This window comes from Pangasianodon hypophthalmus, chromosome 4, assembly GCF_027358585.1.
Source record: "Pangasianodon hypophthalmus isolate fPanHyp1 chromosome 4, fPanHyp1.pri, whole genome shotgun sequence".
Lineage (NCBI taxonomy): Eukaryota > Metazoa > Chordata > Actinopteri > Siluriformes > Pangasiidae > Pangasianodon > Pangasianodon hypophthalmus.
The window spans coordinates 28,923,320-29,156,428 of NC_069713.1; the positions used below are offsets into that span (position 1 = coordinate 28,923,320).

Genomic DNA, 233,109 nt, shown 5'->3' on the forward strand with positions numbered 1-233,109 from the left:
ATTTGCTCTACAGCATTTCTTTGCATGTGCCTAAGACTTTTGCCCAGTTCTGTAGCTTTCCATCCGGTCCTTCTCGTACCTGATCTCTCTCTCTCTCTCTCTCTCTCTCTCTCTCTGCTCCTGGGCTCTGCCTGGTGGTAAGTGGTGAACTTTAATAACTCAACAAAAGTTAATGGTTTGGTACTTATAATGCACCTCATGGTGTGATGGTGTGTTTAGGATACATTTTATAGTAACTATCATTTACTTATGCTCACTAGTTTAGCAATATTCTGTTCTTTTATAGAAACAAAAAAGTGTTATAAGTACACTCCCTTAACAGATCTTTGGTTATTCTTAAAGGTTTTATGTAGAACCCAACATACTATTCTCCTGTCAGAATGGATGCCAGGAAGCCAAGGATATTTAATTATGCAGTGAACCCTTAAATAACCTTTTTTTCCTCCTATGAGTGTATTCTTTAAAAATGAAACCAGTTTTTTTTTCTTGGGTCTGCCATTTTATAGTGAAGAATATCCTATTTCAATCCCACAGTGCACTGGGCTAGGTACTGGATTTCAGGTTTGAACCCACAGGAAATATTTTATATGAGTTCCTAAAGCTTATTTGTGAGTGATTAACATAGTAAACGTATTGTCAATTAACACTATTTATGCACTATAATTATGTTCTTAAAAGGTCTACAATGTCATAATTACGATTCTGTCATATTTAATCAAACAAATGTCACTTAGTTTGTTTTACACCACCGCAAACAGAGATGTCATAAATGTTATGTCCATCACTGTTCCTTTCACACTCATTTATCACCCCTCCAATAAAACAGTGACTGGAACTATATTTAAAAACTTCAAAATCTTGCAGCATGATCCAGAGACAGCTTTCCTTTTTATGGACCCTAAAGTCTATTAAAGTCACAGGCCGTAAAGGATGAGTTTTAATCACTCATCACTCCTCGTGCATCACAGCAGGAGTTGTTTAATGTCTTTCCTCTAAAAGATGCAGCTGGCTTTATATCAGAGAAACAAAGAGGAGACTGACTGATGGGTTTGTCGAGCATCTTCATACAATCAGAATGGTGCAGTTCTCTTTCCATTGACTCTCTTTCACTTCAACAGTGATGAACATAACATGAATGACATCTCTGTTTGTTATGGGGGCAATGAGTCTGTCTGTCTATCTAGTGACAAGGAAACACAAAACCACAAGTGATATGCTTTTATTTTGGTTGAAAAGTGAGCATTTATACTGAGAAGGAAGATTTCTGATCAATAGCAGGAGCTCTGCAGATGTCGGTTTTTCTGATTTAGCCGTTGATACAGATCACTGTCAAAACAAGCGCACATAGACAATTAATATATCTGAATTAAGATTTAGCATCAGTATTTGCACTGAGCCACAGATAGGGCTACTCTACTGATACAGTTATTAGTATATATTAATTGTGTTTGGTTTTTAGCCATAATAAAAAATAGGTGTTTATGTACTTACCCAGTCGAAGAGGCGACCTGTAAACCAAATAAACAGCCATCAGAGACGATCTAAATAAAATCCCCAAAACGTTCACTACACATCTTCATTCTACGTTTACTAAAAAAGTGATCAAATAAAGGCTTGTGAGCCATGATAAAACACTGAGCATAATAATGATCACGGGTCCTAATATTACTGCATTCCTACACCACAGTGCTGTTGAATTCTGGATCCTAACTGGTCAGAAGGTGCTGAATAATTTTCTATAACAGCAGCTCTGACAGTAGTACAGCTACAAATTCCAATACGATATTGTTTTATAGTAAATGTAAACGTACACTAGCAACTTAAAAAATATATGTAGTCATTGATATGGTGACGTTTACAGTAAGGAGAGAACAAAGATAGGCTGGTGAGGGAACGGCCGTTCATAGCTGCTGTAATGTAAGTGAGAACAGGAACTAACTTGTTTGGTGAAAGGTTCTAGCTGGTAAGTTGCTGTGGTATAAGAAGTGGTATTGTCAACTCTGTGGTGGTCATCATTGTTGATTATTTTGCCATAACAGTGAGTGTTTTATTCATTAGATAATAACTGTGCTGAAATAAAGCTGGATAAATGAATCTGTAACTAGAGAAACTTAGTTATTTTTTTTTGTCTACACTTACATTCACTATAGATTGCTGTTCCTTTAAAGCAGCGGACAGTCGTTTTCTTATATGAGTTATGACAGTAAAATGTCTTCTCTTCACCCTCCTGCAGATATTCATCATTAGAATGAATAAGTGTCCTATCCAGTTTACACGGAGCTGGAAAACAGAAAACAATAATAAACCATTTATAAATGTTTTTGAATTATGACATCATTTGTTCTCTCAGCATTGAACATTTGTTTTAAGGTGTAATTAACACTCACGTTTACACACTGGGAGCTCTGTCCATTTTTCATTAACACATCTTATTTTTTCAGGTCCTTGTAGTTTAAAAAATCTCTGACATTGAACTTTTAACTCCCTTTCACCTGGTAGTATTGTAACATCTCCATTTTCAACAAAGGGTTGAAATCCACAAATACTGACTGAAAACAGAGACAATTTGTGTCACGACATGGAGATTAAAGGAATAAAACATTAATTATAATAAACACCTATGTGCTTTTATAATGGTGAATACAATGCAGCATATTACATTTGTATGAGACGAACACATTACATTACATGCTCTATTTGTACTTTAAATATAGGCAGTACACACATTCTTAACACAACAAACTGCAGGAAGTGTGAGTTCGGGAGGAAATTTGAGGCTAATGTTTATAAAGTGCCTGAGTGAAGGTGAGATCAAACTCCAGCTAAATATGAAACACTTGATTTTTAATAGCAGAGTAAAATGTGAGAAATTTGTGAGTGAATTTGTGGTCATTATTACCAGGCAACAGTACCACAGTATCAGGACCTAGAGATCCACCACGGTCCTCAGAGCTGTCATGATGTCTATGGGAATCTGGACAAACATTTTTATTTTTAAATTAATATCTTTCATAAGTTCCTGGAAGGTTTTGTACCAACATCCAACTGCAACCACTAACACAATATATGACACATATTGGACAATTTGGAAGAGCTCTTCAGTTTGGAGAGACTGAGGAACCTCCTTGAAAGTTGTACAGCCATTAGTCTGTTTGTCGAGTCTGAATAAGAGCAAAATTTGATACTTTTCATTTGTTTTCACACTCTCAAATGAGCTGTGCCATGAAAGCGCTTTGCACTTCACAGATAACGAGCATTTAACAACGTCCGCACGTTAGTAAGAAGAAAAGCAGTGTTAGCGTAACTTTTGTAAATATGGCAGGAAATTTTTAGTTTGGTTTGGTCCGCAAAAACATTTGCACACAACTCTACTAAAATATTACTAAATGAGGCCCAATGTTTCTAAAGTAGCATTTTGAGTTTTCACCCTCAACAAATAGTCAGCAAGTCATTGGCCAATGTTTCGGCTATGAGACGTGTTACTGTGTCCTCATATCAGGCGTAAGAGATATTATTTGTATCTGTCTAACGTGACATGCTTAACTGATATGCTTTGACTGCCTGTAGTAAGCAGGAGGGAGATAAATGATGGCTTTGTAATGTACTTTATTTTGTTCATTTTGTTTTATTTGGCTCAGTTTCATCAGTGTTTCTGATTCTGAAAATATCTGGCAAGTAAAAACCGTTCTACCTTCAACCAGCTACCGATGCGTGTAGTGCAGCAGGTAGTGGGATTAAGAATTAATGTGTGCTACTTGTCTCGCAGGCAAGTACTATTAAAAAGAATAGGCTGGACATGAAATCTGCTCAGGCTACTGATTTGTCCGCTGCTGCACTAAGAAGTCAGTATTACCATAAGAAAATTATTGTCTTGCATTTTTTTTTTTTTTTTTTTTTTGTCTTTTCATCTATTATAGGCGAGCAGGGGAATCATGTGTATAAGGTTTTCCTGTGAAAAAAAAATCTCATTTTTATTTTATAATAACACAGTGTTGTTGAGAAATGTTATTCATGTCTGCAGTGAGGACATTTACCTTTACAGACTGGCAGCCTCCAAGTTCCATATACACACTGTGCATAAGATATTCCTTCAAACTCATAGCCGCTGTCACATTCAAATCTAACAGTGCGTCCAGTAGCATAGAACGATGCTAACTCATCAGCAGGTTTGGCGTTTGGCACATGTGGAGCAGTACACACTGTTTCACCTCGAGCTAAAAACAGAACATTTATACATGGCTTTAATTTAGAATTTATTTAGTTATGTGTGTGCACACATGGAGTAATTTACTTCTGATCATAGTCGATTTTAGATGTTGATGCACGGCCTATTTATATTCCGTTTTTGAATTTGATTTTTGATGTGTACTAAATAGAAAAAAACAAAACAGTATTAAAATCCCCAAACAAGACCATGAACCAGTGAACATTAATGTTATCTATTGGATTATCAGTGTTATTTTAACATCTCCCTCCATGATCTCTGGGTCCTAGTGGTGAACTGTTGTATCCTGTACGTGAGTAAAGGTAGAGATATCTTTGTTAACATGCTACTCTAATAAAAGTAGAAGTGTGTACTGAGTTATTTTAGTTATAGATGATTATTTGATCAGTTTCTAGACACCTCTCTGACTGCAGACCAGAACACGATGGTACGTGTCCTCCATCCTCTATCTGCAGCAGTGTCTCACCGCTTGAGAGGTGTGTCTGTCCAGAATGCCTGTCAATCATGAAATGGTGGACTTCAAATAAAAGATCTTCTTATTTGAGCCCACTTTTGTAAACTAAAATTCTAAAAGGCATTCCACTTTAAATGTTGATGTGAAGTATGACTTTTCATTTGTATATGAAGTTAAAATATTCCTTTTTAATGTTTTGGCTATTTACAACAGCAGCCAGTGACATGACAAAATGACAAAATGTTTGAGAACCACTGATGTGACCTATGAGCATTCAGTTTTCTTGATAATTAATCCAACTAGTAAAACTCTCTCTGCAGTCAGGCTCGGCTGATGTGTGTAGTGCAGCAGGTGGTTGGATTCTTTTGTGAAAGTCATTAAGAAGTAGTTTTTGTTTTCCTGTGAAATAATTTTGTCTTTATTATATAATCACAGTGTTGTTCAGAAATATTAGTCATGTTTGCAAGGAGGATACTTACGTTTACACACTGGCAGCCTCCAAGTTCCATCTACACACTGTGCATAATGTAATCCTGCAAACTCATAGCCGGGGTTACATTCAAATGTAACAAACCTTCCACTACTATAGGAAGCGTCTAACCCTTCTAGAGGTCGGGCGTTTGGCACATGTGGGACACTACACTTTATTTGACCTAGAAAAAAACAGAACATTTATACATCTGTGTCTTTAAATTGACATTTACTTTGTTATGTGTGTGCACACATGGAGTTATTTCCCTCTGATCAAAGGATATTTTTAACTTAAACCCCCCTCATTATTATTAATCCTAAATTTTGAAAGCATTAACAAAGTCACTCAGTCTTTTTCTAACTCAAGTAAATTCCTACTCTATTATATTTACTTTTCATTTTTAACTAGATAGATTCCTACTACATTGATGTGCACCCTATTTATATTTTACAGTTTCTGCTGGTTTTAATTTAATTTTAATTAATGTTATTTATCAGATTATCAGTGTTATTATGACATCTCCCTCTGTGAACTCTGGGTTCTAGAGGTGGACAAAAATCCTTGGTTGTAAATGTCATGCCGTGTTTCCCTGTTTTTCCCCTTCCTAGTGTTCCAGTGTGTTTTCTCTCTCTCTCTTGTTTCTATGCCCAGGCTTGTTCTGCTTCCCTGCGGCTCACAGATAAGGCGCTTGACCCTAATACCAGCAACCAGAGTTCAAACTCTGGCCTTGACCACACTACCTTCCCATATACTCCTACCTCTCCTAACGTCCCGTAAAGCCCATTTAATGTTCAGTCTGTGTTCTGCTTCTGGGTCCCCTCATTCTTGTGTATTATAACACTAAAAGGCATTCCACATTAAATAGTTTGTATATTTTTATTAGAATGGTGGACTTGTGAAGTTAAATATTTTATTATTTATTGTTTGTCTATTTACAGCAGCAGCTAGTGATGTGTATTCCTGCTCACATGTGCTTTTTTTTTTAAAGCAGCACATTTAAGCTTGTCATTGGCTGCCACTGTAAAGAGACAAAAAATAAATAAGGAATATTTTATCTTGATGCTGGATTCCATTTTACCTGGATACTGGATTCCATTTTAACTGGATACTGGATTGGATGTTGCTGTAAATAAACTAGTTTTCTTGGCCAATTAAAAGGTGAACTCTGGACTATGAACTTCTGAGTAGGACTTGAATGCAGCACGAGTAATGTTAGATATGCTGCAGAAAGTAATGGAGTGAAAGTAATTGGATGCTGTCGTCCCTCCACTCTCACGTGTTCACTCAGGTTTGTCGATGCTGGAGTGGCCTTCAGCTTTATGTCCCAGGGCACCCTCATATCTATGTTACCTCTGGCTCTCCCTTTTAGTTATGCTGTCAGAGCTAGTCTTGCTGGAGTCCCTGCTTGCACTCTGCACACAAAGTACAATGTCCTTAACCATTAAGGAACAAAAGCTTACCTAACAATCTCTCTCTCTCTTTCTCTCTCTCTCTCTCTCTCTCTCTCTCATGCTACTCCTGAGATACCAGTGATGCTGACCCCTTCTGCTCTCTTGACCTGCCTGATTCATCCTGATGCCCTACTTCTGTTTGGAGTTCTCATTGGTTGAGATCGCTCGCTGCTGCTGGGGGTGGCCCCCCATGGACAGCCTGTAAATCAGTGGGATTGCTGGCGATGGTGCCACTTGGGGGCTGTGGAGATGGCTTGCGGATCTCATATAAGGAGTTGTACTCTGATGGCTTGGAACTGCCATTGCTGTAATCAGGACTCCATCAGTGGACATTGAATAGGTTCATCAAACCGGACTTCATGTGAAAACTGTGATGAATTTACTGGTTGCACAATTGCACTATTTGTCCATATAGTACACAGTTATAGAAGGGATTTATTTATAATTGCACTATCTGTTAGCACCCAGATGAGAATCGATTCCCTTTTGTGTCTTTCTCATATCGTCTCAGGGAGTTTTTCCTTGACACTGTCACCTCTGGCATGCTCATTAGGAATAAATTCACATATTTACAATTTATTTTGGTTTAATTTAATTCGAATGTATTTATTTCTGTAAAGCTGTTTTGTGACAATGTCCAATGTTAAAAGCGCTATACAAAAAAAATTTAATTGAATTGAAAGTAGGATCATTTGCTTTGAAATGCACTGAAGTAAAAGTATAAAGTCTGTAAAAATTGAAATACATGAACAAAGTACAGATACTTGGGGAAAAAAAAGAAGTTTAAAAAGCAGTATAAAAAAGTACAGTAAGAAATGAACTGTACATCGTTACTGTCCCCCAGTGCTGGACCCTGTGTCTGATCAACATCAGCGTTATTGTGCTGGTATGTCTTGGTCTGTAGATCTCAAGTTCAGGGTTTTAATTCTTCTGTGATATTTAGTAATCATCTTTCAATTGGAAATATTGGATTGTTATGCGATCATGTGACCTATGAGCATTCAGTTTTCTTGATAATTATTCCAACTAGTAAAACTCTCTCTGCAGTCAGGCTCAGCTGATGTGTGTAGTGCAGCAGGTGATGGGACTCGGAACGATTAGTGTGCACTTTAGTTACAGGAGTGAGCTATGTCACAGATCTGTGAAGTGCATTTTTATTTAAACATGCACACAAAAATAAAATTTTTCTTTTCTGAAAGTCATTAAGATGTAGGTTTTGTTTTCTTTTTCTGGTTGTTAAACCTACAGAACTACGAATAAAAAATAACCCAGATTAACAAGTAATCATTTGTTAAGGTTTCCTGTGAAATAATCTTGTCTTTTTTATATAATGACAGTGTTGTTCAGAAATATTAGTCATGTTTGCAATGAGGATACTTACACACTGGCAGCCTCCAAGTTCCATCTTCACACCGTGCATATGGGTCTCTTCTTTCAAACTCATAGCCGCTGTCACATTCAAATCTCACATATCTTCCATTAGAATAGACCTCTGCTAACGTTTCTGCAGGTCGGGCATTTGGCACATGTGGGGTAGTACATGATGTTGGATCTAGAACAAAAAAACATGACAAAAACATGAACTGAATTTTGAAGTTTTTGTTTACGCTTAATGACTACAGTTAAGAAGTGCTGAAAAGCACGGACAGAGACATCTGAATTAAACATAACTCCTCTCTCGTTCTCTATCTCTACCATGCTTGCCTCCCAAGCCCTCATTCTCCTCACTCCGACCAACGTGTCACAATCTTGTGTTTATTTATAATAACATGGTGGTGTTCAGGAATATTAGACATGTTTGTAATGAGGACACTTACCTTTACACACTGGCAGCCTCCAAGTTCCATCTACACACTCTGCAGAATCTGTTCCTTCAAACCTATAGCCTCTGTTACATACAAATCTTACAGTGTCTCCATTATTATAGGAGTTTTTTAATGCAGCTGCAGGATAAGCATTTTGCACCTGTGGTTTAGGACACGTTGGTTTATCTAGAACTAAAAACAGAACATTTATACATTTGTGGCTTTACTTTTGTATTTATTCAGTTACATTTGTGCACACATGGTGTAATTTACCTCTGATCATAGGGATTTAGACTAAATGAACAAATAAATGTTTATAATCTTAGTATGATAATCCAAGCATTAGATTTCGTTCGTTTTGCTCAGATACAGGAACTGACTGCAACTAATCAATAAACTTTTACAGTGAAGATGCTGCTTATTGGTGCCATTTGCTTTGAATATGTTGAGCTAACACATTAAATCATCATCAGGAAATAAAAAATGATGTGTTTATGTCAGACATCATTATCTTAAGTACAGTGTATGCTACAAAGCTGCTCTGTACATCAGATAGCAACCGAATTTTGGTTAAATAATGAATAAAACAGATAGGAAATTATACCATGGTGCTGTTGAAGTCTGGATTCTGATTGGTCAGAAGGTGTTGATTAAATTTTTGTAACAGCAGCTCTGACAGTAGTGCAGCTGCAAGTCACAGTTTTATATTTTATATGTAATTTGCTCGTCCTAATTCATTTCTGTAGTGACGGCATGTGTTATACAAAAACCTTATAATCATTGACATGGTAACATTTTCAGTAAGGAGATGTTTATTTAACATTTATGGAAGGACTCTCCAGAGTCCGAGTTTTGTAACAGTCAGGGGCAAAACTATAATTTTAAGCAGTCACTATAAACTGATTAAAAAAAAAAACAACATATGACAGCCAATTTTTAATAAATAAAAAAATAGTAATTGTTGAAATATAGCTGTGGTAAAAAAGCAGTAATAGAAACTAGACATATGCAAGGTTACAGTGTTTGTGGAGTACTGTTACAGTGTGACCCACACTCATGTGTTACAGTACAGCTGTAACATAGGACACCTTCTGTTTTCAGTGAAAGTGTACAGTACAAGCTGACATTATTGGAAAATTTGTACATAATGAAAGAAGTATGAAGTGTGTTTTTAAAATAATTTTTCTATGATTTCTCTTTCTATCTTTCCTTTTATCCACAAAGATTCAGTCTATTTTTTGGCCTTTCTAGCAAATCAAACAATTGAACGGATGTAATCATATGTAAAACATGATAATCCCATATCCCGACTTGCAAAAAGCAGTGTGTGAGAATCTTACCACAACTAGGACTAGAGGACCACTTGCCGTTATGACAAGTGTTATATTTGTGTCCATGCAGCTTATATCCATTTCTGCAAACATACTCAATCTGTTCCCTGTGCTCGAAAACATCCTGGTAAGGTTGTAAGATCATTCCATTGTAAACACGATGAGGAGGATCACAAGTTTTAGGCTTTCCTGCAGAATGAAAATCTTTGTTTTTTAATAACACAATGTTGTTCAGAAATATTAGTCATGTTTGCAATGAGGACACTTACGTTTACACACTGGCAGCCTCCAAGTTCCATCTTCACACCGTGCTTCTGACTTTCCTCCTTCAAACTCATAGCCGTAGTCACATTGAAAACTAACATCGTCACTAGGAGGATAATATGTTCGTAACTCATGTACAGGCTGGGCGTTTGGCACATGTGGGGCAATACACCATGTATTATCTAAAACAACAAATAGAAGAACCTTTTTATATTATTTTACGATTAATTTATATTATATATCTTTTAATATTTCTTTATGTGTTTGTTTATAAGTCTTGTTTTAGAATCTGGGACGTTTCTTAAAATGGCTCGTCCTTTAAAAATGAAAATGTACTTTTCCTGTCAGATTATATTCTTAAAATCTAGTGTTCAAATGACAACCTTACCCAAGTGTGTGTGCTGAATAACAGTATAAATATTATGTAGGTACTGTGTAAGTCAGATAGCAGATCAGTATTACAGCAGATCAGTATTACAGTAAACATAAGCACATGATTAATAGAATAAACTAACAAGCAGAATATCAAAAACAACTTAAACAGTTGAAGTTTGCATTGACAATGTTATTCATCAGTATATTACTCACCAATACACTGAGGTTCGTGTGACCATTGGCCATTTGTGCATGTTATCTCTCCCCACCATGTTTTGAGAGCAGGTTTCAGGCCCGTGTTACATCCGTAGGAAATACTAACGCCATGGTCGTATTTTTCCAAATGTGGGACGAAAAAGCCATTTTCAAGTGGTGGACGTGGACAGTTTTCTGCAATTACTTTTTGCACAATTACTTATCAGTTAGTAAAATGAAATGATGGGTGAAATGCATGCTGTAGAAAAAATTTTGGCACCCTTTCCCTAAACAATCCACTATATATACAGTATGTTGCAAAAGTCTTAGGCAAGTGTAAAGAAATGCTGTAAACTGAAGATGCCTTCCGAAATAACGAAATCGAACATTTATAAATTTGAACAGTAAACAGTAATAAACTAAACAAAGTCAATATTTGGTGTGTTTAAAAACACATCAGAACACTTCATACAGTAGTATGAGTCTACTGATTGGTACATTTTTAGGCATCTTGGAGAACCTGACATAGTTCCTCTGGAGACCTCGTCTTGCTTCTGTTTTAGCAGCTAACCCTGACAGCCAGCATTCTTTTTCGTCTGAAAAGTGCTCTGTTATGTAATATGTTACGTACAAATGTTTGCACATTTTGATTATTTTTTGTAAAAATAAATTTTTTAATCTAAAAGCTGCTCTTTTTAGTGCTCCCGAATAGGACTATAGTAAAATGCTTGCCCCATCCTGAAGATGCCACAGCCACCCATGGCCGGGAACCAAGAGAACAAAATTTGCTCATACTCTCTTTCCCCAGTCAATCACAGGGACAATAGCCAATTGCAGGCATCTGTGAGCACATGCATGCAGAATAGGTCAGATAGCTCTTTCTCCTGAGTGTGGAGCATGTTACGCTACCCTGTGGCGCTGCGAGAGCAGCAGTTCAAAAAGACGCCAAGGCTGGATTCACGTGTCTCTGAGGAAGGACGTGCTAATGTCACCCTCCCCGTTTTGTACATGTCTTTGTGATAGAGGAGAGTTAGCATCTGGGTCTAACTTAGCAATGTAATTTAAACAATGTAATTTAATTGTTTCAAACCACACTGTTTCAACACAGCAGGTACTGGGCACAAGTTTGGACAAGATCACAATTGAAAGGACAAAATCTGATATTACATGCTCAGATTTATCTATTATTATTGTAGAGGCATTAACAATGTTAAATACTGCTCTCTCTATCTCTCTCTCTCTCTCTCTCGCTCTCTCCTCGTCTATGCTTCTTTGTCCCGGCTAGTCTCAGTGAAGGAGGCGTGGCCTCTGTCTCTGTCAGTCTCAGTGAAGGAGGTGTGGCCTCTGTCTCTGTCAGTCTCAGTGAAGGAGGCGTGGCCTCTGTCTCTGTCTGTCTCAGTGAAGGTGATATGGCCTCCAACTTGTCATATCTAGATGGAACTTAGCACAATTGGAAAGCCATAAACTGAGGGAAAAATCACAAACATGTGGCTTAGTTGGAAAAGATTAATTAATAAAGATCAGCTTTGTAAGATAGCAATGGAAATAATCACTTCTAAATAATAATGATGTAGAGATTTACATCGCGTCTGTGCTACATCTGAATATTTCTGAGCTCTTTTCTTTACATACAGCTGGGAATCAGTTTTTTTCCCCTCACATAGTCTTTATTATTGTGTAACAGTAGTTGATGGACAGATTTTCTTCCTACATTTTTGGAAATCCACTAAATATTTAGATAGAAACACAGTTATTAAAATGTGAATGAGGCTGTTGTAGCATAGTGCATATGTGAAGTACACTTTGTTTGATTGAAACTCATACCTACAGCTATTGCAAAATTACAAAAATCACATTGCATCATATCGAGAAGCTCTAAATTGTTATCTTAAATGATTTTTCCTATCTTTCCTTAAATGATCTATTTCCTAACTATGAGCCTTCAAACCTCTCATGGTGGTGTGTTTTGTGCAAAAATGTTTGCATGCAGCAGAAATTTACATAACAAATACAATACATTATTTTTGCAATAATCTATCTATCTATCTATCTATCTATCTATCTCTCTCTCTCTCATATATATATATATATATATATATATATATATATATATATATATATATATATATATATATGTATATATGAGATTGATTTTTCAGACATTACAGACATCTTACCCCTCACAGTCTGACATGACCAAATAAAAAAAGCCAGGATAATAATCCTCATCTTCTCTGTTGTTCACCTCAGAGTGCAGCGTAAAACCTTCAGATTAACCACAGATACACACTACTTTAGAAAAGCAAGTTGCTTTGTTTATGAGCAGCGTTAATGATTTACCTTTCCGCCTCCATTTACCAGAAACCACAAATCTAATGCAAGATTTCACCATTGCAGATTTCGTAACTCCAAATACTGACGTGCCAAATTAAAGAAAAGTTGAACACATTAAATACACTGAAATTCTGCAGGGTTTTAAAGGTTTAAAGACAAAAATCCAGGTCAACTTTAAACTATTGACTTGTTAAAAAGCGTCTCACTAGCTGTGTTGAATTTGTATGAAACATATCTTTGAGAATTAAGGCCAAAATGTTCAAGCTTTGTCTCTTCAACCCATAAGACTTTGTATAGAGTGATTGAATATTTTGTAAAGTTTAGTCAGGTTTAGATGTTCTTGACTACTTTATTGTCACAGTACTCCATAGCCCAGACAATGTGCAGAATACGGGGAGATTGTCACATGCAAAGTGTAACCAATACCTGCCAGAAGGTGCTGCAGCTTGGTGATAAATTATAGGAAAAGAAAAAAAATTATATATATATTATAAATAATATATATATATATATATATATATATATATATATATATATATATATATATATATATATATATATATATATTTATTTATTTTTCTTTAAGCACAATTGGAAAGCCATAAACTGAGGGAAAAATCACAAACATGTGGCTTAGTTGGAAAAGATTAATTAATAAAGATCAGCTTTGTAAGATAGCAATGGAAATAATCACTTCTAAATAATAATGATGTAGAGATTTACATCGCGTCTGTGCTACATCTGAATATTTCTGAGCTCTTTTCTTTACATACAGCTGGGAATCAGTTTTTTTCCCCTCACATAGTCTTTATTATTGTGTAACAGTAGTTGATGGACAGATTTTCTTCCTACATTTTTGGAAATCCACTAAATATTTAGATAGAAACACAGTTATTAAAATGTGAATGAGGCTGTTGTAGCATAGTGCATATGTGAAGTACACTTTGTTTGATTGAAACTCATACCTACAGCTATTGCAAAATTACAAAAATCACATTGCATCATATCGAGAAGCTCTAAATTGTTATCTTAAATGATTTTTCCTATCTTTCCTTAAATGATCTATTTCCTAACTATGAGCCTTCAAACCTCTCATGGTGGTGTGTTTTGTGCAAAAATGTTTGCATGCAGCAGAAATTTACATAACAAATACAATACATTATTTTTGCAATAATCTATCTATCTATCTATCTATCTATCTCTCTCTCTCTCTCTCATATATATATATATATATATATATATATATATATATATATATATATATATATATATACACACATATATATATATATATATATATATATATATATATATATATATATATATATATGTATATATGAGATTGATTTTTCAGACATTACAGACATCTTACCCCTCACAGTCTGACATGACCAAATAAAAAAAGCCAGGATAATAATCCTCATCTTCTTTATTGTTCACCTCAGAGTGCAGCGTAAAACTTTCAGATTAAACACAGATACACGTTACTTTAGAAAAGCAAGTTGCTTTGTTTATGAGCAGCGTTAATGACTTACCTCGATTTACCAGAAACCACAAATCTAGTGCAAGATTTCACCATTGCAGATTTCGTAACTCCAAATACTGACGTGCCAAATTAAAGAAAAGTTGAACACATTAAATACACTGAGATTCTGAGCTTTATTGTTTATCTTCCTGCAGGGTTTTAAAGGTTTAAAGACAAAAAATTCAGCATTATCCTGGTCATATTTAAACTCATATTGACTTGCAAAGCGTCTCACTACCTGCATAAGAGAGAGTGTGCATATGTATATGGTGAAGTGACCTTTCAGGGAGAATGTATTTTAATTTTCAAAAGCAAGGTATTCGCATACACATTTAAGATACAAGAGTTTATTAGCATTATGTATGTAACATGAGCAGAGAGGTTACACAATTATATATAGTTCTCAACATGCTAGAGAAAGCGCATGGTTGAATGGTTTATAGGAATTAAAAATAAACTAAGAAAGAAATAACAATAACCTCCAAACCTCCCGAGTGACATTTAGTAGAAAAAAAGTCATTTATTTATTTATTTAATTTCAAAGATTTTGTTTTTCTCCCTTCTGCTGCTCAGGATTCTATAACCCCAGCCAAGAGAGGAGATGTCTTCCCCCTACTATACACCTTTACATCACATCACTGTTGAAGTCTCAATTCTGATTGGTCAGATGATGTTGATTAATTTTCTATAACAGCAGCGCTGAAAGGAGTGCAGCTGCCAGTTGTTTTAATAAGTTAATAACATTTTTAATAACATGTTTGAACCCAACAAAATTCAAGAGAAAAACAAATAGATAAATATTAGCTGACGAGAAGCATCCTGAAAGCATGGTGCTGCCACCACCATGCTTCACAGTAGGTATAGTGTTCTTTGTATGATGAGCTGTGTTGAATTTGTATGAAACATATCTTTGAGAATTAAGGCCAAAATGTTCAAGCTTTGTCTCTTCAACCCATAAGACTTTGTATAGAGTGATTGAGTATTTTGTAAAGTTCAGTCAGGTTTAGATGTTCTTGACTTCTTTATTGTCACAGTACTCCATAGCCCAGACAATGTGCAGAATACGGGGAGATTGCTGTCACATGCAAAGTGTAACCAATACCTGCCAGAAGGTGCTGCAGCTTGGTGATAAGTTATAGGAAAAATAATCAACTTTGTCATGGCAATAGTAACTCTGCGTCATCACACCACCTGATCACTGATTGCTTTCCTATGACACAGAGTGTTTAATTCCTTATATAAGGAACATCCCTTTATATCCTCTTTCCCTTTAATTTGTCATCCTTCTGTATGAGATCTTGAGATTTCTCCTAGTCAGTCATGTTGAGTTATTGATGTGTGATCAAATATAGGATGAAAAGGCAAACTTCAATACCAGAATAAGGTGTAGATGACATGGCAGTTAGTTGTGGCTGTTAGATCTGATTGTGTTAGCTGGAGGTTTCCTAATACTCTTTCTATTAAAAAAAAACCCAACATTTTATTTGTGTATGCATTTTTTTTTGAGTGAAAAGCAATAATTTTTATTTTTCGTAAACTACCATCCCCCTCCAAAACTGTGTAATCAAGGTTCAATCTTGTAATCATTCACTAAAAATCAATTGAACACACAGACCAGTTCATATGGAAATCAACTGTGTTCAGTCTGTCTCTTAAAGTGGTACATTTCATTAGACTGTTTAGATTTTTTGACAGTGTTCAATTCAATTCAATTCAATTTTATTTGTATAGCGCTTTTAACAATGGACATTGTCACAAAGCAGCTTTACAGAAATAAATGGATTCACAAAAATATATTGTAAATATTTAAATTTATCACTGTGAATTTATCCCTAATGAGCAAGCCAGTGGCGACGGTGGCAAGGAAAAACTCCCCGAGATGATATGAGGAAGAAACCTTGAGAGGAACCAGGCTCAAAAGGGAACCCATCCTCATCTGGGTGCAACGGATAGTGCAATTATAAATAAATCCCTACTATTGTGTACTATATGGACAAATAGTGCAATTGTGCAACCAATAAATTCATCACAGTATTTGCAAGAGGTCCGGCTGGTTAAAATCTATCCACTGTCCACTGATGGAGTCCTGAGTACGAAGCTGCTCGTGGCAACTGCAGCCCCAAAGCGACTACAGCAATCGCAGTCCCAAGCCATTACAGTACAGCTCCCCATATGTGATCCCCAAGCCATCTCCATAGCCCCCAGGTGGCACCATCCCCAGCAATCCAAACAGTTCTTCAGGCAGTCCATATGGGGCCACCCCCAGCAGTGTTGACAAAGGAAATGATGAGGCAGCAATTTATCATAAATTTTAATGGTTCAGATCTGTTTTTCTTTGTTTATGTAATAATCCACCATCTTCAGTTCATCTTCACACAGGATAGATTTATTTATTTATTTTTTAAATTTTTTTTATCTTAAGTGGTCCAGATTTACATTCCTCACTCTCAAAAATGTAAATCCTTCTTTATAGTTCCACTGTAGTTACTAAACACTAACAGCTGAATAATAAGTCAGGAATTAAACGAGTTAAACCTCCAACACACAGTGAGGCTGAATGGCATTTTCTTCTTAGCAGATTTTTTTTGCTTAAAAAACATTTACTCCGAGAAGGAAGATTTCTGATCAATAGCAGGAGCTCTGCAGATGTCGGTTTTTCTGATTTAGCCGTTGATACAGATCACTGTCAAAACAAGCGCACATAGACAATTAATATATCTGAATTAAGATTTAGGATCAGTATTTGCACTGAGCCACAGATAGAGCTACTCTACTGATACAGTTATTAGTATATATTAATTGTGTTTGGTTTTTAGCCATAATAAAAAAATAGGTGTTTGTGTACTTACCCAGTCGAAGAAGCGACCTGTAAACCAAATAAACAGCCATCAGAGACCATCTAAATAAAATCCCCAAAACGTTCACTACACATCTTCATTCTACGTTTACTAAAAAAGTGATCAAATAAAGGCTTGTGAGCCATGATAAAACATTGAGCATAATAATGATCACAGGTCCAAATATTACTGCATTCTTACACCACAGTGCTGTTGAGTTCTGGATCCTAATTGGTCAGAAGGTGCTGAATAATTTTCTATAACAGCAGCTCTGACAGTAGTACAGCTACAAATTCTAATACGATATTGTTTTATAGTAAATGTAAACGTACACTAACGAATTAAAAAATGTATGTAGTCATTGATATGGTGAAGTTTACAGTAAGGAGAGAACAAAGAGAGGCTGGTGAGGGAACGGCCGTTCATAGCTGCTGTAATGTAAGTGAGAACAGGAACTGAATTGTTTGGTGAAAGGTTCCACAACATTTAATGTGAATATAAACAGATAAAAATATGAAGTGTTGTTCTTTAATAAAAAAAAGTACTAGCTGATAAGTTGCTGTGGTATAAGAAGTGGTATTGTCAACTCTGTGGTGGTCATCATTGTTGATTATTTTGCCATAACAGCATGACCCTCATTAGATAATAACTGTGCTGAAATAAAGGATAAATAAATCTGTAACTAGAGAAACTTAGCTATTTTTTTTTTACTAGATAAAACACAGGATACACTTACATTCACCATAGAGTGTTCTTCCTTCAGAGCAGTAGATAGTTATTGTCTTAATTGATCCTCTACAGTAAAATCTCTTCTCTTCACCCTCCTGCAGATATTCATCATTAGAATGAATAAGTGTCCTATCCAGTTTACACGGAGCTGGAATACAGAAAACAATAATAAACCATTTATAAATGTTTTTGAATTATGACATCATTTGTTCTCTCAAGCATTGTACATTTGTTTTAAGGTGTAATTAACACTCACGTTTACACACTGGAAGCTCTGTCCATTTTTCATTAACACAACTTATTTTTTCAGGTCCTTGTAGCTTATAAAATCTCTGACATTGAACTTTTAACTCCCTTTCACCTGGTAGTATTGTAACATCTCCATTTTCAATAAAGGGTTGAGATCCACAAATACTGACTGAAATCAGAGACAATTTGTGTCACGACATGGAGATTAAAGGAATAAAACATTAATTATAATAAACACCTATGTCCTTTTATAATGGTGAATACAATGCTGCATATTACATTCGTATGAGACGAACACATTACATTACGCGCTGTATTTGTCCTTTAAACATAGAAAGTACACACATTCTTAACACAACAAACTGCAGGAAGTGTGAGTTCGGAAGGAAATTTGAGGCTAACGTTTACAAAGTGCCTGAGTGAGGGTGAGATCAAATTCCAGCTAAATATGAAACACTTGATTTTTAATAGCAGAGTAAAATGTGATAAATTTGTGAGTGAATTTGTGGTCATTATTACCAGGCGACAGTACCACAGTATCAGGACCTAGAGATCCACCACGGTCCTCAGAGCTGTCATGATGTCTATGGGAATCTGGATGAGCGTGTTCTCCTGGAACATTTTTATTTTTAAATTAATATCTTTCCTAAGTTTCTGGAAGGTTTTGTACCAACATCCAACTGCAACCACTAACACAATAAATGACAAATATTAGACAATTTGGAGAGACTGAGGAACCTCCTTAAAGTTTGTACAGCCATTAGTCTGTTTGTTGAGTCTGAATCAGAGCAAAATTTGATACTTTGTTTGTTTTCACACTCTCAAATGAGCTGTGCCATGAACGCCCTTTGCACTTCACAGATAACAAGCATTTAACAACATCCACACGTAAGAAGAAAAGCAGTGTTAGTGTAACTTTTGTAAATATGGCAGGAAATTTTTAGTTTGGTTTGGTCCACAAAAACATTTGCACACAACACTACTAAAATATCACTAAATGAGGCCCAATGTTTCTAAAGTAGCATTTCGTGTTTTCACCCTCAGCAAATAGTCAGCAAGTCGTTGGCCAATGTTTCGGCTATGAGATGTGTTACTGTGTCCTCATATCAGGCGTAAAAGATATTATTTGTATCTGTCTAACGTGATATGCTTAACTGATATGTTTTGACTGCCTGTAGTAAGCAGGAGGGAGATAAATGATGGCTTTGTAATGTACTTTAGTTTGTTCATTTTGTTTTATTTGGCTCAGTTTCATCAGTGTTTCTGATTCTGAAAATATCTGGCAAGTAAAAACCGTTCTACCTTCAACCAGCTACCGATGGGTGTAGTGCAGCAGGTGGTGGGATTCAGAATTAGCATGTGCTACTTGTCTCCCAGGCAGCCACGATTAAAAGAATAGGCTGGACATGAAATCTGCTCGTCTTTTGTGCTCAGGCTACTGATTTGTCCGCTGCTGCACTAAGATATCAGTATTACCATAAGAAAATTCTAGTCTTGCTTTTTTTTTTGCCTTTTCATCTATTATAGGCGAGCAGGGGAATCATGTGTATAAGGTTTTCCTGTGAAAAAAAAATCTCATTTTTATTTTATAATAACACAGTGTTGTGTGGTGTTGTAGATGAAAAGGACCGAGGCCAAGGCTAACTCTAAACAACAGGGATTTTATTACAGCAATACCGCCGGACAACCCGAGTCTCTCTGCAATCATCTGAACTCTCTTAATCTCTCTCTATCTTATTACTTATCATGTTATTATAGTGCCACCTAGCAGTCATGTGCAGAATCACAGTGTTTCACAGAACACAACATCTTCCCTCTCTGTAAAGAACATTTCCTCAGTAACAAACACATTTCTACACGAACAGAACTATTGTCATAAGGCAGCAACAACAGTCACACAAGAAGACACATCAATATAACCATAATCAATATCTGGCAATAACAACTGAAATGAAATTATTTCACGTACATGAAACTCAGAACACTTGCAAAGGAATATGTTTGACCTTGTGTAAAAACAAAGCAAAAGCAATTCTATACACCTACTTCAACATCTCAGATAATCACATTATGTACTCCTTATGCCACTTAGGTTTCGATCTCAAACGTGACTGTTCTGGAGGATTATTCAGAGTGGGTTGTGTCGAGGTTGGCGTAGTGGGTAGTGTTACAGTTGGAGTACAGTCCAGACCTCCACTCTCAGGTGCGGAGGCAGAACAAGCCAAGGGTGTGGCATTCCATCTCTTCCCATCGCTTAGAAGAAAGGCGTTTGGTCCCACACGCTTTTCCACAGTTAAGGTAGCAGAGAATTTAGGGTGTGCTTTGACCCTCACTTTCTCTCCTTGAGCAAATGATGGTGTATGTGCATGCCGCTTAGTGTCAGTGTACTGCTTCATCTTGGCTTGTTTCTTTTCCACTGTGTCATGGACAGATGTGTTTGGCACATCCGCAACGGGCAAAATGTCCAACTTCGTTCGCATTTTTCGTCCATAGAGCAGTTCATAAGGCGAGGTTGAGGTAGTTGCATGCGGCGTAGCACGGTACACTTGAAGCCAGTTAGTCACAGCCTCCTTCCAGTGCTGTGACTGCAAGATGGCTGTTTGTTTGCAGCCTTTCAGGGCACGATGGAACCTCTCGACTGCTCCATTGGCTGCGGGGTAGTACACGGATGTCCTGTTGTGCTGTATACCTCTAGTCTGTAGAAAGTCACAGAAGGTAGCCGATGTAAACTGCATTCCATTATCAGTGGATTCCCATGACAGCTGAAAACGGTAGTCAGGAAGTCTAAGACTGCATCAGTTGTGGCAGACGGGCAAAAGGCAAGTTCTGGCCACTTCGAATAGTAGTCAGTCAGAGTCACAGCATACCGACAAGCAGGAACAGCAGTCTCAAATGGCCCTACAATATCAAGGCCCAATTTCTTCCAGGGGCCGTCAGGGAGTGGAACAGGCTGTAGAGGAGCTGGGTGAGTGAGAGCTGTCTTATCATTGGACTGGCAAGAGATACAGGCAGATATGCAGGCCTGCACCTGGGAGTCCATATGAGGCCACCAGTAAAGGTCACGCAGACGCTGTTTAGTGCGTACAATACCCTGATGACCTTCATGGGCCAGGATGATCAGTGTGTGGCGCAATGAGACAGGCACCACGAGTCTGGCACCATGGAAGATGTAAAGACCCTGGACTGAAAACTGATTTCTGAACAAGAAGAACAAGTACGGTCAAAAACAGAGACTGGAAGGGAACTCAGTGCTGAGGAAATCAGGGCTACCAGTTCTGGTTCCACATCTGTGGATGCATCTGCTGGCCCGTGCAGAGGGAGGCGGGAAAGGCAGTCCGCGGTGTGATTTTGTGAACCTGGTTTATAGACAACCTCATAGTCGAAACAAAGCAGGCATGCCGACCAGCGAGCAATGCGCATTCCTGCTCTATTCATTCCCTTTGTAGTAAGCAATGTTGTAAGAGCTTGGTGGTCGGTACGTAAGGTAAAACGTTTACCCCACAAATATGTGTGCCACTTCTCTGTAGCCCACACACACACAAGTGCCTCTTTTTCCATGATTGAGTATTTACTCTATGTCACCGTCAGAGTACGCGATGCAAAAGCCACTGGTTTCTCTGTGCCGTCTTGCTGAATTTGGGAAAACACCGCTCCCAGTCCATAATCACAAGCATCGGTCGAGATGACAGAGCGAAGGGAGGGGTCGTATAGGGCTAGGGCAGAGCTGCACACCAGGAGCTGTTTCACATCATCAAAACTGGCCTGTGCAGCTTCAGACCATGAGAAAGTCTCATGGTCTGAAGCTGCACAGGCCAGACCATGAGACTTTCTCATGGTCTGAAGCTGCACAGACCATGAGACTTTCTCATGGTCTGAAGCTGCACAGACCATTAGAAAGTCTCTTTGTCCTTGGCACACTCGCGCATTGCAAAATTTGGGATAAACTTCGAGTACCAGGATGCAAGACCCAAAAAGGATTGCAGAGCAGCAGCATCAGATGGTGGTGGCGCTTTAAGTATTGCATCAACATGCTCATGGTCAGGCAGAATACCATCTGCTGTGATGACATGACCAAGAAAGCGCAGTGTAGTCTGTCGAAAGTGGCACTTCTCATTGTTTAGGACCAGTCCAGCCTCTTTTAGTTTTAGCAGTACAGTATCGAGAGTCCGGTCGTGTTCATCAGCAGTGAATGATGAACACGACCGGACTCTCGATACTGTACTGCTAAAACTAAAAGAGGCTGGACTGGTCCTAAACAATGAGAAGTGCCACTTTCGACAGACTACACTGCGCTTTCTTGGTCATGTCATCACAGCAGATGATTAAATCGTCCAAATAGTTCTGGACACCAGGTACCCCTTCCAGGATGGTTGCCATCATCTTCTGGAACGCTGATGGAGCTGAAGTGAGGCCATAACGGACCCTGCAAAATCGAAAGAGGCCTTTATGCGTAATAAAGGCCGTAATGTCCCTACTGTCCTTGTGGAGAGGTACCCGGTAGTATGCGTTGGCAAGGTCGATAGTAGAGAAAATTTTAGCACCACGCAGGCTGGAAAGCAACTCGTCTACATGTGGTAGTGGGTAACAGTCAGTGACCACAGCCTTGTTTGGCTCATGAAGATCCGGCACATTTGTATGCCTCCATTTTTTTTTTGTAACTACAATGGGAGAAACCCAAGCAGAGGCATCAATTTCTTCTATGATGCCAGCATGAAGGAGGCGGTCAAGCTCAGTTGAGACAGCATCCCTTACTGCGAATGGTAAACGCCGCAGATTCTGACGTATGGGTTGGACTGTAGGATCAATTTTTACTTTATGTACGAACTGGTTTACACATCCTATCTCAGGTGGGGGTGCAAGGAAGGGTGCGGTCGCAGTTGTGGACAGGACAGGAGTGACTGGCATGGCTTCTGCAGTTGTGACTGTATCAGCATTAATAGAGAGATGCAAGCTACTGATTAAGTCCATACCTAATAATGCAGTGCCGTCCTCTACCACAAAGAATGTGGCTGGAGCGCTAGAATTTCCTACACGCACCTGAGCATGGAGACATCCAAGTACTGGTATATGTGTTTGTGTGTAGGTCACAAGTCTAGCAGCAGGTGGAGATAATGGGGTGAGACTAAAATGTTGCTTGTAGATGTGGTGCGGCAGTATGGAGACAGCAGAGCCTGTATCTACAATAAGGCATATCTCCTTGGCAACGGAAGCAGGTGTCAGAATAGTAGCATCGCAAAACAGTCTTTTCGGGGCTTTATCAGAATTGTCCAAATACAGTATGGTTACATCAGGTAACTGCACCTCATGCACTTGGCTAGTTGGGACGGAACGGCATACACGGGCAAAATGACCCCTTTTGTTACAAGATTTGCATTGAGCATTTGCAGCGGGACATTGAGAGGAGTTGGCTAAGTGCTTATCAGAGCCACATCTAAAGCAGGACTTACGTGGGGCAGGAGTGGTGGCATGAGGCTTAGCTGGGTGATGGGGCTGCTTGTTTGTAGTTTTGTGCGATTTGGGACACACAACCTGCACTGGGATTCCCCTTTCTGAGGCTCCTCTGTCTGAGACCATTTTTTTAGCTTGATCAGCACCCGCTTCCATCTGCGTTGCAAGCGTTACGGCTGTATCTAGTGTGAGGTCTGACTCCAGTAACAGCCTTTCTCTGATACTGTCACTACACAAATGTTCCAGTAACTGGTTCGTATCATGTCATCAGCTTTATCTTCAAAACCGCAAGTGGCAGCAAGGGCACGCAAAGCAGCTACATATTGCATGATAGTCTCGTGTGGAAATTGAGCATGTTTTCTGAATGCATAGCGTTCAACGAAGACATTGACTTTTGGAGTGAAATCTTTCTCTAATGCACTGATAGCAGAGGCATAAGTGGTAGAGGACAGAAAATCTGCTGCCCCTCCGTCCCTAAGCAGTGGAGTAATGTAGCTCTTTTGTGGGCATCTGGCCAAGCATCCCCCGTCGCATTAATCACTAATAAGTAGTTTTGAAACATCCGCAACCACATGTCGAAAGGCATAGACGGCTCCCCAGGGCAGGGAAGAAACATCACAGGTGCCGGAACATTCACTAACATTTTGAAATCAGCAACAAAACAAACTTGCAGGCGGGTTATCCTCGTCGCCAATTTGTGGTGTTGCAGATTAAAAGGACCGAGGCGGAGGCTAACTCTAAACAACGGGGATTTTATTACAGCAATACCGCCAGACAACCTGAGTCTCTCTGCAATCATCTGAACTCTCTTAATCTCTCTCTATCTTATTACTTATCATGTTATTATAGTGCCACCTAGCAGTCATGTGCAGAATCACAGTGTTTCACAGAACACAACATGTTGTTCAGAAATATTATTCATGTCTGCAGTGAGGACACTTACCTTTACAGACGGGCAGCCTCCAAGTTCCATATACACACTGTGCATAAGATGCTCCTTCAAACTCATAGCCGCTGTCACATACAAATCTAACAGTGCGTCCAGTAGCATAGAACGATGCTAACTCATTAGCAGGTTTGGCGTTTGGCACATGTGGAGCAGTACACACTGTTTCACCTCGAGCTAAAAACAGAACATTTATACACGGCTTTAATTTAGAATTTATTTAGTTATGTGTGTGCACACATGGAGTAATTTACTTCTGATCATAGTCGATTTTAGATGTTGATGCACGGCCTATTTATATTCTGTTTTTGAATTTGATTTTTGATGTGTACTAAATAGAAAAAAACAAAACAGTATTAAAATCCCCAAACAAGACCATGAACCAGTGAACATTAATGTTATCTATTGGATTATCAGTGTTATTTTGACGTCTCCCTCCATGATCTCTGGGTCCTAGTGGTGAACTGCCGTATCCTGTACCTGAGTAAAGGTAGAGTTATGTTTGTTAACATGCTACTCTAATAAAAGTAGAAGTGTGTACTGAGTTATTTTAGTTATAGGTGATTATTTGATCAGTTTCTAGACACCTCTCTGACTGCAGACCAGAACAAGATGGTACGTGTCCTCCCTCCTCTATCAGCAGGAGTGTCTCACCGCTTGAGAGGTGTGTCTGTCCAGAATGCCTGTCAATCATGAAATGGTGGACTTCAAATAAATGATCTTCTTATTTAAGTCTGTTTTTGTAAACTAAAATTCTAAAAGGCATTCCGCTTTAAATGTTGATGTGAAGTATGACTTTTCAGTTGTCTATGAAGTTAAAATATTCCTTTTTAATTTTTTGGCTATTTACAAAAGCAGCCAATGACATGACAAAATGACAAAATGTTTGGGAACCACTGATGTGACCTATGAGCATTCAGTTTTCTTGACAATTAATCCAACAAGTAAAACTACTGTCTCTACTGTCAGGCTCAGCTGATGTGTGTAGTGCAGCATGTGGTGGGACTCAGAACTAATAATTTGCGCTTTAGTTACAGTATCGATCTACGTCACAACTCTGTGAAGTGCATTTTATGTTTTAATATGCATACAAAATAAAATATTTCTTTTGTGAAAGTCATTATATATAATCACAGTGTTGCTCAGAAATATTAGTCATGTTTGCAAGGAAGATACTTACGTTTACACACTGGCACCCTCCAAGTTCCATCTACACACTGTGCATAATGTAATCCTGCAAACTCATAGCCGGGGTTACATTCAAATGTAACAAACCTTCCACTACTATAGGAAGCGTCTAACCCTTCTAGAGGTCGGGCGTTAGGCACATGTGGGACACTACACTTTAGTTGACCTAGAAAAAAAACAGAACATTTATACGTCTGTGTCTTTAAATTGACATTTATTTTGTTATGTGTGCACACATAGAGTTATTTCCCTCTGATCAAAGGTGATTTTTAGTTTACCCCCTCATTATTATTAATCCTAAATTTTGAAAGCATTAACATATTCACTCAATCTTTCTCTAACTCAAGTAAATTCCTACTCTATTATATTTACATTTCATTTTTAAATATATACAGTCAGGTCCATAAATATTGGGACAGTGACACAGTTTTGGTAATTTTGCCTCTGTACACCACCACAGTGGATTTGAAATGAAGCAGTCAAGATGTGACTGAAGCGTAGACTTTCAGCTTTAATTCAAGGGGTTTAACAAAAATATTGCATTAACCGTTTAGGAATTACATCCATTTTTTACAGAGTTCCTCCATTTTCACAGGCTCAAAAGTAATGGGACAAACTAATATAATCATAAATATTAGGATTATTTTTATTACTTGGAGGTAAATCCTTTGCAGTCAATGACTACCTGAAGTCTGGACCCCATGGACATCACCAAATGCTGAGTTTCCTCCCTTGAGATGATTTGCCAGGTCTTTACTGCAGCCATCTTCAGTTGCTGCTTGTTTGTGGGTCATTCTGCCTTCAGATTTGTCTTCAGTAAGTGAAAAGCAGCTCAGTTGGGTTGAGGTCAGGTGACTGACTCGGCCATTTAAGAACATTTAATTTCCAAGCTCTTGGGCTGCTTTCACAGTATGTTTTGGGTTGTTATCCATCTGTACTGTGAAGTGCTGTCCTATCAGTTTTGCAGCATTTGGCTGAATGTGAGCAGAAAGTATAGCTCTGTACACTTCAGAATTCATCCTGCTACTTCTATCAACAGTCACATTATCAATAAACCCGAGTGACCCAGTTCCATTGGCAGCCAAACATGCCCATGCCATAACACTGCCTCCACATGTTTGACGGATGATGTGGTATGCTTTGGATCATGAGCCCTTTCTTTCCTTCTCCATACTTTTCTCTTCCCATCATTCTGGTACAAGTTAATCTTGCATCAGAACTGGTCAGGCTTTTTTTAGAGGTTTTTTAGCAAAGTCTAATCTGGCCTTTGTGTTCTTGAGTGTTACCAGCGGTTTGCATCTTGAGGTAAACCGTCTGTATTTACATTCATGAAGGTGGCTCTTGATTGTAGACTTTGACAATGATAGGCCTACCTCCTCCAGAGTGTTCCTGACTTGGCTAGATGTTGTGAAGGGGTTGTTCTTCAATAAGAAAAGAATTCTGCAATCATCCACTTTAGTTGTTTTCTGTGGTCTCCCAGGCCTTTTGGTGTTGCTGAGCTCGCCAGTGCATTCCTTCTTTTTAAGAATGTACCAAATTGTTGATTTGGCCCTCCTAAAGTTTCTGCTATCTCTCTGATATGTCTGTTTTGGTTTTTCAGCCTAATGATGGCCTCCTTCACTTGCATCAACACATCTTTGGACGGCATATTGAGAGTTCCCATGAACAGCTACCAAATGCAAATTCAACACTTGGAATCAGCTCCAGATCTTTTATCTCCTTAATTTGTCATGATATAAGGAGGAAACAGGCCACAGCTGGCCATGAAACTGCTTATCAGTCAATTGTCCCATTACTTTTGAGCCTGTGAAAATGGAGGAACTCTGTAAAAAAATGGATGTAATTCTTAAACGGTTAATGCAATATTTTTGTTAAACCCCTTGAATTAAAGCTGAAAGTCTACGCTTCAGTCACATCTTGACTGCTTCATTTCAAATCCACTGTGGTGGTGTACAGAGGCAAAATTACCAAAACTGTGTCACTGTCCCAATATTTATGGACCTGACTGTAGATTCCTACTACATTGATGTGCACCCTATTTATATTTACAGTTTCTGCTGGTTTTAATTTAATTTTAATTAATGGTATTTATCAGATTGTCAGTGTTATTTTGACATCTCCCTCTGCGAACTCTGGGCTCCAGTGGTGGACAAAAATAGTTCTAAATGTCATGGTATGGGCCATATCCCCTGTGTATTGCCCCATGTTTCCCTGTTTTTCCCCTTCCTACTGTTCCAGTGTGTTTTCTCTCTCTCTCTTGTTTCTACGCCCAGTCACGTTCTGCTTCCCCTCTGGCTCACAGATAAAGCACTTGATCCTCATACCAGCAACCAGAGTTCAAATCCTGGCCTTAACCACACTCCCTTCCCATATACTCCTAACTTCCAGGAAAACCCATTTCATCCATTTGCAGCTTTTAATAAAAGGTAGACACAGTTGCACAGGCGTGGTCGATCAACAGCAAACAGGGTAATCAGAGGCGAGACAAAGGCAGAGTAATCAGACAGGCGGATGATCGGGGCATGCAGCAAACAATCCAGAAACGAGAGAAACAGTCCAGGGTCAAACACAGTAATCCAATAGAGAAGGTAGTAACACTCAGAAATGTCAGCCGGGCAAAACAAGACTTCGCGAAGAGTGAGTGTGAGACAGAGGCTTAAGTAGTCCCGGTAACAAGCTGCAGGTGAGCTCATAATCAGTGCCAGGTACGGAGTGATGGGAAATGGAGTTTAGAGGGAAAAGTCAATACTCGGGTGATGGCGACCTCTGGTGATGATCAGGGGGAACCACAGAGGCCGGATACGTTACAGAGCCCCATCCCTGCGAGCAGCTCCTGACGTGAGGAGGCAAATGACACCGGGGTCTTCCGTGAGGACGAGGGGCCGGTTTATTCGGATGGGTCCTGTGGAAGTCAGTGGTAAGTGATGGGTCAAGAATGTCCTTGGCATCTACCCAGCACCTCTCCTCCGGTCCATACCCCTCCCAGTCCATGAGATATTGCAGAACTCCTCTCTGGCACTGAGAGTCGAGGATCTCCTGAACCTGATATGCCTCCTCACCGTCGATGATGAGAGGAGGGGGTCCTGGTTTCGGGCCTCGTCCGCCCTTCTCGAGCACCAATGGCCTTGAGCAGAGAGACATGAAAAGTGGGTGAGATACGATATTGTGGAGGTAAAGCCAAACGGAAAGAAACAGGAGTTATTTGTTTAATGACTTTGAATGGACCCACGTACCTGGGGCTGAGTTTACGGCAGGGTAGTCGGAGCCGAAGATCTCGAGTGGAGAGCCAGACCCACAATCCCGGGACATACTCAGGGTTGGGACCACGGTGCGATCTGCTTGTTCGCGCATTGGAGATGAGTATGGGCCTCGTTCCAGGTAGTTTCACTCTTCCTGAGCCAGTCATTAACTCTGTGGACTCCCCGGACCAGGGAAAGAGAAGTGGTTGGAATCCAAGCACGCATTGGAAGGGTGTAAGTCCAGTGGATGGTTTGTGCAGGGAATTTTGTGCATATTCTGCCCAGAACAGATATCTGCTCCAATTAGCCTGATTGCGGTGACAGTAGGATCTTAGGAAGCGAGTGATTTTTTGATTGAGGCATTCAGTTTGCCCGTTGGACTCAGCATGGTAGCCCGAGGTAAGACTTATGTTGATGTCAAGGTATTTGAAAAAAGCTGCCCATATTCGAGAAGTGAACTGAGGGCCTCTGTCCGAGACGATATCTTCGGGGTATCTATAGAAGCGGAATACATAACTACACAGAGACTCTGCTGTTTCTAGGGCTGTGGGTAGTTTGGGTAATGGTATCAGGTGACAGGACTTAGAGAAGCGATCGATGATGGTAAGGATGGTGGTATTGCCTCTGGAGTTGGGAAGGTCGGTGATAAAATCAATGATGGCAATGTGGGACCAGGGTCACTGAGGCAGGCAACTGTTTAGAGGACTTGGTGGTGTTGCAGGTTACACAGTTCTTAATGCGTAGTGCGTAGTGAGGGCCACCAGAATTTGTTGGTGAGAAGTTGGATGGACGCATTTATTCCTGGATGTCCGGAGCTGGGAAGGTCATGAACCTGTTGAATAACTTGGTTCCTCAAGGAAAGAGGTACAAAGGTCCTGTTGGGTGAACATTCAGCAAGTATAGGATCCATGCTCTGCACCTCCGCAATCTCAGTCATGATGTCCCACTGCACAGGTGCCACAATGAGAGTGGAAGGTAAGATGGGATCAGGTGAAAGGGGTTGGTATGCGGACTCAAACTGACAAGAAAGCGCATCTGCCTTGGTGTTTTTGGAATCTGGATGATAAGTTACTGTGAATTGAATCCGTGTGAAGAATAGAGCCCACCTGGCCTGTCTGTGATTGAGTCTTTTTGCAGAGCGGAGATATTCCAGATTGCGATGGTCAGTGAGAACTGACAAGGGAAATTTGGCTCCCTCAAGCCAATGTCGCCACTTCTCAAAGGCCGCCTTCATTGCCAATAGCTTGTGGTTCCCCACATCATAATTCTGTTCCGCTTGGTTAAGTTTGCGAGAGAAGTAGGCACAGGGGAAGAGTTTGGGTGGACTGCCATGACATTGCGAAAGAACTGCCCCGACGCCTGTGCTGGAGGCATCTATCTCTACTACAAACTCATGCTCAGGATCAGGGTGATGCATTATGGGTGCAGTGGAGAAACATTTCTTGAGGTGGTTAAAGGCTCTGTAAGCTGCTGCTGACCAGGATAAGCGACTTACCCTCCTCTTAATCATTGAAGTCAGAGGGGCTGCGATGGAGCTGAAGTCTCTGATGAATCATCTGTAAAAGTTAGCAAATCCAAGGAACCTCTGCATCTCTTTGACAGTCGTAGGTTGGGGCCAGTTCAAGATGGCCTGCACTTTATGATCATCCATCATCACTCCCTCTGGACTGATCACATATCCCAGGAACGTAGTAGAAGTCTGGTGAAACTCACATTTCTCTGCTTTAGCATACAACTGGTGGGAGATCAAGCGTTGTAGAACGGCTCGGACATGGCTATTGTGTGTTTCAAGAGAGTCAGAGTAAATGAGAATGTCATCCATGTAAACGATGACCCATCTACCGAGCATGTCACGGAATACATCGTTTATGAATGCTTGGAAGACTGAGGGACTGTTGACAAGCCAGAACGGCATAACCCGGTACTCATAGTGCCCAGACATGGTGGAGAAGGCCGTCTTCCACTCATCCCCCTCCTTTATGCGAATCAAGTTGTAAGTACTGCACAGATCGAACTTGGTGAAGTATTTGGTGGAGCGAAGCTGCTCAAGAGCCGGCGGAACTAGAGGTAGAGGGTACTGGAACTTGACAGATATTTCGTTTAGACCTCTATAATCAATACAAGGCCAAAGACTCCCATCTCTCTTCTTGACAAAGAGGAATCCGGCAGACGCAGGAGACGTGGATGGAACGATGAAGCCCTTAGCTAGTTCCTCCTCTATGTAGGCTTTCATGGATTCAGTCTCTGGTTGTGAAAGAGGAAAGAATCTGTCAGCATCAATAAAATTTCCTGCCGCTCCAGAATCGATTAGAGCCATTGTCTCTATCACCCCATCACTAAAGGCTAGTTTAACAGGTACTTAACACACTTTGAAGTACGAAATGATTGATTCACCGCAGAGGGAGCTTCTTGTTCGGGTACTAACGGAGGGCTTGGTGAACGAAACATCGAACCCCTGCTGGGTCTCCTAGAGCGAATCAGATTGTTGATGCAAATGGTGAGATCAATCAGTTGATCCAAAGTTTTTCCCTCATCTCAACAAGCGAGCTCAGCCCGTAACTCCGAAAATGCAGCTTTAAGGGATCATCAGACCATCCAGTTTGTGCAGCCAGTGTGCGAAATGACAAAGCAAACTCCGCTGCTGTATTTTTCCCCTGTTGCAGCATGAGAATCTGTTCACCCGCTCCATCTCCTCCCTCAGGGAGATCAAACATCTCTCGGAAGCGCTGCAGAAAACCCTCAAACAAGGGAAAGGCTGGTCGATTGAAATTCCACACGGTGGTGGCCCAGTCTAATGCTTTGCCAGTGAAGAGAGAGCATACAAAAGCGATGCGACTTCCCTCTGTGGGGTATAACACAGGTTACAAACAAGGAGCATTGAAGAAAAAAACCCTTACATTTAGCTGGTGTGCCGTCGAATTTCTTCGGGTAAGCTAAGTGGGGACTGGCCGTGGAAAGACTTGGAGGAGGTGCTTGGGGTGCTGGGTCTAATGGTGGCGAGGCAGACTCAGATGAATGAGCTTGGTGAAGTATTTGGTAACGCTTGCAAAGTTTTCACTAATTCCTCCGTGAGAGACGTGAGGCACGCTAGCTGTTGTTGATGAGCGGCCAGCACGTTGGCTGGGGCAGAGACTTCGGTAGAGAGTCTGTAAACCGCTGCTGGATTGAAGTTCGGCGAAGTCTTCTGTAATGATGAGTCAACAGAGTGAGGATCCATTTGCAGCTTTTAATAAAAGGTAGACACAGTTGTACAGGCGTGGTCGATCAACAGCAAACAGGGTAATCAGAGGCGAGACAAAGGCAGAGTAATCAGACAGGCGGATGATCGGGGCATGCAGCAAACAATCCAGAAACGAGAGAAACAGTCCAGGGTCAAACACAGTAATCCAATAGAGAAGGTAGTAACGCTCAGAAATGTCAGCCAGGGCAAAACAAGACTTTGCGAAGAGTGAGTGTGAGACAGAGGCTCGTAATCAGTGCCAGGTACGGGGTGATGGGAAATGGAGTTTAGAGGGAAAAGTCAATACTCGGGTGATGGCGACCTCTGGTGATAATCAGGGGGAACCACAGAGGCCGGATACGTTACTGGAACTATGGTGGCCTTGTGAAGTTAAATATTTTATTATTTATTGTTTGTCTATTTACAGCAGCAGCTAATGATGTATATTCCTGCTCACATGGGCTTTTTTTTTAAAGCAGCACATTTAAGCTTGTCATTGGTTGCCACTGTAAAGAGACAAAAAATAAATTAGGAATATTTTATCTTGATGCTGGATTCCATTTTACCTGGATACTGGATTTCATTTTAACTGGATACTGGGTTGGATGTTGCTATAAATAAAACTAGTTTTCTCGGCCAATTAAAAGGTGAACTCTGAACTATGATCTTCTGAGGAGGACTTGAAGGCAGCACGAGTAATGATAGATATGCTGCAGAAAGTAATGGAGAGAAAGTAATTGGATGCTGTCGCCCCTCCACTCTCACGCGTTCACTCAGGTTTGTCGACATTGGAGTGTCTGGCAGCTTTATGTCCCAGGGCACCCTCATATCTATATTACCTCTGGCTCTCCCTTTTAGTTATGCTGTCACAGCTAGTCTTGCCTGAGTCCCTGCTTGCACTATGCACGCAAAGTACAATGTCCTTAACCATTACAGGCCAAAAGCTTACCTAACAATCTCTCTCTCTCTCTCTTTCTCTGTCGTTCTGTCGAGCTACACATGCTACTCCTGAGATACCAGTGATACTGACACCTTCTGCTCTCTCGACCTGCCTGATTCATCCTGATGCCCTAGTTCTGTTTGGAGTTCTCATCGGTTGAGATCGCTCGCTGCTGCTGGGGGTGGCCCCCCATGGACAGCCTGTAAATCAGTGGGATTGCTGGGGATGGTGCCACTTGGGGGCTGTGGAGATGGCTTGGGGATCTCATATAGGGAGCTGTACTGTGATGGCATGGGACTGCCATTGCTGTACTCAGGACTCCATCAGTGGACAGTGAATAGGTTCAACAAACCGGACTTCATGTGAAAACTGTGATGAATTTACTGGTTGCACAATTGCACTATTTGTCCATATAGTACACAGTTATAGAAGGGATTTATTTATAATTGCACTATGCATTACATCCAAACGAGGATGGATTCCCTTTTGAGTCTGGTTCCTCTCAAGGTTTCTTCCTCATATCGTCTCAGGGAGTTTTCCCTTGACATTGTCACCTCTGGCATGCTCATTAGGGATAAATTCACATATTTACAATTTATTTTGGTTTAATTTAATTTGAATGTATTTATTTCTGTAAAGCTGTTTTGTGACAATGTCCAATGTTAAAAGCGCTATACAAATAAAATTTAATTCAACTGAATTGAATTGAAAGTAGGATCATTTGCTTTAAAATGCATTGAAGTCTGTAAAAATTGAAATATATTAACAAAGTACAGATATTTGGGGAAAAACAGTCCCCCAGTGCTGGACCCTGTGTCTGATCAACATCAGCGTTATTGTGCTGGTATGTCTTGGTCTGTAGATCTCAAGCACAGAGTTTTAATTCTTCTGTGATATTTAGTAATCATCTTTCAATTCTTCAAACAAATATTGGATTGTTATGCAATCATGTTTTGAGCATTCAGTTTTCTTGATAATTATTCCAACTAGTAAAACTCTCTCTGCAGTCAGGCTCAGCTGATGTGTGTAGTGCAGCAGGTGGTGGGACTCGACGATTAGTGTGCGCTTTAGTTACAGGATTGAGCTACGTCACAGATCTGTGAAGTGCATTTATGTTTAAACATGCACACAAAATATTTGGTTTGTGAAAGTCATTAAGAAGTAGTTTTTGTTTTCTTTTTCTGTTTGTTAAACCTACTTGTCTTCCAGCAACTATGAATAAAAAAACCTAGATTGAGGGGTGAACACTTGTTAAGGTTTTCCTGAGAAATAGTCTTGTCTTTATTATATAATCACAGTGTTGTTCAGAAATATTAGTCATGTTTGCAATGAGGATACTTACACACTGGCAGCCTCCAAGTTCCATCTACACACCGTGCATATGGGTCTCTTCTTTCAAACTCATAGCCGCTGTCACATTCAAATCTCACATATCTTCCATTAGAATAGACCTCTGCTAACGTTTCTGCAGGTCGGGCATTTGGCACATGTGGGGTAGTACATGATGTTGGATCTAGAACAAAAAAATATGAAAAAAACATGAACCGAATTTTGAAGTTTTTGTTTGCGCTTAATAACTACAGTTAAGAAATGCTGAAAAGAACAGACAAAGACATCTGAATTAAACATAACACCTCTCTCATGAACAGACAGAGACATCTGAATTAAACATAACAACTCTCTCATTCTCTCTCTCCCATGCTTGCCTCCCAAGTCCTCATTCTCCTCACGCCGACCAAAGTGTCACAATCTTGTGTTCATTTGTAATAACATGGTGGTGTTCAGGAATATTAGACATGTTTCTAATGAGGACACTTACCTTTACACACTGGCAGCCTCCAAGTTTCATCTACACACTCTGCAGAATCTGTTCCTTCAAACCTATAGCCTCTGTTACATACAAATCTTACAGTGTCTCCATTATAATAGGAGTTTTTTAATGCAGCTGCAGGATAAGCATTTTGCACCTGTGGTTTAGGACACAGTGGCTTATCTAGAACAAAAAAACAGAACATTTATACATTTTTGGCTTTACTTTTGTATTTATTCAGTTACATTTGTGCACACATGGTGTAATATACCTCTGATCGTAGGGATTTAGACTAAATGAACAAATAAATGTTTATAATCTTAGTATGATAATCCAAGCATTAGATTTTGTTCGTTTTGCTCAGATACAGGAACTGACTACAACTAATCAATAAACTTTTACAGTGAAGATGCTGCTTATTGGTGCCATTTGCTTTGAATATGTTGAGCTAACACATTAAATCATCATCAGGAAATAAAAAATGATGTGTTTATGTCAGACATCATTATCTCAAGTACGGTGTACATCAGATAGCAACGGAATTTTGGATCAATAATGAATAAAACAGATAGGAAATTATACCATGGTGCTGTTGAAGTCTGGATTCTGTTTGGAAAGAAGGTGTTGATTAATTTTCTGTAACAGCAGCTCTGACAGTAGTGCAGCTGCAAGTCAAAGTTTTATATTTTATATGTAATTTGCTCATCCTAATTCATTTCTGTAATAACGGCATGTGTTATATAAAAACCTTATAATCATTGTCATGGTAACATTTTCAGTAAGGAGATGTTTATTTAACATTTATGAAAGGACTCTCCAGAGTCTGCGCTTTGTAACAGTCAGGGGCAAAACTATAACTTTAAGCTGTCACTATAAACTGATAAAAAAGACAAATAATGACCAATTTTTAATAAATAAGAAAATAGTAATTGTTGGAAAATAGCTGTGGTAAAAAAGCAGTAATAGACACATGTAAGTTTACAGTGTTTGTGGAGTACTGTTACAGTGTGACCCACACTCATGTGTTACAGTACAGCTGTAACATGGGACACCTTCTGGTTTCAGTGAAAGTGTACAGTACAAGCTGACAATATGGGAAAATTTGTACATAATGAAAGAAGTATGAAGTGTGTTTTTAAAATAATTTTTCTATTATTTCTCTTTCTATCTTTCCTTTTAGCCACAAAGATTCAGTCTATTTTTTGGCCTTTCTAGCAAATCAAACAATTGAACGGATGTAATCATATGTAAAAAACGATAATCCCATATCCCGACTTGCAAAAAGCAGTGTGTGAGAATCTTACCACAACTAGGACTAGAGGACCACTTGCCGTTATGACAAGTGTTATAATTGCTTGTACGTTGGTTATATCCTTTTGCACAAACATACTCAAGCTGATCCCCGTGCTCGAAAACATCCTGGTAAGGTTGTAAGATCATTCCATTGTAAACACGGGGAGGAGGATCACAAGTTTTAGGCTTTCCTGCAGAATAAAAATCTTCGTTTTAAAATAACACAATGTTGTTCAGAAATATTAGTCATGTTTGCAATGAGGACACTTACGTTTACACACTGGCAGCCTCCAAGTTCCATTTACACACTGTGCTTCTGACTTTCCTCCTTCAAACTCATAGCCGTAGTCACATTTAAAACTAACATCGTCACTAGGAGGATAATATGTTTGTAACTCATGTACAGGCTGGGCGTTTGGCACATGTGGGGCAATACACCATGTATTATCTAAAACAACAAATAGAAGAACCTTTTTATATTATTTTACGATTAATTTATATTATATATCTTTTAATATTTCTTTATGTGTTTGTTTATAAGTCTTGTTTTAGAATCTGGGATGTTTCTTAAAATGGCTCGTCCTATAAAAATGAAAATGTACTTTTCCTGTCAGATTATATTCTTAAAATCTAGTGTTCAAATGACAATCTTACCCGAGTGTGTGCACTGAATAACAGTATAAATATTATGTAGGTACTGTGTAAGTCAGATAGCAGATCAGTATTACGGCAGAGCAGTATTACAGTAAACATAAGCACATGATTAATAGAATAAACTAACAAGCAGAATATCAAAAACAACTTAAACAGTTGAAGTTTGTATTGAGGATGTTATTCATTATTCATCGGTAAATTACTCACCAATACACTGAGGTTCGTGTGACCATTGGCCATTTCTGCATGTTATCTCTCCCCACCATGTTTCGAGAGCAGGTTTCAGGCCCGTGTTACAGCCGTAGGAAATACTAACGCCATGGTCGTATTTTTCCAAATGTGGGACGAAAAAGCCGTTTTCAAGTGGTGGACGTGGACAGTTTTCTGCAATTACTTTTTGCACAATTACTTATCAGTTAGTAAAATGAAATGATGGGTGAAATGCATGCTGTAGAAAAGTGTTGGCACCCTTTCCCTAAACAATCCACTATATATACAGTATGTTGGATAAGTCAGTGAAGATGCCTTCCGAAATAACGAAATCAAACATTTATAAATTTGAACAGTAAACAGTAATAAACTAAACAAAATCAATATTTGGTGTGTTTAAAAACACATCAGAACACTTCATACAGTAGTATGAGTCTACTCATACATGAGAACCTGCCATAGTTCCTTTGGAGACTTTGTCTTGCTTCTGTTTTTGCTGCTAACCCTGACAGCCAGCATTCTTTTTTGTCTGAAAAGTGGTCTGTTATGTAATATGTTATTATTTTGATTATTTTTTTATTATTTTTTGTAAAAATAATTTTTTAAATCTAAAAGCTGCTCTTTTTAGTGCTCCCGAATAGGACTATAGTAAAATGCTTGCCCCATCCTGAAGATGCCACAGCCACCCATGGCCGGGAGCCAAGAGAACAAAATTTGCTCATACTCTCTTTCCCCAGTCAATCACAGGGACACTAGCCAATTGCAGGCATCTGTGAGCACATGCATGCAGAATAGGTCAGATAGCTCTTTCTCCTGAGTGCGGAGCATGTTACGCTACCCTGTGGCGCTGCGAGAGCAGCAGTTCAAAAAGACGCCAAGGCTGGATTCACGTGTCTCTGAGGAAGGACGTGCTAATGTCACCCTCCCCGTTTTGTACATGTCTTTGTGATAGAGGAGAGTTAGCATCTGGGTCTAACTTAGCAATGTAATTTAAACAATGTAATTTAATTGTTTCAAACCACACTGTTTCAACACAGCAGGTACTGGGCACAAGTTTGGACAAGATCACAATTGAAAGGACAAAATCTGATATTACATGCTCAGATTTATCTATTATTATTGTAGCGGCATTAACAATGTTAAATACTGCTCTCTATCTATCTATCTATCTATCTATCTCTCTCTCTCTCTCTCTCTCTCTTTCTCCTCGTCTATGCTTCTTTGTCCCGGCTAGTCTCAGTGAAGGAGGCGTGGCCTCTGTCTCTGTCAGTCTCAGTGAAGGAGACGTGGCCTCTGTCTCTGTCTGTCTCAGTGAAGGTGACATGGCCTCCAACTTGTCATATCTAGATGGAACTTAGCACAATTGGAAAGCCATAAATTGAGGGAAAAATCACAAACATGTCGCTTAGTTGGGAAAGATTAATTAATAAAGATGAGATTTGTAAGATAGCAATGGAAATAATCACTTCTAAATAATAATGATGTAGAGATTTACATCGCGTCTCTGCTACATCTGAATATTTCTGAGCTCTTTTCTTTACATACAGCTGGGAATCAGTTTTTTTCCCCTCACATAGTCTTTGTTATTGTGTAACAGTAGTTGATGGACAGATTTTCTTCCTACATTTTTGGAAATCCACTAAATATTTAGATAGAAACACAGTTATTAAAATGTGAATGTAACATAGTGCATATGTGAAGTACACTTTGTTTGATTGAAACTCATACCTACAGCTATTGCAAAATTACAAAAATCACATATATCTATCACATCATATCACATCATATCGAGAAGCTCTAAATTGTTATCTTAAATGATCTTTCCTATCTTTCCTTAAATGATCTATTTCCTAACTATGAGCCTTCAAACCTCTCATGGTGGTGTGTTTTGTGCCAAAATGTTTGCATGCAGCAGAATTTTACATAACAAATACAGTACATTATTTTTGAAATAATATATCTATCTATCTATCTATCTATCTATCTATCTCTCTCTCTCTCTTTATATATATATACATATATATATATATATATATATATATATATATATATATATACATATATATATATATATATATGGAGAGAGAGAGAGAGAGAAAGATTGATTTTTCAGACATTACAGACATCTTACCCCACACAGCCTGACATGACCAAATAAAAAAAGCCAGGATAGTAATCCTCATCTTCTTTATTGTTCACCTCAGACTGTGGCATAAAACTTTCAGATTAAACACAGATACACGTTACTTTAGAAAAGCAAGTTGCTTTGTTTATGAGCAGCGTTAATGATTTACCTTTCCGCCTCCATTTACCAGAAACCACAAATCTAGTGCAAGATTTCACCATTGCAGATTTCGTAACTCCAAATACTGACGTGCCAAATTAAAGAAAAGTTGAACACATTAAATACACTGAAATTCTGCAGGGTTTTAAAGGTTTAGAGGCAAAAATCCAGGTCATCTTTAAACTATTGACTTGTTAAAAAGCGTCTCACTACCTGCTTAAGAGAGAGTGTGCATATGTATATGGTGAAGTGACCTTTCAGGGAGAATGTACATTAATTTTCAAAAGCAAGATATTCACATACACATTTAAGATACAAGAGTTTATTAGCATTATGTATGTAACATGAGCAGAGAGGTCACGCAATTATATATAGTTCTCAACATGCTAGAGAAAGCGCATGGTTGAATGGTTTATAGGAATTAAAAATAAACTAAGAAAGAAATAACAATACCCTCCAAACCTCCTGAGTGACATTTAGTAGAAAAAAGTCATTTATTTAATTTCAAAGATTTTGTTTTTGTCCCTTCTGCTGCTCAGGATTCTATAACCCCAGCCAAGAGAGATGTCTTCCCCCTACTATACACCTTTACATCACATCACTGTTGAAGTCTCGATTCTGATTGGTCAGATGATGTTGATTAATTTTCTATAACAGCAGCGCTGAAAGGAGTGCAGCTGCCAGTTGTTTTAATAAGTTTTTGTTTCTAGAGTAACAGCTCATTCACCTGAGCCGATTAAAAACTTGAGTAATCGTTGATATGGTAAGGAGATGTTTATTTAACATTTATGGAAGAAGTCTCCAGTGTCAGCGCTTTGTAACAGTCAGCGGTAAAGCTGTAACTTTAAGTGTTCTGACATCTTCTGGACAAAATAATTTATGCTTTGCAATTTCTCAGTAACATGACAAATGGTGTTTTCTTGTTAACTTCAAGCAAGAAAAAAAGAGGCTGGTGAGGGAATGACTGTTTATGGAAAATTTCCCATGTTTGAACCCAAAAAAATTCAAGAGAAAAACAAATAGATAAATATTAGCTGAAGAGAAGCATCCTGAAAGTATGATGCTGCCACCACCATGCTTCACAGTAGGTATAGTGTTCTTTGTATGATGAGCTGGGTTGAATTTGTATGAAACATATCTTTGTGAATTAAGGCCAAAATGTTCAAGCTTTGTCTCTTCAGCCCATAAGACTTTGTATAGAGTGATTGAATATTTTGTAAAGTTTAGTCAGGTTTAGATGTTCTTGACTTCTTTATTGTCACAGTACTCCATAGCCCAGACAATGTGCAGAATACGGGGAGATTGTTGTCACATGCAAAGTGTAACCAATACCTGCCAGAAGGTGCTGCAGCTTGGTGATAAGTTATAGGAAAAATAATCAACTTTGTCATGGCAATAGTAACTCTGCTTCATCACACCACCTGATCACTGATTGCTTTCCTACGACACAGAGTGTTTAATTCCTTATATAAGGAACATCCCTTTTTATCCTCTTTCCCTTTAATTTGTCACCCTTCCGTATGAGATCTTGAGATTTCTCCTAGTCAGTCATGTTGAGTTATTGATGTGTGATCAAATATAGGATGAAAAGGCAAGCTTAAATACCAGAATAAGATGTAGACAACACCGCCAGTTAGTTGTGGCTGTTAGATCTGATTGTGTTAGCTGGAGGTTTCCTAATACACTTTCTATTAAAAAAAACTTTTTTGTGTGTGTGTATGAATTTGTTTTTTGAGTGAAAAGCAATAATTTTTTTTTTTTGTAAACTACCATCCCCCTCCAAAACTGTGTAATCAAGGTTCAATCTTGTAATCATTCACTAAAAATCAATTGAACACACAGACCAGTTCATACGGAAATCAACCGCGTTCAGTCTGTCTCTTAAAGTGGTACATTTCATTAGACTGTTTAGATTTTTTGACAGTGTTGACAAAGGAAATGACGAGGCAGCAATTTATCATAAATTTTAATGGTTCAGATCTGTTTTTCTTTGTTTATGTAATAATCCACCATCTTCAGTTCATCTTCACACAGGATAGATTTATTTATTTATTTTTTAAAATTTTTTTATCTTAGGTGCTCCAGATTTACATTCCTCACTCTCAAAAATGTAAATCCTTCTTTATAGTTCCACTGTAGTTACTAAACACTAACAGCTGAATAATAAGTCAGGAATTAAACGAGTTAAACCTCCAACACACAGTGAGGCTGAATGGCTTTTTCTTCTTAGCAGATTTTTTTTGCTTAAAAAACATTTACTCCGAGAAGGAAGATTTCTGATCAATAGCAGGAGCTCTGCAAATGTCGGTTTTTCTGATTTAGCCGTTGATACAGATCACTGTCAAAACAAGCGCACATAGACAATTAATATATCTGAATTAAGATTTAGGATCAGTATTTGCACTGAGCCACAGATAGAGCTACTCTACTGATACAGTTATTAGTATATATTAATTGTGTTTGGTTTTTAGCCATAATAAAAAAATAGGTGTTTGTGTACTTACCCAGTCGAAGAAGCGACCTGTAAACCAAATAAACAGCCATCAGAGACCATCTAAATAAAATCCCCAAAACGTTCACTACACATCTTCATTCTACGTTTACTAAAAAAGTGATCAAATAAAGGCTTGTGAGCCATGATAAAACATTGAGCATAATAATGATCACAGGTCCAAATATTACTGCATTCTTACACCACAGTGCTATTGAATTCTGGATCCTAATTGGTCAGAAGGTGCTGAATAATTTTCTATAACAGCAGCTCTGACAGTAGTACAGCTACAAATTCTAATACGATATTGTTTTATAGTAAATGTAAACGTACACTAACGAATTAAAAAATGTATGTAGTCATTGATATGGTGAAGTTTACAGTAAGGAGAGAACAAAGAGAGGCTGGTGAGGGAACGGCCGTTCATAGCTGCTGTAATGTAAGTGAGAACAGGAACTGAATTGTTTGGTGAAAGGTTCTAGCTGGTAAGTTGCTGTGGTATAAGAAGTGGTATTGTCAACTCTGTGTTGGTCATCATTGTTGATTATTTTGCCATAACAGTGAGTGTTTTATTCATTAGATAATAACTGTGCTGAAATAAAGCTGGATAAATGAATCTGTAACTAGAGAAACTTAGTTATTTTTTTTTGTCTACACTTACATTCACTATAGATTGCTGTTCCTTTAAAGCAGCGGACAGTCGTTTTCTTATATGAGTTATGACAGTAAAATGTCTTCTCTTAACCATCCTGCAGATATTCATCACGATGACTAGAATGAATAAGTGTCCTATCCAGTTTACACGGAGCTGGAAAACAGAAAACAATAATAAACCATTTATAAATGTTTTTGAATTATGACATCATTTGTTCTCTCAGCATTGAACATTTGTTTTAAGTGTAATTAACACTCACGTTTACACACTGGGAGCTCTGTCCATTTTTCATTAACACATCTTATTTTTTCAGGTCCTTGTAGTTTAAAAAATCTCTGACATTGAACTTTTAACTCCCTTTCACCTGGTAGTATTGTAACATCTCCATTTTCAACAAAGGGTTGAGATCCACAAATACTGACTGAAAACAGAGACAATTTGTGTCACGACATGGAGATTAAAGGAATAAAACATTAATTATAATAAACACCTATGTGCTTTTATAATGGTGAATACAATGCTGCATATTACATTTGTATGAGACGAACACATTACATTACATGCTCTATTTGTACTTTAAATATAGGCAGTACACACATTCTTAACACAACAAACTGCAGGAAGTGTGAGTTCGGGAGGAAATTTGAGGCTAATGTTTATAAAGTGAAGGTGAGATCAATCTCCAGTTAAATATGAAACACTTGATTTTTAATAGCAGAGTAAAATGTGAGAAATTTGTGAGTGAATTTGTGGTCATTATTACCAGGCAACAGTACCGCAGTATCAGGACCTAGAGATCCACCATGGTCCTCAGAGCTGTCATGATGTCTATGGGAATCTGGACAAACATTTTTATTTTTAAATTAATATCTTTCATAATTTCCTGGAAGGTTTTGTACCAACATCCAACTGCAACCACTAACACAATATATGACACATATTGGACAATTTGGAAGAGCTCTTCAGTTTGGAGAGACTGAGGAACCTCCTTGAAAGTTGTACAGCCATTAGTCTGTTTGTCGAGTCTGAATAAGAGCAAAATTTGATACTTTTCATTTGTTTTCACACTCTCAAATGAGCTGTGCCATGAAAGCGCTTTGCACTTCACAGATAACGAGCATTTAATGTCCGCACGTTAGTAAGAAGAAAAGCAGTGTTAGCGTAACTTTTGTAAATATGGCAGGAAATTTTTAGTTTGGTTTGGTCCGCAAAAACCTTTGCACACAACTCTACTAAAATATTACTAAATGAGGCCCAATGTTTCTAAAGTAGCATTTTGAGTTTTCACCCTCAACAAATAGTCAGCAAGTCGTTGGCCAATGTTTCGGCTATGAGACGTGTTACTGTGTCCTCATATCAGGCGTAAAAGATATTATTTGTATCTGTCTAACGTGATATGCTTAACTGATATGCTTTGACTGCCTGTAGTAAGCAGGAGGGAGATAAATGATGGCTTTGTAATGTACTTTATTTTGTTCATTTTGTTTTATTTGGCTCAGTTTCATCAGTGTTTCTGATTCTGAAAATATCTGGCAAGTAAAAACCGTTCTACCTTCAACCAGCTATCGATGCGTGTAGTGCAACAGTTAGTGGGATTAAGAATTAATGTGTGCTACTTGTCTCGCAGGCAAGTACTATTAAAAAGAATAGGCTGGACATGAAATCTGCTCAGGCTACTGATTTGTCCGCTGCTGCACTAAGAAGTCAGTATTACCATAAGAAAATTATTGTCTTGCATTTTTTTTTTTTTTTTTTTGTCTTTTCATCTATTATAGGCGAGCAGGGGAATCATGTGTATAAGGTTTTCCTGTGAAAAAAAAAATCTCATTTTTATTTTATAATAACACAGTGTTGAGAAATGTTATTCATGTCTGCAGTGAGGACACTTACCTTTACAGACTGGCAGCCTCCAAGTTCCATGTACACACTGTGCATAAGATATTCCTTCAAACTCATAGCCGCTGTCACATTCAAATCTAACAGTGCGTCCAGTAGCATAGAACGATGCTAACTCATCAGCAGGTTTGGCGTTTGGCACATGTGGAGCAGTACACACTGTTTCACCTCGAGCTAAAAACAGAACATTTATACATGGCTTTAATTTAGAATTTATTTAGTTATGTGTGTGCACACATGGAGTAATTTACTTCTGATCATAGTCGATTTTAGATGTTGATGCACGGCCTATTTATATTCCGTTTTTGAATTTGATTTTTGATGTGTACTAAATAGAAAAAAACAAAACAGTATTAAAATCCCCAAACAAGACCATGAACCAGTGAACATTAATATTATCTATTGGATTATCAGTGTTATTTTGACATCTCCCTCCATGATCTCTGGGTCCTAGTGGTGAACTGCTGTATCCTGTACTTGAGTAAAAGTAGAGATATCTTTGTTAACATGCTACTCTAATAAAAGTAGAAGTGTGTACTGAGTTATTTTAGTTATAGATGATTATTTGATCAGTTTCTAGACACCTCTCTGACTGCAGACCAGAACAAGATGGTACGTGTCCTCCATCCTCTATCTGCAGCAGTGTCTCACCGCTTGAGAGGTGTGTCTGTCCAGAATGCCTGTCAATCATGAAATGGTGGACTTCAAATAAAAGATCTTCTTATTTGAGCCCACTTTTGTAAACTAAAATTCTAAAAGGCATTCCACTTTAAATATTGATGTGAAGTATGACTTTTCATTTGTATATGAAGTTAAAATATTCCTTTTTAATGTTTTGGCTATTTACAACAGCAGCCAGTGACATGACAAAATGACAAAATGTTTGAGAACCACTGATGTGACCTATGAGCATTCAGTTTTCTTGATAATTAATCCAACTAGTAAAACTCTCTCTGCAGTCAGGCTCGGCTGATGTGTGTAGTGCAGCAGGTGGTTGGATTCTTTTGTGAAAGTCATTAAGAAGTAGTTTTTGTTTTCCTGTGAAATAATTTTGTCTTTATTATATAATCACAGTGTTGTTCAGAAATATTAGTCATGTTTGGAAGGAGGATACTTACGTTTACACACTGGCAGCCTCCAAGTTCCATCTACACACTGTGCATAAGGTAATCCTGCAAACTCATAGCCGGGGTTACATTCAAATGTAACAAACCTTCCAGTACTATAGGAAGCGTCTAACCCTTCTAGAGGTCGGGCGTTTGGCACATGTGGGACACTACACTTTAGTTGACCTAGAAAAAACAGAACATTTATACATCTGTGTCTTTAAATTGACATTTACTTTGTTATGTGTGTGCACACATGGAGTTATTTCCCTCTGATCAAAGGATATTTTTAACTTAAACCCCCCTCATTATTATTAATCCTAAATTTTGAAAGCATTAACAAAGTCACTCAGTCTTTTTCTAACTCAAGTAAATTCCTACTCTATTATATTTACTTTTCATTTTTAACTAGATAGATTCCTACTACACTGATGTGCACCCTATTTATATTTTACAGTTTCTGCTGGTTTTAATTTAATTTTAATTAATGTTATTTATCAGATTATCAGTGTTATTATGACATCTCCCTCTGTGAACTCTGGGTTCTAGTGGTGGACAAAAATCCTTGGTTGTAAATGTCATGCCGTGTTTCCCTGTTTTTCCCCTTCCTAGTGTTCCAGTGTGTTTTCTCTCTCTCTCTCGTTTCTATGCCCAGGCTTGTTCTGCTTCCCTGCGGCTCACAGATAAGGCGCTTGACCCTAATACCAGCAACCAGAGTTCAAACTCTGGCCTTGACCACACTACCTTCCCATATACTCCTACCTCTCCTAACGTCCCGTAAAACCCATTTAATGTTCAGTCTTTGAGTCTGTGTTCTGCTTCTGGGTCCCCTCATTCTTGTGTATTATAACACTAAAAGGCATTCCGCATTAAATAGTTTGTATATTTTTATTAGAATGGTGGACTTGTGAAGTTAAATATTTTATTATTTATTGTTTGTCTATTTACAGCAGCAGCTAGTGATGTGTATTCCTGCTCACATGTGCTTTTTTTTTTAAAGCAGCACATTTAAGCTTGTCATTGGCTGCCACTGTAAAGAGACAAAAAATAAATAAGGAATATTTTATCTTGATGCTGGATTCCATTTTACCTGGATACTGGATTCCATTTTACCTGGATACTGGGTTGGATGTTGCTGTAAATAAACTAGTTTTTTCGGCCAATTAAAAGGTGAACTCTGGACTATGAACTTCTGAGTAGGACTTGAATGCAGCACGAGTAATGTTAGATATGCTGCAGAAAGTAATGGAGTGAAAGTAATTGGATGCTGTCGTCCCTCCACTCTCACGCGTTCACTCAGGTTTGTCGACATTGGAGTGGCTGGCAGTTTTATGTCCCAGGGCACCCTCATATCTATGTTACCTCTGGCTCTCCCTTTTAGTTATGCTGTCACAGCTATTCTTGCTGGAGTCAATGCTTGCACTCTGCACGCAAAGTACAATGTCCTTAACCATTAAGGAACAAAAGCTTACCTAACAATCTCTCTCTCTCTCTTTCTCTCTCTCTCTCTCTCTCTCTCTCTCTGTCATGCTACTCCTGAGATACCAGTGATGCTGACCCCTTCTGCTCTCTTGACCTGCCTCATTCATCCTGATGCCCTACTTCTGTTTGGAGTTCTCATTGGTTGAGATCGCTCGCTGCTGCTGGGGGTGGCCCCCCATGGACGGCCTGAAGATCAGTGGGATTGCTGGGGATGGTGCCACTTGGGGGCTGTGGAGATGGCTTGGGGATCTCATATAGGTAGTTGTACTCTGATGGCTTGGGACTGCGATTGCTGTAATCAGGACTCCATCAGTGGACAGTAAATAGGTTCAACAAACCGGACTTCATGTGAAAACTGTGATGAATTTACTGGTTGCACAAATGCACTATTTGTCCATATAGTACACAGTTATAGAAGGGATTTATTTATAATCGCACTATCCGTTAGCACCCAGATGAGGATGGATTCCCTTTTGAGTCTGGTTCCTCTCAAGGTTTCTTCCTCATATCGTCTCAGGGAGCTTTTCCTTGACACTGTCACCTCTGGCATGCTCATTAGGGATAAATTCACATATTTACAATTTATTTTGGTTTAATTTAATTTGAATGTATTTATTTCTGTAAAGCTGCTTTGTGACAATGTCCAATGTTAAAAGCACTATACAAAAAAAATTTAATTGAATTGAATTGAAAGTAGGATCATTTGCTCTGAGATGCATTGAAGTAAAAGTATAAAGTCTGTAAAAATTGAAATACATTAACAAAGTACAGATACTTGGGGAAAAAAAGAAGTTTAAAAAGCAGTATAAAAAAGTACAGTAAGAAATGAAATGTACATCGTTACTGTCCCCCAGTGCTGGACCCTGTGTCTGATCAACATCAACGTTATTGTGCTGGTATGTCTTGGTCTGTAGATCTCACAGGGTTTTAATTCTTCTGTGATATTTAGTACTCATCTTTTAATTCTTCTAACAAATATTGGATTGTTATGCGATCATGTGACCTATGAGCATTCAGTTTTCTTGATAATTATTCCAACTAGTAAAACTCTCTCTGCAGTCAGGCTCAGCTGATGTGTGTAGTGCAGCAGGTGATGGGACTCGGAACGATTAGTGTGCGCTTTAGTTACAGGATTGAGCTACATCACAGCTCTGGAAAGTGCATTTTTTATTTAAACATGCACACAAAATAAAATTTTTCTTTTCTGAAAGTCATTAAGATGTAGGTTTTGTTTTCTTTTTCTGGTTGTTAAACCTACAGAACTACGAATAAAAAATAACCCAGATTAACAAGTAATCATTTGTTAAGGTTTTCCTGTGAAATAATCTTGTCTTTATTATATAATCACAGTGTTGTTCAGAAATATTAGTCATGTTTGCAATGAGGATACTTACACACTGGCAGCCTCCAAGTTCCATTTACACACCGTGCATATGGGTCTCTTCTTTCAAACTCATAGCCGCGGTTACATTCAAATCTCACATATCTTCCATTAGAATAGACCTCTGCTAACGTTTCTGCAGGTCGGGCATTTGGCACATGTGGGGTAGTACATGATGTTGGATCTAGAACAAAAAAACATGAAAAACACATGAATTGAATTTTGAAGTTTTTGTTTAACCTTAATAACTACAGTTAAGAAGTGCTGAAAAGCACGGACAGAGACATCTGAATTAAACATAACTCCTCTCTCGTTCTCCATCTCTCTCATGCTTGCCTCCCAAGCCCTCATTCTCCTCACTCCGACCAACGTGTCACAATCTTGTGTTTATTTTATAATAACATGGTTGTGTTCAGAAATATTATTGTTAGAAACATGTTTCTAATGAGGACACTTACCTTTACACACTGGCAGCCTCCAGGTTCCATCTACACACTCTGCAGAATCTGTTCCTTCAAACCTATAGCCTCTGTTACATACAAATCTTACAGTGTCTCCATTATTATAGGAGTTTTTTAATGCAGCTGCAGGATAAGCATTTTGCACCCATGGTTTAGGACACGTTGGTTTATCTAGAACTAAAAACAGAACATTTATACATTTGTGGCTTTACTTTTGTATTCATTCAGTTACATCTGTGCACACACGGTGTAATTTACCTCTGATCATATGGATTTAGACTAAATGCACAAATAAATGTATATAATCATAGTCTGATAATCCAAGCATTAGATTTCGTTCGTTTTGCTCAGATACAGGAACTGACTGCAACTAATCAATAAACTTTTACAGTGAAGATAGTGCTTACTGGTGCCATTTGCTTTGAGCTAACACATTAAATCATCAGGAAATAAAAAATGATGTGTTCATGTCAGACATCATTATCTTAAGTACAGTGCTATGCTACAAAGTTGCTCAGTACATCAGATAGCAAGGGAATTTAACAATGAATGAATAAAACAGATAGGAAATTATACCATGGTGCTGTTGAAGTCTGGATTCTGATTGGTCAGAAGGTGTTGATTAATTTTCTGTGACAGTAGCTCAGTAGTGCAGCTGCAAGTCACAGTTTTATATTAATTTGCTCGTTCTAAATCATTTCTGTAGTGACAGCATGTGTTATACAAAAATCTTATAATCATTGACATGGTAGCATGGTAGCATCAGTAAGGAGATGTTTATTTAACATTTATGGAAGGACTCTCCAGTGTCTGCACTTTGTAACAGTCAGGGGCAAAACTATAACTTCAAGCTGTCACTATAAACTGATAAAACAAAAAGTATGACGGCCAATTTTTAATAAATAAAAAAATAGTAATTGTAAAATTGCTGTGGTATAAAAGCAGTAAGAGACTCTAGACTCAAGGGGGTGACTTTGTGAGATTTGGGCCCTAGGCAATTGCTTATATGGCCTAATTAACAAGCAATTACAATTGATGTAGATTGCATAACATGTTATCCTTTTTTGTTTTTTGTTTTAATCATAGAATTCTGCTTCAACCAAAGTAACCATATCACACTTATCATGGCTAGGATCTGATGATTTTTTTTAATGACAACATTTTCAAGGATACAGCCCATGGACTTGTGAATGCATAACGGTTTAACATTAATTTTTCAGGTGTACATGTAAGGTTACAATGTTCGTTGTCCCACACTCATGTGTTACAGTTGAGGTGCTTTCCCAGTACAGCTAACATAGCACACCTTTTGGTTTCAGTGAAAGTGTACAGTACAAACTAACAATATGGGAAAATTTGTACATGATGAAAGCAGTACGAAGTGTGTTTTTAAAATTATTTTTCTATTATGTCTCCTTCCATGTTTTCTTTTATCCACAAAGTTTCAGTTTCTTTTTTGGCCTTTTTAGAAAATCAAACAACAGATATAATCACATGTAAAACATGATAATCCCATATCCTGACTTGCAAAAAGTACGGTAGCAGTGTGTGAGAATCTTACCACAATTAGGATTAGAGGACCACTTGCCGTGTTCAAGAGTGTTATATTTGTTTCCATGTAGCTTATATCCTTTTGCACCAACACACTTGTAGAATGACTGATGGTAGGCAGTTTCTTAATGGACAGTTTCTTAATGGTTTATTAGCAAACTCCTACAATGGCCCCCTTTCCCCCACACCGTGCCCTCTTCTGTGACAGACCTCCCCCAACTGTCGCAAGAAGTTAAAGTGACAGTACTGAAAGCAATAAACAATATCTTCACATGACATCTTCCCCTTCCCTGTTCTACAAAAAACACCAGCATGTTACCAGGCAGATAAACATCTTTCAACAGTACGGACATGGGCAATATAAGCTCTGACCAATGTTATGAACAGAACAAACATTTCAAATCTTTAAGCCCCTCAGCACAAACTTTTTTTTTTTTTTTAACAGAGTCAAAGTGATTTTGCTCTCTTCCTTACAGGTCCAGCCTAGTCTGATAGGTGCATTCTCTGTTGTGTCAATGTGAGCAGGTTGAATTTTAAAAGTACTTTAGTGTGTGTGTGTGTGTGCGTTTGTTGTCTGTGTTGTTGGCACAGCTTGGAGGTTTCGTCGGTTCCGTCGCAGTATTGTTCCTTGTTCAGTCTCAAGGTGTCACACTTTCCTGTCTAATTACTGCAGGTGAAGCCCAGACCTTCTCATGGTCTCCATGTCGTAGCTCCATGGCAATACTAAGCTTGTCTGTCTTTATCTTTCATGTCTTTCTGTTTGACAGACATTCTGTTTAGCCAGCTAGGTTGAAGATTCTTCTCTAGGGTAGGCAAAGCGGTTCTAATTTTCTTTCCCATAAGAAGCTTAGCTGGATTAACTCCTGTGGTGGCACAAGGAGTCGATCGATAGCGCTTGAGAGCTAATAGCGGGTCTGTATGCTTCAGGATCCTCTTTGCGATTTGCACCACCCTCTCTGCATGTCCGTTGCCCTAAGGGTGGTGAGGGCTTGATGTGATGTGTTTGAAATCCAGTTGTTTGGCCAGTGCCTGAATTTCTGAGCTGGAAAACTGAGGATCATTGTCACTCACCACCTCATCTGGAATCCCGACTCTGGCAAAGACAGCTTTCAACTTTTGGGTGACGTGAGATGTTGTGGTGGAAGGTAAGCACAGTATCTCTAGGAATCTAGAGTAGTAGTCTGATACAATTAAGTAAGTGTGTCTGTTGCAGAGATCAACTGCAATCCCTTCCAGGGCCGCTCAGGGATCGGTGTGCAGATCAGGAGCTTTTTCTTCTGGGTATTTCTCAACTTGCGAAATGTCTGGCATGACATCACTGTATTCTTTATTTCTGCTGAAATTCCTGGCCACCACACTGATTCCCTAGCTCTCTCTCTACATTTTCTAAGGACATGGTGACCTTCATGAATCTTTCCCAGCATCTCTTTTCTCATTACCCTAGGCACAACAATTCTCCTGCTGTTGGAATTTAACCCACGTGTTGCGGCCATCCAGCCCTGATCAGCATGATGACAGTCTTTACAAGGAGTCGCAGGTATACCATGCACGACTTCAGCCACATAGGACTCTACATCTACATGTGTTTCCATTTCCTCAGTGGTGTAGTTCCTGGATAGTGCATCAGCAAAACTAGCATCTTGCCTGGTGTATAATCACCTATGGGCTTGAATCTCATTAGGCGCATAAGAAGTCTCTGGCATCGCAGTGGGACGTTATCTACGCTCCTGTTATTGATGAGAGGAACCAGCGTCTTGTGATCTGTCACCAGCTTAAACTCATCCAGGCTACACAGATATTTTTCAAGCTCCTCACAAGCCCACACACTGGCCAGACCCTTTCTCGATCTGCGCATATCGAGATTCTGCTTCAGTGAGTCTCCTAGAGCAGTATGCTACCAGCTTCTGCACGTCTTTGTGCAACTTCTGAAGCACCCCTCCCCGTCCATAGCTGCTGGCGTCAGCTGAGACAGCAGTGGTTCAGGTGACATCATAGAATGCGAGGACTGGTGCAGTCATAAGCAGCTCTTTGATTTTCTCAAAAGCTGTCTGCTGTGTGTGTCCCCAGGTCGACATAATTTTCTGTCTGAGGAGTTTGTACAGTGGTTGGCTGACTGTTGAGAGGTTAGCAATGAACCTCCCCAAATAATTCACCATGCCCAGCATGCCCTTTTCAGTTCCTGCAGATTTTGAGGTGGTGGCAGCTGTTGGATGGCAGTCTGGATCTGGCTGCATTCCTGTCTCATTAATCAGGTGACCCAGGAATCAAAGTTGACTTTGTCTGAACATGCATTTCTCAAGGTTTAGCTTTACAATCTGTCGACTCCACGCTCTGCAGCACCTTTTCTAGATGAGTGTTGTGTTGTTTCAGGGAGGACCCATAGATGAGTATGTCATCCATAAAGACCTCCACACCATCCAGCCCTAGTAGTGTCTCCAGCATCTTTCTCTGGAAGATCTCAGGGGTGCTTGAGATGCCAAAGGGAAGCCCCCTGAAACAATATCCCCTGAAATAATAATAGTAATAAAGGTGGTGAGGGTGAAACTGTCTGGATGGAGTGAGATCTGCTGAACCTGCTGGCCGCATCTAGAGAGGAGAACACCTTTGCACCTTGCAGTGTGCACTGCGTGTGGCTGCGCTGACTGTTTCAACTTTTGACAGGGTCAGGTTTGAGTGTGCCCTGCTCACCATACGCGTTGTAGTGTTTGGGAACCCTATAATAGTCTGCTTTGGTAGCCTCCTTGACCCTCCTCACGAGGTTCATTTCAGCTGATAGAGACTGGCTAAGCAGGTTATTCATTTTATGTCCACAGACCACATAGGCAGAGAATGGGTAAGACTTCTCCTTGTACACTGCAGTGGCCTGAAACTGACCTAGGCAGGTGAGTTCTCCTCCAGGGCTATCTAATATGATATTAGCTGGCTCTAGTGTCATTACCGGGGCCATTGTGCTGAAAGTCTCTTCTGCTACTACGTTCACGTCAGCCCCGGTACCTACTTTGAATCTTACGGTGGTGGCCCCTACCAAGAGCTGCACTGTCCATTACTATTCCAGCTCATTTAGATTATAAACTGAGCCTTAAAAAGTTTGAAGGTTGGTCTAAACATTCACTGACTTCTCTTACTGACCTGTTGTTGTGGCATACTCTGGTCCAGTGTCAAATTATGTGATATTTGTGGCATTTACCTTTCCTTGCAGGGCAGCACTAATCACTTACATGCAGTGCATTTCCACATTTGCCACATTTTACATGACTGTCTACTCGGATTTTGTCTTTAGGCTTATGCTGTCCACTCACAGGTTTCCTATTTGTGCTGACAACTGCCCTCACCACGCCCACTGTCTCTCCTTGCATACTGACTTGTGTGGCCACTTCCTCTGACTGCTAGACAGTTTGGATTGTTTGTGCTAATGTGAGATCAGCGACTAATTGTAACCTACAATGAGATCTTGTCCAGAATGCGGACCAAAGTGCAGTCACGAATATTCTCGTCTTACTCTCAGACAGCACGTACAGTGTTCTTATGAACCCTTCTGCTTTTTCTCCAGGCTGTTGCACTCTCTGTCCCAGGACAATGGTAAAGTCAATTTTCCGACTTTCTTCGGCAAAAATGAATGATTTATAAATGTTCTCCGCCTCACTTCCCATGGTGTCGTTGAGACAACTCACTTGCATTTCTCCGTCCTCTTTGTCTAATTTAGTAGCAGTCCAGAATATCTGAAATCGCTGTCTCCAATCCATCCACTCTCTTGGTTTATCGAAGGAAAAACTCGCAGGGGGATTAAACTTTGCCATTGTCCGTCACTTCTGACACCATGTAGAATGACTGAGGGTAGGCAGTTTCTTAATGGAACTCTGTCATTTATTAGCAAACTCCTACAATGGCCTCCTTTTCCAGCCTTCCCCACACAGTGCCCTCTTCCGTGACAGACATCCCCCCATTGTTACAAGAAGTTAAAGTGACAGTATTGAAAACAATATACAATATCTTCACATGACAATACTCAAGCCGCTCCCTGTGATCATTCCTGCAGAATAAAAATCTTTGTTTTATAATAGCACAATGTTGTTCAGAAATATTAGTCATGTTTGCAATGAGGACAATTACGTTTACACACTGGCAGCCTCCAAGTTCCATTTACACACTGTGCTTTTGACTTTCCTCCTTCAAACTCATAGCCACTGTGACATTTAAAACTAACATCGTCACTAGGAAAATAGGATGTTTGTAAGTCATGTGGAGGCTGGCACATGTGGAGCAATACACCACGTATTATCTAAAACAACCATTAGAAGAACTTTTCTATGTTATTTTATGATTCATATTTATATTATATATCTTTTAATATTTCTGTATGTATTTATTTATCTGTTAGTTTATTAAAGTCTCATTCTGAGACATTTCTTGAAATGGCCTGTCCTATAAAAATGAAAATGTAATTTTACTGTCAAAAAGCTGTTTTCAATGGTGGACCTGGATAATTTTCTACAATTTCTATTTGCACAATTACATATCAGTTAGTAAAATGAAATGATGGGTGAAATGCATGGTGTAGAAAATTTTTTGGCACCCTTCCCTAAATGATCCACTATATATACAGCATGTTGCAAAAGTCTTAGGCACGTGTAAAGAAATGCCGTAAGAAGAAACTGCCGTTTGAGCAGTAAACAGTAATAAACTAAACAAAGTCAATATTTGGTGTGTTTTATAACATGTTGGCTTTAAAAACACATCGGAACACTTCATACAGTAATATGAGAATTGATTTGTACGTTTTTCTAAGCATCTTGAAGAACCTAACATAGTTTCTCTGGAGACCTCATCTAGCTTCTACTTTTGCAGCTAACCCTGACAACCAGCATTCTTTTTTTTTTTGTCTAAAAAGTGGTCTATTATGAAATATGTTACATGCAAAAAAAATCTAAAAACTGCTCTTTTTAGTACTCCCGCCTAGGGCTACAGAAAAGTGTTCACCCCATCCTGAAGATACCACAGCCATGCATGTTCGGGAGCCAGGACAGGTAGGAGGGCATACTCTATCCTCTGTCAATCTCAGGGACACTAGCCAATTGCAAGCATCTGTGAGAATAGGTCAGACAGCTCTTTTTCCTGAGAGCGTGTTATGCTGCCCTGTGGCACAGCAAGAGCAGCAATTCAAAAAGTCACCAAGGCTGGATTCACTTGTCTCTGAGAAAGGACCTGCTTCACAGGACAAAGGACATATATTCACAATTTCTGTTGATTTTAAGTTTGATATTTGCTAAAGGAAAAAAAAAACCAACAATGCAATTTAAAACCCCAACCAAGACCATGACAGTGAACATTAATATTATTCATTGGATTATCAGGGTTGTTTTGACGACTTCTGCTGTGATCTCTGGACTCCTGTGTCTGATCCACATCAATTTGCTGTTTTTTTTTTTTAAACTGTAGCACTCAGGCATGGGGTATGTAGCAATTTCTCTAAAGAAGAGAAAACTCATCTTTCAACTCTTTAAACTTTTTTTGAAAGTGTTGGTTTGTTATGTGAGCCTGCGACCAATGAGTATTCAGTTATATTGATAAAAACATGCTAAGTAATCCACCTAGTAAAAATTGTTCTACCATCGATCAGATCGAGTCACTGTAGATGTGTGTAGTGCAGCAGGTAGTTGGGTTCCGATTGTTTAGTCTGCGCTATAGTTACAGCATCAAAGTATTTTTTTCTTTTCATGGTTGTTAAACCTACATGTCTGCTAGGAATAAGAATACTGTGCTGCTCAGGAATATTAGTCATGTTTGCAATGAGGACACCTTACCTTTACACACTGGCAACCTCCAAGTTCCATCGTCACAAAGTGCATAACGCATTCCTTCAAACTTATAGCCAATGTCACATACAAATCTAAGAGTTTCTCCAGGACTATAGAATGTTTTTAATTCTTTTGCAGGCTGGGCATTTGGCACACTTGGGGCAAGACATGATTTTAGAACAACAAACAGAAGAGCATTTATACATGTGTGGCTTTAATTTTATATTTATTTATTTGTGTGTACACTGTGTAATTTACCTCAGATTACAGTGGATTATAGACCCCTCTGTGTTCATCTCAGATTTTAAAAAAAATCTTTTAAATATTCACCCAGTCTTTCTCTAACTCAGTTAAATTCCTACTTTATTATATTTACTTTTTTTGACTAATCCATAAGTTATTGGCACACAGCATATTTATATTCATGATTTCTGATAAAAAAACAAAAAGAAAAAAAGACCATGACATGATCAGTGAAAGTTAATATTTTTTGGATTATCAGTATTATTGTTGAAGTCTCTGCCCATGATGTCTGATCTACAGCAACATTATTCAGCTGATGTGCCATGGGCTGTAGCTCTTGGATGCGGGGTTTAATTCTTCCCCAGTTTGCTGATGCCCAGAGATTTCCCATCTCATGCTTGCAGGGAAAGTTTCATCCTCATCCAGAATTCCTGGCACTTTGATCCTGGTCTATGAGAGGTTAAGTTTGACTATGGCTGGGCTACCTTATACAATGCCAGCGCATCATCTAAAATATCCCTCTATTATTTTGAGTGTCAAATGCTTGAGGAATGGTGCACGGCTTGTTTTATGATTTTGTCACTCCTACAGTAACTGCTAGTAAAGGCAAAGCCTTCTCTCCCATTAATGTATACCTGGCTGCTATTTTGGCTTACCATGTAGGTAGGAACACGACAGTGGGTCAACACCCCCTTATTTGTCAGTTCATGAAAGGGGTTCAAGATGCTCTTGCTGAAATCAGCTCTATTGCTGGGACTGGCTTTGGCAAAGTGTGTTAGCTACACCCACTCTCTGTCAGTAGACCCATCATGTAAGCAATTTCTGCATTCATCCCTAAAGTTATTGATACATCAGTGATGTGCCAGCACAATTATTTGCCTTCTATCCTCCCTCCTTCACCTCTGAAGAGCAGAAGCGATTGACCATGCTCTGCCCAGTCTTCATGCTTTTTTATGTTGACAGGATGGAAGGGATCAGGAAATGAGATCAGCTATTTGTGTCATGGGCTGTGCCTCACCTGGGTAAACTGATCATGAAACTGTGCTTTGGATCGTGGAAGTCATCGTCTTAGCTTATTCCTACGATGAGCTACAGCCTCCCACAGGCTTGCATGCCCATTGTCCCGGGTGTTGTTTTGAATATTGGATTGAGGATATTTGCACTGCAGCACACCTTACCTTTACACACTGGCAGCCTCCAAACTCCATCTTCACACTGTGCAGAATCTGTTCCTTCAAACTCGTAGCCACTGTCACATACAAATCTAACAATGTCTCCAGTAGAATAGGATTTTGCTAATACATCTGCAGGTTGGGCGTTTGGCACACGTGGGGCAGCACATGTTGTTTGAGTTACAACTAAAAACAGAACATTTATACATTTGTGGCTTCAATTTCTTTTTATTTATTTTTATAATTTACCTCTGATCATAGCAGGTTTTAGACTTAGCCCCTTATCATTCACATCTAATTCTTAAAAAATCTTAACATATTCAGTCTTTCGCTAACACAGTTATATTCCCATAGCTACACACGAAATGAAAATCTCATCTTTATCTTATAATAACACAGGGCTGATACAGAAACATTATTCATGTTTGCAATGAAGATACTTACATTTACACACTGGTAGCGTCCAAGTTCCATCTACACACCATGCATGTTTTGTTCCTTCATACTCATAGCCTCTGTCACATATGAATCTTACAAAGCTTCCAGTAGGATAGAGTGCTGCTGTAAACTCATCTGCGAGCTCAGCATTTTGCACAAATGGCACAGTACATGATGTTAGAACTAGAACAATGTAGAAAATAGAAATATATAAATGCCTGCGTGGCTTTAAATTTAAAATATCTTAAGTTATGTGAGTGCACAAATGGTGTAATTTACCTCTGATCATATAGGAGTTTAAATTTAACCCCCCTGTTATTATCTATATCAAATTTGTAACATACTCACATGTTCACTCTGTCTTTTTCTAACATAAATTCCTACTATATTACTTTCTAAGTTATTTTTACTTTAATATAAATTTATTATATTTATTATGTTATTTTATATTTACTAAATAGAAAAACAAAACAGAACAGGCTTAATAGCCACAACCCAGACCATGACAACATTAATTTTATGCAGTGATGACACGTACGTTTACAAACTGGCAGATTCCAAGTTCCATCTTCACACAGTGCATAATGTGTTTCTACAAACTCATAGCCGCTGTCACATACATATCTAATAAAGCTTCCAGTGGGATAGGATTCTGCTAGGTCATTTTCAGGTTTACCATTTGGCACAAATGGTGCAGTACATGATGTTTGACCTAGAACAAAAAACAGAACATTTATATATTTGTTACTCTGAATTTTAAAAACCTCTCCCTTTAGTCTTTAAACCTGCCAAAAGTTTTGTTTGCCACACTTCTTGATTTACTACATTAGTAAATACTTTTGAATGCAGAGTCTGAGTGTTCAATTTAAAACGCGACTTATGACAACAATCATGATAATGGTGGAACATTTTAACAGAGTTCGGCAGTCTGTTTAACATTGTGTGGCAGCAGAGTCGTGGTGGAGCATCAGCTGCAGACGGAGAGAAGGCAGGTTGAACAGGTAGGTAGCGTGCGATGATTCTCACCTGTGTCTTGTTACCACCAGTCTGCTTATTCGTATCTCTTTGTGCTTTCAGTGACTGCCATAATGAGAGAGAGGGCGGAATAGCTGGCAGAGCCTGGTACACACATGCGTGCACACACACACACATGCTGCGGAACTGTGAACTTGGTGGAGCAAAAGCTGCGATTCCATGATGGACTCTTTTCTGTTGATTTGTCCTTTTTTTGTTGAGTTTTTAAAAGTGTGCTGAAAAGTGAAGACTGAATAAATGCAAGCCTGTATATCTGTTAAAATTCTGCCTGCCTCTTGAACCTTCCTCTGCACCCTCACACACCGGGGTTCTACTGTGGTGCTGAAAACTGGGATCTGGGAAGTCTCAGACACTGCCAATGAAGCCTCGCCATCCTCCACAAACCCAACACCAAGCGCTCCTCAATCTATGCAACAAGCAGCAGTGGCGCTTCGAAGCCCTCATGCAGGAGCAGACCAAGAACTAGTGGGCACTCCAGAAGTTGCTGCAGCCCACCACATCTCCAGCTCTGTCCCCTGCCACTGGTCCACACATGACACTCACCAAGTTGGCCTCCACGGATGATACAGAGGCCTTCTTGGAGCTTTTCAAGCGTGCGGCAGCTGAGTGGGAATGGCCGGAGAATGAATGGGCTCTGCCACTTCCCCCTTGCTCTCAGGGGAAGCCCAGCTTACCGCTCAGCAACTGCCACCATGGATGCTGCTCAGGTAAGGAAACCTGAGAAGCACTGCCAATGCTTCCGGTTGCTGCAGCTCCCCGAGGCAGCCCCTTCGCATACATGCAATAGCTGAAGGACTCCTGTTGCCAGTGGCTGATGGCACAGGAGCGGTACGTGGAACAGATCATTGAGCTGGTGGTACTCATCAGTCGAATCATCAGTCGAATCCTGACAGGAATGTCAGAGTAGGTCAAGTGCCACCAGCCCACATCCCTGGATGAAGCTATCTCAGATCATTACCTCATCTCATTTAAAATGTGTCTTAATCATAATATATGCACCTTGCCACATCATCGTGTCAAACGTACTTTCATGTCAACAACTGCATAGAGTTTTATCAGTAATCCCCCAGATTTATCAACCATGATTGGATCACCGTCTGATCCCGAAGAACTCGACCAGGCAACTGAATGCTTAGAACATTCTGCAACTCGCTAGATAAGGTAGCTCCACTTAAAAGAAAAATAATTAGGGAGAAAAAGCTAGCACCCTGGTATAGCGATCACACACGAACTTTATAACAGACCACTCGGAAACTAGAACGTAAATGGCCTCAAACTAAATCGATAGTATTTCAAATAGCATGGAAGGAGAGCCTTTTGAGCTATAGGAAAGCGCTTAGTGCTGCTAGATCAATGTATCTCTCCACCCTAATTGAAGATAACGGAAATAATCCTAGATTCTTATTTAATACTCTAGCAAAATTAACTAGGAATAAAACACGCACACAATCATATATATATATATATATAGCAGTGATGACCATGAATTTTTTTCAATGGTAAAATTGAAAATATCAGGCAAAAAAATCAGACTATTAATTTAAAACCGGACAAAAATTAACCCTGTAGATGATAATATAATAATATCAGATCAACAATTACAATGTTTTACTCCCCTTGAAGAGACCAAACTAATTTCACTAGTTTCATCATCAAAATCATCAACCTGTATACTAGATCCTTTACCTACTTGTTTCTTCAAATAGATAATTCCTGAAACAATCAAACCTCTTTTAAAGATAATCATTTTTTCCCTTAGCATTGGCTATGTACCTAAATCTTTTAAACTAGCAGTTATCAAGCCCTTGATTAAAAAACCTGACCTTGACCCCCGTCAGCTGTCTATCTATAGACCAATATCAAACCTCCCCTTTATCTCCAAGATCCCAGAAAAGGTTGTAGCACAGCAGCTATGCTCATACTTACATAGGAATAACATTCATGAAATGTATCAGTCAGGATTTAGGCCTCATCATAGCACAGAGACAGCACTGGTTAAAGTGGTAAATGACTTACTTCTGGCCTCTGATCAGGGTTGTGTCTCCTTGCTTGTGCTGCTTGACCTTAGTGCAGCTTTTGATACCACTGATCATGCTATTCTCCTCGATAAACTAGAAAATGTAGTAGGCATTAAGGGAACGGCCCTTTCCTGGCTCAGGTCTTATTTGACTGATCGTTATCAGTTTGTAGATGTAAATGGTGATTTCACTTCACAAACGAAGGTAAAGTTTGGTGTCCTGCAAGGCTCTGTTTTAGGCCCACTGCTCTTTTCTTTATATATGCTACCTCTGGGCAAAATTATTCGTAATCATGGTATTAGCTTCCACTGTTATGCTGGTGACACACAGTATGTTTCAGCAAAGCCAGATAGATAGATAGCATTTATTGTCATTGTATTTCTACAATGAGATGAATGGAATGACAGGTCACATCTTCCCCCTATAAGGAGAGAAGAGGTCCTTAAAGCAGCCACGCGAGGCGCTAACGTCCTCTCTCATCCGCGATAGAAGAACATTAACAGAACGGTCAAAGCAATAAACAAAGTCACAAACACATACGACATCATACAATGGAGCAGTTACGTGAGGGGTCTTTTTTGTTGGTTACAGTACGGGAGGGTGGGGGGGGGCAAGAGATTAGAAAAAAGAGGAAAATGTGACACTGAGGCAGTCCTTGACTAGGGCAGAGTATTTACGAAAACAGTGTGTACTAGCCGAATTTGATATGGTGTGCTTTGGGGAGCTGTTGTTATCACAGCTGTGTGTCTTTGGAGTGTCCGGTGCAGATCAGAGTCAAAACAAAGCATATTCTGCGATGAAGGTCCTCTGGGAGAAAGAAAAATTAGCCGGGGAGGAAAATGCACAAATATAATCAAGCAAATCTAAGAACTCAGGAGATTGTACAATTTAGTCGGGCACCTGGTTCTGCATGGCCCCCAACTTTATGTCCCCTTGCAGGGCCGTGAGACCCCTAGTCATCTCCTCCTGGCGCGTGACCATGATTGCGGACTGGGTCGCGTTGGATTTACACAGTTCCGAAAACATATTCGTGATGGTATCCAAGCGTCGGGGGATGTCCACGGATTGTAGATGGTACAGTTCCTCAATCCGTGTCACCTTCTGATGTAATGCCCTCACCTGGTCAGCAACGGCTCCACAATGGTGTGTGATGACAGCTGACAGCTTGGGGGATTCTTTATTGGCTGCCTGCTTTCCAATTTGTCGATAGATCAGGAACATCCCCAGGCCAATCATCAGGACACCTGCTATCAAAAATCCAAATATGTAGACATCTTCGATGTCTTCTAGGGACAGAGGTGCCAGACAGACGATGTTCCACTTGTTCCAAGAGTCCATCGTGTATCCAGCAGCAAAAGTCCCATCCGGACATGTCAGCTCTCCCGAACCAGCATTCCTTCGTGAAAGGATCGTATCAATTGCGTTGAGGGACCAGCTTATCAATTCCATAATTTAGGATTCGAGAAGCTTCACCAGCAGAAGGAAAAATAGAGATGAGACGGGAGAGGCACACAGACACAGCAGAGAGAGGAAAAAATGCGACCGCCTCCAGCGAAAGTCAGAGAGAGCGATTGACAGATGACAGACACCAGCTTAATAAAGTTGAGGAATGTGTAAAAGACACTAGAAACTGGATGTTTATTAACTTTCTCTTACTTAAGTCTTACTTAATTCTGTTAAATCATGTGCAACAGTAAAAGACCTTGGTGTGATTATTGACTCTAGTCTTTCTTTTGAAGCTCATGTAGATAATATCACTAAGATCGCTTTCTTTCATCTCAGAAATATTGCTAAAATAAGAAATATATTGTCACTACACGATGCAGAAAAATTAGTTCATGCTTTTGTTACCTCTAGGTTGGATTACTGTAATGCCTTACTGTCTGGATGTTCCAGTAGATGCATAAACAAGCCCCAGTTAGTCCAGAATGCAGCAGCGAGAATCCTTACTAGAACCAGAAGATATGACCACATCACCCCTATCTTATCCACACTGCATTGGCTCCCAATCAAATTTCATATTGATTATAAAATACTACTACTGACCTATAAAGCACTAAATGGTCTCACGTCACAGTAGCTGAGCGAACTTTTGGTCTTTTATGATCCGCCACGTCTACTTAGATCAAAAGGTGCAGGCTATTCGTTGGTACCTTGAATAGTGCGGGTTACACTCTCACGCGTTCACTCAGGTTTGTCGACAGTGGAGTGGCTGGCTGCCTTATGTCCCAGGGTACCCTCATCTCTGTGTTAGCTTCTGGCTCTCCCTTTTAGTTATGCTGTCATAGCTTACCACAAAGTACATTGTCCTTAATCATTAGAGGACAAAAGCTTACCTAACAATCTCTCCCTCTCTCTCCATCTCTCTCTATCCCTCACTCTCTGTCGAGCTACATGTGCTACTTCTGAGATGCCAGTGATCCTGACGCCTTCTGCTCCCTGGACCTGCCTAACCCATCCTGATGCCCTACTTCTGGTTGGAGTTCTCATCGGTTGAGTTCGCTCGCTGCTGCTGGGGGTGGCCCCATATGGACGGCGTGAAGAACTGTTTGGATTGCCGGGGATGGTGCCACAGGGGACTGTGGAGATGGCTTGCAGATCACATATGGGGAGCTGTACTGTAATGGCTTGGGACTGCGATTGCTGTAGTGGCTTTGGGGCTGCAGTTGCCACGAGCACCTTCGTACTCAGGACTCCATCAGTGGACGGTGGATAGATTTTAACCAAGCATACTTCTTGCGAAAACTATGATGAATTTACTGGTTGCTCAATTGCACTATTTGGCCATATACTACACAATAATAGAAGGGATTTATCTATAATTGCACTATCCATTGCACCCAGATGAGGATGTGTTCCCTTTTGAGCCTGGTTCATCTCAAGGTTTCTTCCTCATATGGTCTCAGGGAGTTTTTCCTTGCCATTGTCGCCTCTGGCTTGCTCATTAGGGATAAATTCACATGTTTACACACACACACACACACACACACACACACACACATATATATATATATATATATATATATAATTTCCTTTAATAAATTTATTTCTGTAAAGCTGCTTTATGACCATGTCCATTGTTAAAAGTGCTGTACAAATAAAATTGAATTGAATTGAATGTTGTGAATGTTAGCTGATGAATTCGCCAGCAACCCCAAAAGCACCATCGCGTCCACTTCCATTGATTGAAGTCCGCTTCGAAAGAATTGGCATGGACATCACCAGGCCATTAGAATGGACTGCATGAGGGCATCGCTTTGTGTTAGTTTTAGTGGACTATGCAATGCGATACCCGGTAGTAGTGGCTCTTTGCAAACATCCCAGCCTGCAGTGTTGCGGAGGCACTCTTCCATGTTATCTCAAAAGAGATCCTGACTGACCAGGGCACGTCCTTTGTCATGCACTCTTCACGGACTGTATGTACAATATTATTAGGGATTAAATCAATTCAATACCATCTGCAGATGGATGGGCTGGTCAAACGATTTAATCAAATGCTTAAAAATATGATTCGTAAGTTCTTTCACAATGATGCTTGGAATTGAGATAAATGGCTTGAACCTCTGTTTGCAGTACGAGAGGTCCCACAAGCCTCCATGGGTTTTTTCCAATCTGAATTATTGTATGGGCGCAACCCTCATGGCGTCTTAGATATCATCAGTGAAAATTGGGAGGAGGGACCTTCTAATAGAAGAAACAAAACTCAGAATGTTCTGGATCTGAGAGCAAAACTCCACACCTTAAGTCACCTAACCCAGGAGAATTTGTGTCAGGCCCAAGAACTACAGTCCCGACTGTATGACGGGGTACTCAGCTACGGGAATTTACACCAGGAGATAAGGTACTCATTTTGCTACCCATGTCGAGCTCTAAATTACTCGCAAAGTGGCAAGGACCAATTGTGGTCACATGGTGAGTTGGAGAAGTTGAATATGAGGTCAGACGAATAGATAGAGGTGATGAACCTCAACCTTCTGAAACCATGGAGAGAGGCTCTGGGGAGGGTCCTTCCCGAGAGCGAAGACCTGGGACCAGAAGTAAGCGTAATAGTGCAGCCCAATTCACCCTGGTCCACTGTGGAGACCACCTCTCACCAACCCACATTGCACAGGGTGCAAGGAGAATTTCCTGATGTGTTTTTGCCTCTACCCAGTTGCACAGACCTCATAGAGCATCATATTTTGACTCCTCCAGGTGTGGTTGTACGCAGCTGCCCATACCAGTTACCTGAAAGCAAAAAAAGTGTGATTCAGGATGAACTCAAGGCTATTCTCGATATGGGAGTAATCGAGTAATCATGATTGGAGCAGCCTGGTGGTCTTTATGCCCAATTTTTCACTTTTGTGTGGACTTTAGAAAAGTCAACACGGTGTCTAAATTTGATGTCTACCCTATGCCTGGCATTGATGAGCTGCTCAATCGCTTTTATTCGACCCTGGACTTAACTAAGGGGTATTGGCAGATTCCCTTGACTCCACTATCTTGAGAAAAAAATGGCCTTTTCCAATCTGTTTGGGTTGCACCCATTTATCACCGTTCTATTTGGGTTGTTTGGGGCCCCAGTGATGTTTTAACATCTCATGAGCAGAATATGCACATGCTGCTGCTTATTTAGATCCTTGAGATGGGTGGGACTCACAGCAAACCCAAAGAAGTGTGCAGTTAGATGGGTGGAAGTACAGTATCTGGACTTCCACTTGGGCCATGGGCAGGTGCGTGCCCAAATTGATAAGACAGAAGCAATTGCAGCCTGCATGAGAGCCAAGACCAAAAAGGTATGAGGCAAGTCCTGGGGCTGGCTGTCTATTATTGAAGATTTGTACCTAATTTTTCAGACATCACCAGCCCACTGACTGACCTCATTAAAAAGGGAACACCAGATCTGTTCCAGTGGACGGAGCAGTGTGAGTGGGCTTTCCGCCAGGTAAAAGCAGTTTTGGGAGGCCACTGTTGCATTCTCCGGACTTTTCTCTCCCTTTGGCGGCGCTCTGGGCCCGGTCCCTCTGGCACGAAGACGGATCTGAGGATCGTTCTTTTGTCGAGGAGGGCCGCAGCTTGACGCCTTGGGCCCAGGGCTTCCGAGGGCGGGCCCCTCTGGGGCGGGACGGTGTACACCTCATTATATGGTGCCCGTCTCGCCTCAGTGCCCTCGGGAGGTCGATCTGCCAGCCCTACCACCTATGGTGCTTCAGGGCGCAGCGGTCTCCGGCGAGTGTTTCTCCCAGTTCTCGCCCGGGAACGTAGCGGGTCTGGGAGGCTCGCGGCCTCTTTGGAGGCCTTTGGAGCAGCTAGTTCGGTCGTTCCCTGTCGGTTGGCCACTCCAGGGCACCAAGCTAGCTGCTCTCGCTGTACCAGAGGTCAGTCTCGAGAGGCTGATCCCCTTAGTGAGCTATTTGGCAGTGTGGAAACTTCTGCCGAATGTGTCTCAATGGGTCCTGCGTACTGTAGAGAGAGGCTATCGAATTCAGTTTGGCTCTCCTCCGCCTCGCTTTTCCGGGGTTCTTCCCAATCTGGTGGGTCCCGAGCAGGCTCTGGTAATGAAACAGGAGGTACACACTCTCCTGAGGAAGGAGGCCATCGAGGTGGTCCCTCCTCGCGACAGAGAGTCCGGGCTCTACAGCCGGTACTTCACTGTTCCCAAGAAGGGTGGAGGGCTGCGTCCCATTTTGGACTCGCGGCACTTGAACCTCTCAGTCGCACGACTGAAGTTCAGGATGCTCACGGTCACACAGGTCGTGTCTCAGATCAGCTCCGAAGACTGGTTTGTCACGATCGACCTAAGAGATGCATATTTCCATATCTCCATCCTTCCTCAACACAGGAAGTTCCTGAGGTTCGCTTTTGGGGGCGAAGCTTACCAATATGGGGTTCTTCCATTCGGCCTAGCACTCTCACCCCGCACCTTCACGAAGTGTGTGGATGCTGCTCTGGCTCCTATGCGACTCCGGGGCATCCGCATACTGAATTATATCGACGACTGGTTGATATTAGCTCGATCGGAGCAGATGGCGGTTCGGCATCGTTCCGCCCATATGAAAGAGCTGGGGTTAAGACTAAACGCCGAGAAAAGTGTGCTTTCTCCAGTACAGAGAATCACTTATCTGGGCGCGGTGTGGGATTCGACCACGATGCAGGTACGCCTGTCTCCTGCTCGGATCGAGTCGATCCTCACAGCAGTCGCGAGAGTGAGAGAAGGCCGGTCACTCACTGTGAAGCAGTTTCAGAGACTGCTGGGTCTGATGACTGCTGTACATGAGACCCCTACAGTGGTGGCTCAAGACCAGGGAGTTCTCCCTGAGGGGAAACCCGCTCTGTATGATCAAGGTCACGCGGCGGTGCCTACGTGCCTTAGACATGTGGAGGGAACCTGGGTTCTTGTCTCAGGGCCCGGTGCTGGGAGCTCCTTGTCGCCGTGTAACGCTAGCGACGGATGCATCTCTCACCGAATAGGGAGCGGTCATGAGTGGCCGCTCTGCCCGTGGTCTGTGGAGCGGCCGCCATCACACTTGGCACATCAACTGCCTGGAGATGCTGGCCGTGTTTCTAGCACTGAAACACTTTCTCCCAGACCTAAGAGGTCGCCACGTGTTGGTGCGCACCGACAACACGGCAGTGGTCTCTTATATCAACCACCAGGGAGGTCTGCGCTCGTGCCCACTTTACAGGCTGGCGCTCCAGATCCTTGTGTGGTCCCAGGGGAAACTCCTCTCGCTGAGAGCAGTTTATATCCCTGGCCATCTCAATATGGGAGCAGACGCCCTGTCAAGGCAGGGGCCGATGCCCGGGGAATAGAGGCTCCACCCCGAGGTGGTGGAGCAGATATGGCGTATGTTCGGCCGAGCTCAGGTGGATCTGTTTGCGACTCGGGAGACATCGCACTGTCCCTTCTGGTTCTCTCTGACTCATCCAGCTCCCCTAGGACTGGATGCTATGGTACAGACGTGGCAGAGGCTGCGTCTGTACGTCTTTCTGGAGAGAGTGCGCCGGGACGGGGTCCGCTTGCTGCTAGTAGCCCCGTTCTGGCCAGGTCGAGTATGGTTGTCGGGCCTGATTTCCCTTCTCGACGGCCCTCCGTGGGAGACTCCTGTCAGGAGGGACCTCCTCTCACAGACGGGGGGTGACATCCTTCACCCCCGCCCGGAGTTGTGGAAGCTGTGGGTGTGGCCTCTGAGGGGGCACAACTCAGAGCTTCCGGTCTCTCAGCCCAGGTTGTTGAGACCATCCTCCATTCCAGAGCTCCCTCAACGAGGAAACTATACGCCCTGAAGTGGAAACTTTTCACTTCCTGGTGCGGAGACCGCCGGCTCGACCCTGTTCACTGCCCAGTTGGTACAGTGCTGGAGTTCCTGCAGGCCCGTCTCTCCGCAGGGCTGACCCACTCCACCCTGAAGGTCTACGTGGCCTGCCACGCCCCTCTCGGTGGTCAGTCAGTGGGCAGGCACCCCCTGGTTACACGTTTCCTCCGTGGTGCGCTGAGGCTCAGACCTCCAGTGCGATCTCGGGTCCCTCCTTGGGACCTGGCCGTGGTTTTAGAGGCTCTCTGTAAACCCCCCTTCGAGCCCATAGAGAAGATTTCGGACCGCCTTTTGACATTGAAAACTGCCTTTCTCTTGGCTATTTCCTCTCTTAGGAGAGTGGGGGATCTTAAGGCCCTCTCTGTGGCCCCCTCTTACTTAGACTTTGCGCCCAGTCTGGCCAAAGCGTTCTTGTACCCCCGAGCGGGGTACGTACTGAAAGTTCCCTCCGCGGCACCACGGCCGGTCGTGCTGCAGGCCTTCTGTCCTCCTCCCTTTCGGGAGCCCGACCATTGGAGGCTTAACTGTGCGTGTCCAGTGCGAGCACTGGATGCATACGTCCACAGAGTTGCCCTGTGGAGGAGGGCGGACCAATTGCTTGTATGCTTTGGTCCCCCGAAGAGGGGTCTTCCTGCTACCAAGCAGACCCTCAGCCAATGGATTGTGGAGGCCATTTCCCTGGCTTATGAGTCCTCTGGTCTCCCCTCACCCTTGGGGGTCAACGCATCGGCTCTTCTGTCCTTCTGCCTTGAGCTGTGCCTTTTCCACACTAGGCAGGGATTTGTAAGTCTGGCGGCGTGGATATACTCGTTCCCATAGCGTTTCGACGCAGCTCGAGTTCCTGAAGGGGAACGTCTCCAGGTTACGCATGTAACCATGGTTCCCCGAGGGAACGAGACGCTGCGTCTCAGTGCCACACTTCCGGCATCCCTGCCGCGCTTGCCTCATTTCTCAGAAGCTAGCGCGGTGTTTGCCGCTCTGGCTTTAATGCTTCAGGGTCGGTACGTCACCCCGCCCGTGACGTCTCGCCCATCCATTGGACTGATTACACATGTGATTCAGAGCGCGGTCACGCAGAAGGCATTCCCATAGCGTTTCAACGCAGCGTCTCGTTCCCTCGGGGAACCATGGTTACATGCGTAACCTGGAGACGTTTTCTTACTTGAGACTAACATGAGGGTGGCCACTAGAGGGCAGTGTTGCTTGAACCACACCAAAATTTATGGAAATTAGACAGCAAGAAAGACCTTAAACAAAGCAGATTACCATGTTTCACTGTAGGAATGATAAATTGAAGATGTATAATGATTGAATATAAGCCCTCACATCTCACTGAAAGCATTTCTAAAGAGTTTTCACTTATCCGTGCTCAGCCATATAAAGCACTCTTGTATTAAAGCATTTTTATATCTAGTGTTTAGATCCTCTTTCTGTGATTTTCTCTGACAATTTATCACATCAGTCTGTATTTTTCTTAACATGATAACCCATATGCCATATACAGCAATATAAGGGTAAATATTACTAACATGTTGGCCATATTATCAGCATGAAAATGTGCTAGTATATAATTACTGAATGAATGATAATGTTTCTTGTAAGGTGTGTGTCCCTTGCCTTTCTCCCACACACACTGTACCATGGTGTTTGAATGCGCTATTTGCTGGTCTTCTCCAAATCTTTTTTTGCCCATTTACCTCTGATCATAGGGCATTTAATCCACCTGTATTATTCATCTGCAATATGTATTATTTATAATGCAAAAATCTTAAAATATTCACTCAGTCTTTCTCTATCACAATTAAATATCTAGTATATTTACTTTATTTGATTTTTTTTTTACTAGAAAACATACCAGCATTAAAATCCACATCCAAGAGCATGACAGTGTAAGTTTTTTATTTATCAGATTATCAGTATTATTTTGACTTCTCCCTCTGTGATCTCTGGGCTCTTGTGTCTGATCCACATAAGCATTATTCTGCTGATATGTCTTGGGCTGTAACTCTCTGGGCATGGGGCTTTAATTCTGCCACAATATGTAGCAATTTCTCAATATGTAGTAAAGATTAATGCAAAATTGTTCTTTTTGTGTCTGTCAGGGTTTTGTGCTTACACTGAGGCACTAAAAATATAGACAGTTGAAAGCACTGTTAAATTAATCTGTTAAATTCTGCAAATACTCTTACTGAAGAGTCATTATTTTAAAAAATGTTCCCTGCAGAGATCATTAACATCATTTCATTTAGAAAATGAACAATACTTGTTAGTTGACAACAGTGCCAAAACTTTTACCCCACACTATACTTTACATATGTAAGACAGTAAAAACTGGCCACACAATTGAAGTACAATTAAAATCCATTTAAAAGTACAACAGTGTCTTGTGGGAATTTGTAAAAAGCACTTGATTTATATGTGAGTATATTTACAACAAAACTTTTCACTGTCTATGAACATGAGAAACTCTGTTAATCCATTACATTACTGTTAGTTTTTCACCACAAACTTTTATTTACTCAATAAATACACAATATTTTTACAGTATTACTGTGCACCAACAGCTCTTACCCCTCACAGCCTGGCATGACCAAATAGAAAAAGCCAGGATAATAATCTTCATCTTTTCCTCTTCTTCCTCAGATCACAGCATAAAACCTTCAGATTAACCACAAATACACATTAATGAACAACAAGTTGCTTTGTTCATAAGAAGCATTAATGATTTACCTTTATGCCTCCCTTTACCAGAAACCACGAATCTAGTGCAAGATTTCAACATTGCAGATTTCGTAACTCCAAATGCCGATGTGCCAAATTAAAGAAATTAAACAAAAATAGAACACATTAAAATTTATTCACATTCTGAGTTATTTATTGAAATTCCCACCAGCATTTTTGATTTTTTATAAAATAGGGATTGCAGTGTTATGATATTTACATTCATATTGACTTGTGAATTTCTGTGTATGCTTATTTTGGGTGAAAACTAATCATGTTTATTGAATGTAAACTAACAAAAAATAAAACTATGTAATCACTATGTATTTGAATGTATTAACAAATCTACAGTTTTATACTTCAGCAGTGTGAATATTAGAAGTAGCTACGCTATGTGTTCAAATCGTGTAAAGGATGGAAGGTAAAAATGGTGAGGCTTTATTAAGCAAAGTAAATGAAGGAGGAAGAAATATCATTTACTCATATATTTTATTGTTTCAGATCTGTTTTTCTTTATTTATGTAATAATCCACCATCTTCAACTCATCTTCACACAGGAATTATTTTTAATTTTAAATCTTAAGTGCTCCAGATTTACAGTGTTATTTAAAGTGTAAATCCTTCTTGTTTAGTTCCACTGTAGTTACTGAACACTAACAGCTGAATAATATTTCGAGAATTAAACGAGTTAAACCTCCAACACACAGTGAGGCTGAATGGCATTTTCTTTTTAGCAGATTTTCAAAATATGCTCTGGTTAAAAAAAAACAGGCATTTATTCTGAGAAGGAAGATTCCTGAACAAAAATTTTTTTTTTTAGTTCTTTCAAATCAACATCAGTTTTGTGGTGTTAATTTCAAACTTTGTTTGGTACAAAAAGTTACCAAACACAGTGATTGCAGGTGCAACAAGTACCCAGTATATTATCCTGAAAACCTTCTTTCCTAGTCTAAACACCTAGGATAATCATTTAAGCTGTGACAAGGTAGAGTGGATACCAAGGCAATGTGGTAGAAAGTGGTAGAAAGCTTTATCGGTTGTATTTATCGGTTGTGGGTCAATCGATGTGAAATCACCAGAGGCCTCCCGACTGACCATCTAAGATTAGCTTCATACTTTCTGGAAATAATGTCTCTGTTCCCAATAAAAAGTGTGCTAAAATTTCAGACTTGCATCTGCATTGATTTCTGAAATATAGAGGCTTTAAAAAAGTGGCCTCATAAAGGTGTGTTCTACAGAAAAAGTTATAAACTTCCATTTTCAGGAATTGTTGACTAGTATAAGATGTCTTTATCATCTAAAATAGTTTAATAGTAATAAAGTAGTACAAAGGTAAAATTTGGTGTTCCGCAAAGTTCTGTTTTAGGCCCACTGCTCTTTATATATGCTACCTCTGGGTAAAATTATTTGTGATAAAATTATTTATATTACCAAATAAAATTATTTGGCTTATCCTTCTCAGATATTTCTCTCCTTTTCCTGAGGATTCTCTTGCTAAGTACAGGATCAGCATCAGGCACCGGCTCAAGACGCACTTTTTGCCCAAAAGGTAGGAGGTGATTTCGATGAAGGATTTTAATGGGCCCACCTCCATTTTCAGGTCTCAATCGGAACACTGGCAAGTTTGTCATCTGACTCTCCACCACATAAGGAGCAGAAACCCAGCGATCAGCCAACTTGTGTTTCCCTTGTAACCCCAAATTCCATATCAAGATTCTATCTCCAGGCAAAAGCTGGGAGAAATTGATCTTTTGGTCATACCTCTGCTTGCTTCCCTCATTCTGCTTGGCAGCAACAGACTCTGCAAGTTCACATGCAGCCTTCAACTCTCTCATTTCGGTCACATTCCTTAGGTAAGTTCTATGTGGGGTACTATCACTGGAAGTCCTGAAACATAAGTCCACAGGCAGTCTTGCCTCACACCCAAACATAAGGTAGTAAGGTGAAAACCCGGTGGCATCATTCGGTGTGCAATTATATGCATGAACAAGATGTCCAATGTGTTGACTCCACCTTTTTTCTTGTTCAGCTCCAGAGTCCCAAGCATGTCTAGCAACGTCCTATTAAACCTCTCAGGCTGGGGATCTCCCTGAGGATGATAGGGTGTAGTTCTCGATTTCTCAATCCCAAGCATACTCAACAAATCTTGGATCAGGCGACTTTCAAAGTCCCTCCCCTGATCACTATGTATCCTCTTGGGTAAGCCATAATGGACAAAGTACTTCTCTACTAACACTTGTGCCACAGAGGCTTTTTGATCCCTTGTTGGAAAGGCTTGAGCATAACGCGTATAGTGATCAGTGATGACAAGAACATTTCCCATATTGCTCAAATCGGGTTGAATGGACAAAAAAGTCCATGCATACAAGATTCATGGGTCCTTCACTTTGCAAGTGTGACAGTGGAGCTACTTTCTTGGGCAGGGTCTTCCTTTTGATGCATCGCACGCAGGACTTACAATACTCTTCAACATCTGGCTTCATCCTGGCTAGTAGAATCGGTCTCTGACTAGGCCGTATGTTTTCTCACAGCCCAGATGACCAGAGTCATCATGTAACAATTTCATTACCACTCCCCGGTATTTCTCGGGCAAAACCAGCTGGAAGCAATGTTGTTTACCAGGTGGACTTGTGATTCGATACATGACCCCCTGCCGGAGCTTTAACCGTTCCCATTCTCTCAGAAGCAGAGTGCTTGTCCGACACCTTGTCTTATCAAACTTTGTCACATCTCCATGGCCAAGAGCTGACCATACTTCACCAATGCCAGGATTCTCTTGTTGAGCATTCGACAGCTCTGAAGAACTAAGGACAGGCATCTCCTTGGCACACAAAGTAGATAGGTTACAGTAAGCTTGTGGGATAGAGTGCACTGAAAACCCTAAGTGATCATTTCCTCTGCCAGATCATGCTTTTCGCTGGTCTGTGACCACAGACATCTGACAGAGCTTTCACACCAGCTGTAGATATGTCCTCCCACTGTTGTCGTGCTACAGGTGCGGGGTGTGGGCGACGAGAAAGAGAATCCACATCAATGTTCTGAACCCCTGATCTGTACTTGAGGCTGAAATCGTAGGTGGACAATGCAGCAAGCCAGCGGTGACCCGTTGCATCCAACTTAGCAGATATGTAGCAGATGTGAGCATATAAGTCAATGAGTTGTTGTAGGTCCTTACTTCGAACTTTGCCCCATACAGGTAATCGTGCAGTTTGTCCACCACTGCCCACTTCAAAGCCCTTCAACTTGGTCTTGGTCTTGGTGAAGCACACCACCTAGACCTTCGACTAGTGTCCACATGCAGTACATAAGGCAGCTGTGGGTTTGCAAAAGCCAGCACAGGGGCTTGTGTGAGCCTCTGCTTCAGTTCCTCAAAAGCTGCCTCGCAACTGTCCTCCCATCTACTGCCAAAGGGCTCTGACGGACTTAAGTAGGTCCTGTCCTGTTTTGCTTTGGATTTCTTACCAGTTGGAGGATAACCTGCCAGCAGTTGGTTCAATGGGTATGCCACTTTGGAATAATCCCTCACGAAAAGTCTGTAGTACCCACAGAGTCCAAGGAATGATCACAAAGGAGACACATTGCTTGGTCGGGGCCATGTAGTCACAGCCTCAGTTTTCTTTGGGTCTGTAGATACCCCATCCTGAGACACAACATGTCCCAAGTAAGTCACTGACGGTTGACAAAACTGGCATTTATCCAATAACAGCTTAAGCCCTTCATCCTTCAAATGATCAAGCACCTTTAAGAGTCTTGCCTCATGCTCTTCAAGGGTTGCTCCAAACACAATGATATCATTGAGATAGACCAAGACTTCCAGCAAATTCATATCCCCGATGAGCTAAAAGGTAGCCAGTGCCCCTGACACCCCTTGCAGCATCCTCTCAAACTGATAGAAACCCACTGGGCAAATGAAAGCTGTTTTCTCTTTGTCAGACTCGCTCATGGGGACTTGATAATATCCACTTCTGTGGTCCAGCACACTAAACCTTTTGCTGCCATTGAGACAAGTCAGCGCATCCTCAATTCTTGGTACTGTGTAATGATCAGGTTTAGTGCATTTATTCAGTGTTCTGAAGTGCACACATATCCTTATCTTTCCATCCTTTTTCCTCACCACCACAATAGGTGAAGTGTAAGGACTTCTTGACTCAGTAACAATCCCGGCACTTTTCAACTGCCATAGGTGCTGTCTCAATGCCTCTAAATCTGCAGAGTCAAGAAGAATCTACCAGAATAATAGATAGAATGAGTCTACCAGAATAGCTCGAGCGCTTGGCGTTCCCTGAAACTTTGGTACACCCATTACCCTAGGTACACCTCCAGGGCACAAAGTAACTGGTTTAGTTTGTGTGAACCACACAGCTCCTCTCTTGTGGCCATTATCAAGTGAGAGTGCTGACAGCTCGTTTAAAGCTTTTCTGAAAGCAGGGTGAACATGCTTTGAGCTTATAAAGGCATTTCCCCCTTTCTCTTTAGTTCTCTAACAGTCACCTCACCATTGGTGTGTTTGTGCCAATAAGTATGGAGGCTTCAGTTCTCACAACTGGGTCAGGACATACCAACACAAGGGCATCAATGGCCTCAGTGACCCCTATATCAGATTCTAAGAACTCCAGCTTAAGTGACAAATAGCCATCATAAGGGTAATCATCAGAGCTGAGACACCATATCTGCAAGTCACTGATAGATGTCAGTGGCAGATGTGTCAAGTATCTGTCATAGAAGGATCAGTACAGCAAAGTCACTTGAGAACCAGTGTCAAGAATGGCTTTAGCATAAATGCCTTCAATCTGTACTGATACAGCAGAGCTTGGGCCTACTAAGCCCTCGGGTACAGCATCTTCTGCTTTTCCCTCTGAGTAGATGCACTTGTTGGAACGTGTTTTCACCACCGGGACACCAGGCCGTTCCGTCACTGGGCCCCGTGGTAGTTTCCCACCTTTTTGGTGAGTTTAATGAGGCATGTGTTGACTTTCTTCACCTGTACAATCCCTCTTAAAATGTCCGTCCTCCCCACACCTGTAGCAGAACACACCGGGTCTCACTTCTTCCTGTCTAACCCTCTGCGGGGTTTCAGTTCCCCGGTACTTTGTCTTGGCAGGGACTCCAGACTGTGGACTTTGAGTGTCAGTCTGCACTGTAGCTGAAGTTGCTTTGAGACCAATCAATTCAGCTTTCATGACGCTGAGGTCCTTTTTCAGTCGTTCTACTTCAGGATTGACTTGGGTTTCAGAAGTAGGACTGGTAATGAGAACAACAGGTTTGGACATCACTACGCTCTTGGCATCATGACGAGCTTGGAGCATATCCTCTTCCTCCCTAAACTCTAAAAAAAAATGCAGCCCTTTTTCCCTAAGCTCGTAGTTGTATGGGTGTTGTGCGTGCACCTAAGACAGCTAAAACCCAACCTAGTGAACTTCAGTACAGGCTAATGGTTCTAACCCTTAAGCCCAAATACTGACTGAGGGAATAGGGTACATCTCACTAGGAAAGAAAACCTGTCTAGTGTAAACTTATGATTCTCACTCTGTTCTTTAACCGTTTGAGAGGCTAAGGGCATAACTCTAACTTCAATCAGTTAAAGCTAATAGAGGATCTGAGATACATAGCTGTCGAGTTTAGCCATCAGTAAAACATCAGAGGCATTGAGACACCACAACTTTTACCTCAGTTCCACTTGTGTATTAATGAAGATGCACATATGCACAGAGTTGGTTAAAATAAAATTCAGCAGACTGCATACTTATGTTCAGAGAAAAAAACAAAGGGAATCCAATAACAACAAAAAAAAACCACATTCTAGATTTCAACTAAATTTCAATTATACCAGAGTTCAATTCTAACTAAAGTTTAGTGTAACCAGAGTGCACTCTGCGATCTAGAAGGTTCTTTAGACAAACTTGGGGTTGAAGTTTGTTGGCGCGCTTACGTTGGAGCTCATTGAAGCAAAACTCTGCTTGTGAATTTAGAACAACAGCTCTTACCCGGTCCGTAGAAACCAGTCTGGTGAAGTTTGCCAAAATCCATGGAGGCAAAACAGTACCGAAAGGGAAAAGAAATAACTGCTCCAACCGCATCCGTCGGCTATGTCCATGTTCGCGATGCACGTGTGTGCGAAGAACTCAGTCCGAGCAAAACTCAGTCCGCAGAAGGAATACAAAGCACGGGGAAAAATTCAGTCCACCGGAGGCGATGCAACAAGATCGCTGTTCGCCATCTTTTTTTTTTCTTTTTTCCCGCTTCTCGTCCTATCATTGCCCCGCCCCCTAGCTTCTAGCTCTTTCTCTTTTCTCCGCCCCTCAGATCTCTTGAGAAAGGAAAAAAACCTTATACAATAAACAGGTTGCATACAAAGACATTGAACTTATGAATAAGGGCATTTTGTGCATATGTAATACATGAACTTCTCAATACATATTAACATCAGCTAAGTGAAGCACACAACTTCCCAATAGCCCTTGAAACAAAAGAAGAAAAAGAAAAAGAAAAAATATCTGATGTAAATCAGGTTAATACATTTGTAAACATGTTATTAGCTTCCACTGTTATGCTGATGACACACAGTTGTATGTTTCAACAAAGCCAGATGAGAGACACCAGCTTGGATTATTGTAATGCCTTATTGTCTTATTGTCTGGACATTCCAGTAGATGCATAAACAAGCTCCAGTTAGTCCAGAATGCAGCGGCAAGACTCCTTACTAGAACCAGAAGATATGACCACATCAACTCTATCTTATCCACACTGCTCCCAAACAAATTTTATATTGATTATAAAAATACTATTATTGCCCTATGAAGCACTGAAACGTCTCATGCCCCAGTACATGAGTGAAATTTTGGTCTTTTTTGATCCGCCACGCCTACTTCGATCAAAAGATGCAGGGCATTTGTTTGTACCTCGAATAGTGAAGGCTACAGTGGGGGGCAGAGCTTTCTCTTACAAAGCCCCACAGCCTCCCAATTAGTGTTACAAAGGAACAAAGGAACAGCCTTCCAATTAGTATTTGGGACTCAGACACAGTCTCAGTGTTTTTAGGTCTAGGCTGAAAACATATTTGTTTAGTCAAGCCTTTTGTGAATAGTTTTTTTCTTAGGTAAAGGAGCAGATCTAGAGGGTTCATTAACATAGAGTGTTGTGGTGACCTGGGATGTTTGGATGCTGTCACCCCCCCAGCCACGCATTCACTCAGGTTTGCTGACAGTGAAGTGGCTGGCCGGTTTATGTCCCAGGGCACTCTCATGTCTGTGTTACCTTCTGGCTCTTCCTTTTAGTTATGCTGTCCCTGCTTGCACTCTGCACGCAAAGTACATTGTCCTTAACCATTATGTGACAATCAGCATACCTAACAGTCTCTCTCTCTCCCTCTTCCTTTCTCTCTCTCTCTGTTGAGATACACACGCTACTCCTGAGATACCAGTGATCCTGACCCCTCCTGCTCTCCGGACCTGTCTGATACATCCTGATGCCCTACTTCTGTTTGGAGTTCTCATCACTTGGAAATCACTCACTGCTGCTGAAGATAGCCCCAACATTACTGAGGATGGTACCACTTAAAAACCACGAAGATGGCTTTGGAATGCAATTGATATGAACAATCTTGCTACAATGGCTTAGGACTACAATTGCTATGATAACTTTAGGACTGCAATTGCCACAAACAGTTTTGCACTCAAGTCTCCATCAGTGAACTCCAACAAAACAGATTTCGTGTGAAAACTATAATGAATTTCTTGTTTACACAATTACACTTGTTGACCATGCAGTACACAGTTATAGAAGGAATTATTTATTATTGCACTATTTGTTGTCACCCAGATGAGTGTGCATTGGCCACTTTAATAGGAACACCTGTACACCAGGCAATGTTTTTTTTCCAATGTCCTTCATTGAGTTTTTGTAAACTTCCTGTCAGCTTGAACCAGTCTGGTTATCACATTGTTTCCTCATTCTGATGCTTGATGATGTGAACATTGACTAAAGAATTAGAAGTTAGAATAGATTTTTTTAAATGTAAACTACCATCTGTTCCCACTCAAAAAAGAAAAAAGTTCAATCTTTTAATCATTCTCTAAAAATCAATTGAACACACAGACTAGACTGATATGAAAATATAATATCAGGGCCAATTTACACAATTTACACTCCAAAAATCACATCATTAGCAGATTTTGTCAGTAGTGGAGTTTACAGCCCTGAATATTTTGCCATCTAGTGCAGGAATATTCCGTTAAAATTTGTGAAGTTCCAGTTATATATAATGGAAGTTTTATATTGAACTTTGTTTTATTTTAATTTGTCATCAGAACTGATTTTTGTGAGTGGGTTATAACAAAGTGGTTATGTTTTGCTTCACAGTGGCACTTTACATTTTGATGCCGTGGACACTGAATAGATCAAACACTTCGGTTTTGAACTTGAGTCAGGAAGAATACATGCAAACTTCTTTCTTTGTTTTTTTCTTTTTAACAAGCCACATCGTCACTTCACTAGTTGATCAGGAAAGGATAAATGAAATTGAATCTACAAAAAGATGTAACATTCACCCATTTCTGAGCAAATGTCTCTAGTACTGTAGCAAGTCTCTGTTGTTGGTGCTCTTCTTTCAGCTGCTCCCGTTAGGGGTCACCAGAGCAGATCATTGGTCCGCATATTTGATTTTGGTATAGTTTTAAAGTCGGATGCCCTTCCTGACGCAACCCTCCCCAATTTTAATCCAGGCTTGGGATTGACACTGGGCGTGCACTGTCTTATCAAAACCCCAGTGGCTGGGGTTGGTTCCCTAGCCAGGAATCAAACCTGGGCTGCGGTGGTGAGAGCAGCAAGGCCTAACCACTAGTCCTCCAAAGACCCTACTGAAGTGAGTCTCTAATTGACATAAATGCATGTGACTGGATAAACTGCAACAGATCTGCTACAGAAGCAGGAATGGTTCAAGTGTAGAGTTGCCGAACTATGGTCAGTTTTTTTTCATACATTTACTGGCTCTGCTAATGTGTTTTTTTCCCAAGCATTTGGTTTAGTCTGCTGAAATACTTTGCTGGGGCTGCATATGGAGCAGTCGTAGTGAAATAACACAGACCAGCTCTTTTTTTCAAAACTTTCCAATTTTAATTACTGTTCATGAGATGATTTAAATTCAGAACATAGATTCTAAATTCGTTATGTTTGACACCCCTGATGTAAAACATGATAAATATAATGGTTTAAGCCATGGCCTCAGCACAAGTGTAGCTGGATGCAGAATTATGCTGCAATGTTGCATCTGGACCAGTGTGTAAATGCTATCTGTATAAAGCTCTGAACTGTTTGAATGGTCGACTGGAATTTTTTTTTTTTCATTACTGAAAAACAAGGGACTTTTGACCATCCTTGTGAATCAGTATGAGCCAGATTGTGCATGTTCATAGTGTTGAATATCCAACTGTGCTTGATAGTGATATCATGGCAATCCATGCTAATGGTAACTTGAGCTGAACCACCATAGGCTCAGAGGCAGAGCTTTGTGTGCATTGGTGGAAAGGGGGTGGGTTGAAGGAGTAATAAAATAATTAAAATCTGATTTAACTCCATCTTTTTAACCGACCAAACCTCGCCTTTTTTTTTTTTTGATAAATCTAATGCACCGTTAAAATTTTAGAGTTATACTGCCATGGACAGATTGTTATTAAATATGTATTTTTTTTTTTCAATTACCAACAATAATGATTTCTTGTTGTTGAGTAGTTCTTCTTATGTTCCACACAGCAATCCACAATCTTCAACTCGTTCCCACATGCAAATAATTTTAAACACAGTGAGGCTGAATGGCTTCTTACTCAATATGTACTCAGGGTGTAACATAATGACAAGAAGCGAGGAAAGGAAATGAGGAGTCACATTTCAAGAGATGCAAAGCACTAAAAATTCATGTAACAATGAGATGCTCTGCTGATCGTCTTTGGTTGTGCAACCATCTATGGGCAGTGCTGTAAAATCAATCTAATGCTGTAAAACAAACCCTAGAATTGCCTGCAATGACCAGTTTTCACCCATTGTTTTGCAAACAAAAACTGAAACCTATTTGTAAGCATCCTAAACTATGCAGGGAGACTTCAATGGATTTCTTTCAATATCTTAACAGGTAACAACAGAGTTCAGTATGGGCTCAATACACCATCACCAATGGTATAGAATATCAAATATTACCAATGGGATTTGAACCCACACCTCCAAGGGAGACTGTGACCGGAATGAAGTACCTTAGATTGCTCAGCCATCCTGACCTGTTAATGTTAAGGTCAGTTGTGTTGTGGACCATGCCAAGGTCTTATGTTGCCCACAAAAGCAGGCGATACACTTGGTTCATAGTTCAAATATCTATGGGCAATGTGTTAAAAGCAACCCCTGCAGTGTTTCACAAACAGGCTTTGACCCAATCTCACCAGGAGAGCAGCAGTTTTTGTTAAGGACACATGCCTGGATTTTGAATTGCTCCATTGTTTGTTATAACAGCCAACACAAACCAGGTTTTAGCTGCCCTTTGATAAACCAAAGCTCAGACTGTAGTTGGCAGGATTTGAACCTGCACGGAGAGACCCCAATGGATTTCAAGTTCATTGCCTTAACCACTCGGCCACAACTACAGAAACAGCTAAGGCTGTGTGTTTTACATCAAGAATACAACAAGGCTGTGTAGATGGTTCGTTGTGCAACCATTTACATTTACATTTATGGCATTTGGCAGACGCCCTTATCCAGAGCGACTTACAATGACTACAACCACCTATGGGCAGTGCTGTAAAATCAAGCCAATGCTTTAAAATGAACCTTGTACTCAAACTTCTAGCAAACAGCAGCTCAGATCTACTCTTCAGCATTAACCCCTGTGCTGGGAAACCTCAGTGGATTTTTTTCAAGATCTGAATCTGCTTCAGTGGGCTTCAGTTCAGAATTAATAGGCTTCGGTTAGGGACCATGCTCAGGTTTTATGTTAACATCACAACAAGACAGTGTAGTTGGTTCACTGTACAACCATCTATGGGCAGTGCTGTAAAATCAAGCCAGTGTTTCAGCTGTCCTTCGACAAACTAAATTCGGGACGTAGTCGGCAGGATTCGAACCTGCGCGGGGAGACCCCAATGGAATTCAAGTCCATCACCTTAACCACTCGGCCACGACTACAGAAACTACCCCTTCCTCTGTGGACCAATGTCTGAACATGCTTCAATGCCCTTTGTTTGAGAACTTATAGGCTTCAGTTAGGGATCATGCTCAGGTTTTACGTCAACAACACAACAAGGCAGTGTAGTTTGTTCACTGTGCAACCATCTATAGGCAGTGCTGTAAAACAAACCCTAGAATTGCCTGCAATGACCAGTTTTCATCCATCGTTTTGCAAACAAAAGCTCAAACCTATCTGTATACATACGAAACTATGCAGGGAGACTTCGATGGATTTCTTTGAATATATTAACACGCAACAACAGAGTTTAGTATGGGCTCAAGACTCCATCACAATGGATTGCCAAGTATCAGATGTGGAATTTGAACCCACACCTCCAGGGGAGACTGCAACATGAATACAGAGCCTTAGAGCACTCAGCCATGCAGACACATTAACATAGAGGTCAGTTGTGTTGTGGACCATGCCCAGGTCTTACAAACAATGCACTTGGTTCATAGTTCAAATACACTATATAGCCAAAAGTTTGCAGACACCTGACCATCACACCCATACGTGGTTCTTCCCCAAACTCGTGCCACAAATTTGGAAGCACAGAATTGTATAGAATGTCTTTGTAGGCTATAACATTACAATTTCCCTTCACTGGAACTAAGGAGCACAGACCTGTTCCAGCATGACAATGCCCCTGTGCACATTATCATTATCACATGAAGACATGTTTTGCCAAGGTTGGAGTGGAAGAACTCGAGTGGCCTGTACAGAGCCCTGATCTTCACCCCACTGGACACCTTTGGAATGAACTGGAACGGTGACTGCCCCCCAGGCTCCTCACCCAACATCAGTACCTGACCTCACTAATGCTCTTGTGGCTCAATGGGCAAATCCCCACAGCCATGCTCCAAAATCTAGTGGAAAGCTTTCCCAGAGGAGTTGAGGATAACAGCAAACTGGGACTAAATCTGGAATGGGATGTTCAACAAGCACATGCTGTATGAATGTTATGGTCAGGTGTCCGCAAACTTTTGGTCATATAGTGTACCTATTGGCAATGTTTTAAAAGCAATCTCACCTGAAGAGCAGCAGTTTTTTGTTAAGGACACATGCCTGGATTTAGAATCGCTCCATGGTTTGTTCCCATACGGAAATCATCTTAAACACAGTGATGCTCTACTGATCTTTGATTCAGAACCAGATTTTGTCTCAGAAACAGATATTACTGTCAAAACGAGAGCAAAGGCATTATACCATGTATTACAATGATTTAGAATAATATTGTTGTGACGCCAGGTGTGTTAATCATAGCTTTACTTCTGACTGTTACAAAGTTACACTTTTACACTGACATTTCATAAATGTTAAATATCTCCTTACAGAAAACATCACCATATCTACAAGTTTTTCCTTTGTTAATAATCAAATGTTTTTTAATCTGTTTATGTGGAGCACCCGCTGTACACGTCCCCGTGAATGAGCTGTTGCTATGGAAACGATAACGTATCAGAACGAGCGCATTAATATAAACCTGCTCTACTGTCCGATCTTTTGTTATAGAAAATTAATCAACAACTTCTGGCCAATCACAATCCAGGATTCAACAGCACTGAGGTATAAATGTGATGTGTTAGGGTTTTTTGCTGTTGTTGTTGTTTGTTCTTGTTGAGTTGTAGCGCTGTTGTGCTGTTGTTGAACTGGGGGTGTGTTAGGTTTGTATTTTTTGTGCAGTTGTTCAGTTTTTTTTTTTTTTGAGCTGTAGTGGTGTCAGTTAATATCATTCCTTACTTATTTTTTTTAGATTTATATAAATAAGGTCCAGGGGAAGTGTAAATTAATGCTTGTTGTGTTACAGCGCCCCCTCGTGATAAACCTTTTAACTGCATGTGAGCTGTAAATCTTGAAGAAAAGAAACTCAGTCTACAGTGAGCACTTTTACAAATGGCAGTTGTTTTATTAACCTCAGTAAGGGACTGTCTCCACTTTTATCATTTTTACATCAGAATACTTATAAAAAAAAAAAAAAAAAAGAAAAAAAAAAAAAAAGAAAAAGAAAAAAAAGAAGAAGAAATCCCCAAAAGAAATGAACAGTAATGAAAAAAAGAAGACACTTCTAAATGATCTCATTTCCTCTCCGATATCTTTTTTTCCTCACACACAGCTGCATGGAAAACAAACTGAGTAAGCTCACTCTATCTCTGTCCCTCCCACATTCCCCCACACACACACACACACACACACACACGATGTTGTTGAATGCCTGACTAAAAGTGCTGCTGGCTGTATCAAGGTGAATCCACGCGTTGATTTTGTAGATGATGATAAAGCAGATTCAGAAGCGTAAGTGTGACTTGTGTTTCACCATGTACCTGTAAACAAACAAAACACAGAGGATTTAAGTACGAAAGGAAAAAGTATGTAGTGGATATACACTATACAGACAAAAGTATTGGGACACACCTCTTAATTATTGAATTTAGGTGTTTCAATCACACCCATTGTCACAGGTATATAAAATCAAGCAGCTAGCCGTGTAGTCTGCATTTACAAACATTTGTGAACAAAAATGGGTCGTTCTGAAGAGCTCAGCGAATTCAAGCGTGGTACTGTGATAGGATGCCACCTTTGCAATAAGTCAGTTTGTGAAATTTCATCCCTGCTAGATATTCTACAGACAACTGTAAGTGCTAATATTGGAAAGCGAAAACATGTAGGAACAGCAGCACCTCAGCCACGAAGCGGAAGACCACGTAAAGTCACAGAGTGGGGTCACCGAGTGCTGAGGCGCATGGCGTGTAAAAGTCACCAACGCTCTGCTGATTCCATAGCTGAAGAGTTCCAAACTTCCACTGACATCAGCACAAAAACTGTGCGGCGAGAGCTTCATGGAATATGTTTCCATGGCCGAGCAGCTGCGTGCAAGCTTCACATCACCAAGTACAATGCCAAGCGTCGGATGGAGTGGTGTAAAGCATGCTGCCACTGGACTCTGGAGCAGTGGAAACGTGTTCTGTGGAGTGAAGAATCACGCTTCTCTGTTTGGCAGTCTGTTTCGCGAGTCTGGGTTTGGCGGATGCCAGGAGAACGTTACCTGCCTGACTTCATTGGGCCAACTGTAAAGTTTGGTGGAGGAGGGGTAATGGTATGGGGCTGTTTTTCAGGGGTTGGGCTTGGCCCCTTACTTCCAGTGAAGGGAAAAGTTAATGCTTCACCATACCAAGACATTTTGGACAATGCTATGCTTCCAACTTTGTGGGAACAGTTTGGGGAAGGCCCTTTTCTATTCCAGCATGACTGTACCCAGTGCACAAAGCAAGCTCCATAAAGACATGGTTGGATGAGTTTGGTGTGGAAAAACTTGACTGGTCCGCACAGAGCCCTGAGCTCAACCCCATCGAACACCTTTGGGATGAACTTCAATGGAGATTGCCTTCTTGTCAGTGCCTCACCTCACAAATGCTCTACTGGATGAATGGACAAAAATTCCCACAGAAACACTCCAAAATCTTGTGAAAAGCCTGCCCAGAAGAGTGGAAGCTGTTATAGCTGCAAAGGGGGGGACCAACTCCATATTAATACATTTAGAATGCGATGTCATTAAAGTCCCTGTTGGTGTAATAGTCAGGTGTCCCAATACTTTTGTCCATATAGTGTAGTTTGAAATGTATAAAGCGTAAACAGTGTGTACTTTAAGTTTATTGTATTGGCTGTTCTGTATGTTTACAACACATAAAAGACAAACACAGATAGGATCACAGATACAAAAAGACACTGACAGACAAAGATATTTCATTTATAAATCGCACTATCCGGTGTCACCCAGATGAGGATGGGTTCCCTTTTGAGTCTGGTTCCTCTAAGGTTTTCTTCTTCGTATTGTGTCAGGGAGTTTTCCCTTTCCACTGTCGCCTCTGGAGTGCTCATTAGGGATAAATTCATAAATTTAAAATTGAGATCCTGAATTTATATATTTCTGTAAAGCTGCTTTGTGACAGTGTTCATTGTTAAAAGCGCTATACAAATAAAATTGAATTGAAAAAGACAGACACACACATACAGGCAAAGGCACACAAAAGACAGACAGACAGACAAAGACACACAAACCGACACACCCTATAAACCTCCACATTTACCACTACTACACTCCACACACACACAGCCTCCCCATCAGTATATTTAATCTTTCATACAACACACACTCCTCTCTTTCACACACCTCATGAACACTGTCTTTATCACTCAGTGACATTGTGTTGTTGTTGTTGTGTTGTATTGTTGTTGTACCTGTCCAGTGTCTCCCAGAAGCGCAGGAAGACGGGTCGGTCCAGGTGGCGCTTGTGGTGGCTCAGCTCCAGGACGGTCACGTCCCATTTCTGTACATTGGGGTCCATGCGTGCCTCGTCGTACTTCAGGTGGAATGCTCGGACTGAGGGACAGGAGAACACGGCACCACGTCAACATCCAAAACACGATCAACCGGATACGGTGAGTCTCACTGCATGTTAATGACCTACTTCACTAAAAACTCTCGACAGCTTTGTTTACAGAAAGAAAGTACAGCTGAGGCAAGTCACTTCACCTCCATGTGTTTCACTGCGACGTTTGGAGTTAAAAAAAAAAAAATATATATATATATATATATATATATATATATATATATATATATATATATATATATATATATAGACTAGAACCTAGAACCATCTCATATGAACTGAAAAGAGCAAGCAAGTGAAAGAGCGACAGACGATCGATCATTTTCTACGTACGTGCGTGACACGGAGCAGCGATTTCAGCGACAAGCGATTCAAAGTGAGATTTGATGCTGTAAAGCGACAAATTCAAACGATCGGCTCGGACCAATCCTATGGCGCGCATGGTCCGACATTTCTTCAGTTCCCCGCTCACAGCTTTAGTTTCTCCCTATATTCTGATGTGCAGCAGTGCAAGAAAAACTTATAACCATGTTTTCATGGTCCCGTCATATATGACCTCTCTGACGTTACGAATAAAATTAAAGCTTGGAAGGAAGTAGGAGATATCGTTTGTGCCTCTGGTGAGTGTGTGAAGCTAGTACAGTTAGACTGCTTGGTTAATCTAATCTTTGTAAATCAAACAAACTGATTTTCGCACTGATTAGTGTGTTTAGAATGTATGTCTTTAGAATGTATACATAGCTACTATGGTTTCTCATCAGAACTAAAAAAAAAAAAAAAAAAAACCCAAACAAAAAACAAAAACAAACTCTGGGCAGGCCACGCTCACAAGCGAATAAACTACAAACGACACAACCACGACTCTGGTGTGAATGCCACGAGGAGTTTTTTTGATGATCAGTGCTGGAATCTGTACAACAGTACGTGTTGCTAGCATTTCAAAACAAAACGTACTTTTGGCGAAAATGTCCACAGGAGATCCGTCAGGCAGAAGCCACGGCCAGCCCTTAAACTGCCAGGCAGGACCCTGAACAAACACAGCCACCACACGGTCCCTGGAGGAGGAAAAACAAACGTTAAAGTCACACTGAATACAACTAATTACAAATGAGCTAAAATAAACATTCGCAAAACCTGAACAATCATTTATTTTGTTTGGATTAATTACTGCTTACTTCTGTAAAACAGACAAATAGAAAACCCACAAAATTACTTGTACTTGTTAAGTTATTGAAGTTACTATTTTATTCAAGCGAGCAATTGGAGTTCCAACAGTAATAACTTAATAACAACAACATCATCTAATTAAAAACAAAAAGTCCTTGCTATACTTCAACTCCATTTTCAGAATCATGGCTCTGGAGAACAAGTCTAACAAACTATACATTGGAGTTTTTTTTTTTTTTTTTTTTAAACTTCATACTTGCCCTTCAGTCGTATTAATTTATAAACCCAATCGTCACTTTCTAATGCTAAATTAATCGATCTGCACTGAGCCTACACCTTGCACATTACATGGATGAATTGTACTTTTCTCCTATTCCATGTGAAACAAATACAAGTAAAAACATACTGTTTTTGATCAATCACAAATTTTAAACGTCTTTTTCGTTATTTTTTAGAGTTTCAATTAAAGTGTAATGATTACTAAATAAGTTAAGTTGAATTAGGGATTAAACAGTTTGAAAGTATTTGTGCAGCAATAAAACTATAAATTAAAAACTAGCAGTATCTTCTTTCTTTCTTTCTTGCTTTTGCTTGTTTGCCCAAATATCTGCTTGCTGCGTGAAGGCCAGGTGATAATTTTCTGGAATGTGGGGCTATTAGCAGGGCAATAATTGAGCACAATAAGCTAGTCAGACAGCATTGCGGGAATTCTGTGCAACGTGTGAATTCTGTGGAATGTGTGAACTGCATTGACATTGTTTGCCCTGGAAAATAATTAGTGTTTTTTTTTTTTTCTTCCCCATTTCAGAATGCCACCAGCCAGGAAAGACCATGTTATTGATGTCACTGCTATACAGAATGGCAAAAGTGACTTTGAGATGGACTCTGGGTCAAGTGATGAAGAGGAATGTGAAGATTCCTATATACTAGATAAGGGGAAAAAAACATTAACCGGCCATCTGATGACTATGTGGGCAACCAACAAAAGCAACAGTCTATTTTTTTATAATAATTTTTTTTTTTTAGAAAATTATAAATTGTCTGATTATCAATATTTTATGATTATTTATGTATAGACATATCTGCCACTGTTTTGGGTCAACACAGGCAGTACACCCTGTAAATAAACCCATCTAATGTTTTCTTCATTTGTTCAGACAGTAAGTCAAATCACTGAAATTCTGCTACCCCAAAATCCCAACGTTGCAACATGTCCATAAAAACTTACTAAAATGTAAAAAATGTAAAAACTAATTTATTTCTGCATTAGAGGCCTCCTACAACAACATTTAAAGAGTGAAAAAAAAATTCACTGTTTTTTTCTATATTTGGGTCTTTCAGGGTTATAAAAAAAAAAAAAGAAAGAAAAAAAAAAGAAAAAAAAAAAACCACGACATGCTATTTAGTTTAAGTGAAAGACGCAAACCTGTATACAGCATGGCAGCCAATCTCTCATACCCAGGTTTACAGGTTTTTTTTTACCAGACTGAGACTAAAACATTTGTTTTACTAACAAACTGATTTGAATTCACTATCAGAACCAAAAGCACTTCATTTTACTGTGAAAGCATCCAAACACAAACAGAAAACAAAACGTGATCCTGAAGACTGAAAATTCTCACGGGTTTGTACGAGTGAATTACTGCCAGGAATAACCCAAGCACAATGTGCTAATAATTTAGTGATGTCCTATAATTTTCAGGCTCCACAGCAAATCCACAGATATTCCCTGAAACACGCTTTAAATGTACTTAAAACCATTTAAAGATGTGTTGTTTAAATCTCTCGCTCCTACTGCAATTCTTAAAATAATAGTTTAAAAAATTGCTGACCTGCTACAGTCTAATCTCCTCTGCTTTTCTTTCAAAAACTAAAAATAGTCATAAAGACCTCGTTCGAATCAGAACTCGAACGCCAATGGTATGGGCAACCCAAAAACTTGTCTACATCACCTAGTGGTGGAGGCATGAACAAAAACAAACAAACAAAGAAAGAAATAAAATAAGTAGAACTCGAATGCCAATGGTATGTACAGCCCAAAAACAATGACACCACTGCCACCTAGTGGCGGAGGAATAAACAAAAAACAAATAATGATTAATTAATTAAAAAAAAATGACATTTTTTTAAATTTATAAAAAAAAATAGAAAATTAAAAGAATGGTTTTGCTTACGGTGAAACAATAATTGTTTATGGTAAAATAATTCCTTTTGTACTTCTAAACACACATATGGGGTTAACTCTAGGACCCTTAACAGTGGCTCTAAAGAGTTAAAAACAGTGTGTGTGTGTGTGTGTGTGTGTGTGTGTGTGTGTGTGTGTGTTACCAGTCCTGAGGCGCCAGTTTGAGCGGCTGGTCGATCACTCGGTAGGGAACGGTGACGCTGATGCTGGATCCTCCGGGCTGAATCTGCTCTTTACGCCTCTGCAGCAGCACCTCGTTGTCCCGCTGGATTCCCTGCTTCTTCTTATCATCGGATGTCACGAACCTACGAGTGGACAAAAGTTCGAATTAATTTCCGTTTGAAGCATTTAGAATTGAGAAGTGTAAAGCTGGTGCTGCTCAATTGCACGATCAGTGTTTAGTGATTCGGGTGTATTACAATCGCAAGCTTTCTGTTAATGTGTTTGCAAACTGTATTGGGTCATTTATTCATAGTTTAAATAAATAAATAAATAAATCCGATACCAGGTGATACTCTGTAAAGTAAACTTAGTATATGTTGTGGCGATCTGGACGTATTTCATGATTAATGATGTCAAATCAAAGCAGACATCAATATCAAAAGAAGGAATTACGGTGTTGTTCTACAATACGAGTAACCCGATTTAAAAAAAATAAAAAAAATTGCTACAGACTTTGTCTACAGACACCGCATAGCGAGTGAATAACAGTTCTTGTTAGTATGCTGTTACTGATTTTAATATCTCAACCACTTCCAGTTCAACCTTGCCTCATTTCACACTTACTTTTCTCAAAATTCAATTCAATTTTAGTTGTATAGCACTTTTAACAGTTTACACTGTCACAAAGCAGCTTTACAGAAATAAATACACTCGAAATAAATTCAATCATAATAAATTGTACATGTATGAATTTATCCCTAATGAGCAAGCCAGAGGCAACGGTGGTGAATCCATCCTCATCTGGGTGCTAACGGATAGTGCAATTATAAATAAATCACCTCTATAACTGTGTACTATATGGATAAATAGTGCAATTGTGCAACCAGTAAATTCATCACAGTTTTCACACGAAGTCCGGTTTTTTAAACCTATCCACTGTCCACTGATGGAGCGTTAACGTAATCATGTGCAAATAGTTTGTCAGCAAAGCGAAAATAAGGGAAAGGTTCATCACTCTTACTTCAGGTCCTGCAAGAGGTCCTTGGCATTGAGCATTGTGATTAAGGAAGTCGTAGCAGCTGGGATGATGATGATTGGAGTTCTCGAGCCTAAAAATAGACAAAAAGTATCTGATTTTATTGCCATACTTACACTACGTAGGATTTTTATGATAAACAGTGCACTTTGTCTCTAAACAAGAACAATCGAATGTTACACCTTGCAAAAACAAACATGATCAGGGTCTCTGTATAAACACTAAAAGCTGTGTATCGCTCCTTCACACTACATGTCAATATGTCAAATGATTCACAGCAGCCAATGGCTCGATATGCTGCGCTGCAATATGAATGAGTACTGCGCAGTCAGGAGGATAATAAAAACAGCAGGGCGTGTGGCATCACAAGTTAAGTGATCCAGAAACACCTGGATCCACCATTACCAAACAACTTTCACTTGGTACACACGGTATCTGTGTAGTGTAAATACTGACACAGAAGTTAAGCACAGAAACGGTAACACAAGTTTGCACTTTAACGGTAATCTTGTAATACATTAACACGCTGGCGCTACTCAGGTTCAGGAAGATGAGGAAGAAGTACCTTTCTTTTGGTTTGGAGGAGGTCTTGCTTGAGAGACTGCAAAGAGAAAATGTAAAACAGTTTAATAAGTTACACTAATATTAACTACATTCAGGGTTCCAAACAATGCTTTAATTCTTGTGTATGTATAAATAGAGGATGGGTAAATGGATAGATTGATAGTGAATGGGTAGATAGATGGAGGACGGGTGGATAGATAGACAGAGCATGGGGTAGGGACTATCATGGAATTAGTGGATGGATAGAGAATTGGGGTATGAATAGAGGATGTGTGGATAAAAACAGGATGGGGATAGACAAAGGATGGGGGATGGATAAAGGATGGGTGGATAGGTAGAGGATGGGGGATAGATAGAAGATGGACAGATGGATAAAGGATGAGGAGGTGGGTAAATGATAGGTAGAGGATGGGGATATGCAGGATGAGTAGATGAATAAAGACTGGATGAATGGATAAAGGATAGAAGGATAGGAAGAGGATGGGTAGATAGCCAGGCAATTGGTGGTTGGATAGAGGATGGAGAGTGGATTGAGGGATAGACAGAGGATCGGGGGGGGGGTGGATAGAGAATTGGTGGACAGACAGAGGATAGACAGGTGAATGAATAGATAGAAGGTGGCTGGGTGGATGGGTGAATGTATAGATGTCTAGGTAGAGGGATATATGGGTGGATGGATGGATAGAGTATGGACAGATGGATGTATGGATGGATAGACTGACGTGTGTCAGCAATGTCTTGATGGACAGATGTGTGTCGGTCCTTCTGTACATATATGCATAGACTGATGTATGGATGGACAGATAAGTATGTATGGATGCTCTATGGCACGTCAGTGGACGCTTCTGATGAATAGATTGATAAATGCACATGGATGGATGGATGGATGGATGAGCAGTAACTGGAGATAGGAATAAGCGAATACTGCATCACTTCAGTAGCAAACTAAACGTGATGTCACAAGTATCAAAAATGACAGGAAAATAATAAGAATGAGGAGGACAAAGCGCAAATATTAGCAGCGAGGAAAAGAAAGCCGAGAGGAAAACAGGAGGAACCTTATAAACACTGCACAGTTACAGGCTCCTCTGCCGTTCTGCAGCTATAACCAGTGATATTCTTCAAGCTCCTCCACACATTATATTGATTTTTTTTTCCCTCCAGGTTGTACTTCATCTTCTTCCTGTAATCATCCTTGGCCTCTTTTATCTTCACTTGAAGCAAGTGAAAACAGAGTGAGTGAGAGAGTGAGAGAGAGCTCCTTGTTCTCTTCCCTGAGGGCTCTCGTCTTTTGGTTAAGAACAGATTTACGTTCGCTTTCGACTCGTTTTTTGCTGAGAAAGGAGGTTCCACAGATTCCACGCAGATGTTAACGTACTCTGCAGGACCATCGACATCCTCACCGTGTGCTTCACAAATCTCAGGCTCAAACAGACGCAATATCGTCCGGTAGTCACTGAACAATGAGAGTGGCAGCTAATCTGTAGAATATTAGCATATAAAAGGTCCAGTGGTGTATAGTTATTAACTTATTCAGGCCAACGTTCATGCAGCCAGGTAACCGTGATCCTCAAAGTTGTACCAGCTCGTAAGTGTGGTTTGCCAGGGATTTTTTAATAATCAACTTTTTACAGCACCTCTGGCGCCACTGCAAATTTCAGGTTCTTGTGAACAAACGAAGGTACAGTTTACTGAGCAAGCAGCTGCCCCTTTGAACAAACATGTCGCATCTAAAACTAAACTAAAGAGAACCGAAGATGATGCTAATATAAATATGGAGCTTCAGCACCAAGGCGTGGGCAGGTTTGTAAATGGGTTTGTTAGCGCTGGACGAAATTTGACCAGTCAAATAGGATGTTGTGTTTGGCATGTGACACAAATTTGCAACACCACCACCACCAAAGACAAACACGCAGAGACAGAGATGGAGAAGTAGACTAAGACAAAGACGTGGACTATTTTTTTCTGCCGTCGTTGCCTATGCAGACTTGTGTCAGAACCGTACTTGGATTTTTTTCCCTGACGTAACACGATCAAAAGTGCCAATAATAACAAAAGAAAAATCCTAGCAAACAGGAAGAGAAATATTTGCCAAAAATCCTCCCTAGTTTACACTGAGAGAAGGGAGAGGTCCACTTACACTAAAAGCAGAAGACATAAAACATACTGATTGAGCTGATATTTAACAGCAATCTACACTCTAGCGTGGATTTATAAACATAAAAGTTCACTTCATACAACAAGTGTGTCATGCATGTGCAATGGCTCTGAGCTTATACTGCACGTCATAATAGACTGTATACAAGTGTAGAGAAAGCTCATTCCTGTTCAGCTGATTTTATTTGTAGATCAGAGTATAAGTAATAGCAGACGTGAAAACATTTACGGTTCAGCTGAAGCAATTACCATATTTAAACTCTTCCTATGGCAATACCAGATTTTTTTTTTTTTTTGTAGATTTCTATTTTTTTTAGTATTTTTTTTTTTTTTTTTGGATTTAAACGAACCCAAGAGCCAACAGTTCTGCCTACTTGTTTTCTACTGGCTCACAAACCCGAAGTTATCCTAAATAAAGTCGGTGCAAAGTAAAAGTAAGCAGTACCAAAGGAAATGTATGTCTTTCACGTCCCACGTCCTTTCCCCTTCAGTGAACCTGCCAGGCAAATTTTTAAGCACATTCTGAAGAAATTAAAGGGAAAAAAAGAAAAAAAAAAAAAAGAAAGCACTACAGCATAGTCTTCAGGTATTTCCCATAATCACCATGGTTGCAATGGCTCAACAATCATATTCCTATGACTAAACCGTAAATGTTGGCACCTCCGCATAATCCACTACCGTTTTTTGCATACTAGTGGCTACGAGCTGATTAGGAAGATAAATAAGTAACTTAACTGTTCCACACGACATGTCTATGTTATTACCATAGCAACCGATGTTGAAATGTGAGAAAATGTGACTCCAATCTAAACAAAGAAATCTGCAATGCGGACGCGCAGTGTGAAAATCAGATTTAAGGAATAAATCAGATTTGCCGTGCTGTGTGAAGTCTTGGTGATTGCAGTGTTTCCTGCTCCTTTAGTCTCAGTGTATATCCTGCTCAAACACATTTTAGCCTCACAAAGGCTGATTTAAAGAGGATGAAACACCTATAATGTGCACTGAGCAAGACCAGGAAACAAAGTTATGTATTAATTGCTGAACATCATTACCAGTATACATTTTTTCTGATTACACGACCACCCCAAATCTTTTCAATTTCCTCTGTAAATGGTAAACTGTCAGTTTTTAGCTCGGAAATGAATTCCATTTCGCTTTTCACGTGTCCAGAGCTCATAAGCTCACATCCACACATTAATCTACATCAGCGAGGACGAGAGGACACGTCACACAGCTTGGCTTGGCCCATCACTCAGTCACACACACCCACACACCATCGACATGAAGGAAAAAAAAAATACAGAGAAACAGATAACAGTGTGCTAGGTTTGCGGTAATGCTCTACCTGGACCTTACTAACTTTTCTCTCCAAAGCCAGTTTTACACTTTAGATTTCAGCAGTCTTTTAAGATTATTACTCGGCACACTGCACAAAACGATCCCAATAAAACCTCGGCCGAATTCTCTAACAGGTTTGGCATCACCGCATGGCGCCCTCCTATTGGTGGATTTGTATGTTTACTTATTCATTTTTAATTTATCGATTCACTTTTTTCATTTTTGTATATATATACACTGTATAGGTATATATTGATTTTATTTTTTTCTTTTCTTTTCTTCAATCTTGAATCTTGATTGTAGATGAGCTCACAAGCTCACATTTTGCATTATGTGTTCCAAGACTGCCGATCTCAACTCACGACCAACGAATTCTTTTACTGTGTGCAATTTCTGTATGCGATGGCAAAATCGGGCCAAATATCGTACACTGCAAATCCAGCTTTACTTAGAGATAAGAAAATGGACTACTGGGAGGTTTATCACATTATTAATCCAAGCTTTCATCACAGTGTAAACACTGAATATGAATGAACTATCAGACATTGTGCATGATGCACTACACACATTATGTTACGTGCCCTCAAATTTGACAAAAATAAAAAAAAACACTGTGGGGCAATTTCATTGTAAAAGTGAAGATCAAGAGGGGGAAATGTTTGCAGCTATTGGGTTGATACAATTGGTAATAAAAAACTGCTGGAAAAATAGTGTGCTGATGCATGAAATTGGGCTTGGAAATGCAATGCATGATGGGTGTGTGAATAAGTTAATCGACTGCCATATGCAGCAGATGGACGTATATACAGCTGGATAAATGGACGGATGGATGGATGGATGGATGTGCACTCGTTCCCACCTGGTCTCGGAACAGGCTGCATAGCAGGGGTCTGGGCCTTCCGCGCTGACGCTCCTTCCTGGAAGGATATTGGAAACGTATTAATATTTAATATCTTAATATAATGAATTTCTATGAAGAGTTAATATCCGAGTTGGATGTAAAGCACATTAGAAATGACTCAGAGGTCAAAATTATTACAAGGGCTTTTAAGCAGAGAAATGATTGTCTCAATAATATTAATATCCCTGAGTGTGAAACCACATTTCCAAATGACATACCACAACAATTTTCTTTCAGCTTGTAATTTACTGAACGTGTACTCCAGACTTCTAATAAAAAAAAAAAAATCTTAGGGGGTTTGAAGCACAGAACCAAACCAAGTAACACGTTGAATAAAAATAAAATAAAGTAATAATAATACCATTCATTTTAATTAATGGTCATTTCGTGTGTGTAAGCCATCTCTTTCAAAATGTCATCACTAGTCATATGTGTTATGCTGAATCATCAATATGGCGTAAAAAAAAAAAAAAAAAGGAAGCTGACTTTGTTGTCGTTTCTTAAACAAGTACAGTAGATGCTGAAAAAGTCCTTCTGCAATCCATTGTTGTACTGCAATCATCATACATGCGCTATTGGCCCTAGGTCTATATGATGGCATTCAATACAACTTTAGTACATGAAGCACTTGGAGCAATGCTGTAGCTTTTTTTTTTTTCTTTCTTGAATACAAACCCCATCACAATATCCCTGGGAACAATGTGGGGAAAAAAAAAACCCACACAGGTAGAAATGGCAGCACTGTCAGCATGTTCTGTGAATTCTGCAAGACTTTTTTTTTTTGAAAGCTCGCATTCTCCGGGATACCAGATGCACTCAAGCAGATGCTCTGTGAACGTTTCTGGCAAGCTTTCGAAAGTAAAGGGAAAAAAACAACGCCCATTGTATCTGTTTAAAAAATATTATCAGTGCAATCCGATTAATATATTTGTATTCGACCTTCTGATCGGCAGTCCACCAGTTTAACCACTGAGCTACCACTGCCCTGCAGTTAATGTTTTTAGAAAACAGCACAGCTTTTATTAAAATGGTAGCCAAAGACTTTTTGCCTTTTCATGATGCGTCATTAATGAATGAATCCGTGTTTGTAAATATATTTTAGTGTTTCATAATTACAGTCTTTCTAACGTAGTATGGTGTATACCCTAACGTTTAAGATATCATTTTAGTTTTATTGTTCACATTTTCGCTAATTTATGATAACCACCTAACAAGCCATGTCAGGGTTTTACCTCAGACTTCATACCAGAAATTACTGTTTCCATGGTTACATGGTTAAATGTCACTACATACAATTTCCACTTCTTTATCCTTCTTTCCCCGTCTCAATTCTTTGTAATACATCTTGAAACAGAAATGGCTCGGTACATTACAAACACACTGTTTGCACTTACACTTTGCCTTTTTTTGGTAGAAATTTATTAGATTCAATTCAGATTATTTGCTATAAAACAAGATATTGCCGGAGGTAGTATTTTTTCAACTAGCTCAATCTGGCAACCCTGCCATAAACTGTCTTTTCTGTTGTTCCTCCCCCAAGGGTGGGGCAGCATGATTCCTGCCCCAGTGGGCCTCTATTTATTAGCACTTTTTACAGTTCCTGTTTTGCGAGTTTGGGAGTACTATCTATTGACCAAGTTTCATGTCTCACAATTACAATAAGGTTTCAGCACCTCCAGTGCATGGACCCCTAAATATATTCTGTGCATGAAGAGTTCAGAAATCAAAAGCTGTACAGCTTCAACGAATAGCTCGACTATCATAAGCCTGATATTCTTGATCCCTAGATTACAGAAAACATTCAGGGAACTCTACAACTTGAGACGGCAGTCAGCTTGGTATTCCGGTCTGATTACTTCTGATGTATGAACCATTTCCTAGTACAGACATGTCTAAAAATTCCTTCAGACTTTCATCATATGTTTATTTCTATGCTAGTGGAAGCATTCAGAGCAATCAGAAGGAGATGCATCAATGGCACACCCAGAACGGTCAAATGTTATCTTCAAATATGAAAAGACATCTTCGGATGTACAAAGAGCGAGAAGAAATTTACTGCTTACTCTTTCTGTAGTAAATCATTTGTGAAGTGAACAAAGCCACACTTGTAATGTAGACGCAGAAATGTAAGTTTGCAGCAGGATCCTGGTAAAACACGCTGCAAAACGCACACAACTGGTTGAGAGACAGGGACAGAGAGAAAGAGAGAGAGAGAGAGAGACCTTTTCTGTGGCCTGTTAATGTGGGAGGGAAGATAAAAGGGTCACGTGGGAGAAGAGCAGACGCGCACACGCGCACACACGAGCACACTAGCATTTCACTTCCCTTCCCCCAGCACACAGTGGTGGTGCGAGGACAGCAAGGCATCGCGGCGTTCAGCAGAAGCGCAGATGAATGCTTTGTAAAGGAGCAGTGGATAAAAATAGACTTATCAGAGACAGCTGCAGAGGAGAGGAAGGAGCGAAACGGAGAGGAGCCGAGAGAACGCACAAGCATGAGCGAGGAAAAAAAGCAGACCGTTCTGCCTAGCAACACACACCGAGCCGTAAAAAATCTCTGCTCCAAGCTCTGGACTTCTTGATTTGGGTTTCCACCCTCAGAAGTGACTAATATGTATGAGGCGGAGTCTTGAAAAACACAAGGCACATTCTCAGCTGAAGGGAAAGGAGCGTTTAGGGGGGAAAAAAAACAGGCTTTCGGAAGGGATCTGAAAGCAATAGCAGCATTAAACTATGTGGATGGGAAAGTGGCATGAGTCAAGCTGCCAACATGTGCTGGTAAATACGAGGCACACCCATGGCGAACGCGGCGTTATCACCGAGTGCCAACATCCATGCTGAGAAAGGTATGTACGTCAGGCTGCGTTCGACGCCACACCATCCAAGCCTTTTGGTTTTTTTTTTTTTTTTTTTTTTTAAATCCTCTTCCATTTCTTCACCTTTCCCACTGACAGGACAAAGACGCATCAGTAAATGCGTCTCGCTTTACATGAGTGTGATGCGCGTGCATAAACCACCACCATCATCGTCATCATCATCATCATCATCATCATCATCAGGTGTCAGCAGAAAAACAAAAATATTTACACGTTCCAGTTCGGTTTTGTCCTAGCTTCCATCACGTTTAAATTTGAATTTTACTTCGAGTGCATGCTGGGGACTAAAATGATTACTAAAAGAAAGACGTGTAGTTATTTTTATTTTTACAGAACCAAACCCGAACACGCTTTGCATCGGGTTAGCTTTGAAAACGTTTCTAAGGCACCCGTTAATACCCTACAGCAGAAACGTCAATGCTGACAGAACGTCAATGCTGGAGAAAAAGAAAATGAATAAAAAGCTCCAACATCTGGCTGTGGTTAGCAGACGACCTATGGTGAAAAATGTTCCGTGAGTTTTGTTCGTTTTGGTTTGGTTGTTTTTTTCCAGGTCAGAGCTTTGATCTCATTTAATTCAAATCAGTTCTGAGGAGAAACATTAGAAAGGTTTGTTTGTACGAGAGTGTGCTCTTTTATTCGTCGGGAATTTGCCGCTGTGTCTTGAGGTTTTATTATTATGAGCAAATTCAGATATTATATAGTAGAGCAGTCAACTAGCATTTAAATACAGTGCCAGTTATGATGATCTAATATTGATATTATGATAAAAAATGATGCCTCAATACACTTTTCTGAAAATTTCGCAAGTAGCGAGATCGCTTTAACATTCCTGTGGTTTATTTTTAAATGATTACAAAGTGTTTAAAAAAAAAAAAAAAAAAGGGACTAATTGAAATGGGATGCCGAATCTTTAAAATTGTAAAATATTTTTTAAAAATTGAATGACAATTTATTTTTCCCTCCTCTCCGTGTTAATTTTCTTTGTATGCATTAAATAAAAGTCAGATTTTCAGATTATTTATTTATTTTTAAAACGCAACGCTACTGTTTTGCTAGCAGTTTGTTAACACACCAATACACAGTAATCTACCGTGCATTGTAGAAAAATATTGTGATGTTTTTGTCACATCGCCCACCCACTGGACCATTGCTGTCCATTATAGAGTGATGAAACTGATCATTAGGTCATTAGGAATTTCAGATTTTTCTACACACATCTGGAATTCATTTCATTTGATTCAATAACGATGCTTTCTACACTCTGTTCATAAAATGTTATTAGGTGAAAAATGAAGTTTAGCATGATGGAAAGTCCCCGTCATGTCGTGTCATCTGGGTGCGTGCCATTGCAAAAATGTCCTCGCCTAATAACGGTCACGTTTCACTCTGAGGAGGAATGAGTTTTTTCAGTTGTTAGATGTATTCACACGAGTCAAAAAGCAAAACCCTGGGGCGGTTCTTTAAGCAGAGACCCCACGCTCAGGAACTCCACACTCAGGTCTGAAAGTGCCTGCGCGAAGTCTTGCCCCACTTTCACATCAAATCAAGACACTTTGTTTTGACTCTGTAGGAAGGGACTCAAACATGTCGCGTGGCAGAATTGTTCATTCAGCCACACTGACAAAAGCACAAGGCAGTACAAAAGGAAGAAGAGGGGGAAAAGAGGAGAAAAAAAAAAGAAGAAAACAAACTGAAGACTGTATGCAATTAACCAAAGGTCTTATGCTAGTAATTTATATCGAATTGGTTTAATCATTTATTGAGTGCTGGCATTTATTCGAGTTCTCCGTGCTCGAGGGATTTCTGTGATTTCAACACGCACTTGGTTGAAGATTTACTGTTTTTCAACGACATTTTCAGGCTTACACAACCCTCAGCTTAACAGCTTAACATTTTGATAAAGCTCAACCTATGTTGGAAAGAGAAAGGATGAGCTAAAAAACTTTCAGACACTTTAAGACACACAAAAATAGGCCTTTTTTTCTTCTTCTTTTTTTCGCAGTCACCCTTAACCTTTATTCCTGCCTTCGGGTTCTTCTTGGTCACAAGCAGCTCTTTGTTTTGGGTCGGTAGCCAGGCAGCTGTGGGCTACGGACAAAGTGAAACTAGCCTTCATGAAGAGAGGAATGTGAACCAGGAATGCGATCCCAGCAGGACTCGGATCTGTCTGCAGCAGGGAATTTTTGGGTGTGAACAATAAAGGGTGGTGACGCACTTTCCTGAGTTGTGCTTCTTCTGAGGAGCCTGGTTTGACAAGCACACTACTTCATTGAATAAGTAGGGGAAAGGTGATAAAACAGTCATGGGGAGTTCAGAGATCTGGTCCGATTCGAGTCTTTTGTTTAAATGAGGTATAACGCAGTGGCATTAAGGAAACTAATTTCACAAAGGGATTCCACTTCCGCAGCCTGAATGCCTCCACTTTTATTACAGACAATGTAATCCGGTGCAAAAAACACTAATCCATCACCAACACTACAGGAAAACAGAGGCATAACAACGGGACAACAACAACAGAGAGACCATTAGTGGAAATGAAAATACGAACTAGGTCATGTCTGATGAAATATCAACAAAACATCGACATCCTGATAAACTGATTCACAATCGCCGGAATTTTTATAATCATAAAATGGAGCTTGTTCACTTAGCGCTGTGTCAACATTTCGTCCCCTAGGTCTCCGCCTCCCAAAATATAGCTAAAAGCTGGAGGGTAGACGTAGACAATTCTCCAAGACATTTCTCCAAGACATTTCAACAACACGTGGCTGATACGTATTGCAATATATAGATTTGCTCGCTGTATTTCCAGCAATACCGAGTTTTTAAAATAAAATAAAAAAAAAAAAAATTAAAAAAAAAAAAAACTTTATTTAATGTTAAAATAATACAACATATAATTTTTAATATTTAAAATAAAAATAAAATGCGACAAAAATTAAAGTACAAAATTTTTACAGCTGCTGCTTTTAGTCGGTTTGTAATTATCTTAAAAATAAACCCATAAAAAAAAAAGTCCCATATAAAAACATCCCTCAAAAAAAAAAAAAAAAAAAAAAAAAAAAAAAAAAAAACGTGAGTTATGATTTTTTGTTTTTTTTTAGCATGATATTGAGAATATATCATCAAACGGTCCAGCTCTCCTGGAAGGGGTACAGAAGATAATTAAGCCTCACTTAATGAATCATTCATTTATAGTCATTTAAATCAAAATATAATAATAATAATAATAATAATAATAATAATGAGAAGAAGAAGAAGAAGAAGATAATGTCTAGCTCAGAAAGGTCACCGTACAGTGATTAAAAAATAAAAATAAATGACAGACCTCACACATACAATTGGAAGGAAAAACAAGAAAAGGTAAGAAACAGAGAGACAGAGAGTGACAGACAGATAAAAGAAAAAAGAAAAAGACAGACAGATCGGAAAATAAGGAAAGAAATGCACGAAATACTTTATCTATATTTTTAGCTCTGGTTTTAAAACCCTGCAACTCGAGCAGTTATGTTTTGTTTATTTAACCAAAACCCTGATACGCAGTACTCATGTATTTCCATCTCATGTAAAACACCTTTACTGATGAAAACGGAAACCTTCAGGTGCATCCGGTTCCTGTGAATAACGCCGGCGTGTTTATCGTAACGGTAGCAGAACTGTCGAGCTGTGTGAATAAACGAGCCGGGAGACATTTCTGTGACTGACGACGTGTCACATTCGACCTTTCAGAAGCGCTGGAAATCAATCAGCTCCATTCAGTCATGCAGAAGGCTACAGTGTGGGCAGCATTCAAATAAAAGCCGATTAAAAAGCCAGCTCGAGCCTCAGTAGCTGGCCAACACATCCCTCAAGACCAGATCTGCCTCATTACAGAGGCACAAATTTCATTAGCTAGCTATCGAGTCTACTGGCTCGTTTAACTACTACAGAACGACGGGAAAGTTCAAGCCGTAAAGAGAAAAGTGAGAATTTTACACGGATCTTCTGATCCTTAAAACAACTTAAAAAGAACATGTCACCTGAGAAACACATTAAAACAATAATCAGACAAACATAAAGAAAGAAAGAAAGAAAGAAAGGTCAGACGAAAAGAAAAAAAAAATAAAGCCAGAAATAAAAAAAAAAAAAAAAAAAAGAAAGAATGAAATAGAAACCAAAATATGGGAAGTTGGAAAGAAATAAATGGCCAGAAAGAATTAAATAAATAACAGTAAAAAAGAAAATAAGACAGAAATAAAAAGAAAAAAAATTACAGAAATAAATAAATAAATAACAGGATAAGAAAAAAAAAAAAAAGAAGTGAAGACAAAATACAGAAAGAAAATGAAAGAAAGAACAATGAGAAAAAAGAAAAACAGAAATAAAAGATGGAAAGAAAAATAATACGAAAAGAAAAAATAAGCGGAAAAAGACAGATAGAAAGAAAAAGAAAAACAGACAAGAAGAAGAAAAGAAATAAAGAAAGAAAAGGAAAGAAGGAGACAGATAGAAAGACAGATGGATGAAAGTGAGAGAGAAAGTAAGAAAACATAGTGAAAGAATGATGGAAGGGAAGAAAAAACAAAGGAAGGAAGGAAGGAAGGAGGGAAGGAAGGGTTTCTGAATGGTGTAGATAGTGATTAACAGCTGTGACATGACTTCCTTGGGCTACATTCTCTTTTCTAAAAATTTTTTTTTAATATTTTAATATTTAAACCTGTACGGTTTTATATTCCCACTCATGATACTAAAGTGTCTTTCATGTTGTTAATATTTATGCTGTACACACCCCGCTCCGCTATTTACAGCCACGATACAGCGGGACCATGACTTCACCTGTAGTGCGTGTATCTCTGTAAATAAATGAGCTTTTCTCTGCCTGCAGGTCTTTCATCCACTGAACGGACCCGAGCAGGAGAACCATGCAGTGTAGGCGTCGGCATTGCTACGCAAGAATCGCGGGATTACTCGCTTTTCTGGTATGCGTCGTTCTGATCATCTTCGCTCAACACGTCTGGCTAACGAGGCTGAAAAGCCGCATCATGATCGAGTCGACCTTCAAGAAAGAAGCAGCGACGCCTCCTTCGCCAACGAGGTTCCTGGCAAACGGTACCCTTGTTTCTACGCAGCCGGTGTTCAGGACCTCCGTGGGATCTAACCGGAGTTTAGCCAAGGAAGAAAACGCAGAAAGCATCCTTAAAGTAGAACCCTACAAGTACGTCATCAACGAACCTGACAAGTGCAGGAAAAATAACACTTTCCTAGTGCTGCTGATCCCAGTCGAACCTCACAATTCCGAAGCCAGGAACGCCATTAGGAACACGTGGGGCAACGAAAGCATGGCTGAAGGAATAGTACGCCTCTTTCTACTGGGTGTGAAAAACACTACGCGTGATCCCGGGATGCGCGATCGACAGCAGCGCTCCCTCATGGCAGAAAGTCAACAACATCGCGACATGATCCAGCAGGATTACATCGACTCTTACTACAACCTCACTATCAAGACGTTGATGGGCATGCACTGGGTGTCGAGATACTGTCCAACCGCCAAGTACGTAATGAAAGCGGACAGCGATATGTTCGTAAACACGGAGTATCTCATCCAGAAACTGCTCAAATCGAACATTCCGAGGGAGATGTACTTCACCGGGTACCTCATGCGAGGCTACAAGCCGAACCGAAACAAGGACAGCAAGTGGTACATGCCGCCAGAGCTGTACCCTAGCGGAAGTTACCCCACGTTTTGCTCGGGAACCGGGTACGTCTTCTCCGGCGACATGGCGAAGAGGATCTACGCCACTTCCCTGAGCATACGCAGGTTGCACCTGGAAGACGTCTACGTGGGACTCTGTCTCTCAAAACTGAACATAGAACCGATGCTGCCGCCCAACGAGTTTCTATTCAATCACTGGAAGGTTTCCTATTCCAGCTGCAAATACAGCCAGCTGATCACCTCGCACGAGTTTCGTCCTAGCGAGCTGATCAAGTACTGGCAGCACCTCCAGAAAAACAAGGACAGAGCCTGCAAAATGTCCAAAGGTCAGATTGCGAGGAACATGAATGCAGAGACGCTTCATCGGGCCAAGGTTTTGCTTAATCCCCAGTTATAGTGAGATAGTAATCTTTTTGTTCAGTTATCAGTGTAATCTCCAGCACCAGTGTTACCACGGAGAGTTGTTGGGAATTATTGCTCGTTATGTCATCAGGCTGAACTATTTTCATTAGGAAATGCTGTGTTGTATCACAAAAAAAAAAAAAAATGACATGATAAGGATCCCTGAATATAATTAAACACTGTTTGTAAGTGCTCTTATGTGATCATTCAAATTTTCTTTCATTTTGACCACTAAATTAAAAAATTTAAATTAAAAAATTAAGAAAATTTGAACAATCCCAACCCGATGAAAACAAACTAAATCTACTCTTCCGTCAGGACTGAGGTGTACTGAAGTATCTGTAAGTTATTACTGAAGTAATTGTAATTTATTGCAGTCACACTTTTGGGTTAAGGCTTCAGAAATGCACTCGATTGAACTTGTACATCACATCTGCTTTTGAACTGTGGCTTGAAATGTTGACGTCTGCTTATTTTTTATTACTATTTCATTTTAAAAAGGTTTTTCTATGCACTTCGAGGTTTACACACCACAACAACCTCTCTCTTTTTCGTTTCCTTTAAAAAAAAAAAAAAAGCTGCTTACACTAAAGTCTCATAAAAGGGAATAATGAGAGATGATGGTTTAAGACATCCTGCTTGTTGTTACTGTTTAAGAAGAAAGAAGTTGAACAATGAACATAAATACTTATTTCTGATTATGAGGGTGGTGAAAAAAAGCTGTAGCTCTAAAATTAAGTGTGTGCTGATATTAAAGTCACATCGCACTAACTCAGGGTTTTTTTTCCCCGCTATTATAAAAGTAAGGATTTTTTCCCCCCATCCACCTAAATGGAACGCAGATTTTTTTTTAATCGTCCTAAAATTTCCATTAATCCTTTAATCCTCTTCAGCGTGTACGGATGCTCTGTGTGCTAAGCAGTAGAAGTGACACTGGGCGACAATTTATATTCACTCAGCAGCTATTCTGTTCCTCGAGAATTTGACTAGGCTATGTTTTTTATTTCAGACATTATTTCAGTCTGAGATAATTAGTTCCCACAGCAGATTTTGGTCAGGATCACAAACATTAAGACAGTGACGGTACTATGAGGTGAACAAGATGATCAGCACTACTTAAAATATTCATGACCATCATAGTAAAGGTGTATACACAATAATGCTGTTTACAGACAAGTCAGACGGAGATCCCAAATAAGGCCAAATAAATATCAAATAAATCTAAAATAACTCCAAATACATCCAAAATAAATCCAAAATAACCCCAAATAAAATCCAAACAAATTTAAAATCACCCCAAATAAATCCAAAAATACTCCTACATAAATCCAAAATATCACCAAATAAATCCAAAATATAACTAGGCCTAAAAAAAAACTAAAATAACCACAAATAAATCCTACATAAATCCAAAATAACTCCAAATAAATCCAAAATATTACTTGGTCTAAATAAATCTAAAACAACCCCACATAAATCCAAAGTATTACTAAATAATTCCAAATCTAAAATAAGCCCAGATAAATCCAACACAACCCCGAATCAATTCAAAATAACTCCAAGTAAATCCATAACACCACCAAATAAATCCAGGTATATACATAAAACCCAAATAAATCCAAAATAATTCCGAAAGAACCCCAATAAATAAGATCTAACCCAACATTAATCCACAATAATCCCAAATAAGTGTTCTTTCCAAATGTAAACCCCTATTATTGTTGTATTTCCTCTAGACTTTGGAGGAAAATATAAATAAAAAAATACATTTCAACCTGGCCATGACTGAGCAATGAATGGCGTCTGACTCGTGCATCAATTAAACAGAAGTCTGAATGTCGAGCTTAGCTAAAGCTAGCTTTTAGCTCTTCTTAAATCATTATCTAGAAGCATCTGGGGAAAGAGTTGGAGCATCATAACAGCACACAAAAAATAAACCCACGACAAGGTAGTCCTGCTGCACTAATGCCTTCTATGCTATCTATTTATAGCTTGATTTGTGTGTACAACATTTAAACACCCAAGCAGTAGCTGTAGATATAAATCTTAGATTGAAATGCCAAGCAAATAATAATAATAATAATAATGCTCATTTATAATAATATTGACCATTAGAATCCTTTTAGTGCTTATTCTTCATCAAGTTTAGTCATGTTTACAGTCGGTCTAAGAACAAAAGTGACGCACCCAAGAAAAAAGGAAATAGATTATCTGACTTTACAGCTGTTCAAACAAACTTTAAAAAAAAAAAAAAAAAAAAAAAAAGGACAAGCAATGGCACACAAAGGAAAGAAAAAATGTCTCAGTCTTACCGTCACAGATTTCAGCGTCATGCCGTGGTAGGTTCCCATTGTGTCGATTTTGAATCCCTCCGTTTCTATGAGAGAAATGGCATCCAATAAGTAGCAATACTTTACTATTTATAAATAATAGAAATAAGAAAAGCATCTGTAAGCATGTTTACCACTTCACTAAACACTAAACCGGTCTTCTGATTGGCAAGCGACAAAGCCATTTCGAAGCTGCGATTTCGCCAACGTCAACTAAAAACTTTATATAATTCTATATAATTATATGCAAATTAGTGATCAAGTGCTGAAGCGAATGTGTGTCACCAGCATGGTGTTTAAACTCTCCCGGGTGTCGGGTACCTCAGCGTTTCGCTCCCAGTTGAACCTCACTTTCAGCAAAGCTTGGCTCGGATTACAGGGGAAAAAAAAAAAAAAAAACTGGAATGGCATTTCAGCCTCGTTTCAGAGCAGAGGAAAGAACAACAACAGCCACGAGTCCGGCAAACCCTCCTCACATTTAGCCTCGTGTTTTCACTCTCAGAAGATTATAATACACTCTATTCTGAGCGTGTCATCTTTATACTACAACATCTGTAGGATGCTCATGTAACATTTGTGGAAGGAGTCTCCAGTGTCAGTGCTTTGGAACGGTCAGAGGTAAAGCTGTAACTGTATGTTTTCCGACATTTTCATGACACGGGAGTTCACGTTTCGTTACGGTTTCTCGGTAACACGCCAAGCTGCGTTAGTTACTTTGCTAATGATTAATTCCACAAGGCTTTGCTGAGGTTTTGCTAGCAAAGCAACTACCGGTTCAAAGATTTTTCTCCAGCAGTTCACAAAAGGTAAAGAGTTTTACAAAGGAAAAGGAAGGAAAATAAAACAAAACAAAAAGGTTCGCGTCCTTTAGCGCTGAATGATACGATAATAATATCAGCATTTTAAATGATTACTTTTTTGTGTTGTTGTTGTGGATATTGTATTTTTTTTTAAAAATAAATTATAATATTTACAAACTAAATGGAAGCAGATGATTTGATGTAAATAAAAAAAATTGTACTTATTTATTTTTTTTAACATTGTAAAATATTAAAATGTACAGATACATTAAAAAAAAAACAGATGATTTTTTTTTTCTTTCTAATCTTCAACTGCCTTTAGTTTAGGAGAGCCTGTGCCCGTGATAGCCTCAGATTCTTATTCTTGGCTGACAGGAGTGGATCCCGCAAGTGGTCTTCTGCTGTTGCAGCTCATCCACCTTAAGGTTGGATGTTTTGTGCATGCTGAGATGCTTTTCTGCTCACCACGGTTGTAAAGAGTGATTACTTGAGTTACTATATTCTTCCTGGCAGCTTGAACCAATCTGGCCATTTTCCTCTGACCGCTCTCTCCAAACAAGATGTTTTCAATCCACAGAATTGCTGCTTACTCAGTGCTTTTTGTTTTTCCACACCATTCTGTGTAAACTCTAGAAACTGTTGTGTGGGAAATTCACAGGAGAGCAGCAGTTTCTGAAATACTCAAACCAGCCCTTTGGGCAACAACAACCATACCATGGTCAAAGTTACAGAGATCACACTTTTTCCCCATTCTGACGTTTGATGTGAACGTTAACTGAAGCTCTTGACGTGTATCTGTGTGATTTTACGCACTGTCCTGCTGCCACATGATTGGGCAATTAGACAACTGCATGAATGCGCAGGTGTATAGGTGTTCCTATTAAAGTGGACAGTGAGTGCATATAAACATATCACATAAATCACTGAACAGGTATTTTTTTTTAATGCAGCACTGAGTAAACCTATCTATCCTGATACAAATCACATATTGAAGAAATGCCTTCGAGAATCATGATGCAATGTGTGTCATATCCAGTAACAATTATGAAATTAAATCACAATACCAATACATCAGTATTGATCTATTTGATATATTGTCCAACCCTGATTCACAGCCAACAAGAGCACTTTATAACATTTTGTCCTTATTTTACGCTATGAAGTCGTAGACAACCTTGTATTTTTTTTAAATAAATAAAATCTGGATAAAGAAAAAAAAAAAAAAAAAGTGATGTAAAAAGAAAAACAGTCAGCTCGTGTAGAACTCACCCTCTTTCCCTTTAAATCTCTCCTGATCGTATCTGTTGTACGCCGCCGGCACCGGCTGTTTGTTTCGAATCGTCGGATCCTTTGGAGGAGGAAAGGAGGAGGGAAAAAAAAATGTTTAAAGAGATGTCATGACAGAACAAGATTTTGTGTAGTTGTGTGTATTAAACTGAGTCACTGAACGTCACATAAAGATCAAATATTTCTCCACGTAGGTCTGGATTCAACTTCTCTGCTAGAATTTTTCTGGTGAGTCGATTTGATAAGCGATTCATTGGTTTCCAACTCGAATCAAAAGTGATTTTGGATTTGATTCAAGTCATGAAACAGGAATTAATTTTAGCAATCCGAATCATTTATTCATTGTTTGAAAGACATGATTTTAATGCAGACTTGAAGAATTCACGCTGCCGTGAATCAAAGTCAAAGAATCATGATTCATTAATGCTCAGAGTATCCACACTGCCATGAATCGTAAACAATATATCGTGATTCATTTGATGCTCAAATCTATCCATGCTGCTATCAATTGGGTTCAACAAATTACAATTTCGTCGACGCTCAAAGCATCCATGTTGCCATGAATCATCACAGAATCGTGATTCATTCAATGCTCATGACCCACGAATCCAAATTCATCTGATGCCCAAAGAACCCATGTGCTCTGAGCTCAAAACACACATACCGCCATGAATCATGTTCAGTGATTCATATTCACTCGATGCTCAAAGCATCCACTCTGCCATGAATCATGAATCATTAGATCCATAATATCTTAAACAATCACGATTCATTTAATGCTCAAAACATCCATGTTGCCATGAATCATGATCACTGAATCAAGATTCAATTAATGCTCATGACTCGTGAATCACAATTCACTCGATGCTCAAAGCATTTGTGCTGCTATGAATCGTTATCACTGAATCACAATTCATTCAATGCTCAAAACCTCCATGTTGCTATGAACCTTCATCACTGAATCATGATTCACTCGATGCTCAAAGTGTGCCATGAACAGTGATCGGTTAATCACGACTCATTCAATATTAGAAACATCCATGTAGCTATGAGACTTGATCAATGAATCATGAATCATTTGATGCTCAAAGCAACCACGCTGCCATGAATCATGACCAATGAAATCAGGATTCATCCAACGTTCAAAGCAATCACGCTGCTATGAATCGGGGTCAAAGAATCACTATTCACTCAACGCTCAAAGCGTCCATGTTGCCGTGAATCATGCTGAATCACTGAATCAGGAATCATTTGATGGTAAAAGCATTTATACTGTCATGACTAGTGTTCAATGAATCACATTCATGTGTCATTCGATTTTTCGAGTCAAAATATTTACTTAATATTTAATGTAATATTGTCCCAAATAAGACTAACATTTATGTATTAGCCACTACAGCACAGATTGTGCAGCCAAACAATAATAATGACATCAATATATTTGTAAATTCTGTGTAAATAAATATTACATTTCCAAAATCATTATAAAAATGTATGATAAGAGGAATTATAAGACATCAAATGTGTCTGAAATAGGACAGCTGTCCTTATCTCAAAGCACAAAAAAATCCATGCAGCCTATTACACAGTGTCCATGTAGAACATCCCATCGTATTATATAACATGTCATCAGCACAGGCCTAATCTAGATAAGAGCCATCTGTGTGCTTTAAACACGCTCCGTCTGCGTTTCATCCACATAAAGAGCAGACGCTCAGTGCCGTGACTGTTGTTCCGTGTCTCGCAGGTAGGGAGCCTAAACGCTTTGGCCTTCACTGGGTGCTATAATCGAGTTCCCCCCTCAACATGCTGGAGTTCATTTCAAGCTTCATTTCCTTGACAAATGGCAGCGACATGCTGGGAAATTGATAGCGTTTTATACTGCGACAGTTAAAAAGGAAAAAAAAAAAAAAAAAAAAAAAGTACAGGTCTGCCTTTACTATGCCTGGATTTCAATACACGTCACACTCATCCTATTTTAAACGATTAGCTCTTTACTGTTCTATACTGCACATGTTCTGAGCTGCAAAACAAATATGTTTTTTCCCCCCTCTGACGTTTTCTTCTGCCCAATTAAGTGGGCGGAGCTATATTTGCACTAAGTGACATCACATATTCAAATCCAGACCCTATGCACGAATACTGTTTTAAGATAAATTACACTTACGCAAATTTTCTGACAATTCATATTTACTTCAACTTAAAGTGTTGCTAAATTTAATCGTGTTTATCAGTAAATTATATTCCAATGACCCACCTTGTTTTGTTCACGACTTATTTTGTAAATTGAAAGCTCACAGTTCGAGTCGAAGTTTCCCAATTTGGCCTACGAAAGACCTACGAAAGTTCAGAATGCTAAGCGTAACTACAGTACACTCTCTTTTAATCATTCATGAACAAAATGTCGAGATTCAGAATATTTCTCTAGTGATTCAACTATTACTGTGCTTTTACGCGGTGCTAACAAGAGACTGTAGCTATGTGCTAGCTAAATAAATCGTTAGCCGCGGTGATTAGCTAGACTGTTCATGCCGAAAGTATGAATTCCGATCTGAGCATGTTTCTATCTGCCGTCATATAGAATACATTTTGAACACGCTGTGTGAGGAATAAAACTCTCCAAATCATGCTATTATAGGAAAATAATAAACGACAGGGTGGTGTGATGAAGCGTAGTTACGACTACCAAAGTGAAGTTGATTTTTTTCCCCATAACAGCACATCCTGAAGTATTTTATTCCTCTTATACTACAGCAATTTGCCAACAACTATAATTGTGTTTATTGAAGAACGACACATCATTCTTTAACAGTCATTTTTATCTGTTTACAGTTGCATTTAATGCATTTTATTACTTATTACTGCCTTTTGACAATCCGAATCCACAACTTACAGAAATTTTCTTAAATGTTGTGAAAGTGAGCTGTATCTAATCTTTGACTGTGAACAGTGATGTCACCTCGAACTAACAACCATCTTGATATATAAAAAAAAAACAGAGGTTTTAAACCGACTATGAAAGACCTTGAAAAGAAGTCAGTAAAAGCTTGCGGTAAACATCCTCTTTTTTCAATGTGAGAAAGCAGGAAATGGCTTCACAAGGCCATGTATGCTTACAGTCTGTGTAGGGTTCTGCGTCGGTCTCTGCTCCGGAGCACGGCCTTCCTCTCTCGCCTTCACTGACTGCAGAATGGCAAAGATGCTTTTGGAAAAGTTCTGTAAGATCAAAATGAGAAAAGGTTCATTAAATTGAAAAAGAGAGGAGCTTAAATAACAACGGAACCAGCTTCTGCTATTTACTTTACTTTTATTGGCATGTTACTATTATATTATTTTAAGTATTGCACTTTTATTCTATTTTCCAACTATACGTTTTTCACATATTTAACATATAGCAGAAAATATTACATGGTATATAAGGGTGAGTGAGGGTGGGGCTATGGGGGAATTCAGGGTAAGTTTTACATTATAACTATAAATACTGTAGAATGCTGTTAAATTTTTTTTTCTTTTTTTGTAGCACGTAAACTCAAACCAGGTTACGACAGAGTTTGTCAACTTTACCAACTGTGTTGAAAGAAAAACAAAAACAAAAAAAAAAAGGTCTTGAAAGTACCAGTGAGAAAACGGAGTGCCTGACCTTTCCAACCAGTCATTTTTGCTTTGTTTGTAAAACCCTCAGTCACCACAAAGAGAGAATTAAAAAGGAAACATTCGAGTCTGCAAGATAAAAAAAAAAAAAGAAAAAAACAAGTGCCACAAATAAGGCGTACATCATAAGGCGGACCGCATTTCCAAAAATAACCATGCAGTAGTGTGAAGGTCGCTAAACAGCCAAACAGCGAGCATCAAAGCGTGACTTATGCTCATGCGCTTTAACTCTATTACTCATACATGGAGCCTGGAGGCTGACAGAAGGATATGAATATGAATTTGAACTATATACATGTCACATTAAATATATGAGGTACTCAATAAATTTACATTTTAAGCAATGGTTTGAACTTCCTAGAGGTTGGATTTGTCATAATTTGAAATTACAAGTTATGGTTTAAAGATTTAAAAAAATAATAATTATAACTCTAAATTAAAATCTCAAAAATTACAGATTTTATGTTAATCAGGCCAAAAGGTGAAGTGTCCAAGATTCCCACACAAATAAATATATTAAGCCTAAAAGTGTATTATTTCCTTGTGTTTATTTAAGGCTAACTGTTGCTCATGACGGATAAAAATGCTAACTTTCGGTTTCAGCTAGTCGTCATACAAGCGGAAAAATTCTAATGTAGGCTTGGGTACTGATTTATGTTCACAACATGACACTATTTTTAGTCTAAAATAGAATGGCAAACAAGTTGGAGGTCAAACAGGCATGATCCAGGGCTGGTTTAGTCACTACAGTGCTGCCACCTGCGGGACGAGGCAGGTACTGCAGCTGCAAGTACATGCTGTTTTTTTTTTTTCTCCCCTATGTCCAGTAAAATATCTCCTTCTTTCATTTAAAAATGTAAGAATTTTAAACAGAACATATATCTATATCCAAGAATCACACAAAAATCTAGATTTTAGAAAACTCTCCATGACCGTAAACAAGCAGCGGTGCAGGCGATCCCATAGTTTTGAGTTTAATGCAGAAATAAAAGTGCATCGTGCTTTTCAAAAATGTTTCATGCATCATGTAGTGTAGGGTTTATGGTGAAGAAAAAAAGCTGAAAGGCAAACATGTCTCGTGCTGAAAATCTAACATCATAAAACAAAGAAAACGTGCCATATTTTAGCCTTTTTGAAAATGTGAATGCGTGAAAACGTGTGAAAGTTCATGCATACGATTTTTGTTATACTACATGCAGAATTTATTGGCACCCATCAACATAACAGAACATGACTGGTGAAAATAAAGAAAATAAACGTTATACGCAATGATTTTAAAATTTCCCCTCAAGCATTCTCACAAGAAAGCTTTGCAGGTAAGTATTTTCTCTCAAAATGTGCGGAAATAATATTAGCACACCACATTTATGTTCAAAGCAAATAGTCATCCTTGGTGGAGGGGGTGGTTACAGAAAGTGTCAAAGATTTTCTCCCAAAAATCTAATTTTACATGGGAATAATCTCATTCAGTCACATAACAGGCAACACAGAATAGAAAAATAGTTGTTGGCAGGTAACAAATGTTTAATAAAAACTGTTGAAAACTGCTAACACACCCAATCTGAGGCCAGAATTTTTTGAAAAGTATCAAAAGTCCGGAAAAAGTTAACAATTTACCCAAAAGTGGTATCTCAAGCCACTATAAAAGGCAGGAGCTTTGTGCAATATTTATTATGGGGTTTTGAATGGAACATTTTGCAGTAGTTAATATTTGAAGCGGGCACGTTTTATTAAAAACAAACAAAAAAAACTATTGCGACATTTAATCGTAATGAGCTTACCTCATTTTCATGAAGGGTGCCAATAATTATGAAACTGACCACGTGAATAACACTCACCTTGCCACTGCTCTGTAAGATAGTGGTCCGGGTCCTCCACACTCTCTCTCTGCTCACGATGTCCCTCGTCACGTCTACCTCGGCGTCCACGAAGCTCCTCTGCTTCAGCGTGATGTCATCGTCCAGGTCTGTTTTAATAGTCGAGCGCTTTTTGGCCATGATTTTGGCTTTGATGGCGGCGATCTTCTCCACGGACATGGCCTCCGATAGTGAGCTGAGAGAAATGCGAAAACGATATTATTACCCATCTTATACTGTGGCACTCCTGAATCCTCCGCTCTGATTGGTCAGAAGGCGTTGATTCAGTTTCTAGAAGCACAGCTCTGACAGTAGCGCAGGTTCGTATTAATGCGCTCGTTCTAATACGCTATCGTTTCTATAGCAACAGCTCGGGTTTTCTGTAAGAAGTTTATTGAACATTTACGGAAGGAGTCTCCAGTGTCAGAGCTTTATATAACAGTGAGATGTAAAGCTGCAGCTTTATGTTTTCTGGGTCACATGACAAGCTGAATAACTTGTTTCTAGTGGACGTTCCACAACATTACATGTAACTATAAATAGATAAAGTATGATGTGTTGCGATTTAATAAATCAAAATTTGTTCATTGTGGTGTAAGAGGAATAAAACACTCCTTCTCAAATGTTCCTAATGTCCTTTTTTTATTCTTCTGAATGAAAATGTATTTAAAGTTGTTATTTAGCATGTATGGGAAGTGGAGGACAAGATATTTGTTATGTTTGTAAAAGTGAACAGAATAAGGAAACCTATTTGCTGTGTATTCGTATTACATGCGGAAATGAGGGTTTTTTTTTTTAGGCAATTTGTTTACAGGCAAACCAATTTTACGGGAGATGGCTCTTATTTCTGCAGCATGACAACCTTCATCTATCTTCCTCTAAGTCTCAGTGGCTGTTTGATTACGAGTGCACTCGTACCGGATCTGATCCGTCTGCACAATGCCTTCCTTATGGCCTTCCAGACGAGCAGCCAGACGCTCCTTATCCAGACGCACCCGTTCTTCATCCTTACACACACACACACACACACACACACACTCAATTTAAACACCACAGACATATGTCAACTATACAGAGAAACATCTTCAGCATTAACTTGCTTGGCTTACCTCAATTCGTGGCTTTTTTGCTTCAGAAGACACTTCATCTGCAGCCCTTTTGACTGTTCAAAAACAAGAAGTTCATTTTCAGACTAAAATTAACTCGCATGAATGATTCAAAATGAAACTCTGAAATGTAAGGACATGACCAATTCCACAACTTGTTTCTTTAATCAGTTGGGTAATAGGTGTTACATGATTCCAAAGTCAGCTGTAAGTCAGAAAGATAGTATGTCAGTAAAATATAAAGTTACTACGTCAGATAGTAAGTCAGTACATCAGTAAAATATTAAGTTAGTGCATAAGTAAAAAAAAAAGTAAGCCAGCATAATAGTAGGTCAATATGTCAGTAAGATACTAAGTCAGTAAGTCAGTAAAATAGTAAGTCAGTACATCAGATAGTAATTCAGCATGTCAGTAAAAAAAAAAAAAAAATTACATCAGTAAAATATTAAGTCAATACATCAACAGTCAGAGAGTAAGTCAGTAAAACATTACATCAGTACATCAATAAAACTAAGTTAGTACGTCAAATACTAAATCAGTAAAATATTAAGTCAGTACGTCAGTAAAATACTAGGTCAGTACTTCATTATTTTAGACAGTACGTCAGTAAAATATTAAGTCAGTCAGTACGTCAGTAAAATACTGAGTCAGTACGTCAGTAAAATACTGAGTCAGTACGTCAGTAAAATACTGAGTCAGTACGTCAGTAAAATACTGAGTCAGTACGCCAGTAAAATACTGAGTCAGTACGCCAGTAAAATACTGAGTCAGTACGCCAGTAAAATACTGAGTCAGTACGTCAGTAAAATACTGAGTCAGTACGTCAGTAAAATACTGAGTCAGTACGCCAGTAAAATACTGAGTCAGTACGCCAGTAAAATACTGAGTCAGTACGCCAGTAAAATACTGAGTCAGTACGCCAGTAAAATACTGAGTCAGTACGCCAGTAAAATACTGAGTCAGTACGTCAGTAAAATACTGAGTCAGTACGTCAGTAAAATACTGAGTCAGTACGCTAGTAAAATACTGAGTCAGTACGCTAGTAAATTACTGAGTCAGTACGCCAGTAAAATACTGAGTCAGTACGTCAGTAAAATATTAAGTAAGCCAGTATGTCAATAAAATATTAAGTCAGGATGTCAGTAAATCAGTTAGTATGTTGATGTGACAGTAAAATTTTAAGTCAGTAAATATGTGTGTGAGTAAGTCAATCAGTTAGTACATAGGTAAGTCATTACACGTCATTAACTACAAAGTCAGTAAGCCAGGAAATATGTTAGTAAGATAGGAAGTCAGTAAACACACCAGTAAATCAGTAAGTATGTTACTAAGTACGCAAGGCAGTCAGTATGTCACTAATACTTCAGTAAGATGTCAGTAACTAAGTCAGTTAGTATGTCAGAAAGTAGGCCACTAAGATATTTACTTAGTTACTGACAGTTACTAAGTCAGTAAGTAAAAAACAGACAGTGAACAGGAAAGTGAATGAGCAACTAAGTCTGCAAGTACGCAAATCAGCAACTACATAAAAAAATGGTATAACAACGTTTCGGTAGTAATATTTATATATTGTTAAAAATCATTATGATCATGAATCATTAATTAAAATACGTGAAATGTGATGTGTTTGGGTATGCCACAGATACTAATTAAAACTGGCAAAATTTGACATTTCATGGTGCAGCAATTCACTTCCTAAAGAATTTAAACAAGGTCTAATGGTCATGAGGTTTAACAGATTCATTTCCAACTTACTTTATAACAACATAAAACACAAATATCTCACTTAACATTTTACATCGCAAACACGTAATCATGCGTTAATCCTGTAAATACAGCAGTGCTGATCATGTGACGTACCCTGCGTGGGCCGCTGGAGGCCGATCTCGATGGGTGCACTTCTGTCAATACTCGTTGATGAAGCTGAGGGGAATTAAAAAAGAAGGAAAAAAAAAAGTTAATTTCTGTTCACTCTTTTCATTTTCTTCTTTTAAACCACTTTTGACACCAAGACTCCCACACTTACAGCTTTCTCCATTTAGATATGACAGCAGGTCCTTCCTGTCCGGTCTCCTGACTACAGGAATGTTCTCTGTCTGCACCAGGAAGAACAGAAGAGAGAAGGTGGAGAACCAATCAAGAACAGCAACACAATGGAAGCATAACTCTGGAGTAAAGCGCCAATGTCCCCACGGACCAGAACTGAACTAGCCCTAATGTCCCCACGGACCCTCCCAATGTCCCCATGGACCCCACCCCCACCCCAATGTCCCCACGGACTGTACCCCCACCCCAGCTCAGGTTCCCCTGGAACCCTTCTATCTCCCCTTGGACCACCCAATGTCCTTTGGACCCTCCAAAGTTCCCTCAAACCCACGAATGTCCACTCGGACCACACCCGTCTTCCCTTGCAGTGCTTCATTCATGTTTCTTCAACACAAGATCAACATCCAGACCTATAAACACTTGACGCAAATCAGAACTGAACTGACTGAACTTCGGTTTCTTCAGCCTACAGTGATTTTGTCTCCAGTTTCAGGTGCGACTTTGGATTAAGACCCTGAGGACTTACAGCAGCTCGCCGCACGTAGGATGGATGAGGAAGGTGCACATTGTTGAGCAGGAACAGGATGGAGTCCAGAGTGTAGTACTCCTTTGGCTGACCTTCTTTCCCTGTTCTGTAATTGAGAATGAAACAAAACTGAGGATATTTCACCAAAAAAAAAAAAACACAAGTTTCCATAATTATAAATGGCAGAAGAACATAAAATCCTGAGTGTGCATGCAGCAGTAAAGAAGACCTGAGTCTTAACATTAACACTCAGAAGATACAGGGTTGAAACCAATCCAGACCTATCTTAGCTTTAATGTAACATCTGATAAAGGAAACAACCATGCGTTAAGTGATGTCACAGGGCCTGATTCGACTTCTGACAAGAATGCACGTGCGGAGACAGACTTTCATGTCTAACTTGTGTCTTATTTAGCCACTTTTTGGCCAGCCATTTAAGTCAGATATCATGTGATATTGATATTTTACATTAGATGGAGAGCGAAGTTGCTAACAGCAGATAACTAGACTGATGTACGAGATTTGGCCACAGCAATACCAAATAAATATCACAAGATTTAACATTAGGTTTTTAATGCTTATCTGTTTTAACCTCCTGGCAGAGGCAAGCAAGTTTTGGGGCTGAAATATTGTGGGGCGCAAAACAGATTGTTACTTAATTCAGTCAGTTTTCACAAGAGCAACTGAAACTTGGTAGCTAAAGGTTTTGAAGTGAGACGTACTTTTGGAGAGTCGGGTATCGTGTAATATTTAACCTTCGGGATCGACTTTGAACACCTGATAACGAAACTGACGTACAGGATTTGGCTGGGTAGTACTGCAAGATTTAACGTTAAGTTCTGCCTCCATCTCTGGATTTACAAGGAAGTTATAACCTCCTGGCAGAGGCAAACAAGTTTTGTGGCTGAAATCAATTTTCACAGGAGCAGCTGGACCACCAGTCATCCAAGACCTTGATACTAATAAATTACAAGGTGAAAAAGGTCAGTTTAGCCCATTTATATTAATAACCTGGCTTTAAATTCGTGGTTATTAAAAAAAATAACTAAAATGTTCTCTGTATGTTTGAAACATGACACTCAGGTAGCTGAAAGTTTGCTAGCTAACGAGTTTGAAGTGAGGAATTGTGTGATATCGCGATATTTAACGTTACTTGAAGAGCTCTGTAGCTAACAACAGATCACTAAACTGATATACGAGATTTGGCTTCGTAATATCGCGAGATTTAACATTAAATTCCTAATGCTTCCCTGGATGAACATGGGAAACACAAACATAAAAGTAAAAACAATGTTTTCGTGAACTGGATGAACTTAAAGAGTTATTACGCAAACAATGGTCACGTTAACATTTTATGAGTTTACAGGTGCTCAATGAACATATTTGATATGCTAGTAAGTGCTAATGCGGTTAGCCTGGCTGATAAACGTGCTAAAGATTCGCAAGTTAACTATCTTATTATCTGAGAGTTACCGAATTACCTAAAAGTCTCGAATTTAAAAATAAAACAACTTCCGTGCAGTTTCGATGTACATGTTCCATGCAAAACTTGCAAACTAGCCATGTAGCCAGTTAGCTAGGTCAAGCAAACAACTACACATACATATACACATAAAGCGTGACTCACCCCCAGATGACATAATTCGTTTTAACATTTTTCGGCCAAGAAAATTCCCCAAAGATAACTTCATCGCCTTTAGCGATGATCTCCTTCTTCTGGATGTTGTACTGTCGCAGCACACTCAACACGTCCGCCATCTTCCACTCGCTTTCACGCAGAAATAATGTTGTATTATCGAAGCCCAGTACAAATACACGGTCAGGCCGTATTCCAAATGCCTTCCTTGCTCACTGAACATGGACCCTAATAAGGGTGTAACATAACGGCGTTCTAGAACCCACGTAGTGCCCTATATAATTAATTTAGATTCAGCCACAACAGGAGTGACTACGATAAATGCCTGTTTGAAAATCGATTACACGCGAGAAGTAAAAATCTAAGACAGAAATCTGGTGTTGTATTTTTATCTGTAATGAGATAAATGATACATACTTTTCAATTAATAGAATAGATCCAAAAGCAAAGTATGCATTAAATGGCATCCATTTATTCAGGCACATTACAGAACCACTCGTTAAGGGGACTCTATACAATAAAGTAAACCAGGAGGGAAATAATGCACATCTAGTTCCCTATTCCCTCAGTGCACTACATAGGATACGAAACAAGGGCTTCTACACCCTATGAAGAGCACTGTAGCAAACTGGCACGAATATTTACTCAATACATCCAAAAATGCTCGCCAGAATTTTTTATTTTTATTTCAGACCCTATGTAGTGCACTTATGTAGGGAGTAGGGAGCTGTATCCCAAATTACTTTCCACAAGACATATAGTGCACTTCTTAAGGTGCAAAAACCCTTATTTTACAGCCTATATAGTCCCCGTGCATAGGGAACATGGCGCTGAATCCCAAATGACTCCTTTTTGAAAATATAGTGTAGTAAGCTGTTATTTTATACCTAATGTAGGGGCCCTACATAGTTTCCTTACTTAGGGAACATCCAGCAGATTTTCACTAGTTCCACTACAAATGACTCTCTACTAGATATATAGTGTACTTCATAAGGTGCGCAGAAGCACTTATTTCACAACCTGTGTAGTGCACTTACAGGGTGAGTACAGGGTTAAATCCCAAATCACTCCATTTTTACTCTACACCATATACCCTACGTAGTGTACATACAAGGAGAGTACAGGGCTAAATCCCAAATCACACCATTTTTATTCTACACCCTATACCCTACTTTGCGCACATACAGGGAGACTACAGGACTAAATCCCAAATCACTCCATTTTTATTTTACACCCTATGTAGTGCACATAGCGGGAAAGTAGGGAGCTGAAAATCCATCGCCACCATTTCTGGAACCTGTTCAATAACTACTAGAGTTCCTTTCTTTGCACCCTACATAAGATATAACATAATGTGCACCCTACCTAGTGCCCTACATGCATAGTGCAGAATGCTGTTTAAGATTCAGCCTCAAAACGCATGCCTGGCTGTGTTTTAGTTTCGTTTCCACTCCAACATTCTGCTGTATTTTCTCTACAGACTAAAAGTATTGGCACCCCATGTTTAAGTCTTGCTTCTGTGGAAGTGGTCACATGACACAGTGGGAAAAAAACAACACTGAGGCTATATATTTTTTTAAAAAAAGGCTTTTTTTTTATTTATTAAGTGGTAGGAGTTCCAGGCGTTGCGGTGTGGGCTACAGTGATTCACTGCCAACGCAGTGTGGACTTAAAGGAGAGGTACAAAGCACAAAGCTCCACAGTTACAGCAATCACAGTGCGTACGTTTTATTTCTGATGAAACCAATGAACTCCACACGTCCGTCAGAACGCCCATCTTCTCTTTTCAGCGGAGAAATCGTTGTTCTAGTGTTAATTATCTTGAACAATCAGAAACCTCACGATTCAGATTAAAGGTCTTGAAACTAAAGTGCTACTGTAGCTAACAACGGCTGTGTTCCAATACTCTTCACTCACGCACCCTCGTCAACTTCCCCTCGACAGAGTGCGTCGACATCACTTTAAAAGAAGTGTAAACTGGAGCATTTCAATTTCAAAATTGGTGATAATTCTGTTTACACTAGCTACTTAACAACTCGGCTAATTAGCACTTTAGCTAGTTATCTAGTTAGCTAGGTAGCATAAGATTCTGAGAGCGGGTTAAAAACCGTATCGGAACTCAGAGAAAGAAAGAAAACTTCCAGCCATTGATCAGCACACGGTTGCTAGCATAACAGCTAATTAGCAGCTATATTAGATCTCACTCATTATTAGTTAATGATGTCAAACTTTGGTCTAAATAAAAACGCTAAATAGTAATCAATGTAAATACACGTAAATGTTCCCACACTGACATTTGACATTCCCGCAGTCAAAAGGGGCGGAGCTTAAGTTAAACTTGCAATCACAAACCTGATCATGCCTGATCATCATAGCATAAATTTAGCTCAGGAATGTCAGGAATTTACCATGAATCTGAGACACAAAATTTTAAAAAATAGCTACTTAGTTAGCTTTGTCGAGAATTTGACAGCTAGCTATGTAACATCTTTATATCAAGAAAGTCGACGATAATGTTCGATAACTAAACACAAAGCTGGCTAATGTTAGCACAGTTGCTTCAGTTGATAATTATGAGATTTAAATCGCGTAAGTAAAACAACATTTTCCAGTAAAGTGCTACTTCCATCTGAAGAAACTAAAAATAAAAGCTAGTGATGTCATATGATTGCAAGTTTGCAATTGGCTGGTTGAACACAATGTAAGCTCCGCCCATTCCGACCAAGAAATGCCTATCACATGAAATAGATGAAAAAGTGCACTGATATCGTAAACTCAAAAACACGTGTCTTAAATAAATTCAGTAACGTTAAAATAATAATAATAAAAAAATCTAATAACTATCAGCAAAAACTAATCATCGAAAGAATTTTTTTTAAATATAAAGTGGACATTTCAGGGCATTCAATTCAAACAACATTTAATGCTAACTACTGTCAGAATTTTTTTTTTCTTGTTTTAGCAGGCAAATGTACACGTTAATATTTTTTTGCGTAAATTTCCGTTATTAGATTATTAAATTCAGAGAAGTTTTTCTTCATATGGTTGGGGAAAAAAAAACATGCTAGTTAGCCTTATATAAAGGACTAAAAAAATTACAGATATAAAATTCAATACTTGTGTAAACTATCACAAGTAATGATATTATTATTATTATTGTTACTATTGTTATTATTATTATTATTATTATTATTATATTTTTTAAATCCGGCTGCATCATTCAATTTTAACTTTAAATGAACCTCAACAGCGTCTCGTTCAGAATACATGATCATCTTAACGACTTTTAATTTATTTACGCACAATCAGTCGTTAGCTTCCTAGTTTAGCTAAAAAGTAGATTTTTTTTTAACAACTTTAGCATGCTGCCAAAAAATGCTATCGTCACATGACTACATCCAGGAACTTTCCAATAGCAAAAATATATATATTTTTTTATAAAATCGAATGTAGTGTTATAGCTTTAAAGCGGCATAATGAAGTTAGCTGTGTGTTCTCTGTGTTTCCGAGTAAAATCTCCATCCAGCCTGCTGGACGTTACAGAAAAAACAGAAACACATGAACATTTCATTTCTTGCTTTCTTTTTTTTTTCGGTGTAGCTTTGCTTTTAGCGTCGTGCGTTTCCCATGGTGCACCTCTCTCATATGACGTCCATGATGAAGTCGCGGATGACGCTGACGGTGTGCGAGTCGAACCCGCAGATGTCCAGCATGCCCTGATCGTCCGGATCGACCACGTTAAGGCTGTTTGTCGTCATGCCGCATACAATCAGCTTCGAAAGTATGCCAGTTTTCTTTAAAAAAAAAAAAAAAAAAAAAAAAACCACACACACACATTTTAAAAACTTAGCAAAATTCCAAACTGCCAAATGGAAACATTATTTAAAATGTCTCCTACCTGTCTGTATGTCCTGAGTGTTTCCGCTGGATTTGACCTCCCAGGCCAGGTTTCATTATTGGTGAAAATAACAAACACGTCCGCCATTTTGTCATTTTCCGAGGCCCAGGTTATAGGCAGAGTGCAGTCTGTATAGCTACTGCACACCTAAACGAGAGCATAACAGACAGGAAGTACAATTAAAACATTAGTAAAATTAATTAGCAAGCTTAGCACAAACAGGAAGTTGTCATTCCTATGCAAGGGAAATACATGAAGAAAATTTTTGTGTAAAAAAACAAAAATCGGCACATCAACGTGGTTTAGTAAAGATATATATTGATTTCAGAAACGACCTCTATGAAGTCAGACCACTGGGCCGTCCGTATTCAGTCCAAAAAGTTGAGTTAATATTTACATGAGGAAAGTTCCTGGTATTCAGAGTCGGGTTATGTGCGTTCATGCCTCCTGGGTTGCCAGATTTTTTTTTTTCTGCGTAGAAAACACTTGCTTTTAAAAAAAATCGAAAAAAAATCAGGCGTAGAAAATGAGGACTGAAAAAGAAACAGTGTTTGATTTCTTTGCTGTCGAATGCAATATGATGTCACATAAACGCAAGAGACAAATTAAAAATGAAAAATAAAAACAGACTAATATGAGGACATATAAATGAGCAGATGGTGAGCGTTGAAATAAATCTAGAATATTGCCAATATATTGCTGTATGAATTGTCCTAGTTCTACTGATCACATTAATCACTGGTTTAATTAAACGAAACGGCTTCCACACTCATTATTCAGCTGCACATAGAATAGCACTTGATCCAGCACAGACTATTATTTAGCATTTTATTGTATCGTAATTATTTAGCGCGCTGACAGTCATTTCACAATGTCACAGAATGCTAAATCAAGCTCATGAAATTGTAAACTCCACTTTTAATTCACTATTATGAGTCAAATTAATAAAATAAAATATGCTAGTGTTTATGTTAATTTGTAAAGACTCTCTCCTGTAAAGACAACGGTTTGAAGGATAAGCTGACTAAGCGCATATCTGCTATACTTACAGCTCACTTTTATTTAATCCTAAGTTTATCCACTAACATTCTGTTCTCCAGACTTTAAAGGGACGATAATATTTTCATTTCATTATTAGAATCATACTTGTGCATAACTAGCATGCCACTTCTGAATAGCTCTTACGCACAATATTTGAATATTAAATCCTCACTACGCAAGCTTAACTCAACTCGATTTTACAATTTTAATCCATGTGAATCATTCACAGCACTCTTCAACGTTGCTGTGGATTAACAGTCACCTGCACTAACTGCATGGTTATTTGGAGGAGAGATGAATCGGCTGAGATGGAGCAGGGAACAACAGCTCCTTCTGAAAACAGCAAGACATCAGAATTCGGTTCACTCCGTGTGATCACCTTTAAAGAAAAATAAACACAACATACATTAAGAAAAAAAAAAGGTAAAGCCAAAAGGGAAGATTTGTTTCGCTGTAAGCTCTTAGACTAAATATTAATTTAAAAAAATATATACTTTCATTTGAGGCAAAGTTGAATGAAAAATCTGAGTTGTATAGAACATGTGAAGTGTTATCGCATCATAAAATATAAGAGCCAATCAGGAAGCAGGATGTCATGATGAGAATAAAAAAAGTTGGTGCTGGTGCTACTACAAGATTTTAGCAAATATGCATCATGTGAATCATATGAATCACACTCTTTACACAAATCATATGAATCATGTTCTTTACACAAATCATATGAATCATAAGAATCATGTTCTTTATATGAATCATATGAATCACACTCTTTACACAAATCACATCAATCATGTTCTTTATATGAATCCTTTGAATCCTGTTCAGGATATGAATCATATGAATCATGCTGTTTATATGAATCATATGAATCATGTCCAGGATATGACTCATAACGTGTATGTCACCGGTTCAGAGGATTAGAGCTACGCTACATGTGAGTAAAGCAGCTGGATGTGGGATTATGGGTAAAACATCACCATGCTCATGGCTGCAGCTACGGTCACTGTACTGACGAGGCTGCCGAGAGCAACGCTGCCGAGTCGAGAGCTCACGTCCACTCCAACTACGAAGCGCTTCCCCGTAGACTCGACGTTCTGGGAAGGAGAAGAGACATGAAATAGATGTTACACGTTCAAGAAAGTCTCCAATTGTGTACGAGTGTAACTTTCGGATGCTTTTATCACACAATCTGATCTCTACGTCGTATTCTGTACTGTAAGCTGATCGTAGATTGTGTGTTCGTACTCACTGAGAGACATTTGCAGAAGGCGGAGTCTAGCGCTTGAATGACGTCTCTGTTCGGCTTCCATTTTAACTTCCCTCTCTTGCCGTGACCTCGCTTGTAGTTCTCAGCCGCCAGCAGGACACTAAGCGGATGAGTTTTGGCCTGGAGGAAATGACAACAGCGCGTGTTTAGAAATAAACGAGTGACACAAACTCGCCCTAATGTCCGAAGAAAATCTGACTCCATGATTATGATATAATGAGATCGATAATTCATTCTTTTTCATATTTTTATTTGATTTTTTTCCATTTATTATTATTATTTTTGATAATAATTTACAAGCACAAAAATCTAAAAAAAAGAAATATTAATTAAAAACCATTGAATTAAATTTTTTTCACATTTTTCATTTATTAGTTTTGCTAATGTTATACAAATGCAAATTAAAAATGTGTATTTTTTTTTTTTAAATAAACATTAAGTAAAAAGCACTAAATTAAATGTTTTTGTTATTTTCCCAGCAGTTTACAAATTCAGACTCTGATTGTTGTTGCTCATTTAATATTTAATTTTATTTAATTTGCTATCTTTTTTCTAATCTTTTGTTTTTCAAGTAGATGTTTTCATTCAATTAAAACGTTTTCCGTTGATTTTTTTAAGAAAAAGACACATTTTTAACTTATTATTAAAAATTATAAGACTTTTAATACAAATTAATTTTGTAAAAAAAAAAAATATTTTGTATGAAATAAATGTATTTTTGTTTTTTTAGGTGATAAAAAAATAACTAAAAAAAATTAAGTCCACATTTTTTTTCAAGGCTTATTTTGGACATCGTTATTTTTATATTTTAAGGGGTTTAATTTTTTTTTAAAAATTCATTTTACCACTGCATATCATTTGTCCTTTTATAAAAAAGCACCCTGACATTTTATTGCATGTAAAAAGTGCTACATAAAATATATAATTATTGCATATTATTATTATTATTATTATTGCCTTCTGTAGAGCGTGTTCATCCTGAATCCTCTCACACACGGCCGCCGTGTCTGGACTTCCCGGGCCCAGGAGTTTATCCGCGGTCATTTTCCCCAGATGTGTGAGCAGTGTGGAGACGGACATCTCCTTCAGCAGAGCTTTCCACACCTTCACACCGACACACACACGGAGAGACGAAAAAATACATCAACACTACACTACTTACATTCTAATCAACAAAATACACAAGTTTTTAATCAATCTGTCCATTTATTCACGACCATCTACTAATCTACCAATCAATCCATCTATCCATCTGTCTGACTATCCAACCATTCCTCTGTTTGCCCATCTACTTATCCATTCTTCCATCCATCCACCCATCCATCCATCTATATCTGTCCGTTTGTCTGCCTGGCATTGATTTAGTACCTCTCTCTCTCTGTCTCTCTCTCTCTCTCTCTCCTTCCCTCCCCACCTCTGTCCCTCTCTCCATGTCTCTCTCTCTTCCTCTCTCTAACCTGTTTCTCTCTCTCCTCCCCATTTCTCTCTCCATCTTCCCTATTTCTCTCACCCACTCCCTCTTTTCTCTCTCTACTTCTCCCTCTATTTTTTTCTCTCCCTCTCCCATTTCTCTCTCCCATTCCCTCCACCCCATTTCTCTGTCCCTCTCCCTCTACTCAGTTTCTCTCTCTACCTCTCTCTCTCCCCTCCCCATTTCTCTCTCCCCCTCTCCATTTCTCTCTCCCCCTCTCCATTTCTCTCTCCCTCTCCCCATTTCTCTCTCCCTCTCCCTCTGCCGTATCTCCCTCTCCCTCTCTATCTCTGTTCGGAATTGGGTTGGAAAACTTTAATCTGACTGCAGTATCATGCATGGGTGTGTGTGTGTGTGTGTGTGTGTTTATTTATTCTCCCACCTCTCGGGACTTCAGGTGTTTAGTGAGGACGTGTTCTCTCTCCAGTTTGTGTTCCTCCACCAGATGCGCCACCTCCAGCTCATCACTCGAGTGTTTGGTCTTCTCCACGGCCTCCAGATACACAAACACCTTCATCACATCCTCCGTCTTCTCTCTGTCTGCGTACGTCTCCTGCACCGCCTTCCAGCCTTTAGTCACGTATTTACTCACCAGAGCAACGGCTGTGAAATACGGAAAAACATTTAGCACCAAAAAAGCGAATAAACTGAATCATCATTCAGGGGATCTGCATGTACAGTAGTACGTTTTATGATAATAAACAGACTTCTTCTGCACTTCTTATGAAGACAGTGAAAAGCTCAAAAGGTTGCTGCTGTGACAGTAAATATTTATTGTAATATTTCTGCAAATCATTTGTAACAGACAATGTATTTTTTTTTTGGTTTGTGAATCGTGTAATTACGTGCAGGGTGAAAATAAAAAGAAACCAAACAGCAAACGAACCAAAAGAATCAAAAGAGAAAGCGCGCTAACTCAATTCTCGTTAATTAACAACACCATAAAAAACAAACAAAATATCTTTTAGTCTGTAGCTAAACAAAACAAGTTTGTAGCAGAGTGCTGGTTAAAATTAGAAATATATAATGAAATAATATAAAAATAAATACACAATTAAAAATTTAAAAATAAAAAAATCAATAAAAATGAACCCCTCTTAGGACAAAAAGAGTGTGTGAGAGTGTAAGGGAATATTACATCACTTCCTGTCCTCACCATCATTGGCAGGCTTCAGATGCGCCAGTCGGAACAGGTCCTGATGAGACCAGCCTCCTTTCCTTTTACACTTGGTGACGTCGTGTGCCAGTCTGAGAGCGTCGCGTCCGTTGTACCAGTCTGCCACGGCTTTCCTCAGCGCTCGACCCCACATGCCGCGCTGCCCCGCGCCGCTCAGCTCCTTCTTATACTGAACAAAGCTGAAAAGCTCACTCGGGGAAGTGCACACCTCTTTGAGCACGCCATACGCCGCCCGCTTGGCCTCCACATCCGAGTGCTGCGAGATCACGGCCAGGGCGAACAGGGCGGGGCCTGGGCTTCTGACTCCGCCCCTCAGACTCATGCTCCGCACCTCCTGCACCGCCTCGCCGCCTCGGCCGGCCGCGAGCAGCTCAGTTACGGACGAGGCCCGCTCAAGGCACAGGTTCCTCTGCTCGCGTGCTCTGTAGGTGGCGCTCTCTGAGCCGTAGCAGAGGAAGCGGCGCAGGCGAACTTCCTCCGTCACGGCTGGCACGCTTCCTGTTTCACTCGTGCAGTTTCCTGTTTCCTGCTCTGGTAGAGATGACGAATCCATAGCGGTGCTTCCTCCTAAAGGGAATCAAATCTAGGGTTATTACACACTGCTGCAGATTATTATTTTTTTTAACTTTTACAAGTACAAAATTTTGCTTTGACACATTAGACTTTCTGTGGTTGGGTCCCAAATGAAGTTGCGTTTGCATTACAGTCCTAGAAATCTACTGAGCTACACCCTATGTAGTGAACATAGATCATTTAGGATTCAGGCTGTGTGTGCGTGAGTTTCTGTGCAGACGTCGCCTCACATATGAGTGCCCCTCCTCCAGATATTAAACACTCCCAGACGAATTGCCAAACGAAAAGAAGAGGCACTTACGCTAACATCTGGTTTCACAGAAAATACAACTCACTAGAAACTCACTCCTCCTGTTGTCATTCAGTTACTGTTCGAGATGCGAGAGGTTTATCACTGAGGAGATGTGTCAAAAATTGTATTACGGACGTCCCGCTGATAAACGAATCCAATCCGAACAGGGCTTTATATTCATTCTGTCTGATGCAGTATAAAATTAGAGGCTCATTAATATTCAAATACATTCAAATTCCACAAAATCACTGATGCACTATATACGGTTTATTCTTGCAAACCAGGCCTTCATAGATTTTTTAAATTTCTTTAAAATTATATATATATATATATATATATACACACACACAAATTAATATATATATTTAATTTTTTTTTTTACAATTGAAAAGATTAAAAAAAAAACAAAAAAAAAAAAATATATATATATATATATATATATATATATATATATATATATATAATTTTGAAAAAATCTTTTAAATTTTAAAGAAATTTTAAAAATTTAAAGAATAAACTGTAAGAAAGAATTACTTAATAATAATAATAATGTGTGTGTGTGTGTATATATATATATATATATATATATATATATATATATATATATATATATATATACACACACACACACAAATTAATATATTTAAAAATTTTTTTTTTTTACAATTTTAAGGATTTTTTTTAAAGTATATATATATATATATATATATATATATATATATATATATATATATGTATACACACACACGCACACACATTATTATTATTATTATTATTATTAAGTAATTCTTTCTCATAGATTAGAAAAAAAAAGTTTTTGTTTTGTTTAAAATGGCCAAAAGAGGTGTTGATTATTTTCCCAATTTTTTTTTCTGACCAATCAGAATCCAGGATTCAGCTTCATTATAAAAAGCTTTAACAGGAGAAGAGAAGGAAGCTCAGGGTGGAGCATTTTGCAAACGTCTGCAAAGATGTAGCTGGAAATATACTCAATATTATTCATTAAAAAACAAACAAACAAACAAACAAGTAAATAAATACCCCTGTAGTCGCAGGGAGCTCGTGCATTTCCACTAAGCTCCCTAAAAGTCCATTAAAGTCCACAGCTGTGACGTCACCAAACCATATTACGTCATACCAGACTTCACTCGTCATTATATATAAATATGCTTCCATAGAAAGAGTTTGAGTGAACTATTTCTTTATTATTATTATTATTTTTAATGTATTTATTGTGAGCTAAGACAAGCTGGAATACCTATGGATGCTAGGTTCCTGGATTAGCTTAGCTCATATTTTCAGACAAAATGGCTCCAAGCTTCAAGCACGGCTTCCCTAATTGTTATTCTACCCAACAACATGGCATTTGAAACATTAATTTGTATTAAAATACAAATTAAACAGGTTTAAAGGTTTAAAAGAAGCCGGTTTGCTTGCATTTAACAATCTTTCAGTGATGCGGCTCCCTAGCTTTTAGCTTAGCTTAGTCCCATCTGAATCACTTCAGAATCGGTTCTCTTTGCTAAAAGCGACAGGGAATCAAGTGCACACAAGGAATATTTTCTCCAAGTCAGTAAATACAGATAGCAAATATAGATTTACACCTAAAAGTGTTCAAAAGTTAGCGATAGAGTGTGATAGTTTCTTACCGAGGTCGTTAGCCAAAGTCTGGAAGAAGTAGGGATCCTAGGAAGAGTCGATTCTTCGAACCAAAGCACTAGGAGTTCAGAGTCGACTCCAAAGCTTCGAAAGAAATTAAAGAGTAATTGTGTTTAAAACTTGACTTGTGTTATGACTGTAATTAGTATTACACGTTTTAGTTTTTATGACACCCCATACTGTCGTATCCTGTCCTCGTAGTTTTTGGAATTGAGAAAATAATTGCGTTGAATCAACTCCTAAAACCTGGACTCGCAATCGGAGTCGACTCCAAACATTTCACAACTCGAACATCCCTACAAATCAGATGTACTGAAATCCCGAGGTCGTGTTCCAATCCGCGCTGTCGCGTCCTAACTAGTGCACTTGGCTCGTGCTTGGAATTCCAGCCGCGTTAGGAATATAGTGGTGTGTAGTGACGCGTAGTCGCCACAAGGGGGCAGCAAAAACAAAAAAAGCGCCTACTATACAGTTTAAATACAAAATACAGCTCATCAAACCTTCCTGAAGGTGGCGCTGTAGCCACAGTGGATCTCTCCCTCTTTCTCTCTCTCTCTCTCTCTCTCTCTCTCTCACACACACACACAACTATGTAGCTAATTCATGCCAATGCTACACCTAAAACTAATTTAACTTATAACTATATTAAGTTTCCACAAGTATCCTTTCAGACTCCGTCAAGGAAGGGTCATTTTTAGCAACAACGTTAATTAGCAACAACGTTAATTAGCAACAACGTTAATTACTACAAAACACCACTTCAGGCTAGACTAATTTAATGGTTTTGGAAAATATGTAATGATGAACGAATCTCTCCTTCTGAGTGGCGAATTAGAAGGTTTTTTTTAATTTTTTATTATTTTTTTTTCTAATAAAACTAGTAGCTAGGACCTCTAGCTAACTTTATAATCGCTTAACAAGAGTGGTACTTTGGAGCACATCCACTCACGCTTCATTATTTTCTTAAGTAAATGAACTAGCTTGTTAAACTCTATTATAAACAAAAGGTATACACAAAAATATTCTTTTTTGTGTGTTTATTATAGCTATTTATATTGCTTGTAGTTTATATATATATATATATATATATATATATATATATATATATATATATATAAGCTAAGTTTTTTCTTTTTAAAATACAGCCAAATATATTTTCTTTTCATCAGCCAAATATCTCCACGAGGTAAAAACTGTCAGATATTTCTACCATTCTGTGGACCTATGGTCCCCACCAAGAAAGAAAAAAATGCACAAGAAAAAAAAAGTATTCAGACCCCACAAATAACCAACAGTGGCACTTTGTTGCAAAACTGTTGTGAGCAATTACAGCTTTGGGACGTCTATGGTAAAAAGGAATTAGCTATAATTTTGTTCCATTCCGCTTGGCAAATCATCTTCAATTCCCTGAATTGAAATACGAGGCCTCCTCTAATGGAGTCGCAGTTTCAAAACCCACCATAAATGAGATTCAAGTCAGGAGATCAGCTCGGCCATGCAAGGCTTTCTTGGCTGTGTGTTTGGGCTTGTTGTCTTGTTGAAATGTATAGCTTCTTCCCAGATTCACTTTCTTGGCTGATAAGGTTAAATTCCCCTCTAATATGCCCCAGTACACAGAGAAGCAGAACCATATCATGATGCTCCCTCCACTATGCTTCACTCTGGGTATGATGGTGTTCTTACACTCTTTCTCCAAACATAAGCTGAATTATTGCCAAAAGTTCTTTTTGTTTTGTTTTGTTTTTTGTCCCAAAAGTTATATTTTGTCTAAATGTTTTTAGACATACATCTCTGTGTCATGTCCACCATGGACAATTCCTCCCCAGACCACTAGAGGACATTCTCCCTTTTTTTTGAATTTCTTCTTTTTTGTCTGCTCCATTTCCTTCCTTGATTGTGCTCACCGGTTTTGTGTTTCCCCGATTAGTTCCCTGTTTAAGTTCTGTGTTATCCCTCCTTAGTTGTGGAGTATTGTGTGTGTTTGTGCATAGTCGATATAGTTGCTGGCATGTTATGCTGTATTTGCACTGTGAGTGGCTTTTTGTTTTCATGTGTCATTTTCCTTTTCTTTGCCTTGCATTGCCTAGCTTCAGTCTAGTTCTTTGTTTAATGGTACCAGTTTTTGGGTCCTTTTCCAGTCTTTGCTTTTTGTTCAGTTGTTTTGTTATTAAAAGAAAATTCTGTACTTGCATCTGACTCCTTGGATTCCATGACACTCTGTGCTTCTTTATTAGCAGAGGAGTTTAGCGTAAGGTGTAGAAACATGTAGGTGTAGATGACTGTTGAGCAGTTCATTCCTTATTGTTCTCTGCGTAACAGTTGTTCCTGCTGCTTTCAGGTCGTCCTACAACTCTTTTCGAGTGGCTGTTGGATTCTGTCTTACCTTCCTTCATTAGATCATTAGTCTGAGAGCAGGTTGTGAATTCCTGCATAGTTCACCTGTCCAAGGACGATTAGTTGTGCTTCCATGAACTTTCCACCTGCATATTGTCAAACCCATTGTACTCACAGTGATGTTTAAAGTCTTTGTAATGGCTCTGGAGCTTTCTCCATTTGGGTGTTTGCTTAATAATGTTGTTCCTGAGAACTTTAGGAAGCTCTTTCACCTGAACCATGATTCCTATTTGGGGCATGATGGTAATTTGCAGCATTTATATCTAGAACTTGATTTATTTTTAATCTAAGAGAGGGTATATTATTATTTTTGTTCATTTACACTTTTAAAGCAAGCCCTTGACAAACTTTAAAAGTTTGTGTTTCTAAACACTTTTCAGCCTTGAGACAGGACTGAAGGGTGGTCGGAGCATCCAGTTACAAAAATAAACTCTTCAAAAAAATTGTTTTATATGAGTAAAACTTATAATCTGTAATCAAAAAGAAATATGTGATAAATGGAAAAACATGTGAAAGTAGACTTTATCAACATGCCTGGATAATCAATGAATGTGCTAAAACGGATGTGTGCACATGCTAATTATAGCTAATTACTCCCCAAGCTCAACTGCACTAATTAGTCCCAAGACCCTGAGTCTGAGTGTGGACTATTTAAACGCAAACTCCAGAGAGAAGACACAGAAGAAAAGAGCATGGTAATTAAAAACAACAAATCTTGTCAAAGCGTATTTGGTTAATTAGCCGTGTAGCTTTATCGGACATTTCACTTGAGACTGTTGACTCTAAGAATCTTCAACAAGATTCTCAGGGTCATCGACAAGGATCGTTTTGAACTCCATCGAGGAACGTCGACTCATGTTTACATGGCTAATTTGCAAAAACCTGTCAATTACTGCAAGTGTTTATCTAACGTAGGCTAATTCAGCAGGTATGGAAAATATAATATGTTCAGATGGGAATTTTGTAAACAAATCAGCTTTTCAAAGTTCAAATTAGAAGCAATTTCTGAATTTTTGATAAAGTCTTAGTAGCTAGCATGTCTAACTAATGGTACTGTTGCTACACAACAATGTTACCTATGTTTAAAACTAACTTTAATACCATTTCTATTGATGTCCCTGTAAATGCTTTTTAACGACAGGTTCACATTGAGCATATCCAATCACACTTTATTTTCTTCCATAAATTAATTAGTTAGTTAAACTTTATTATAAATACAAGGCATATTTTGATTGTTTGTATTTAGCACCAGTGGATCACAAGTTTATATTAATGCACTCTTTCTAATATGTTTATTCACAGGGACGTGTACAGCGGATGCGCCACACAAACAGATTAAAAAATGTGTGTAATTGTTGAAGGTGATGTTTTCTGTACAGAGACATTTATTTAACATTCATGGAAGGAGTCTCCAGTGTCAGCACTTTGTAACAGTCAGAGGTAAAGCTGTAACTTTAAGTTTTCTGACACAACAGAGGAGTTTATGGTTTTTTGCGTTTTCTCCATAACATGACAAGCTGCATTTTTTTTATCTTTTCAGGTTCAAGAGACAGGAAAGAGAGAGGGATGAACTCGTCAGTGGAGGTGAAAGTGTCAGTTCTGCTCTCATGATGCAATAAGTCCACACACACACATACACAGTTTGGAGAACGCTTATAGCTACCAGTTTAGCAAGAATAAATCAGACTGCTTCAGAATCCAATGCATTCTGAGTAAATCCTGCACAATTCGGTCATCACTTGGTTTGGTACAGTGCATATGTTTTATTTTTCTTTCTTTTTCTTTTCTTTCCTAACAGTAGGCTGGTTTTTTATGTAATCATAATTATATGAATATGTTTCTACTAATGAAACAGATAAAATAATAAAATAAAATGACTCTTTTGAGAATTAAATAAATATTATGATTTTTCTTTTAACTTTATTATTATTATTATTATTACCATTTTTTAAAAACATTTTTAAGCTGAACAACAAAACCAAAGGTCAGTGGCACACTTGCAGGATGGGGACTGAAAAGCTTACATATAAAATTGTAAACCCAAATTTAAACATACATACACACTTTTTCCGAAATGCTGTTAGTAATGAAATATTAGTAACATATAAATTAAATCAGAATGAGGATTTCCAATATGAACTTGTGGCTCCTGATTAGATATTAAAAAAAAAAAAATTCACATATTAGTGATGGTGGAAAAAATGGACAATAGGTCATGAATAAAAATATGCAGCTATCAGAGATTCAAGATGAAGAATCTTAGCGATATCGTAGTGTTTCCCTGTCGCCACCCCTGCCTCGGGGATGATGCTACCAATTTCACATGGATTTGTCAGGAATTAAGAGATTTCATGACACAGCAAGGCAGCAGCTGGAGAACTTTACAGGCGAGATAGTGAATATAAACATGAGAATAGACTAGACAGGAGTTATGAATGCAGGAGAAAGAATCCAGATTACAGAGGATATGCAAACGGAAATGCTAAGGCTATAAAGACTTCTGGAAGACAAAATTGTCCAGCATTCAGCTTTATACTGTCTCAACTCAAGCGTTGGATTCGTGGATTCACGGGGATACACACACACACACAGACTATTCTGGACACGCCAACTATGTCAAGGTACTTAAGGCTGCTCAAATAACAACTCATTATAACCATCGTGAGCAGAAAAGCATCTCTGAGCACACAATATATTGAAACTTGAGGTGGATGGGCTACAACAGCAGAAGAAAATATCATATACACACACACACACACACTGTCCCGTACACTCTGACTATGTCAAAGTACACAGACACAGACAGTCCTGAACACAGCAACTATGTCAAGACACACACACAGACTGTCCTAGACAAGTCAAATATAGGTACAAACACAAATGCACACACACTTCTAACATAGCCACAGGCTGTCCTGGACACTCTGACTACGTCAAGGTACACACAAATGCACAAACACACACACACACACACAGAGGCTGTCCCGGACACTCTGACTACGTCAAGGTACGCACAAATGCACACACAGTCCTGGACCTGACTACATCAAGACACACATACACACACACACTGTCCCAGATAAGCCAACTGTATCAAAGTACACACAAATGCAAACACACACACAACCCAATATACAGCTACGTATTTCAGGTCTTGGTGGTAGAACAGTTTTCGTAAATCTTTTTTTTTTCAGTGACTCCAAATCTAAATTTTCTAAAATGTTTGTGCATGATATTTGAATAAACGTGAAGAAACATGCTGTTTTTCCTCCATGTGGCCAAAGATATTGATCACACGTTAATGTTTAAAATTACTGGTTGCAACACAGTCATGAGAGTGATGGGTTGGATGTTTTGATACATAAAGGGTTACAGTGAATCTTTAGCTCCTGAAATTGTGTAAATGTATAAATACACAAATGTATAAAAGTTTAAATTTGTAAATGTGTAAATGTGTAAATGTCTAAATGTGCAAATGTGTGAAAGTATAAATGTATAAAAGTGTAAACGTGGAAATGTGTAAAATTGTAAATGCATAAATGTATGAGTGAGAATGTGAAAAAAATGTAAATATGTAATTGTATAACTGTATAAATGTTTAAGTGTGTAAAAGATATATGTATAAATGTTTAAATGTTTAAAAGTCTAAATGAAAAAAGAGTAAGTGTGTAAACATGTAAAAATGTAAATGTAATTAACATGCCGTGACCTTTTGGTTCTTATAAAAAAAAAGGGAGGTGTTGTAAAATGTATGGTTCTGTGCACCACAAGATTTATTTTTCACTCAGAAAGCTGGATGATCGAACACACACTTTTTTCTGAATCTATGAACTCTAGACTTACAGTGATATGATTCATTCATATACATTGATCACACTATCTGCTTATTTGGGTTGTAACCAAGTGGATTTCTGTACAAGTCCCTATGAATAAGCTGTTACTATAGAAATGTGTTAGGATTTTGGACTATATACAAAGATACAAAGATCCATCTTTGTATTGGACCTTAAACATCCCTGATGAGATACGAAGGAGGACAGTGAGAGGATGCAGAGGTGGAAGAAAACGGCGGATAGGGAAAAGTTGAGCGGAGCCAAGCAGCGCGCAAAGAGAAGGCGAGGAAATATAAACCGTATCTCTGTTCTCTCATTATGGGTAATGTGAGGTCACTGGACAATAAGATGGACGAGCTGACAGCTTTAGTAAGAAGGGAGAACATCTTTCGCGAATGCAGTCTGATGTGTTTTATGGAAACTTGGCTAAATGATGGCATACCCGATTCGAGCATTAATATAGACGGCTTCAGTGCAGTGCGGGGAGACCGGAGATGAGAGGAGTGCAGTAAGAGGAGAGGAGGAGGAATGGCTGTTTATATTAACAACATGTGGTGCCACCAGGGTCATGTAATTGTGAAAGAGTGTGTTTGCAACCCCGATATTGAACTTTTGGCTGTGGGGCTTCGCCCATACTACATGCCCAGAGAGTTCTCTCGTGCCATTTTAATCGCCGTCTACATTCCTCTAATGCTGCTTGCACATGTGATCTCGTACACTCAGTGGTCTGTTGGGGAAGTAGCTTGAAGGTGGCAGACAGAAATAAACTGGACAAACTAATCAGGAGGGCTGGCTCTGTACTTGGCATGGAGCTAGACCCTGTTCATGTTGTGGCTGAGAGAAGGATGTTGTCAAAACTCCACTCAATCCTGGACAACCCTTCTCACCCACTACACAGTGTGCTGGTCGACCAGAGGAGCACTTTCAGCCAGAGACTGATCACTGCCAAGTGTTCCACTGAGCGCTTCAGAAGATCCTTTATCCCTGTGGCCAACTTTTGGGATGTTTTATGTTTTTTTTATTACTTGTTTTTTTTAACTTAACGTTAATCTGTTTTACAGTTGGATTGTTTCTTTGTATCTCTGTTTGGCCTTTTCGAATCCTGGCCAGGGTTACCAACCCATGTAAAAGGACTCAGCCGTTAAGATGGACCCGGCAGAGCAGAACTCCCCAGAGACCACCGTCCTAGACTGGCTTCACGTTGCATTGGCTAATCAAGGGGCCACAGTGGGAAGACATGTGACAGCACCGGCCGAGCAAGGAGCAGCTATACAGCGACAAAAGCTGACCCAGCTCTTGCAACATGTGAGAGAAGTGTTCCCTCTACTGTGGAAAGCCAGGTCACTTCAGATCCTTTATCAGGAAAAGCCCAGTCCCATCCAGAGTGAGTAGGACTGTGATGGGACCCACCTTCACCTTGAGGTCTTCTCCAGTTGGGATGCTTCTTTCCATCTCTCTTTCTTGGGGTGGGCAACAGGTGGTCTCTGGTGGACTCCGGCGCTGCTGGCAACTTCATGGACTCCCTTGCCAAGAATCTCCAAATAACCCTGGTCAACCTTGAGCTGCCTTTAATGGTTATTGCCCTGGATGGAAAATCCTTTTGTGCAATGGTTCACCACCTCACTGTTCCTGTATGCCGGTCCATCAATAACCACAAAGAGAAGTTGCAGTACCACCTTATTGATTCTCCTGAGTTTCATTGTCCTGGGCCTCCCATGGCTGAGCCGCACAACCCTTCATAGACTGGTCCACTTGGTTAGTGCTTGAGTGGGGTCCAAATGCCACATGCCATTTCCCTGCACCTTTGCCTTCATCTCCCAAGTGTGTAGAACTTCCCAATTTGTCCCGAGTCCCTCCCGAGTATCATGACCTGAAGGAGGTGTTCAGCAAGAAAAAAGTGACCAGTCTCCCTCCTCACCTCTCCTATGACCTAGGGGAAGAATCTTTTCCTTCTCTGGAGTCAAGACCAAAGCCATGGAGGAATACATCAGAGATTCTTTGGCTGCTGGTACCTCCCCGGGAGGTGCAGGATTCTTTTTCTTGGAGAAAAGATAGTGGTCTTCACCATGGCATAGATAACTGGGGCTTTAACAAGGTGACTATCAAGAACTGCTAACCTCTCCCGCTCATGTCAACATCTTTTGAGCTACTGCAAGGAGCCACTGTGTATACAAAATTGGACCTTAGGAATGACTACCACCTGGAGAGCATCAAGGACTTAGATGAGTAGAAGACTAGACTGCATTCAACACCCCAACATGTCACTATGAGTACCGGGGCATGCCGTTCAGCCTGATGAATGCCCCAGTGCCTCCCAAGGAACAACTTGTACATAATTGTCTCTAAGAGCAATCTCCAGATGGACCCCAAGAAGTCCAAGGCAGTCAGATTGGCCTACACCCTCTTCTGTGAAAGAAGTTCAGCGCTTTCTGGGCTTTGCGAACTTTTATTGGCAGTTCATCCGCAGTTTCAACAGAATTACAATGTTGGCAACAGAAAACTGCTGGCCATAAAGTTGGTCTTGGATGAGTGGAGGCACTGGTTGGAGGGGGCCCAACAACCATTCACTGTGTGGACAGACCACAAGAATATCAAATATATCCAGCAGGCCAAGAGACTAAACCCCTGTCAGGCCAGATGTTCTCTGTTCTTCAACCGATTTCATTTTAACCTCTCCTACTGTCCTGGTTCCAAGAACCTCAAACCAGAGGCCTTTTCCAGGCTGTTTCAACCACCAGAGCTAACCTGAGTCCCTGAACCCATTGTCCCTAGTTCCATCATTGTAGTGCCAGTTCACCGGGGAATTGAGACAGTTGTCCGATAGGCACAGCAAGAAGTACCAGAACCAAGAGGTCCTCCCAACTGACTTCTTGTCCCTGCTTCTGTACATGCCCAGGTACTTCAGTGGGGGGATGGCTCTTGCTTCACTGGTCATCCTGGTTCTATGCAGACCCTGGAATTCATCAAGAGGTGCTTTTGGTGTCCCAGCATGGAAGCAGATACACAGAGATTTGTGGTTGCTTGTACCACCTGTGCCCAGAGCAAAGATCCCTGACAACACCCCCAGGGACTAGTCCATCCACTACCCATCCCCAAATGACCATGGTCCCACATATCACTAGAATTCATAACAGGACTACCCACCTCTCAAGGTAATTCTGTCATTCTAGTGGTACTCGATAGATTTTCCAAAGCATGCCAGTTGATCCCTTCACCTAGACTCCCCTCTGCTCAAGTCACAGCTGAACTAATGTGTACACATGTGTTCTGAGTCTATGGTATCCCACAGGACCTGGTGTGTGATCGGGGGCCGCAGTTTACCTCTAAGTTCTGGCGGGCGTTCTGTCGGCTGAACAGGGCATCAGCCAGCTGGTTTCTGGTTTCCATACTGAGTCCAATGGCCAGATGGAGAGGTTGAACCAGGACCTGGAGAAGGCATTGCGCTGCCTGGCATCCACCAACACAAGCTTCTGGAACAACTACCTCCTGTGGGCAGAGTATGCGCACAACACTCTATGCTGCTCTTCTACCGGGATGTCCCAGTTTGAGTGCCAGTTCAAGTACCAGCCCCCACTGTTGCCGGAGTAGGAGCCTTATGGTCAGGGTCCCCTCAGCACAGAAGTTGGTTTGTTGCTGTCAGTGCACCTGGACAAAGGTGTGGCAGGCTCTACAATTGGCCTCTCAGTGCCATCATCTTTAGGCCAACCAGCAGCACAGACCCACCCCAACTTTGCACCCTGTTCAGAGGGTTTGGCTCTCCACCCGGGACCTTCCCCTCTGAGTAGAGTAATGTAAACTAGCCTCCCGGTTCGTCCAGTGGCATATCATCTCCTTCTTCCCCTGAATGAGGATCAATCCCACCTCAAACCCCCTGTCTCAAACCTATGCTCCCCAGCGCCCTTTCCCCTTCTACCCGCCCTTCCCCCCGCCCACATCTCTTTGATAATCACCCTGCTTTCACCATCTGCTGCCTGCTGGACTCTTGTGTAGTCTGTGGGCACATCCAATACTTTGTGAACTGCTAGGGTTATGGCCCAGAAGAACGCTCCTGTGGTTCTTCCTGGAACATTCTCGGCCTGGACTTAATTCGGTGGGGGGGGTTGGATTTTGTACTATATAGACTTTGGTCACTAGATGGAGACATGCTGCTTTTGTGTTTTCTCTTTTTTTCCACTTACACTGTTAACCTTCGTTATTGTTTTCATCTGCCCCGATTTGCTAGACTATTTATACCCTCCTTTTTCTTTGTTCATTGCTGAATCATCATGCTTCTCATGTGAGTACCTAGCCACTGCCTTTGCTTTTGTTACTAAGTCTTTTGCTGCCTGCCTTTTTTGACTTTTGACTTAATCTTTTACCTTTTTTTTCCTTTTTGGAATCTTTTCTTATTTTTGGCCTCTTTAGATCTTTGTGAATTTTGCATTATTACTTGTTTTTTTTTTTTTTGGACTTAACATTCATGTGTTTTACGGTTGGATTGTTTTTTGTATCTCTGTTTGCCCTTTTGGTGAATTTTTCGGAAGGAAAGATTTTTTCTGTTTTATTCTGTTTATCTCTGTACCCAGGAGTTTCTCTGCAGTTGCGTCTAGCCTAGCCTGTTGAGCAGCGGTTAAGTTGTTGGGTTATCACCACCACAACCAGGGTTTGTTTCCTGTCCAGGGTCACCAACCCTTTCCGAAATGATAGTGTATTAGAAGGAGTGCATTAATATAAACCTGCACTATTGTCAGAGCTGTTGTACTAGAAAATTAATCAACAACATTCTGAACTTTGGAATTAACATCACAGATGCTTTCATCTGATTGCTTCACACAACAAACTTTAATCACCATAAAGACAAACCGTCTATCCCTACATCTGGCCTGAGTGTTTAATCAGTTACTGTCTCTCTGGAGGACTGCAGGATGTATTGTCTCTCTCTGTGCCTCCAATGTACTACACTTCGGTTCTAGCAACATTCAGTTTAGGTATTTATCCTTAAAGAAAGTCATGAGAGTATCAATGTAGTTCATCCATACCCTTTCTGACAGTAAGTTAGGGAGTGATTACAATAGAAAAATCATATAATTATCAGAGTTTCTTAGTCTCTCTTTCCAATTTGGAGTGAATGCTAATGGATTAAATCTTTTGCTCCAAAGCCATTGTCATATACACACTCACTCCTACGCGCGCGCACACACACAAAAATCACAGAAGCAGTTAAGTGGAAAATAAGACAATAACACGATGACATTTACTCTCTGAAATGGTGCAACCTTTTAATCCGAAACCACTTATACCTGCTCAGTTGTGTGAAAAAAAAACAGATATTCATTGGCTTCTATTTTTTTTAAATACTCCAAAGTCTGCTAGACATAAATAGTTTTTTTTCTTTAGATTGAACATATGTAACATTTCAACAACATATCCATCATATTGTTCCTCATATCAAGAACAAAAGCATGTAAAACCAGTATAACAATTATAATAATTATAATAATTTGAAACTGATGAAAGAAAATTACAAACTGTCCTGAACAGTCTGAAGAGAAATACTACACTGCATGATTTGTTGATTACAAACATTTGATGATTTATTGATTATTATTACTATGCTAAAAAAATTCTTATTTTTTCAACATATTTAAATAAAGGGCAGAATTTCCACTTAAATAAAATATGTAACTTCAACAAAAACTAAATAAAATGGCAGGTTTTTGTTAAACTCATGAAATAGAATTACGAACATTTACAAACTTAATTTATTGTAGTAACATGAACAATTATTTCACATACATGTGTTATAGTGATTAAATAACAAAGGTCTCGTTACTGTTCTTGCTCCAGTGTGAACGGATTTCTGAAAGCATTTCTCCTGCTGTGTTTCTGCATTAGTATGGATGGTACGTACACGTTTAGGCGCAGCAGTGCTCGATTTCGTTACAATCAGAGCCCAGAAGCACACTCAGCAAAGGAAACCCCATTATGCTGCTCCAGAAGCAGCTCAGCACGCTAATCCTGACAAAAACGAGGCTGAGATGAGCATAGAAAGATGTCCTGTTGCTGTTCAGCCAACTGGAGCCTATTTCGAGTGTTATCCGATTAACATCCATACTTTGAATATTAAAGACGTTTGTACAATTGATTGTATATTCATTGCAGTTTTGCTGTTGCGGAGATGCTGACATTTGCAAGCCAATAATCTGCTGGCATTTTAATAAATTCACAGAAAAGTGACAAAGTGACATTTTCAGCTGTTAGAGGAGAGGAGTGGGAATACACTCACCTGGGCAATTAATCCTTCCTCTGCTAGATTACTCTTTTTCATCTTGCATTTAGCACAGCGTGGGACATGAGATGATAAATGAACATGTGTGTTGGGGGTGTGTGTTAGGTGTGTGTTGGGGTGTGTGTATTAGGGGTGTGTGTTAGGTGTGTGTTAGGGGTGTGTGTATTAGGGGCGTGTGTTTCTCAGATGACTCAATACATGATCAGTGATCTAATGTATGAAAACTACGATACGATGTGATACAGCATGATTCAGACAGGCACAGAGGCCACATCCACTTACAGTCTTGTTACTTCCTGGTTTATTCCTGCCCCCTTTTATTACATGTTTATAACAGCTTTATTATACATTCTCTTTCTCCATAGGGCAATTTTGCAAATATAAATAGAGATGAAGGCTGTGAACAGTTTTCCTTCCTGCTGAGAGATTTGTATAACGCCACAGTGGAGAGAAACGACAGAGGTACACCGTGATATCAAATTATAAACCCCTTCCTTTCTTCCTTTCTCTTCTCTTCTTTCCTTTTCTTCTCTTGCTTCCTTTTTTCCTTCTTTCCTTCTCTTCTCTTCCCATCCTTTCTCTTCTCTTCCTTCCTGCCATCTCTTCTCTTCTCTTCCTTTTTCTTTCTTTCTTTCTTTTTCTTCTTCTCTTCTTTCTCTCCTTCCTTCCATCTGTGCATCCATCCTCCATTCTTTCCTTCTGTCTGTCATTTATCCATTCATTCATTGGTTTCTTTCTTACTTCCTTTTTCTTCTCTTCCTTTCTTCCTGCCTTCCTTCCTTCCAACTATCTGTCCATCTGTCCTTCCATCCTTTCCTTCAGTCGGCCCTTTGATCATTCAGTTGTCCTTTCCTTTTTCTTCTCTTCTTTCTTTCCTTCCTTCCATCTGTCCATCCATCCTTTCCTTCCTTTGTTCATGCATTTGTTCCTTCCTTCCTTCCTTCCTTCCTTCCTTCTTTTCTCTTTGCTTCCTTTTTCTTCTCTCCTTCCTTCCTTCTTTCTATCCTTTCCTTCCATCTGTTGTTTGTTCATTCATTCATTTGTTCCTTCCTTCATTCGTTCATTCATTCCTTTCTTCTCTTCTCTCCCTCCTTCCTTCCTTCCTTCCTTCCTATTTCTTCTCTTCTTTTTTTCTCTAAGAGAAACCTTATCTGTGTAAACCTGTCACCGAATGTGACGTTGTGCATCCTGACATTACGCTGCAGTCAGCGCAGAATCACATGACCCAGTGATAGTTTAGATAATTTAGGTAGTGTAGATAGTTAGTATAGGTTGAATAGACGTGTGTATACTGTAGTTTGTAATCATTCAGATTTTACATGTCTGAGTGTGTACATGTCTGAGTGTGAAATGTCTGAGTGTGAAATGGTTTATCAGGTTTATCAGGAATACGTGAGAAACTTTGTTCCTGGCGTTGGCTCAATAAAGCCTCGTCTCTTTCAGTGCAGCTCGTCCTCTGAGCCTCACAAATAATAAAAGGCATGAATCAGATTTGGGACAAGGCTGAAGAGAGTTATTTCACACCTGGCTGCACTCTTCCATGTCAGGCTTCGCAGATGTTCATTGCGAGAAGAGGTCAGTCGCTGATCTACACACTGTAGAGCCATTCATCAGACAGACCTTGTTATTGGCAACTAAATCCACTGCTGCTGCGTCAAATCAGATGAACTTACACTGATCCAGACAGAGATGTTAAACACAATGGGCTCAGTCTACATCATCGTCATCATGTTTATGCTTAATAAATCATGCTGTGGGAAAAATTGCACCAACAAAATCATACAACACACACTATATTATTATTATTGTTATTATTGTTATTATTATTATCATAAAGACACAAGAACAGCCTTAAATTAATGCACCATCTATCTATCTATCTATCTATCTATCTATCTATCTTGTACTACTCCTTCCTTTTCTTTTTCTTTCTTTCTTTTCTTCTTTCCTTACAATTTTGTAATCAATATTTTTTATTACAGTTTGAATTAATGCACCATTCTTTATTGCTATCTATCTATCTATCTATCTATCTATCTGTTTTTCTTTCTATTCCTTGCTTTTCTTTCTTTATTCTTGTACTATTCCTTGCTTTTCTTTCTCTTTCTTTTCTTCTTATCTTACTTTTTTGTAATTAATATATTTATTTATTACTAGGGTAATTTAATTGTAATTAATAACTTATTACAGTTTAAATTAATTCACCATTCTTTCTTGGCCTATCTATCTATTCAATTCAATTCATTTTTATTTGTATAGCGCTTTTTACAAAGGTCATTGTCTCAAAGCAGCTTTACACAAACAAAAGTAAAGTGAAGTGTGTGTGTGTGCCGTCTCTGATGAGCAAGCAGGGCGACGGTGGCAAGGAAAAACTCCCTGAGATGGTGATAGGAAGAAACCTTGAGAGAAACCAGGCTCAACAGAGAACCCATCCTCATATGGGTTTACACTGTAGTGTGCGTGTGTGTGAGCACAATGTGTGTTGGTGTAGTCCATGGAAAACAGCTGAAGCGTTTTCGTGGCAGTATGAAGCATTGCCGGTGGACAGGTCCAGAGTGAAGGGGGGGAGGTCTGGATCACCGGCAGCTCAGGAGTGTAGCTCGGCAGAAGGAGAAGGAAAGTGGTTAGGTACACTCACAGTCACCGTGTGGAGATAAAACTCAACATCCACGAGTCCCCCAGATCTACTCCTTTGATAAAAACACTAGTCGCTAAATGCTAGGTTAAATAAATAAGTCTTCAACCTCGACTTAAACACTGAGACCGTGTCTGCTTCACGTACATTAACTGGGAGACTATTCCATAATTTTGGGGCTTGGTAAGAGAAAGCTCTGCCCCCTGCCGTGGTTTTGGCAACGCGTGGTACTGATAGACAGCCTGCATCCTTAGAGCGAAGTAGGCGCGGCGGAACGTAAGGTACTAACATATCGCTTAAATATTGCGGAGCGAGACCGTTTAATGCTTTATAGGTTAGGAGTAATATTTTAAAATCGATGCGGAATCTTACTGGGAGCCAGTGTAATGTAGATAAGACTGGCGTGATATGCTCATACTTCCTAGTCCTAGTAAGGACCCTCGCTGCTGCGTTCTGAACTATCTGAAGCTTATTTATGCATCTAGATGAGCATCCAGATAGTAAAGCATTACAGTAATCTAATCTGGACGTGATAAATGCATGGACTAGTTTTTCAGCATCACTTAGCGAAAGTATATTTCTAATCTTAGCGATATTTCTGAGGTGGAAAAATGCTAACCTGCTTACATTATCTACATGCGCCTCAAATGAGAGATTAGAGTCTATAATCACACCGAGATCTTTTACTGTTAGACTACTTGAAACAGAGAGACCATCTAAAGTAACAGTGTGATCTCTAAACTTACTTCTAGCGGCTTGTGGTCCCAGTACCAGAACCTCTGTTTTTTAATCTATCTATCTTCTTTCCTGTTTGTAATTGATCCTTTTATAACTAAGGTAACGTAACTGGAGCACCACAATCAATATTTCTGAAATGGCTTGTTTGCTTCTTTCTTTCTTTTTTCTTCTTTTGCTTGTTTCTTACTTCCTTTCTTTCTTAATACATTTATTACTAGGATAAATATTAATATTAATAGGATAAATATATTTAATTGTAATTACTTTATTACAGTTTGAATGTTTCTGAAATGGCTTTCCTTCTTTCTTTCTTTCAGAAATGTTCTCTAAAAAATCAGTGTAAATTTAAAAATCAGTGTAAATTTAAAAATCAGTGTAGCTAAATGTAGAGCTTGATGATGACGATATGGTCCAAGATGTTTCATTCTGAGCACTGATTTGGTCTTGGTGGCCATTGGATGTTTTATAAAAACGTGTGTGCATGTGTGTGTGTGTGTGTGTGTGTGTATGGTTGTGTTGGAGAATCAAAGAACCTCTGTGAGGTGAGTTAGGTTTGTAAGGGTTGAAGCAATCTGAGCGTCTCTGTTCACTCTGTGTGCAGGGTTTTCGTGGGTGGATTTACAGAAACACACTTTGGGTTTTCAGCAGCAGCAGCCCTTGTCTGCTCTCTCTGAGTAACCACCTGAGAAAAGAAAACTTTCTCTTGTTTATTCCTCAAGTGATATCACTGAGTTTTACACTTCAGCTTTTTCACCAACAGGTCTGAACTTTGTGGCTTGTGGAAGTAGTTTTCGAACCTGATCTCCACTGGCTTTCGTTATTTGCATGGCAAGAAAGGGAATGTTAAGTAAAAAAAAAATTATTACCCCTTTGACCCATCATACTCTGTACACATTTATGTATTATTAATTTACCACATTTATTCCCATAGATTCCTTATATGGTCATTGATTCCTGTTCTTCTTACTATGTTGCCATGGTGACTAGTTTATCTAATATCACTTCTTGCTTGATTCCCCTGGCTAGTTCGTCTAATTGAGTCAATACATTGCCAGAATTGGAAAAAAAATTAAAAGCTTTTATTTTTATTTTATATTTCCTTTTCTAAAAACAGACATTTTGAAATAAAGCCCATGAATATTTCAATATTAGATATGAATAATTATGAATAATAATTTTATTTACTATTTCCTAAAATGTATAAATTGAGAACACGTGTTGCCGTAATTTGACTGTCATATTTCTTTCTTTCTGTCACGGGTTGGAGATGGAGGTGGGTGCAAGTGCAGATAATTTATTATGTAAAAAAAAAAAAAAAAAAAAAAAACAACTACAAAAAAACCCAAAGCCGTGAAAACAAGAACCATAAACATGAACTGTGGATACATACAGATTATAAGCAATAATGAGGCGCACACACAACAACAAACGTGCTGGGGATGATGGGTCATATAGTGGCAAATAATGGTTTGTCATTAATATTTCCTCCTAACTGACTACTTTTCACAGCACTCCATCCTCCATCTACAGCCTGAAACAGATGGCTAGCTTCCCACACGTGATTACTGTACTGTGTAATAATATCACTTAGACCCCATTTAGCATGCTATCAGTATTCTGGTATGACTATGAGGTTAATGAATGCTCCAGTTTCGCCTCGGCATTTACACCTGCTGTTTATGTGTACGTCATTCGCTGCATGCTAATATGCAATAATTTAGCATTATTTATCTTCCAAGGCCTGAACAAGTACAGAGCATAAAATAAATCAATTGTTACATGATATTTTCACTAGCCTCATTTAATTTCCTTCTATTTTCATTGCTTGAGCTTAGCATAAAATAATGGATTTGAGTATGCAGTAAAACTTAGCTAGCTTGTCATAAGTAATATTGACATTACTTAGCTAGCTTGTCATAAGTAATATTGACATTACTTATGTTTTTAATTATGTAAAGCTAGCTTGTTATGGGTAACATTAGAGCAGTGCTGCATTAAGTAGCTCGCTAGTCTAGCCATATAATTTATTATGTCACTATTTATGCAGGGAAGGTTCCTCTTCCTCGTTCCTCTTGAACAATTTTTCTTGAATAGAAGTGTCCAAAACTACCATCTAGAAAACTCTCAGGTATACAGTTGTCTAGACAAGACAAGAACCAAAACAAACACACGTGTCAACGCAAACACAGATGCACATGGCAATGAAAACAGTCAAAATAACCCGGAAGAGCGCTTTGGTGCTCCGGGCTGCAAAAGCAAGCTCCTGTCTTGTCATTGGTTGTGTTCTTAATGTGTCATCATCGTTATCACCTGTTCCTGATTTGCCTTTGATTAGTTTGTCTATCAGACAAAAAATCCTTATCGCCAGCAGACTTAACAAAGTAGCCCAGGTTGTGGAGCTTTTAATTAAGGTGTTCGGGTGTCCAGAGTTCAACCCTGACCTTAAAAATTTTTGGGGTGGGGGGCACTCTGATGGCCCACCTATTCAGCTGTTTACCACCTACTACAAGAGGAAGGCTGGAGAGGAAGCAATGTCTCCAGCCGAGCTCCAACCAGAGGCTGAAGGGGCGGCCTGTCCTGCAGAGCTCCCTCCAGAGGCCGAAGGGTGGCCTCCTTCCCTGCAGAGCTCCAGCCAGAGGCCGACAGGGTGACCTTTCCTGCAGAGTTCCCCCCAGAGGCCGAAGGGTGGCCTCCTTCCCTGCAGAGCTCCAACCAGAGGCCGACAGGGTGGTCTTCCCTGCTGAGCTCCAGTCTGAGGTCAATGTGGCGACCTCGCTTCCGGCGGTCCAGCCTGAGACCAACGAGGCAGTCTCTCCTGCCATGTTCCTGCCAGAGGCCAATGGAGCGGCCTCCTTAGTCATGCTCCTGCCAGAGGCCGAGGTGCGGCCTCCCATGCCATGCTCATGCCAGAGGCTGATGGTTCAGCCTACCAAGCCCTGTTGGTGGGGGACTCTGTCAGGTACACCCACTCGCGCTGAGTGTCAGAGTGCTCAGCGCGCTTATGCAGCCCAGAGTGCGACAGTCTGCTTCGGGTTTATTGTGACTGTTTTCATTGCCATGTGCGTTTGTATTTACTGTGACATGTGTTTGTTTTGGTTCCTGTCTTGTCTCCTTCCTTGTCTTGTTATTGGTTGTGTTCCTAATATGTCATTGTCGTTTCTTTACTTTGTTTAGTTCTCGGTTTTCGTGTTCTGCCCTTGCCCAGTGTTCTCTGTTTGCTGATCACCTGACCTGATCACATGTTTATTGATTCTGTTTCTGTTTGTCATTTTGGATTTGTCTGCCTGCAAATTTCAATAAAGCCTCAACTCACCTGCATCTTCTTTACATGACAACAACCACCTTTAAACACTTGACTTTAAGCAGGAAAAGAATCAGGGATAGAAAATACAGACTGAAGAATGAAACAATATTTTTCTTTGCTGTCAAATATAACATGATGTAACAAAAGCAAGAGACAGCTTAAAAAAGAAAAATAAGAAAGATTAATATGATATATACAGTATGAATAGCACTTACGTCTGTAGTTACATCTTATGTAGTTTCGGTATTAAATCCTCACTACATGTGATTATCTCAACTCTGAACACAGCCCAATATCGCTTAGCTATTATAGTGTCAAAAAATAAGCCAGGGTTTTATGCGAAGTGCTGTTTCGAGGAAAAAAATGCCAATAAAGGCTAATGATGATGCTGAATGGCCAAGTTTTCAGTTGGCTGATTGAGTTTAACTTAAGCTCCGCCCTTTACTAAGTGAGACATTTCTATTATTTAGCAAAATTTATAGATTTCCATTTAGCCAATAGAGCCAAACCAGCTCTTATGAGTTTATTAACAATATGCGGTAAGAATTCTTGGATAATTAAAAAATAAGGCAGGCAGAAAGCTGAGAAAGCTTTTATGAAACTTCAAAAACAGAGCGAAATGGAAGAAATAAAAAATGGTAAAAGCGACAGGAAATGCTCAGGAATAAAGCAGAAATGTCTAAAAGGAGACATCCTCTTGGTCTGAGAGTCATGGCTGTCTGGCATAAAAAGTGTCCTTGTATGTCTGGAAAAAAAAAAAAATTTAAAACACCCCAGAGGGCTGTGAGGGCTGCAGGTCAAAAAGTGCTCTGTGCACTGCAGTGTTATGACCATCCTTTCTTCTTTTTCTCCTTATTTGCATTTTTTTTCCTTTTATACAAGCGTCTACTCTCTCTGAGCACCAACACTGACCACGTATTAACAGATTTAACATTTGCTATCAAATTGGCTTCTTTTGCTGATGCAGGACAAAGCCTTTTGGTGCAGAAATGACCTCAAAGCCTTAATGGAAAGCCATAACAAGTTGTTTTTTTTTCTTTTTGGAGCCTTGAAACAGATTGATTTGGTCTGGCGCATTTTTGTAATGAGCTGGGAAGAGGCGAGGACAAGAGGAGAGGTGAAAATTTATTTTCTTATGTCACGATCATTTTTAAATTATTATTATTTTTTTAATTTTACTTTAATTATAATGTATAATTTAAAAAAACCACCTTTTTTTGGTGAAATCCCACTTCCCCTCACATTAGCTTCATCATATGACTTCAAAGGATTTTTGATTAGTAATTTAAAATTTTTTTTATAATTTTGAATTATTTATTGGAATTTGGGAGAGGTAGAACATTTTGAGAGGTTGTGCTTATGTCACAAGAAGTGGGAAAAAAAAACCCTAGCAGGTGTATCCTTAGTTCTTGAGCATTTTAGAAATTGACGGAGCAGGATGGATTTCTGGGTTAAGAGCTGGAGAATGCAGGATCAAGGAATCAAAGAGGCATCAATACAAGTTTTGAGATGCACCCTATAGGTTCTGGGGTTTTCTTAAAATTGGCAGGCACTCTAGCAAAGATGTTATATATACTATCTATATATGTATTATTTATAAGTTCCTTGCTAGAGTGACTCAGTACTTATCTACATTCATTGCATGTGTGAGTATAAAGTGGCTGTATTCTGCCTCACCTTATAGATTTGGATAAAATATACAGATTACCTATGGATTTGGATGAAATCATCCATGAATTGAATTAATATAAAAGCATCCTCAGTTTGCCTGAGGTTACTGAACATTAAAATCAGCATATCTTCCTCTTTTATCTTCAGTCCTTGTGATTTATGCATGTGATTCAAATAGACAGACAAAAGAAATACATTTTGCATTCATTTCCCTCAAGACACTGTCTGTTTCCTGTTTCAAATTCAGTTTCACTCTGAGGTTCAATAATCATAAAAGAACCCATCGATGCTTCTATATTCAGGCCAAATGCTTCCTCTACTTCCTCCTCTGTCTCTGACCTGAATTAGATTCACGCCTGTGTGTTAGCATTTCAGATCCTTGGCCAGCATTCCACTCCATCAGGCGCAGGGTTAGAGGTCACAGTACGGGTCAGGACAATATCCTTTCAGGCATTTTCTCAGAAAATCACTTGGAGTTCTCTATGTTGGTTTTTTTTTCCCACACAGGAATCTTAATATAACTCATGATTAGCAATACTCTTAGCTTGATTCATTTGAATGCAGGTGTAAGAGATCGAGCTCAGAGCTGCCCACAGACATAAACTTCTGAGAGTACCACACCTATTGATTTATATATCTGACCAAGTTCAGGCCAAAATGTTCTATTCATAAACATTAGCCTTAAGCCATGTGTTAGCATTTAAAACAATTCCAGACTTGTCCATCAGGCAGGGATAGAGGTCAGAGTAGGCGTTTAAAGCTTCTGCCATTGGTGAATCATTTGGAAAGCAAAGTTGTTCGAAGAGCAAAATGAGCCCAGAAACCTTTTTTTGGAAACTTGCGAGAGGAGATGAGAATGTGGAAAGATGAAGACAGCGTATTTCTAACCTCAGCTTTCACATTCCCTCAGGTTCCTCTATCAGCTTTTAGCATTCCATATGATGTCAGGCAGGTCCTTAGGCAAGACTTTTTAATGTTCCTAAGTTTGAAATATGAAAGTGACAAAAGCTAAGAGATTCCTGACTTAGCAGGATAACTAGCTACCATGAGAGGGTATTCCTAGCTAGCTAATTCAGCTAACCTAGCTAAGGAAAGTCAGAACAAATTCCAATATTAGCCATTAGTAGTACCATATTATAACTATTTGACAACTGTAAGATGACATTTCTTATCTCAATTTCATCCAAGGTTTCCATCCAAGAGATTTTTTTTTGTGAAAAATGTTTTACAGATTTGAGTTTTCCATATATTAACAAACTACATTATTAAACGATTGCATTTTCATTTTATCGCTTGCGTTATGTTCATGAAGTCGATGGAAAGTTAGCTATAGTATGTAAATTGAGACACATAATGAATGCAAAGAATTGTCTTGTCTTTCTCAGAAGAAAATGTTCTCCAAGTTACACTGTAGTAACAAAACAAACACTCTTGCCTTTAGCTTGTATTTAGGTATATATGTTAGCTAGGTAGGTTAGCTAGCTGAAAAAAAGGACGCACATTCAGAAATTTATCATGTAATTTGAACATTATAATTGGCCATTTTTAAGACTTCTAAAGGAGAATCCACATATTTTTCTTTGTTCTTCTCTTCATATGTATGCTAATGCTTTTTAGTTGACGAAAGATGATGTCACACTCCTTACTTGTTTGGTAACTAAAACATAAAAATGTTTTATCCGTTTAAGCAGAACTAGTAAAGTTACGTTTAATTAACGTCAAATCTGAAACAAAACTTTTACGATTTTTTTACACAATTTTTTAAACAATTACAATAGGAAATTTCAGACATTTTTTTCCCATTTCTGACATAAACAGTTTAAATTTGCCTTATGTGTTTCAAGAATACTCTAAGCACGTCAACTTGCGTTAAAGGAGGAACTTTAATATAGTAACGTACTCGCCATAGACAGCATAAAAATGCATGAAACAATTTCTTTTGTCATTTGAGTGCTACGTTTACCTCGAATGATGTACTGAATTGTATCAGTATTTCTGTATCGTATGATAACATGAGCTAGCTATAAACATTTGTTACAAAAACATAAGCTTAAAGTAGCTAGCAATATAAATGTATGATAACATATGTACACTTATTTGCATTAACATTAGCCTTTTTGACTGCACTGATGTTATGTTGTGATAACATTTTTTTCTTTTATCCCTGTAATCAATTGAGAAAAGCTCTTGTTTTATTAGACTGGCTAACATCCAATCCAAAAAAGACCACCAACAAAGTCTGAAACAAGTAACGAAGAGACTGTCAAACAAGAAAACAGAAAACAAGCAAACCAGATTGGGTAGGGATAGTTTCATGTAAAAAAAAAAAATAGAGGCCAAAAAAAAAAAAAAAAAAAAAGAAGTTTGACAGCTGCATTAATTCTTGTAGACACCTCTGACCTTGGTTGGTAGAAATGTGCCAGTGTAAATCAGAGTGATGTGAAGACACACATTGTGTGTGTATTATGATACCGCTTGAGACACACAGGATCAGGAATGTTTGCCCATAATGGTGTGTTTCAAGCCAAGGGGATAATATATGATGTCAAGGCTACCATGGAGATTGATGAAAGGCTAAAATAGGACTATAACTGGACAGCGATGATGAATTTCATCTGTCTACCTATATGTGAATTTCCACTCCCAGAGGTCCAGCACAACAGCAGCATTGCTAACCAGAATCTCATGAGCCATTTTGATCTGTGTGTGTATGTTTGTGTGTGTGTGTGTGTGTGTGTATCCAGTCAGTCAGCTCAGTATGTTTTTTTCTAACAGCTGAGGTAGATAAGAGAGATCGAGCTACTGCAGTGTTTCCTGAACACACTTAAAAAAGTGACTGTGCCAATTTTCAGTCTTTGAGCTGAGCCTTAGTGCATGAGAGAAGCAGGATTTCTGAGATTCCATCTTTCCCACTAACAAGACTCTGAGGCATCTGCTGTGATCCATTGCACATTATGTATTTCATTTCACAATTATTTATTCTTCATTCATTCATTCATTCATAAACCAATGCATCAATCACTCAGTCACACGGTGGGTCAATCATTTTCACGTCAACCCCTCAGCGTAAATTAAACAATCAAGTAAAACTTTTCAATCCCACATCGAATGTAATATAAGATCTAATTGTACAGTAATGATATATAGTGACAACTCAGCAAATTATTCACTGATTCATTCAGCATGTCGCTACTCAACCGGTCACTCATTCACTTATTCAGCAAGATATTCACTGACTCACTCAGATAATCACTCATTCATTCAGTAAATCAGACATTCCTTCAACAGACTGCTTACTTAGCAAATTATTCATTCATTCACTCCGTCAGCAAATCACTACTCAGCAGGTCATTCATTCATTCATTCATTCATTCATTCAATCTCTTAGCAAATCTCTCACTTTCTCAACAGATTGCTCACTCATTCACTCACTCACCCACCCACTCACTCACTCATCCACTCACTCACTGATTTACCCATTCACCCATTCACTCACTCTTTCATTCACTCTCTCACCCATTTATTCACTCAGTCAGCAAATTGCTAACTCATGCACTTATTCTGCAAATTACTCATTTACTCACTCAGCAAATCACTTATTCACTTACTCATTCACTTTCACTTTGCAAATTGCTCAATGATGCTCTGCAAATCACTCATTCACTCAGTAAATCACTCACTCATTCATTCACTCAGCGTATTGCTTACTCAGTCACTTATTCTGCAAATTACTGATCAAAATCACTCATACAATAAGTCAGCAAATCAGTTACTCAATTTACTTATTCAAATTATTCACATACACAGAAAGTCACTATATAACCCAACCACTCATTCAATCACTCACCCACCCACTCATTCACTCACTCGTTCACTCGCTCACCACTTAATCACTCACTCATACGTTCACTCATTCATTCACCCACCCACTCATTCACTCATACATTCACTTACTCATTCACTCATTCACTCACACATACACTCATTCACTCACTCACACATTCACTCACTCATTCTCACTCACCCACCCACTCATTTACTCACCTACCCACTCAATCACTCACTCACACTTTCACTCACTCATTCACACTCACCCACCCACTCATTTACTCACCTACCCACTCAATCACTCACTCACACTTTCACTCACTCATTCACACTCACCCACCCACTCATTTACTCACCTACCCACTCAATCACTCACTCACACTTTCACTCACTCATTCACACTCACCCACTCACTCATTTACTCACCTACCCACTCAATCACTCACTCACACTTTCACTCACTCATTCACACTCACTCACCCACTCATTTACTCACCTACCCACTCAATCACTCACTCACACTTTCACTCACTCATTCACACTCACCCACTCATTTACTCACCTACCCACTCAATCACTCACTCACACTTTCACTCACTCACTCACACTCACTCACCCACTCATTTACTCACCTACCCACTCAATCACTCACTCATTCACACTCACCCACCCACTCATTTACTCACCTACCCACTCAATCACTCATTCACACTTTCACTCACTCATTCACACTCACTCACCCACTCATTTACTCACCTACCCACTCAATCACTCACTCATTCACACTCACCCACCCACTCATTTACTCACCTACCCACTCAATCACTCACTCACACTTTCACTCACTCATTCACACTCACCCACCCACTCATTTACTCACCTACCCACTCAATCACTCACTCACTCACACATTCACTCACTCATTCACACTCACCCACTCACTCATTTAATCATACATTCACTTACTCATTCACTAATTCACCCACCCACTCAATCACTCACTCATACATTCACTCACTCACACTCACCCACCCACTCATTTACTCACCTACCCACTCAATCACTCATGCCTCTCCCTGATATTCTCCTTCATATTAATCCAAAATCCTATATGTTCAGATGAAAACCTGCAGTGCACCAGAGGCCTCTGTGAAATTCACACACGCACACACACACACACACACACACACAGAGACATTGTGTATATATATATATATATATATATATATATATATATATATATATATATATATATGTACATATTTCCTGCCTAGGAATTGTTCTGCTGGCTTCTGATTATTCAGTTCTGCTAATTTCATTTCAGCACAAATATATTTTGCTCATCCCTAAAGGGGTAATTATCCAATTCTCAGTTCATATTTAAGAAATGTGTGTCTGCATCGTCGGCTGCTGTGGAAAACAAACTACAGCTAACAGAAACCCACTTTCAGACTTCACGTCGTTATGATTTCGCCAATAAATGTAAAACACTTTCAGATCACTGGCTCAGCTAAGATCCCTTTGGCTGTGCTCCGCTTTACTGCACTGTTAATTATGAGGGAAACAGGAAATAATTTTTCATTACTCTCCATAAATGCACAGTAAAGGAGAAGATCTCTATCTGTCTATAATTTTAATTGGTGTTCTTAACACTTTTCCCCAAATGGGAGGGAGAAGCTTAAGTTATATTTGATTAGCCAATTGCATAGTACATCGTATGACATCACTATGTGCCTCAAACACATGCCTTAAAACCCATGACTGAAAGATTCATTGACTCAAACGCTGATTTGATGAATGAGACAGAAACAAATCTCGGTCATAAGAAAAAGATTCACTGATTCAAACACTGATTCACTAAACAACAGATCAGTGAATCTCAGTTAACGATTCACAGATTCAAGCACTGATCCACCCACCGAATGAGATCGGAGAGAATCTGGGTCATGACAGAAAGATTCGCTGAATCAAATGCTGATCCACTGAATGAGAGAGGAGAAAACTTCTGTCTTGACTGGAATATTCTCTGACTACCGATAAACACTGACTCACTGAAAGAAGTGAATCTTGGCCATGACTGAAAGATTCACTGATTCAAACACTGAATGACAGAACAGCAAATCTTGCTTGGCACCAAAAGGTTTGCTTATTCAAACACTGACATGCTGAACAAGAGGAGTAACTCTTGCTTTTGAACATGAGAGGAGTGAATCTGTGTCATGGCAGAAAGATTCACTGACTCAAACACTGATCCCCGGAATGACAGATGAGTGAATCTTTTTTGTGGCCAAATGATTCACTGATTCAATCACTCAATCCCCGAATGACAGATGAGTGAATCTCTCATGAGACCAAAAGATTCAGTGATTCAAGCACTGATTCACAGAACAAGAGATGAGCAAATCTCTGCCATGACCAAAAGATTCACTGATTCAAACAGTGATATGCTAAATGACAGATGAGTTGGTTACAACCAAAAAGATTCACTGACTCAAACACTGATCCACAGAATGACAAATGAGTGAATCTTTCTTGCGAACAAAGCTTCTAATACAGATCCACTAAACAACATATGATTGAATCGCTGTTGTGATTGAATGATTCAGTGATTCAGTGATTCAAACACTGACCTGCTGAATGAGAGAGGAGTGAGTTATGGTCATGAACAAAAGATTCACTAATTCAAACAATGATCCATTGAATGCAAAAGGGTCATCACGGTCATAACCGAAAGATGGAAGGAAGGAAGGAAGGAAGGAAGAGGAAAAAAAAAAAGGAAGATGGCAGGAACTGATACCGATTCATTCACCTTAGTGATTCCTTAGTTCAGAAAGACTGAATTATTCACAATGACACATAGAGAATTAATAAAGCTAGCTCCACTGGTACTCCCAATCTCACTACACCACTTTAGCATGCGGTTTCAGTGTTTCTGGAATTACTCTTGGACTTTTATGAACAAAGTTAACCTTTCAGGAAATGCCAGAGTGATTGAGTGTCACCTCAGTGGTAAAGCCATTCACATTTGCCCTACAGTAGACACCGGACACGTAAAACACCCCATTTGACCTCCTCACCCACTAAAGCAGTAAAACATGGAGAATTTCAGAGCCATAAAGCACTGCAGTTGTATTTCTGTCTCAGGCCCGCAGGATATCAGGTGCCTTACGGTTACATGTGCTGAGGCCCGTAAATCATTTTCTGCAAGGAGATAAAATATTGCCTTGCCAGTGCATTGCGTTAAATCTCACAGCTTGATTTAAGCGTTCGAGGAAAAGAGAACGATTTTACGACAAAATACTTCCATCAGGAAGGGGACCAATCAGTTTCCAGAGTTTGATGATGCAAGAAGCAACAAAGCAGCAGGTCAGCGTTCACTTCCTGTGTAAGAGGCAGTTTTACACAAATTGAGAAAAGATATATAGCGTAGGTAGCCGATGTCCCCCCAGTTCTCTACTCTCACGTTTATTCTCATGAACTGCACTCATTTTGTTTTATGTCATAATACGTCTTAGCACCAGTAACTATGGTAACAGTATCTGTCACTCTACTTCAACCTGCTGTTGTCGTCTAATTAGACTAAAGTGTCCCTGAAGGTGGGATGGATTTCATTGTTTAATATGTTTTTAAATGTACAAGAAGCTACTAAAATGGCCTCAGAACATCACTGCGCCTCTACACTATGAATATACAAACTACCATCAGAAGTTCAGAATCAGAGACTCAATTCACAGCATCCCTTGATTAATAATAATAATAATATGAAAAAGAAGAAGAAGTTTTGTTTATATAATTCTTTTCTCAAACTAAAGGTCATTTAAATTATAAAAATATAAAATTCTGCTCGATTCTATTACAATAAAGAAATAGTTTGCTCTAAACTCTACTGTAATGCTACTGTAAACTATTTTGTAATGTGGCTGTATTCTATTCTATTCTATTCTATTCTAACCTTTAGTTAAAGGCATATTTTGTTCTAAACTTTATTGTAATGTCACTCTATTCTATTCTATTCTATTCTATTCTATTCTAATAAAGGCATATTTTGTTCTAAACTCTATTGTAATGTGGCTTGGTTCTATTCTATTCTGTTCTATTCTATTCTATTTTAATAAAGACATACTTTGTTCCAAATTCTATTGTAATGTGGCTGTGTTCTATTCTATTCTATTCTGTTATAATTTAACCTTTAGTTAAAGACATATTTTGATCTAAACTTTATTGTAATGTCACTCTATTCTATTCTATTCTATTCTATTCTATTCTATTCTAATAAAGGCATATTTTGTTCTAAACTCTATTGTAATGTGGCTTGGTTCTATTCTATTCTATTTTAATAAAGACATACTTTGTTCTTTGTAATGTGGCTTGGTTCTATTCTATTCTATTCTATTCTATTTTGTCATAATAAAGGCAAATTTTGTTCTAAACTCTATTGCAATAGTTGTGTCCTTTTCTATTCTGTTCTATTTTGTTATAATAAAGGCATTCATTCTTCTAAACTCTATTGTAATGTGGCCCTATTCTATTCTATTCTATTCTATTCAATATTATAATCTATTATGTTATAATAAAGACATAGTTTGTTCTAAACTCCACTGTAATATATTTGTGTTCTATTTGCCTGAAAATCTCAGTTACTGTGTTTTACTTTGCAAACAATTATGATAGTCTCATGAATATTCCAGCAGACACGTGACATCACATCACTATTCCTCATAATGTGCCTCAAGAGAAAAGACAGTTTAGCTACACTCTGATTTTCTGAGATTTTCAAAGACCGAACGCGCACACACACACACACAGAGAGAGAGAGAGAGAGAGAGAGAGAGAGAAACTCCCATTTCTGTGGGGAATAATTAAAAAAACACATGCAATTCCATCTGTGACAAGAATATAAAGCCTGCTGTTTTATTCACTCATCTGCTGCTTTTCCTCCTCTATATGTTCCCGTCAGATACCCCCCCGCCCCTCACCCCCACCCCCCCACGTGTATGCTTGGTTTGATCCGCGCACAGCTCCCACAGCAGGTACAACACTCACACTTCACACACTCCGCTCAGTCCACATCTCTCACAGCTCTCACAGCAACACTTGCTGAAGCACAAGCTGATTATTGCTGGAATTGTGGGTAAGTGATGCTTTATTTTTATTGGCCATGCCCACTCTAACTCTTACATAACAATACGTGCTTTGCATTATTTGAGGATTTTGTGTTCTTTCCCGTTCTTGTGATTTGTTCACCATGAAAGCAGGATATAATTAGCACTGAATAATTTAATTATAAGTATAATTAATTTGGATAAGTGCCAGGCTGGATGTCATGAAGTTAAACCGCAATAATTAATAATTGAAGGGTATGTTTAATAAAATGATGATTTCTAAAGAGAGGGAAGGAAATTACAGTATGTTCAATGCAGTGCAGGAACATATATATATATATATATATATATATATATATATACAGTATGTGTGTGTGTGTGTGTTCACTCGAATGAAATGATGTAAAATGTTATAAGATGATGTACAGTGGGGTCCAAAAGTCTGACACCACATTGAAAATCTAGTAATTTTTTTTTTTTCAATTTAAATTGAAAGTACACAGATGGTTTTAGAATTCTGAAATATTTAAAAGAAAGAAAGTAAATGTTCAATATCTTGAATATTCAATATTCTGCACTATTTCCAGTTCCCTATTTAAATGTACGCAAATGTGTGATATTGACCATGTTATCTGCTTTGCACAAAAGGTCAGATTTTCCTCATGCCTAATCTCGTTTATTGAAGCACATGTTCAGACGACACTCTGATGGATTTGATCTAAAATGGATCATAAGGTTTTGTGGAGTCTGTGCCAGCTCGAGTGCACACTGTCATTAAAGCAAAAAAGGGGACATACCAAATACTAAGATACTCTGAAATTCATATAAATGGTTTAAAGATTCTACGTTTCACTCAAGTTTTTGTCAAGAATATAATGTATAATGAAAATTGTTGTATTAAATTAGAAAAGAATGTAAAATAGAAGCATTTTCACTAGTGCTCTCAGACCTTTGGACCCGACTGCATATTATTATTATTATTTTTATTATTATTATTATACATTACACTGACTTTACAACTGACTATGAAAAATGGAAAAAGGCTCAAACTGACAATCTGTGATTGTGTGTGTGTGTGTGTGTGTGTGTGTGAGCGTGTGTACTAAAAGAACCAGATTGTCCAATCTAGAGTGTAACAAGCATAGGCATGTGCTAATATTATATTAATAACAGAATACATTTTTTTAACTTCACATTGATTATAGAGAAATGATATATTTTCATGACTACCATCTTCATATTAAATCGTTTTTACACCACAGTACTGTAGGATTACGGATACTGATTGGTTAGCGGATGTTGATTAATTATCTATAACAGCAGCTCTGACAGTAGTGCAGGTTTATATTAATGCGCTTGTTCTGATACATTATCGTTTCTATAGCAACAGCTCGTTCACAGGGACTTGTACGCTTGGACGCTCCACATAAACAGATTAACAGAAAAAATGTGTGTAACGATTGACGTTTTCTGTCATTTATGTAGCATTTGTGGAAGGAGTCTCCAGTGTCAGCGCTTTGTATCAGTCAAAGCTGTAACTTTAAGCGGTCCAATATCTTCAGGACAGAGGAGTTTACACTTTTGCGGTTTTTCTTGGTAACATGACAAGCTGCGTTTTTTTTTTTTTTTTAACTACAAGAGAGAGAAAAAGTGAGGCTGGTGAGGGAACGGCTGTTTATAGCTGCTATAACGTAAGCGAGAACAGGAACTAACTTGTCTCACGAACGTTCCGCAACATTTATAGACGTAACTAAAAATGGATAAAAAGTATGACATATAATCCTTTACTGTGATTGTTGGCAATCCGCTGTGGCACAAAACAAAACGAAAACAACTTCTCCATGGTGACAGTAACTCCGCCTCATCACATCACCCCTCCGTTGATTATTTTCCTATAACTGCATATCATTGAGTGTTTTATTCCTTGTAGGTGGAAAGTTCTGGAATAAAAAGCCACAATGGCTCTAATTACTAAAGATGATGTTATATTTCTACCTGATATATTTAATATTTTACTGGTGTTGATTAGATTGATCATAAATGGGTGTTTGACTGTAAAATGTTTGAGACTTCCTGAAATTAAAAAGCAATGAAGGAACAAAATGAAGCTTTTGCTGCTAATTAAGTCTGCAATGTTACAAATGAATGGATTTTTAGAGCAGATGTTGCACAGGCAAATGTTTTTTTTTTTTTTTATTTATAACTGTGTTGCTCGGTAAACACGAACATCTTGCCAATTTTCTTTCACACCACTGGATCAACTGCCCGCTCGACTCTGTGACAGATCTCAACATTTGGAGTCGCGTGTTCTGTTTTTTTCCATCCGTAACCTCATTTTTTTGACGGTTCTGGGCTTGTCTCTCAAGCTGTGCTCCTCATTAACCCTCTTTGCTCTGTCTCTCACCAATATTCCACTTTCGTCCTCTCGCCCTGACAACTCGGTTAGAAAGTGCAAACTCCTCTTGCATATGCTTTTATTTTGTGCCCTTGGAAAAAAAAAGGGATACATCTTCAAAGGCTAGGTTCACAAATATCTATCTTACTTGTGAAGATTTCTTTTCCTTTTTTGCTAGAACCTTGATGTCCCAAATAATTTCCTGTCCTGCATCCATAACTCTTGCTGAAGATCCCTAGACCTTTCATATTGATATTTTATAAATTTGAACCTTTGTCCATATCTGTTTTTTGGGTTATAAAGGTTTTGGAGTGGGTTCTGCATTGTTGGTTGGGTTCCATTACTTGAATGAATATTTGTAATTTGTTTTTCCATAAATTTCTAATAAACAGAATGTACCTCTGATCTCAATGGAATGTTTAACTCTTATCTACTGATTATACGGATTGAAGTTTCGGCTAAATTCACGTTTTTCCATTTCAGACTTTCTCAGTACTTCTGTATAAAAATGTTTTGGGGTCAGAGCAAAGTGTGATGTCACAAAAATTGTCATATTGTTTTGCAGACTATTAATTGATGACGTGCTGCGCAGAGAAGTTTAGCGACAGGACCTGCGTACCATGCATGCTGGCTATCTAACTTACCTAATATTAGTGATAAACAAAATTGTTGTTGCTATGGTAACAGTTTCGGCTGCTGTTAAATAAATTGCTCAGGATATGATGATGCAAAATAAGACTCTGACACTGAAATCCCACTGGTGTGGATGTGTAAAAAGCGTGAGCTAGTTAACTAGAAGGGACAGCAGGCATGTTTGTAGCATTAAAAAAAACCCTGTTAAGTGTTTTATTATTTTACGCAGATTATCTGTGACAACATGTTCAAGGGTACTTTAACTGAAAGAGTAGGAGCCTGTACTTCATTCAGGAAGAGACAGCTAATGTTGACGTGTGTGTGTTTGTGTGTGTGTGTGTGTGTGTGTGCAGAGTGCATAGCGTGTATGAGGACCTTGACAGTGGAATTCGTACTATTCTGATGCCTTTAGGTTTTGGGGTTTTTTTTGCTGAAGATGCTGGTGAAGACAGAATCACAGTGAGGTGGTGAAAGTATGAAATACTGTAAGAGTATGTTTCTGTTCTTATACTCAGCCACGCCCACTTCACTGAGACTGACAGGCACTGGGGCCACACCTCTTTTACTAGGACTGACACTCACTAAGGCCACATCTCCTTTATAAGGATTGATGCTCACATAAGCCACACCTCCTTTACACACAGGCCACACCTCCTTCACTAGGAATGACACTCACACAGGTTATACCTACTTTAGTAAAACTGAAACACACCTCATTTACTAGGCTTGACATTTACTCAGGCCATGCCTCTTTTATTAGGGTTGACACTCACACAGGCCACACCTCCGTTTCCAAAGACTGAGGCCACGGCCACTCTTCTAGTAATTATATAACTAGTTTCTAGATAACTTTAGCAAATGGCTCCATTTTGATGAGTACATGAACATGACTGTATCATAAAAAATTCAAACAGATGAATCATTACAGCTGATGTTGCTGATGGTGTGTGTGCATGTATCCTTAAAACTCATGAAGTTGTGTGAGTTAATTGGATTAGCTGATTACCCTAAGGAGCTTATTAATTGTACTGTTGGACTCGTGGAGTGTGGAATGCACACTGTCTGCCTCTCTCTCTCTCTCTCTCTCTCTCTCTCTCTCTCTCTCTGTGTACAACAAGCTGAGGAGAAATGAGGAAATGCATTATGAATGCACACACACTCAGTCATTCATGCTCCGTGTGTATCAGTGTGTAGCTCATCACACTGAGGCATTGGGCTTTTCTTGTGCAGCAGCATCTATATCGAGTGTGTGTGTGTGTGTGTGTGTGTGTGTGCACATGTGCATACTACTCCCGTGTGCTTTATCACTATGCCCCCAGGCATTATCTTGTATTTCACTATCTCTGACCAAAGGTATAACACACGTTGGTGTGTGATGTGAGGCTTTGGATTCAAACACATACACACACACACACACACACACATACCCCCCAATCATTGCCCTATATTAATACACACAAATCTGAATGCCCTCCTTCTTCTTCTTTCTTCTACTGCTAACATTGCCACAGTAATAAAGTGACAGGAGCCAGTGTATGTTACGCTGCCCGAGGGTAAGTGTCGAAACCCATTAAGGACAAGCTGCCAAGAAATAGCAGCTTCCTACTGAGTGTGTGTTTGGGTTTCAGAGCCCAAGGCATGGCAGAAGACACTGCAGAAAATCAGTGTATGACAGAAGGATGACTTTATTCCATCAGTTACCAAAAATGGGGACTAAACACTATTCTCTCTGACAAGAATCCATAATTCTTTGCTAATAAACGTCCGAAGCAGTGTGTTCTTGGCTACAAGTGTGCATTTAGGTTTACAAGGAACTCCAGGAAACTTCACGAAAACACAGACTAGGAGGATAACAAACAAGCTAAAACCCTAACTACCATTATAATAAACGGGCTAACACCTGATTTAGCATTATGGTAAAAAAGCTAAAACATAGCACAATAGTAAACAACAGCATATGAATGATACCTGTAAGAATTATAGTAAACAAGCTAACAAACCATTTACCATTACCATAAACAGGATAAAACATTACCTAGCATTATAGTAGACAGGCTAAAACACCAAAGCGCATTAAACAACCAAATTTCCCATAACAATTAGAGTAAACATGCTAGAAATTAACTACTATAAGAGTAAATACACTAACAAACCATTTATCATTACCAGCTAAAATCTTATCTAGCATTATGGTAAACAAGCTAAAACATAGCACCATAGTAAACAACATAATAATACCTCTAAGGATTACAGTAAACAGGCTAGAAATTAACTAGCATAACAGTACACAAGCTAACAAACCATTTCTCATTATTGTAAACAGGCAAACACAATATAGCATTATAGTAAACAAGCTAAAACACAAACTAGCATTATAGTAAACAGGCTAAAACACCAACTTGCATTATAGTAAACAGGCTAAAACACCAACTAGCATTACAGTAAACAGGCTAAAACATAAACTTGCTTTATAGTAAATATACTAAAACACAGACTAGCTTTATAGCAAACAGGCTAAAACATAAACTAGCATTATAATAAACAGGCCAAAACACCAACTAGCTTTATAGTAAATATACTAAAACACAGACTAGCTTTATAGCAAACAGGCTAAAACATAAACTAGCAGTATAGCAAACAGGCTAAAACACCAACCAGCTTTATAGTAAATATACTAAAACACAGACTAGCTTTATAGCAAACAGGCTAAAACACGAACTAGCATTATAGTAAACAAACTGAAACATTTCTGATTCAGTGTTAGCGATATATTTCACTGTTGAAGACGTATGATATATTTAGAGAAAGAGAAAGAATGAGGCAGAAGTGAAAAAGAGGAGCGTGAGAGAGACTGAATGAGCTTCATGAATGAAGGCAGAAGTTAACAGGGACATATGATGATCTTGCCACAGCCTTTTTGCTCTCTCTCCCACTACACACACATACACACACACACACACACACATGCAGAAGTTCTATTCTACAGAACCCAGGCCTATATAACATGCTATGGTTTAGATTTATGCAATTGAAAATTTGTGATCTGGAACCAGGCATGATGTGATGTCCCCGTCTCATATATAACTGTCCCCGTCTCATATATAACCTAAGGTCTGTATAATTTGTGAGATATGTCTCCAGGGTGTCCTACTTGACTCGGGTTGAGCACTTCACTGAGTACTTGACAATGATTTCACTGTCAGTTTGAAATCTGTACTATGGAAACTCTTCTCCTGTATGTGTGTGGATGAGGTACAAAACATATTCTAAGACTTTACTGTGTCAAAAAAAAAAAAAAAGCTCGCTTGACTCAGCTTACCGAATTATCTGACTCTGATAATGAAAATTATCTGAAATGATTAATTGTAAGTTTTTTCTTCCAGAACTGGCCAAAGTTTTTCAGTGATCTTACGCTACATATTTGCATTGACAATAATATTATTGTGTTTCTGCGCTTAACTTTAAAGTCAAATTTGAAGATGATTCAATCATGCTGCTGTACCAATTGACTCAGTTGTTGTAATTAAGATTCACTGGATTCATTTCGATGTGTGTGATTTAACGGCGTTAGCAAACTGTGAATACACAATATCAAAGAATGTTCTGTGAGATGAATCGTCTTTATTTCGAAAATGTCCTTCTTCTGATATGTGAATCAGCTCCTAATAGTCACTTAAAAGAGTTGACTCAGAGTCGACTCATTTGTGAACAACACATCACAATAGTCTAACGTTACTCACAAAATTTACTTGCACAATCTAACTATATATACTGTGTGTATATGTGTGTTAACTATTTTCCTGTAACCACGCTTCCTGAAGTGTTTTATTTCTCTTATACCAGAGTAATTTTCCAACACCATACTTTTTATCCATTTATAGTTACATTTAATGATGTGGAACGTCCACAAAACAAATTAGTTCCTGTTCTCACTTACATTATAGCAGCTCTAAACAGTCGGTCCCTCATCACCCTCTACTTTTTCTCTCTCTTTTGAAGTTAAATAAGACAAAAAAACACAGCTTGTCATGTTACGGCAAAACCGCCAATCGTAACACCTCTGTCCTGAAGATGGCGAAAAAACTTCAAGTTACAGCTTTACCTGCAACACTGACAGTGAAGACTAAATCCATAAATGTTAAATAAACGACTCCTTAAAGAAAATGTCACCATATCAACGATTACACACGTTTTTTTAATCCATTTATGTGGCACGTCCCTGTTACTATAGAAACCTATGATTTGCAGCTGCACTACTGTAGCAGCAGAGCTGGTGTTGAATGACTCCCTTGATTCTGACCAATCAGAATTGAGAACAATCTGGGATTTGTGGTGCCTGAGTGGTGTCAGAAACTGGGAAATATAAATTTTTCTTTTGGAAATTTGCATTTAAACAGACAATATAATCATATTTACTCAGGATTCGATGATGTTATGAGATGTACCATACAGCATATGTATAATATATAATGCACTGGAGGTGTTTCTGAAGAACTGTTTGATAAAAATAGTCAGAAATAATTGTATTTTCACAGATTTTCTTGTTCCCACACGATTAAGAGAAGCACAAACATTTCTATTAGATGATGATCCTTCCTCCATCAATCATCTAAAAGTGGTGATGTCCTACTTACAAGTTCTTGAACGCAGCATTGCTTCCAGGGAATAGGAGTGTACGCTATCTCTCTATCTAAGGTCCTAATATAGCTATTTGTGGATAAATATGGCACTGAGTCTCACCCTTTTCTGGCAAAATTTCTGTCCAGTATTGAATGTTTCTTTCTCAGGGAAACCAATCCCATTATGCTGTTCACCCAATAGGAGAAAACATGCAAAACACACACACTGCAGCATGATGCACACAAGCAACAACAATAACAACAACAACAATGGATGAATAAATCTGTGGCACAGCAAACAATCGAACACATCTCCCAGCAAAGTTCTCACTGTAATCAATAGCAGCTCAATAAGACACACAGATCGATCGATCTGAGCCTTTGCTCTATTCCTTCATGCTGCAGTAACTTAATTCACTTCAGAGGTCACCTGAACATCGATACAGAAACTCTCATCTCCCTCTCTTTTTGTTGTTGTTGTTCACTCCACATGTATCTTTCCATCATTCTTCTCCCTGTTCCACTTAGCTCTTCATTCATCACTATACTTTTTTTTTTTTTTTTCGAGTCCTCGAGCCACCTCAAGTCTTAGTTGTCCAATCAGAGGCGCCCTGACAACTGGACCTTCAGGTCCAGTCAATAATCCATCTCTGCTTGTTAAATCACCTTGTGTTCCATGAAGTCGGAACAACAGCAGTGCGCTAATGAACAAGTAGTGTGGGAGTCCTTTTCTCTTTTTCTCCTTTTCTGTCTCATGTGAGTGTTTGGTAAAATTAGCAAGAACTTATCCTTCAAACCATGGGCAGGTTTTCTTTACAGGAGAGCACATCGAAAAAATTGCATTATTTTATGAATTCCACAACTCAAAACAGTGAATTAAAAGCGTGATAAATAGCTTACATCCCACGCACACATTGCTGTTACTATTTCACGACCTCAATTTGGTGTCTTGTGGCTTCATTTAGTTGTACACACAATGAACTCTTGGCACATGACATTAAAATAAATAAATAAATAAATAACCGGATGTGCTGGATCAAGTGCTATTCTATGTGTTGCTGAATAATGAGTGTAAGTAAGTTTGCCTTGCACCTCCAGGGCTGGGGGTTCGATTCCCGCCTCTGCCCTGTGTGCGCGGAGTTTGCATTTTCTCCCCTTGCTTTGGGGGTTTTCCCCAGGTACTCCGGTTTCCTACCCCAGTCCAAAGACATAGGCTGATTGGCATCTCTAAATTGTCCGTATTGTGTGTGCATTTGCGCCCTGCGATGGATTGGCACCCTGTCTAGGGTGTCCCCTGCCTTGTGCCCCGAGTCCCCTGGGATAGGCTTCAGGCTCCTGTAGGATAAGTGGTACACAAAATGGATGGATTGGATGGATTAATGTGATCATTACAACTAGGACTATTCATGCAGTAATATATTGCCGATATACTAAACTCCTATTAGATTTATTTCAACGCTCGCCATCTTCTCAGTAAAATGTATATCATTGTATTAGTCTCTTTTATTTTTCATTTTTAATTCTAGACACCATCTTTGATGCTTCAATTCAAGAAAATTTGGCAAACACAATGGCATGAACTACACACAAGGGATGTAATAATTTGAACGAGGAATCCAGAAAACTGATTTACGAAGCTGCGTAACCCAACTCTGAATACCAGGAACTTTCCGCACATATATATTGACTTGTCAAACTTAACAAAAGCTATAGCTAACGAGTCTGGTACTGTTTTGCCACTAAATATGCCCAAGAACTGCCTACACTGACAGGCCAGTCACAGACATTTCCCCATACCCTTTTGATGGACAAGTTTTTATCTTGTTAGTTAAAAATGGCATGAGATGCCACAAACTTTATATGAGTATATGAGTATATGAGTATGTATATGTGTATATTAAATGAGTATATGTTCCTTCGAAAAACGCACGCAGAGTTCAAAAGTAAAGAAAAGAAAAGTTAAGAAAAGCCTCCTGGGTAAAGCTCCCTCAAGAAGCTAGTTTTGTAGATACCAAGAGTGTGCAAAGCTACACATACACACACGAATATATATATATATATATATATGTGTATGTATGTATGTATGTATGTATATATAGTAAAAAAATAAACACTTTCTATGAGCAGAGGTATGCAAACTTTTGCATCAAAGCAATATGTGTCACAGTACAACCCAAAAATGTAAATGAAAACTCTACATTTGTCCTCACACATCTTATTCATTTTCATCTTTTGAAACCCATCACACACTCCGTCTATGAACTCGGATGAACTTCTTTTCACACGGCGCTCTTTTCTCTTCGCTTGACCTCTAGAGTGTCGCTTTGCTGATTTCTGATGAACGAGCGCTGGAGAGATGAGACTCCTTCCTTCAGCGGCTCGGCGTTATTGCGTGAGACGAGCTAGTGAGTCATTCAGCAGGGGTGAAGAAGGGTTGCTTTAAACCCTACTCCGCCTATGCACCGAGCTTATTCTCACAATTCGGAGTTATTGATTTTTGAGTCGTTTTAGTTAGTGTTCCCATAGAGTCGATACACTGTTTATTGCTTGTGGGAGCAGTGTTTTAAAAATGTGAGAATATTTTTCATTTTGTCCTCATACTCATTTCCAAGCGGCTCTTTCCTTTGAACTTTCTGCCAACTATATTAGGTCATTTAATACATACTAAATGAAGCTATAAATCATCCCCTCCTTCCTTTTCTCTTACTCCCACAGTTTATTTGATAGTTTGAAGTCTTTTAGCTGGTGTTGGACCTAATTATCAGCAAAGAAGGGACATAATTCGCTGCCGCAAGGACAGATTAGATCATAACTGGACGTGGTGTGTGCTTGTGTCAGCAGAAGACGATGCAAAATGCCTCAAGCTTGCGAAAGACACTTAAGGATGATTACACAGCGGAATAATGTAATAATTACCCTCCACTGATGTTATAACAGCCAGCACAGCTGTAATCTCTTACGTAACACTTCAGCTAAACGGTCCTGCATCGTATGTAATAAAAATTGGCTTCTACAGCAGAGGATCGAGGCGGAAAGTCTGGTCTGAGCATGTGGTGCTCCATAAATAGCGTAGTGTGATAATGTGAATCCTTCCCCACCCACACTTCTCTTAAGTAGAGCGGTCAATGCAGGCATGATGATACCTCTATCCGTCTTTCTCTTCACGTCCATTCAGGTGGCAAATTGGTGAAAAACTCTGGGGTTGGACAGAGGATGCATCGAGGCATCTCTTTGGCTTGTTATTTGCACATGAAAGTCGCAGCCCTTTCTGTGTGAAAGAAGTTGAAATACAGATGGATGGAAAAGAGAGATGGCTTCTCTTCCCATCTCCATGCTTGGCTCTTTTTTTTTTTTTTTTTTTTTTTAACTCAGACGCATCGTGGCGTTTTGCTTGTGGAGAACTCACGCTCCGAGCAGACAAAGATGTCAGAAGACTGCAGGGAATTTTTGGCAAACATACAAGTCTGCAGTGCCTCTGGGCTCCAGGAGACGTTTTTAAAATTTCATCAGGTCTTGCTGTAGAGAAGTGATTGATTTATTCTTTTTGTTATTCAATTCTCTTTTCTTTTTTGTGTTTCAGGATGTTGTCGCTTTCGACCAGTAGCCCACTTCCACGAATGGACTCAACAAGATCCAGAACATCAAAACTTTAGACTTCCGCCGTGTCTGAACATAATGGGATTGCTCTCTTTAATCAGCTTGAAAGCAGCTGGAACTATGGCAGCGAGCAGTGATATGGAGTCATAAACCTCGCTGCCAAAAAGGAAACAAGATGCATTAACACCAACAGGTCCCTTGTAAGAATTCAATGACCGATCATGCGACTCACGCTAACTTTAGGAGCTAATCTGAGCAGAATTTCTCATGCTAGTTTATCTGATCTTCATTTCTAATTCGAATAAATACATCACTAAGTTAAAATAAAACTCGTTGACTATTTAAAGCTATATCGAATGCTAGCATATTTTGTATTAAACCGGAACGCTAATTCTCCTCGTCTTAAACTTTCAATAGCTTTGTTTCTGGAATTTTCCTTCACTAATCTTATTAGAGCAGTTTATTTTAGCTCAATTCCAAATGCTAATACACACCATAAAATTATGTGCAAGTAGCAAAGATAGACAAAAAATGAATAATGTCCACTTCCTTCTTTTCTGTTAATTCAAAAGGAACATTTTTGGCCTCATATTTGACCCAAAGATCACCAAGTACTTGATAGATGTTCATGCTAATCTCATAATTAGCAAGATCCAGCAGGAAAATTTCAGATAAATAATCTTTATTAAGAAACCTTTTTTTATTTATTTATTTATTTTTTTTTTTCGGTGGACAATTTTCAACAGCAGCCATGCATACTCCAAAAATAACAAGAAGTTTATTGACTTGACCCATGCTAACCCATGCACTTAATTAGAGCCAAATTTCTAATGCGAGTCCATCTTAGCATAATTTTGAATGCTAATCAGCTAATCCTTATACTTTCTAGCGCAAAATGTCAAGAGATTATTTACCTTACTCACATGTCCTGGCCAAAAAAATTATTAATTAATTGAGGAAGGCAATGATCAAACCTGAAACTACCACCACCATGTGGTTTGAAGGTCATAAAGAAATCCACTGACACCTTAAAGAATATTTAGAACAAAATTTCTAATGTTAGCTTAGTTTAGATTCTAATACGAATCTATTGGAAAAAAAAACAACCAAAAAGACGTGTCGATGTTTTTCCTAAAAACTGAAAAGTTTATCAACCACAATCAGAGATGCTTAACCGAAACGTCACCAAGAATTCCAGAGACTTGATTCACCTCAACATTGCTGACTAATTTGTAATGCTAATTCACTAATCCCTTGCCTGCCAGCATGCCTCATCTCAACGTCACTGCCCTTTTATCAAACCTGACCAACAGACCAGAATCAGGAAACTTGTATCGCCCGTTCTCTGTGTTCAGCGTCCTCACACTCACACTTTTAGCTATGCTCGTGGTGGCTACTTTCGTTTGGAACCTTCTCGTTTTGGTGACCATTTTGAGAGTCCGAACTTTCCACCGTGTCCCTCACAACCTGGTGGCCTCGATGGCCATCTCAGATGTGATGGTAGCCGGGCTTGTGATGCCACTCAGCCTCGTTCGAGAACTTTACGGCCGCCGATGGATCCTCGGAAAAGCGCTTTGCCAAGTATGGATTTCTTGTGACGTTTTGTGCTGCACGGCCAGCATCTGGAACGTGACCGCCATCGCGCTCGATCGCTATTGGTCCATCACACGCCACCTCGAGTATACGCTCAAGACACGGAAAAGGATCTCCAACGTGATGATTGGACTCACATGGCTGCTCTCGTCCGTCATATCCCTGTCGCCGCTCTTCGGTTGGGGAGAGACGTATTCCGAGGAGGATCTGGCATGTCAAGTGAGCCAGGAACCGTCATATACAGTGTTCTCCACCTTTGGCGCTTTTTATTTGCCCCTCTGCGTTGTGCTGTTTGTGTACTGGAAGATCTACAAGGCTGCCAAGTTTCGCATCGGCTCACGCAAAACCAACACCATCATGCCAATGACGGAGATTATTGAGGTAAGAAGAAAGCAAGGGTGCATTTTAGATCTGTAGTAAACATGGTACGTACACAGCTATATTTATATTTATATTTCATACATTTTCTAACCAATTATCATAAGAAAAATATTAATGAAACCCTGAACAATGTAAGATTTTAATGACTACATCGTAATGCAAATGAAAAAAAAAAAGAAACTGAAATAATTGGTGTTCCAAATTCAGGTTCACAATTAGCCTTGGGATAAGGCAGTGCTGTAATTTAGCCACAACACACACACACACATACACACACATACACACACACTTTCTCTCCCCTAATAGGATTTCTCATTTTGCATTCAAGAAAAACACACACTCTTATGAAAAGATAGAATTAGCATTTAGTTTGTACCTTATGTACCTTATGTACCTAATTTAAAGCCCAAGACACACACACATAACTTCCTAATTGAGATTCTCTGGTGAATGCCAGTGTTAAAGAAAGTGTGCAGGGAAAAAATGAAATGTCCTCAACGCCCCATCACCCCAAAGGTAGCTGATCAGTCAAGACATGCTGGATGTCCGTGGTTTTTGCACTGGAGCTATGAGACTAAATTAGCTTACAAATAAGAAATCCTGAAGCTCTTTCCTACATATTTTTTGGAATGAACTTAATTCAAATGACATAGATAAGCTCCATAATATCATTTTTTAAAAATTAAAACATATTGTAAGAGTAAGATATTCCTTTATTTGTCCCGCAGTGGGGAAATTGCATATAGTATACCCCAGCTTGTGAGGAAGCAGTGGTGTGGCTTGAACCCCCGCCCTTACGATCAATAACCCAGAGCCTTAACCGTTCAGCCACCACAGCGGGAAGCATTGCTACCTCACAGCTCCAGGGTATCTGGTGTGAGCTTGGGTTCCTGTCTGTGCGGATGCAGATTAGCGTCATATCTAGAGTGTATTCCTACCTCATGATCAGTCTTCCTGGGATATGCTTCAGATCCACCAAAACTAGGAGTTGACAGAACTGTAAAAAATGCCCACTGTAGCATCAGATTCTTGATCTTGGCTGACAGGAGTGGAGCCTGATTTGTTCTTCTGCTTTTATAGCCTGTCCATCTCAAGGTTTGACTTGTTGAGATGCTTTTCTGCTCACCGGTCTGGCTGTTCTGTTCTTCCCACAGAACTGCCGCTCACTGGATATTGATTTGTTTTAAAAGTGAAGTGAAGTGACTTGTGGCCAAGTATGGTGACCCATACTCGGAATTTGTGCTCTGCATTTAACCCGTCCAAGTGCACACACATAGTAGTGAACACACACCCGGAGCAGTGGGCAGCCTTTTTTGCTGCGGCGCCCGGGGAGCAGTTGGGGGTTCGGTGCCTTGCTCAAGGGTCTCACCTCAGTCGTGGTATTGAGGGTGGGAGAGAGCGCTGGTCATTCACTCCCCCCACCCACAATCCCTGCCGGACCCGAGACTCGAACCCACAACCTTCAGGTTCACCTTCGGGTTGCAAGTCCGACTCTCTATCCATTAGGCCACGACTGCCCATTCCATGTAGAAACTGCTGTGTATGGAAATCCCAGGAGATCAGCTGCTTCTGAAATACTCACACTAGCACCAGCAACCACGCCATGGTCAAAGTCAAAAGATGTTCTGCATTGCGCTGCTGATTGGACATGATTGGCTGATTGGACAATTGCATGAATGACATGAATGGTGTACAGGCGCTCCTGTTGCTATATGTATTTAAAAATTAAAGTTCAAGATCACTTCCAGTTTTCTAAAACAGCACAACACTCAGTTTATTGATTTATCTGTGCAGGAGTTATTGGCGTGTAGGCAGCTTGTGAAGGAAACGAAAATTCTGAACAGAATGGGATGAAAAGAGCGAGAAGGAGGAGAAGGACAGTGGCGGAAGGAAATGTTCAGAGATCAAACCAGGCAGCAGGACTGGAGCCTGCAAGAACACACACACACACACACACACACACACACAGTTTTAATTGGATCATCTGTTCTACAGTGTCACTTTGCACTCTGTTACAAACAGAAGCTCATTTAATTGTCCTCTGAATATTTGCCAGATTGGATCATCATTAGATGATTGGGCAGCATACGGAGTGATAAACACACACATACACATACACAGACACACACACATGATGTAGGCAATACTATAAGTAAGCAATAGAACTCTGTGTTCGTGCAGTTACTGTTACTATAACAGCATGCATGTCCTGAAATGTTTTATTCTTCTTACACCACAGCAATTTGCCAATGATTATAATTTTTTTATTTACAGTGCATTCAAAAAGTATTGAGACCCCTTCAAACTGAGCAATCAGGGGAGAAGGTTCCTTGGTAAGTTGGGAGAAACTTGCAGAAGGTCAGCCATCTCTCCGCAGTGCAAGGCACATGAAAGCCTGCTTGGAATTTCAAAAAAGGTTTCAAGTTTCATGTTTTCATGCTTTCATGTGTCTTGCACTGAGAAGAGGCTTCTGTCTGGCCACTCTGCCATAAAGCCCAGATCGGTGGAGTGTTGCATTGATGGTTGACCTTCTGCAAGTTTCTCCCATCTCCATACATGATCTCTGGAGCTCAACCCGAGTGACCATCAGGTTCTTCCAGTTAAGAATTATGGAGGCCACTTTTGTAGCCTTCCCCAGATCTGTGCAATCCTGTCTCTGAGCTCTGCAGGCAGTTCCTTTGCCCTCATGGCTTGGATATTCATTTTCAGCTTTTAGACCTTATATAAACAAGTGTGAGCCTTTCCAAATCATGTCCAATCAATTGAATCTGCCACAGTTGGACTCCAGTCAAAGTGTAGAAACATCTCAAAGATGATCCAGAGAAATGGGATGCACCTGAGCTAAACTTCAGATATCATAGCAAAGGGTGTGAATACTTATGTCAATGTGATATTTCAGTTTTTTCTTTTTAATAAATTTGCAAAGTTATCACAAATCTGGTTTTTGCTTCGTCATTATGGGGTATGGAGTGTAAATTGATGTGAACATTTTTTAAATTATTTTAGCATAAGTCTGCAAGATGTGAAAAAAATGAAGGGGTATGAATACTTTCTGAATGCACTCTATTACAGAAGTCATACTTTTTATCCACTTATAGCTACATTTAATGTTGTTGAACGTCTGCAAAACAAGTTAGTTCCTGTTCTCACTTAGGTAGTCATCAAGTTACAGAGAAACTGCAAAGTGATGTCAAAAAAACTGCAGCTGTACCTCTGACACTGGAGACTCCTTCCCTAAATGTTAAATAAATGACAGAAAATTTCAATTATACAAGTTTTTTTTTTTTTTAATCTGTTTAGGTGGAGCTTCTGCCATACAAGTCCCTGTGAATAAGCTGTTGCTAAAGAAACAGTAGTGCTTTAATATAAACTTGTGAACTAATAATATAATAGTAATTTAATAAAACTAATGAACTAATAGTAAAATTTAATTTAAGAAATGCGTTGTGCTGTTAAAAGTCTGGCTAGCTCCCTCCGGTCGCCGCTATGTCATGTCCGTGTTGATGCTAGCGAGACGGATCTAGGCGTTATTTTCCTCATGCTGGAGGAAAGGAAGGTGCTTGATTGCCTGCTGAACGGAAAAATAAGCCAATTATTCTCAGCAGGAGGGCTTCACCGGAGTCAGAAAAACTGATTTTCCAGGAAGGGATTTTTTTTTAAATATGAGGATAATTTTGCCCTCATGCAGGTCTTTACACGTCGTAGCGACAGCATGTTGTGTCCGCTGCGGCTCATTTTGTGTGAAAATAACAAGGCGGCGGTGTTAAAGTGACTCCACACAGAGAAAATGTGCACATGGAGGCTGCGTGATGGAGGATAAAAGCGTCTCTGCGGCGTTTCGAGTGCTTCCTACCTGAATAAATGATTCAGTACATTCACACTACAATTAGGCTTCAGTCTCCACTGACGCGACTGGTTGCTCTTTTTCATTGCTCTATCTGTCTATCTTTCTTTCTGTCTCTTAGTCCGTCTTTCATCACCTCTGTCTTTAATGCTCTGTCTCTGCTTTGGCCTTACTCTTGCTCCCTTTTTAACTTTTGGCTCTTTCTCTCTCTATCACTCATCATTCAGTAGATCACGACACTCTGCCTTTTTCACTCTTCCCATCATTTCTCTCTCTTTCCTTCCCTCTTTCCCCTTCTATCTCCTTTCTTTCTTTCTTTCCATCTTTCTTTCTTTCCCTGTTTATCGCACTCTTTCCTTCTCCCTTTCCCCATACTTCCCTCCCATTCCTTCTCTTGCTTTGTCCATCCTTCTTTAATTTTCTCTCCAACCTTCTTCTCTTTCTCTCTTTCCTTGTCTATCCATTTCTCTCTCTCTCTCTCTCTCTCTCTCTCCCATCATCATTTTCTTTCCTGTCCATCATTTCATTTCCTGTCTCTTGTCCTGACCATCCCTCTCTTTCTTTCTTTCTTTCTTTCTTTCTTTCTGTCTCTCTATATGTATCCTTTTTCCTTTCCTCTCTTTCCCTGGCCATTCTCTCTTTCTTTCTTTCTTTCTTTCCCATCCCATGCTTTGCTTGTCTTTCTCTTCCCCTCTCCATCCCTTCTTTCTTTTTCATTCTATTCCTGTCCATTCTTCTCCTTCTTTGTCTTACTCACCGTACATCACTCTGTTTGCTCCTCTCTTTATTTAAGATATTTATTTATTCAAGATACTGTTTTATTCTCTTCTCTAAGGTTATGACAGTTACACACATATTTTATTGGCAGTTTGACAAATTCTCACATATTCACAACCAACTTCCTTATTTTCTCTCATTTGTTCTTTAAGGCCTTTAAGTTTAATGAATAAAAACAATACTCAGTCTTTCTATTGGATACAATACAAACAAAATGTGCTTTCTATCTGTTCTGTAACGCAATAATTACACATTCTTTCTTATTTATATATCAGTTTCGTCTTGTTCCCTCTCTCCACTTCTGTTCATTCTGTCTGATTTCTTTTCTCATGCTTTTTCATTTTCCTCTTATTCCTCCACAGCACTAATCTCCGTCTCTTGAGTAATTCAGGCAGGGGAGAGGTGTGTAATGAGCTTTATAAAAAAAAAAAAAAAAAAGTACCAGTTCCTCTTTTAGAATATAACCAGAGGCGACAAACACTACACACATAAACAATTTAGCCACATTGCTTACACATAAACAAAGGCGCATATGTGTGTGTGTGTGTATGTGTCATTAAAGGATCCTGTATATCATGTTGTTGTCATAGCCATTTTGACATACATTACCATAAACACACACATGGAGCGACAATGACTTTTTATTCATCCTGATGGAAATCCCGTTTGTGAAGTAGCTTGGTTTTCTGTCATTTTCATTTTTATGCTGAAGAAAAGGCGAGTCTGGAGAATGTTATGTTCATTATATCATTCTGGTAAGGAGCAGATCAGGCAAGCCAAATGCATTTTGTACAATGAGACATGACAGGAAAACATGATAAAATAATACCATCCTCATTCTATGTCATTTTAGATCAGACACAAGGAGAATGAGTGGAAATTTTCCTCTCAGCGTGAGCGGGAAAGCAGAGATCCACCAACCCTTTAATGTCATCATGATAAACAGAAAAGATAGAGCTGGCTTAGGAAGTTCCTTCATTCATTCATTCATTCATTCATTCATTTATTCGTTCATCACATTATCTTGGTCAAGGTCATACACTATTTGCGAGGCGGGAATACGTGCCAGATGGAATGCCAGTCTGTTGCAGGGGTTTGGAATTGGCACCACCTACATACTATATGTTCCTATAGAAGTCCATTTCAATGGATGGACAGGGGGGCCAATACTTTGTGCAAACCAACAGATGGGCTACAGTCAGTGATTATACACTCATTTTGGCAGGATTAAAATAAAAAAACTATGGAGAAAATCATCAACACCTCCTGTTAGTTACTATCATGAGTTCTGTAGTTCAGTAAATTCTCTACTGGTTAAAGATGCAAATTCCACAGTGAGGAATGAAGATCCTGTCATCTATGATTAACTATCTTTGATTAGCTTCTTATTAAATAAGCTAGCTACTGTTAGTGGAAGGAGTATATTTGCTAGTTTGTAAACAGCTACATAAAATAAGGTGTTATAAAGCTAGCAGGCTAGTGCTATACCTAGGGGTTGATACAGGAATGGCTAAAAATAAATTGCTAACTAGCGAGATACAATTTTTCTAATGTTTATTTCTTGATTCCTATGTTTATTTCATTCTTTCTTTCTTCTTAGCTTCATGTATTTCATTTTTCTTTCTTTCTTCACAATTTTTTTGATATTTCCTTTTTTTCTTTGTGACTTTCCTTTTCTTTCATTCTTTCGTCATGATTTTCTGATAGATTTTCCTTCTGTCTTGCTCTCTTTCTTTCTTCACAATTTTCTGATAGATTTTATTTCTTTCTTCACAATTTTCTGATATATTTTCTTTCTTTCTTTCTTTCTTTCTTTCTTTCATAATTATTTTTCTGACATTCTTTTTTTCTTTTTTGTTTCTTTTCTCATGGTTTTCTGACATTTTTCTTTCTATCTTTCTTTCTTTCTTCACAATTTTCTGATAGATTTTCTTTCTTTCTTTCTTTCTTTCTTCATCATGATCTTTCTGATATTCTTTTTTTCTTTTTCTTTCTTTCTTCATGGTTTTCTGATATATTTTCATTCATTCATTCATTCATTCATTCATTCTTTATTTACTTTTTCACAATTTTCTGATATATTTTCTATCATTATTATTTTTCTGACATTCTTTTTTTCTTTTTCTTTCTTTCTTGAAGGTTTTCTGATATTTTTCTTTGTTTCTTTCATTCTTTCTTTCTTTCTTTCTTTCATCATGATTTTTCTAATATTCCTTTTTCTTTTTCTTTCTTTCTTCATGGTTTTCTAATATATTTTTCTTTGTCTCTCTCAGTTGGTCTTGGACTCTACCCAGTGGTTTTGGTCTGTACCCCCTCGGTGACTAAATGAACCATACTCAAGGGGCAAACACTTTAGAGTTCAGTTCAAACAGACTAAACACTGTGTATGTAAAAGAAGCTGTAAGGACCGGTTCCTTCTTGTAGAAGGCAGTCCTGTAATTGTGGTCACCAAGCAAGAGTTCTATGAAAGTTTGAAACACATGGAGTACAGAGCCATGCCTCTGATGCAGAGAGTGGAATGTTCTGGTGATATCAGAAAAACTGATAAACCATGATAAAATGTGCAGTGAACCTAACCTTCCAGTATCTTGGTCCTCAGGTGAAGGAAGCCGTGGAACAGCCTCAGATGGCGTTCGGTGTCCGTCACGCAGCCGTGTCGTTCCAGCCTGAGGGCGAGACGTGGCGTGAGCAGAAGGAACGTCGCGCTGCGCTGATGGTGGGAATCCTGATCGGTGTCTTCGTGCTTTGCTGGATCCCGTTCTTCCTGGCCGAGCTCATCATCCCGCTGTGCTCCTGCGACATCCCGCCCGTCTGGAAGAGTGTCTTCCTCTGGCTCGGATACTCCAACTCGTTCTTCAACCCACTCATCTACACAGCTTTCAACAAGAACTACAACAGCGCCTTCAGGAACCTCTTCAGCAGGCAGCGCTGACAAATAACCTGCGCTAGTCAGCATCATGCTAACTGACAACATTGCTTGGATAAATAATACCATTGTGTAAAGTTCATCTATATGTCCAAGAACTATAACAGCACCTTCAGGAAGCTCTACAGCAGTAATGAAAGCAAATGACCACCAATTAGCCTTGTGCTAACTTGCTAAGGAATACTATTTGTTTGTTAAGAACTACAACTACAACATCCCCTTCAGGAACCTCCTTAACAGGGAATGCTGACAAATATATCCATAAATTAGCATCATGCTAACTGAACAAAGGCATCACACATGGCACTGTTTGCTAAATAACACCATGTGTACATCTTCATTTACACGTCCACACCGTTGCCCTAAGAAACCTCTTCAGCTGGACTTGAATTACAGCTAATTGGCATCATGCTAACTGTATGAATAATAAAATCATTATACATGGCAACTGTTGGGTAAATAATGCTAAGTAATCTTCCTAAAGCTGTTTATCTATAGAGCCAAGAACTAAACAGCACCTTCAGGGACCTCATTAGTAGGCGGACAAGTAAAAGAAGCTAAGAACTAGCAATTAGCTAATGCTAATTGCTACAACATAATACTTTTTGTACATTAACAAGAAAAACTGCACCTTTAGGAATCTCTGACAACGAATGGATTATGTGTTGAAAGCATCAGACACACCATTGTTTCGCTAAATTATTACATATGTGCATCATGCTAAGTGATAGCTGAACGATATGTTACAGTCCGTATGTGTAAATATAAATTTAATGTACATCAAATATTTTACAATATTATTGATCTACACAAACTTCAGGAACCTTTTTGGGAACTAAAGGCTAGCTAAAACTAAAGACTGTCTAAAAACCTCCAGTGAGCATCATGCTAATTTACATAACAACATTCTTGTATTGCTAGGTAATACCATCTGTAAATTTGATAAAGTCGCTGTTTGTTTGATAAGTTTGATAAAGTAGCTCATCTACACAGCAACACATGAAAAAAAATTGCGAATTGGGGAACACAAAGGTGAGTAACAAAAATGTATGAACAGCAGGTAGCATGATGCTAACTGAAAACATTGTCATTTTGTAGAAGATACATTTTTGTAGACTTCAAGAAATGTTACAAGAGCGTCTTCAGGAACCCAGATAGCACACAAACAGCATTGGGTGGACAAGCTAATGTGCAATTTGTTTGCTAATCATTCATGTTTTTTTAAAATCATGTGACCCTTTAATCATGTGACCCCTTACAAGTATTTACTTATAGTGTGTTTAAATCTCCTACTACTACTACAAAAAAAAAAAATCAGTTTTTACTGACGTCATGCACGTGAGAAACATGGACACCTAGCATAAACTAGCTAACTACTAAGGCTTAAGATTTAGCTTGCTAGCACATCATGACCATATTAAGGGGCACAAATGACACATAACCATCAGAAATATCAACATTTCCCTCAGATATGTTCATAAATTACTATGATAAGACTGTAAAACTCACATTCCGATTTAATTTGTACTTAGCATCAACAGGAAACCGGACCTCGATGATTTTTGTCACACAGAGATATTAACACAAAATTAACAGTGATCACTGATCATGGCATCAGTGATCATGGCTTTTTAGCGACATCTTGCTGATTAGCAAACACACTCCATGCTACGTTATTAAGATGTTGTGGAGACCGTGGCATTCCTTCCTGCTAGTTTGTTTTGTTTTGTTGGCTGAAATCACACACATGGTTACATACGTTACTTACAGAAATGTAGCTGTTAGCTAAAAATCTTGCATTAGCTTGCTATTAAATAAGCTAGCTAGTGTTACTGTGAGGAGTATGCTAGTTAGCTAGTCTGGAAACAGCTACATAAAGTAAAGTGTTATATAAAGCTAGCAGGCTAGCGCTACACCTAGGAGTTGCTATAGGAGTGGCTAAACATAAATTGTTAACTAGCTGGGTATTCTTTCTTTCTTCTTCTTTCTTTGTTTTTAGCATCATGTGTTTCTTTCTTTGTTCTTTCTTTTGGTATGATTTTTCTTATATTTCTTTCTTCATTTTTTAAATTGTTTAATTCTATCTATCTATCTTTCTTTTTAGCTTCATGTATTTCTTTTTCTTTCCTTTGTCATGATTATTCTTATATTTCTTTCTTTCTTTCTTTTGTATTTTTTTTCTTTCTTGTTTTCTTTCTTTCTTTGTGATTTTTATGATAGTTCCTTTTTTCTATTGATTTTTTTTTCATTTTTCCTATTTTCTTTCTTTCTTTTCCATACATTTCTTTCTTTCTTTCTTTGTATTGTTTTGTTTCTTTCTTGTTTTCTTTCTTTCTATGTGATTTTTCTGATATTTCCCTTTTTCATATTGATTTTTTCATTTTTCCTATTTTCGTTTTTCTTTTTTGTTTAATACATTTCTTTCTTTCTTTCTTTCTTTCTTTTGTTGTTTTTTCTATGTTTCTTTCTTGTTTTCTTTCTGAATGATTTTTCTGATCTTTCCTTTTTCTTACTGATTTTTTTTTCTTATTTTCTTTCTTTCTTTTTTTTGCTTCATGTATCTGTCTTTTCTTAATGTGTTTTTCTTTATGTTGTTCATCTTGTTCCTAGCTAGCTTGACGTGTTATGGCTCAGTAATAAAATGAGTGAATGAGATCTCCTCAGCAGGCTAGTGGAACAGCAGCACGTGGATGATGATGATGATGATGTAGTGGAGCGATCCACAGTCCCGGTCACCACGACGTTACTGAGATGTTTGTGTTTTATCTGGGAACCTGTTCAGACGGCAGTGCTGGTGATGGTGCAGAGGGTCTGGTTCTGAGAAGGGTGTCAGAAGGTTATGAGTTTAAGTCCCATGAGTGCCACTGCTGGGTGCTTCAGTAAAACCCTGAACTGCCTGGACTGTCTCACGGAGCAGAAAGAAATAATAAAGAGTGCTTTTGTTTTCAATCGTGTGCTGATTATCACTCAGACCATACATCTTAGTTTTCTTCAACATGACTAGTATTATAAGAATACAATTCTGACATCCTTTCTTTCTTTCTTTCTTTCTGTTTCTGACTTTCTGACTTTTTTGATATATTTCTTTCTCACTACATATTTCCTTTGTTTGTTTCTTATTTTATTTAATTCTTGCTTTGTGTCTTTCTTTCTTTCTTTTCTTCTTTCATTCATCATTTTCTTTCTTTCTTTCTTTTTGACTTTTTTGATATCTTATATTTCTCTCACTTCATGTCTTTTTTAAAAGTACTTCATTGTTTTCTTTCTTTCCCCTTTCTTCATTTTCTTTTTTCTTTCTTTTTCATTTTATTCTCTTTCTTTCTTTCTAGCACCATGTATTTCTTTCTTTGTTCTTTCTTTGTGTGATTTTACTTATATTTCTTTCTTCATTATTTTATATTTGTTTATTTCTTACTTCATATTTTTTCTTCTTTCTTTTTTTCCTATGTTCTTTCTTTTTTGCTTCATGCATTTCTTTCTTTTTTTCTTTCTTTCTTTCTTTGTGTTTTTTCTATGATTCATTCTTGTTTTCTTTCTTTCTTTCTTCTGACTTTTTTTGATATCTTATATTTCTTTCTCACTACATGTTTCCTTTCTTTGTTTCTTCTGATATGGGCCATTCCACTGAATGGGTGCCTTTTGCTAGTTGTAACTTTTTAGCTTTTTTTCAACACTAAATCTAATAACACACATATTTAACTATTTAAAAAGTGTATTGGTCAATCTCAGGTCACTTTATTTCATTTTTTACAAGGTTTCTAAGTGAAACGTGGTTGCATTTTTCTCAGTCCTGTTACCAAAACTCATGTGTCATTTAAAAAGCATGGTTAAAAGCGTTTCAACTAATTCCTTTGTTTTCCGGTCAAGAAAGAAATTTATTTTAAAGAACTGGTTGGTTACATGTTCAAATAATTGATATGTGTGACTAAAAAACTATATAAAAAAAACACTACATAAAAAAAATCTCTATATATGCACGCAAGTTGTATTTTTCTAAAAAATGCAAAGCCAATTTTTTCCTTTGAAAGGAGACCCAACCTCAAGTTTATCAATTTTTTAATCATGTATTTTATTAAACAGTTGGATAAATGATATAATTAAAAAAAAAAAAAACTTTATTTAAAAAAAAAATGCAATTTAGTAACAGGAGTAAACAATAGGTAACAGGAATGTGTGTCTGTATCTGCGTACATGTGTGAGTGTGCATGCATTTGTGTGTGTGTGTGTGTGTGTGTGTGTAAGATTTCTGTGCTGAAGGGATGTGCTATATGCTTGTAGTTCTTCACAGCAAAGGAGGTAGAAAGAGAAAGAAGGAGAGAGAGGGGGAGGGAGGGAAAGAGAGAAAGTGGGAGAGAGAGGGAAGGAGAGAGAGAGGGAGAAAGAAAGAGAGAGGGGAGATAGAGAAAGTGGTGGGTGTGTCATGATCCTTCCCCTGCAGCATGCCATGAGTGGGTGTTTCTGGCTCCTGCATCCTCCACTATGGGTTCTCTCCATCTTCTTCTACAAAAGATAAGAAAGTCAAAGACTTGAAGATAAAGTTGAAGACATTATGTAAGTCCTCAGGTCTCTGCATTGACGACCAGTACCTAAGATCAGTTTGTAAATATTCTTGCTTGTCTACAAAACACTAAATGGTTCAGTTGCAAAAACTATATCCAGTAGTGTTTTAAGAAGAAGCCTTTATTATTTGTCACATATACATTACAGCACAAAATTGAAATTCGTTTCTTCACATATCCCAGCTTGTTAGGAAGCCGGGGTCAGAGTGCAGGGTCAGCCATGATACAGCGCCCTTGGAGCAGAGAGGGTTAAGGGCCTTGCTCAAGGGCCCATCAGTGGCAGCTTGAACCCTCAACCTTCTGATCAGTAACCCAGAGCCTTAACCACTGAGCCACCACAGCTAGAATTACATTAAGTTCATGAAAACAAACCTTTTCTAAGAAGCCTTCTCTCAATTGGTCCAAACTTCTTTCTCAATCTCCATGTGACGACCTGCGACTGGCCTTGGGGGTGGGATGATACACACAATGTCCTCAAACATGTACCAAAGGATATCTTCGCAGACTGGCCAGAAAAAGACCCCAATCTTTTGCATACAACGCACCAAAAACTTGTCCTTCACGTGTATCTGTGATGACGCCGGGGTACAGGTCACCATCATTTCATTTTCTTTCTCTCTTCCTTATTTCAGGGACGTTTTTCCTTACACACGTACAGTATATCTTCCCTTTATCCCTTTATCCCTTTATCATGCTCAGCTCTGTGAAAGTACAGGATTTTGTTCAGACAATAATGTTTATTTCAGCTTTTATTGATTGATAATTGATTTCAAATTCTGCCCTGTAAAGAACAGACACAGTAAACACAGAATAATGTTTAAACTGGTGATGGAAAAGTCCGAGCACCGTGTTGAGAAGAGAATAAAAATAGCCGGATATCACAGCACTGTGCACAGTGTGAACATCAACAGCTGCTTACTGAGTGTGTGAAGTGTGTGTGGAGAAGGTAATGAAGTTATCGTGTGTGTGCGTGTGCGTGTGTGTGTGTGTGTTCTACCTCATCACACACATTACCGAATAAATTTGATGAACAGTAGAAACTCGAGAGTTCAATAACCTCATGGTGTGTGATTGTGTAGATGAGTGTGTTTATCTGTATGCTGCATGGAAATTTACTCCAAACTCATTTGAGACGTCTCCGAATCTCCGAGCAATTCCGGTTCTCTGATCCGAGGAATGATACGCACAACGGCTTTAAAAAGGACAAAGCAGGCTAATTATGCTGATGCAGATTAAGTTTTAGAGGCGCTTCATTCGTTTAGACGTAAAGGATCGGTTTTCCAATTACATGATATTAGACTGATTGGATAGACAGACAGACAGACAGACGGGCAGACAGACAGACAGACAGACAGATGAAGATGCAACAGTTTCCAGCTTTCACTTCTTTTGTATCATTGAAACCAAGCAACACGTGAAACATCTGTGGATTGAGTACAGATGTGACTTCGTGACAGAGCTCTCAATGTAGATCCGAGAGAGAGAGAGAGAGACAGACAGACAGACAGACAGACAGACAGAGCGACTATTTGAATAAGAGAAGATGATTTGTGGGAATGAGAGCTCATTGAGATAGACAGATGGAGATGAAGGAGAGGAGAGGAGAGAGAGAGAGAGAGAGAGAGAGAGAGAGAAAGAAAGGGAGGGCAGGGATAGATGGATCTTCTCTCCATGAATCTGTCATCTTCTCTCTTTTCTTTCTTCTCCCTCCCATCCCTCCATTTCTGCCTCGCAGATGAGTTAAGACACATCATCAGGAAATACTTCACTTGTGTGTGTCTGTCTGTCTGTCTACATGTGTGTGTGTGTGTGTGTGTGGGTGGACAACAGTAAATAATGCCTTTAATCAATCACCTCACAGAGCAGAAGGTTAACGTTAGAGCTGAAATAGCTAATCGTCGAAATGTATAAAGAATCAATTGCTTCGTTCACATCGAAAGATTTGGAGTCGATTCTTCACCCCGAAAATGATTCGAAAAATAAACGTAGCCTCAGAGTGTTTCAGTTAGTGAGACAGATTTTTATTTTTGCTTTATTTTGAATTTGAATTCACACCCACATACACTCACACACACACACACACACACACACACACACATACACACTCACCTGGACCATGACAACACCATACTGTATGTGTGTTTCTATATTCTGAACACATCTCAGGTTTAGACATGTGGTGACATCTGTGTGTGTGTGTGTGTGTGTGTGTGCATGTGTGTTACACAATGTGGTGACTGTGATCAAGGCAATATCACACACACACACACACACATATACATACACACACCTGGACTGTGACAACACCATACTGTATGTGTGTGTTTGTATATTCTGGACACGTCTCCAGTTTAGACATGTTTTGACATCTGTGTGTGTGTGTGTGTGTGTGTGTGTGTGTGTGTGTTACACAGTGTGGTGACTGTGATCTAGGCAATATCACACACACACACACACACACACACACTTTCTCTTTCTAAGGGGCGAAACAAAGGGGCAAACAGATGTGCTCCATTCCCCACAGAGACAACAAGGCAGAGGAGAACAGAAGATGAAGAGAGCAAACGAGAGAAGAACAGAAGAGGAAAGAAAAAGAGAAGAGACAGAAATAGAGAAAAACAGTTGAAGAAAGAACAAAGGAAGAATAGACAGAAATAGAGACAAGAAAAGAAGAGAGATAAAGAAAGAACAGGAGAGAGAGAGAGAAGAACAAAAGAAAAGAAAGAAAGAGAGAACAGAAGGCCAGAAAAAGAAAGACAGAAAGAGAGAGAAGATAAGAAGAAGAGAGACAGAAGGAGAGAAGTACAGTTGAAGAGAAAAGACAAAAAGAGAATTATTAAAGAAAGCAGAAAGGGAGAAGAGACAGGAAGAGAGCGAAGAACAGAAGTAGACACAAAAAGAGAGAGAAGAAAAGAAGAGAGACAGAAAGAGAATGAAGAACAAAAGAAGAGAGACAGAAAGAACGACGAATAAAATGGAGTTCGATATCTCTCTTATTTTCTCCTGCGCTCTCCTCTTTCTAAACCTTATCTCTTTTCTCCCCTTCTCTGTTGACGTATCTCTCTTTCTGTCTCTCTTTCTGTCTGAGGAAATGAGAGAGAGGGAGAGAGAAGAGACAGAAAGAGAGGAGAGAGCAGGGGGAAATAGAAATCTCTCCTCTCACTGTCCTGTTTTTCTCTTTCTGTCCTTTTGTCATTTTCTGTCTCTCTTCCTCTCTCTCTCAATCTCTCTCTCACTTTAAGAAAGACAAAGAGAGGCACAGAGAGAGAGAATGAATAAAAAACGAATGAAACAAATAAAAATACTGCTTGTCAGAAGCAGTGAAAGTCGACATTAATCTCACTTTTAAATTCAAATTTTTGCAAACTAGCAGTTTTTAAAAAAAATATTGTTTAAAATAAATATTTATAAATTATCTTTCAGAGTGGAACTTTAAATTCATCTGCATCACTTCCAGGTCATGACCCGAACGTCACCGTGTAGCTGGAATGTTATGGGCGTGGCTATATGGGACATCCATAACTTCTGTTTTCACTCCGCCCCTTTAGGCTCCGCCTCCCATGTTAATATGGAGCTGGAAGTGAAGTGGATGACAATGACGTTTCAGACCCCGGTCAAAACACGTGAAGGGATATTTTTGAGAACACACAAAGAGCGGGTTTGAAAACGCATGAAAACGCTTTAAAGAAAACGCTTTAAAACCAAATAATGCGATGATTAGGTAGTGATAATATTTCATTCTTTCTGTAGCATTGTTGTGCACATGATAATAACATGATAATAAGAGCTAGGTATTAGCGAAGAGTAGGAGTCTTCAGTAACACGTAACAGAGTCACATTTTGTCAGGGAAAGTTCTACAACTAAAAAAACGACAAACACGACGAAAAAACGACAAACACGTCCCCGAAATCCGTTATGCAGCTTGATGCTGTGAAATCAGTGTTTTTGAAAACTGATTCACTGTTTTTTTTTTTCCCCATCCACACAAAAACCGTGAAAATAACATTTTCTAAAGCCCTAGTTGGATTGGATTAGTTTACCAGGTTGACGTCTGTAATAAAATGATCAGACGTGAGCTGAGTTTGGCGTAAAACAATAAGTAATTCAGCCTGTAGTTTTTTCGTCGGAGGACGGAGAAAAACACCGACACGGCCTATCAGGATGGAAATAAATTCCTGTACCTGTACAATAGGAAATTATCCCAGGACCACGTGTATAATTAATCCCGTCCAAATAGGGCTTAGGTTCTTGTTTCGTTCTCACGCAAGAAAAAAATAAAACACAGAAAAACTACGTTTTTGAAAATATCCATTATAGATATATTATAGTCTCAGATCTTCACCCAGCTCCAGAGGTTCTCGCTTGTCCTCATCCTCTATTCTCAGTGAATTACCTCAGAAATATCAGTGTGGAGTGTGAAAGCGTGCTGGAGGGAATCTAAAACTACTGCACTCACTTTATAAAAAAAAAAAAACGTGATTTTCTGCCACGTCCATCACAGCTGGCCGTTCTCTGCGATCTGTGCGATACGGCTGAGACTGAAGCACGCTGGGTTTCTTACACAGGGCTGTTTTTTGCCCGAGTGAACAGGCGTCCCTGTTAAATCTCACCAGTCAATTGCAGAACTTGATCATGTGACCTTTTCTGACTCGGCGTACCACAGAGCGTAAAATATTGGGTGGAAATAACGGCTAGTAAACCCGGCTAGTGGCTTTAATTAACGTTAAAGAGCAGAAAATTTCGATTAAAAAATCTGATTAAAATCCACAGTGTGTGATGGAGGACAAGCACAGAACTCGATATAAAAGTAAAATGAAAGAAAAATCTCTTTGATTCACTTATTTCATGTATTCTTTTAGGCTAAGAATTTTGTATTATTGAATTACTGTTTTGATATTTTTAAAATTTTTATATTTCTGCTATTTACAGGGATTTTTTGGAAAATGACAATCAAATCGTGAAATCCCTTTTTACAAAACGTATCTGCTTTATTTTTAAACAAATTAAATTACATTACATAATGTTAATATCGAAATATATTAAAGAATTGGTGCAAATTTTTCTTTATATCATTATTTCATACATATATATATATATATATACTTACACAGTAATGCAGGATATATAAAAGTAACATCAAAGCCAAAAACAAACAAACCAACAAACAAACAAAAAAAAATACAACAACAACAACAACAAAAAGAACACAAGGTGCCAAAACTTTTGAACAGTCTGTTTATATATTTATATTCCCTTTTTTAAAACAACAAAAAGACTACTGTACAAAGAACAGGATTACCTTTCCAAACATCTCACACACACACACACACACACACACACACAGAGGAGTGGCAGTCCTTCACTCAGTTTGATGGCCATGTAATTACCAGGAACACAATGCAGTCCAACCTTTGTTGGTCTGTGTGTGTGTGTGTGTGTGTGTGTGTGTATGTGAGTGTGTCTAAAAGGATTCTCTATCTGCATGTACATGACTCAATGCTAATATTACATACACTCATCAAAGAATACACCAGACACAAAGGTACTTATCACACACACACACACACACACACACACACACACGCACACACACACACTTGAGTTAGTATCACAGTGTGCTTTTCTACTGGTGTATTATGGACATTTGATTTATACAGAGTAAACAGCATTATTGAGGGCACATTTGTCATATAGTCTGACCTTTGATTAAGACACACACACACACACACACTACTGCAATGCAGTGTTTCCCACTTGAAACAACACATCATCTAATTAAGACACAATATTTGATGACAGAACGGGGTTGCGTCTCAAATCACACGCTGCATTACATTCTCCATTCTCCATTTAGTATATTATTCAAGACACAATGGGGCATGCTGTTATAGGAAACTAATCAACGATGGGGTAAGCCGAAGTCACTGTTACCATCCCTAAGGTGATTATTTTAATATAACAGCACGTCTTCACCATTTCAACAATGATACACGTTTTTTAATCCGTTTATGTGGATTAATTCGTTGTTGCTATAGAAACGATAACGTAAGTACTCTAAGGAGCTTAATAATATAAGCCTGTGATTTGAATTACAACCAGAACTACTGTCAGAGCTGCTGTTAGAGAAAATTAAACACCTTCTGACCAATCAGAATCAAGAATCTGCTAAAATATGACTTTGTAGGAACCGGACAGACTGAACATCCTTCCAAGAGCCACAATGTTCCAAATATATATATATATATATATATATATATATATATATATATATATATATATATATATATATATATATATATATATATATATATATATAAAACCTGAATGGTTTGAGAATGCTCAAAAGAGAGAGAGAGAAGATAAGAAGAAGAGAGACAGAAAGAGAAAGAAGACCAGAAAAAGAAGACAGAAAAAGAAAGACTGAAAGAGAGAGAAGATAAGAAGTAGAGAGACAGAAGGAGAGAACAGAAGAAGAGAGACAGAAAGAGAAAGAAGACCAGAAAAAGAAAGACCGAAAGAGAGAGAGGATAAGAAGAAGAGAGACAGAAGGAGAGAAGTACATTTGAAGAGAGAAGACAGAAAGAGAGGACGGAAGAAGAGAAACAGATAAACAGAACAATTAAAGAAAGCAGAAAGGGAGAAGAGACGGGAAGAGAGAGAACAACAGAAGTAGACACAAAAAGAGAGAGAAGAAAAGAAGAGAGACAGACAGAACGACAAATAAAATGGAGAGAGGGAGACAGGGAGGGAAGAGACTTTCCTATTTTCTCCTGCGCTCTCCTCTTTCTAAACCTTATCTCTTTTCTCCTCTTCTCTGTCGACGTATCTCTCTTTCTGTCTCAGGAAATGAGAGAGAGGGAGAGAAGAGACAGAAAGAGAGGAGACAGCAGGGGGAAATAGAAATCTCTCCTCTCCTCTCACTGTCCTGTTTTTCTCTTTCTGTCCTTTTGTCATTTTCTGTCTCTCTTCCTCTCTCTCTCAATCTCTCTTTCTCTATAAGAAAGACGAAGAGAATAAAATAATAGTTTTGTACAAGTGCTAGAGTGGTCTAGTCAGTAAAAAATAAAGCACTAAATACAATATACAAGACATAACACAAAGCAACCTATGGGAGAGGAAGTGCAGAGACAAATGAAGTCCAAAGTCTCGAGATATTGACTGAATATAATGCTCAGCCCTCAGAGAAGGACATCCAGGTTCTCTGAAGAACTGAATAGTTCCTCTCCAGGTTGCAGAGTTAATGCAGTTCAGAGCCCTTTGGAGCATTTAATACAAGGACACGTTTTGAATTTGCTATCTATTCTTGCTGGAATGAGGAGCGAGTGCACTGACCTCAATACAGGAGAACACTATGAGGTGATGCACCAATGCTGAACGCTGGAGAGCTGGAGAGCTGGAGGTTGTACGGGATGTCAGCAAAGGTCATATCTCTCTTAGAAGAAATCTGTAGGATCTTGTGGTTGATGCATAGAAGCTATCTAAACATTCTTAGCAGTGTGTAGCTGCGTGACTTCTTTTTTTGTTAATTGTTTATACAGACCACGAGTGATTTATACTTCTATAAAACGTATACTTCTAAAACGGATTTGTCTTCATTGCGACAGGATTTATGGGTAAGCATTGCACACAGAGACATTTTTTTTAAGTTCTCAGGCGCGGTCCTCTACTAGCTAATAGCGTGTCTTGCGTATCAACAGCGCCGTGCGTCCTGCATCCTTGGTGATGCTGATTGGATAGCGGGGAGGCGTGTCTGGTTGCATACCTGCAGCTTGTGCAAGGGTTTCTGAGGAATACTGTTGCATTGAATGCATCTCAAATGTAAACAATAAAACTTTAAACAATGTGTAAACAACCCAATAGTACAGGATGGACATGTTCTCCTGCTCCCCAACCGCTTTTATTTCTTAGTGTAGGCCGTTAACCATCTCGCACGTAACACACCTCGGGACAAAAACAGATCAAAAACGCTTTGTAAAAAAAAATGGCACAGAGATAAGATCACATTATTGTGCAGTGGAGTGAATATAAGTGTATATTATTAATACGGACAGTTTAATCCTGCAGGATCACACAACTGTTTCTCTGACGGACTCCTGATAAAGGATGTAGGTGATGCAATCCAGAGCAACTCAATAAGTCTATGGATTGAAATACTAGTTAAATCAAAGTGCTTCAACACACACGAGTGAAAACACTTCAGATATGCTTTTGGTGAGAATATTGACTTATTGCTAGGGTGAAAAAACAGAACTTTGATTTTGGTGCTTCTTCACTGCCTTTTTTTTTTTTTTAATGCAAATTCTGATGTGTTTCATGCGATGCCCCCTAGTGGACACGCTCATGTTACTTATGAAGACCTCACCCTGTGCAAGCGTCTACGCAGGACATCCTGATGTATAAATCTGTCCTAAAAAGTGGGAGAACTTGGGCTGGAGTTCTAGGCAGGTTCTGCAAGACATCCAGGCCCCCCACAGAGTTACTGTTGCCACCAGAAAGTTGATGGTTTTCCAGTAACAGCACATCCTGAAGTGTTTTATTCCTCTGACCCTGCAGCAAATTTTCCAAAAATGTACTATTATTATTTATTAAAGAAGTTTTTTTCCATTTATAGTTACATTTAATGTTGTGGAATGGCCCGTTCTGACTTACATTATAGCAGCTATAAACAGTCGTTGCCTCACCAGACTATTTTTTTCTCTCTCTTGAAGTTAATAAGACAAAAAAAAAGCTTGTTGCAGTTAATCTGATCGATCGGAATAGAGAATTCAACAGCACTGAGTTCAAAAGCATCATCAGTGAGGTCATGGGTGCGCCTCTTAAGTACAGGTATGACTCTACTTCTTTACAGAAGGAAAGAAACTCATCTATCATCCAGTGACGTCTGCAGTCACGTTTAGTGCGAGACCGCTGGAGATCATGTGGAGAAGTGTGGATGGTAGCCTGTTGGTTTGAGTGGACAGGTTGTCAGACAATTTGTGGTGATCAGTGTCAGGTTCTTTGACGGAACAAGTTTGAGACGGGTTTGAGACGGATGTGTTGATTTAGGAATGAGAAAAGACAATTTTGTCAGTAACAACCGAAAAGAACAATGTGGCTATGCAACCCCTGTAGTCAAATCTGATTTTGTTCAGTTTGGGCCGGAGCTTCTAAAGTGACGTATGTATCGATTTTTTGACGTATGTAGACAGAAATGATGGATGTGTGTCTCACACTTACCTTCCGGAAAATGAGGGTAAATCTAGGAGTGAACTAATGAACTACACACAGACACAAGCACAAAAACACACATGGAAACCTGCCAGGTATCCTTGACAACCACTTGTTCATGAAGGACACCGAACACACACACACACACACACACACACTGCTTCTATCTCACTGTGTGATTATGAAAGAGGCTATTTTAAATGCATGTGTTCCAAGAAAGTGTTTGATATCATTGATTGTGGGGGCAATTACTGATCTCAACGGGCAGTGTATAAGTGCATGTGTGTGTGTGTGTGTGTGTGTGTGTGTGTGAAAGACAGACAGAGAGACAGGGAGAGAGATCCTGCAAATCAAAGATAGGATCATCTCATGAGCACTAGCTATGATCTCATTATCTCTCACTGCAATAAGAATGGCCTAATGTGAGAGAGAGAGAGAGAGAGAGAGAGAGAGAGAAGGAACGCAAGAGACAGAGGTGAAAAAAGAGAATGAGACAGAGAGGCAGAAAAATGGGCTGAGAAAGGGAAAAAAAAGATGTTCTTAAGATTAATCATACAGCTCTAAACTAAACACACACAGCTCCAGACTAAATGCACACAGCTCCAGACTAAACACACACAGCTCCAGACTAAACACACACAGCTCCAGACTAAACGCACACAGCTCTAGACTAAACGCACACAGCTCCAGACTAAACGCACACAGCTCTAGACTAAACGCACACAGCTCCAGACTAAACGCACACAGCTCCAGACTAAATGCACACAGTTCCAGACTAAACGCACAATTCAGACTAAACGTACACTGTTCCTGACTAAACACACACAGCTCTAGACTAAATACACACAGTTCCACAGCTCTAGACTAAACGCACACAGTTCTAGACTAAACACACACAGTTCTAGACTAAATGCACACAGTTCCAGACTAAACGCACAGCTCAGACTAAATGTACACAGTTCCTGACTAAACACACACAGTTCCTGACTAAACACATACAGCTCTAGTCTAAACACACACAGTTCCAGAATAAACACACACAGCTCTAGACTAAACACACAGTTCCAGACTAAACACACACAGCTCTAGACTAAATGCACACAGTTCCACAGCTCCAGACTAAACGCAAACAGCTCCAGACTAAACGCACACAGCTCTAGACAAAACGCGCACAGCTAATATGTTATCGTTTCTATTACTAACAGCTCATTCACAGGGACTTGTACTGCGGTTGCTCCACAGAAACAGATCAAAATCCGTGTAATCCTTGATATGATAAGGAGATGTTTATGTAACATTGTATGAAAGGAGTCTTCATCATCAGAGGTAAATCTGTAACTTTAAGTTTTCTGACGTCTTCAGGACAGAGGAGTGTACGCTTCTTGCCCTTTCTTGGTAACACGGCAAGCTGTTTGTTGATTCCACAAAAGAAAAAAAAAGAAAGGGCTAGTGAGGGAACAACTGTTTATAGTTGCTATAACTTGTTTCACAGACATTACACAACATTAAATGTAATTATAAATGGATAAAAACAATTACATGTTCTTCAGTAAACTAACAGTTGTAATCGTTGGCAAATTACTGTGGTGTAAGAGGAATAAAACATTTCAAATGTGCTGTTATTGGAAATAATCAACTTCAGGGAGGTAACACCCATCCCAGCACTGATCACTTTCCTGTAACAGCAGATTTTTTTCCTTACTTAAACTATAAGATAGTGGTGATCTGTTGGTCATCAATCCATGTGTCTTTTTTCCCCTCACAAGTTTTATCTTGCTATTTCAAAAAAATTATGAAAGTACAAACTTCTGACTAGTACTTAGTATGTATATGGTGTGTATAACATAAAGCTAAAACATGCATCACTGGCACTTGTTAGCCATTTGGGCTGTTTTTATAAATACGTCACGTACAGAAATGAATTGCCAGCATTGATCAAAAGCAGGCAATGTGAAACCTGCAACTGAAATGCTAATACATTCTGGTTCATCACACCTCCACAAAAGCTGAGGGAGATTCAGCGCCTGCCATAACAGATGTGTTAGCATATTTCCATTCAGGGAATGTGATTTCAATCAGACATTTTGGCACAGAGCGTTTTTGTAGAGCAGATTGGTACAATGCACAATACCGCCAAGATAAAGACATCAGAGTGTTTGTTTGTTCCTCTTTTCAGCTGGTCCTGCTAGGGGTCACCACAGTGGATCATTGGTCCATGTATTTGATTTGGTAAACTTTTTACACCAGATGCAACAGTCCCCAATTTTATCCGGGCTTGGGACCAGCACTGAGAGCGCACTACTGCACGCAACCCAAGTGGCCGGGGTTGGTTCCCTGGCCCGGAATCGAACCCAAGCCACAGCAGTGGCCTAACTACTAGTCCTCCAGGGACCCATTAGAGTGTTCATTTAGCATTGGCAAAATTCCTCACGAATCATGAGAGCTACAGACAGTGGATGATGAGGAGGAAATGAAATCTTAACACCTCAAAATATCCCAAATGTGTGTAAGGTTCCCTACTCGAGTGTTGTATTAAAAGATCCAGCAAAGTTTGAATAAAAAAACAGTTCCCAAACAACAGCTGAAGCCATCTGTTCTAATACTGTAGGCGTGGCCTGATATTCCAGTCAGGATGCTTGATTGATGGCCTGCTAGCTACGCTATTCACACAGAACTATACACAACAGTGCAAGCTATTAAGTGAGAATCTGAATTAACTCTAGATGTGCAAACTGACCCACTGTACAATTTCCAATTTTGTTACCGAAAACAAAAAAAAAACGTAAAAGAATTCTTTCGTGAATTGAGAACGTTTTAGAAGTGCAACCAAAGTGTGAGAATCTTTTTTAATCAAATCTCAGAGTGTGAGCGCTGGTACAATGCTTGTCTAAAAACCACCAATAGGAGGAAGCAAAACTCATAGAACAGCTACAAATACGGTATCGGCGATGACAAAATATAAACGAAACATGCTAATGGACAGAAAAAAAAATCTCCTTATTACCTCAAGGACAATTTGAAGAATGTTTGTGTTTTCTTCACGAGCTGATTTCTGGATCAAACTGATTGATGGAAAAAGGAGTAGCGTAGTAATTTTCTTCAATCACAGGTCTACCATTAGAGGTAGCTTAGATTGTTCATTGTAATCTTTTTACTGTTATCTTTTCCAATAAAATTGTAAGATTTTATTGGAATCTCACACATGTAATAATCTTAAAAGATGGTTAACACAATAGTCTACGCTTACTAGACAGCTATTTCTTTCAGTTTTGCCAACAAATAGTTTTGATAAAAGCTGTGTGGAAGTGATGAGCAACATTAGCCTTGTGAATGCTGAGGTGGAATCTTTCCAAACATTCGCCAAAATTAGCCCTGCCCACTTTATAGTAAAAGAAAGATATTCTCGTGACGTTCACGTAGATGTCAGGGAGTCAGGAGAGGACAGCGATTAGCTTTAACAAACGTTATCAGTAGTTTTGAGTGTAGTTCGTTATTTATTATAAATATATTTTTATCTTAATCTGGCTACTGTTTTTTTCTTAGATAATAATGTTACCTATTGTTTACTAGCTTGTTGTTAGCAAACTTTGCTATTTGTTTTAGAATGAGAGAGCACAGTGTTCAATTACTTGCTGGTGGTAATCGAAAAGGGGCTAATGGTTTTTGTTACGCAATGTAAGTTAGCTTAATGTTATAACACGCGTGATGAAATTGAAACATTTGGCACACAGAGCGAAGGACACCACCGTCCTTTGTCTAGTGATTCATGATGTCTATTTCATAATCTTCCATTTTCACAAGCATGGTAGATACGCTAATTTCCTTATTTATATACTAAGCACATAGCACAAACCTTCTAAAAGTTCTTTTTTGTGTCTTTTTTTGTGTCTGCAGCTGAAAGCTGTTTAATAAAACTCAAAATCAGAAGGCTTTTAGGAAACCTAGAGCCAGATAAGACGTTAATTATGTCCACCATGGATTTGCTTATATAGTTAGTAATGGAAAAATGATGGTGTTATAGGATAATGCATATAAAATTATAAAAACACACTACTATGTGCGGCAAGTGTTATTGTGCCCAGAATCCGAAAAGGAAGAAAATTTAAATAAAAAAATATCAGACAGACAGAGTGCTAAAAAGGAATGAGGACAAAAGAATGTGTGTGTGTGTGTGTGTGACAATAGTGCTACAGGAAGTGTGTTTGTGTCAGGATCAAAAGGGCTGAATCTCTGCACCTGCACCTGCTGCCCATGGAGCGATACACACACCTCGGAAATATGCTGCTTGTCCAATATGGCTCACAACACACACTTTACACTCTTCCATAAAGAAAAATCTCACATAACAACTACATTTATATTTTTGGAGTTGAATATGCAATCACAATACTGTTATTACTTTGAAGAATGTCCATCATACTTAGCGCTTTACAAAATTCTAGACTAAACCGAAAAATCTGTATAAGAACACACTAGAGAAAACTAGAGATGGCAGAATATCACTTTTTATTTTCTGATACTGACACTGAAAATTGAAATAATATATAATCTAAATAATTAAAAATTTATCCAGTTCCAGTCTTTTCCATTTCTTACAGGATCGGATCAAATTCATTCGTTTTTCTCCAGTATTCAATCAAACTTTTTTTGCTGGTGTCGGCCATCTCTACACTGAACACACCCAGCTGTAAATTAACAAACAACTCTAAAGTTTCTAAACACAGTTCTAGAGCAATGCACACCATGCTATTGTAAACTCACAGCTCAAATAAACACACAAATATAGACTAAACACTCCCAGCTCTAGACTAAAACATAACTCTAGACTAAAAACATCCAGCTCTAGACTAAAACACAGCTCTAGACTAAATGCGTCCAGCTCTAGATTAAAACATAACTCTAGACTAAAACACTACTCTAGACTAAACACACCCAGCTCTAGACTAAAACTTCAACACTAAACTAAATGCACCAAGCTCCAGACTAAAACACAACTCTAGACTAAACACATCCAGCTCTAAACTAAAACATAACTCTAGACTAAACACACCAAGCTCTAGACTAAAACACTACTCTAGACTAAACACACCCAGCTCTAGACTAAAACATAACTCTAGACTAAACACAACAAGCTCTAGACTAAAACACTACTCTAGACTAAACACACCCAGCTCTAGACTAAAACATAACTCTAGACTAAACACACCCTACTCTAGAATAAATACTACTCTAGACTAAACACACCCAGCTCTAGACTAAAACTTCAACTCTAGACTAAATGCACTGAGCACTAGAATAAAAAACTACTCTAGACAAAACACACCAAGCTCTAGACTAAAACACAACTAGTCACTAGATATACTAGCTATAGACTATACACACTCAGCTGTTAACACACACAGCTCTAGACTAAACACCCACAGTCCTCCACCAAAACACACACAGCTCTAGAGTTCTAGATTCAGCACACAGATTAAAGACACCCAGCTGTAAACACCCACAGCTCTACACAAAACACACACCGATTAGACTAAACACACACACAGTTCTAGATTGAACACACACTGATATAGACTAAGCACACCCAGCTGTAAACACACAACTAAAGATTAACACACACAGCTCTAGAGTAAACACACACAGTCCTAAACCAAAATACACACACAGTTCTAGACTGAACACACGCTAATACAATCTAAATACACCCAGCTGTAAACACACACAGCTCAAGACTAACCCAAACAGAACTAGACCAAAAAAACACACCCATACAGCCTGAAAACACACAACTCAAGACTCACACATGCAGCTCTAGACATTACTTTACTTTTATCACAGGATGCCATACAGACAGCTAATATAACAACATAATGGATATTAATTTCGGTGTAATGACAAGCATCCGTTGCTCTAATTTTGTTTTAAAGATTAGTCTCACAGCAGGAAAATGAAATGTGCTTGGATTCTGAGTAGACATATATATACACACACACACAAGCTCCCATAACACATTTTCATCCTCCATTACTGTCATGTCTTGTTAAAATTTATTCACAGCGATATTTGATGTGGGTATGATGTGCTCAGGTGCAGTGTGTGTGTGTGTGTGTGTGTGTGTATATACCAAGTTGTGACTTTTTGAATTAAAAACCAAACAAAAAGTCAACAGAAATTGGAGCTAGACTGCAGATCTTACCTTGCTCTCTCTTTCTCTACATGTAGGCGTAATAATCCAGCAGCTGGGTCACAGTAACCCAGCTTTGGATTTATCTTCGGAGCTGAAGTTTTGGTTTCTCAGAGAGTTCTTGACTCCTCTTCTTCATGGGCAAATTTCTGGTGGAATTTATCACAAGCTAACTGATTGACTGACTAACTGACTAACTGCAGACTAAACAAACACAGCTCCAGAGCAAAGACACACCACCCTAGATTAAACATAGCTTTAGACCAACACATAATCTAGATTAAACACAGCCCTAGACTAAACACACACAAAAATATAGACTAAACAAACACAGCTCTAAACCAAACATACAACTCTAGAAATAGCTTTAGACTCACATATCACTCTAGTACCCTAGATTAAACACAGTTCTAGACTAAACATGCACAGATAAAGACTAAACAAACACAGCTCTAGACTAAACACACACAAAGATATAGACTAAACAAACACAGCTCTAAACCAAACATACAACTCTAGAAATAGCTTTAGACTCACATATCACTCTAGCACCCTAGATTAAACACAGTTCTAGACTAAACATGCACAGATAAAATTCTAAACAAACACGGCACAAAACACTCAGCTCTAGACTAAACACAGCTTCAGACTAAAACGCACATCACTCTAGATTAAACACAGGTCTAGACTAAATGCACACAACTCTAAACACACAACTCTAGATTACCATAGCTTTAGATTCACATATCACTGTAGCACTCTAGATTAAACACAGCTGGACTAAACATATACTGACAAAGATTAGACAAAAACAGCTCTAAACTGGACATAACTTTAGACTAAAAGAAACTTTAAACACACAGTTCTAGACTAAACACAACTTTTAGACCAAAACACACATCACTTTAGACTAAACACCTACAGCACTAGACTAAAAGAAAACACACATCTATAGCCTAAACACACATACTGTATCTCTAAACATATAGTTCTAGACTAAACACACACAGTTATAGACTAAACTCTGGGCTCAAGACTAAACACAGCTCTAGCCTAAAATAAATACAGCTCTAAATACAGCATTCTAAATTAAAATCATCATGTGGACCATAAGAAATATTCCACTAGGGGGCAAAATAGAGCAAAAATCTCAGGGCCGTAAACGTAGAGACTCACAAAATAATTTAATTCGTCATTAGGAAGCTAAAAAAAACTAATTCAGGGGTTTCACAGCACCAGGGTGAACACTTATGCAATCACTTTTACTTTTACGATTTTTATTTGTAAATAATTTTGCAAATAAGTCGCATATACACTAAGTTAAAACTATACAGGATTTATATTAGGATAGATTAATTGAGGGTAGATTACCTAGCAGTGTGGTCGAGTTTATGAGCTCATCGTGATCTGGATGTTAACCAGTAACTATGATTAAAAGAAAAAAAGGTTTTCTTCCTTATGAAATAAATTCCATTTAGAGTTCAGATTACTATATATCTAATTTAACATTCCACTAAAATAGCTACTCTATTAAAGCAGCATAATCGAGTTTAATCTTCTACTTTCGATTTTCATCAACCATATGTCATTATCCCTCCTACATAACTCCAGCTTAATATGTGAAGATCAAACCTTCATTCGTTTTATATCCAATGAATATGTATGACTTTACTGAGTTTCCATGCATGAATATATGAATGTGATTAAATCTGCACTGAATTAACTGCTCCTACACAAGACAATACAAGAACACACACACGCACAGCTATGTCGCTTTAGTACAATACACATTACACATTAACTATACAGTTTGCACACACACACACACACACACACACACTCAGAGAGTGTCAGAAGCATAGCTCAGCCTGACAGCATGAAGGCTGCTGTAAGAGCACATAACTTTATGTTTCCAGGTTCTTATGTTTCCAGGGTAGTATGTTTTGAGGGTCCTATTTTTCCAAGACCAGTTCACAGTGTACTGTATTCCCAGGGTTCCATGTTCCCATGGTTCCTGTGTCTCTATGGCTCTATGTATCCAGTGTATTATATTCCCAGGGTTCCATGTTCTCACGATTCCTGTGTCTCTGTGGTTCTATGTTCCCAGTGTACTACATTCCCAGGGTCCTATGTTCCCATGGTCCCATGGTTCCTGTTTCACTATGGTTCTATGTTCCCAGTGTACTACATTCCCAGGGTCCTATGTTCCCATGTTGCCATGGTTCCTGTGTCTCTATGGTTCTATGTTCCCAGTGTACTATATTCCCAGGGTCCTATGTTCCCATGGTCCCATGGTTCCTGTGTCTCTATGGCTCTATGTTCCCCGTGTACTACATTCCAAGGGCACCATGTTCCTAAGGGTCTGTGTTTCCAGGCTGTAATTTTCACAAAAACAGCTCTATCCCCAGGTCCTATTTCAGTCTTATGCTGTATCATAAATATTTTATGAAGGTAAGACATTTTATTTGGTCATTTAACTCAATAATGGCACAAACTGACGTTTCTTACAATAGCTCAGGCATAAATATTTAATTTAATACAGGTATTTTGACTTTACGAAATGAGCCTTTTTGTAAATCAGTTAAATCACTTGGAAAGATTAAAAATTTAAAGGTTGCTTAGGTTCTTCTGACTCCATTGATGATGACTGATTAAAATGTCCTCACATCACCCTTGCTGATGACAGAAGACCATCAATTTCAATACTACTACAATATCAATAAATCAACCACGCACTTGTCAGGTTTGTTTGAAATTTTATAGATGTTTCTGGCAACTTTGTGAATAAGAAAATCCAAACTAAAGCAAAATATGAGCTTTTTAAATATTTGCTTTAAGAATGTGGTCTTCCATCTTTTGATTTCTCTCTCACACACATGCACATACTCATACACATGTATTCAGGATCATATATTATATTTCTGGGTGATAGCTGAGTTTTACCAAGCTATCAGTCTCTGTGATTAAAAGTATTTTTTCAGTCCAGCCTTCAGTTCTGAAATACAACTCCCTCCAGATTTCAGTTAGTTATTAAATTCATTTAAAAATCATTTTAACCCTCATTAATAACTATTCAATCATCTTTATTTAATTCTAGCAGCATAATTAATTTAATTAAAAATATTCTCCAAGTGTCTGATTAAAAATTATCCCTGATATTCGTTACGTTTTTGGATAATGATTTGCAAATTTCAGATCATCTTAGACGTACAAGATTAAAATATGTATTTAGCTCCTGGGGCAATACCAAAAAATCCCCTCTGGGCATCTGGCAACGTAACTTTTTTCTCAAAACATGTCTTTTTGAGTTCATTTTCTAGCCAAAATAATAATATTCAAACACCCTGGATACCAATTTACATAGCAATCAAGGTGAACTGCATTTGGTGTATGGGGAATATTTTTTGGCTGATCTTTTAACAGCTTGGAATTGATTTTGTCTCACTTGTAAGGCGAATAAATAAATGTAAATGGAATGTAAATGTAAACACTTCTCGGGGTGCAAGCACAATCTGTGCAAATCACAAGCAGGAGGAAAACAAGAAGTCTTAAGAACATGATGGGGGAAGATGTGTTTTAGGAAGTGGTCTGACCAAAAATGCTAGCACGATCATGGAAACAAATCGGAGATCAATCAACCAAGTGTGCTTGTGTAGTTTTTCCACTGATGGTAATTGAAGTCACCCATTGGACGCTATCTGGTTTTCCTTTACTTCATATTTACACATTTTCTGCTAAACTGCTAAACACATACACTACATTTTGCTATGCTCTGCTCTGGCTAAGAAACTGAAACATGAAGAGCTAAAAGAGCTAGTGGTTCACTCGGACAGGCTTCAGACATCATTAAATATGAAAGAGCAGAAAAATGTTCCAGGGGAAGGACAGAGTGAAAGGGAATAGATGGATGGTGTAAAAGTCTGCACCGTTCCCATTCTGTCCAGCATGATCTCTGTGTGCTATTTGTGCTTCTGTGCTACATGTAGGACATCAGCTGAGTCATTTTATATCTACTAACACTGCAGCACCCCAGTCATTTTATGCTAATGCCTCACTAACCTAATCAGATTAATGCTAACACTGGCCTAAATGCCAGCCTAAAATAGCTGGATCAAGTGATATTTTATAAGCATCAGAACTGGACTAGAACTATTCATGCAGACTTATAAATTTCTTTCTTCAGTCTGGATTTTCTATCCCTGAAAGAAAGAAAGAAAGAAAGAAAGAAAAGCTGTTACTGACGTAAGTGTGAATCTGCTCAGAACATGAGGCTGCTGTGTGAACCATCATGGTTTCCAGCCCTTAATGAACCACTGTGTCTCACTTGTTTTTAGGCAGCAGATTATTACAGGCCCCATTACAGGTGTCATTACAAACACCATTCCAGACACCATTCCAGACGCCATTCCAGACGCCGTGTCAGACACCATTACAGATGTCATTACAGGCCCCATTACAGACACCATGTCAGACGCCATTACAGACGTCATGTCAGATGCCAGTACAGACCCCACATCAGATGCCATTATAGACCCCATTACAGACACCATCAGACGCCATTACAGACCCCATTACAGACACCATGTCAGATGCCATTACAGACCCCATTACAGAAACCATGTTAGATGCCACTACAGAACCCATTACAGAAGCCATGTCAGATGCCATTACAGACTCTATTACAGACACCATGTCAGATGCCAGTACAGACCCCATATCAGATGCCATTACAGACCCCATTACAGAAACCATGTCAGACGCCATTACAGACACCATGTCAGATGCCATTACAGACCCCATTACAGATGCCACGTCAGATTCCAGTACAGACCCCATTACAGATAGTATGTCAGATGACATTACAGACACCATGCCAGATGCCATTACAGACCCCATTACAGACGCCACGTCAGATGCCTTTACAGCCCCCATTACAGACACCATGTCAGATGCCATTACAGACCCCATTAGATAAGCCATGTCAGATGCCATTACAGACTCCATTACAGACACCATGTCAGATGCCATTACAGACCCCATTACAGAAGCCATGTTAGATGCCACTACAGACTCCATTACAGAAGTTATGTCAGATGCTATTACAGACCCAATTACAGGTGCCATGTCAGATGCCATTACAGACTCCATTACAGACACCATGTCAGATGCCATTACAGACCCCATTACAGATGCCACGTCAGATGCCAGTACAGACCCCATTACAGATAGTATGTCAGATGACATTACAGACACCATGTCAGATGCCATTACAGACTCCATTACAGAAGCCATGTCAGATGCCATTACAGACTCTATTACAGACACCATGTCAGATGCCAGTACAGACCCCATATCAGATGCCATTACAGACCCCATTACAGACACCATGTCAGATGCCATTACAGACCCCATTACAGAAACCATGTCAGACACCATTACAGACACCATGTCAGATGCCATTACAGACCCAATTACAGGTGCCATGCCAGATGCCTTTACAGCCCCCATTACAGACACCATGCCAGATGCCTTTACAGCCCCCCATTACAGACACCATGCCAGATGCCTTTACAGCCCCCCATTACAGACACCATGCCAGATGCCTTTACAGCCCCCCATTACAGAAACCATGTCAGATGCCATTACAGACCCAATTACAGGTGCCATGCCAGATGCCTTTACAGCCCCCCATTACAGACACCATGTCAGATGCCATTACAGACTACAGAAGCTATGTCAGATGCTATTAGACACAATTACAGATGCTACTATAGACCCCATTACAGACACCATTACAGATGCTATTACAGAAGTCATGTCAGAAGGAGAAACTAATGTCATGAACCTTATAAAAGACAAAAGGATTCGATTATATTTTCAGGAATTTCAGATTATTCTCTCTCCTGTAGAGAAGTTTTAAAATGGCAGGTTGGATGTGGGCTTTGATGTGTGTGGAACATCTGTGAAAATGGCTCACCTTTTCACATCATCAGGCTGAACTGCAGCTCAGTGGCCTCAGGATGATAAGAGTGATGATTGCAAAGTCGTCTTCCTGCTGTTACACTCAAGCCAGGATGATTAGGAAAGCTGTTACTGTGACATTTTTATTTATTTATTCGAGTTTATAGCCCAAAACCTGGAAAAACACCTTGGAAGTATTAGTGAGGATCTGGAAAAGCATAAAGCTACACACATGAGTGAAAAATTAAAGGAAAAAGCACTGGCTGTGTTTGCTTTATGTTTATACTAATCTTTTACTGAACACACACTGGGTTAATGCGCTGTACACACACTACTACACATACACAATTTTTTTTTTAATTCTGTGTGTTGATTGTGTTGGGGCTCATGTTACCTGAAGTGATTAAAATCGTGATGTTGTGTGCCGCTGAGAGAATCGATACAGCAGTGCTTCAAATCCCTGGCTTTTGTCTTTAAGCATCGTGACGGTACGATGAGCTGCAATTAGATCCTGAGAGAAGTTCACAAATAATTACTGCAATTATCTGCTGATGCAATCAATTAGCATTTCTGTTGTTTCAGGATGCAAAAGAGCTCAGGGAGAAATTAAATAAATAAATAAATAAAAGTACAGAAGACAAAGAAAACATAGAGAGAAAGAAAGAAAAGCACACAGAAAGAAAGAAAAGCACACAGAAAGAAAGACAGAAACAAAGAAAGACAGAGAAGCAGGCAGACAGACAGAGAGAAAGACAGACAAACAGAAAGACAGACAGAAAGACACAAAGACAGACAGACAGACAGACAGACAGATGGAAAGACACAAAGACAGACAGATGAGAAGACAGACACAAAGACAGACACAAAGACAGACAAGCAGACAGACAGAAAGACAGAAAGACACAAAGACAGACAGATGAGCAGACAGACACAAAGATAGACAGGCTAACAAACAGATAGATAGACAGCTAGACAGAACCAAAGACAGAAAGACAGGCACAAAGACAGACAGACAGAAAGACAGACAGACAAGCAGACAGAAAGACAGACAAACAGAAAGAGAAACAGAAAGACGGAAAGACACAAAGACAGACAGATGAGCAGACAGACACAAAGACAGACAGGCTAACAAACAGATAGAAGGACAGCTAGACAGACACAAAGACAGACAGGCATAAAGACAGACGGACAGACAGACAGAAAGACAAACAGAAAGACAGACAGACAGACATACAGACACCAAGACAGACAGACAAGCAGACAGAAAGAAAAACAGAAACAAAAAAAGACAGAGAGACACAAAGACAGGAGAAAAGCAGGCAGACAAACAGAGAGAAAGATAAACAAACAGAAAGAGAGACAGAAAGACAAGAAAGACTCAAAGAAGGACAAACAGACAGACAGACACAAAAACACACAAGCAGACACACAGAAAGATGGAAAGACACAAAGACAGACAGATGAGCAGACAGACACACAGACAGACACAAAGACAGAAAGGCTAACAAACAGACAGACAGACAGATAGACACAAAGACAGACAGGCTAACAAACAGATAGAGAGACAGAGAGACAGACACAAAGACAGACAGATAGACAGATAGACAAGACGAGGTGGTGACAGGTGAGTTGTGAGACATGGCTCTGTGAATCTGAATCACTCAGCTGAATTAATGAAATGTACTTTTTCAGGATAATTTGACATCTCATTAACTTTTCTCTGAGTGTCCTTCAAGCAACGTCTCTCAAGTGCATTTACACAGGAACACAAATGACAGGAAGACAGGAAAGACAGGAAGACAAATGAAATAGAGAGAAAAAAAGAAGGAGACAGAGAGAGACAGAAATAGACAGTGAGACGACTGAATGAATTCATGTGTTGGTGTTTTCTGCCAACCTGGAAGTTATAGATCTCCTGCCCTCTGCTGGTTTAAAAACACACACACACACACACACACACACACACACACACACACACACACACACACTTCATAAAGATATCTAACACTAAAAATAACTAATATCTAATACTGTTTTCACAATAGGATACAATTGGAAATTGACAGAAAGAAAGAAAGAAAGAAAGAAAGACAAAAGTCTCCATTAGAAACTGGAAAAGAAAAGAAAAGAAAAATGAAAAGTAAAGGCTTCTAAAGAAAAAAAAAGAAAAAAGTAAGGAAAAAAGAAAGGAAAGGAAAAATAAATTGTCCAAGAAAGAAAGAAAGAAAGAAAGAAAAACAAATGTCTCCATTAGAAAAAGGAAAAAAAGAAAAAAAAAAAGAAAAATGAAAAGTAAAGAAAAGGCTTCCATTAGAAAGAAGAAAAGAAAAAAGTAAGGACAAAATAAAGGAAAGAAAAAATAAATTGTCCAAGAAAGAACGAAAGAATGAAAAAAAGCTTCTTTTAGAAAGAAGAAAAGAAAAGAAGGGAAAAGAAAAAAACAAAACTTCCATTAGAAATAAGAAAGAACAGAAAAGAAAATGAAAAGAAAAAAGTGTCAATTAGAAAGAAAGAAAGAAAGAAAGAAAGAAAGCTACTTTTAGAAAGAAGAAAAGAAAAGATTCCATTAGAAAAAAGAAAAGAAAAACAGAAAAGTAGAAAAAGAGAAAAGAAAAACAAAACTTCCATTTGAAATCATTTTTAAAAATTACATGTTTACATTTTCATCTTTAGCCAGTCTGTTTTTTACATATTTGTATCAGCAATTTATGGAATTAATTTTATTATTTTTGCCCACATTTAGGACTAAAATTTATCAAACCCATCTCTTATAATGAATCATTCAGTGTAAACACACGCACACACACACACACACACACACACACACACACACATACTTCTTGTTGCCCTTTCTTCATATCTACCTCACACCCACTCAGGAGATGAGCCATGATTGGCCGGCTCAAACAGAAGGTGCTCATGCTCGCAGCTGATTGGCTGAAGATGCTGAGCCCACAGTCCCTCTTGTCATATTTCAGAAGCTTGGCTTCCTCTGGACATGCTGTCATGAAAGCTCAAATTATTACATTTTTCAAACATTTCCTTCAGGATCAATATAGTTATAGTTCATTTTATGTTTATTCCAGCAGACATGCTAGATTTAAGTAGCTTTATTTGAGTGGTTTATTTCTGTAGATGTCAAAGTTGAGTATTTGAGTTTTAACTCAAAAAAAAAAACTTTAACTGAAATTTCAGCTGAAAATTCAAATTATTCTATTAAATAATTTAAAAAATTGAGTGGCTGCGTATATTCGAGTAGATAAAATTTTAACAGCTATTCTTATGAGATATCTTAAATTTAAATTTAACAGATACATATATTTGTAGCTACCCTAATGTTTTAAAATTGAGTAGGTACATTTTTTATATACCGACCTTTTATATACCTATATAAGTACAAATTTATATCCCCTTATTTATTTATTGTATTACAAAGTAGAACTGATTATTTTTTTAAATGTATGTACTTGATAACATATATTTGTCTATGTTCAAATTCGAGTAGCTATATTTTTTATTTTTGTAGCTATGTATATTATTGTTAGTAGCTCAAATTTGAGTGACTATATTTGAGTACATAGAGGAGCTCAAAATTAAGTAGTTACATTTTTTTATTTAGTGGATAGTTAAAATTCTGGTAGCTACATTTATGTAGCTAAATTATTACTTGCGCAGCTATATTTTTCTTTCAGTAACTACGCATATTAATAGTAGCTCAAATTTGAATGACTATATTTGAGTAGATTCAGTAGCTCAAATTTAAATAGTTACTTTTTTATTTAGTAGATAGATAAAATTCTGGTAGCTACATCTCTGTAGCTAGCTTAAAATTTGAGCAGCTATATTTTTCTTTCAGTAGCTACACATATTGTTAGTAGCTCAAATTTGAGCGAGTATATTTGAATAAATAAAGTAGCTCAAAATTTTAGTAGCTGTATTTTTTATTTCAGTAGGTGTTAAAATTCTGTTAGTTACATTTTTAACTGTAACTAGCTTTACATTTAAGCAGCTATATATATATTTGTGTAGCTACATATATTGTTGTTAGTAGCTCAAGTTTGAGTGACTATATTAGAGTACATACGGTAACTCAAATTGAAGTTATTTTAGTAGATAGTTAAAATTCTGGTAGCTACGTAACTATAATTTTGTAGCTTAAAATAATTTTCTAGCTTAAAATTTGTACAGCTATATCTTTAGTTTAATAATTACTCTGTATTTAAAAAACACTCTCTCTCACACACACACACACACACATACACACACATACATATACATAGTTCTTTATCTTTGTTTATGAATGACTTATCGTTAAAACATTGGCTACACCCACCACATACCCACTCAGGAGGTGCAGTGTGATTGGTCTGCTCAATCACAAAGTGCTTATAGCGGCATCTGATTGGCCAATGATTTATTTGAGTACAAAAGTCCATTTCAGCACTTTACAATACAGAAAACTTTCTATGCCAGTGTTTACACAGCCTCACTTCAGCACGCAATGTTTTTCATATCAGCCACCAGTCTAGTTCAAGATGGATCGCTCTTGGCACCTGGCCAAGATCAACACCAATAGGACCTAATGGTGTTTGGGGACAGAGTTAGCAGCTGATTGTTCACACATACTGCAACACACAATGTGCAACATCATACACAGATTAAAAAAAAATAACTTTTCATAAAACTAAGGATTGACTATATGAAGCTGCTGAACAGTACGCTGGCATATTGCTGAATGAAATTTTTTTCAAATGTTCAGTACCACACAGAATAGCTGCTTCTGCAAAAAGGTATTTAGGTAACGATTTTCAGGTTCTTTATATTTAGGTGCTTGGTAATAAAACCTTTCAAGATTTTCCACCAAGGAAACTAGACTAGTGCTTGAATTCCAAAGAAAGATATTTGTACATCTAATTTTACATGTACTATATCTGACTTCCCTGACAATCAGGCAGCGAAATGTCATTTTCATGCCTTTTTAGGCCTAAACCCTGTAAAATAGGATAAAAATGACTCTTGAACGTAATCCCCCTCCTCAAAAGACAGATTAGGACATTTTCCACCATGCAGCTTTGCAGAGCTGAGGATGTAAGAAAGTCAAATTCCCCACATGATGAGTCAATTTAGCATTTTTTATTATTTCATCACTTGCGGTTCATCTGGGATTTGTTTGATGTGTCATAACTTCCTGCTGCTTTGGCTTCTTTGGCTTTACAAAGAGGGAGAAATATATAAAAGTAGAAGCTGAACTGTTTGAGCAAAGCGTACAGATGATGAGGTGAGAGAGCAGGATATACTAAAGAACTAAAGCGCCGCTGCATTGTTCTATTTAGGTAGAACTGAAGCAAGGGTGAAATCCCTCTGTGCTACTATCAGAAGGTAGTCGAACAGAATTGTAGCTAAGGAAGCAGGCATAAACCAAAGTGAAAATAGACCCGTAAGTTGATGGAAGATCTTTAAACTGAAAGAGCCAACTCAGAATTTCATTACAAATTAAGTCTTGGACACCAATGAAGATTGTTCGCTGGACACCAGTGAAGATCACATGTTAATTGTAAAGATTAATAAGCAGTGTGAGTATGTTTTACTGGAAACCTCTGAGCACCAAGCGGAGTACCATAAGGCTCAATCCAGAGCCCATTGGATTTAATTTCTATTTATTCTTCCTCTGGAAATGGAAATATTTGTTTTCACCAGTATGCAGATAATACTTACCTGACCCTGTCTAATGCCTTCAAGTCCTCCTGCTCCTTGCTGCACAGATATCTCATAATTTCGGGCAATTAAACAAAGATAAGACAGAAATCCTGCTTACTGGGAACTGACTTCTGAGAAAAGATATACTCATTTATCTAATCTTTGTATGAAGGGTAAAAATTCCTGTCATTTCTGACAGTCCTCAGTTCCAAGAATTGGTAATGTTTTCAAAACAGCATAGTATCACCTATGTAATATCATCAAGGTCTGTACACATTCTTCCTACTTCTGATAGTGAATGTACACATTCTCTTGTGTCCACTAGACTGGATTATTGCAAAATCTTATCTGGCTTTTTCAAGAGTCTTATCACTTAACAGGTTCCTGAAGAATGGACCATAATGATGAATCACATCTCCTTAAATCCATTCACTGGCCATCCATAGTCCTTTTGAATTGATTTGAAGGTATTTATGGACTTGTCCCTTTGTATCTTACTTTGGATGTACACTACAAGATGTTTAACTTAATTTTTTCCCAAAACCTTTTACAAAATTAGATTAGATCTTTGTCAGCAACTTTTAATGGTGTGTTTTGATGGTTTATACTTGCTGTTATTTATGAGTATGCAAGTTGGCTACATGTTTTCTGTGGTTGTTTGGGACATTGTTTGTGCGTATCCTCAGAAATTGATGCTACACGTCCATGTGGTGCATTAACAATGTAAATGTAGTATGATGAGGTGTCACCACAGCGCCAGAACAAGTGAAACACACTCTCTGTTTTCATGATATCTATGTTAGTGAAGCTGATGTTGTTTCCGCTGTCTTCACAAGATAAACAATACGAGCAATACTCCACTGCCTCAATGTTTGTTGCTGACCTGGAAGGCTATGGTAACTCAAATAACCACTCTTTACAACTGTGTTGAGCAGAAAAGCCTCTCAAAATGCACAACACGCCAAACTGAACAGGAGAAGACCATGTCAGGTTCCACTCCTGTCAACTAAGAACAGGAATCTGAGGCTATACTGGGCACAGACACTCACTCAACCAAACTGGACAGTTTGGAAAAAAGATCAGGCAATGTTTTTCCAATCTTCAGAAGTGTTCCTATTAAAGTGGCTGGCGAGTGTATGTCTCAGTCTCTACATTTTCCTTTTAGAAATCTGTAAAACTGGATTTCTAATATGCAATCCATCAGCTTCAGGATCCAAACTGGCCAATTGTCATAATTACCATCGTTTCATTTAAGCCATGTGTCAATCAACGCTGTCCATCACTGTAGCTAAAAAAAAAAGGGAAGAAAGAGGTTGAGGAAGCGTGGAAGGAAGTGCCTTTGGGAGTTTCATATCTGCCTTGGTCCCTCACTCTAAAAGCAGCTTATCTCTCTCACACACATTGACCAGCACTAATGTTAGAATTGCTTATACACTCACTGGCCTCAAATTGAACCAGTGCTGTTAAAAAAAAAAAAAAAAAAAAAAAAAAAAAAAAAGCCAGTGTGTCTAGGAAAATAAAAAGCAACCCACATTCTCTCGGGTAAAAGACCAAGGCAAATGAGTGCACATTTTCCTATTCCTGGGTGAAGAGTCTTATCGCGGCTTGCTTGCTTTTCCCATAATGTACTTTAAAAAAATTTCATCCTGTGTGTTGAAATGTGGATTCCCCGAGGGGACTTTTCTGTTTCACTTGGGGAAGTGGTAGCTCGGCAGTTAAAGGAATAATCTGGACAGAAATGAAATGTATCCAATGGTCTCTTTTTATGCCAGATGAATTCAATCATCAGAAATGTGTAAAGTGTATGAAGTTCATAAATTCAATTCTAAAACAGAGGAACACTGTCACTGAGACATGTGGAACAGGGTCTTGATTCTCAGTTACTCACCAATGAGAATTCAATCCGAGATCCATAATTCACTGTGACAAGGTGGTTACGGTTGACATGGCAACCATTTCATAACTGTGTAGAACTGAGTTAGTTTATTTTAGCTAGTCATTTTTAAGACACCCAAACGAATCAATGTCCAATAAAACTGGGTACAACTGTGCTAACTGGTCTTTGAGCACCTGTTCTCTCTACCATTGATTCCTACAAGATCATGCTGTATGTTGAGGTAAGTTCGGTAAAGGTTTAGCTAACTTAAGTTAATTTCGTTCATTTTACTAGCTAGCTTAGTAAATTATTATAGTATATTTAGAATGTTTAATAAATATTTGGTAAAGAAAATTCATTTCTGCATTGTTAATTTTCGATCAGTTAAAATATTTACTTTTACACTTGAATACTTGTTTCAGTACCGTTTAGAAAACGTGTGTCAAGTTGCTAGAATTTGGAAGCTGCTAGAATTTTTGCATGTTCCTGTTTACATGGTAACGCTGCAAGGATTTTTTTTTTTTTCCAAAACTGCAAGGCCGTACTTTGCATTCTTGGTACTAAGAAACAGCTGAAGACTTCCTCTCAGTGTGTGCAAGAAGAAACACTGAGACTTCACTGGCATCAGGATCAACAACAAAAATACATCCCTTAAATCTCAGAGTGTATCCCAGAATCTTTTACTTTTATTTCAATTGCAAAGCAATTATGAGTGTAACAATAAAAAAAATATTTTTTAGATATGAAGGTTGTTTGATTTGATTATATTTAATTATTATAATTATTATTGCATACTACATATAAAATATTTAGAATTTTTATTTATTATTATTTTTATTTTATTATATTTTATCATTTTTCAGCTGTGCCATAGAACCTGTGCATTGAATATATTTAAATATAATATTAAATAGAAACTGATGTTAAATATGGTAATATTTTAATATTTTTGATATTAATGTCATATTTAATGTTTGATTTATATCTATATGCATTTGACTGGAAAATTTTCTGAGCCAGTTTTAGTGCCCTTGTTCAACCTTCTTCATCGGAACATCATCATGAGACAATAATCACACCCAGTGACTGGCTCATTCTGTGTTGAAGGGAAGTGTAAAGGTAGCAAAAGTCTTTGAAAAACAACACTGTGGGCTCAGCAACATCAGCCAATCAGCTGGCAGCATGAGCACCTTCTGCTTGAGTCGGCCAATCACAGCTTGTCTCCTGAGTGGGCATGAGATGGATGTGGCCGGAATTTTTCAAAATAAACCCTCCATAAAAAGAACATAAGGAACTGTGTGTGACTAAACTGAATGATTCACAAAGTTAAACTTTAACTACTTATCAAATGTTGACAATCAGCCAAGCTTCATGTCCTAGTATCACTTTATTTAGTAGCACGTTTGCCTCGCACCTCTGGGGTTGGGGGGTTTGAGTCCCACGTCCGTCTTGTGTGTGTGGAGCTTGCGTGGTCTACCCGTGCTTCAGGGGTTTACAGTACTCCGGGTACTCCAGTTTCCTCCCCCTGTCGAAAGACATGCATTGTAGGCTGACTAGCATTTCCAAATTTTCCGTAGTGTGTGCGAGGGGTTAGTACCCTGTCCAGGGTGACTAGACGACTGCCTAGTCTCCAGGCTCCCCCGCAACCCTTAGGATAGGATGTAGGATAAGCGGTATGGAAAATGGATGGATGCTAACTCCTGGCCATAATCATCACACACTTGCTTCAGATAGTATGCAGTTGATCATTTCTCTCGTGTAAAAACTAATTTGCGTAATGCATAGTTGTTGCTACTAGCAGTCTCCAAAACATGGCATGATAGCAAACTTAATCATAGGAGCTGTTATCAGATTGTTATCATGACATCCATGATAAGTATTAATTTTTGTTCTATTTTTAAGAACCCTTCTGTCAAGGCACACATAAAAATCTGCTTGAAATATAATGCGAGACTTTTCAGGCTGGAGAGAACTTCCTGTGCAGGATGAAGACTTAAGAAATATCATACTTCCCTCTCAGGACAGAATTAAAATTAGCACTTAGCAACTTATTCTAGGTTTCTGGGCCACAGTGGACCTGAAGAGGATAGAGAAGAGAATGAGGATGTGCATTTTGGGGGCTGGAGGTTCATCTGGAGAACATTCCTCCCATCTCACATTAGATTGTTCGGAGCTTTGGCGTTTCAAATGAGACTTTCCAGAAAAGTGCATTAGAAACAGAAAAAAGGCTGATGTAGTGACTGAGGTGGTCTTCAGTGCTGTCAATGCTTTTCAAGGGAAAGTCAAAAGGTCGCTAGAAGTCACGAGATGAGGTCGTAGATTTATTTGCATATTCATAGTATCATCATAGTCATGATGTCAAAATGTGCTGAAGAAGAAAGGTTTTCTTAAATCACTTAGGATAGAGTTTTTTCAGAGTAGAAAATAATTGATTATAGCATTTCGTATATAAAGAATGTGTTTTTGTAATCGGACACAATGGTGATCAGTGGTTGGTCAACAGGAACAAGGGTAATCAGTGATTGGTCTTTTGGAACAATGGTGATCAGTGATTGGTCAACAGGAACAAGGGTGATCAGTGATTGGTCATTTGGAACAATGGTGATCAGTGATTGGTCAACAGGAACAAGGGTGATCAGTGATTGGTCATTTGGAACGGTGGTGATCAGTGATTGGTCATTTGGAACAATGGTGATCAGTGATTGGTCATCAGGAACAATTGTAATCAGTCAGGCTTTAGACACTTGTGGACAGTCAACTGAACCCGCCCTTTCAAGGGTTGCTAGACAGCTAGCTATATTTAACAACTTATTTCATGAAGTGACTAGCTAGTTAACTATTTATGTTTAGCTAATGTACTTTAAATGACTGCCTCCTGTTGCAATGCTAGCTGGTTTTCATACCATGCTAATATAACAAATTCACCTTGAAGAAAATGTACCTATAGCAATTTGTTTGCTTCTGAGTCTAGCTGGCTTCTAATTAGCTTGCTAACTAGCTAGCAGAATAAAGTAATAAGTTGGAGTAATGAAAGCTTGTTTGAACACAGGTAATCAAACACGTTTTTGAAATATTGTCATATGAAGTAATAACCAGCAGGAAAATGTTGAGGTAGATGTCACCATGAGCATGGTAGAAACAACTGGAACTCAATGTTGGGCTAGATTTCTATTTTAGTGAGAATTCAGTTTGCAACCATTTTAGCACTGTATTAGCCATACAGGTAAGCTTGTTTAATTAGCTTACACCCTACATGATGCTGTAGATAAATTCATTAGTTAATTATAGATAGGGAAGTGTACAAGGGCTTAATTTAGAAAAGATATTAGCATACAGATTATGATTGATCCTTCATATTAGTTTTTCCCAAACTGCCAGTGGGTTTTTTTAATATATGACAGACATTTCATTAATCTCCTGTCCCAACAACTTAATTACAGTTATTGGTTTCTGTTGGCTCACTTCCTAATGAATAAAAGAAGATGAATGAAATTCAGTGATTTAGGCAGTGTCCTACTTTTCGGTGTAAATAAAAACCTACTAGTCTGTTATCACGTATGTTGTTGTTGTGTAAGATGTCCTGACGCACATCATTGACATTTGTATTCACTTATTTAACCGTTATTGATCCAGGTCAATGCCCTGTGGAGTAAAAATCACTCAGCTGATCCAAATGTTATGGTAACCGTAAAGAATGTGTGTTCGTTACTCAAAAGTAGGTCAGGAAAGGAAGTAGAAAACACAATGGAAATTGCACAGTCAGCTGAATCTACTAAACTGCTGATTATGAGGCTATGTCATGAGGCTATGTCTGCTGTGAAGATACCGAGGTTAGCATCGGTTCCTAAAGTAATGGATGAGCAAAAAAAAAAAAACCATTTACATGAATTTCCCACTATTTTCTAATATTGTTGACAAGCCAAGTTAATACACGCTTGGACTACTGATTAGCGATTAGCTAATTGCTAGGTAAATCATCACACACTTTCCTCAAACATCCAAATTGTTTCAGTCACTGCATGACAATGTTATCTACAAAAATAAGCAAATTTCGATGATGAAACAACCCAACTTGTATATTCAAACATTAAATATGAATTTTTATTACTGTTATTTTTGGAACGGCTCAAAATATTCCGCCAGAAAATGTTTCAGATATACAAGTGATGTGATTCGAACACTTGCGTAGCGATGCTAGTAATGCTAAGTTGTTCCATAAATGCAATCTCCAAATATGGGTTAAATCTTGCTTTCCAGACCAAATGGTCAAACGGGCAAACCAATAGAGCTAAAAAATTTTTTAAAAATCACTATAGGGTTGACGTAACCTTGCAGGCTATGTCAGGGTCACACATTCTGTGATAACGCTGAACTTGGCACGTTGGGAAACTTTGCCTCCATGACTTTGTGCACGAATGTCCGAGCACTGTGTGAGAAAACACAGCAGCTACACATGTTTATGATAGCGATAAAGTGTCCGGTCTAGGTACCATATCTATAAAAGTTCTCTCATTTTTAATAGTTTATCTCTCACAAAGTAAATACATAATATACTGTAACACTTTTTAGGACTATCACACGCACATATAGTGTATGTTGACTAGTACGGTTTCTAGTGTTACTGTACATCCATAAACACAATATACTTTTATATTAGATAGCTTTGCTTCACATTACGTCCAGATATACCATATTTTCACATTTACTAGCATTTCTTCACAATTTACTAGCTTTACCTTAATAAATACAAATTTTTCAAACACTATGCTTTACATGTACATGTTTTACCTCACATACTCACAATATATTCTATGTACTAGCTTCATTTTACATATACTGAGGTTAAACTAGCAAATGTGAACATGTTTTGGTGCATGTATATATTTAATGTATTTAGTGCACGTGATGGATACAGTGGTGTGTGTGTGTGTGTGTGTGAACAAGTGGTAAATGTCAATGTTTTTTTTTAGCATGTAAGTTACTTGAGGTAAAGCTAGGCTATATGAGGTAAAGTTTATGTTTTGCACGGGCATCTCTGTTCGTGCAGGAAGGAGGTGGCGTGTGGTGACGTCGTATGAGCTGCTGCATTCTGATTGGTCCTGCGCGACTCACCAGACATCAGCGCGCGCTCGAGTTCTGCTCGCCGTGTTGCCAGATTGGTAAAAATTTTCTCACTCTGTGCAATACGTTGAAAATGAAATTAAAAATTAATATAATTATAATTTAAATGTAAAATATAATTTCTTTGATTATGTGATTGCTTGTGATGTTAAAATGTTGTTGCAAAGTAATACCACGGGGATGGATTATAGTGAGTTTGAGGGCTCTACATCAGTGCATGAATCAGTCCAATCTGGCAACCCTGCCATTGACTCATGTGGTTTGAGGGTCTGAACGGTGGGAAGGCAAACATTTGAGAAGATGATGATGTGAGCACATGGGGAGGAAATAAATCAGCTGGAACCCCATTCAGAGGCTTTATAAGGTGCAAACGTGGACAGAAGTGGAATTTATCTTTTAGACTTTTATCTATTTTGTTTGTGGACAGAAAGAAAAGACGTCTTGTCAGCAAAGGTACCCATCTGAAACATAGTTTTGTGTGAAAACATCTTCTTGTTGTTGTTTTTTTCTGTGTAATAAGTGTTTAACATTATTTTTTTTCTCTCCAGTGCCAAATGCCGACACTAGAGGACCGCTGTTGGAGCTGCACCGGTGTGAAAGTGAAAGATTTTGCAGATTTGTGGATCTGGATGGCGTCTAAAATGGGTGAAATGATGTCCATGGTCACGTCAATGCTACTCCATGTTCGCTCTGCTAATTTAATCCGTCGTGGACTTGTCTTATTTGCTGTCGGCGTGTTTTTAGCATTGGTGCTTTATTTCCTGCAAATACAACGAAAAGACGCGTTGTTCCCTGATGAAGTGCTGGACACTTTGTTTTCTTCAGCCTGGTGGATTCCTCTGTGCTGCGGAACAGCTGCCGGTGAGTTTCGTTTATTCAGCATCGTTTATTAATTCATGTCTGGTGCTGTTTTTTTTTTTTTTTTTTTTTTTTTTTTTTTTTGTGCCATTCATCGCTGATAAATCCCGTTTTTAGCGTTGTTCTCAAAAAAAAAAAAAAAAAAAAAAAAACACTAAAGGAAGCAGCTGCATGTCAGACCGCGTGCGCTGCTCTCTCATTGGCTCGTCCCAAAAACGGGTGAGCGGCGCAAACGCACGCTATTGGCTGATTGCTAGAACACGCCATTTAACGACAAAGAGAAACACGGAAGTGGTGTGTGTATATACATGTGTGTGTGTGTGTAGTATAAGTGATACGTCACTCGGCCACGCCCACATTCCACTTACCTCAGGCAGAGATGAGGACAAAAGAGAACTGTATCTCACAAACTAAGCACATAAAGTAGCATTATTATTATTATTATTATTATTATTATTATTATTATTATTATTTATTTTTGACATACTGTTTAGTATGAAATGTAACTCTTTGAAGGTTGACTAATTTAAAATGAATTTTTATTTGAGTTTTTCTTTTACATATACATCACCAGTCAGAAGTTTGGACACACCAGGTTTTCACTGTTTTAAAGACTTTTTCATAAATAGTTGAAATTTATTAAGACAAAATAGTGAAGTTCATCATCATGTATAAATTTATTTATGAATTCAAATGTATTTTTATGAGTAGTTATTTGATATGAGGTTATTTCCCCAAAACCTGTGTGAAACTCCTCATGAAGCTAGTTGAGAAGATGCTGAAAGTGTGTAAAGTTTCATCAGGAATACTGTTCATTTAAAATCTAAACTAATTTTGATTTGTTTAACACTTTTCTCAGTCGCTATATAATTCAATATGTGTTATTTTATATATTAATAGATTTAACGTTCCTCCAAAATAGTATTAATGAAGGACTTTCTATGAGCAGGGGTGCACAAACTTTTGGCTAGTAGTGAACATTCAGTTTTTTTATTATTTATCACTCTAAAAACACACTTTGCCCCAAACGTATGGCTATTTTTTGTATGTATTTAACCATTGTATGTATTTTTTTTTAATACATAATACATATTAACATGTAATAAGATGATAGCAGTAATGATAAATGATACAGTTATAGAATCGGACAAAACAGACAATAAAATTCACAGGAAAATGTGAGGAAAAAAGCTCTGAATGATTAAACTTCAGTCGTCAGCAGCCAAAGATTGAAGAAAATAAATACAAAATCGGCAATACATCTTGTTATTGTTGAGTACAACTGTAATTTCAGAGAGTTGGCTTTGTTCTAAAAAAAAATAATACTAATAACGTATTTGTGATGTCATAACCCTTGTTTCCTTACGAATAGTGTTTGATTTTCCGATGTCTCATTTCAGTCTCATCACTGTAACCATGGAAATACGTGGCATGTAGATCGATATCACAGTGTCGTGCATTGTGGGATTGGTCCAGCATTTTTGATGAAAATGTTGTTTACCTGAAACGAGCTTAAAAAGTCGAACAAAAGTGACATCATTCGCAAAGCATTTTTCGGAAACAGTAGTTCTTTCCTCTTTAGTCCTTCTTTCTTTCTTTTTTTCATGGAGTCATGATTCATCTCGTAAGTGCTTTGTTCAGGTAAAGACATTAAACTCTTAGCTAGATACAAAAATAGCTAGATAACGCAAACAACGAATGTAAGAATGTATTATAAACGAAACAGTTGAAGGATTTAAAGGAACGCTGTAACCAAAATACTAATATTGCTAGCCACCAAATGATATCAAGCTACCTAGCAATGATTAACTTCTAAGCTTTGTTAGCAGTCTTAGCATTTTGAATGAATTGCATGCCCTAACTGACTCATGCTAACGTTTTTGTGTTGTGTTTCTGCAGCTGTGGTGGGTTTGTTGTATCCGTATCTGGACAGCCATCTTGGAGAGCCGCACAAGTTTAAGCGCGAGTGGGCGAGTGTCATGCGCTGCATCGCTGTTTTCGTCGGCATCAACCACGCCAGTGCCGTATCCTTACCAAACCTTACCAAACTTCTGCACACACACTATACACACACACACTGTACACACACTATACGTGAGAGCTTCATTAGTAAATATTCAAGTGTAAAGTGTAATTTGTGAAACTGGCAAAAAAAAAAAAACTTTTTGTTTGTTTGTTTTAAACGTTTTTCTTATAAATTAATGTTTTAAACATTTTTTGTTTATTGTTTTTAACCTTTCCTTGTAGTTTTTTTTTTTTAAAACCTCCCCTTGTAATTTTTAAAATTTAATTTTTTCTTTCTTTATTTTTACTTTTAATTTTGAGTTATATTATTTACTTTCTATTTGGATTAATACTTTTTTTTTTTTTTTTAAGCTTTTCCACACAGGTTTTCATCTTCTCCTTTCCCACAGTTTCTTTTTCTTTCCTTTACAACTCACTATTTTTTTATTTGTTTAGTGACTTTTTTTTTTTAATTAAATGTTTTCATTTCTATAAAAAGTTAATATTAACTTTAACTTATAACTCTAATTTCAAATATTTTTATTGATTAACACTTTATTGAATCTTTTTTTGGTTTTTTTTATTCTGTCACTTATTAATTTATAAACATATATTAATATCTTACTTTATTTTTGTTCATTGTTTTTATTAAGGATTCTTTTTTTAATCATTTCCTTAGAGTTTGTCTTTAAATTTTTTTCCCTCCCTGTTTTAACTTTTAACCTTTAGTTAAATTTTTTTTTGACTGATTTTGTCTTTGCTCGTGGATTTTAAATTTGGTCCCTTAAGAACTTTTTCCCCACTGTGACTTTTTTTTTTTTCCTCATACTACACACGGACTTGTTCATGGCCACTTGTCCTTAACTCAGTGCTGTTTCTCAGAAGCTGGACTTTGTGAATAACGTTCAGCTGTGTCTCACTCTGGCCACTCTGTCTCTGGGTCTGTGGTGGACGTTTGATCGCTCCAGGAGTGGATTCGGTTTGGGCCTCACCACAGCGTTTTTCGCCACACTCATCACACAGCTGTTAGTCTACAACGGCATCTACCAGTAAGTCTTCATCATCTTCCTCATCATCATCATCATCTGTTATACAGAAATATCACAATAAGATTGAAAAAAATGGCTGATGGTGCATTCTTGAGAAACTGGACATTTCAGATATATCTATGAAAAAAACAAGCTAAGCTTTAATTAGCGTTAAACCACGTGTCTGGTCTCTTCGTCAGGTTTCCATCTCCGCAGTTGGGCTACGTTCGCTCCTGGCTGCCCTGCATCTTCTTCTCTGGAGGAGTGACGGTGGGGAACATCGGCAGGCAGCTAGCCATGGTTAGACCTCTCTTTAACGTTGCTGTGTTTTTCTATCCAAAGATGGTTAGCTTCTTTGTTTTTTTTCATGCTAACGCTGAGACTCTACCTCGTGGTGTTCGTAGAACACGAGTTTTCATTTTTATGTAAAACTTTTACTTGACTATAAAACTAGCTTCCACTAAACTCCCAGAGCTGCTCACTGAAACCTCACGGAGGCGTGTCTAAAGATGTTAAACAGGAGGTTATAAGCTTCCACTTGTTAGCTACGTGAGCCCTACTTAAGCTCCAGTGCAAAATTCATACACTAAGCATGTCTCGGATGATCAATTACCGAGGATTTTTTGCCAATTTTATGCACCAAGAGCTTATTAAAGCAGCTAGTTCTGCTTCAGTAGCTATTATTTCAGCATTGTACAATAGCAATGTGCAGTTTACACAAAACAACATTCAAAACCATAATCACTGTGTCTCAAATTTATCCTCACTGTCTTCAGGCAAGGATAGAGAAATTCTGTTTTAGATTTTTGACTTTAAAGATTATTGACTTTTTAAAGCAAAATTGCTAATCATGTCAGCTTTATTGCTAAAACGACGACTGAATCATAAACTCTGATAAAATGGTTACACAGATTATCCCATTTACTCTTTTATGAATATTTTGTAACTAATTCCTTCTGTTTTTTTTGTCCCTTCAGGGTACGAATGAAAAACCTCACAATGACTAGCGAGCAGCACAGATGGATCCTAAATACCACAGCTAGGAAGAATGAGACGTTTCCCGTCGCATTTCCACTCCCTCCTAATCTCTCGTTCGTGTTAATAAGAGAAAAGGCGGGCGGACTGAGTGTGTCCTACGGACACGAGGCTGCAAAATGGACAAAACAGAACTCATCATCGATGTTAACGTCACCACTCGAGTGTTCACGATGGCGTGAGAGACTGTTATGGGGTTAACTTCCTGTCAAAAAAAGTAACTGTGCATGAGTGCACGTTGTTGTTATTTTATAAATCCCAAGTCCAGAGTTGATTTTGGTAACTTTGGCAACGTTACGCCTTACATTCCGTGCAGCGTTTTTTTGTTTTGTTTGTTTGTTTGTTTGTTTTTTAGGTAAGCTCCGCCCCCTCATCTTCCTGATGCCATCCACTTGGCCTCACCCCCTCAAATCTCTACAGCCATCCACCTGGCTCCGCCCCGTCACCATCCTACTGCTATCCACATGGCTCCTCCCCCCATCTCTCTAGAGACCTCCACTGGCTCCACCCCCTTAAAATGTTACGATCTGGAGTTTTCACTCCAAAAGTGATTCGTAATGGCGCGATTGAGGTTTCGAGTCCGTAATATGAAGACGATTTATGAAACCGACGATGGATTTGTGATTGGTAAACTCGTGACCTCGTCATCACAGTTACTTTGTAAAAGAACTCCGTAGAGTTATGTAGCACAACTGGGTTCGGTTGTTCACGTATACAGTGTGTTAGCCTCATAAGTGTGTGTGTGAGTGTGATATTGAGATATACTGCACATCTAGAGATCTAGACTGAATCTGAAGGAGAGATGAGTGCATTGATTGTGTGTGTGTGTGTGTGTGTGTGTGTGTGGAAAAGATGGTGGCCAAATACGTGCTTCATTGTTTCGATTTTTCATTTTGTGCTGGAAAATGGTATTAAATGAAAAGGGAAAAGTTTCAAGGCCGCAGAAAAAAAATGTCTGCCATCCAAAGAGGAGGCGTAAACGTTTACTATTAATAACAATTATTACTAGTGTTACTTTGCAGTGAGACTCGTTTGCCAAATGAAATATTATCGTTTAATAACATTCTATATGATGTGTCATGATGCAAGGTTAATTCATGTACGCCTTTATAGAGCACTAGGTATGTTTCAGTTATCAATTATGCGATATATATCGTGATGTTCAACATGAACATTCAGAGAAAATTAATTCCGAGGATGGAATACAGACTTACGATGAATAATCAAAGATTTTAAAAAATGTTACATGTTTAATATCATGATATTTTTGTGAATTGGCACATGTGTACACTTAAATACACACATGGACATGTTTCTTTTTTATGAAGGTCCTTTGTTTAAAAAAAAAAAAAGGAACATTTTTTTTATTGCAGCCTTGAAGATTTTGCAATCTGTGATTGCATGTGTATTATAGAATGAGTGCTTTTGTCACTTTTTTCTTCTCCACTTTGTTCATTGCGTTTTGCTGACCATGTGTAATCCATTCTTCTTCTAATCGCACAAAAATGTGCCGTATATTCTGGAATGTGAGGTCAAGTTCACAACGGGACTACAAACCTCAGTTGTTTAAAGATGCTCCGCCCAGCACAGGCTCTGATTGGCTCACATGTGGTTGCGCCAGAGCTGGAGAACAAGGCGTAATATATAAAGTTGTTGGCAAGACTTCGCAAAAATTAAGATGCAAGCAGCAGTTTTTAGGACTATATAGCATTTCCTAGGTTAGATTTACACAACAATTGTATATATGTTATATATTTCTTTTGCATTAGCTTAAATATTTGCATATTTTGGCAAGACGTAGTATCAGGAACGTCAATAAACTGCTTGACCAGATTTAAAATAATTAAAACTCATCAGCCAATCAGAAAAGTATTTTTGGTGTCCTTGCTATAAAGCAGATTTATAGTGAGAATTTACGAGGTGCGCCTTATATTCTGGAAAATACGGCAATTTTTGAACTTGAGCAAAGATTTTAAGTGCAATCAGGTATAACGAGCCTTGATATTTATTTTGATTTTATTTTTTATTTCGTAAAGGATCATATGCAGTACGAAGAAGCAATAACTCACATTCAGAGGTAGTTTACGTTCACGCACAAACTGATTTTAATGACGCCAATGACCACTTCTACTGTTCTGAGTAAAAAGTGTGTATCGTCACGTTTTACCTGTTGAGTAGTATTAGTAAAATGTTTGATATGGAGGTGTGTGACTTTATTAAGGCCGTGTGTGTGTGTGTGTGTGCGCACAGAAGCGGCTGGAAGAGAACATATTAACACGACTCGCTAACAGGACTTCAGTTCAGGGAAATGATGAAGACTCGACATGAACGAAAGCTTTATTTTATTTGAGGAACTTTTTTTGACTTGTTTTTCTTTTTGTCTGTGTTTACTGTTGTAGTTGCATGATTTCTGCTATGCTGTCTATAAAATAAAACGAAGTTGAAAGTATCGGCATTCCTTCTGAATTATTTATTAACGATTAAAGATGCGACGCCCAATTAAAGACGCTCTCTGATTGGCTGATACATGGTTGTGTCAGTGTTGGACAACGGGACATTGACATTATTGGCCTAAGATTTGTTTTTTTTTTTTTAAGTGTCTACACTGTTAAAGCTTTATTTCTCTTTTGGCGCAACAGTACTGATCGTTAATCAGTGTATTAATGTTGCAGCTCCTTGCATAAGTATTCACCCCCCCCTTGAACTTTTTCGCATTTTGTAGTGTGACAACCTGGAGCTGAAATGAACTAATGCTGCATTCGTGTAACTTGTTAGTGGTAATTTGCAAGCTGTAATAAAGTCATACTCCCATCTCCGGATGTGTGACGTCAAAAAAAAAAAAAAACATGGACGCCTCCATGGAAGCGTGTGTTTTGCTCTGTCAGAGCACGTAAAGGTCATAAACAGCTACTTTGACTGCACTTTTACAGCTACAGGCCTGAGTGGTTATCCGTTCTGTTCTACTTTAGTGACCTTCAAACATTCATGCAGCATTCTGGGTTGAAATTGCAGCACAGCAACAACAGAGGACAATAGCGAGTAGCTTAGCAACAAGCTAGCCACTTAACATTAGTGATAACTCTAATGGTGATGAGTACCTCTTCAAAACAGTGATTAGTATGATCAACGTTACAGATTTAACCAAGTACTGTATCTGTATATGAACTGATCTAAAGCCAGTACTGCTATAAACTCATTCAAAAGTAGAGAAGCAGTACATTACTCTGTTCACAGTGTGAGCGGCCATGTTGGTTTGACATCACTCTGTAAACGGGAAAGGAAGTGGTAGATGAGAAAACTACCCCAAGTTGACGAGTTGAAATTTGAAGTTGAGGGGGTGATTTCGGTGGTTTTTAGGTTGTAGGTGGAGAATTACAAGTTGTAACTTCACCTCGAACAGAGTATTAATTGGGATTATATGCCATTAAACTACACAAAACAACTCATAATATTAAAGTGCCGTAAAACCGTAAAAAAATAAGTATTCACCCCCTTTTATGCCAAACCTCTAAATCAGATCAGTTGCCATCAGAATTAGCTGAATGTGTAATTTACTGTGGTATAAGAGGAACGAATCACTTCGGGATGTTCTCTCGTAGGAAAAGAATCAACTCCGCTTTGCCTCGGATTGTATCACGCCACCATGTCTTTGATTATTTTCCTGTAACCGCACACCCTGTTGTGATTTAATGCTTACTTGATCATGTTTTGTTTAGTGTTTGTTTTTAAAATGAGCTGCCATCTTGGATAAATAAAGTCAACTGAAGTGCCTTGAATCTCATGTCGTTGTGCTGCTTGTCACAAGATGGCAGCATTTCATCTCTCCAGCTCACAGAGCGTCGTCTCAGGGGTGTTCATCCTGAAACGTTAGGGATTATGCAACAACACTCAAGCAGATGTGTGAGGAATTCCCAATTCTCATACAGTGAGTACAGTGGGATTAGCCTGATCCATGACTTGGACTAATGACATCAATCCCAGCAGACTGCTTACTATATCACATATTTTCCCGAACGCTGGTGCTGGAGAACCCCCCCGTCCCCTGTTCAAAACCCTAAAATGTGCAGGACAGGGGGTTCTCCAGGAGCAGGGCTGGGGAATCCCGTGCGCTTCTATAGTACAACCGAAGGTTGTGTAAAATGGCTCCTGTCCTGTAGATGGCGCTCCAGTCAGCAGCGTATGTTCTTTATTACCAATCCTTATAACCATAAATTTTGAATTGTCCATTCAGGGTGTCTTCAGAGTGTCCAGACAGACAGACAGACAGACAGACAGACAGACAGGTGGGAAACCCAGCGTGAGACCGCACAAACGTGTCCAGCTTTTTTCTCGCTCTCTTTTCCTTCCTGAGAAAGTTGCGCCGGGCTTTTGTGCGCCGCCAGTCAAGCGGAACGTCCTCTCTCTCCGTCCGCAGCTGCTTCCTGCTTTGTGAGGACGAAACAAATCCAGCGTCACTCACACACCCGCACACACACACACACACACATCCTTTATCCCCGACGCACACTACACTACCCCCTGGATTCTCTCTGCACTTCAGCTTGGATTTAAATGATCCCGGGACAGGACAAAGACAGGCACAGAGATAGACGGGTCAAAGGTCAGAAAGACACGTACCTGTACCTGACACTTGGAACAATCACGAAAACAGTCAAATCTCAAAAAAAATCTACTGAATTTATATAGGCTACACCCTCAGAAATAAAAGTACCAATAAAAATACAGGGACATTTTCTTGTTCCTGCTTTGGAACCATCAAAGGGACATCTTTTGGACATTTATTTTATATGTTTATACCTTTTAAAAAAAATGTATTAAACTGTTAAAGCTTTCAAAGCTGCACTTTTAAAGGTACACCACATACACACATACACCTTTTCAGGTAAAGAGTCAAAACAGGGACCTTGACGCAGTTTGGTACCTTTATTTCCTGTTTATTTCCCAATTTGGTACCTTTATTTCCCATTTATTTTCCAATTTGGTAACTTTATTTCCCATTTATTTCCCAATTTGGTACCTTTATTTCCTGTTTATTTCCCAATTTGGTACCTTTATTTCCTGTTTATTTCCCAATTTGGTACCTTTATTTCCCATTTATTTCCCAATTTGGTACCTTTATTTCCCATTTATTTCCCAATTTGGTACCTTTATTTCCCATTTATTGAATTTATTTCCCAATTTGTATTCCCTATGATGCAGTTCACTCATACTGTATAAGCATTATTACTGTCCTAAATTCTAAATTGCTCGCTATTGGACATTAGTGCACTGTGTATGCTGAAGATATTTTCTTATTCCCCATGTAGTGCATATATACTGGGGTCCGAATGTCTGAAACGACTTCTGTTTACTATTCTTTTCTAATTTAGTACAAAATTGTAATTTGTAATTGTAATCACAAATTATATTATCAGCAACAACTTGAGTGAAAATGAGAAATCTTAAACTCTTAGAAATATTCTGATGAATTTCTGAGTATTCTTATCTTATTCTTAAAGATAAGACTCGAGGAACATCTGAGCTTTTATACCACAGCGTCGATATCACACATTTCTTTACCTGACCTAGAAATAGTGCAGAATCCTGAATATTGAATATACAAGATATTGAACATTTCTTTTCTTTGTTTTAAATTTTCCAACCTTCTAAAATTGATTATTTCCGGTTTTAAATGAATAACTATTTCACAGAAATACTTCTTCAGTGTGGAGATCACTGTATAAAGAAAATGAGGAGCTGAATCCCACATTCATCCCACTGGACACATGCTGAGTTCCCAGATGACTCCCGAACTTTCCCAAAGTGCCTGGGATAAGTGTGACCTTAGACTTCTGCATTACGGAGATGATCTTATCTAATCTCCTATCACAGGTGTGTAGGAAACTTCGACTGAACTGAACATCGCTCGCTCTGGAGTGTGCACTTACTAGAAATCATTATTTTACTCCATATCTAATGCACCTTAAGTGAAGCTAAATCCCAAATCACTTCATATTTATTGCCTTTTGCTTCATATCCTATGAGGTGCACTGTCCAGGAAAATAGGAAGAAATGTTTAAAATGGTTGAAACCACACACACACACAGACACAGACACACACACACAAACTGATTTAACTTCATTGATAATAATACACAGCACATGGCTTTTAGTCTTAAACGTTATTAGGGATAAGTGTGGAGGTGAATGTGTCCAAAACACACACACAGGGTTCCACAAATGAAGAACAAAAGTCCTGATAACTGAAATACATATAGAAATTAAATAAATAAATACTAATAATAATAAATAAATAAATGCTACTACTACTACTACTACTACTACTACTAATAATAATAATAATAATAAATAACTGCTACTAATATTAAATAAATAAATAAATAAATAAATAAATAAATAAATATTATTATTATTATTATTATTATTATTATTATTATAAATAATTTTTATCACATCTGCCTACACCTTTTTTTATGTATTTTTATGACAGTTAAGTATGAAGTAAAAAGACAACAAAAAAGAACAAACAAACAAACAAACAGTAGTATTACTTATAACTAGCATCATTACATATAATTTGAAGTTATTATTATTATTATTATTATTATTATTATAGTGTTCTGTGAAATAGAAAAGAACAAACTTTTCCTTCACTGAGGAGAAATCAGCCTCAGTGAAGTAACACGTGAACATTCTTAAAAAAAAAGAAAAGAAAGAAAGAAAGAAAGAAAGAAAGAAAGAAAGAAAGAGCTGTCCTTCAAGGCTTAGTCTCCTAACAGATAGTTAGCGTTTGTTTGTTTCCTAAATTGGTTCTACTCTGGGAAACATTCAGGGGTAGAGTTTAAGAGTTCTCCTGCAGAGAAAAGTGAAAAAAAAACCACTCATAAGGGTGTTGATTGATGAATGATTGATGAGTTTAAAAGCAGATGTAGGAATAAGAATAACGGATTCATTGCTCAGAAACAATGAGTACAGTTTGGAATAAACACAAACTCTCCGACATCTGAGAAATCCTGACTTTCTTCATCCTGAGGTTTATATAAAGAGCTGGAGTTTATTTTTATTCTCCTGTAGATGAGATTCGACCTGCTCGAATTTATTACTTATTATACAAACCTGATGAAACTGTT

General features: G+C 38.9%; 8 protein-coding genes and 2 non-coding genes across 14 annotated transcripts; 3 read left to right on the forward strand and 7 right to left on the reverse strand.

Annotated features, from left to right (window-relative positions):
- Window positions 1-1,203: 1,203 nt before the first annotated feature.
- LOC113540126 (complement factor H) lies at window positions 1,204-14,345 on the reverse strand. Of its 2 annotated transcripts, none has more exons than XM_034303545.2 (13): window positions 14,279-14,345; window positions 10,591-10,776; window positions 10,008-10,184; window positions 9,748-9,927; window positions 8,420-8,599; window positions 7,984-8,154; window positions 5,159-5,332; window positions 4,035-4,214; window positions 2,900-2,974; window positions 2,388-2,549; window positions 2,140-2,280; window positions 1,492-1,508; window positions 1,204-1,326 (listed from the first exon to the last, which is right to left on the reverse strand). In XM_034303545.2, the coding sequence occupies exons 1-13, from the start codon at window positions 14,328-14,330 to the stop codon at window positions 1,324-1,326; spliced, it is 1,698 nt and encodes a 565-aa protein (XP_034159436.2). In that variant the 5' UTR covers window positions 14,331-14,345; the 3' UTR covers window positions 1,204-1,323. The 2 variants fall into 2 exon arrangements, with proteins under 2 accessions (XP_034159436.2, XP_034159435.2); XM_034303544.2 differs by lacking the exon at window positions 14,279-14,345 and adding an exon at window positions 12,750-12,909.
- Window positions 14,346-16,729: 2,384 nt separating this feature from the next.
- Window positions 16,730-39,484, reverse strand: LOC113540124 (coagulation factor XIII B chain-like). 4 transcript variants are annotated; one of them, XM_053233209.1, is made up of 14 exons: window positions 39,326-39,484; window positions 37,192-37,377; window positions 36,602-36,778; window positions 36,342-36,521; window positions 35,620-35,643; window positions 35,047-35,220; window positions 34,570-34,740; window positions 25,821-25,994; window positions 24,638-24,817; window positions 18,766-18,840; window positions 18,254-18,415; window positions 18,005-18,145; window positions 17,281-17,297; window positions 16,730-17,114 (listed from the first exon to the last, which is right to left on the reverse strand). In XM_053233209.1, the coding sequence occupies exons 1-14, from the start codon at window positions 39,375-39,377 to the stop codon at window positions 17,112-17,114; spliced, it is 1,716 nt and encodes a 571-aa protein (XP_053089184.1). In that variant the 5' UTR covers window positions 39,378-39,484; the 3' UTR covers window positions 16,730-17,111. The 4 variants fall into 4 exon arrangements, with proteins under 4 accessions (XP_053089184.1, XP_053089183.1, XP_034159433.2 ...); XM_053233208.1 differs by having other exon boundaries at window positions 18,766-18,858; XM_034303542.2 differs by lacking the exon at window positions 35,620-35,643 and having other exon boundaries at window positions 18,766-18,858.
- A 1,947-nt stretch (window positions 39,485-41,431) lies between these two features.
- LOC117597043 (complement factor H-like) lies at window positions 41,432-71,223 on the reverse strand. Its single transcript, XM_053233207.1, has 12 exons — window positions 71,069-71,223; window positions 58,688-58,861; window positions 58,156-58,332; window positions 57,716-57,897; window positions 56,303-56,462; window positions 48,948-49,127; window positions 48,503-48,673; window positions 45,639-45,812; window positions 44,515-44,694; window positions 43,388-43,462; window positions 41,983-41,999; window positions 41,432-41,816 (listed from the first exon to the last, which is right to left on the reverse strand). Exons 1-12 carry the CDS (start codon window positions 71,118-71,120, stop codon window positions 41,814-41,816), a joined length of 1,545 nt encoding a protein of 514 aa, XP_053089182.1. The 5' UTR covers window positions 71,121-71,223; the 3' UTR covers window positions 41,432-41,813.
- Window positions 71,224-81,761: 10,538 nt separating this feature from the next.
- trnas-uga (transfer RNA serine (anticodon UGA)) lies at window positions 81,762-81,843 on the reverse strand. Its single transcript has one exon. It is a non-coding gene; the product is annotated as a tRNA-Ser (tRNA).
- Window positions 81,844-82,299: 456 nt separating this feature from the next.
- trnas-uga (transfer RNA serine (anticodon UGA)) lies at window positions 82,300-82,381 on the reverse strand. Its single transcript has one exon. It is a non-coding gene; the product is annotated as a tRNA-Ser (tRNA).
- Window positions 82,382-84,306: 1,925 nt separating this feature from the next.
- On the reverse strand, window positions 84,307-120,702 carry cdc73 (cell division cycle 73, Paf1/RNA polymerase II complex component, homolog (S. cerevisiae)). The gene is made up of 17 exons (XM_034303645.2): window positions 120,524-120,702; window positions 118,897-119,002; window positions 118,351-118,420; window positions 118,185-118,247; window positions 116,328-116,380; window positions 116,137-116,225; window positions 115,201-115,414; window positions 112,829-112,927; window positions 109,694-109,772; window positions 107,607-107,671; window positions 96,281-96,338; window positions 91,928-91,963; window positions 91,348-91,435; window positions 90,308-90,469; window positions 87,767-87,867; window positions 86,661-86,802; window positions 84,307-84,745 (listed from the first exon to the last, which is right to left on the reverse strand). The coding sequence occupies exons 1-17, from the start codon at window positions 120,652-120,654 to the stop codon at window positions 84,709-84,711; spliced, it is 1,593 nt and encodes a 530-aa protein (XP_034159536.1). The 5' UTR covers window positions 120,655-120,702; the 3' UTR covers window positions 84,307-84,708.
- Window positions 98,504-108,827, forward strand: LOC113540125 (beta-1,3-galactosyltransferase 2). The gene is made up of 2 exons (XM_026936375.3): window positions 98,504-99,167; window positions 104,065-108,827. Exon 2 carries the CDS (start codon window positions 104,102-104,104, stop codon window positions 105,287-105,289), a length of 1,188 nt encoding a protein of 395 aa, XP_026792176.1. The 5' UTR covers window positions 98,504-99,167; window positions 104,065-104,101; the 3' UTR covers window positions 105,290-108,827.
- Window positions 120,703-121,116: 414 nt separating the features above from the next.
- ro60 (Ro60, Y RNA binding protein) lies at window positions 121,117-132,196 on the reverse strand. Its single transcript, XM_053233218.1, has 9 exons — window positions 131,901-132,196; window positions 129,366-129,953; window positions 128,592-128,812; window positions 127,696-127,842; window positions 126,721-126,858; window positions 126,449-126,565; window positions 125,734-125,850; window positions 124,431-124,577; window positions 121,117-124,326 (listed from the first exon to the last, which is right to left on the reverse strand). Exons 2-9 carry the CDS (start codon window positions 129,937-129,939, stop codon window positions 124,174-124,176), a joined length of 1,614 nt encoding a protein of 537 aa, XP_053089193.1. The 5' UTR covers window positions 129,940-129,953; window positions 131,901-132,196; the 3' UTR covers window positions 121,117-124,173.
- Window positions 132,197-161,588: 29,392 nt separating this feature from the next.
- htr5ab (5-hydroxytryptamine (serotonin) receptor 5A, genome duplicate b) lies at window positions 161,589-184,895 on the forward strand. Its single transcript, XM_026937128.3, has 3 exons — window positions 161,589-161,712; window positions 172,911-174,901; window positions 182,122-184,895. The coding sequence occupies exons 2-3, from the start codon at window positions 174,194-174,196 to the stop codon at window positions 182,452-182,454; spliced, it is 1,041 nt and encodes a 346-aa protein (XP_026792929.1). The 5' UTR covers window positions 161,589-161,712; window positions 172,911-174,193; the 3' UTR covers window positions 182,455-184,895.
- A 36,443-nt stretch (window positions 184,896-221,338) lies between these two features.
- insig1 (insulin induced gene 1) lies at window positions 221,339-228,428 on the forward strand. The gene is made up of 6 exons (XM_026937188.3): window positions 221,339-221,507; window positions 221,603-221,915; window positions 223,812-223,936; window positions 224,799-224,965; window positions 225,145-225,244; window positions 225,922-228,428. Exons 2-6 carry the CDS (start codon window positions 221,609-221,611, stop codon window positions 225,949-225,951), a joined length of 729 nt encoding a protein of 242 aa, XP_026792989.1. The 5' UTR covers window positions 221,339-221,507; window positions 221,603-221,608; the 3' UTR covers window positions 225,952-228,428.
- Window positions 228,429-233,109: the final 4,681 nt, after the last annotated feature.

Bases quoted from the DNA above. Each gene is read 5' to 3' on its own strand.
- LOC113540126 (XM_034303545.2), bottom strand. From the start codon at position 14,330: ATGAGGATTATTATCCTGGCTTTTTTTATTTGGTCATGTCAGACTGTG. The intron at 10,185-10,590 runs GTGAGTAATATA...TTGTTGTTTTAG, and splicing joins ACACGAACCTCAGTGTATTG to ATAATACATGGTGTATTGCC. The intron at 5,333-7,983 runs GTAAGTATCCTC...GTTTTTTTCTAG, and splicing joins AACTTGGAGGCTGCCAGTGT to GTCAAATAAAGTGTAGTGTC.
- LOC113540124 (XM_053233208.1), bottom strand. From the start codon at position 39,377: ATGAGGATTACTATCCTGGCTTTTTTTATTTGGTCATGTCAGGCTGTG. The intron at 37,378-39,325 runs GTAAGATGTCTG...TTGTGCAAAAAG, and splicing joins GTCATGTCAGGCTGTGTGGG to TAATTGCAGAAAACTGTCCA. The intron at 24,818-25,820 runs GTAAGTATCTTC...TTCTGTTTTTAG, and splicing joins GAGGGTGCCAGTGTGTAAAC to CTCGAGGTGAAACAGTGTGT.
- LOC117597043 (XM_053233207.1), bottom strand. From the start codon at position 71,120: ATGAAGATTATTATCCTGGCTTTTTCTATTTGGTCATGCCAGGCTGTG. The intron at 58,862-71,068 runs GTAAGAGCTGTT...TTTTTGTTCTAG, and splicing joins GTCATGCCAGGCTGTGAGGG to GTCAAACATCATGTACTGCA. The intron at 56,463-57,715 runs AAGGTGTGCTGC...CTAAAATCATGT, and splicing joins GGCTGCCAGTGTGTAAAGGT to CTTGCCCCAAGTGTGCCAAA.
- LOC113540125 (XM_026936375.3), top strand. From the start codon at position 104,102: ATGCAGTGTAGGCGTCGGCATTGCTACGCAAGAATCGCGGGATTACTC.
- cdc73 (XM_034303645.2), bottom strand. From the start codon at position 120,654: ATGGCGGACGTGTTGAGTGTGCTGCGACAGTACAACATCCAGAAGAAG. The intron at 118,421-118,896 runs GTAAGTCCTCAG...TTCCTGGTGCAG, and splicing joins CCTACGTGCGGCGAGCTGCT to ACAGAGAACATTCCTGTAGT. The intron at 91,964-96,280 runs GTGGGAACGAGT...TTCTCTTTGCAG, and splicing joins GCAGCCTGTTCCGAGACCAG to TCTCTCAAGCAAGACCTCCT.
- ro60 (XM_053233218.1), bottom strand. From the start codon at position 129,939: ATGGATTCGTCATCTCTACCAGAGCAGGAAACAGGAAACTGCACGAGT. The intron at 128,813-129,365 runs GTGAGGACAGGA...CGTATTTCACAG, and splicing joins TCTGAAGCCTGCCAATGATG to CCGTTGCTCTGGTGAGTAAA. The intron at 124,327-124,430 runs GTAGGAGACATT...TTTTTTTTAAAG, and splicing joins CACTCAGGACATACAGACAG to AAAACTGGCATACTTTCGAA.
- htr5ab (XM_026937128.3), top strand. From the start codon at position 174,194: ATGCCTCATCTCAACGTCACTGCCCTTTTATCAAACCTGACCAACAGA. The intron at 174,902-182,121 runs GTAAGAAGAAAG...CTTGGTCCTCAG, and splicing joins CAATGACGGAGATTATTGAG to GTGAAGGAAGCCGTGGAACA.
- insig1 (XM_026937188.3), top strand. From the start codon at position 221,609: ATGCCGACACTAGAGGACCGCTGTTGGAGCTGCACCGGTGTGAAAGTG. The intron at 223,937-224,798 runs GTATCCTTACCA...GCTGTTTCTCAG, and splicing joins GCATCAACCACGCCAGTGCC to AAGCTGGACTTTGTGAATAA. The intron at 225,245-225,921 runs GTTAGACCTCTC...TTGTCCCTTCAG, and splicing joins TCGGCAGGCAGCTAGCCATG to GGTACGAATGAAAAACCTCA.